The 288,358-nt window shown below is 38.9% G+C and overlaps 10 protein-coding genes and 4 non-coding genes across 27 annotated transcripts in view; 5 read left to right on the plus strand and 9 right to left on the minus strand.

Annotated features, from left to right (window-relative positions):
• The window catches only part of zgc:63863 (uncharacterized protein LOC393372 homolog), a 14,821-nt gene extending 6,329 nt beyond the window's left edge, over positions 1 to 8,492 (minus strand). The window contains exons 1-7 of the mRNA XM_023268498.3: positions 8,277 to 8,492; positions 7,173 to 7,227; positions 5,973 to 6,103; positions 5,789 to 5,869; positions 4,043 to 4,229; positions 2,579 to 2,680; positions 521 to 662 (exon numbers count right to left, since the gene is read on the minus strand). Of these exons, the coding sequence (XP_023124266.2) occupies positions 521 to 662; positions 2,579 to 2,680; positions 4,043 to 4,229; positions 5,789 to 5,869; positions 5,973 to 6,103; positions 7,173 to 7,227; positions 8,277 to 8,340 (762 nt within the window). The 5' untranslated portion in view covers positions 8,341 to 8,492. The remainder of the gene's footprint in view (positions 1 to 520; positions 663 to 2,578; positions 2,681 to 4,042; positions 4,230 to 5,788; positions 5,870 to 5,972; positions 6,104 to 7,172; positions 7,228 to 8,276) is intronic.
• Positions 8,493 to 10,083: 1,591 nt separating this feature from the next.
• On the plus strand, positions 10,084 to 27,660 carry dgat1a (diacylglycerol O-acyltransferase 1a). Its single transcript, XM_023268494.3, has 17 exons — positions 10,084 to 10,530; positions 13,621 to 13,708; positions 18,145 to 18,185; positions 18,650 to 18,735; positions 19,065 to 19,117; positions 19,595 to 19,700; positions 19,997 to 20,125; positions 20,466 to 20,540; positions 22,902 to 23,005; positions 23,147 to 23,185; positions 23,301 to 23,342; positions 23,610 to 23,654; positions 23,911 to 24,023; positions 24,189 to 24,254; positions 24,442 to 24,529; positions 24,707 to 24,769; positions 24,865 to 27,660. The coding sequence occupies exons 1-17, from the start codon at positions 10,247 to 10,249 to the stop codon at positions 25,009 to 25,011; spliced, it is 1,569 nt and encodes a 522-aa protein (XP_023124262.2). The 5' UTR covers positions 10,084 to 10,246; the 3' UTR covers positions 25,012 to 27,660.
• Positions 27,661 to 27,837: 177 nt separating this feature from the next.
• LOC111567387 (cilia- and flagella-associated protein 20-like) lies at positions 27,838 to 31,867 on the minus strand. The gene is made up of 6 exons (XM_023268474.3): positions 31,120 to 31,867; positions 28,842 to 28,921; positions 28,644 to 28,755; positions 28,384 to 28,572; positions 28,152 to 28,265; positions 27,838 to 28,013 (listed from the first exon to the last, which is right to left on the minus strand). The coding sequence occupies exons 1-6, from the start codon at positions 31,201 to 31,203 to the stop codon at positions 28,008 to 28,010; spliced, it is 585 nt and encodes a 194-aa protein (XP_023124242.2). The 5' UTR covers positions 31,204 to 31,867; the 3' UTR covers positions 27,838 to 28,007.
• Positions 31,868 to 32,014: 147 nt separating this feature from the next.
• On the minus strand, positions 32,015 to 35,895 carry LOC111567386 (cilia- and flagella-associated protein 20). Of its 2 annotated transcripts, none has more exons than XM_023268472.3 (6): positions 35,545 to 35,895; positions 34,312 to 34,391; positions 33,548 to 33,659; positions 32,991 to 33,179; positions 32,759 to 32,872; positions 32,015 to 32,191 (listed from the first exon to the last, which is right to left on the minus strand). In XM_023268472.3, exons 1-6 carry the CDS (start codon positions 35,626 to 35,628, stop codon positions 32,189 to 32,191), a joined length of 582 nt encoding a protein of 193 aa, XP_023124240.1. In that variant the 5' UTR covers positions 35,629 to 35,895; the 3' UTR covers positions 32,015 to 32,188. The 2 variants fall into 2 exon arrangements, with proteins under 2 accessions (XP_023124240.1, XP_023124239.1); XM_023268471.3 differs by having other exon boundaries at positions 32,015 to 32,194; positions 35,545 to 35,893.
• A 3,727-nt stretch (positions 35,896 to 39,622) lies between these two features.
• LOC111567395 (G-protein coupled receptor 20) lies at positions 39,623 to 48,640 on the plus strand. The gene is made up of 5 exons (XM_035947354.2): positions 39,623 to 39,797; positions 43,668 to 43,888; positions 45,002 to 45,258; positions 45,336 to 45,468; positions 46,519 to 48,640. Exons 2-5 carry the CDS (start codon positions 43,703 to 43,705, stop codon positions 47,104 to 47,106), a joined length of 1,164 nt encoding a protein of 387 aa, XP_035803247.2. The 5' UTR covers positions 39,623 to 39,797; positions 43,668 to 43,702; the 3' UTR covers positions 47,107 to 48,640.
• Positions 42,525 to 42,606, minus strand: trnas-gcu (transfer RNA serine (anticodon GCU)). Its single transcript has one exon. It is a non-coding gene; the product is annotated as a tRNA-Ser (tRNA).
• trnas-gcu (transfer RNA serine (anticodon GCU)) lies at positions 42,844 to 42,925 on the plus strand. The gene has a single exon. It is a non-coding gene; the product is annotated as a tRNA-Ser (tRNA).
• Positions 48,641 to 51,277: 2,637 nt separating the features above from the next.
• On the minus strand, positions 51,278 to 123,268 carry LOC111567384 (solute carrier family 45 member 4). The gene is made up of 16 exons (XM_023268469.3): positions 123,110 to 123,268; positions 121,801 to 121,885; positions 98,690 to 100,053; positions 70,777 to 70,965; positions 65,509 to 65,688; positions 65,124 to 65,314; positions 64,852 to 65,038; positions 63,642 to 64,103; positions 61,529 to 61,800; positions 60,384 to 60,545; positions 59,886 to 59,985; positions 58,982 to 59,062; positions 58,763 to 58,893; positions 57,530 to 57,598; positions 57,287 to 57,441; positions 51,278 to 56,325 (listed from the first exon to the last, which is right to left on the minus strand). The coding sequence occupies exons 3-16, from the start codon at positions 99,012 to 99,014 to the stop codon at positions 56,145 to 56,147; spliced, it is 2,685 nt and encodes an 894-aa protein (XP_023124237.2). The 5' UTR covers positions 99,015 to 100,053; positions 121,801 to 121,885; positions 123,110 to 123,268; the 3' UTR covers positions 51,278 to 56,144.
• Positions 123,269 to 130,479: 7,211 nt separating this feature from the next.
• dennd3a (DENN/MADD domain containing 3a) lies at positions 130,480 to 156,626 on the minus strand. Its single transcript, XM_023268476.3, has 30 exons — positions 156,430 to 156,626; positions 153,429 to 153,527; positions 152,484 to 152,639; positions 152,156 to 152,291; positions 150,285 to 150,400; positions 150,072 to 150,202; positions 149,831 to 149,942; positions 149,591 to 149,710; positions 149,367 to 149,465; positions 149,144 to 149,263; positions 148,496 to 148,611; positions 147,795 to 147,950; positions 147,579 to 147,675; positions 147,376 to 147,479; positions 146,216 to 146,424; positions 145,982 to 146,141; positions 145,659 to 145,815; positions 145,100 to 145,322; positions 143,726 to 143,805; positions 143,085 to 143,264; positions 142,756 to 142,926; positions 141,496 to 141,625; positions 141,178 to 141,285; positions 138,332 to 138,429; positions 134,750 to 134,904; positions 133,440 to 133,506; positions 133,228 to 133,300; positions 133,026 to 133,144; positions 132,775 to 132,912; positions 130,480 to 131,987 (listed from the first exon to the last, which is right to left on the minus strand). The coding sequence occupies exons 2-30, from the start codon at positions 153,507 to 153,509 to the stop codon at positions 131,793 to 131,795; spliced, it is 3,807 nt and encodes a 1,268-aa protein (XP_023124244.1). The 5' UTR covers positions 153,510 to 153,527; positions 156,430 to 156,626; the 3' UTR covers positions 130,480 to 131,792.
• Positions 156,627 to 159,123: 2,497 nt separating this feature from the next.
• Positions 159,124 to 159,195, plus strand: trnah-gug (transfer RNA histidin (anticodon GUG)). Its single transcript has one exon. It is a non-coding gene; the product is annotated as a tRNA-His (tRNA).
• Positions 159,196 to 163,713: 4,518 nt separating this feature from the next.
• Positions 163,714 to 235,206, plus strand: LOC111567389 (focal adhesion kinase 1-like). Of its 13 annotated transcripts, XM_055017898.1 has the most exons (37): positions 163,714 to 163,930; positions 166,506 to 166,655; positions 181,888 to 181,914; positions 188,554 to 188,798; positions 189,781 to 189,950; positions 192,875 to 192,962; positions 193,218 to 193,297; positions 193,676 to 193,738; positions 196,016 to 196,070; positions 202,772 to 202,912; positions 203,164 to 203,241; positions 204,234 to 204,341; positions 205,209 to 205,326; positions 205,882 to 205,912; positions 207,731 to 207,795; positions 208,131 to 208,217; positions 210,916 to 210,933; positions 213,464 to 213,520; positions 214,470 to 214,490; positions 217,188 to 217,285; positions 217,433 to 217,517; positions 217,604 to 217,704; positions 218,123 to 218,238; positions 218,919 to 219,019; positions 219,625 to 219,714; positions 219,806 to 220,010; positions 220,930 to 221,041; positions 221,168 to 221,242; positions 223,168 to 223,284; positions 223,892 to 223,996; positions 227,920 to 227,982; positions 228,740 to 228,779; positions 229,092 to 229,195; positions 231,791 to 231,946; positions 232,579 to 232,659; positions 233,081 to 233,166; positions 233,482 to 235,206. In XM_055017898.1, exons 4-37 carry the CDS (start codon positions 188,598 to 188,600, stop codon positions 233,606 to 233,608), a joined length of 3,243 nt encoding a protein of 1,080 aa, XP_054873873.1. In that variant the 5' UTR covers positions 163,714 to 163,930; positions 166,506 to 166,655; positions 181,888 to 181,914; positions 188,554 to 188,597; the 3' UTR covers positions 233,609 to 235,206. The 13 variants fall into 13 exon arrangements, with proteins under 13 accessions (XP_054873873.1, XP_054873872.1, XP_054873870.1 ...); XM_055017897.1 differs by lacking the exon at positions 166,506 to 166,655; XM_055017895.1 differs by lacking the exons at positions 163,714 to 163,930; positions 166,506 to 166,655 and adding an exon at positions 174,634 to 174,905.
• A 1,011-nt stretch (positions 235,207 to 236,217) lies between these two features.
• trnav-cac (transfer RNA valine (anticodon CAC)) lies at positions 236,218 to 236,290 on the minus strand. The gene has a single exon. It is a non-coding gene; the product is annotated as a tRNA-Val (tRNA).
• An 11,818-nt stretch (positions 236,291 to 248,108) lies between these two features.
• On the minus strand, positions 248,109 to 250,508 carry rplp1 (ribosomal protein, large, P1). The gene is made up of 4 exons (XM_023275389.3): positions 250,300 to 250,508; positions 249,212 to 249,286; positions 248,475 to 248,586; positions 248,109 to 248,235 (listed from the first exon to the last, which is right to left on the minus strand). The coding sequence occupies exons 1-4, from the start codon at positions 250,369 to 250,371 to the stop codon at positions 248,153 to 248,155; spliced, it is 342 nt and encodes a 113-aa protein (XP_023131157.1). The 5' UTR covers positions 250,372 to 250,508; the 3' UTR covers positions 248,109 to 248,152.
• Positions 250,509 to 255,941: 5,433 nt separating this feature from the next.
• On the minus strand, positions 255,942 to 266,727 carry clptm1l (CLPTM1 like). The gene is made up of 18 exons (XM_023275395.3): positions 266,451 to 266,727; positions 265,626 to 265,838; positions 265,408 to 265,502; positions 264,167 to 264,356; positions 263,023 to 263,216; positions 262,780 to 262,858; positions 262,179 to 262,296; positions 261,981 to 262,075; positions 261,719 to 261,803; positions 260,905 to 261,008; positions 260,749 to 260,814; positions 259,767 to 259,817; positions 259,560 to 259,642; positions 259,434 to 259,468; positions 258,820 to 258,875; positions 258,647 to 258,691; positions 258,376 to 258,491; positions 255,942 to 258,287 (listed from the first exon to the last, which is right to left on the minus strand). The coding sequence occupies exons 2-18, from the start codon at positions 265,788 to 265,790 to the stop codon at positions 258,203 to 258,205; spliced, it is 1,662 nt and encodes a 553-aa protein (XP_023131163.1). The 5' UTR covers positions 265,791 to 265,838; positions 266,451 to 266,727; the 3' UTR covers positions 255,942 to 258,202.
• Between the last annotated feature and the right edge of the window lie 21,631 nt (positions 266,728 to 288,358).

Raw genomic sequence — 288,358 nt, forward strand, 5'->3', positions numbered from 1 at the left:
ACACACACACACACACACACAGAAAATTTGCTCAGTGGAACCCACTAATCACCATGCACAAACTCTTCAATTAAAAAATGCCTCTTCATACACAAATAAACACATCAAAAAGCAAAAGGATGCCTGTACACACACAAAAATATTGTTTTTCCACAAACACACACAGTACAGTACTAAGCATGCAGCAGTTGATGTAAGCAGCCAGAACATATGAAGCTATTCCAGAGAGGAGCAAATGAAATAAATGTTTTGTTTCTGTGTCTTTCTAAGTAAAGATCTCACATCAGTCAGCTCTCCTTGTCATTCTTTTTCTTTGTCCTTTTCTTTCTCTGTAATCCCTCCCTCTTTCCATCCTTTTCTCTGTGCCCCTCTTTCTCTTTCTCATCTGTTCAAAAGCAGCGATCTAATTAACTAGTCTGTTGACTTCACAGTACTCTCTACTATTCATGTGCCCTGGATTACTGACGAAACAATCTCATTGGCTCTCGCTCGTTTCCTCCTGGCGGCGACGGCGTCTTACCGTGGCGGCAAGGTAGATGGGCATCAGTGGATGTGAGGCCAGGAAGAAGTCGTAAAGTCTCAGGGTGTGTTTGAACTCTGACAGGACGTGACCGTACCATGTGATGAGCCAGGAAAGTGCAAATATGGTTCCAACCTCCGCTCTAAAAACAAAAGGAAAATACACAAAGAGAGGTAAACACAAACAAAGCACATATGATGGACATACTTTGATGTTTCCATTTTAATCTTCTATTTTATTCTTTTCAAAAACCTACTCAAATCATCTATTTTCATATTTGCTCTGTGTTGTTGTTTTTTGTCTCAGTGACTTTAAATCTTTAGTGAAGCATTTTAGATTGCCATGCTGTTGAAAATTCATTCTGTAGTCTCCACGGTCCTGCCTATCAACACTGGGGCTGCAACTAACTATTATTTTTATTGGTAATTAATCAATTCATGATTTTCACAATGAATTGATTGGATGTTTGGGCTATAAAATCTCAGCAAATGGTGAAAAATGTGGCTCCCCAAAGCCCGAGATGACGAATGTCAAAGAAATTCAGTTTACTGTCATAGATGAGTAAAGAAAAAAAAAACACAGTTTTCAAACACTGCAATCAGAGAATTTGGGCTTTTTTTTTGCTTTAAAAAAAAAATCACTCAGACGGATCAAATATCAAAAGAGCTGGACAACTGATCAAATAACTGTTACAGGTACAATCAGCACTGAAGGAGAAATGTTGATAAGATCTCTTATGATTAATCAGATGAAAAACATAAATAAATAAAGGCATTCCAACACAATTTTTTTCATTTTCATTACAAAAATATATTGTATCTAAATATCAGTTTCCTTGATGACTAATAATCAATATTGATCAAATCAATCAATCCGTGAACATATACAGTAAGTCCGTTGGAAAAATGTGAAAAACTCCAAGTATGGTCTCCAGAAGTGAAGCCAAATATCACAAGATCCCTTCAAAAGCTTTGTACAGACAGGAGTTATAACCTCTGTCTATATGTGACCATCTGTTATCAAGTGACATTTTTTCACAATCACATTGACATATCAAGAATCAGCCACATTGTAAATTTCCCCGATAAGGGATCAATAAAGTTTATCTTATCAAAATATGTTTCCTTCAAGCTCACATACATCATGTGTCTTGTGTGCCGCGTGTGCTGACATGAACAGGTTGTTATTTTTAACTTAAGCAAATTAGAAACTCTGAGAGGAGGTTGTTGACGAATATTGGATAAGAACACTGATGGAGGATGAAGGATGTGTGTGAGAAGAAGGGAGTGACAAATAAAAAGAAGTCAGCGGGAGGGATAAAGCAAAGGGGCAAAGGGCAAAGAGCATGTGCGATGGGAGGGACAGAGAGATAAAAATGAAGTGGTAGAGACAGAAAAAAGAAGGGTGGGAAGGACAAAGAGTAGAGAATAAAAGAGGCAGAGATAAGAAGGTAGGCAAGGGGAAGAAGACGGTGCACTAGAAAGAGCAAACTGAACTTTGAAGTGGAACGTTGTTTATCCTGCTGTCTGCTTTCTCCAAGTGCAATGTCTTGTTTTATGTGCTTTTTCGGTTTACAAGAGCATCTATGTAGGTAGACAGGTTGTTTGCAAATATGGAAGTTGCCAGCACTGTATCAATTATGAACAGGCAACAAGACAGCGAAGGGACTGTAGACACACAGAGCTGCCGTCCTCACTGCACACATCAGCGTTAACCTACAGTAGCTGCTTCATATGTCCTTTTATTTTGGCTTATTTTACTACAAGACCTCACAAATGAATGTAAATATTTAAGTATAATGCAAACCTTTATGAGACTAACTGGCCTAGAAAGAAACTTTGGAACCGTCTGTCACTGGAATTCCCTCATGAGATATTTCCTACTGACGCATTTTCATTAATATTTTAATTCAATAACAAAACACCCAGCTATTCCTTTAAACGTGAAGCTTACAGGTCAAAGTCAACACTGCGGTGCCCTCTAGTGGTTGTTACTTCTGGTAACGGCACAACCAGCCTTTCAGCAGGTGTGGTTTTGCGTGGATCTACGAGTTTGTACCTGATCATGAAGTCATGCAGTTCCAGATCGACCTGTTCCAATATAGGCATCAGATAGTTCAGAATGTGTTTGGTGCTGTCCATGGTGGGATCCATGAAATCCCTGCAGACCGAGAAGACAGACAGAAGTTACAGAAATATCGTACTCAAATGAGATCAACTAACCCTCTTAAGCCCAAAACATGAGAGTAGGTTTGAACGGGATATTATGTTTTTAAAAATCCCAAAAACAACCCCACCATCTATCAGAACCAGAAACTGCATAAACAGATACAGCAGTCAGATTTTCAACTCTCCGACACTCCTCGAGTTAATCATGTGTTGCATGTCGTTGTGTTGGGGAATGAATCAAACCTGAGCTTACAATTGTGATTTTTTTTTTTTTTTTTAAATCCTTATTTACTATGTTCCCTCCAAATTTTGGCAAAAAAATAAATCATTTGCTCTAACCAAATTGTGCAAAAACAAAATAATCCACAGAACCAAGATACCATTAAAGACTCAAGTGCAAGCAACAGTCACATGACAAAAATTCAGGGACTTTTCAGTTGATCTGGGATGAACTGCAGGCTGTGTTTACAGACAAATCTAAAAAAAAAAAAAAAAAAAAATCCAAAGTCAATAGTACAATATCTGTAGTATGCAGAGTCATCATTTTTTCAGTATTGGTAACATCTTGGAGTATTTGGGTAACATTTTGCACATGTTGATTATATGGGTTTTTTTGTTTAAAAAAAAAAAAAAGAATTATAAAAGAAATTGAATTTTTTTTATTTTTATCAGTCAATCACTCAAAGCCTTTATTGTCATTGTATGACAGTGTATATGACGAAACTGGAAGTGCTGCTTCCTCTGGTGTGTTAAAAAACAATTTAAAGAATAAAACAGAAGCAGACAATATAATAACATGAATATAATAAAATAGAAGAAATTCAGAAGAAGTGTAGTGGAAAATATTTACGTGTTATACAATAAAAAAATTGTGATGTATGGTGTTCTAACTATTTCATACAGCACAGAGGAGGTTTTTGAGTTTTCTCTACTTCTAGCCATGGTTGTGCTGCTGCTTCCATGAAGGTGCAGGACTTTATATTGCATCAAAAAAACAAGCTTACAGTGTGTAAAAATGCTACAGAAGTTAAAAAAAACCACCCAGAAACTGCTTAGGTTTAACAGGGTTAAAAGACACATATCGTCACCTACCTAAAATAATGGCCTAAGTCATTTTTTGGCAAAAGTTTTTGTTTTTTTTTGCCTAAAACATCTCCTCATGATGCTGGCCACCTCTGGTAAAATCACCTAAATCCTCAGTTGAACAGATCGTGTGATTCTACCCCTGTAGTATGATGGCCTAAGTCAAGGTTCAGTGTAGTGCGGTTCAGTTTTTTGTGTCTCCTGAAAAACCTGAAAAAATGACTTGTCCCAAGATACATTGTTTGGTTTGGCAGGAAAAACAATATCCAACCTGAGGTGATAGTTGGACAGCGTGTCCAGCATGGCGAGGGCCATCCGCTCCCCGACCAGCAGCAGCAAAGTGACGGCCACATCGTGGTAGCCTTGATAGTAGTGAAGCTGAGGGTTACGTTTCAAAACCTCCAGTATGATGTCAATGAGCTGCTCCTGAAGCACTGCTCTCTCTGCAGTCGGCATCCCTAACAGAGAGCAAAGGAACAATACATTCATCAAATTCAAACAGCGAGCCCAGGAAGACGTGTTATTGGTTCATTAGAGGCTGTTAATACCATATCCAGGATGTCATAAAGGGACCCAAAACAGCTCTGTTGTAGCAATTTAAGGAGTAAACATTGGTATTTGGCACAAGATGTGCACAAAACTTAGAAGGAAAGTTTGTAGAAGTATAACCTGAAAAGAGATACATGGATATACGGCACATAAATAAAGTGTCTGTGATAGTCATTATCCTAACACTTCTTGCACCTTTTAACAGAGATCAACAACACAAAGGATCTATTGCTATGAGTAACTTTTCCTCAAAGTCAACAACTTTTTCAGTTAGTCTACCACAGGGTCAATATATAATTGTGGGACTTTTTGTAACATAGTCGACAGGCATCATAGTTGACATTTTTGCTGTTTTCAGGCCTAAAATCAACATGACCACCTATAACCACACACCACATGGCATTTTTAGAGAAAGATTCTTCTAGGCAAGGCAAGGCAGCTTTATTTCTATACCACATTTCATACATGAGGGCAACTGAATGTGCTTTACATTAAAACGTTAAAAACATTGGAAACATTCAGACAAGCATAAAAGAGCACAATTAAATTGCCAAATATAATAAAACATAGAAAAGAAAAGGAAAATCAGAAATACACTAAAAAATAAAATCACAATTTGCATTTTGAACAAGTTAAAATAAGCTATAATAGGAAAGCAGTGGCAAACAGAAAAGTCTTGAGTTTTGATTCAAAAGAAGTAAGAGTTGGAGCAGACCTACAGCTTTCAGGGAGTTTGTTCCAGTTATGTGGAGCATAAAGAGTAAACGCTGCTTCACCATGTTTAGTTCTAACTCTAGGGACTGAAAGCAGGCCAGGACCTGATGATCTCAGAGGTCGAGATGGTTCATAAAGTGACAGCAGTTCAACTATGTATTTTGGGCCTAAACCATTCAGTGCTTTATAAACCATCAGCAGGATTTTAAAATCTATTCTATGGCAGATAGGAAGCCAGTGTCGAGATCTAAGAACTGGAGTGATGTGATCTACTTTTTTGGTCCTTGTTAGGACTCAAACTGCAGCATTCTGTATGAGTTGCAGTCATCTGATGGACATTTTAGGGAGTCCTGCAAAGATCTATTGCTAAGTCTACCTTTTCCTCATTGTCTACAACTTTTTCAATTAGTCTACCACTAATTTTTCGATTATCATTATTGTTAGACAAATGTGCAGATGTTCAACTATACATTTAAGTGGGATTTAATGTTAAAAAAGCCTCTCAGTTCGAAGACACAAGATACTTGTCTCTGTTGCATCCTCACACAGTGATTTTGGTTGACATCACAAATGTTTTGCGACATAAAAGTATTCTCTGGTGAAGCTTTAACTCAGTTCATTAATAAGTTAACTATGCCAGATAACTCCATGTTGCTGTCTGTACAGGGATACAGTTTTATAACTGAGCCATGCTGCTATCTTTAGAGATAACAAACACACATGCGCACACACACAGACACACACAGGCACACACCTTTAGGGAAGCGCTTCATGGATCTCCTGACATCCAGAACTACCTGGTTGTAGTCTTTGTGGTTCTCCCTCACATTCCGACCTACAACAAAAGACAATAATTAGTTTTCCCACTACTAACACATTGCATTATGCAGTATTTACTGAAAAGCAAATTTTAACCGGAGTAATTTGGTTAAACTCACCAGGTTTATATGGTAGATCATACACATTTATGTTCAGCAGTTTGGGCCACACTTTCCTCCTGAGGTCATCAGTGAGGAGTCCTCCTCTACTGGCTGCTGCTCTCCTCAGGGTCTCAATGTCCACTGGATCACTGACCATTCAAAAGGAACAATTATACAAAGTTCACTCCAAAAAATATATACCAGTTCTGAAATCCAACCTCTTAAATAAAAAAATAAAATAAAGCTGCCAATGCCTTTATTTTGTTTGATTACAGAAATTAACTTCACATGATACGAGTAGATTTTATGCTTTTGAAAAGCATCAACATTAAATTCTATTTTTTTTAGGGTATTTGATCCTTTAAACAACTTTGACAGAATCTGAATGTGGATTATCTACAGTCAAGTTTAAAGTTAATCTTGCTATATAACAATCTCAGTCCTTAAAATGGTTTAATGAACAGTCTTACTCTTAAGCCAGTCAAAATACACCCATATGTCAAACACTTTACTCCCTCCACATCTGCCTGACATCTGTCCTGCACTGATGGCAGCGTGGTATCTGTCTAAATCTCTAAACTGACCTGACAGGCAGCTTTTGCACTTGTGCAACTAGGCAGCTTGTACAGAAGCTTTTCTGTGTAATTTCTTTTTCAGCCTCATCTACCTCTTCACATTAAAGTTCTCATGATCTTTATCACACTATTCCTCTGAGCACATGCGAGTAATCTCCATATGTGAAATTATCTTAATGTGGAGCAATAAAGGTCACGGTCTGTGGATAAATGCATACCATCTAATTCTGGAAGAGCACATTGGACGATCTGAAGGAGAAAGTGTCCCACTGGAGGAAGACAATCTAGTCCTAATGGAGGCATTTAGTGCAATGGAAAATTTGAAAACTTTTAATGATTCTAAAAAATATGGTCATTTTAAGGATGGTTTCTGGGGGAAACGAGTAACAAATGAGGGCATTGTATCTAAAGGCAAATCTTAATCTCAAGTGTCGCTCACTGCTCTGGTGTTTAAAAAGTAAATGGCTTTTTGTGCTTCACCACTATCACTTTAAATCAAAATGTCCCATTATCAGCAAGACAGGCCAGCAGTGCATAAATTGGTTTATGTGGAATCAACATTAGTTAGTTAACATAAGACAACTCAGAATAAAAATATATCCTACATATAAAGACATACTGTAACTGGTAATGTTATATTAACCTGATCAAAGCCTGATGGATCTCAGTCAGCTTCTGTTTCCTCCCACAGCTTGGCTCTGTAAAGAAGGGACAGAGGTGGGAGGATGAGAGAAAAGAAACAGAAGAAGAGTGAAATCAAAAGAGAAAGTGCAAACAGAGAGAAGACATGAGGTTAAAGAGGGAACAAAGGACAGGGAAAGAGGGATAAATGTGGAGGTAAGGGACAGACAGAAGAAGGAGAGAAGAAGGACATTGAGAGAGGAGAGATCCCACTGGGGTTACAAACAGAATTTAGCAATAAGTACATTCAACACATATATAGCAGTATAGTTTCTAGGGCTGGGACAGATTGCTTTGTCATACTTTAACTGTTACGAAGCGCCTTTAAACACTGGACATTTAAAGTAAGACTTTTGCCAGAAAATGTTTGCAGTCAACAGAACTTGCACAGACAAAAAAGATTCAAGAAGTCTGTGATTAAACCCTGTTGAAAGATTTCTTTTGACCAATCCATTTAATGCATTTCATACAAACACAATGGCATTACACTGACTCAGTGAGTGTTTACAGTGTTAGCTATGCTTTGAGACTGGAGTCATAGTGTCAGAATGACCGAAGGGGTAAAATAGAGTGTGAAGAGATTAAATCAGATAGAACAGTGCTCTTCTGGCTCAGTAGAGAAATAAAAGAACCTTTCCTGTCTCTTCAGCTGACAGCCAGCTAACCAGCTGTCAGTTTGCCAAACTGTCCAAGTTTCCAAACCGTCCAAACCCACTGACAGTCTGCCACGCAAGCAGGATTTGCAGATATGTAGCTAATGTTTACATTCTCACAGCGATGTAAACAAAACGACAGTGTGTTTCGGGATGTATGTGGGAAATAACAACCCGAGATTGGTGTGTAGTTTGAGTCACCTGCCTGCAGTAAGAGCATTAGGTTAAAGGAGAATTTGCCGCATAGTACAGACTGGTAAAGTTTCCGTCAGTGCATACAGAATCGATATCTCGATTTAAGTTAAATGTACAGGGCATTTTAATAGAAGAAACGGCCTTCTGTGAGTAGTCTAAATGGCTGCCTGATGAATCTTTATTTAAAAACTAATGTTTGCTACCTGTGGTACATTTACCTCTTGTGACAGATCCATTCACCCGAACTCCTCCGTTTTGTTTCTTCTTCTTGATTCTTTTCATCCCTTTTAAATACAAACTACCGACAAACGAAGTTTGTACAATGCCATAGACAAAATAATAAATAAAAAGTTCGTCCTTAAACAGGTAAAAACACTAACAATAGCTGCCACAACGACAACGTTTCCCTCAACAGCTGCCGCTGACAGAATCAATCTAACACCCGAGGAGCTAAGCTCTGATTGGCTAGAAATAACATGTGACCCAGTGCACGTACGTCATTGGCTTTCCTCTTACGAGCAACGCAAGCGAACTTGATTGTAGATTTGTAGTCCTGATATTTCAGCGACTGTGGCTATGTTCTGTGTAATTTGGACTTAAAGTGGACTCGCTCCGCTGAAATGTTGAAAATGACACAAGAACTCATCGTAAAAGGTTTTCACATGTGTTCCAAAAGCACAGAAAAGTGCAGCATCACTGTAGATGACAATTAGAATTTTAAGAAATAGACAGCTGTGCCTGTGGTCTTCCCCGAGACAGTATATATAAAGATAATAAGCAATACATAAAAAGTGATCTTTATATAAAGTCTATGATCACAAGAATAACAAAAAATAATAATAATGATATCAAACTCTTGCAAAGTAAACCAAATACATGTTGAAGTATGGGCAATTGTAAATTTTATTTACGCAAAAGCAATCCCCAGCTATTATTCTCACCCCAAACCAACAGATCTCAGATGGTAATTAGCTATATTTTTCATCCATCTACAATGGAACCTAGGCTTTGGATATGATCTTTTGGAGAAATACAGAGCAAAAGTATTTCTCAAAAGTGTACAGGAGTAAATGTTGGCATCAACATAATCAGATGCTTTTGATCGACTGGTGGTGGGAATTTCAGGGCAAATTTATCATAATACAGACTCCAGTAAATCTACTTTTAATACGATGTACACGTGTTTAAAGCATTTGTTTGATTAATGAATGAATGAATAAATGGATAATAAAAAATATTGCCAATAACATAATACGTACACTGTAAAAAATGTAATTTTAAAGATTTTTTGCATTTTATTTTATTTTGTTCTGTATTTTTTTAAAAAAAAAACAACAGCACAAATAAAATTAGAAAATTAGACATGTCTCAAGTAAAATTCTGTTAAAAAAAAGTGTATCTCTAAATAACCATACCAGAAAATATAAATTTCTAAAGAATTTTTTTATTTGTTAATGTAAAAATACGAGTGAAATGCATTTGCATAATATATATTTCCTTTTTTAAAAATACATGATATGAATAATTTCAAGTTTAATACTAAATATATTTGAAAAATTAGACACAAAGTAACATAAGGCTGAAAAAGATATTTTAATTATGGAATATTCCAGTATTTTTATGTGATTATTATTATTTAGTTTCCAGTATTACTACTAATAGTATTACTACTAGTATTAGTATTAGTACTGTATTTTTAACACCTCAATTGCAGGAATATTACCGTTTTTTACAGTTTGCTTTTTTTTACAGTGTACACATAAAATTGTTTAGTTATATTTTCCCTACTATAACCTTTCAAAATTTTGTAGAGGTTTACCATTAATGAAATAATAGCCTTTATACACTTGTTGTAACGAGATTTCCTATCTCTAATGCCACTCAGAAAGCTGACAAGAACCCCCAGAATGAAGTTTCAGTGTTTGTGTCACAGCAGCTAATCTGGAAGCTGATAGGGACTTGGGCTCGATAGGGGGATATCAGCTAAAAACAGACCTGGCAACCCGCCTGCCAAATGCACCTTGAGCTGTAACGCGTCGTTCATTAGTAGCCCTGACACGACACGGAGGAAGGTGTCCCGCCTCTGTGTGTTTAGCTCTGGTTTTAAAACAACAGCGGAGGACCCAGTCACAGCGGCTTCACCAGCGATGTCTTTCAGGTAGAAAACGACGTGACCGAAGCCGCTGAGATGAGCGACAGAGCCGAGATGAGAGGGCCCGTAACCCGGCGGAGGAGGACGACCATCTCCGGAGGGGGCGGTGGGTCGGCCGGGGTGAAGCAAGCCAACGGGAGCAAGTGGCACAATTCTCCACAGGGTCCGGCTAAAACCAAAACAGGAGACGAGGCGTCCGAGCATGAGAGTAAGAACGGGGAGGTGGACCGAGAGGTGGGGGTGTCAGGGCAGCAGCAGCAGCTCAGGAACAGCCCGAAGAAGCAGCGGAGTGCGGTGGAGGACATCAGCGACAGACTCAGGTAGCCGTTGGTTCGAAAACACGTTAACGGTCCCGCGACACGTATGTAAATAAACGGTAAAGAACACGTCAGAAACAACACTTTAGGTTGTTTTTTTTTTTTTTTTAAAGAATTTTAGGTTGTATTTTTGATAATACGTTGTATATAGAGGTTAATCTTTAAATTTAATATTGCCCTTTGGTGTTTTCTTCAGCTATTTCCATTTTCACCTGAGGTTAGCATTTGCTAAAGCTGTCTTCACATTAAATAGGGCCAACATACTCCAAGATTCAACCAAGATGCTGTCATCAGTCATTGTTTACTTCTATGGGGTATAATTCTGCACTGAAATATAGCAGTTCACCTCTTTAATTTAGGATACAGTAAACTAAAACCCAAGCTCCTGTTCTCTGCCACCCTTAATAGTAGCTCAGTGCCACAGCTCTGGTTGCACATTTGCACATCATATCTGAAATGATGTGGCATAGAAATCTGGTCCAAGTTCAAAAACAAACTGACACACTTATTACTGCTTACATTTGGTAGAGACACTGTGATGTCCTTGTTCCTTGATGGTGCAAAAACCCTTTTTGCTTCTTTGGTATGCAACTGTTGGACTTATAAGTAGTAAGAATACACTAAAATGTTTTTGTGCTTAAGATCAGAGATTAAACAGCTGGGTGATCAACTACACATTAATCTTTATATCCTTTATATTTTACTTAAAGAACACCATCTTTTCTCAGTGTTACACTGATGTTAATTGAATATAATTGGTTTTGGAACATTGCTTGAAACAAATAGTCAATCAGTTAATCACAAAAATATTCACTAGAATAATGTATAATAAGAATCATTTGTTGCAGCATTACTTAACCCTGTAAGACCCAAATACAGAAAAAAATTAGCAAAAAAATAAGTAAAATAACAAAAAAATGTATGCATAAATAAAACCAAAATATAGAAAAAAATCTGCAAAAGAAAATAAAGAAAAAAATAGCAAAAAATATACATAATAATAAAAACAATAATATACAAATCCAAATATAGAAAAAAAATGCAACAAAACAAACTATGTATATATATATATAACAAATCTAGAATACATGAGCAAAAATTAAATATATATATTTTTTAAAAATAAAACTGATGCATTTCTGCAACAGTGGGTTTTACAGCGTTAATTTAGTTGCAGTAACAAAAATGCATAATTAGAGGCACGCAGCTTTAAATTCATTATAGGGAACGTGTAATGTAATCTTTTTTGTCTTTATTTTCACTCACTCCTTTATCAAAGAGAGTTGGAATTAGCTCTAAGTTTTTATACAGAGCACATTAGGAAAACAGGTCACATACAAGTAAGAAATGACATGCTAAGAGTGCAAACAATGACCTGACTCTTGCCCTAAATGTCACCATTCATTTTATTGCGCCACACCCACACCTCAGATCCGTCTTCACCATGCGCTGTTTGCCAAAGTACTCCCAGTGACAGGAACATACATTTGACAGCATAATAAATGAGTAGACATTACATGCATTTCTTTAAGTTGCCACATGAATTTCCACATCTTTTGGGCTGTGAAGTGATGAAACCCAGTGACTGTATTGCCTTTATTGAACCCATGCCAGCTAGATGACGTTATTTGTGTGAGTGTTTTTCGGAAGCATGTGCTTTTGCAATACTGTGCTCGCAGACTACGTCTCTGTCTGCACGTTCTTCTGCTGGCCATGTGTGTCCTGCCACTCAGTCAGGAACCTCTATACTTTATATTATATTTAATTTCTCTTTGCCTTCCTTACTACACTCAAGTTACCTCTGTTCTTTTACTTCATTTTACTCGAATAGCTCGTCCATTTTTCTCCCTTCATCATTACTGTTTCTTCTTCTCGTCACCTCTTACCCCTTTTCTATTTGCCCCTCCTTCTACCGCCTCCTTGTCCTCCCCTCACCACTTTTTCATCTCTTTTATTGTCTCTGTCACACTATCAGTTTTCACAACACTCTTTGGGGTCTGTACCTTTAAACTACATTTTCGCAACCCTTTCCTAGCTTAATGCAATTGCAGGAACAATTCATTTCAAAGCTACTGCAAAATAATTTCCCCTATATCCCAGTCCCCAACTCGGACTGCAAATTTTCTTTAATGTCAGAATACACACTGTACTACCACACTACTGAATAACACTACATGCTTGTCTATTCAGTACAAACAAACACAAGTATGACACGACTAAAAAGTACTAAAATGCTCGGCCGTGAGCTATGTATGTTTTTGGAAATGCTGCAGAGTTAGTAAGTGTTTAACAGCTAGAATAGGTGTAATAAATCATCCATCCATTACCTATACACAACTTAATCCTCATTAGGGTCACAGGATGGCTGGAGTCTATCCCAGACAGGAGACACCTGGACAGGTCACCAGTCTATCACAGGGCTACATATAGGGACAAACAAGCACACTCACATTCACACCTAAGGACAGGTTAGAGTTACCAATCAACCAGAGCATGTTTTTGAACTGTGGGAGGAAGCCGGAGAACCCAGACAAAACCCACACATGCACAGGCAGAACATGTAAACCCCATGCAGAAAGATCTCGGGAAAGCCAGGACGCGAACCAGGGATCTTCTCACTGCGAGGCGAAAGTGCTAACCACCAACCCACTGTGCAACCCTGTAATAAATCAATTCATCAATTTTAAGTTATAGTGGCAATGCTAGAATATCTGAATGAATATGTGCAGCTTAGTGGGTCCTTGACACTGCAATGTTGCATGTGTAAAATATGTGATTTGTGAAAATCAAATTGAAAAAAATACATTTTACCATGCTGCTCAGTAAACCCAAACTCTGTCTTTTCTGTATTAACCATGAGTTGACTCACCATGATTTGCCAGTGTTTTGTAAGAACTGAGTCATGCAGCAACTGTCAAACCAAACAAAAAAGCACACCGTCACTGAAAGATAAAATCAGTTCTGGTCTCTTCATGATGACATTTAATAGGTCATGTTTGATTTAACACACTATTCACTGTCTAGAGGATGTGAAGGGCTTTACTGATTCTACAAAAAATAAACAGTACATCTCTTGACTGTGTTTCCCTGCAGCTGTCACGTTCTACAGGAGTCCCTTTTGAGCTCAGCTAGTGGCTACAGCAACTACAGAGGAATCCTCAACTGGTGTGTTGTCATGCTGGTAAGTAAAACTACGTATGGAGTCAGAACTGTAAATATACTGCTCTGTGACTGTCAAAACTAGATCCTAACATAGCTGAATCGTATCCCTTGTGACATTTGATGTTAGCAAGAACAAACCTAATCGACTATTTTGCTTTAAAATCCTGAAATGACCTCATTTGATCATCTTTGGCCTTGTGCACATCAGCGCATGCATCACTCTAATGACCGTTGGACTCAATATTCTTAACCACATTACTCTCCCCCTTTGTCTCTAACTCTTCTTCCCTCCCACACTTACAGTATATAAAACTGCTACCTGCTATAGCACATATCGACTTGCACCAGTGGTTTTGACAGTTGCTCTCACAAGAAAAGCAGAAGTGCCAGCTTGTACAGTCCACATCCTCATGGGATCTAGTGGTAGACCTGATGCATTAACACTCTGTGACACATTAACATGTTGTGTTGTCTGTGAGAAGTCTGATAAGTTTTTTTATGTTGTCTTTCTGAACACAAGCAGAATAACTGCATATAGACACACTACTTTATCAGTCTTGCTCTGTCCCTGTTTGACATTTCCTGTGTGTTCTCATTTCTACTGTTTTGATGAAGCTGAGTTGAGCAATTATAGTTTAGGATCAGAGACTTTGTTTTATAAGTTAAACTTCTACTCACATCAGAAAGGGACATTTTTTTCTGTATGTCTGTATTGACACAGACTGTAATATATAATCATAGCACATATATTGAGCGCATATCACGGCATAATGATGAATACTTCTGTAGTGGAGAAATGTTCTGTCCCAGTTTGTAGGGATGAAATGATTACAGGGAGAGCATGAAGCAACTCTGAACCCCAACAAACAAGAAATGTTGCATTTGAATGTGTCTTATCCATTACCATTACATTGTTAGGTACCATACTAATTGTCGCATCTATATTATAACATCACAGACATACCCGCTGCATTTTTTATATGTTCTGCTCAAAGTGAAGACAACATGCTTGACCAATAAAGTAATTTTTGACTGATTTGAATGCTAATGATTAACTCTCTAGCAGAGACATTTTTATTAATAGCTCAGAAAAAAGCTTCCTCTATGCATGACAGTTCATGCTCATAAATTTTAAGCTTGCTGGTATGAGCTTACAAGGATCACATGAGAGCACCATCACAGGCTGCTTGCAAACGTACTCCCAGTGGCAAGAAAATAAATTCATAGGAGCTTCTTGTAAAAACGCTAGAAGGCTCTGTTACATTATATGCTACTCATGTACACATATGCTTCTGTTGTGCTAAATAATGGTACAGATACAATGACAACAGGTACGTGTAAGTATGTATTGTGGCTTCCATGTTTTTAGTGAATAATTCAAGTTGCAATTAATTCAGAATTGCACATATTCTACCAAAGCTGCAATACTGATCACAGATGTGTTACAGTTCATTTTGTCCGCATGCACTGAGGTCACTTCAGGACCTCGTTTTGCAAAGAAGAACTACTGCCTTGTTCCAATGGGTGACTGCAAGTGTGTTTTTGCCTCTCCAGTGGGACTTACAGTGACCCAGAACATCCAAGCACTAATAGTATTTTGATAGGCGTGGAGGATACAAATATCCACTTAGCTGTAATCCAAATGAAATTGAAATGGACCCAAAATGTAAATAGGGCATTATGCATGTGCAAGTATGAATATTTCTATGTGCATACAGAGGCATGCTTTACATATCTGTGTGTATAGGTACTTGCATGGTTGCATGCATGGAGATTATTAAGTGTCTGTGCATTAGTACATGTGAGTGTCTATGTAGTTTTCTGTATGTGTGTGTGCGTTCTGTTTTTTCCTCAAATCAAACCTAATTTTGCAGTTCTGTAACAGGATTAATCCCATCTTTAGAAGTTTATATCGCTGTGACGACCATGTCCTCCACTCTGTGGTCACCAGGGACAGTTGACACTGCTCACTTCAGACTTCTTTAGAGGAAGCCTTTGGGATTAGGCTGTAAGAGTGTGAAGTGGAACCACAGAGCCTTGAATATGTGTGTGTTTATGTGTCTGTGTGTAAATTTAGAGCCTTACTTGTGTAACTTGTTCTTGATAACCAGGGTCATCAGCTGCAGGAATGTATGCCGCTACAGATGAGAAATTAGATGTGCTGTTATTCTTCCTTTTACCTTCTGCACAGTGGTGGATTCACAACCTTACAGTGTAGATATTGGACAAAATTACAGAAAATCCTGCTTTGTATTACTGCTATATTTCTATTTGTTGCCAGAATTTCATGAAAACTAATTTTAAAGTTCATGAAACACTTCAGCCTCATGCTTTCTGGCTGTTTTATGATAAATTAATATCTTGCATAAGGACTCCCCAGAGATGGATACCCATTTTGCTGCAGATCTATCAGCTTGGCAAGCGGCCAACAACACTTTGTTTTAAGTTGTCCTTCGTCTCAGGGCTCAAACCTGTTCATTTTACACTGTAGATCTAAATCTGTTACTAACAAGCCACACAGACAATGATAAACAAACTAAGACAGATTCTACTAGATACGTGAGCCAACAGAAATGTTAGTGCCTCAAAACACTGTGCTTTTGTCACTTGGCCTGGTTGATAAAAAGATGCAAGATGTATAAAACACAGTGTGGATCCATGTCTAGTGAAATTCTTCCTTGGTCAGAGAGGTGGTCAGAGTAACTGAGACCTCAGCCAGTTCATGTCATTGTTCCCTCTGATGTGCAGCCAAGCAAACCACGTGAAGAGCTAAAATGACCACAGGCTGACAAGGTCAGTGCAAAGCAAAGCAAATCTTTACACCTCCAGCTGCAATTTTTTAGTCAGACCCAAGATGTTTGGTCATTCAGCATTTGTTGACACCAGTTTTCTCCAGTCATCTGTATGTGTCAGGGTCCTAAGATTCAGCCAACTCCAGTGGCTTCTCCTCAGGACACTGGCATACAGTTTAATTAGACATTATTTACACCATTGTTAAAACTGGAACCAGGCAGAAAAAAACTGAGGTATTATCAGAAAAGAGTTCCTCTGAATCATCTTAGCTTTGTTGTTTAAAAACACATTATAGATGATTCAAGGAAATATAAATAGTAAAGATGAGATTATAATATTTTATTACTGGAATATTACTCCATTATAAAGTTGTTTAAAATAAAGAAAAATTCTGATTTAAAGTCTTATTATCAGTGTTTTACAGCTTAGGAAATTGTACATGATTAGATAAGAAATTGTGATGTTGACAATTGACCCAAAATCTAGGAACAGTTACTGCCAAAGGTCCTAGTATTGTCTTTCTTAAATCTTAAATGTAATAGTGTACCATCAGGAACAAACGGCTCTTTGATCCAGCAGCCTGGGTTCAGTTATTATACCCCCAGTTGAAGTGTCTTTGGTCCTCCAACCTCCCGGGGTGTTTTCCATATCTAACATTAGACAGTGACCTTTCAGTGGACAGGGATGTTAGAAAACAGGCATTTGTACTGTTGAAATATGGCAGAATCAGATAACGCAATGCTATCTGTGCATAACTGGTCCGTAGAGACCACTGTCCTGTTTGCTGTGTTGTAAATGATGGTCGTCTCTTGTTCACGCTGAAGGTTACTGAGACAAAGGTTACCGGTTTGGAGAACAGACATAGTTGAATCACAACCACATTGCTGCAGGGTCTTGGCAGACCAATGGGCATTATCACTGTAATACATAACCTAATCATATGTCATATCCTAACGGTTCTGCTTATCTGAGCTGTGTTTGTGACTTGTATACTGAGCATGACTGCCATAAAACTTATCTTAAAATGTATGTACACTATAAATACTGTTTCGAAACTGAGTTCAGTGTGTCTTTAGTTTTACCTCACAGAAGATCAGATATCTGGTGACGGAGATCAGGCTGGACTCAGACTTTGAACTGAAATACACAATATAATCATCAGGTTATTTTACTTGACACTTTTTTTCATCAGAGTAAGCAGCAACAAAGTGTGATTGTGGCCAAGGTGTGATGGCAGCAGGAACATGCTGCTAATTCTGCAAACAGATGTGATTCAGCATGCAACTTTTATATTGCTAATATAATTGTCTTTGATAGTTCCTCTGCATGAGAGTGGCTGTGTTTACCTGTGTGTCTGTTGGCAGCAACTTAGTGTCCTTGTAAAGCCAAATCTGGTTTCGCGTTCTTGTTTTGAATAATAAGTGACTCGGCACAAACAAACACAGTTAAACCTGCTGGTTAATCACAAGCAGAAGTGATAAGCCAGATTTATGGCTAAGCATTTTTAGTGTCCAAACAAAGGCCAGATTCAGTGAATAGTCAGATACAAAACAACCCTTAAAGTCTAGAATGTTTTTAAATATTTCTTTTGCGTGACTTATGTTTAACAGCATCAACTGTGCACTCATTAGCTCATCTTGGATGTTTTGTGTTCTGTCTCAGGTGCTGAGTAATGCACGCCTCTTCTTGGAGAACATTATAAAGTAAGTGTCCACCTACACACACAAACCTACATTTATGTAATTTTCAGTATATACACAGGCAGCTGCTTTTACAATCCACCCCTCATTTTCACCTGACACCACTATTACATTTTATAATAGACACCTTAAATTAACAGCTTATTTATATTTTATTACATTGGATTAATTTTATCAACAAGAGCAACATGTCATCAAGAAAAGAAAATGCATACCTTTCAAACAACTGACAGTAAATTCATTGTTGCGGTGCAGATGTTCTTTTTAGACATGAGATAGGTGTAGGCCTAGATAGGGGAGTTTGACATACAGTTTGTTTCCTCGCTGAACGACCCTGGATATAATATCACACCAAACCTTTATCTTACTACACCAACCTCTAACCTTCACCTAACCACACTATAACCATTAATCTAGCTTTATGCCTAAAGAGATCAGTAGTACTAATTCCACTTCTCCTTCTCCAGGTATGGCATCTTGGTAGACCCTATCCAAGTAGTGTCTCTCTTCTTAAAGGACCCGTATAGCTGGCCAGCAGCTTGCCTAATCATTGGTATGGGGCTTTCATTTTACTTTTCATTTTGCTTTCCTGTCACTGAAACAGATCTAAACACCCATTTCTTATTATATAACCCTAACATGAACTGAACAAACTAGTGTTGTAACTGTATTTTCCAAATTTGATTATTTAGTTATTGTTTGACAGTAATAAACAATGTTTCACAGCTTCTCCATCCCACAAAAGGCTGATCTGATTCAGTATGATGTAATTTATTAATGGGCCAGATGCTCAAAGATAGCTCACAGAAAATACTTCGCAATGTACTAAACATCTTTGTGCTTCTGTAGTTCATGAATCTGCTTCTCTGTTCTGTGTTTCAGTGTCCAATGTCTTCATCCTAGCAGCCTTGTACGCTGAGAGGCGTCTTGCTGTGGTAAGTCCTTACAATAATGTGCTTCGGTTTTACAAAGTGACATAATTTTTTGTTTAGACTGTGACCTAAAATAACTGATGGACTTTTGAACCTTGGTTTGCTGATATGTTGATTTGGAATCACTTATTTTTTTGCCACTGTAAAGAGAGTGAGTTTGAATATAAGGTAATCGTTTGGGGATCTCTCATGCTTGGTTGAAATATGTACTTTACACTTGGTGGAGTCTATAAAGTACACTGAACATCACAGCAGCACACCTTTTTATACCTGCTCTGCTAACTTTGATAAAAACACCGCTGCTGATCAAGATTAGATTATATATAATCCAAAACATTTCTGATAAATGCAATATTGTAATTCTAATCACCATGTGCAGCACGATGTTGCACAGTTTCCTTTAAAGGTAAAACAGTGGCGGCATATCAACAAATAAAACTGTAACAGTTCACTTTTCTGTTTTTCTTTTGTCCTTTCTAGGGCACCATCTCTGAAACTACAGGACTGATTTTTCACATTTTTAACCTGACATGCTTGTTGGTCATTCCTGCAGCCACAATACTTGTTATGACATCCATGACCCCAGGTACATACTGTATAAATACATGATTGTACATTTTATACACAGCGTATGTCGCATATAGTATCTTGGATTAGAGCCACTGCATGTGTGTATGAAGATGCTGACACAAACACTATGAGTGTGCTACTTCAGAAGTTGTAATATAATGATAACTGAGGCCAAGGATATGACTTAGAATATGATTGACTGAGCCAGGAGTTTAATTTCCATTGGTACACACACGCACAACCATGCCCCTTTCATCTGTTACATCATTTAATGCACTTAGCTAATGTCTTGGCTGTCTGTGTGTGTGTCAGTGGGTGGTGTGCTCTCCCTAGGGGTCTACTCGGTGCTGTTTCTCAAGCTGTACTCTTACAAAGACGCCAACAGGTGGTGCAGAGAAATCAGACAAGCGAAAGCCAAAAGACTGTCACGATCATATTCATGTAAGTGTATGAACACGCACTCAGGGGCTGTTAAATCATCTCAACTAAGGTCAAGAAACAGCTCATACTTCAGTGAATAAATTAAAGAATGATTCACACACACATTCAATAGGATTTAATCTTATTTTATCACTGTGCTGCTACTACCATCAAGTGGTGGCATAGTAAACTGTAGTTTCTGGCACCCAGAGGAATTTGGATCAAAGTTAACAGTTAGCAGCTGTACCGCAGTGTGTGGTTCGGAACTATTTTAAGAGAGAGAATGTTATGCAACATGATGACCACTGCACAATGCTTGAAATTTAAAAAAGTCAGACATCTCTATGCTTGTCTTTTTCAGGTCCCTCTGTGGCACAGTCCAATGGGTCAACAGTTCAGACTCACGTCTCCTACCCAGGAAACCTCACACACAGAGGTAACCATGCAGACACATCAAGCCAAACAGCACAGCACTCCCATCAGCCGGGAGGGAGATACTTACTGAAACAAACTGATTGCTCCACAGTCACAATATTATAAACCTCACCTTAATGTCATTAACTTCTTTTAAATCACTTCTTAAAACCCACTTTTATATACTTGCCTTTATTTGAGGGTTGCTTTTAACTTTAATTAGTTTGTGTTTTATTCTATATTATGTCCTGTTTATTTTAGATGTTCTCTCGTTTTATTTTACTTTTAGCTGCCTGGTTCTATGGTGTGATGTTGTCTCTTTAATTCTTTAATTGTCTATTTTTTTGTCTTTTAATTTTAACCCTCAATCTTGTTCTTTAATTTTCAAACTGCCTAGTTCCCCTGTTTGAGTTGTATGCTAATCTAGCAAATTCATCATTTAATTTATTGTCATTTATAGTCATTTTTACTATTCATTTTTAATTGCAAATAAAACTGTAACAGTTCACTTTTCTGTTTTTCTTTTGTCCTTTCTAGGGCACCATCTCTGAAACTACAGGACTGATTTTTCACATTTTTAACCTGACATGCTTGTTGGTCATTCCTGCAGCCACAATACTTGTTATGACATCCATGACCCCAGGTACATACTGTATAAATACATGATTGTACATTTTATACACAGCGTATGTCGCATATAGTATCTTGGATTAGAGCCACTGCATGTGTGTATGAAGATGCTGACACAAACACTATGAGTGTGCTACTTCAGAAGTTGTAATATAATGATAACTGAGGCCAAGGATATGACTTAGAATATGATTGACTGAGCCAGGAGTTTAATTTCCATTGGTACACACACGCACAACCATGCCCCTTTCATCTGTTACATCATTTAATGCACTTAGCTAATGTCTTGGCTGTCTGTGTGTGTGTCAGTGGGTGGTGTGCTCTCCCTAGGGGTCTACTCGGTGCTGTTTCTCAAGCTGTACTCTTACAAAGACGCCAACAGGTGGTGCAGAGAAATCAGACAAGCGAAAGCCAAAAGACTGTCACGATCATATTCATGTAAGTGTATGAACATGCACTCAGGGGCTGTTAAATCATCTCAACTAAGGTCAAGAAACAGCTCATACTTCAGTGAATAAATTAAAGAATGATTCACACACACATTCAATAGGATTTAATCTTATTTTATCACTGTGCTGCTACTACCATCAAGTGGTGGCATAGTAAACTGTAGTTTCTGGCACCCAGAGGAATTTGGATCAAAGTTAACAGTTAGCAGCTGTACCGCAGTGTGTGGTTCGGAACTATTTTAAGAGAGAGAATGTTATGCAACATGATGACCACTGCACAATGCTTGAAATTTAAAAAAGTCAGACATCTCTATGCTTGTCTTTTTCAGGTCCCTCTGTGGCACAGTCCAATGGGTCAACAGTTCAGACTCACGTCTCCTACCCAGGAAACCTCACACACAGAGGTAACCATGCAGACACATCAAGCCAAACAGCACAGCACTCCCATCAGCCAGGAGGGAGATACTTACTGAAACAAACTGATTGCTCCACAGTCACAATATTATAAACCTCACCTTAATGTCATTAACTTCTTTTAAATCACTTCTTAAAACCCACTTTTATACACTTGCCTTTATTTGAGGGTTGCTTTTAACTTTAATTAGTTTGTGTTTTATTCTATATTATGTCCTGTTTATTTTAGATGTTCTCTCGTTTTATTTTACTTTTAGCTGCCTGGTTCTATGGTGTGATGTTGTCTCTTTAATTCTTTAATTGTCTATTTTTTTGTCTTTTAATTTTAACCCTCAATCTTGTTCTTTAATTTTCAAACTGCCTAGTTCCCCTGTTTGAGTTGTATGCTAATCTAGCAAATTCATCATTTAATTTATTGTCATTTATAGTCATTTTTACTATTCATTTTTAATTGACTGCTCTGACTTGTCTCCTATAGCTTGTTTGATTCTCTGTGTTTGCATGTAATAACTGTCAAAGCACTTTGTGAACGCTGTCCTTAAGGGTGCTATATAAATTAAGTTGTTGTTATTATTATTATTATTATTATTATTATTATTATTATTATTATTATTATTATTATTATTATTATTATTATTATTATTATTATTATTATTATTATTATTATGTGAGAATAATTTACTTGGACCAGCACAGTAGCTTAGTAGTCCTGTAAATGCCAACTATCTCAAGGGTAAAATAGCATATTCTGAAGAAGTTTCGTCTAGTTTTTGATTTAAAATGAAGTTGAAGCTGGTTATTAAACTTTCCAAATCAGACATACTTGCACTAGTATATGGACTTACATCTGAATAACAGCCTGATTTGACTTTTTAAACATCTGTTTGCAGACATGTACTACTTCGTCTTTGCACCAACTCTCTGCTACCAGCTCAACTTCCCACGGTCTCCTCGAATACGCAAAAGGTTCCTGATGAGAAGACTTTTTGAGATGGTGAGAACAAGTACAAACAAATACCGTCTCGACACCTCAGTCAATTACCTAATTAAGATGGTAGGAAATGAGTAACAAACACAGGCAAGATGAGACATGCATGAATATTTAGTTTCAATCATAATTTGCTCTTTGTTGCAGCTTTTTTTCACGCAGTTGTTGGTGGGATTAATACAGCAGGTATGTTCAAGATTTACATGATTAGATTCACACACTACAGCAAGATATTCTACAGAGAGTTATTTGTTGTCATCTGTGTTACACAAAAACTGTAACTCAAGTGTGTGTCTTTCAGTGGATGGTTCCCACTATCCAGAACTCAATGAAACCATTCCAGGTGGGTATACTGTATTTATGCACATTGCACACTAAACAAAATAAGAGTTTTAACTATGCTATCATTCTAATTTGGCCACTTTTTCTTTTACAGCCACACCAAGAACTTCTACCCTAATTTGAATTCATATAAACTTAAGCCAGCAGTGTCTCAGTATTCGCAGTAAATAAACAGAAAAAGCAAAGCCGAGAAGGAATTGTAAACTGTATGTAATTGGTGAGGTCTTATTACAAGAACTTAATTGAGTTTTTTCCTTCTGTCTCAAAGGAAATGGACTTTGGCAGGATGGTGGAACGCCTGCTGAAACTAGCTGTGAGTGTCATATCAAAGCTACACTGGATGCTCATCAGAGACTTTTTAGAACTTCATAGAGTGTAAACCTTTAACCCACATATGGCCTGATCCCCTTACCCTGGTGTTGACCTTAACTGTGATTGTTGTCTCACCTGTGTATTAAGGTTTTATCCCAAAGAAATTTTATTCCATGAGCGGCAACCATACTGTAACTTTACCAACCCAGACTCCTTTCCTTTCCTTTCCTTTCCTTTCCCCTCCCTTCCCTTCCTAGGTTCCTAACCATCTGATATGGTTATTCTTCTTCTACTGGTTTTTCCACTCCTCTATGAACTTTGTGGCAGAGCTGATGCAGTTTGGAGACAGGGAGTTTTACAGGGACTGGTGGTGAGTAGAGATTATACAGTGTTACTTGACACACAGTTCCATGTTTTCTGCATTTGAAGACGCTCAAACACTGATCAAAATAAAACCTTCATTTCAAATGTGTATAAATTCCTTCAGAACACCCAATAGTCAGTTCTCAAACTGTTCCATTTGTGCTCTTTTCAGGAACTCTGAGACTGTCACCTATTTCTGGGCCAACTGGAATATCCCAGTGCACAAGTGGTGCCTGAGGTTTGTACCAGACTTTCTGTAATGAGTTCGTTAAGCATTTTCAACTGTATTTGATGTTTTGGCTTCACCTTCTGATTGAGGTGTGATTAAATAAAAACAACAGTGAAGTAATACAGGTGCTGACTGACACTTGTTGTCAGATTTGAGTCTACTAGTAATTTTTTCTGTCTATCTTTATGTTTTACAGACACTTTTATAAGCCAATGTTGAGGACTGGGATCAACAAGTTTCTGGCTCAAACTGCTGTCTTTTTGGTTTCTGCTTTCTTCCATGAGGTAAACTAACAGACTTCTATCTTAATTTCAACATATCTTATAATTGAACAGCTTTGATTGTTGTTTTTATTTCTGTATGTCAGACTCCTTCAGAAAAATGCTTGACTATGTTTCACTATGGACGAAAATGCACATCTGTCACTGTCAGTCTGATTGTGTTGTCTTTTCTTTCTGCAGTACCTTGTTAGTGTTCCTCTGAAGATGTTCAGACTGTGGGCTTTTATGGGAATGATGGCTCAGGTATGACACACTGAATCATTCATTTCTTCCATTCTCTCTCGTCTCTGCTCTCTCCAAACTTTTACACGTGACCTGTGACCTCTTAACCCCTTCAGGTTCCTCTGGCTTGGTTTGTGGGTCGCTTCCTGAATGGAAACTATGGCAACGCAGCCGTGTGGATGTCTCTCATCATTGGACAGCCTGTCGCCGTGTTGATGTATGTCCATGACTACTACGTCATTCATTATGGCAGCAATACATAGTACTGGACAAACACGTTCTCCTGCACACCAGCCTGTAAGACGAAACGATGAGAGAATGTGGAGCAAGTTAAGGTCGCAGTCACAGCAATAGCAGGAAAATTGATAGTGATGTTATGTACTTTTGCACTTCAAAGAACTGGACCACAATATGTCAGGAAATTACCTTTGGATATTTAAACGGTATGAGAGGTCCTCGATGTGAAGCTGGAGTCCACTTTGATAGGCTAAACATGTTCTACCTTTGTACACCTGGGGATCCACCTTCACCATCTGTATACAGCGCTGGATCTTTTCCTATTTATTAGATTATTACCATTGATCCCCCACTCTTAGATGTGTTAGAAGTATGCTTTTATCTGAAGCAGATTTGATAAACAAAAACAAACATGTGGTGCTGAAGTTTGATTTAGTTCTCCAGAGCTCAAACAAAGCTTGGCCGCATCGAATGAACCTCTTCTGCTTCAGCTTTAGCAACAGTTTCTTGAACTTTAAAAGTACTTCAACGTATTCAAAGGTGGCAGCACGCTTGCAGCCAAATACTCCTCCTGAGTTTCGGATGTTTAGAAACACACACACACCACCAAGTGCAACCAATATGAATCACTGCCAAGTGAGCACAAGCTAGAACAGGACCCTGCCTCAGTAGAGCCAATATGAAAATCTTTCTTCATCAGTGGCTGTGAAGTCGCTCTTCGTCTATTCAAAGGCAGCACAGTCTTTTAAAGTCCCTTTTCTTCTACAAGCTGAGGCTTACAAATTCCAGTTGTCCATTTACGATGTCTCCAGGTCTTCTAATTGACCACAGTGACACACATATCCTAAATCCCTCTCTCTCTTTAATGTAATATATTTTCAAGTATTATAGACATAATAAGAGTCTTAAATGTCTAAAGGAAACTATCAGAAGTAAGGATCAGTCCCTAAAAAGAGTGAAATGACAGTGTTGTGACTTTATTTGTATAGTCATGGACCCTGCTTCCCCTCTCCTGTTTCTCAACTACAAACAAAATCAATGCAAGCTTTTAGTGCACTAGTTCATGCTACAGGTGTTATCTGCTGTTATCGGCTTTGTCTTCTGTCTACGTTGCATTTGAATTATCAGATTTATTTTATATTTTGTATCATTTTATTTGATAGTACGTCTGTATGCAGCTAAATTTTGCCATATTGAAATTACTATTTTGCTCTATTAGTGTCGAGTCGATGATTTAATGTTGTATCTGATTTGCCAATTTGAACCAATGAATGTTTTTTTGCACTTTAAAGACATGCATGCTGTTGACTAAAGCAATAGATTTCTATGAATGTATTCTTTAAGTTATATCAATCATGTAAGGAACACACAGACTTTGCTGGAATAATTTGTATGTTCTGTAATTCGTTTCTTGACATTTTGTTTTATGTGGTTGGTTTAAGTTTGTTTAAAAGCAAAACATAAGCTGCAGTAGTGAAAATAGGTGATTCAAACAGCCCGTTAGAAGTTTTACAGTGTTTGTATTCTAAAAACTCTACGTCTACGGTTTAATCTAAATGTCATCAGAGCCTGTTGTATCAGTATTGCCATTGAAGTTAACAGAGGACAGTGTTACTTTTCTCGTATGTTTTAACTTGTTTTCCAAATATGCAGTGAAGGTGGACTGAACATGACAAACGGAGCGTCTCATTTTTAAAAGTCATCTTTCACTCTTCCCTTATTGATCACATTTCAGGGAAAAACACTGTTGTCAAACTGTAACACCAGTTAACAGAAAGACTGCGTTCTGGCATTCCTTATTGAAAATAACAAGTGCCTACTGTAAAAATGTGCTTCAGTTTAAACAAATGCTAATATATATTTGAAGCCAAATACTTAAGGGTAAATATAAAGAGAAATAAAAGTAGTTTTACCTTAACTTTATTCTATGTAGCAAGTGGACTCCTTCTTACACAGTGTGTTGATTTATTTGGGAATCTCAGACTTACCAACTGAAGTTAGTCGTCCAAATGTTTTTTATAGCAGTAATTTCTTGTTTCCTAAAAACAAAATACTATTTTGAAGGACTTTTATTTGAGTCATGCATAAATTGTTATTTCTGTGCGCAATATGCACCTTTGCTGTCTATTAATCTGACCCACTTTTATCAATGAATGTGACCCAGTTGTGAGTCACAGCTGTGAAGTTTATATGCAGTGTTGCGTTTGTTCAGTCTTTATTGTCACGGATGCCACAGAGTGAACATCGGAGTATTCTTGAGGTAGCACATCTTAATTAGTCCATCTAAATACCAAGAGCTGTTGTCAGTGCAGCTTTTTCAAGAATTACAAAATGCATAGTTCAGAGCACTGCATGACACGATGAAAACACCGACAACTGAGGTAATGTAACAGAAAAGGTGTCATCAGCACAGCTTTTTTTTAGGAGGCTGGAGTCTGTTCTTTCACTTGAGTTGAAAACACAGCTTTAAGGTGAGCTTTTCTTTTTTTTAAAAGAGTTAATTTTGCCATTATGTGATGTAAAGCAGCATTTAAAATGAATGTATTGCTAGTTTTGCTCATACTGTGTAAAGAAATCCAAAGTGGAAAAAAAGATGTTTTGGGAATGCAAATAATTTTCATAACGTTTCACAAGAAAATGTTTGTGCTGTTTGATAAAGATGGTTTATATCTGTAGAGTGGACTCATTCCTTTTTTTTTTTTTTTTTTTTTACAAACTGGCAGTGTTTCTAATTACCAGGTTATTAGCTTGTAATGGGAGTAATGAATTCCCTGATTGTCAGCACATACAATATGGCTGCCATCTTTCTAACTACTGCAAGTAAGAACCAGTAATTAATGAGGATACATCAGTCCATAAAAAAAGATTTATTGTGCAAAGAGTCGCACAAGATGTTACTGAAAACTCATCTCAAAATTTACAATATAACAATGTTTTCAAGTTCATCATTTATCTACACAGAAGTAAAACCTTTTCAGAAAATCTACATCACATCTGAAGGAACAGTGCAGGCTGAGAGGCTCTACTGCTGCAAGAAACAAACAGATGAGCATTAGACTGATAAACAGCACTGTCTGTAAGTGGGAGCTGCCATAATAAAGCAGAGCATTCTTATAACTTCTACTGCTAACTGTTACAGGAGTAGTTTATGAAGGTGTGAACTCACCTTGGTCTTCTGGTTCTGGACAGGCAGGTAGAGCTTAAACTCTGCTGGGAGCTCATCCTCAGCGTACAGTCTATCTGAGAAATACACCCTCCTTATACGACAGTTAGCATGAATCTGAGGGGAAACAGAAAAAGAATATAGCATTGAACATTTACTGCAGAGATCTTGTAGTCACACCAAGGCAAGTAGCCTCTGGAGACAGCTGGACCCTCATCTGTCTCGGTGCACGAACCTGTACACGCAGCGTCTCCGTGTAATTGGTTCCATAGGCCCTCCTGGTGAAGTCTGACAGGTTGAACTGAATCTGGTTCCAGCCGTCATCCAGCCTCATGGGCATGGTGCAGATAAACGGCTTCACTCGAGTCATACTCTGATAGTTACTCGCCCGAAATCGCCGTCGAACGTTTTTGTCATCCAACACCTGAGAGTTGCAGAGAGAGGATTCTAGGTGATTGTATTTAAGTCAACAACATACAGTGTCTGTATCTGTACCTGAACTTCGAATGTGAAGTATTTCTTGAGGTTTTTAATGATCATGATCAGAAATGGAAGTTTGATGCCCAGTGTCTTCTTGGGGTCTGCAGGACATGTAATATAGGTGGTGCTGTAGGGAGGAGAGAGGTGATAAAAGGGGAGAGGATGGGTGAGACTAGTGCATGAATGAATGAACCAGAGTGAACACAAACACACCTGACATTGGCTCCCTCGATCTCCAACACATTTGAGTGTATGTCATTGTCTGCAACTTTATTGATGTGACCATTCCTCACCTGTGAAAACAGAAATAGATTTTTTGTGGTTTCATAGGAATCAAATAAGCTGATTCTTCCAGAAAAAGAACAGCTAGAACAGCTTTTTCCCCCACTGCCATCTCTCTAATACAATACCTGTACAATATACCAGTGGATATGTAAATTACTTTTTGTACTAAGAACGGCATTCTCTGCTTTTTGCACTGTATCATCATGTAGCAATTATCATTTTGCACTACTTTGTTTACATATTCCCTTCTAGCTTGTAAATATCTGTATATATTGTGTTCTAATTATTTTTTATTATTACTTTTTCCCCCTGTTCTTCTTCCTAGTTTCTTTCTATTATTATTCTCTTTCCATGTTCCTAGCGTGACACCAACAGCCAAAACCAAATGCCTTGTATGTTGTGCATGTACTTGGCCATTAAAGCTGATTGATTCTGAAAAAGGAGATCGTTCAACACTGCAGACATCAGATATTTAAGGATAGATGGTGTGATATTCTACACAAGTTCTAAAGCTGGAGGCAAATGTGTGATTTGTGATACTGAAAACAGATTTGCAGTGTAGAAATGACAAAACATGTTTGAGGTCAGCTAGAAACAGTGTCACCGTTACAGCGCCGGCTGACCAGAGAGGACGGACTAGTTCACAAGTCATGCTCAGCACAAATACTCATCTCTAAAACCAAATGAAAGATATTCTTTAAAAGACTATTGTTTATGTTTATATGTTAATGGAATGGAGAAATCATATTTTTTTTAATCCGCCAAATGCCAATGTCAGTCTGGCTATAATTCAGATGCTAATGTTGTCGACTCTTACTATGTTTACCGGTTGTTTAGCAACACTGCCGTCTCACCTGCCTGGTATCCTGCTGCAATCAGTGAGAAACAGGGGCTTTTTGTTATCAAAATTGGCTTTACATCACCATTGACTTTATTCTGTCTTGCTGCTGCTGACTGTTGGCACTGAATTATACTTGACTACATAAATCACTGAGATTGTTGCTAGTGTCCATGTCAACCTTATGTTTCGTGTGATATTTATTGTCTTCATTTATTTTATTATTTTATGGTTTTTATTGAGTTCTTTAAATCACATTTTTACAGTTTTATGTGGTTTTTACTTTAATTTGTTTTTATTGTTTGCTTACTGGAATGCTTTGGAATGCTTCTGTAAACTACTGCAAAACAAATCGCTCTTCAAGGGACAAACAATAAAGTTGAGAAACTTTTTTTTTTTTTTTAAACTGTGCCTTGAATAATATTGAGCCTCTCTCTGACAATCTAGTTCAGATTTGACTTCTCTAAGTAATGAAATGTGTGGTTTTACATGATCATACACAGAATTAAGATTTCACAAATCAGAAACTGGTTTAATGGATCTCCAGTCACTCATTATAATCTAGTTCTGATTTAACTCATGTAGTAGATTCAGATCTAGACTTGGTCTAATGCAGTCCTAATGTGATAAAAGCGGTCCATTTACAGTTCCCCGCATAGGATAAATATTTCACAAATCAGATAGTGTGTGTTTAAGAGTTTAGCCTCTCAGGGCCAATCTAGTCTAGATTGTAGGGGTTTTTTAAAGCTGGACTTTGTCTACTGTCTACTACACACAGTTGAAAGGGACACAGATATCTCTATTTGTTGCATTTTCACAAATGATATAGAGATTTTCCAGATAATTAAAGTATGTTTTGGACAGTATGAAGGGTGTACTTAAAATATCTAACTCGATCCTACGTATTTAAAATGTGGAAAAATCTTAGCTATAAGTTAAGTGGCCCTTAACATTTCCCTTAACTAAAATTCAGTGTTGTCAGAAATTCCACCCAGATCAATAGTGGTTCTCTGAATCACTCATACATAGTGGGTTTAATTTCAACACATCAACAAATGGAAAATAATTGGAAATATCAACTGACTAGAGATGTGGTACCGAGAGCTGACGTAGTTAATGACAAAGTTAAGGATTTGACTTGTTGCTAGAGCACATTAACCCCTGCATACCAATAGAATGGCATTTTCAAACATTATGAGTTAACTAAGACAAACTTCGTCAGCTGTCTGAACACCACATCCGAGATGCATTTCAGCAGAAGTGACAGAATAAAGAACATAACACATGACATCCTCTAGCTTTAGCGCGACTAGCCAAGACGGCTAATTAGGACCAGGTGTGTAACATTCGTTGTGAATCGCTGCTTACCTTTTTGTCCCATATTTGAAGCGGCTTGCTGCCGATGCTGTATAAGATGGACAAAAACCCGCTCTGAAATGTGTTTTTAAACATCTTATTTGAACTTAGCACACAGCTGCTGTGCACATGAGTTTGAGTCCGCTACAACCGTTGCTATGCTGGTTGCTAACAGCAGATACGTTTGTTTACTTCCGTATCCAACACTGCTGGTTTTTCGTGTGATACAAATTAACCCGTTCCGCTGACAGAAAATAAGAGATTTCACGCGTTTTAAAACATTTCTGAGTATGTGTGTATTGATATATCCCCAACTCGTCTTTTCAACGGACGTTTTCGTTATTTTTGCGTTGCTGGGGAACGGAAATCTCTAGCTGTTGTTCACACCGGTTCTTAAATGTTGACGCATCTCTGTCGCCATGGTTACAAGAAGCTTTAGCGGTTTCTAATCATGGCTGGAAACGAACAAGATGCAAATTTTTTAAAAAATAAAACTGAGATGTCTATCAAGAAGTCTAAATAACAATTAAATATATGGTTTGTTGAGAAAAATAAATTCTTGTCCAAAGGACAGACAGACAGACAGACAGACAGACAGACAGACAGACAGACAGACAGACAGACAGACAGACAGACAGACAGACAGACAGACAGACAGACAGACAGACAGACAGACAGACAGACAGACAGACAGACAGACAGACAGACAGACAGATAGATAGATACTTTATTAATCCCGAGGGAAATTCAAATATTATTTCTTTCAAAGGCTGCAGTAGCTATCTTCGTTGACACAAACCACTGTGTCTACAGCAGACGTATTGATCAATGTGGACCCTTATATCAACTTGTACCAACAATCTTTCAACAACAATGCTATCCATTGAAAACTGCAAGGACAAATCAGTCCATTAAAAAAGGCTTTATTGTGCCGAAAGCAACACAAGAGGGTACTTTAAACTCATACCTCCAAAATAACAGCATCACAGTGTTCTAAAGATCATCATACACATCTACACAGAAAAAGTCTAACACCTGAATTCCACATCACATCGGGGGGAACAGTGTGGGTTGACAGACTCTACTGCTGCAAGAAACAAACAGAAAAGTGTTAGAAGAAACTTTTAAATGACATTTTTCATGACTGACAGCTACTATAATAAAGAGCAATATTTCTATATCTACCACTGTATTAGGGCTGCACAGTGGCGTAGTGGTTAGCACTTTCGCCTTGCAGCGAGAAGGTCCCTGGTTCGCGTCCCGGCTTTCCCGGGATCTTTCTGCATGGAGTTTGCATGTTCTCCCTGTGCATGCGTGGGTTTTCTCCGGGTACTCCGGCTTCCTCCCACAGTCCAAAAATATGCTGAGGTTAATTGATTACTCTAAATTGCCCGTAGGTGTGAATATGAGAGTGATTGTTTGTCTATATATGTAGCCCTGCGACAGACTGGCGACCTGTCTAGGGTGTCCCCTGCCTTCGCCCGAGTAAGCTGGGATAGGCTCCAGCACCCCCCGCGACCCTAGTGAGGATTAAGCGGTGTATAGATAATGGATGGATGGATGGATACCACTGTATTAACAACTATAGGAATAATTATGTGATTACACATTCTGTATGAACAAGATTAAGCATATGAAGGTGTGAACTCACCTTGGCCTTCTGGTTCTGGACAGGCAGGTAGAGCTTAAACTCTGCTGGGAGCTCATCCTCAGCGTACAGTCTATCTGAGAAATACACCCTCCTTATACGACAGTTAGCATGAATCTGAGGGGAAACAGAAAACGAATATAGCATTGAACATTTACTGCAGAGATCTTGTAGTCACACCAAGGCAAGTAGCCTCTGGAGACAGCTGGACCCTCATCTGTCTCGGTGCACGAACCTGTACACGCAGCGTCTCCGTGTAATTGGTTCCATAGGCCCTCCTGGTGAAGTCTGACAGGTTGAACTGAATCTGGTTCCAGCCGTCATCCAGCCTCATGGGCATGGTGCAGATAAACGGCTTCACTCTGGTCGTGCTCTGATAGTTACTCGCCCGAAATCGCCGCCGAACGTTTTTGTCATCCAACACCTGAGAGTTGTGAAAAGTTAAATATGGGTGACCATGACTCCCAGTATTCCCACTGCAATAACCACTCTGAACTAAAGGAAATAAGACACTGAACACTACATATATATATATATATATATATATATATATATATATATATATATATATATATATTTTTTTTTATCAGCTGCTGTTTCTTTTTAACATTTCTTTTAGACGTCTGTACTTTGTGAGCTTGTGTCTGAGAATTTCTGTCACTATCTATCTATCTATCTATCTATCTATCTATCTATCTATCTATCTATCTATCTATCTATCTATCTATCTATCTATCTATCTATCTATCTATCTAATTTCAGCAACATATGGACGGTGTCTGTACTCCATACCTGAACTTCAAATGTGAAGTATTTCTTGAGGTTTTTAATTATCATCACCAAAAAAGGAAGTTTGATGCCCAGTGTCTTCTTGGGGTCTGCAGGACATGTAATATAGGTGGTGCTGTAGGGAGGAGAGAGATGGGGAGGGGTGGGTGAGACTTTAATTCATTGATATATTTCAGTCCTTAAGTTAAAAAGACAATGTAAAAGCTAAATAAGAATAAAAATTTATACACAGTGCACATAAATGCGTAGCATATATTGATGTATACATACTCAAACATAAGATATACTGACACATAATATAAGTCTGAAAGTATATAATGAAAGCCAGGGTTTAAAATAAACAGAATATGATATTGACTGAAAAGGTGTAGGCTGAAGCCAAAGCCTTTTTTAAAACTTTGTCCTGTATTCCCGTATTTGAATGTGTACATGCTACACAGTCCAGACAATAACTAAACAAATACAGTAGTATGCATATCCATAGACACACACTGACATTCATACAGTGTCACACTTGGATACTGTCATGACGTTTTACCACAACATGATATTTCTTATGTGTACAGATCATGCTTATGTATCAAACAAGAACTTTTATTTCTAAGCAGCCTTTTGACTTAATAGATCTTAAGTTTTTTATGAGACTGTATTGATTTCACATTTTTCATCACAATTCCACAAGGGACTGTATCAAAATATGTCATACCCCAGACTATAATTTGAATGAATGAACCTGAGCTGATGAATGAGTGAACACAGAAACTCACCTGACATTGGCTCCCTCAACCTCCAACACATTTGAGTGTATGTCATTGTCCGGGACTCTCTTGATGTGACCGTTCCTCACCTGCGAACACATTGAAATGTGTTGTTTTACACTGAGAAATCGAGCTGTTTCTTACACGGTCTAATGATACTGCTCCAGGGACAGAAAGCAGCTGAATAAGCTGATCAAGAAGGTGCGCTCCACAACTGATGCTGAGCTAGAATCAGCACAACAGGTGGCTGGGGTGAGAATGCTCAGGAAACTGAACTCAGCGATGCTTCTCACTGACGACACAATCTGGAGGTATTTAAGCCTTTGATGCAGAACATGGGTCAAGACATACCCATTTTCCATTGAATATGGGTCACTTGTGACCCATGCTGTGCATCAAAGGGTTAAGCAGAGCACCTTCAGTCACAGACTCATCCCGTCAGTGCAAGCCTGAGCGCAGCAGAAAGTCGTTCCTACCAGCTGCAATCAGGCTTTTCAATTCACATTAATATTTTAACTGCTGATTTATATGCTGTGCATATATTTTAACTTTTATATTTTTCACACACTATGCATATGGTCATACTGATGACTATTAGTGTTGGTGTTCTCTTCGGATTTGTGGGTTGTCTGCGTGTTAACATGCTGCTGGAACCAAGTATCCTTTTCCTGTAAAGGATCAATAAAGTATTATTCTATTCTATTCTATTCCATTCTATTCCATTCTATTCTAATACTTTCTACTTCTGCTCAGGCGTTGCTTAGGAACAGCGTCGTGTTGCCAATAAAACAAAAGCTTAACTTTAAATGAACATATCAACATTAAAGTAAAACAAATTTCCATATTTTATTAGCGCAACAAGTCCCCGAAATCCCACCCAGGTCGTTACTGGAACACTATGTTCAGTTTTAACAATATCAACGAGGGGAAAACAACTGAAAACATCAACTGAAAATAGGTCTTGAAGCTTAACAGAGAGCTTGTATAATTAATAACAAAATCGGGAAGTTTTTTCCCCCACTGGGGAGCATATTGTGTATTATTCACCGATTCCATCATGGTTTCAAAAGTCATAAATAACTAACACAAACGCGGCTGTCTGAACATCATATCCGAAATGTGTTTAAAGAAGAGGTGGCAGTCTTAGGAATATAACACACGACGCTAGCGAGCATTAGCACGACTAGCCACGGAAGCTAACACAAATTAGGTTCGTAGCATTCATTCTAAATCGCTGCTTACCTTTTTGTCCCATATTTGAAGCGGTTTGCTGCCGATACTGTATAAAATGGACAAAAATCCGCTTTGGAATGTGTTTTTAAACATATTTGAGCTTAGTACGTCTTTGTTTCGCACATACTGTTTCAAACAAGAGAAGCGTTTGTTGACAGATTTTGCTTCCGTCTGCAACTTACTAGTTCCGTGCGGTGCAAGCTAATCGGATCCGCTGCTAGAAAGTAAAATGTTTGAGTCATATAAAATTCGGATTCGTTGGATATTTAGACAACACTGCGCATTTCTATAAAAGAAGCCGAAAGACAAAGAGAGCTGTAGTCAAGTCTTCACTATTTTGGCGTTGCTCCGGAACAGATATCTCTCGCTGTTGTTCCCATCGGTTCGTAAATGTGGACGCATCCCGGTCGCCGTGGTAACAAGGGCTAGGTCTGTTAATGGGCCGTAATAAATAAGTTGCACATTTTAGAAAATATTGTAATGCGTATCTGCGTCAAGAGGTTACACGCACCTCTTTAAAACCACCAAACACCCCCTGTGTGCTTTGAGCTTCATTTTATTTGTTTTGTTCTACAATTCAGAATGAAATCTGTACGGAAGGGATACAAAATTAAACGAACTTTTCCATGTGCATTATCACCGTCTCATAATCTGTATTATCATTGTCCAATTGCAATATTTCTAGTGCACATCGGTGCAATACATGTGTTTACTCTTACTTTCAATTCATTTTCTGTTAATCTGTTTCTTGTTATTAGTATAGAGTTTACATTTTGTACTTGTGTTGTTTTATTTTCTTTCTTTATTTTTATTTTTCTAGATACTTTATACACTTAAGACACTTCACACACTGAGACACTTCACACAAACATTTGTCTTTGTTATTTCTAACTGTAACCAGTGGCACCGGTCAGGTTTACATAACAAACTACCAACCTCTGTGGAATTGTGCATATTCCACTAACCTCTGTTTATTATTTATTGTTTATTGTATTGTACTCTGGCAAAAATAATTTCCTCCAGGATGAATAAAGTAGATCTTATCTCATCAGCGCCACAAAACTAAAACTTTACTGCTACATATTTAGGTTACGCAAGTCAATATCCGTACATAATGTATACATGCATAACACACGCCTGTGCTCAGCGCAGATCATTTTGTTTGTGGGTACATCTATATTAAATGGCCACATTCTATGGGGCCATGATTACTGACACAATTTTTTTCAAGATTTCAGCCGTCGGAAATGATACAACGACTGAGCAGCCTTGGCGGAGTATACTTTTAGTAATGTGGACAGTCCTCACAAATATGGGTGGACAGCAAAATTTACAACATGTATACCCTTGCAGACATGTACACCGGTGGAAAGCATGAATTGGTCGTAAGAAGGAACAGCTGTGTGTGCAGCCCTCTTCAAAAGCAGCTTAGTTGGATTTAAAGCTACAGACAGTGAAATGGCCTGTTCAGAACAGGGTAAAACCAGGGGTATTATAGGCAGGGTATCATGAACGATCTGCAGTGTTCAGAGCTGATACTGGAAATATATATTCTGTGGACAAAACAGATTTACAATGACTTGATTAAAGGGTGTAATATGACATCTTTAAAGCTAACATTTCAGCTTCCTGCACTACCACATGTCTCCTATCATGAGCTGAATGTTCATGGTGCAAGATAAAATCTAATATTGATTTCTTACACTCGCAAGCTGGCAGCTCTGAAAAGAAGACCAACTACAGCCTAAAAATACTTAAAGGGGCACTTCAGCAATTAGCTTAGCACTTTCTTAAAGTTAGGGGAGCTTGTGAGGCAGAGATTAAAAGATGTTATGAATGCTAAGTCTAGTAAATGCCAAGGTCCAAAGCACTGGCTTCTACAAATGCCTGTAAAATGTATACGTCTTGTGTTACAGTTTATAGAACCAGCTTCTGTTTACAAAATGTGCCGTTTCCAGCCAAAGATAATCAAACAACCTTCTCATACTTGACCAGCGTTCTCTAGACCCACACAAGGCCCTATGCAATACATTTTAAATCACTCTGTGTGCTTGTAAATTGACTTTCAGATGTGCAGTTGTTGGAGTGCTTCATATACACCGACAGTAACGGTCGCTAAAAATAGCTTTCAGATGCCCAAACTATATTTCAGTACTTCTCACATCCACTAAGTCCCACTAAAGTGTGGAGCAGGACATCCTTCCTCTCCGTCTGCAGCACTTTAAACATCTGACAAAGGTTTCAAATATTTGAACAAGGCGAGGAACACTCAATCAAACATTAGCCAGGCGCTTTACACGATGACATCACCAGCAGCCCGACATAAATCAAAACTCTTCTATTAGTTTCATAAGAGCTAAAGTTGGATTAATTCTTCTAAGTCTTATTTAGTGAGGCGTTGCACTTTGTTTGACATCCACATTGCTGCACACACTCACACATCCAGACATACGTTAAAGCTGTTTATCCTACTGCGCTTTATGAGGTGCCGTTTCTCTCCAAATACTACGTCTGTGTTCAAATAAATGTAAAATACTTCCATTTCCCTCCTCTCCGTGTCTCTTTGTGCATGCGCTCTTTCATTTTCTCTCCAAATTCCTGGAAGTGTGCGAGTGTAAATTAGATGTTACTGGTTCACAGGATGGCAGCTCCATAAAAACATCGACAGAAACAGTTTATACTCCTTTGTCTGTTTCTCACTATTATCCTGCCCCTTTCTTCTCTAATTGAGTCAGATATTTACACAGAGACAAACAGATTATATATTTTTCCATCAGACCCTCTCAGTGTGGGACCACCCCAGAGGCAGCTTTAAATAAACTTTATTGAAATCCCACTTGAATGAAACAATCCCTTTCCAGCCTCTCTTTTGTTGTGGTTTTTCCACAAATACAAGATAGTCTTCCAGTCAGCTTTTTCTCATTTTTCCTCTATCTTTTGCCCACCAGTTGCTTGTTGAACTCTAATGGCAGATCCAGTTATTCCCAGTCCAACCAGTAGCCTTCAGTGTGTGTAATCCTCCTCTGATTCTGACACCATCTACCCCCACATTGGTGGATCTCAACAGCCAAAAAAGTTTATCTTTAACTTTCCTCTTGATTTTAAGATTACCCTGCCCAACTGAATCACAAGTGTAATAAAACTAAATACAAGTACATTTATTTCCAAAATTATATACAATTAGTGACAATTTTAAAAAATAGAAGTATTGGTTCTGCAATTTTACATCTGTGAGGGAGATATCTTGTATAATTATATCCATCCATATTATCTAAACTGTAAAAAAAATCATATTTTTAATAGTGTTTCACTGTTTTTTTTTAAAATTGTTGATAATTAACTATAAAAAAATTGCCATAAAGTGTATAAGAAAGTCATTTTTTTATTTTTACATTTGACTGTAAACTTAATCTATTTTTACTGTATTTAGATAATCAAAAAATCTTATTTTACACACATCTCTTAGTATTTGAAGGAAAATACTAGGGTTTATATTAAAGATTAGTTGTACTCAATAATGTCATTATTATAAATAAAATCTTACGTTTTGTCTGTTTTTTTTACACATGAATATTCCTCATTGTATATGTATATGATCTCATGTAAAATTAAAGCTAGAAAATGTGTTTTGATAATGGAAAATTACTGTACTTTTATGAGAATCTTTCTTTTCTGTCTTTCTGAAGACGCACCATAGACACAGGTTTCAAAGGCGATGTGTCTCGGCTTTCCACTTGTGTTTGGTTTATCGAAACACACTTTAAAACAAAGAGGAAGCAGGTTCTGTCTTTCACACTTTTAGGTCTTCAATCATGCAGTTCTATTCCTTTGTTTTCTTTCCATCCTTTCCAACGCACTATTTCACGTACTCAAAGAGATAATGAAGAGGAGAAGGGAGGCTATTATGAGTTGAAAATTAATGCAGATAAAGAAGGAAAAAGGTGAAGAGAGTGAGAGAGAGAAGGAAAAGGATGGAGGAGACAAAGGAAGAGGAGAAATTTGTCTTTTCCATATGACACAAGAGAGATGAGGAGGAGGTCCAGCTTCATAACTGTTCTCTCTGAATCCTCCCACCCAGAGGTTCAGTCCCAACTCTTTTCTCACTGACTTCTTGCTAGTGGTGAATTTCAGAAAGAGGACACAAAGATGAAGAGGAGATAATAGTGGGAGAGTTCAGGTGATTTAGCAAACTGTTAAATAATAAGAAGCTGTGCACTGGTCTCCTGGGAGAAGATTTTTTTTTACTCTGTCGCAGTCACCAGGTATGTTTAGGAAACAGAATTTGTCGTCATTGTTCGTACTTTGTTATTTCAAATGTGAAAAATATGCATTTTAGCCGATTATCCAAAAGGAGTTCAGAATTGTGCTTCAATATAAAACCAAAGTCTTTAATAGAGGGAGTTTCTAATATGTAAATATGTACAAAATGGACAAACAAATGCTTTACTCACCTGTGTGTTACCTGCATCTTATTGGTTTTTGATGTGACAACAGAAGCTTTCATTCTTTTAAGATTAGATGAAAAGATTTTTTGTTACCGTCTGAAACTTTTAGGTCTAATCGATGAAGGTTTCACTGAAAGTAAGATAAGATAGATTCATATGTGATTCAATCTACATCCAAAAGTCTTTTTACAGGTATACTGGCGAGTGACAATCTGCACACAAAGATGCAAAAATACCTGCAGAAATCTGTGTCCTTCCTCTGTTATCGCACATAAATAGGAAAATGTACAATGACATCAAAATTTGGGAACAGAGAGCTTCTCACAGACATTTTTATGTCTTTTAATCCAGGCCTTCTGCCATGTTTTATAAAACTGTCTTATGATGATGAAGAGTGGAAAGACCTTCCTAAGCAGGACGTGTTAATAGATGGGAACTCATCCGTCTCTGGTATTTATAAGGAAAAGACACACTTGTGGCCAAAACCAGATTATCTGAAAAGTAATACTTTCAACAAAAAGCTGTGATTCAGGAAGAATCCATCTGGTTTTCAGTGAAAAACAATTCAGCCATTTCTGCTTGGAAACTGAAAAAAAAAGGTTCACTCAGGGGTCAAGCTTGTAAAAATGTCATTAAGATTCATGCTTTTCTTCAAATAAATGTCAATGGAAGTCCTTAGAATAAATGTCAGTTATAAATTGTACAATCTGAATTTTCAGTAGTATTTTATATTTAGCAAAATGTGTATCTAAGTATAAGAGGAAAGCCTTTGTTATGTTTCTTGTGTATGTACTTTTACACATTATGTAACTGGTTAATTATACTGTGTCCATCTTTTTGTACTTATTTATAGATTATTTAGTTATATAAGACACTGTCTTTTTTTGAATATTAGAAAACTACTGTTTTCAAAGTGAGAATGAACACATATTTTTCAAAAACATCAAATATTTCAGACAAATTTCAGTTTATCTTCAGCAGAAGAATTTGTAGGAAGAAGATGATTGGAAAAATACGTTTTCAGGGTCTTTTAAACCAAGAGATGTCCTAAAATGGCTCTGGGTGTAATCATACCAGCAGGCTTACTCAGTTTGCATGTTAACAGATTAATCTCTGCAGCAACTAAGCAAACTGTAGCCCCCAGAAAAGTCTGAAAGTTCTGGAAAAAGCTAGTGCATGTATTCCTGAATTTGGAATTGCTTCTGAACATGTACATAACAAACACACTATTAAATTGCGATATTGATATTAGGTGTTATTTTACACTACTTTTTTTTCCCTTGGACATATTCAGTCTATTTTTGGTTCATTTTGTAATACCTACATTAATCTCAGCCTCTTAAAAGTGAGTAAAAGCCGCACCTTGAGGATTTTAAAGCTCCCCCTTCTTCAAACAGGATGTCTCATTCATCATTAAATTTGTGTGACTCGGTCAAGTCCAGCGTATATCTTGTGTTCAACACAACATGTGTCAGCGGCGTGTTACTGAGCAGCACAGTGTGATACGCTTCATGTTAATATCGTAGTCTGTGTTTAAAGTAACATGCGAGGTCGTGTTCTTAACTGTGTTGAAAGTGTCACATCCTTTTAGAGAGCATATGAAGATGGATTCGGTCGATCCTACAGCACAAGAGGCTGATGTTTATAAGACGAGGATTTCTAAAGTCTCTCTCTCTCTGGATTTACTTCTGATGATTGTTGATCACTTTTCATCCCTCAAGGTCATTTCTGCCTCTTAGTTTTCAGTGTGTGTGTGTGTGTGTGTGTGTGTGTGTGTGTGTGTGTGTGTGTGTGTGTGTGTGTGTGTGTGTGTGTGTGTGTGTGTGTGTGTGTGTGTGTGTGTGTGTGCACGCTAAGCTTGGATACTCCGTTGTTTTAAGCCAACTGGAGCACATCCCATCACTTTAGACTGGAGCTGCATGAATTTGTTTACAGTACAGTATCCAAGGCTGACTCCAGAGTAAAAGGTTGAAGCATCAGTCTTCAGACAAACATTATGGGAGACCCTGTGCTGAGTTCAAATTCCTGCTCCAAGTGTATACTACAGAAGCTTGAATGTTACAGTACAGTTAGAGCAAAAATGGTTAAAAGTGGACAGCAACTTGATTTCTCAAGACTCAGAATTACATGTACCTGTAGGTGAAGTGAGATTGACACCATCCTTATACTGACAGTTCTGTCTTGAAAGTGCGTGATAAGTTGTGTTGTATTTATTCAGTGATTCATAATTTCTTGCAAGGGGAAGTTCTTTTCTGCAGCTTTTGTCCTGGCTTGTTAGATCAGGGTCTGCCACAGTAAGGAACAGTCTGGACCCTTATCTCATTTCACTAATAATCCATCCTTATTCCTTTCCTAGAGGATGCATCCTCGGTCATAGCTCCTCTAGCAAGCCTCCTCCAGGTATACGATGGAAGGAGGAGGTTATGATGCACCATTATAGATTTCTGAGTCACGGCAGATGAAATTAGTGAAATAAGATGAGCCCAGGATTAAGGCCAAACAGCAGCAGCTTGTGCAGTCTTCAAGCTAAAACAGCACTTGTTTCGACGAGGATGGGATTCGAACCCACGCGTGCAGAGCACAATGGATTAGCAGTCCATCGCCTTAACCACTCGGCCACCTCGTCTTATAGACACATGTGTAAAGGGTCAGATTACCTGTTTTTACTCTAATACCTCGAGTAGTATATCTTCCACTCAATGTTTTCCATTTATTTACCGTTGTAATTGAACTGTTTCACTGTTTCCATGCAACAGTTCCAGAAACAGTTCAATTACAAAGGTAAAGGTGAAGAGTGAAGAGATACTACTTGATGTATTGGAGTAAAAACAGGTAAATCGATCCTTTACAGATGCACACATAAGACGAGGTGGCCGAGTGGTTAAGGCGATGGACTGCTAATCCATTGTGCTCTGCATGCGTGGGTTCGAATCCCATCCTCGTCGCAATAAGTGGTGTTTTGGCTTGAAGGCTGCCACCGTTGGGCATCATAACCTCCTCCTTCCATCATGTACCTGGAGGAGCTCTGACCGAGGACGTATAAATGTATCCTCCAGGAAAGGAATAAGGATGCATTATTAGTGAAATGAGATAAGGGGCCAGACTGTTCCTTAGTGTGGCAGACCCTGATCTGCAGAAAAGAACTTCCCCTTGCAAGAAATTGTGAATCACTGAATCAATACAAGACAACTTACCATACACTTTCAAGACAGAACTGTCATTATAGGGATGGTGTCTATCTCACTAAACCTACATGTAGTTGACAGCTGTGGTGCTTCTTTCAACCACATGTAGCTGTTAGGCTACATGTGGCTACTGTTAAGTCCCACCATGTTTGACAGGTGGGACCATTTGTGTTCCACACACTAGACGCTGATGGACAGCAGTGGTTATGTTTCAGTTTTTCAGATCGAAAACTAGTTGCTGGGTTTCAGTAGGGACATGTCCTATTGTCTCTACCAATTCTATGGCCTTGGTCGATACTCAATATCAGTTAACTAGATTGTAGTGTCATTATAGTTTGATTGGTGGCAAGAAACTAAATATCATTAAACTTTCTCAACTGATGATCCAACTCCCTCCATCCATTGATGCTTAATTGACTAAACGATACAATGACCGTGAATAACTGGAACCCAACTTCCAAGAACCAAACATTTAGTACCATCTTTACTATTCCTCACACAGAAGCCAATCTGTCGGTCATTCATCTTTTCCGACCAATGGACAGCCTTCTCACAAACATCAGCTCCACCTCCACCACAGAGTCCCTCCTACCTCTTTTCACCCCAAACCCGACTAACTGCAGCAGCTGGGACCAGAGGTGGGGGGCGTCGTATCTGCACAGGGTGGCCCACCTGGATGTGCAGCTGTATCAAGACTTCTACGGTGTCTGGGTCACTCTGATGGTAAGACAAAATACTGTATTAACAGTGTGTAAAGTTAAAATTGTTGTAATAAATATCAAGGCTTCACTATTTACATGTATTCACATAATTATGTGAATTATAGCAAGAAACAGATGAACAAAAGATCCTATTTAAGAGAAAAAAAGATTGAATTGGGGAGGTACACAAATATGACTCAATAGTGGTTGGAAATCTAGACAGTCAGGACCAAGCCCTGTTTTCTAGTGTTGGGGAAAAGGAAGGATCCAAAACTTTCCCACAGAATTGCCCTTGGGAAATGCACCAAACCTTCAAATATGCGCTTGATTCTGCATGAAAAAGTGAAACATCCACATTTACTGAAATATTGACTGGTTCAATATATAATTGCAGGATTGTTTGTAACATAGTTGTCAGGTATCATAGTTGACATTTTTGCTGTTTTCAGGCCTAAAATCAACATGGCCGCCTATAACCAAACACCACATGGCATTTTTACACAAAGACTCTTCTAAATATTATACAATTGAGTAAAATTGAAGTTGAAAGTTATTTATAAAGATATTGTAGTAAACCTGTTGACTACTTTATATGAAATAACTCAGAAAGCCTTGGAGTCTGGCCAGTCTTTTCTTCAGGAGGAAATGACATCATGTGGAGCAGGTCATGTGATCTGGAATTAACACACTTCCTTGAGAAGTGTTTTTGTAATGGAGTAACTCAATTGAAAGTGATTTCTCGGATGCAGATACAATTTGTTATTTTCCATATAAAATTTAATATATTGCCAGAAAATAAATATGTTATGATTATCTCAACTTAATAAAAAGAACACAATCAGAACTATTTTTGAATAAGCTCATTTTATTATTGTTTAGCTAATTAGAAGGTGGTTGTTACTAAATTTGGACGGTTATTTAGTTGACATTTTAATGATATCATCATTTTTTATTAATAAGTGATTGTTTCCATAATAAATAATTCTGAAATTTGTAAAGACATGATCATAATGAACATGATTTTTTTTCTTTTTTTTTTTTACTTTTAATAAAAATGTATGCAAGACATATCCCATGGACTTCAAAAGTCCCTCAGTTATATATTGACCCGACTGTTGCTTTCTCCCTGCTGCAGGTGTGTAACAGCCTGATGCTGGTGGTTGGTGTGGTCCTCAACAGTCTGGCTCTGTATGTGTTCTGTGGAGCCTCCACCCACTCCTCAGCCTCAGTGGTCTACACCATAAACCTAGCTGTGGCTGACCTGCTGGTGGCGCTGTCGCTGCCTGCTCGCATCGCCCTCTACCACAGTGGAGGCAGCTGCGTTGCCTGTTCCTACGTCCACACCTTCAGCTATTTTGTCAACATGTACTGCAGCATCCTGTTTCTGACCAGGTGAGTGGAACTCAGCATCAGTCAGCATTTAAAACTCCATCAGCACGTACAGCGATAAGTATTTTCCTTCTTCTCAGTATCTGTATAGATCGATACCTCGCCGTCGTCCATGCATCCAGCACTCTCCATCGATGGAGAACTGCAGGAGCAGCCAAGTGTGTCAGTGCCACAGTGTGGTTTGTTGCAGTTGTGGTCACCTATTCTTTTCAGGTGAAGATACACCAGAAACACATCACATACAGTCCTATATAATACAGATAATCCTAAAAAAAACTTAAAAAAGAGAACTATCTAACTATACTAGAGTCTCAGCCGGGCAACATTAATGCTTATTATCAGTATCTACGTATCAATCATAGAGGAATAATAGCTGCACACTGATGCTAAAGATATGTTTACGTGTCACCATTACATGATCTGCACATCAGACAGAACTGACAAGCTTATTTCTGAAATGTAAAGCATGCTGCTTTCATTGGCTTTTATGTAAAAAACAATTACAACAACAACAACAAAAACCAGGCATTTTCTTTAAAGTCTCACATATGCATATAGTTACTATCCACAAAAAGGTAGCAGCTGTAATCGAAACAATATGAAATGTACGTCTTCCATTTCTATAAAATTAGAAGCAATGCTGGTTTATCCGCCCTTATTCTCTTTCTCACCCAAGTTCCTTCCTTTAGCTTTTGCCAGACCATTCATTGTTGAATAATTTGCTGATTATTTTCTCAATTATTTGATTATTTTAACTATTCAAAATCTGAAAATAGTGAAAATGTCAATAAGTGCTTCCCAAAACCCAAGATGGTTTCTTTGAATGTGCTGTTTTGTTTTTAACCCAAAAATATAAAATTTACTGTCATCAAGGAGTCAGTCAATATATAATTGAGAGACTTTTAAAGTCCATGGGATGAATCTTGCATACATTTTTATTAAAAGTAAAAATAATAATGTTTTTTAATGTTCGTTATGATCATGTCTTCACAAATTCCATCATTATTTATTATGGAAACAATCACTTATTAATAAAAAATGACTGGATATCACTAAAATGTCAACTAAATAACCGTCCCAATTTAATAACAACCACCTTCTAATTAGCTTAACAATAATAAAATGATTGAAATAATTGAAGACTAATTTACCTGTTGCAGCTCTAAGGAACAGTTCTACTTAAGTCCAATACCAGGACAGCATGAATGAAATCATGCAAAAATGGTGACAGAATCTCTCTCCTCTTTCCTCCCTTCTCCTCAGACCACAGCGTTGGAGTTCAGCACCTCCTGCATGCTCATCCCTGCCCTCTTCTACCTCACCATCCTGGAGTTCCTGCTCCCCCTGCTGGCCGTGGTCGGCTTCACTCTTCGCGTCACCTGTTTTCTCTCCTCCAGCCACGCACCGATGCCCCAGCAGAGCAGGGCCAGGAGGACTCGTGCCATCAGGCTCCTGGCCACCGTCCTGGTGGTCTTCACCGTTTGCTTCACTCCCTTCCACGTCCGCCAGGTGCTGGTTTACCTCCGGATCAGAGTCCGAGGGGAGGGGATAGCACAGGGGGCGGGGCATGTGCTCGCCTATCACATCACGGTGACGCTGAGCAGCCTCAACAGCTGTCTGGATCCAGTGGTTTACTGCTTCGTGACGGACAGCTTCAAGAGGATGTGGAGGACGAGGTGGAGGCGAGGGAGGGAGGTGGACGGGGAGGCCGGGCAGATGAGCGGGGGAGACGGGGACAGGATTTCGGTGAATAAATGTTCGGGTACGGCGCTGGCGATAGCTCACAGCGTGGTCACACTCACCCTCACTAGTACACCACTGTCTGCAGCCAACAGAGACCAGTCTGCATAGAAAAGTTGGCGCTCCCCTCCAAGACCAACAATGGAACAGTCCGGAGAGACACCTGAAGAGAAGGACTCACAAAGAGTGATGGAGAAACACTGCAAAGATTCAGCAAAACAACACAAAAACAGAAATAAGCATTGCACGGCAAAGCAAAGCCCTTGGAAACAATTCTCAAACCGTCCCTGCAGCCATCCATTTATTACTCTGTGTACTAATTTCCCCCATTTTTCCCCTCAGCTTTGTTTGGATATTGTTCTGTGACTCATGAGAATGAACCACATGGCAACCTCAGGGGCAGAAACTTAAAATCAGTACTGATATTGCCAAAAACTGCAATTCCTCACATGGCCACTTGAGGCAGCTCCAAAAGTGAATAAATCCCCATAGACCCCCATGTTAAAATACACAACTTTACAGCAAAAATAAACATGTTTCCAGCCTGGTACGAAAGTAGCATTAGCCTCTATAGCTAATATCCACATTCATGACAACTGTACAGAGAATGCATTTTGATATAATTCACCCATTTAAATTGTATTAAGATCTAAAGTTGTACATAATGAAGGGCTTGTTTGCATGGCCCATTCCAGATCCACTTCTTAGGTTGTTTTTGAATTACCTGGGAGATACCAGAGCCACCACACTGAGCTGTAAAACTGCTCTGAAGGAAACCTGTTGGTGACGTCACGGAGGATTCCTCCATCTTTACACACAGTCCTACAACAAAGGAGTGTTTTTGCAACTTTTGAAACTGATGAATTTGCAGGAGAAATCACACGCTAAAATAAATCATGATGCTGAAAGCAGGAAATCTTGAATTATTAAATCATACACTAAGTTCATATTTGATGTCTCGACTGAGCTCGTCACTCAGTTCAATTCAATTTTATTGATATAACGGCAATTACAATTCAAATTGTCTCAAGGCGCTTTACAAAACCCTTTAACACCAAACTCAGTATAACAGCTAATGAAGATAATAATTTTGACTATTTTTTACCACTTTAGGCTTTTGAAATTGATAACACAGCATTTCACAATATTCATATGCAGCTAACCTGTAAATATATATTTATACATCTATCCAAATGCTGTAAATATGCAGCTTATTTCTACCACTTAGATAGTGTTGTTTGACTGGATTCTTTTCAGGCGAAATGTTAGAAAGCACAGTCACTCAGAAACCATTTAGTAGAAGCTGATGTGATATTTAAAGGAGCATACAGAATGTGAAATACTAAGTGCAACTAAAGGGAGCTGATGTCTTTTATTATGTGAGCATTAACAAAAAAAAGTGGGAGAGAAGTAATGAGAACAGAAATGCTTGGTTAAAAAAATAAATGATGAAAACTGCAAAAACATAATGTGTAATATAACTATTATTGATAGCTGATGTGTTTTTCTTTGAGTTTACATGTTAAATTCCCTGTGATAACTGATGATTTGCTGTGATATTTATTGTAATTATTATAAGTGTGTCTTTCTGTTCTCACCTCTATTCATTATAAATAAAATAAATTGGATACTTGTCATAATGAGATTCACAGATGCAGGCATTTAATTTTACTGCATTCAGTGCCCTTGTCTGTCAGTTCAACTATGGAGGACGGTATACATGCGTGACTTAAAAAATCCTGTTTAAACCACAGAGGAAGCAGTCAGAAGCAGATCTACAGAGTTTAGTTGTTTCACTAGAGGACAGTGTCGCACTGCTGCAGAAAACAGACTCGAAGGACATTCAAAATTCATCTTAAAGTTGGATAATTTAGCTTTCAGGCAACAGTAGCTGCTGGTCTTATCCACTGGATATGGAATCAACATGTAACTTTCACTCACTCATGCAGAAAATTCCTGTTCCTGCAACAAATTTCCATTGTTATTATTGTCTTTGGAACATCTTTGATTGTAGAAGATATTTGACAGAAACATTCTCATGTTATCTATGGGAGTTAATCATATAATATCAGAATACTAGTAAATCTAATTTTGTGACGGTATTTCTAGATTGTATTCACTTTTATGTATTTCAGGAAAAACCTAAAAAACACATGCATTTCCTCCCAAAAACAGAATAGGAAACATTGAAATATGAACTATTTACTGTTCCTAAATCCTCAAAATGAGACAATTTCATAAAAACTATTGACTCACAATTTCATTTAAAGTACAAATAGACAGATCTGTGTCAATACAATTTAGTTTTTTATTGCTAATGCACTGCCTGGCCAAAAAAAAGTCGCACACTCTAATATTTTGTTGGACTGCCTTTAGCTTTGAGTAGGGCACTCATTCGCTGGGGCATCGTTTCGATAAGCTTCTGCAATGTCACGGCATTTATTTCTGTCCAGAGCTGCATTCATTTTCCCCCAAGATCTTAAATTGATAATGGAAGAGTTGACAAAGTCTTCTCCAAAACATCCCAAAGATTCTCAGTGGGGCTGAGGTCTGGACTCTGGAGGAAAATCCATCTCATGCTCCCTGATCCACTCATTCTCAATGTGACCCCATGAATCCTGGCATCGTCATCTTGGAACATGTCCATGCTATCAGGGAAGAAAAACTCCACTGATGGAAAGACCTGGTCATTCAGTATCTTCAGGTAGTCAGCTGACCTCATTCTTTGGGAACATTTAACATTTAACTATTAGTTAAATTCAGGTGGCGACTTGTTTTTTGGCCAGGCAGTGTCTATAGGAGGAGGGCTGTTCAGGTACACTAAGGAGTGTGAGGCATTTTGTTGAATGTTATTTCCCGTTAAGCAGCAGGTCATTACAGTTCACCATAAAGTGAAAGTTTATACCTTAGTATAGAACATCACACACACACACACACACACACACACACACACACACACACACACACACAAACACACACACTCACACACACCATTTACTTACCGTCAGCTGAACATACTGTCACATGATGCGCCTGGGTTGGACAAACACACACACAGACACAGACACACAAAGAGACACACACACACACACACACACACACACACACACACACACACACACACACACACACACACACACACACACACACACACACACACACACACACACACACACACACACACACACACAAGAGTATCAGGTTCCTACTCTGGTTTCTCTGTATGTATAAAGAGCCGACACTGTGACCCCTGTGTGTGTGTGTGTGTGTGTGTGTGTGTGTGTGTGTGTGTGTGTGTGTGTGTGTGTGTGTGTGCAGGGAGAAATCTGACTCTGCAAGAACAAAGTTTCCTCGTTTTCCTCTTCTGTCTGAGCGCTCTGACCACACAGCATCACGGGAAACCTGTCGGCGGCTTTAAAGATGCTGAGTAAAGATTTTTTTCAAACATACAAATAAAGTCCTGAAAGTGCAGAGCAGCAAGTTACTTCACCAGCAGGTCACAGGGATTGTGACACAAACAGTTTATGAGAGTTACTACGTGCAGACATACAACAAAGGGCAATAAGTCTGCGGCAAACCTGTCTGTTCACGTAGCTAGACATTTATGTTCCGCAGAAGTTATTGCCTTTATCTTGTAAATAAATCCTGTCTTGATGGTCTTGATGTCTATACTGTATTCAATATCTCTAAGTGGTATCCTGGTCATTTGCTTGCTTTAAGACAAAGGAAGTTTGATTATATTTCAAGATAAACGCACTTTAAATACCTCTAAAAGAACTGAAGGATACTCGTCCTTTAAAAGCATGAGTCCTTGTTTAGCAGTCTTCCCTCCAAACAATAATTGGAACTTGTAAAAACTGGACATTCATAATGCAAGATAAAATCGCTCTGGAAAAGCAAAAATAAAGTCTGTTCATTAATTTTTCTCCTTGCTTTGCTCAGCATTGCTTGAAAACATGCGAAAAGGCACAGATTACCCCTTTGTACTGTGTTTAACCATATATATATATATATATATATATATATATATATATATATATATATATATATATATATATATATATATATATATATATATATATATTTATTTTTATTTAGATATAAATAAAAATAAGAATAAACAAAAAAATCTAAAATATTCTATATAATCTGTAAAACTCAAATATAGAAAAAAAACATTCATTTAGATATTATTTTTGTTTTGTTTTTTTAAATATTTGGGTTTGACAGCGTTAAATGCCATAAAGTGTTGGTGTGATTTTTGAATAAAAATGTCAAGTAATGAAAGAAGTCATGGTTGTTTTACTTCTGAACAGATTTTAAAGGTGCGTTCCATACAGTGTTCTTCCAGAGTCCTACATATGAAGGCTCAAGCATATTTACATAACATAGAGATATATACAGACTTTATATAGAAAACAAAACTACTAACAAAAATAATCATCTTTTTTATAGCAGCAAAAAAGAAGAAACTAAAAGAGAAATATGTATATTTACATCTTTTTTTCCAAATACCAAGGCATATTATATATAGTACACTGCGTATATTTGCTTTCCCATTCTTTAAGTATTCTTCTTGATTTAATCTCTATGAAAATCAAAGTACATAAGCATCTCTCTCCTCCGCCATTAACACACAGTTTACAGGAGGGCAGAGCGGCACACACTCAGAGTTTGGACAGGTTGGACTAACTGCATGGCTGACAGCTGGAAACATGAAACAGCATCACGGCGTCTCCACATTCATTCAGTGATCGGGACGGTGGAGCCAACATGGCCACCACTGAAAAAGTGCAAAAGGCCGAACTCCTGTGTGTGGCTCTGCCAATTCAATGAGCAAATACAAAAAAAAAAAAAAAGGAGACATTTTCTAGTCGAATTAAAAACACCAGAACTGAGACAAGAAGATTTGTAAATAACTTCCAGTATTGCAGCCAGCGATTCCAGAGTTAAGTGTAAACCAGGTGATTGCAAAGAACAGAGAACAAGAACCAAAAAATGAACACTGAGATGACATTTGTAACACACTCCTGTCTTTTGCTTTACAGCTGTGAGACGGCTACACACACTCACACACACACACACACACACACACACACACACACACACACACACACACACACACACACACACACACACACACACACACACACACACACACACACACACACACACACACACACACACACACACACACACACACACACACACACACAGACTCCAGTCCACTCCTGTAACATCTCCTGTAACAGCAAATAGAATAGCTTTAATTTACTCTTTTGGAAACTAAGTGAGTGTCTCTTACAAGACAAAAAAGCTCAAAAAAATAAATATCCACAGTTATTTTTTTTTCTTCCTTTGCAACATAATTCAACAGTTTTTTCTTGTTTTTTTTGTTTGTTTTTTTATCATGTGCAAGTTCTGTGCAACAGCAGGACCCCCACCCTGGCTTGTCGAACATCAAAATAAAAATGATTTCGACGGAAATCAACTCACATTCATTGACTATTTTTTTAAGATTATAAGTCACCAGATGGAATCAAAGGTTAAGAACTCAATCTCCCAGCAGGCCGAGCAGGCGGCCGTGCTGTCTGAACATTCCAGAGTCTACGGTAAAAAGGACTGGGACATTAAGAACAAAAACGAAAAAAAAAATAAAGAAGAAGAACCCAGAAATCAAAGACTTTCTCACTGCACTGGAACAGAAACACTCAAGTTGCACTTCAAGTATTCGTGGCCTGGAGTTTCTCGCCTACACTTTTAACAAGGAGCGTCGCTCGGGACGACGTCTCATCTCTGAATGCGTTTCAACACTTTCCATTAAGTGGGCGTCGTGTCGAACGGCGACGAGATGAACAGGCGTCCGAAACTGAACTCGTAAATGTGCAAAAAATGTAGCAAACTCACATGCTTGTTAAGAGTGTACTGACCCAGACCGAGCACAAAGCTTCAGCTTAAAGAGTACATGTTTCGTTTGTTTTTACACATTTAAGTTTGAAACAAAAAGACACAAACATCCAGCCATGCATTAGAAAATACATCCCTGACCTATAAGGACAATAAAAGAGAAAGAGCTCGAGTGATTTTGTACAGAGTCTTACTTTGGTGTCCCGCACATGCATATCGTTGTTGTCGCATGCAAACCTCCCAACCCAAAGTTTGTTTTTCTTTTTTCATTAAACTGAAGTTGTGTATCCATTTTTTTATCCAGAATATTTTATTGCCCTATAGTGGTTACAGAGACCATTTAAAACCGTGGCGTCTGTACCTCCTTGTCTTCTATCAGTGTCCCATCCCTGCTTTTTATTCGTTCCAGGAAGCAAAACTCTTTCTCTCTGCTCTGGAACTGACTGAATGTACCTGAAAATGTGGAAGGAATCAAATTTTTTAAAACAAACCAAAAAAAAAGGTTTAAACTCTGCACCAAACTTCACCAAAGTGAAAAAAACACACCATCAGTGAGTGAACTCGTCTCTAAAACCCCGAAAAAATCAACAAGCTTCTCCTCAAACTGCTTCACACACTCAAATAAAATCAGTAAATCATCCCACTGCAGTTTAAACTTCCTTTCAAGTAGCAGCTGATTGAGCTGAAAGGAGAACTGACCCAAATCCATGACCTTTCACCCTGACAGATGCAGGAAAAAAGAAACACTGGTGACGGATTTTGTCACCTCATACAACCCTGCAAATCTCCCACAGTCCCCTCTCCGGCTGATTAACGGGGGCCGCTATTGCAACAAAAAGATCTGATTTGTCAGAAAACAAACAATAGCATCTCTCATTTCATCTTTCAAGTCACGTGTCCAGCAACGTTTGTAAGGAAACATTCAAGAGATTAATCTAACTTTATCACTGTACACTTAATATCTAGAGAGTAGTTTTATATAACCAAGTATATGCGTCCCCTCTGTGGTAAATATTCTGGGATTAGCCCATCAGCCTCCCTGCTGGATGTTAACAGGGTTGAAGTAAAGCTAAACTCCAACATCGTGTTCCTGCTGCTGCTACTTGCCCTCAGCAACCATTTTTCAGTTAAAGATGCAAAACCATCAGAAACATCTCAAACAACACTTTAATTCAACTAACGCAAGCTGTTAGACTGCAGAAATAATGATTTGTCACTAAGGGCAAGCTGTATTTGTGTTGAAAGTCAATTATTCTTTGCAGTTTTGAAGTTAAGATCTCTAAAAAGATGTAATAAATCAAATTCTACCATTTAAAAATCAATTGATGCCACTCCTGTGTACGCGCAGTATGAAGACAGGCAGCAGCTGCTTAGCTTAGCTTAGCATAAAGACTAGAAACAGATGGAAAAAACCCTACTTGCATCTCTAAAACAATAATTCCCCACATTATGTCTCATTATCTACAAAAATAAAAGTGGTGATGGTAACTCTTGTTTCCAGTTTTTATGCTCAACAAACCCCTGCTGGATGCCGCCTCATCCTGGAACTCTCAGCAACAAAGTGTAAAAAGAACTTTTTTTTTTAAAGTGAAAACAATTCTCCAATCCTCCTCTAAGCTTACTTTTACTCCTCTCCTCTGTTGGAAATCCATTCAGCATGTCACACTCAGAAACATCAAAAATACTCTCTTCTGCTTCCCTCTACTGATTGTATTTGGCCCGATAAAGTGGAAAAAAAAAACACACAAAAGGACCAGAAATCCTCCAACAGAAGCAACAAGCTGCTACAAACTTGCATCTCAACACAATCATTTGCTTGCCTCTCTTCCCAGAAACATAATATCTCCTCAAAATTTCTAATATTCTCGCGTCTCCATTCCAGACTCGCTGGTGCAGTTTACTGGATCTACTGGAACGACGACTATCAGGAAGCTCCGTCCTGCCGGTGTCCGAAGACGAATTAATCCGACACCGACGCAGGGAATTTTTCAGCTTTCAAACTGAACATTGTAACACTTTTTTTTCCAGCGATGGCTCAGCTAATTGTGCAGTTGGTGACAAACATTGTGCTAACAGCATTTTTTTTTCTTTTGTAAATCAACAAAAGTGCAAAAGCAGAGAGAAAGAGCTTCTCCTCTGCTGTTTGGTTTGTCTCTCTGCAGCATGTAGGTTAGTCTGATTATTCAAATGTCAGCGTGGGTCCTCAGTATATCATGAACATAATATTTGGGATTGTAATGCCCTGTATACTGCACACATTGCATCTGCGCTCTTTCTGATGTGGAATTTCACCCTATAAACATCTGTATTTCTTCAATGCACAGGCAACCTCATGCTCAAGCTCGGTATCTCCGAGCAGGCCGACTTAGACATTGTCATCTTTGCCCTGCGATGAAGGCTAAACTAAAGATTTCGGCCAAAAGTGAAACACCTGCGATCAGTTTGGGGCCCTTGAGATCAATAAATTCCCCCTAGGAACCAGGCTTTTGGGCTCACAGCTTTTTTTTTTTTTTTAGAAATGCCAAAAGTCTCAAGAGTCTTAAAGCTACTGTCGCAGAGCGCTGTAAAAGTCCCGCAAAAGCCGAGTGTGTTGTTGCTGTCATCGGGGTTTTATTTTGGTGAACAGTCAACTTCCGTCAGTCACAAAGCGATCAAGCAGATTCCACGGTGAGGAAGAACGATTTTCAGCATTTTTTTTTCAATGATTGCAGCTTCAAGGACTAAATGTTCATCAACAGTGTTCAGGTGTCCATTCGATGGTGTTGACCCCCAGATGAAGAGGTGTGTGCGTGTAAAGGTTTATATGTATGTACGTGAGTCACCCTGAAATTTCCTGCCCAGGCGGTTGCTCAGTAGCACCTCCTAGAGGCCCTGAGAGACAGAAACAACCTCTCTAGTCGATCGATCACTCCTGGACGACCCCGACGGATCGATCAGACGTCCGCGAGGGCGAAGTGGAAGGAATTTCGTTGATGGCTGAAAACAGCGATAGGACCAGAATGATTTTTGCAGGATAAGTTGGTCTGATGTGGTCCCACGGCAGATTGAGTTGTTTTCTTCGGCAAATCGTGACACAAGAGCCAGAGAAAAACCCGTCAAAGCCAAAACAAGACACTGATCGCCTTCTGTTTTCTTCTTCGTGTCTGTAAACTCCTGCAGGATGGAGGCACATCTTCAGCAGCGATGTTAAAAGTTAATTTAGTTGTTTCCGTTGCAATGTGTCCGTCAACCCGACGAGCCAATCACAGCGCAGACTCGTTGTCCGTGTGATCGGATGTGGTCGTGGTGGTCGCCTTACCCTCCTTGTTGAGTTTCAAGAAGCTGGGTTTCTCTATCACCACGGTAACGGGCCCCTCGCTGCTGTTGCGATTTTCCGTCTTTGTCAAGGCTCGTTTCTCCGAAGCTTTGGCTGATTCTCCATCCCTGTTAATCAATCACGAATAAGATCTGTTAGGACGGCAGCCTGGGTTTAAAGGGACAGTTCAACATTTTGGGAGATGTGCTTGTTTATTTTTTATGCTGCAAATCTGCAGCTAGTTAGCTTAGCAAGAGTACATTTGGAAACATGGTGCTGGAGAAACTGTGGCAAAATTGGAGACAACACTCACATATTATGGGACTGTCTAAAACTGGAACTATTTTGGGATTCAGGCAGAAAAATGATCCGTTTTAGGTGTTGATTTGCAACTTGAGACATTGTTCTACATAATCAGTTCTATTCCAGAAGAAGTAATGGATAAAAAAAGGCATATCCATTACATATCCTACTACTGCTGGCAAAGAAAATCATAACGGTGTCTTGGCTCAGCCCACTACCTCCCACCCTCCACCAATGGAGAGAGAGATTAAAGAATGTATTCAATGAAAAAAAATAACAGCAAAACTCCATTTGAAATTAGGTTCCTGTATGAATTTATGGGCTCCTGTTATTGCTTACTTTAATTTGACTTAATTAGATTTTACATATTTAACAGGCTGGGGGAAATGTTTTTGTTTCATTGCAAGTGGAGATGTAATGATATTTGTGTCTGAGTTGTGTATTTTTACATGTTTCATAACCCCTTGGTGTTCCTTAATTTATCTTTAAACTTAATTAGAAATTCTCCTCTTTATGTGGGTTTAAATGATGCCATGAGATAGTTGTGTTGCCGAATTGTATATTTGTTTTTTTTATCATGTGTATGTTTTCATTTGTCCATTTTTGAGCTGCATATAAATGTGTAAAAAACATGTACTTTAAATAAAAATTTTTTCAAAAATAAATTGGAAACATGGCTGCTGGCTGACTGAATTTGTTGGAAACAGCTTGCAAGAACGTAAATACGCCTACTTCTGGTTTCCTTAATGCTAAGCTATTTCTTTATTGACAACGAACGTCCCTCACCCGTTGTTTGGAGTCGGATAAATGACCAGGAAGCAGGCAGTGAAGAATCCGAGGAGGGATCCCCCAGAGGCCACCATGGGAATGACACGAACGCTGCCAACGGCTTCCACTACAGCGCCCAGAGCTGAGGCCACCAATATCTGACTGATGTACACCTGCAAAATCATGACACAATCCTATCAATATAGCACCAAGTAGAAGTCCATTGGACAGCAGTGTTGTATAGAGAGTGTGAAGACCCACCTGGCAGGATAAGATGGCACAGTCTATTCCAAAGCCTCGGCGGGAGTTTCCAGGACTGTGCTGGATGTACTGCAGGAGGAGAGAGATACAGTTACTAGTCCTAAATAACATGATACTGATATACACAGTCTGCTGGTTTATGAAGCTAGTCTCTATATTAAAAGAACGTTTTTGTAAACTTACAGCGTACACCAGAACAAGAATAGACTGTTTCTCTTAAAACTCTAAAATCCAAGCACTGTCTGGGTGTAATGCTGCTATTGCTGTATTTTTACCAACTGTAGGCTCATTTTTACTGCAACGTTAAGTCCTGCACCACTAATCAAACAGCATAATCATGGCTAGAAGTAGAGAGAATTCAAAAAATATTGTTTGCGCTGTATAACAAAAATCACCAAATTAAAAAGAAGAAAAAATTAGATACTTTCTACTAAATATGTGTTTTGCAAAAAGTGAAAAAAATTCAAATCAACATTATTTCAAATGTCCACAAGTGCTACCAACACTGGTGGGAAAAAAATGGTGACTTTGACTTTTACATTTCCCATACTTATCCCCTATCTGCTCTACACAAACACAGCCTGCAGTTCAGGAGAGTTTAGCCAAGTATTTTTTAAATATTTGTGGCATGAATGTTAGTCCCAGCTGACTAACTAGTGGCTTCATGGTTGCACCCACATTTTACATTTTACAGAATGTAATTAATGCAAAGGGGTCATTTTTTTGTGTGTGTTTTTTTTTAATATGAGACATGTTAGTTCTGGAGGAAACGGTACAAACAGTTGGGGACTATTTTCTGCTGCGGATTAATACACATTGGTACACCTGTGAACACTCAACAGCAACAGAATGATGTATGTGTAACTGACTCAAAAAACTACAGTGTACATGTCATATAGTGCGATACTGGGCCTCACTGATGTGTTTTAATAGTTTTTGGACAACAATGGAGCTCTACATGTGAAGAAAACACAGCACAGAAGGATTATGGCTACAAAGGAAATGTGTCTTAGCAAGATAAACTCGGTCTTATAAGTAATCAGTTCTTTGATTTGGAAATACTGCTCTTAACTCAGAGTACTTTATGTATTCAGAGCGATATGAATTCACATTAGTGTGATATAAAATGTGCAAGATTTGGCTTAAAAGGCAAATAATCTTCTGTCTCTGAGTAGGTTGATGTGACACATTAAGAGAAACAAACATGGATTTTCAAGATGAATGCATCTGTACCTCTTTCATTTCGTGATATTGTCCCAGCAGAGCATAAGGACAGTAGGAGATACTCATGGAGATGATGCCCATGCTGCTGATCATCACCATGGAAACATACACATTAGGGAAGATTGCCATGATAGCAGTTCCTGTGGAGGGGAAAAAAGAGAGAAATTTCAGTGTTACTTACTGTCCAGTTTATCCAGTTTTATTCAGTTCTGTTACTGCAGTTCATACCTATGGAGAATCCAAGCGTCCCCAGGATGTAGATGACCTTAATGCTCAGGTCAAAGTTATCGAGATACTTCTGAAGTACAGCTGGAAAAAGGAGAGTAGCTGATTGTTTACTCAAGAATTTTATGCAGAGACATGCTGATCTTCCAGAAAGTGCACTATATGAGTCAATATATAACTGCAGGACTTTTTCTAACATAGTTGACAGGTACCATAGTTGACATTTTTGCTGTTTTCAGGCCTAAAATCAACATGGCTGCTTAGAAACAAACACCACATGGCATTTTTACACAAAGATTCTTCTAAGTATTATATAGACAATTGAGTAAAATTGAAAGTTATTTATAGAGATATTGTAGTAAACCTGTTGACATGCCATAAATCCACACTTGACTCACACACTACTTTATATTAAATAACTCAGAAATCCTTGGAGTCTGGCCAGTCTTTTCTTCAGGAGGAAATGACATCATGTGGAGCAGGTCATGTGATCTGGAATAAACACACTTCTCCTTGAGAGGTGTTTTTGTAATGGGGAACTTAGTTGAAAGTCATTTCTCGGACACAGATACAATTTGTTATTTTCCACATAAAATTTGATATATTGCCAAAAAAGGAATATCTGTCATGATTATCTCAACTTAATAAAAATAACACGATCAAAACTATTTTTGAATAAGCTTATTTTATTATAGTTTAGCTAATTAGAAGGTGGTGACGGTTATTTAGTTGACATTTTAGTGATATCCAGTATTTTTTTTATTAATAAGTGATTGTTTCCATAGTAAATAATTATGGAATTTGTAAAGACATGATCATGGTGAACATTAAAATCAAAAGTCCTTCAATTATATATTGACCCATACAGCTACAGAGTTTTTATATGAGCATGTGTCTGTTTGGTTACCTGAGCATGTTGCAGCTGTCATGGCGTATATAACCAGTCCCCAGCATCCCATTTGAACTCCACTGTGATAGTTATATAGTAAGGTGGAGTTGGCAGGAGCCTGCGTGAGAAAGAAATTGGCTTAGTTTTAACTCAGCTGTGGATTAATTAAGACAGAGTTTAGTTGTGGTTGAATCCACTAAACAGCTTCACATAATAACACTGAGAAAGCAGAGGCAGCTGCAAAGACTCACTGCAATATACACACACATAAACCACTGTACATACTGGACACTTCACATTCTAAATGTTATTCATTACATCTGTATAATTATCTGCACCTATTTATGTCATTTGCAGGTTACATGTTTTCTGTGATCAAACAATGTATGCTAACATTATATTTTGTTGTGTTCTCTGTCAAAATTAATTTCAGCAGTAGTCATGCTAATGAACCTAAAGTGAGTGAAGGTGTATGTATTTATGTCTGCCGGTGTGTTTAGCAGCTGATTCCCCTACAGTGGGATCTCCGTGGTAGATGACTTGTCCCATGAAATCGGTGAAGAAGACGGCTTCTGCGATGATGGAGAACCAGGTGAGGAGGTGACAGGCGCACAGTCGCAGCAGCTCTGGAGGCATCTTCAGCATGGACAACCACAACAGCCGCACGGTGGTCTCCACCTGCAGAGAGCAGAGCAGGATTACTAAACATCACACAGCAATAACTCTCAACATACACTACCGTTCAGAAGTTTGGGGTCTCTAAAAATGTCCTTATTTAAAAAAAAAAAAAAATAAATAATTAAATGAAGAAAACATAAAATTAATCATAAATCCAGTGTAGCTATTGTTAATGTACTAAATGACTATTGTAGCTGGAAACAGCTGATTTTTAATGGAATATCTCCATAGGGGTACAGAGGAACATTTCCAGCAACCATCACTCCTGTGTTCTAATGCTACATTGTGTTAGCTGATGGTGTTGAAAGGCTAATTGATGATTAGAAAACCCTTGTACAGTTATGTTAGCAGATGAATAAAAGTGGGAGTTTTAATGGAAAACATGGAATTGTCTGGGTGACCCCCAACTTTTGAACAGTAGTGGGTAGTGTAGGTCAACTTTAACTCATTTAGAGCAACTTTAACTAATATAGAGCAATTTTAAATCATATAGGGCAACTTTAATTAATGTAGAGCAACTTTAACTACTACAGAGCAACTTTAAATAATATAGAGCAATTTTAATTAATATAGAGCAACTTTACCTCATTTTTGAGCAACTTTAACTAAAAATATCAGCTTTAGCTAATATAGAGCAACTTCAGCTAATTTTTTCTAGCAACTTTAACTAATATAGAGCAACTTTATCTAATAATATCAGCTTTAGCTAATATAGAGCAACTTTAGCTAATAATATCAGCTTTAGCTAATACTGGGCAACTTTAACGAACGTAGAGCAACTTTAACTCATTTTTGAGCGCATGAATGAAAGTATGCATTTTCATGGAAAACATGAAATTGTGTGGGTGACCCCGAACTTTTGGATGGTAGTGCATGTAAAGAAAAAATGAGAGGACGAGCTTGTTGCTATGGCTACAGTAGAAAACCCTGCTGCTTGCTGTTTCTTGGCAAATGCAGAAAATGGATGATGGTAACTTCCTCACCTCGCCCTCCTCGCTCTCTGTATCTCCGCTGGATGAGTTGGTGTTTCCGCTGCGGTGTCTGTTCCTCTGCCTGCTCCTCCTCCGGTGTCTGGCCTCCACCTCGTACAGGTCGTTCATGCTGCGAGACGGCTTGATGAGGAAGGCGGCGTTGGCCCGGCGGTAGCGGTAACGATGGCTTCCCACGCGGCCGTAGTAGGAGAAAGTACAGGACGGCTGGCGGTAGAAGGTGTGACGGTGACGGGACTGACGCATGGGAGCTCCAGTACTGGCAGCTGGAAGAAGAGAGGGCTTATTAGGACATCATGTGGGTTTATCTTCCAAACATTATTCTACATTTGGAACGTTGTTAGAGAGACAGCGTGGAAGTGCCCTGAACTTCTCTCCTCTGAATAAACAAACGACCTTCTAATGGATGAAATCTTTGTCTCCTTAAGGACTCCTAAGTTACTGCTACCAGAAAATACATCTCGTATACCAACAACAGCTTTTAGACAGTAGTTTCCACAACTGAATGGTATACATTTTAGCACATTCATATTGCCCTTGAAGCTATTCCACTCAGACATTTTACACTGCACTCCAGTTTTACTACTTATTTTGCACCTCTGGTTGGATGCTCAGCTGCATTTCAGAGTTTTTGTGCTTGTGCTTTGTGCAATGGCAACAAAGTTGAATTCAATTTATTCTAAATAGTGCATTTTGAGATTATAAAATCAGGTTATTTCTGCCCTTGTAACATGTTCAGTTTGCTATTATAACTAAATCTTTTTTCTTCTTTTCACATTACAGCAAACTATTTTTTTACTCTATTATGACCTGAACCCCAACCGGTCTATTCTGTACACCGTAGAATTTATGGCAAAACTGTTGTGTTGAGCTGCATCAGATTTAACAGATTTAACCTAATAAATGGGGTGTAGTTTTAACTCATTACTTAACAATCAATTATTTAGGTTTTACATGAAAACTGTTTTTTTTTCCACAAAACCAGTATATTTAACTCCTAACTTTTCACATTATAACAGTGTTGGAGGCATATTGTCACTGTTACACTGAGTTATTTCGTCAACTTTAGAGATTCTAGCAGCTGGATTTTGTTCTCTCTGGGCAGAACTGAACTATGTATTTGTTTCCTGCACTTTCCAGTCTTTATGCTAAGCTCGGCTGCTGACCATAACACTGTATTCAACAGATATGAGACTGTGTTATATGGGTAAATATATAATTGAGGAACTTTTGAAGTCCATGGGATACATCTTACATACATTATTAAAAGTTAAAAAAAAAGAATGTTTTTTATGTTCATTGTGATCATGTCTTTGCAAATTCCAGAATTATTTATTATGGAAACAATCACTTATTAATAAAAAAATGAGTGGATATCAATACAATGTTAACTAAATAACTACAAATTTAATAACAACCACCTTCTAATTAGCTAAACAACAGTAAAAAGAGCTTATTCAAAAATAGTTTTGATTGGGTTCTTTTTATTAGGTTGAGATAATCATGACAAATATTTTTTTTGGCAATATATCAAATTTTATATGGAAAATAACAAATTGTATCTGTGTCTGATAAATCACTTTCATTACAAAAACACCTCTCAAGGAAGTGTGTTAATTCCAGATCACATGACCTGCTCCACATGATGTCATTTCCTCCTGTAGAAAAGACTGGCAGACTCCAAGGCTTTCTGAGTTATTTAATATAAAGTAGTGTGTGAGTCAAGTGTGATTTATGGCATGTCAACAGGTTTACTACAACATCTTTAGAAATAACTTTCAATTTTACTCAATTGTATATATAATATTTAGAAGAATCTTTCTGTAAAAATGCCATGTGATGTTTGGTTATAGGCAGCCATGTTGGTTTTAGGCCTGAAAACAGCAAAAATGTCAACTATGATACAAAAAGTCCCATAATTATATATTGACCCATATAATCTTGTAGTGTGTGTATATCACAAAAAATACCCAAATAGTGGAAAAGCATTGCTGCAATCTGTAAATACCGACTCACAGAAGAGTAATACTAATCTATAACCTAATTATTCAAAATCTTTTGTATGATCGAACTTTCTCAAAGTATATAACAACACAAAGATACTGACCTTTGACCATTCCAGCTCGGTGTGCTTGTCCTTTAGAGCTCAACCTGTTTCCGCCAACTCTATCAGCGTTAGTTACGCTGGCTAACAGCCGCCCGTTCAGTGTCCGCTGCTCATTCAGCTGATTGTTCAGCAGCGCCTCCTGTCCGTCATCGTTCTCCATTTCTTGCAAGAAAGCCGAGAGGCGGGAAATTCTTGGGGTGGGGGCGAGTGTTTGATGGTTGCTGTTTTGGGGGCGGAGCAGGTCCTGACTTCCTGCGCTGCTGCTGCGTCTGATGTTGGCGAGCCGTAGAGGCGGCGTGCTGTGATTGTGGTTGAAGAAGGAGGCCGTCGTGGGAGGAGAGCCGTGGTAGGGCGAGAGGCGGTCGGCAAAAATGGAGGGCTCGATGTGGCACAAGAACAACGCATCGTGGTCCATGTGGTCGAGAGTTGCGTCTGCCATGGCGAGAACACTGTCGCTTTTACCTGGAGAGAGGATCAGAGCGTCGGGAGTCGGTTTAGATGTGAGGAGTTCAAAGAAAACCAAAATGACTCACCGATCATGACTGGGAAAAACAGGGAAATGGGTGAAAATAAAGACCCTGGTCTCTATTAGCGCTTTTCCATTAGCACCCACTCAGCTCAACACGGCTCAACTCGGTTTAGGTTGTTATTCCATTACAATTGAGTACCACCTCATCGCGGGTGGAGTTGTCAAAGCACGGCGGAAAAAGGTAAGTAATGTAACTTTTTCAGCTTCTCCCGACACTGCTTCACTGTCCTACTGTATCCGTGGGCAGCCATCCTGATAAACTTTCTCGTTGCGAGTCGCCTCATCCAGCTACCTCTGTTTTCTCTGGTCCGCCACCAAAGATAGAAAAGTCTCGACTCTTTGTTCACCCACGGTGCAGGTCTGGTTGCCATATTCAAATTTTGCCAAGTTCCGTGTAGAGCAATGCGTACCGTTGCTGTTGCCAGGTTTTTGTTTTTTTTTTAAATGCCAGGTTTGGTTTTCATAAAGGAGTTGCTCTCGTGTGTCATCACTCCCTGTCCAATCAGAACCCCGACTAGTAGGGACTAAAATAGTACCAGGTACTACCTCACAAACCGAGTAGAGCTGAGCCGAGTCGAGTCGAGTAGGTGCTAATGGAAAAGCGCCATATGACACATGGTCAAAACCGAATTTGCTTGGACTTGAAGGGAAAACATATCATTCAGGAATGTGTGAACTTACTTCTCACAAGCTCCACCTCCAGGAAGTCCATGTCCATGTCTCCTCGCTCAGACTGGTCGTCTTCATAGGGATCATAGAGGTCGTAGCTCTCAATCGTATTGTCCTCACCGATCATTTCCAGCTTCGGGGCAAGAAGTCCAGTCCTGCCGTTGGCCGACGGTTGCAGGTGGTTGGGATTTGGACTCTCCTAGTGAGAAAAGATAGAAGAAGCATGTTCAGTTGTTGAGTTTTTCGTGTTTTTAATAAAAAAAGTTTGTTTTACAGCTCGGTACCTGGTCGAGCCTGTCATGTTGTGGCGAGTACTGCTGTTCCTCGATGCTGAAGAGATGCAGCACCACAGAGACAGAGAAGAGGATGGCGGCAAAGAAGAACAAGATCTGCTCCTGGGATTTGAAGGCCGCTCCGAGGAAAGTGTGCGTCCAGTCTAAACCTCCGAGAGCGTAGCCAACCGCCCCACCAAGACCTGCAGATGGAGGAGCAGAAAAGGCGTTTTTGTTTGTCAGGTTTATGTTTCATTCCGTTGAGCTCCATAAACTCTTCAGATTTTGTTTGAATTCAAGCTTTACTGATAAGATCATGGATTTTATTCTTTCATGGCACTGACAACAAGCATATGTCGCCATGAATCATTCATTTTGCGCCAGATGTTGGCCGTACCTGCAGAGGCGGCGTGGATATTGAGCGCCATGTCTTGTTCCTCTGCATCTGCCACGTCTAGCAAGTACGCTCTGATTGGTCCCTCCGTAGCATCCGCGCAAAAGTCCAAAACCACCACTCCCAGCACAGTAAGAACAATTCCTATTGGTTGGCTTCCCTGCTCGTCACCCAGCGACAGTCCTGACGGGGAAACACAGGCACGGGAATTAATAAATGTGTGTTTTTGTTCATTGGAATACAAGCAAACTAACAGTGGACGACGTACAAACAAAAACTCAATTCAATGCATTTCAAAAGCTTTATTCATAAAGTAACCCTCTGGCCCCAAAACTTGCCACTGGGTTGGAATGCCAAGTTATCTTTTCTTATCAGAAACTGTATCAACAGAGAAACATTACAGAATGAACTGAACTTTTTTATCTGTGAGTGTCAGTTCCCACAGGAAAAATTCAACAAATCTACATTTAAAATCATGATATTACATCAAAATAACTGTATTCTACTTGTCTCGTTTAAAACAATTGCCAAAAATGAACTGTTGGTAATAACTGGATTCTGTAAAAAATGAAAAAAATCTCCATTTCTTGGTATAAACAAAAGGTCATTGGTGACTCAGCTGTGACCGACAGTCATGTGACAAAAATTCAGGAACTTTTAGGCTCAACTAAGCTGAACTGCAGCCTGTGTTTGCACAAAGCAAATAGGAGAAATGAATGGAAACAAATAAAAAACAAGTAAGAAGTCAAATATTTATCATATGTAGTTTCATCATTGTTTCTAGCACTAGTGACACCTATAGGCACTTACAAAAATACAATACTATACAATACAAAAATGTTGATTTCATGTCTTTCCAATTTTTTCCAACTTTTTATCCTAATTTCAATTCTTTATTATTCATGGCATTAGAATTTTGTAATACTTTACAAAAGACATTTGTGAGTTGTTGCTGTTTCCACAGAGGTGCTGGATCTCATATTACAGCAACAAATTAGTCTACAGTGGGTAAAAATGTAAAAGGAGCACAAAATGCCCAGAAATTGCTTGTTTTTTTACAGGGCTAAACAGTTAAAACTCATGTCTAAATAAAACACACAGGGCAAATTAATTTAATAAAGACTTAAATGTGAGCCTTATTATATAAACATTGAGCTAATTATCACATCCTTAAAATTTTACACAATTTCAAATATTTTCATGAAATATTTGTGGAAAAGTCTTTTTTGTGTTTCAAAAGGTGTGGCTGCATTAGACAGACACAAACAAATACAAATGATAGTTTTTTGTTTATTGTTTACAAGAAAAACTAACTAAATTCTACCAAAATGACTCAATACTCAAAATTTCATATTTTTATGGACCCAATCGATTTAAAGTTTTTAATGTATTTTTTTTTTAGGATTTGTTTAGTATCATGGCTGTGATTGTACTAAAAGAAATTGCACTTGAAGACATAAGAGTGATTCTTAATGCAATACACATGCAAATGTATGGGGTGTCACTGTAAATGCAAAATAAAAAAATATTATGAGCACAATAGCAGCAAACAACATTAAGTACATCAAATACAAAAAAATAGAGATTTCTTTTTCCCTCTCTCATTCACACTCAACATTCAACATCTGGATTTGTTACGCATTGGCGATCAATAACTGATTAGCGACTTACTGTAGAACATCCGCACAACACAAAGACACATGCAAACGGGTCACTGCACATTTCCCATACTGCTTTGCATGTTGTGCGTGACCTTATACGCCTCATTTGATGCGTGACCCGGTCTTCCCCTCGAGCAGCTCAGTGTGCTTTGAGGGCTTCAGTGAGAAATTGTATAAATGTGTGTGAACAATACAAAACGAAGTGCATCTGTGCTATAGAATGTGTGTGTGTTTAGTGTGTGTTTAGCGTGTGTGTGCTTGTGTGTGTGATGACGCAGCATGACTCTACAAACTCAAATCCATTAACGTCTGGGAAATAAAAACGTTCATAGAAAGAACAGCAAAGTGTGTATATGTGCATGTGTGCGTGTGTGTGTGTGTGTGTGTGTGTGTGTGTGTGTGTGTGTGTGTGTGTGTGTGTGTGTGTGTGTGTGTGTGTGGACAATGGAGCCACGGTACTCACTAGCCAGGCACCTAGACAGGAAGTGAACTGTGATTGGTGGAAAATGGGAAGCAAACAGGAAGCATTTCCCTGTGAACTGCCTGCTCTTGTGTTCCCATGTCAACACACACACACACACACACACACACAAACACACACTCATATACAGGTTATTACAGTTTTCCCATGTCACCCTGTGTTGTTCACACACATTCATGTATGTTTACAGCCGTGGAAACAGCCACGTTTTGTTCACTCACACAGATACAGGTCGCTGGCTTTTCCCGTGTTTGACCACACACACTCACACACACACCCACACACCCACACACACACACACACACACACACACACACACACACACACACACACACACACACACACACACACACACACACACACACACACACACACACACACACACACACACACACACACACACACACACACACACACACACAAACCATGGTACCCTACATCGACCTGAGCACCAACTCCTGTGCAGAAGAATGGAGGCAGAACAGCGCAGAAGTGAGTAGAATCTGTTGACAGAAATCGGCTGACACAGCTCTTGTTCTCATCATTTATAACTCTTTTGACTTTTCTCTTCGCTTTGTAATATTTAGAGACATTCAAAGGCCGGTATTGTAGCATATTTGTCACACATCTGGTTCACATTTGAAAATGGAACCAGTACACTCGATTAAATTACCGATGCGATTTAGCAGAGATGCCCTTAAATTAAATATCAAACCCAATAACAACAACAGATTGTTGCTGGCAAATACTATGACGTCAAGTGATAATATTAGTCACATGTCAAGAGGACAGAAATCCTCTTAGACCAACTAGTTCAATTTTCCACTGAGAAATATAATTTTTTAAAAACAGCTTTAAAAAGCTGCTTTAATTAGATTTTATTCTCTGGTAATTGCCTTACTGGAACAATATTTGTATATTTGTAATGTTTTTGCCATGTTCTTTCTGCTATTTAAAGAAAAGACTCCTCATTGTCGGATATATTTATCATCCAAAATTAGGTTAATCAGAACAAAAATAATAACTCCAGGAGCTGTAGCAGCCATTCCTGTTGTTGATCCCTTCGATTCAGACCATCTTCAGATCTTGATTTGAAACGCTGCAAGCGCTCAGACACAAAAAGAAGATGAGAAATTTTCTTCATCTTCTGCCAACAACACAGCAGAAGGGGATAAACACAGAGACTGTATTTAAGCTACACAAAAATGAGCTCAATTTTGGGATAAATTAGTTTAAATCTTACTGTTGTAAGTCAAAAATTAGCACTTACCTTTGTACATTTCATTTCAAAACTAAGATATTGCTTGTAGTTTTATTAAACAACTGAAACAAATCACCACACAAGGCATTTTTTTATTTTCTGTGATTCCTGCCTGAAGGCTGCAAACATCGAACAGACCTCCAGCAACGTTGCACTGAGCCGTCTTTAATATCCTGAAACAGTTACTTGTTTGTAATTTTGTCAGTTGTATAATTTATTTCTGGATGACTGCTTACATCAGTCATTTAGCAAAATGCTCAGCTTAGACTGGCGTCCCACTTCATGCGGATCCACAAACAAAACACACAATTGTGCTGGACTTTTGGAAGAAATTCCCAAAAATTTCAAGCCTAAAAAACCTTGTACAAATAACAAAGGCTTTGTTTGATAATGAAGATGATTTGCTGCAATCTACGTTAATTTGTTGCTACAGTTCAATAAGGATCACCTTCAGTTTCATAATCAAACCTAGAATAAATCTTCTCTGTTCAGTCAATGTGAGTTGAAAGCTACCAGAATGTTTGTATTTCATGTGAAGAACTTCAGTATCTGTAGCCATAATTGGACCAATAAGACCCCCAGCATCGGTTACGATTCATACATGGAACAGAACCGACAATATTAATGATGAAAATAAAGCATCTGATGGTTACATTTTAGAGCTTTCACCACATGCTACCGAGCTCCACTAAGTTTTCTCTTGTTTTTACAGCTCACAGCTTATTGATCCAGCATTGGAGGCTAAACGTTGTCCACATAGTTAACATCACAGTTTGTACTGTATGTGTACAACTCACAGTCTATACTATACGTGTGCAGCAGCAGCATTACATTACAACTGGAACTCAGCTGACTTCATTGGCCGAGAGATCAATTGGTGTGTTGCATGATTGACAGCTGATCAATTTGTTTGATTAGAACGCATGAACAAGACCTTGCAATGACATCTGGGTGATGTAACAAAGCCGACGGTCAAACTGTGGGTAACATCTGTCTCCATATGAGGTCACAACGTCAGTGACTGATGATACCAGGAGGAAAACATTTTCTTATGCTGGGTAAAGCGATTCCGTTCATGTATCAGATTGTGGGTCTTTTTTCCCCACCAGGGCTGCAATACTCTCAGGTAGTTTGGACAACATTTCTAAGAAGGCACAAAATAAACAAATGGGAAACACAGAGTCACTGTGAAATCATGACTTTCCATGTACCAGCAGATGACTTCATGTGACTGTTGTTCCTTTTGGTTTCTGTGCACTGTGCTTTATTTTTGTCTAAATCAGCTGTTTGCTACATTAATAAATCGCACACAACTCCAGATCTGTGTAGTTGATATGATAGTTCATGGTTCAGTGTGCAGTAAGTGTCAAGACAGAAACAATAATACATCCAAAATTGTGTATCCATCTACATCAGATTCAGATTCAATTAACACGGTCAACTATCCAGTGAAATGCTTTGGAGAAGAAGAACCAATCACCTCACTATTCACAACACTAGAAAAACCAAAAACACTGGAGAAACAGTAAATGCAAAATAGTGCCAAAAGTATCAAAAATAGGAGATAATATAAACATTATGATAGAGTATGTAGACATTAAGACAATGAACTGGTCTCTATACTTCAGCAGGGACCAGAGTTAAAAAATAAGAATGTAAACACTTAGAGGGTTTAAAGTGTGTGGAACAAAAAAACTGAATACTTGCTATTCATTACTAATAATTTGTCCACAGGAGAAGCCAAATTTATTTTGTCATAAGGGAAAGGTTCAATACATAACTGGAGGAAAAGTCTTTTTCTCTTCTCCTCTCTGATACACACCACATAACATGCTATATTTCACAATGAAACACGAAACGACACTCACCTATGAGCGATCCATTCAGAAACAGCGCCACTCCGATCAGCGTTCCTATACACAGAGCCAGGATGAAGGGTCTCCTCCTGCCCCATCGCAGGGTGCAGCGGTCGCTGGCCGAGCCGATCAGAGGGGTGAACATGAGGCCGAGGACTGGGCTGAGGAACCACGTCAGACTGTAGTACTGCTCTGGAAGACCTGCACAGGACAGACAGACGGACAGGTGAGTTATAGGCAAAGACACGGACAGGTAGATTTACAGTTCAGCCACAGGGCGACTGACAGCAAAAGTTAGTAAATAAATAACTGCGATTTGTCAGTGAAGTTCTCCCATCATCCACCAGGAGGCGCAAAACGCCTCTTCACTACAGCAATGAGAGTTATCATTTATAAATTGGTTACTTTGAGATAAACTAAAGGTTTTTGAGTTTAAATCAGCCTTTTGGACAAAATTAAGCAGCTGAATTTGATTTATATAACAGAAAAACTGCAGTTCAGATACTTTGCTTTGTACTGCTTCACATATAAAACACAAATGAGCTGCTGGCACTATAAAGGATGGCACTAATAAAGAATATAACTTAATTTGTAAGATGGCAAGATGAGATACCCACGAGGAAACGTTTGCATCACAGAGCATTCATCTCCAGACATACTTGGCAGCATCCTTGCAATCAGTTAAACTTTAAATCATATAAGCCAAAGTCTGCAATCAACAGAAAAAAACGAATCAAGACTAGAATATTGCCTGAGCATTACACACTGAAGCAGTACACATGTACATGTTGTTGTAGAAAATATTACAAAGGGCTCTGTGAACTGCTAATTTACATCAAAACAACATTTATTAGCTGTTTTTAAGTATTTAACTTAGCCAAAGTCATCAACTTCCTTATAAAACTGCGTGGGAAATTCGAATGAGTCATTTGGTTAAGCCACAAAACTCTGCTCACGACTGTTAAAGTGATGCTAAAATCATACATGAATGTAATAAGTTGCAACATGTGATACCAGTTACAGGTTACAGGTGAAGAACACGGCAGCATAAACTGTTTTGCAGTGTGTCGTCACTCCTGTTAGCTAAGAGCTGACCTGAGACTAACAGTTTCAATACCTTCTGGTAAAGCCCACATAAAGGTAAAAGGAAAAAAAAAACATGGCAGCCGTACCCAACAGGAGGATTTATCGCAGGTCTATTGAGCGTCTGTGTGAGCGTTCACCATGGATCATCACACAAAGGACTGCAACATCGACGCCTGTGTACCGCTTAATGCAGAGAAAAGGAGCGAAGAGGCTCACTGATCAGGTTTCTCAGGCTTTTGTGAGTAACAGGCCCGACAGAAAGAGCACAAACAAGGTTTTGTCTGTCACAAACGCACTAATTATGAGCTTATAAATGGATGGAACTAATATCTTTGTGTTGCTCCTTCGAAAAGCACAAAACGTGGAAAGTTTTTCCTGTCATTTTTAGGTCATTTCAGACTATTAGAGCTTTAATTTGAAAAGCAACACTTGACTTTTCCCTCCTCTATATTCATTCCTGAATTAAATGGACTGGACTTCACCATAACCTTGACTGGTATGTGCTGCTGAACACACATTAAATTATTTGTGTGCCTTATCTTTCCACTGCCGGAAACCAGGTGAGGATTTCAAACACACCTGCTGCATGAGCGGGTCTTAAATTAGGATGGAACGACGGAAATAACTTCAGCTGAACAGACAAGCAGGATGCAGCAAATTAATGGAAACATACACATGCTTTCAATGTCTCTGAATAATATCAGACAACACCTTCAAAACAAACCTGTCACCAACAAAACCTTGGTAATGCATATAATCCGGCGTACCATTAGAACACAAGTACATTTATATTTGACACTGGTTCACCAACAGGTCATTTTGAAAAGACAAATATTGATATTTTTCCTTTATGGATTTCTTGTCCATTTTCACCTTATAATAGATATTGTATACAGTGCACCCCCAGGGTAAGATCTTTTAGGTTATATTGACATCCAATAACAAAAAGTACATAACATTTTTTTTGCAAAATCTGCTTTCTAAAAAGAATAATTTATGAATCAGAATTAGAGACAGAAGGTGATAAAGAATCATCCCATTTTTACATTTCCAGCAGTCCTTGAACTATTCATCTGTGGTGTGAATTCAAGGACTTTGAAACTCTGGTGAACTGCTGGCTGTGTTTGATTCCAGGTTATGCTTTTTTTTTTTTTTTTTTAAACAAATAGTCAAAGAATTTTTGTTGTTGTTGTTTTCATGATTTATAACAATATATCTGTGTCACATGAGCCCATAGAAGCAAAAAAACACCCATAAACTACTTGGGTTTTCGAGGAATAAGGCATACTTCCAACTGATTTCAAATGTTCCTGGATTTAATCAAAACATTATAAAACATTTATTTGTGCTCAGCCCCTTAGGATCCAGCATTGCTTGTGATTTTAAGGACTTCTACTTGTTCACTACACAAAAGTATTTAAGCTAAATGTACAAAGTGAATCATTCTGACTTTTTCATAGCTGCGAGCCATCCACACAGTGCACAATATCTCACGTCTAAGAAAAATAGTTTGCTTAATCTTTGCTTGTGCAAATTTTGGGAGTTTGTTTAACCTCCAAACTGTTGTCTCTGACTAAGATCTCGCATGTTGCTGACACAGCCCTTCTTCCTTGAGGGCAGGTGTCCAGCAAGGGTTTGTTCATGACAGTTACAATACCTCATCTACATGCTGCTGATTGCATTTGCTCCTTAAACAAAAACATTCACAAATATGAATGTCAGAGTTTGACATTCAGAAGAGGGCACTTGATTCATGGTATCTATTAAAAGTCTTAACCCTGTAAGATCCAAATATAGAAAAAAAAGTGCAAAAAAATTAAAAGAATAAAAGAAAACAAAGCAAAATTTAAAAAAAAATATATATATATATACACACACACATATATATATCAGTAAAATATATATAAGAATATATAAGATAGAAAGGATTTATTTGCTTTTTTAATTTATTTTTTTCAATATTTGGATATATATATGTATATATATGTGTATGTATGTATATATGTATATATATGTGTGCATGTGTGTGTGTGTGTGTGTATGTATATATGTGTGTGTATATATATATATGTGGGTGCGTATATATATATATATATATATATATATATATATATATATATATATATATATATATATAAAGAAATAAAACCGATGTTGTAAAACTGGTGTCAGCAACACCTGACTGCGGTCAGATAGATAAAATATGGATATTATGCCATTTCTATGACTTGTCACTCAAAAGCATCAATACAACAAATTAATAAAATCTATTATCACACAGTGAAGTCTTCCCTGAGTCACTGCACGGCTGTTCAAGTAGGAAAATAAATACTAGCCCGACTACACCCTTGGACAGAGAACCATGACTTCACTGAACTGAATGAGAGGACGAAGAGGAAGAGAAGGAGATGGTCTTTTAGCTAAGTGAAGTCAGCTGAATTGCGAGTAATTAAATCAGAACTTTATCATTGTCTCACTGACAAACTGTCGCTTAATGGAACTCACTGAAAATGAATTAAATGCCATTTGGCTGCCGCGCTGCTCCTCCTTTAGAGACAAAGGATGAGGAGAGACAGACACTGAAACCATCCTCTCATGACGTCATTCTTAATAATGTTTAAAGACATCCCAGCCTAGGTTGCCTCAAATAATCATATTAGCTTTGATTAAAGTCTGCGGAAAGTGCTCTTCAAACACTGGAGTGGCTGCATCCAACAGTTTTTATGATTCTGTGAAACTGACCATCCAAAACGCACACTCACTTCAACCAAGGAGGTGGAAACAAAGAAGGCGACGCTGATGTTTCATTTCTCAGTGGACAAAGAGGTGGATGGATGCAAGAAAGCTGGAGAGTGAGAATGAGCTGATGGCACCTGATTTGATTGAGAGAACATTAGGATCCTCTAAATATAAAAAGCACTTTCATACGTCTCAAACAGACCTCTTTAATGAGACAAACATCAATAACTGAGTGCCGTGATATTCAATTATCAGGAAGAAATGTCCCCTCATCCAACGCACCTGATGGTAAACACATTTTGTTGAGTATCTCACTGGTTCTTGGCTAAATTCTTTTAAGCAAAAAAATCCTTTGGTTGTTAAATTGAAGAAAAAACTAGTGTGACTCAATAAAGTCTGTGGCTGCTGCAGATTTTCTGGAAATCTGGAGGTTTGTGCGGGAGGGAGGAGTTGTTTGTTTCCAAAACACTGCTGTCATGTGAAAAATAGCCCGCTGCAATCACGGTAATTTTCATGTTGTCACTGCTGTTGATGAATCACATGTTTCTCTGTGGCAGACTTGTGGTCCGTGGAGTTATTGCAGAGACAGAACGTCAATACTGCGATTCCCACATTAAACTGCGCGTTTTCCCATCTGGCTGAATGAGGATCTGACAGTTTGACTGAGACACTCTCTGAAAACATTTAAACACATACTCAACATCATAGTGAGAATGCAACAAGCAGAAGTAGCACATCACACCTTCTGACATTTGTTTGTACAGAAATGATCTTTTTGGACATTTTGTGATTTATCAATGCAGCAACCAACAGCTGAGAGAGACAAGAAACAATGGGGAGAAAGCGAGGAGGTTAGACGTGCAGAAAACATCTCTAGCAGATCCTGTATTGTACATGGTGTCTATGTACATCACCTTCCTCATTTATTGAGCGATTTTTGTCATTTTAGTTGATTAGCAATTCTTTTTATCCGACAAAGTTAATAAGAGCGATTGTTTTACCTTGCTGACATGTTTCGACTATGCAGTGTTCCTCAGAGCATCATCTGACGTGTGATGATGTGTCCATTTTATCAGGTGACCGGTCTGACAGATCTGTCAGAATCTGTCAGGCCAGCCACGCCCCCCGCCGCCCGATGGTCTCTGGAGGATGGAGTGATTTCTATGGCCTCTTTTATCCACCTCTTGTGCTTGTCGGCCTCCGATGATAAATCCTCCCCTTGTCCCAGTCCATAATGTGGTTGTTTCTCTTGTAGTGGTCCGTGATGGCTGATTTTTTTGCTGTCTTCATCGGCTTTTTCTTCTTGTGTTCTTGTGAGTCGTCCTGCGGTCTCTTTTTCACATTCTGCCTTTTTTCTTGTACTGAAAGCTCTGCCTGTTTCTCCAATGTACGTTTTCTTGCATGATTTACATGGAATTTCATATATGATGTTGCAAGGACACGTCATCACACGTCTGAGGAAGACTGCAGACGTAGCTGAAGCATGTCAGCCTTACTAACTCTGCCGGATAAAAAGAATTGCTAATCAAATATAAGGAAAAGACAAAAATTAACATAATCAATATTGTCATTTTATTTTGCTATTTTAATGGTCTGCCTAACCTGTAACGCCCAATTCAAGGCTTGCACTAATAACAATTGGCAGTTGGATTTGCATAACCAAAGACATGACCCTTAGTGTGCATCTTAGGCTCTCAGTCCACAATGATGCACCAGAATTCTGCTTTGTTTCTGGAACATCCCTTTGCCCTCTTTGCAAGACTGCAGCCGAAGGTTTGCACTGAACCTAGACTCATGCTTTAAGCTTGTTAGTGTTTTTGTGACTGCAAAATAAAGCACTGTCAATGCAACAAGTCGGTCTCTGTTCCTGTCTGCACCGCAAGGGAACCGCAGTTGGTTTTAAGGCCAAACTTATTCCTTCAAAACACCTAAAACACATACTGATGGACCTGATATCACTGTGACATGTTTCATTACTGCAACAGCTGCTGCTCTCATGAATCAAGTGAACCGCTGGGTGCTAAACACAGCTGCTCAGGTTTTCTCTGTCTTCCTTCACAGAACAAATACCAACCTACCAATTGAAGCAAATATAATGGCAGTTATAGCGAGGTCGCCGTTACTGACAACAAAATGCCTCATCTGTCTTGCTTGTCAACCAAACAGCAAAACCAGCCAAGGCAGAGTGATGTCTGATTACAAATCCGCATGAGGAAGGTTCTGCAGAACCCTATTAAAATGTCAGTCCCTGTTGCACAGATTGACTTTCTGCTTACATCCCATGATTATTTTCAACATCAATTAAAATCATTAACAGCTGAATAACTGTTTTGTCTAAAGAAATGAAAATGTATGCTTCTTCTCCAAACCCCGAGATATTGAGTTTGTAGAACACAAGACCAAGAAAAGAAGCACACTTGACAAGCTGGAATTAGCAAATTTGGTATTTTGCATGAAATACTGCAACGATTATTTGCTTTTCAAGAGAAACGATCATTAGTTTTTAGACGTGGCAATAGTGCCAATAGGTTGGATCTAGTAACATTTCCATGTCACTTTTAACACAGTACAAATCTAAACTGCTTTGTCACACTAATGGATAGGCATAATTAATGTAATCCAATACATTTTTTACCCATGGGACTTTAACAAGAGCTGAAGTGTGTTGTTTCCAGCTTTTCAGGACTATTTCTTGTGAGTTTATGAAATACCTGCAACATTAGACAGCAGCAGGATCCAGAGAGAGATGTCAAGTGCATTAAATTCCTATTATTATAAATTATTATAGGTTAACTGTCCTCTACTTTTCTTCCAATGTGTTCCACACTGTTCCTCCGATTCAGCCCAACAGGTTGAGGTGTCTGCTCTTGGACACTTGTAAATGGAAATAAGGAGCTCTCTTGACACTTTGTAGATGAGTGTTTTTCCACAGACCAGATTTAAGTTTTGACTTCTACCCACTAGGACTTCTGAGTGGCACTCTGAGACTTTACAGGCCACGCTCCTGTCATCTTATACAAACGTCAACTTCTGTCTTTCTCATGTGCAGACTATAAACTGGGCTTGACTCCTGTCACCGTGGTGACCAGGTCTTGGGAACTCTGTCACCGCGGAGACTCCATCACCTTCGCTTCCTGGCTTCCTAATATGGCCGTGTCATTCACACAGCGCTTCCTGTTGTGAGGTTTGTTCAGACTAAGGAACGCTTTTGTTTCTGTAATTTTTTTTTCACATCCATTTCAGTCTTTTCTTTCTCTCTCTCTTTTACACATTCATACACCTAAGAATGCATACACATTCCCCAGAAAAACAACTGAATATACTCACAAAGCTTCAAATGCAGTGTTTAAGAACACATATACAAAAGGCACAAACACAATACCTGTTAAACAGTTGCACTGCCATAAAGTGGGAGACAAAGCAGCAGATAGGAATCGGTCTGTCGGTCGGTTTGTCAACATCAAAACAGGAAAACAGTTTCTAGTAAACAACTCTCACACAAACACATACACACAATACCAAAAAAGCCACAGTAGTAAATACAGATATGTCTCTGTTCCCACACACACAGACACACCTACCAAAATAAAACCTTAAAAAAAGCACAGCAGAGTTCCCACACACTCCTGGTACTGCATGTACACACACACGCACACGCACACGCACACGCACACGCACACGCACACGCACACGCACACGCACACGCACACGCACACGCACACACACACACACACACACACACACACACACACAGGGAACAATACTGAGAGAATCAGGACGCAGGAAGTATTTTAGAAAGAGAGAAAAAGAAATGAGTGCAGCCAGAGACAAGGGGAGAGAGAAAACAGAGAGAGAAAGAGTGTGAGAAAGGATTAAGATCAAAGAACTGGAAAAGGGCTGCACAGAGAGAGGGAGAGGAGAAGGTGAGAGGAGGAGGAAACGTGGAGGACGGAGGAGGAAAACACCGGAAGGATGGAGAGAGCAACAGAACGAGTTCATACTGGTGCTGTCGGACAGGAGTTGAGTGTTGCTGATAGATCGTGGGAAAGAAAAATGAAGAAAAATCTGCTCCATCTATCATCAGTGTAATGTTTTTTTCACCAAGCACATTTCCTCTACACACTAAAAATGGAGCTCAAAGTATGACTGTTTGAGTACAAACTGCCCATTCATCACAGCGTCTGTATTGATTCTCCCCACATTGTCCCTGCACTTAAAAACATACAGTAAAACTTCAAATAGTTTTCCAGCCACTAATTTGCAAATTAGATGTAGCTAATGCAAACATTGGGGAAAGCCACCACAATATCAATGCATATACTGTAGTAAATATGATAAATCATGCACATGACAGAATTGGACTTCCAACATTATTTGAGGTTTTTTTTAAATATATGTCTGCATGCATTCATTTTAGGATATATGAAACAAATGGCGCCCTCTCTTCTTCACAACATTAGAGATCATGTGATATTAATACTACTACTACTTTCACATCACTACTCTCCTTTTTATTTGCACAATTTGATTGTTTTCTGCAGCTACATGACATCTGGAGAAAAAAATTCCAAAATAACATTGCCCGAAAACTTAATTTGGGTCTAAAATCATCAACATTTTATAGAGTTTTTTCTAAAATTTTAGTCTTTTTCTATTTTTTGGACAATTTGCACTTTAGCAAAGAGCTTTTACATCATTATTAACCTTTTTATATAGACTTTTTGTACTTTTTGCAAGTTCTTTATAGACTTTATAGAGTATAGATTGCCTTCAAAGTTTCATTGCATTGCTGTCTTGTACTGCATTATAATGACAAGAAAACTCGTAATTCTAATCTAATTTTATATATGCAGTTTTTATGTCCCGGTGAACAGTGAAATTGCTGTTATGGCTTTCTCTTCATTCAATTAGATAGAGACCTGGTTTTGTGAAACCAAAAAAAACTGCTTGCTGCTTGCACTATCATGATGTGCAATATGAAAAGTATCTTTTCTCTAATCCCTTTATCCATATCTATGAATCTTCTGTAGTACTTTACCTCTCATGACCAGAAAAACAAAACTATTCTCTCCATATCTCTCCTTTCTGTGGGACACTAATAACTGTAAGTGAGCTACAAAAACTGTAATCAAACAATCTGATTTTCCCCTGCAAACTCAACAAACCTTATTCTCTCCCTTTCCCCCTCCATCTTCTGCTCTCTTTCTTACTCTATCTCTCTGTTCACATGGCTTTTCCCATTCTCCCCACAAACGCAAAACAATCCTTTCGTATCCTGCACTGGCGTGAGAAAAACCACAAGAAAAATGACAAGCGTCCCGAAAAGATCCAGAGAAACGGTGTGAAAGTGAGAGTGGAGCAGAGGTCGCGAAGGGAGAAAGTGGGCAGGAAGGAAAGGAGAGTGAGAGACAGAGGGGAAAGGAAAAGAAAGGAGGAAGCAGGTGTTTTTGAATAAACAAAACATATGAACATGAGTCAGGTGTAGTGTTAGAGGGGAAGAAACTAAAGGGAAGAAATGTGCTTTGCAACAGATGGACTACGAGGGCAGATTTAAAAATTGAAGTATTAAGATGAATATTTTATTACTGATAAGCTTCAGGGCACCAGAAGGGAGACTGAAGGTCGAGTAATTTAAGATTATTGTTGAGGATTGTTAGCATGAAACACAGAGCATAATGTCCAGTGAAGGCAGACGAGGCACGAGGCTACGAGGCTACGAGGAGAAGGGTACACCACAACTATGAATAACAAACTTATCGATCTGTAATCTTGTGTGCCTTATAAGTCTTTACTGTTAAATTAAAAATCTCTAAAAACTTAATCCACGGTGATTCAAAGTTGTAAAACAGCAAAACGTTCGACGAAGTTCACCGAGGCTCTGTAAATGTCGAGCTGATAGCTCTCACCCCACCTTACACCATCCTGCAGACATGTGTGAAGCCGTGTGACCCAAACACTGCTGAGAAAACGGCAAATCTAAAATGGTACCAGCTCGTCCTACCAGCCTGAAAGCAACCTCTGCCAACCATTTCTGCTCGTAGGGACTGCAGCGTGGAAGAAAGGAAAGGACTGAGACAGTCGGAGAGAAAGGAGTGAGTCATAGTACTTCCCAGCTGCAAGACATGGTGAGAACATCAATCGCAGAGCGGGCACACGCAGTACCAGTACCAAGACGCACTCAAGTAAATGAAGACACGAGGTACCCGAGCTGCACAGCCAAGGTCACGATTAACAAAAATGCCAAACGATCAATTCAATCAGTGCAGAAAGAGGAACAACAGCGACTCAAAATCCCTTAAATTTGCACGGCTTAGTTTTTGCAGACGTTCAGAAAGGAGTGCTGCTTCGGTGTGCGTGTAACGTTACATATTGTCAATGTCATTCTTTAAAGGACGATGGGATTTAGCCTGCATACACACTCGCAAATCTGCTTGATTTTAAGTGGGATCTGGTCTAAGAATCACTCACTCGGTTCATTTCACCAAAGAAAAGAGTGGGTATTATCCTGTGAGTGCGGCTGCACGTAGCGGGAAAAATCCCCCCACCATCAGCTCTCTAAAAGGTGGCATTAAAATAGCATGAAGCCTGCATGTATGAACACACACACACACACACACACACACACACACACACACACACGCAGCTGCTTCTCGTCAGCAGAGTTATGTAACAGCACTGCAGTAAACTTGCTGCCTCCTACTGAGACAGAGAGAGAGAGAGACGAGGAGAAATTTACGCCAACAAGGAAGTTTTATGTGTGAAATCCCTGTTTGCAATCGTCCAAATGTATTTATTCTATACATTTCAATGTTTCGACCATTTTGCCGAATATATGACCATATGTGATTAGCAGCAGGGATGGATAGTCTCCCAGTCTCTGGCTGAGATAGACCTATCACACACAGGAAGCTCGACCCAGCACCGCTCGCTGCCCTTTCACTACCGAAGAAGCGATCAATAAAGCCAATCAGCAGTGATCAGTCAGTAATCTTACGTAATCGCCGGTACAGTAGGTCAGCCATGTTGTAAGGGGGGCATTTTAGGGGTTGCTGTCAATTCAAAATGTCAGAAATTAGCAGGTTTGGTTTGTAATATGAACATTTGATTAAAGCAATATTTGATCTAGTGGACATATTGACCCATGGCCACCAATCACCTGGGAAATAAATATGACTTTATATATGATAATCTTGTAAGACTTCAATACGAAGACAAACAACATTCAGTATTAAACGGAGCAGGACCAGAGCTTGTTGCGCTGGAGGCCACATTCAGAACACAAGAAAACATCTCCTTGATTCATACTGTGGCTAATCTGAAGTATTAGAAGCTAATAAATTATGGCAAGTATGAAAATAAATCATGGAAATATTAAAGAGAAAAAAATACCACTACAGTGAAATCTTTATATTTTTCATCAAGTCAGTGTTTGTTAATGTGGGTCCACACTGACAGTTCCTCTCTAGTTATTTACGACCATATATTTTGATTTTTTTTCTCCATGAAAACTGCTATTTGTTGCTCTAAAATGACTTGAATGCAGCTCTGCACCACTGCCTCCATCCATGAAGTCCCCGTTTCTTTCTCCACCCACCACCTCACTGTTCGTTGCAGCTCGAGCACACCAGCTCACCTACGACTCTGCTCAAACACTGCAAAACTACACCCATATTAGCAAAATGACAAGTTGCTATATTGGACTAATTCCACCATACAGGCTCAAGCAGGATTCTAAAGAAGAAGGAGAACAAACTGTACAGGGTTACCCATTATTATAAATCCAGTGTCTATACTTAACAACTGAATAGTAGCAAATCATTAAGAAACAAGAAAAGCATTCAGAGAGCGCAGTACTCCACCAAGGCTGCTCAGTCGTTGTATAATTTCCAACGGGTAAGTCCCAATAAGTCCGCAGTGGTGGATTTTTAGTAGGATCGCAATCCTGTGATTGTGAGCAGGCAGCTGATGTCGCCTTCACTTGTCATAGTTACAGTGATGCTGCACCATTATCTTGCAATGATACGGAAATCCTTAACAAATCTGTAGATCCAGACTATATGTCGCATCACTGAAAAAATCTAATGAGGTGGTCCTTGTGTCCTTTCTGACCTTCCCCGAAAATTTCATCCAGATCCGTTACTCCGTTTTTGAGTAATGTGGAATGGAAAGACAGACTAACAGACAGAAGGACAGACGTACGCTGATTGTCACATAACTCCGATGCATTCCTTGGTGGGGTAAAAATGTGCTTTTCTGCCTCCAAGCTGTTTCTTAATGTTACATAGGGGGTTAGGACTTGTCTAAATTGTAGTGCTGAGAGTGTAGTGGGTACCGTGGCTCCAAAACACAGTAAAAACTTCTAATGTTTACATACATGGTCAGAAAATGTATTGTAAATTAGCCTTAGTACCTTGTTGTTCCACCAAATGCAGCTCCTTACTGGTAAATGCTGTAGCGACCCAAGAGACCCAGAGTTCACTTGTATCACAGGCAGTTTATGATTGCAAGCAGAGACTAATGCCTAGGTTTAGCGAGCAAAGGGCAACCATGACAAAGACTTCTGTGACGCTTAATGTCCTCTGGCTAAAGGTAGTGTAATTTATACAGTGCATGGTATGGTTGACTCTGTAAACCATACCAGTTAAAAAATGCCATAATCTGGCCCAATCCTGACCTAATAAATCAGCTCAGGACGTCCCTAGTCCAAATATATTTGACATATCGCTTTGCAAACATGGACCTTCTGCTTGACTACACTATCAAACATCTGTTATAAGGCTTGTAGAGTCAGCAAGTTCTTTTAAATCACTTCTTAAAATCCACCTTCTTATAGACTTGCTTTGATGTGAGGTTTACTTTCAGCTTTAATTAGTTTTAGTGTTTTATTCTGTATTGTGTCCTGTTTATTTTAGATGTTCTCTCGTTTTATTTTACTTTTAGCTGCATGGTTCTTTGGTGTGATGTCGTCTCTCCAACTCTTTAATTCTCTATTTTTTCACTTTTAATTTTAACCCACAATCTTGTTCTGTAATTTTCAAACTGCCTAATTCCCTTGTTTGAGTTGCATCCTAATCTAGCTACTTATTCGTTGAATTTTTTGTCATTTTTGCTATTTATTCTTAACTGACTGCTCTGACTTGCTCTAGCTTGTTTGATTGTCTCTGTATTTGCATATTTTAACTGTCTGGTGCCATATAAATAAAGTTATTATTATTATTGTGTTGGTAATGTCAGTTAAAGGCTCACAGTTTCTCATTTTGCAAGTCTGGAAATGAAAGCAGAACAGGTATCTTCCTGTTAAATAATTGAAAAGTAGTTTGGTGGTTATGACAGATGCTACACAACAGAGCATTTACTTGGTTAGATCATATATAGCAACTGTAGCAAACCCCATTTGGTTCAGGCTTCAAATTACACAAGCGATTAGAGACCATACAAGTGAAGTACTGACCAGAGCACTGTGAGCTTTAGTACTTTCCAAGAAAAAGATACACAGTTTTGTAATGTTTTTAACAGTAAACAAACCAATATGGCACAGCAGTCATCTGATAAAACCACCCACAACGGCAACTTTACAACTTTTGAACTTAAATTACGCCCACCTTCACGAGTTGAGCTGGATGAATGACTGTGTAGGATCAGTCTGTCAGTATTCATCCATCCATCCTCTCATTAGTATACTGTCAAAGTCAACGAGAGTCAGTGAGAGACAGCAGATGTTTTTCTACTCTCCTTTATAAATACTCACCCACACAAACACACACACACACACACACACACACACACACACACACACACACACACACACACACACACACTTATCCTGAGGCCAGCCATTACTGATGTGCTCGCTGGCTGCTATTAGGCCTGTGTGTGTTTGTGTGTGTCGTGCTGTTAGGCTTTATAGATTTTCAAGTCAGTTTGACTGACTGCAACGCACTACAGTCCAAGTTGTTTTGAATATTATGAAATATAAACAGATGTTGAGTAGAAAAAGACATGGAAACAAATAATTGCTGACCATGTGTGCTGCATTTATTCCTCGGGAACAATCTGTGCTCAGCTTTGTGGCTTTTAGTCAAGATTCGTCATGCTCACAGATATATTTTCATGACTGTAAAAAATTCCTAATTAGAAAATATTTTTATCTTCAATTATAATTCCCCTGCTCTAATTTGCCAGTCAGGATCTAGTTATAGTCTAATCATATGTGTTGTGAAACTGCATCAGAGCGATTCACCTGAATAAGAACAACAATTTCATTCAAGGGCACCTTTATGTCACATTATCATTGTGTTGATATCACTGTGATGTTCTGAACAAGCTGCAGGTGTGGCGTTAATGCACTGTGGGTGTTGTTTTCATATCGGATTTACCTCCACATTGGGCTGGAGGCCACATGAAACTTGTTAAATACAACATTTGGGATCGGAGCTTCATAACGTGCACATCTGACTTATTACAGCAACACATGGCCACTCCATCTGGCTCTTTAAATTCATTTAAATTCACAGGTATTTGAGTGTTTTCTTAAGTAACTAAACCAACTTTAACCCTCTGAACCCCTAAACCCGCCGTTGGGTTGAAAGACATGTCTTTTTATTAGAACGTCAAAACAACACGATTTATCAGTCAGAAACTGCAACAACTGAGAAAACCTTCAGATTTTCAACTTTCAGGTGGTTCTCAGACTTATCATAGCCGTCTTTTGCTTCCTTCAGGAAAATTAACCAAATCTAAACTTAAAATCATGATATTTCATCAAAATCATTATTCTACATGTCCCATTAAAAAATTTGCCAAATTTGCAGTGAGAATGATGCGTAGGACCCTCTTGGAACTCACGGGTTTCTTCTTTTTATTTTTTCTCCTGTTTTTTTTTAATTGCAGTAAGAAGGCCCAAAACTACTTGAAAACGCGTGAAAATTTGCACACACATCAGGACTGGCGAAAAATTTGATATTTTATGGAACTGTGCAAGACTGAGCCAAAATGGCTCAATAGCGCCACCTGGAAAATTTCAGGCTCGGGGATTTATGAAAAAACAGGCTCTATGACCAGTACATGTGACCTACAGCTATGTCATTTAGTAGGCATAAGTAACTGGTCACGATGTACAAAAATGTAAATGACATCCATACCTAAAACACAACATTTTTAAAAGCTCTAAACTCAAACAGGGTAACCATGAGAGAGTTCAAATTTGGCCAGGATGTACAGCAGGCATGGGTGATCAAAAGTTATCAAAATCATCCATGAAAGTCTGAGGGTGTGGAAATGGCGACCCCTGGAATTTCGACAATTAACCGTGAAACAGGAAGTGCTGTGTAGCTGGCCTATACATGCTCCGATCTGGCTCAAACTTTACATATATGATCACAGTCTGGCCCTGATAACATACCATGGCCGACCTACATTCACAGTGATAGCGCCACGTGGTGGACAGTTTTGATAGGTCACCGTCAAAAAGGCCACAGGCTGAAATACACTCTGTTGTAGCGTCACCTGGTGGACGTGCTTGGATTCACTGACCAGCAAGGATGAAAGGACCTGTTCAATGCTGCTTGCAACTTTAATTTAGCATTTATAGCTGTACATACACCTTGAGAATATGGCTTATTTATGCATTTGTTAACAACTATAACTTCTCCTGTAAGCAGCCATATGTGCATACAAATAAGCAGACAATCAACATTTAATATTTTAACTCATTTTTTGGTTTTATCATAACTTTTATATGTATTTATATACAGTGATTATGTGTTCCTTTATTCACTCCAGCAAACCGAATCCCCTCTGAGGATAAATCAGTTAATTTACTGAAATGAAAATCAATATAATGAGCGTAATTTTCGCCCGCAGTCCCAGTTTAAAGAATGTGCTTCCAATGATGTTTCTTTGTCCCTCGTCATCACCTGAGAGCTCGTTTGTTTTTGATGACTTCACCTCCCTGGAGAGGGAGGGCTGGGAGCAATGTGCTGACAAACAAACACACACACACACACACACACACACACATATTCAGTCCTGCATTCCTCACATATCTTACACTAATAGTGCGCACATACCTTGCTCATAGCTTATAGCCAGTTGCATGGAAAAACATGCGCACCCATATGAACACACATAATGTAGCTTTGTCTTAAAGACTAAAGTATTTGCTGACTTGACATCGCAAACACAAACAGAGACCCGTGAATGTAACCTGGACTGCAGTTCTGATTATTACACAACCCTCTCAGCGACCCCCTCATGGTCCACAGACCACAGTGTGAGAACCACTGGCATCAAATGGCTGTTTTTCACTCCATCAAAATCATCCCTGCAATGATGCTGGCAAATAAAGTTTACTAAACCTGCACTGTGTGTTTGCGTACGTGTGTGTACAGTGGTAGCATTACTACATGAACAAAGTTACTGCAGTGATGATTTCAAGCTCTATAAATAGGAAGGCTTTAAATAACCGACTAGACTGACATGTTGGTCTCTCGGTGTCTCTCTCTTTCTCGGGCGACAGGAGGAAGTGTAAGAAGATAACTAAAGATGGAAGATTGTGGTTAAAAGGCCTCGCAGGCTTGCAAGAAAGCAATTCACACTGTCACTTTCTTCCGTTTCTCATTCTGTCTCTGTAAAGATGTTTTTCCACTTTCCCACCTATTTCATCCTGATAAACACCTTTTTCTTCTGCCTGCCACAGACATGTTAACCCTCTCAGCTACAAAACATGCTGGTAGATTTTTAAAAAACACAAAATTATATCACTTATCAGACCCAGAAACTGTAAAAGCAGAAAAAAAATGCTGGATTTTCACCGTTCTGATGGTCTGTGAACCTATCATGTATGACAAATTAACCAAATCTAAGCTTAACCTGTGGATGTTTCAGCAAAATCACTTTATTGTGCATGTCTCATTGGATGAAATACACCGTTTATACGCATTAGATTCTGAGAAAAACAAAAAAAATTCTACACATCTCAGTGCAACAAAGAAGCTACGACTGACACAACTGTGATCAACAGTTACGTGGCAAAAATTCAGTGAGTTTCTGGCTGATCTGCAGGCAGTGCTTCCACAGTGTAGCTAGGGAAACTAATGTTCAGCATGCAGACTAGTACTGTTGTGGAGGCTTGGAAAAATGCTGTACATGCTGATTTTAAGTTTGTTTCTTAAAAAAAAACCAAAAAACAACAACCACCAGAGAAATTAAACTGTTTTGGTTTGTCTCTACGCCATTTTAACTGTGCCATACCGCACAGAAGACACTTTTGAGTTCTCTCTACTTCTAGCCATGGTTGTGCTGTTTCCATAGAGGTGCAGGACTTTATACAGCAGTGAAAAACGAGCCCACGATGAGCAAAAATGTGCCAGGAGCAAAGGAACTGCTTAGGGTTCAAAGGGTTAATGCAAAGATTTTCTATCCAGTCACCTCTCTGCCCTCCATCTACTCTGTCCCACGAATGATTTGCTAAGATTATGGTGATTAGTCACTGTGACATCAAGCCAGTCATTTATGTAACCCCATATTACGCTGTCTGCAAGGTCATCTGCTAGATTAGACCAGCCAACATGATGGGATCACTCGGTGGATTAGGTTACCTGGCACGCTAGTATAAACAACGCAAGATAAAGCTGATTTACTGCACAATAAATAGCATGGGATGCTTCATTCTCTAGCATGACAAGAAGCTACAAGCTACTGCGCTACCATGACATATGTGAAACCAGAGCTATTTAGGAGGCTCATTTCACAAAGGAGATTTGCCAACGTGCAGATTGCAAATGGTGGCAGTATCAGTGTCTTTGACAAATTGCAAAATCTGCAGGGCTCCTGTGTGCTCATGTTTTGTAAATTAACAAGAGGAAATGATCTCAGGTTGGCAATAGCAGCTTGCATGTAGGGAATTTGCGCCACACACTGCACTGCAAGACGTAAAAGTAATCAGATGAGGTAAAGGTGAAGACATTAATACCACGGGCCGAACCTTTCAGCCAGACAACCTGAATAAATAGAAGGACCTCTATTGTTGGATTGGAGTAATCTGCTTTAGTAAAGCCAAGAAGGCCTCCAAAGAACAATGTTGAAGAGCTGCCAGCTTTGGTGGCATAGCTGCATCCAAAACTAATCAGTCAGACAGGGAAATAAACAGATTACCAATAAGACTAATGGTCAAAAAGAAAGTTCTGGGTCACTTTCATCCCGTGAGACTTTCTCCCCTCCGATTTCAGCCCATTTCCAAAGGTAGCAAATATTCTGATAGAGGACAGAAACACACAAGTTACTTCTGCACTAGAATAGAAATGGAAACTCGAATCTGATTTGTACAAAAGAATTGAAACAGCAAGAAAACAGGAGATTTTAGGAGGCAGCAGTTGATAAAAAGTGACTTGTAAAATGAGGATTTTTGTTGGCCTAATAATAAACGGATGTAGTTTAACAAATGCTGATAGAATGACACCTTTACTATCCAGATTTAGTATTAGGATAATGACTGTTAAAGCCCAACTCACTTATTATCACCAAACTGTAATCTCTGCTGTAATATTAAGTATTAATTTAATTCTGAGGCACTTTCTGGTATCTGCAGGTATTTAATTCTGATGCAAGGCTTCTGTGTCTGATTACATCCCTAATAGAAATCTGGAACTCTCCCCACGACTCTTTTTTTTTTTTTTTTTTTTTTTTTACAGATAATTCCACTGTTCTGCTGTTATTAAGGGAACTGTAGGGGCTGAATATCTACTTTCGTCAGTCTGTTGACAGTTTTTTTTTTCCTGTAATTTGTCCTGAGTCAGTATCATGACGCTTTAACAGCTTCCTCTTGTGCCACTTTGAGCTCGGTTCTGAGAAAGTTTATGTAACGTGGCGAGCTCGCGACTAAAAAGAACGACACCACACTGTCCGTGCTCGACGCCTCCTCCTCGTTCCCCGACTCTCTCCTTTCAAAGGCTCCCCTCTCCCTCCTTTTCCACCTTATCATCTTTCCTAATCCCCCACTGTGTCTTTCACTCTTATCTCACTTTTAACTGCATTAAGTCATTAGGTGGTGTTCCCACTGAGGGTGACTTTCACTGAGGATACACACGAAGATATAGCTGGAGGACGAGCAGAATAAATCAAAGCACGGGAAGCCAAATCAGTCCAAAAGCTCCCTGTGTGGCAGGTAAAGGTCATGAAAAATCAGCCACAATTGCACAGCTCTGACGGAACTGATGGTCTTACAGTTTAGAAATGAAACTTTTATTAAATGACACACTATTTAACTTTGATTACTGCCTTTCATGGTCATTTTGTAGAGAAATATTGACATTCACAAGAGCTTAAGATGACTTATGCCACATTTAATGACTATTTCTGCCCGATATACAAAGATTTATTTGGTTTTGACCATCATATATGGAGTCAATTCAGAGGACAATACAACAAATGACATTCTAGATGCAAGTATCCGCAGAGCTAAGCGTCCTCTGACACTGAAATACATAGATTTTTTTAGAACAGCAAAGTATTAATGACAATGTGGAAATAATGTGACTTTGTCGAAGGGGCCGAGAAATATGACCCAAATCTGCAGATCAGCACACTGTTTAGCTGTCTGGCCAACAGCTTTACGGTTTTGGTTCAATCTCTGCAGTTTTAGAGTGTCATTTCTGGTTGCAGAAAGCATGTTTTCAGGAAATAGCCTCAAAAACAAAGCGCTGCATATTGCCTGCTCTGCACCAAAAAGGAGACAAACACATGGCAGATCATTTACCAGCAAGTCGGATATTTTTTAAGAGCTGGTAGAAGCCAAAATCAGACCTACGGTGTAACAAAAATGAAAGTTTTAAATCTAATTTCTTTTCTCGTTTTGTTAAATTATATATAATAACTAGTAAAATCCCAGGATAAAGTATTAATTAACATGTTAAACATAAAATATCACCATTTTGTACTGTATTTAAATCAACAAAAATATCATCATTTGACCCATATTTTGCATCACAGAAAAAAAGTATATTAAGGAATGAGAGAAGGTGAATATTTTGTATATTTGTCTGAAGCTCCAGCCCTGCATTTTCATGTTTTTTTTAACGACACTAATTTTACAAGTATTCGCATTTCTTTTCTTTTTTTCAGTTTCTGATTTACAGTATTCTACCTTTTTTCTAGCATATTTGCTACCAGATTTTCACAGATTTTTTTATTTTTTTGTACAACAAAATGAATGACAAAATTGCTTTATAATGGTTAAATGTGTCTAGTGTATTGTTTCAAATTCACGAAGAGTGAGATGAAAATAACATTAGGTCTCCTGTTATGATGCCAATGTTCCACTATTGTTTACAATGGCAGCGTAATGAGAAACACACTTTAGTGTTAGCTTCATTCATCCATCCATTTTCTTCTGCTTATCCGGGGTCGGGTCGTGGAGGCAGCAGATGAAACGGGCCGTTCCAGACGCGCCACTTTCCAGCTCTTCCTGGGGGATCTTGAGGCGTTCTCAGGCCGGACAGGATACATAATCCCTCTAGCGGGTTCTGGGTCTGCCATGGGGTCTCCTCCCAGGCAGACGTGTTCAGAAAACCTTCAAAGGAAGTCTCCCTGGAGGCATCCAAATCAGATGTCCAAACCACCTCAACTGGCTCCTTTCACCACGAAGGAGCAGCAGCTCTACTCCGAGGTCCCTCCGGATGTCCGAGCTTCTCACCCTATCTCTAAGGCTGAGCCCAGCCACCCTATGGAGGAAGCTCATTTCGGCCGCTTGTATCCATGATCTTGTTCTTTCTGTCACTACCCAGTGCTCGTGACCATAGGTGAGGGTTGGAACGTAGATGGTATGGCAAATTAAGAGCTTCACCTTGTGGCTCAGCTCCCTCTTCACCACGACGGTTCAGTACAACACCCACATTGCTGCTGGCACCACACCAATCCACCCGTCCATCTCTCGCTCCATTTTCCCATCACTCATGAACAAGATCCCGAGATACTTGAACTCCTTCGCTTGGGGAAGCAACATCGGACTTGGAGGTGTGTTAGCTTCAGCATTTGCCAATGTTTACCTACCATACCAAAGTAATTACTACAGGATCCTACAGTTGGTCCGCCATATTCTTCATTTAGATTCAATGCAGAGTCATGTGACACAAGGTGATGATTTTGATCAGCTGTTCACTTTTTATCGTCTACGGGGCCGCTGAAATTCAGTGTGGTTTATAAGAAGGATAAATGCTAGATTTTTAGATTCTGACACCCAATGCTCCCATTAGCGTGTCATTATCTGCGCTGTGACAAATGAATTGCAGCCGGCCGGAGGACTTCTTGTAAATTCCTACCACCCGTGCAGCTGCATCAATCTCATCCACACTTTCTGTTACTGGGTAGCAGTTCTCTTGTGGAGAATCAAATGAGATCAATGTCACTTTCATATGTAGGGTAAATATGAAACTAGAGCTACTGGACCACTAAAATAGTTTAGGATGCAGACTGGAGGAAACTGGCAGTCCGGTCTGAAGGTAACACAATCAGCCAAACAGCACTTTTAAGGCTTTCAGATTAAAATGCTAAATCTCATTTGCAAAACAACAAGTTGTGGTTTTATAGTGAGTTTTGTGCTATGAATATTTCTTGGCAAACTACAAATGGTTTCCATTCAATATGCCAAGTCATGCTCATCTCCATCCAGCTCTGTACCTCCATGAACGTCCATATTTAGCTGAAAGGATTCACCTACGCATCAAACAATGTACAGAAGCACCAGGAACAGACAGAAGATGTAGACAGGTTTGGAGTGGGCTACAACAGAAATAGACATGCTATAAAACACAGCATGAACATTTGTGCTATGGAAAAATACTGCATTTGGATAAAAAAGAAAAACATAACAAACGTGTGAAATACAGGCTGCAATCACTGCAAAGTGATTTGGAGGAAAGAGAACTTCATACAAGTGAGGTGTCAACACTGTGCGAGGCTCAGCCCAATTTGGTCCTATCAGGTTTGACGTCTAAATTATAAATAAAACTGGCTTAACAGTCTCAATATGTGCTGCTGCCTTTGGGAAAAAAAGGCCACGTCTCCTTGTATGAGAGCAGAAAAGAGCTCGGCGTGCTCTCCACACAGGACCTTGTAAGGTAGAGCTTTCTTATCCTTTCTCTGCGTTGTGTAAATATGGGCTCCTTGACCACACTGTGTCGGCTGCACACACACATTCAGACACACACAGCCTCTCTTTCTCTGACCCCAATGTTGTGGGGTTGAAAACACAATGGTTTCACTCAGGGTGAGCCAACCAGCCAGCTTACCGGCTATCCAGCTAATTCCAGCAGCTACAGTCGGTCTCCAGCACGCATGGAGCGTTAACTACCTATAGAGGGGTCGATATTTGTTATCCAAAAACTTGGAGCTCTGCCCGCAGTTGGAGGGAGGTTTGTTTTCAAGCTTGCCATGTTTGCTAACAGGCTGGAAACATGAATGAATCTGCACAAAAACAACCAACAAAAACAACCAACAAAGATACATAACTCCCTCCCACCACATGATCCAAAATGTATTTTCCTTCTGCATTTCTCCCACCTTCTTTGTTCTGTCAGCAGTTTTTCAACTCTGACACAAAGGTCCTTTCAACACTTTACAATGGTGTTTCATGAGAAAAAGAGTTTTGGTCCTCCGGGGATATTATTTTTATTTTTTTTACTGCATGCAGTAACTGAGACAAATTGGCAACAAGGCTGCGGTGACACGACATATGAAGGTCTAATAATACATCCACCGTGCCAATCAGCACATAGAGGAAAGAGGAAAACTCTCCATCATAGGCTGAACCATACATGCTGTTCATTTTTAGCTTGTACCCAACTGGAAAATGATCCAAAACCTGGTATGGTACAGCAGTAGTTGTGACCAAACACTGCACAGAAAGTAAAATCATCCCACACTGAAAATGGGAAGAGACAGATATTTCATATCTATAACTGATTAAATGACTATTTGAAACAGTAAAAGAATCACTCAGAGCAATCAACCTGCACACAATTAATAATTTTGGTGTTTGGTGTCACCAAATAAAGTTCCAAAAAGCCGACTTCTTGCTACCTGCACCAAGCTTAAGTCAGACAAAACTAACTACCTGGTGAACAAAGTGGATCCAAACCTTTAAACTAACCAATATTTCTGTTAGGGGTTGATCAGGACCAAAAAGAAACTAAAATTAGAGTGATATTTGCATTTACATTCCTCAGATGGCCAGAAACACAACTTCAAATGAACCCTCTGAGTCCATTTTTACACATTTTTATTAAATGTGGGCTACTTTTCACTGCAATATTAAGTCCTATGTATTGTACAAAGATTTACTAAATCTGGACTCAACATGCACAATACGTTTCTAAGGGCCCACTGATATAAACAACACTGAAAAAATGTTGACTACATATTGTAAATGTTTTCCTACCTACATTTTTAGAGTTTTCTTCCTTGTTTCCTCTCTGCTCTGTGTGAACACAGCCTGCAGTTCAGCCAAAAAGTCCCAGGATTTTTGTCACCTGACCGAGCTGAGTCAGTCGTGGCTTCCTGGTTTTGCAGAGCGGTGCAGAATTTTTTGCTTTGTACAGAATGTGGTTATTACAAGTGGTTTATCTGTAGCAAGTACAGCGACCTCAATGCACAATTTTAAGCTTCGGTTTGGCTTATTTTCCCAACAGAACTCCTCGCCGCACACGATTTGTTCGACGACCGCCAGAAAGTTGAAAATCTGATGATTCTTTCTGGTTTACAGTTTCTGACTTGGATAAGCGATGCAATTTTAAGTGTTGCTTCTACAGATAACATGCCTTTCAAACCCGCTGGTGGGACTTGGGGTTCAGATGATTAATTACAGTGACTGCAGGATGTGTAAATAAGCAGTTTTCTGCTAACAAATATCACGTCAGCTTTGTGAGATGATTAAAAAGGCAATGCTGCGCTTGAAGGTTATTCCAGTTTCTTTATTTCTGTCCTGCAATCTGAATCGAACCACTGTTTTGAAGCATTTCAGGCACATCCGTGTAACCGTGTGACTGTCTTTAAGCATAACGTTATTTATATAGTAGTTGTCTACAGCAAGTTGCAAAGTGGTTTAAAGAAAAGCAGCTACATTGAGTTGCTGGAGGTCTTGTGACTACTGAGAGCAACCTACTTTAGAATTCATTTTGATGGAAGGCTACCTTCTCTAATTATGATCAGTGAAAAGGTCAGTCTGGAAGGCATTCAATTAGCCTGACAGGAACAACCTACACGACTGGATTAACTCTCTCTGCAGTGACGAATCACAGCGAGACACTAAAGTCACCACTCTGTCTGCTTCAGTTTTATCTATTTCAGTGGACTAATATGCTGCACTTGTACCTCCCAGTGGGTTCGAAATCTACTAAGAGGGGCTCAGACATATCCTGATCTCAAAAAAAAAAAAATAGGCTAGGGCAGCTAAACGAGGGCTAAAATTGGAACACAAAACATGCAGAACCTCTCCTGTCTGATGCTAACACAAGCCTGAAATAGCGCTACAATACTTAAGGTAAAAAGGTATGGAACATTTTCATGATCCGCATGATTGTTTTTTTATGGTTAATAATAGCTTCTTCTGCTTTAACACGACGTACAACTCCTCTGCGTTAAACTAAAATCCCTTTAACCCTTGTGTCATCCTGCAGGTCAGCATTGACCCGTCTGAAAGTTTGAAAATATGGAAAAAAATATATCTTCACAGTGAAACTTCTGATGTCCACATTTTCAACATTTTCAGGAAATCTTTGAACATTTTTTGGTGGAAAAAAAGAAATGTTAAAAATGTTTCTTAAGAGCATTCACAAAAAATTCTGGATTTTGGTTGACTTTTTTTGTGAATGCTCTTAAAGAAAATAATAGAAGCTTTACTGCAATCACTTTAGATATTTTTAGGATTTTTTGGAAGATTTTTACTAATTTTTTGAAAATATTAACAAGAATTTTCTTGCCAAATTTGGGGGATTTATTTTAAATAAAACTTTCAAGGGAAACTTTTAAGGAATTATTGGAATTTTCTTCCTGAAGGTTTTGCAAATTTTCAGAAATTTGGGGAATTTTTTTGCTGAATTTTTGGATTTTTTTCAGACATAGAAACAATATTTTTTTGGGTGCCCATAAGTGAAGACAACAGGAGGGTTAACGTGCAACGCTTGGCAGGTCTGCCCTAAAGACGATGTTTGGGAGCCAGATTCCCCACGGCAGCTCATCCTGGGTGAGCCAGCCAGGAGTCATGGTGGCCACAGGGTGACCTCCACATCATGTTGTCTTGGTTATGTAAGAAAGGAGATCGCAGGACGTCACTGAAGGGGAACCGGGCATTTGGAGAGGAAAAAGAAGCAAGAGAAAGAGGAGGAGGAGGAGGGGGTTGCATGGGAAATTACTTTGAATTATAAATAATGTTATGGCTCTTTCAGCCTTTTATCTCCCTGCTGCTCACTCTCCTTTTTTTCTTCCTCTCCTTCTTTTCACTCCTCACACCCTAAAGGCTCCAGTGCACTCCAGACTGAATCGGACTTGGCGTATTTTCAGAAGCTGTCAAAGACGACACTGGGTGCAGATGTCAGTGTCCTCGGTGTGACTTGATGTCTCGGTGTGTGTGTGTGTGTGTGTGTGTGTGTGTGTGTGTGTGTGTGTGTGTGTGTGTGTGTGTGTGTGTGTGTGTGTGTGTGTGTGTGTGTGTGTGTGTGTGTGTGTGTGTGCGTGCGTGCCGTGAGTCAGAGTGCAAGCCAGCTAATCTCCAAGCGGATCTGGAGGAAGTCCATTCGAACAAGGTGAACAGGAGTTGGGATACATGCCCGGACCTTTCAGCCGTCATGGTGTCTTCTTAAAAGGCAGAACAACATCAAGACGGACAGCAAGACTCGCTGTTCCCTTACAAGCTGCATTATCTTCACATGTGCCTCATTTGATATGTATTCTTACTACAAGGATGCAATTTCATACCTCAGATTCAAGCCAAACGAATTCCTATTCATGACTTCTCCTCACTGGGATGATTTGCAGCTGTTCCAGTTTATAACAATACTTAGAAAATCTTTTGACTTTCTGACAGCAGCAGGACAAAACAAGACATTCAAAGACATCAAACTGTGGTTTCCTGACCTTCTACAGACAAAACAACTCATCGATTACTAAAAAAAAAAAAAAAAGGCAACAAGGACGTTCATTAATGAAAATAGTGATTCTTTGTAGCTCAACTAGCCAAGAAAACTATGTGAACTGAGTATGTTTTCACACAGAAAGATGAAACTAAATAGATCTGACATGGGTGCAGCTCCACATTACGGAATCTTCACAAGTGTTCACAAGCAGAAACAAAATAATTAGAGGCTGTTAAAAATATTTCTGCCTGAAGTTATTTCAACAGTGAAAAACACAGGGACTTTTTGTTCAGCTGCACATACAATATTGGGTCTAGCAGCTCGCATGAAAAAAACACTAATCTTTGAAATTTTGGCATAAAAGAGATTAAATGTGGGATGAAAATTAAGGAATAATGAATTTAACTGTTAGTTGCAGCCCTGGTTTTGACGTTGCTGCTTTTTGTAAAGTTAGTGTAACAGAAAGTCAGTTAGGTGACAATCAAATGCCTTTCTTTGTTTTCTCACAGTGAGAAGATGTGTATGGGAGAGAGCAGAACAACAGCAGGTGGCTGGTGATGAGAAAAGACATTTACTTTGGCCAGAATATGGGTCAATATATAATTGAGGGACTTTTGAAGTATATGGGATACATCTTGATTACATTTTGCATACTTTCTTTACAAACTCCATAATTATTTATTATGGAAACAATCACCTATTAATAAAAAAAGACTAGATATCACTAAAACGTCAACTAAATAACCGTTCAAATTTAGTAACAACCACCTTCTAATTAGCTAAACAATAATAAAATGAGCTTATTCAAAAGTTGTTTTGATTGTGTTCTTTTTATTAAGTTGAGATAATCATGACAGATATTTCTTTTTTGCCAATATATCAAATTTTATATGTAAAATAACAAACTGTATCTGTGTCTGAGAAATCACTTTCAACTACCCATTAGAAAAACACCTCTCAAGGAAGTGTGTTAATTCCAAATCAGGTGACCTGGTCATTTTGTTTCTTTTTTGGTCATTTTCAATCCATTTTGTGGGTTTTAGGTCCTTTTGTGGTCATTTTAGGTCTTTTTGTGGTCATGTTGTACATTTTTGTGGCCCTTTTCAGTCTGTCTGTGGTAATTTTAGGTGTTTTGTGGTCATTTTGCCATTTTTTTGTAGTTACTTTGTGTGTCTCCCGTCATTTTGCCTTTACATGATAATTGTCTGTCTCAAGAGTCATTTTCTGTATTTCTATGGTCATTTTGTGTCAATTTTTGTAATTTTGTGCACTTTTGTGGTCATGTTGTGTCTTTTTATGGTTGTTTTGTGTGTCTTTGTATTCATTTTGTTTCTTTTTTGGTCATTTTGCAACTTTTTGTAGTTATTTTGTGTCTCTCTTGTCATTTTGTATCATTATATGATAATTATGTCTCATTGAGTCATTTTGTGTTTTTCTGTGGTCATTTTGTGTCAATTTTTGTAATTTTGTGCACTTCTGTGGTCATTTGTGTTATTTTATAACGCAAAATAACAAATTGTATCTGTGTCCGAGAAATCACTTTCAACTAAGTTCCCCATTATAAAAACACCTCTGGAGGAAGTGTGTTAATTCCAGATCACATGACCTGCTCCACATGATGTCATTTCCTCCTGAAGAAAAGACTGGCCAGACTCCAAGGATTTCTGAGTTATTTAATATAAAGTAGTGTGTGAGTCATGTGTGGATTTATGGCATGTCAACAGGTTTACTACAATATCTTTATGAATAACTTTCAGTTTCAATTTTACTCATTTGTATATATAATATTTAGAAAAATCTTTCTGGAAAAATGTCATGTGGTGCAAAAATTTCAACTATGATACCTGTCAACTATGTTACAAAAAGTCCTGCAATTATATATTGACCCATGTTACTATATATACCATACAAGTCTTTGTTTGGATGTAAAGCAATGCTGTTTTAATGTAAACATCGACTATATGGTCTCCACTCACCTATCTGCAGCAGTACGGGCGTCACCAGCGCAGTCTCCATGGCGTAGCAGAACTCCCGGCCAAACATCACGGCGCCGTGCATCACCCATCTCTTCAGGGGGATGCCTTCTATCGACCCCTCGCTCGCCGACTCCTCTCCTCCTCGGCGTCCTCCCCCGCCGCCGCCACCACCGCCGCCTCCCGATCCATCCGTCTCGCCTCCCGCTCCTCCTTTCTCCTCATCCGAGCCCGATGCCGTGGAGTTTTTGGCGTTGACCCCGCCGACCAGAGATCCGACCTGCATAGCGTCAGCCTCCGTGTTCTGGGGAGGCATGGCGGAGGGCATGCACGCCACGAGAAAACAAGCGCACCCTTTCTAACGTACAAATCTGTGAGCAGTTGTGTGAGGAAAAACAACACTGCTTCCACAAACTGCTCGTATCAAATTGCTTGTAGTTACTTTAAAACTAGTAGTGACTTCCTAGAAGTAATTTTATTACAATCTTTACAAGCTACAAATTGCAACTTGCTAGTTATATAGCTTTTACATCTGTTATTCAAGTGCTCACGAAACTATGGAGTGCTAATAACACTAGAATAAAAACAGAAAAACTGTAACAGATAGTGTCCCAGCATGCGAGGTAATAAAGTTTATCTATAACTGGGCCCTGCTGAAATTAAAAAAGGGTAAATAAATGAAGACAAACTAACCTGTTACACTATAGCTCTAGCACAGATCCGAAATTTCCAGATCTTCTACAGTGAGGAAAACAAACACCTCCCTCTAAACAAGTTGTCCTCCAAAAAACACTGCAACTTCAAACTTGTTAATCCTCCTTGTTTTCCACCCACAGTCGAACAGAAAAAAAAGAAAATCATAAAATCAGCTTTCCCCAAGGCTTGTAGAAAATCTCCAAAAAATAAAGGAAGCAGTTGAATTTCACAGGAAGAGTGAACGGTACATTCCAAGAGTGACTTTGTGCACTTGCTTTCTTTGTGTGTGTCAGGTGTGTGAGATACTGCCTGGAAAACTGTGTCAGCTTTATTTGGTATGACAAAGTGTGGTGTGCGCGTGTGTGTGTGAGTGTGTGTGTGTGTTTGTGTGTGTGTGTAGGTGTTTATGGCTTTTTTGTCATTGAGGTTTCCTCCTCGTTTCTCTCTTGTTTTGTTTCCTTTACTGTCTATTACAAGCAGTAAAAATCCATATAGAAGACCATTCGGTGAGTTCCAGAGTCATTTTGTGTATGGAGGGCTGGATGGCGGGCTGGACGACGGGGCGGGTGGGGGCGAGCAGGAGGCCACGGGGGGAGGGCGGGGGAGGAGGAGGGCAGGCGGCGACGGTGGGCGGAGCTCCTCTGAAAATCCCCATCGATTGGCTGATCAATCTGGAGGAGAGCGACGGCAGGATGCCAGAAGACAGAAGAGGGGAAAGAAAAGAAAACACACAACGGTGAGTTACGGCAACTTGACTTACATGTCGCGTGATGGATTGTGCGTCAGCTGACATAAGAAGAAGAAAAAAGAAGAAGTGGTTTTCTGAAAAGCTGATGCACATAAATGATGGGAAAAGGAAGCTGAGGTTGAGTAAAAATCAATGGCTATGGGTGTTTTGATGTGAACGTATACAGTGGTCCCTCGTCTATTGCGAGGGGGTCTGGAAGGTAACCCCCGCGATAGACGAGGGACCATTTTTTAGTTACTTTCTAGACTTGTCTCCTATCTGTTCTGCATAAACACAGCCTGCAGTTCAATCGAGTTCAGCCAAAAGAGGTAATTTTTTGCTTTTTTACTAAATCTGGTTAGAGCAAATGCTTTATTGTTGGCATTTTTTCATACGATACATGTGAAATACAGTGGTCCTTCGTCTATTGCTGGGGTTACGTTCCAGACTCCCCCAGCGATAGATGAAAATCCGCAAAGTAGCGACCATATTTATTTGATTATTTATATACATTTTACGGCTATATAAACCCTCCACACACAGCGCAGAGCGACACTATGCACAGCGATCAGTCCAGATGCTGAATGCTGATTAAATATTCTTTTAATATGTTTCAATTATTTTTTTTTTATATAATTTCTATATCATTTTCAATTTTTTCGTCTAGAAAATGCTTATTTTACCGCAAAAATGATTAAAACAATGTAGCAATCGCAGAGCCAGTGACTGTGATTGAACTGTTGTGCACCATGGGAGTTCAGGCTGTTGGGGATTAAATGTCATTATTGTGGTTTATGTTAGTGTTCCAGTGTTATTAGTGTTCATGTTTTATTATGCTTTTGTGGTTTAGTCAGCCTAGTTAGTTTGGTTAGGTGTTATGTTGTCAAGTGTAGTGTGTTTGATGACTTCATGCCACATTTTTTTTTAATAGTGTTGTTCTGTGTGTGTCAAAATAAAAGCATCTGCCAGTTTCAGAGTGCATAAAAAGTAGATATCCTTTCTCCAGCGATGCAGCTCGCCACAGTAATAAATATACAAAAACAGCTATATACTGCAAAATCCCGTGATATAGTGAAAAATCTGTGAAAAGTGAACCACAATATGGTAAGGGACCACTGTAATGTTTTGGTTTATCAGTGCTGAAGAAACAACCTAGAAATTCTGCCGGTCCAGGAGTTTTTGTGAGTTTTTCATACTTCTAAGTGTAGACTGTTGAAACATACATTCCCAAATCTACAATCCACCGACTAAAAATCCCTTTCAGTATTTTTGTTCCAGTTCTTGGTGCTGATTTTCTTCATTCTGGCACTTTTATGTTAGTTGTCTTAAATTTTTTGTTTCCTTCGGTACATTTATAATAGTATACGTGCACTATTATGGACCTGCTGTTAACATATTTAATTTTTTTCCTTGTATTACTAATAACACTACTACCTCTGTGTTGTATCGCACTTCACATTGAATATGTACCACTTTTATACCACACTGAACGGTTGTGGTTTTTTTTTGCTTACCTAGTTTTTTACTTTGACTTTATTCTTGCACATTGTGTCATGGAAGTGACTGGATGCCTGAAATTCCCTCAATTCAATTAAATTTAATTTATAATGTGCAGATTCACAACATATGGCATCTCACAGCGCTTAGCACAGTAAGGTACAGACCTTAGGAATAAGAAATAGAGAACGGAACACCCAACAATCCAAAGTGGCCGTTGGATTCCCAATGAGTGACTGTGGGAAGGAACGAAAAAAAAAAAAAAACTCAGACAGAACCAGGCTAAGGGAAGGCGGCCGTCTGCCTCGAGAATCAGTATCAATAAAGTTTCGATCAATCGATATAAACATACAATAAAGTTGATCTGATCTTATCTTTTAAAATACTCAACAGTAGTCTTTCTTGACAGAAACAGTGTCCTGGCTGTGCTGGATATTCTAACCTGGAATTACTTTTAATGTAAAAACCAATAAAAAGAAAACTTCTGATCTATCAAAATGGGATCATTGTAAGTGCAGAGATGCTGCTTTTTGAAATTCAGGACTGTGAGCACGCAAACGGCTTTTTATTACACTGTGCTGACGACTGAAATGTCAGAAACCAATAACTCAAAACCTGAACACATTACAAAGAAATGCCTACATGGCCAGACGCCATAGGGGCAAAAGAGAAAAAGTGTATTTATGTGCCTTGGGAGAACCAGCCGGCACATGTTTGAGTCGTGTGAGAATACCAATATGCTGACAACACAAACTCACGCACACACACAGATACACATTCTCTCCTATGAAAAGAGTCCATTTTTAAAGAGTGTAATTGGCTCGAGCGCATGATCCATCCATGCACACACTCGGACAGTCTTTGAAACCGGATCTGGTTCGGGATGAAAGAATGCAATGTGTTTTGCGAGATGAAACATTTTTTCGAATTGGACTACTGTTTCAAACAGAGGGCTTGTGTGTGTGGTGAGGAGAAACGACAGATATATGAGAGGAAGGAGAAAGAGGAATACAAGGCACGAATTTCACCTCACGGAAAGAGAGAGGGAGAAAAAGAGTCCGCATGGAAGTTCGACACGATTTCCCACAGAGTTAAATTCCAAAGTGTGTGTTTTTGTGCGCTGCAGCCTGCTGGATTATAACCCGTGGAGACGGCACGTTTCGTCACACCCAACACACACCAACGCTGGCCACGTGAACGACACACACACATCATAACGGTGCTAAGACCCTCATCAAGCCTCTTAGGGAGAGTTTGAGAAAGAAAACAAAGCGAGAAAGAGGGAGGGAGGAAGAGAAAGGAGGGTCTGAGCAGGTGGACGGAAGGAGGGAGAGTTTGGAGTCCAGCAGAGAGGAAACAGTCATATGGATGAGGACGGACTTTACTTTCTCTGCTCCCTCTCCTCATCTCCGTTTTCAGCGCTCTCACATGTCCACATGAACATTCATGATGCACTCAAGATGGTCATGAATATTTTATGGCTCGCAAACACACAGGCCCCGCCTCACCTGACCTCACACACACTGCAGCATGTTGCATAACAGCCTCTCTCTGTCACAAATACACACTAATTATGCATAAAATATGATCACAACAACAGCAAAGAACACCACAATCTCCGCCGTCAGCGAGAGAATTTGATATGGCGAAACACCCAAAAAAAGGCCAGTCGCAGCACGCTAATGAGGAGAGCAACACAACATTCAGATGTGGTTCACCAGATATCTCAGTAGGGTGGAGGAGTTGGAGCTCTGGTCTTGGTAAGAAATCTCTTTACCGATGATTCACACATTGATGTGATGTTTAACGGAGCTCCTGGCTGCAGTTCTCAAACTCATACGACACTTGCACCGTAATTAGAGCTGCAACTAACAGTGATTTTCTTTTATCCAGAAACTACATTTGTTTCTTATTTAAGCTTGTAAAACCCACTGTCGCAGAAATACATCAGTTTTATTTTTTTTAATACTATTTTCTAAGATAGAATAGATAGATAAAGATAGATAGAGAGATAAATATAGATAGAGATATAGAGATAGATTTTTTTTCAAAATTGTTTCTATATTTGTTTTTTATTTTTATTTATTTATATATATATATATATATATATATATATATATATATATATATATATATATATATAAAAATAAAAAATATATTTTATATATATATATATATATATATATATATATATATATATATATATATATATATATATATATATATATATATATATATATATATATATATATATATATATATATATGTTGCTAATTTTTTTCTATACTTGGGTCTTACAGGCTTAACTAAGACAGTTTCCTAAAGTCCAAGAAATCATCTTCAAATAACTTGTTTTGCGAGACCAACATCCCAGAACCAAAACATATGTTGTTTACTTTCATGCAAGACAAATCAAATCCTCACAGCTGAACTGAAGCTGAACTTCTGGGTGTTTGATATTTTGTGCGCCAGTTTTTCAGTAAAAGTTTCACATTAGGTACAAATTTAAATATCTATCCATTGTGTAATTAATTAAATTAATTCATGATAATGTAATGTAGAAACTGTTTTATACATTAATTATTCCTTCTTGGTGCTGAAATGTAGGATCATATTTTTAAGCTGTGCTGCCTGGAAAATCAGACATTAAGCAGACAGTTAGCAGTTGTGAAAAGGGGTATCGTTGTTTTGGGTGAATTTTGTAATAAAAAGTTTCTGTTCAGCGGCTAAACTCACATTTTTACAATTTTCTACAGCTAATGGTCTCAACAACCACAGTTCAAACAGCACTAAAATCTTGGTTTTAATTTTATTGTTTAGAATAATAATGAAAGTAATAACTTATGACAAATGTATTGCATCAAAGCGTCTTCCAGTAAAAAAGATTTTGAATGGCGTTATGAAAGTAAGTTATTTAAGGTGAATAATTTACATATTAGAGATCAACATCTTACAGAAATTATATGAAATAATTGAAAAAATAAGAGTTGGATAAATAAATAAGAAGAATTGAGGTTCACTGATTAGACATTAAAACCACTGATGGGTAAAGTGAATAACATTGATCATCTTGTTCCAATTTTCTGCTAAGAAACCTTGCAGAAAATTCCTCAATGTGGATTTTACTTTTAACATTGTAGCTGATTGGGTGGTATTTGATGTTTCAGCCTTAAGTATTGAGATTTTGGTGGCTAAATGTGAGCTTAATGCTGATGTTATGACTACATCTGTTCCCTTAACTGCATTTCCACGCTGAATAAATACTAGTACAATCATACTCGCATAGATCAAGAAAATTTTACAAATTTAAGACTTGATTTTGAATGAAACCATTGGAAATGGATGAATTCCTCCCAAAGAAAGAAATAAACTCGTCTAAAAAATCCTATGTGCATGAGTCTAGGCAATAAATGAATGGGCTAAATTACATAAAACAATTCCTTTTTTGCATTTTTACATAACCGAGTGGTCAGAAAGTGGCTGAATTTGTGACGCCAGTGACAAAAAAGAAGACACCTGCTGAACGCAACGAGCCAAATGACTCAATAAACCAAAGAAATCTTAAACAGCACCAGTTGTCAGGGCGAAAACTGAGATGAAACAGGAGCTGAATCCATTTGAATACTTCTGTAGAACATGAGGGACGGTTAATTCATCTGTTCTGACAGCAAAACATTTAGTCTGAGGCTGATTTGGAAGCTTGTGAGCAGCTCATCAAGTTTGACAAGTCGCGTTTATGTCCTATATGTGCTGTAAAATACACCCATCTATGCTTGGAACATGTAATTGCAGCGGTGTGCGGTTTTTAGCGAAAGAAAATAACAAGTCGAAGAACACTAACATCACAAGTAAAGGTCTGTACATCTCTTTCTTATTATCAAACAGCACTATCTGGCCTGCATCTGTAATTTTCAGCGCTACATAACACACAAAGCGGTGAATGCTATCTGATTATAGGTCCGCACACATGTCGCAGCAGTCAGCTACACTATTGTTCGTTTGTGTATTTGTGTGTCTGTAACATGAGCTCAGCTTATATAGAATTACACCTCAGCTTTTCTGAGGGCCAACATAAACAAAACATAGTCGAACGTGAGAGCAGAGGGCGGCCGAGGGAAAGTAAGGTGGGAAAACAGCAGAGGAGTGAGGGGAGATAAAAGATAATGAAGATAGCGGAGAAAAGAAACAGGGAAAAAAAGACACAAATGCTTACTAGAAGACTTTTTTTTATCTTCAGACGGAGGCAGAGGATGAAAAAAGAGGAAAGGAAAACAAGAAGGGAGGAAAGAAGATGCCTGTAAAGTTCAAGGTTGTGGATGAATTAAGAGTCTGTCGTCTCCGGTGTCTCACAGTCCAACACACACACACACACACACACACATACAGGTCTTTCTGATTCTGCAAGTGCACACAATGAACACACCTAACCCCCCGGTCTATTTCAGGGAGTGTTTATTCTTGTGCCAGACCAGATTACCTGGGACACGAAATTCGGGACAAGCCCTATCTTTCTCAGAGACAGATGAGGTCACAAACGGGGCACAGTGCCAACCTGCAGCGAAACCAGCGACTTAAATTGTGAAATATTTAGCGTGTTGTTCTGCGTAACCCTCGGCTACAGTGACTCGATTCTGCAGAACAAGTTGACACTGCAGACGTGAAAAAACATGAGTGTCTTATCAGTTATGTAAAGCCGAGGGCATCTAATTTGGGCAGCGGGGTGGAGGTGGAGGGTAGCAGCAACCACACGCCAACAGAAGCCCAACATACCAGTCAATCAAGTCCAACAAGTCCCAAGAAAAATGCACTTAAAGGAGCGCGATGCTGAAAATCTAGGTCATTTTTTTTGTTGTTAGAACTCTTGTGAATGTGGCACTCAAAATATAGTAGCGTTGTTTTTATCCGTTCATAATTGTGCAATTATTTGTATAACTGAGAAACACAGTTCTCATTGTGTTCGATCCAATATCCATCAAAGGATCTTTGTTTTTAGACAACATGTACTACAGGGAATGGTGGCTCTACATGCTATAGATATTTTACTACTTAGATTTTTTATTTGTTTCTATACTTGTCTCCTATTTGCACTGCAAAGCCTGCAGTTCAACCTAGCTCAACTAAAAAGTCTCAGAATTTTTGTCATTGTCAATGCTGGCCACAGCTGAGAAACTAATACCTTCTTGATTGTGCCAAGAAATACAGAATTTTTGTGTTTTTTCAGAATCTGCATAGAGCAAACACTTTATTTTTGGCAAATTTTTTAAAAGATGCATCTAAAATAAAGTACTTTTGGTCAAATGTCATGACTTTAAGCTTAGATTTCGTTGAAAATCGTACCATTCTTTTTGTATATGCAGTTTCTTTTAGATAAATGGGGTCACTTTGGCAGTTTTTTGAAAAATAACATGCTTGTCAAACCTGCCGGTGAAGCCTATCAGACAAAACAAGCGATGTGAAGAATTCACCTTGGGCCATGGAACAGGGCATTTTTCTTCATTTTCGGACATTTATTACGCAAGTAGATCAATTTTTGTATCACCACAAAAAAAACACAGCTGTCGTTGCGTTATTGAGCCATCACCGGATCTTCATTTTTAGACACTTTCGCCCTTGAAATCGACATTCTGCTGCTTGATTGTAACAGATAACTTCAGTTTGGCATGTGGGACACAGTTAAACCAGTTTTAAACTCTGTCTCTACTGCTGGCCACATGTTGAAGTGAGAAAGAAGTAAACTGCTCTCTCTAGCTCTTGTTTTTCATGGAGTGCTCTGAGACGCATGTCTTACTGCTGACAGAGCAAACTTTAGTGGTTAAATAGAATGTCGTGCGATAAAAGTGTCACATGTCCCATCAAAAGAGGCAAACAGAGACCCGCTAAATGCTAGGTAGCTGCATGAACACCTGGAAACTGGTAGTGTAGTGTCAGTATAAGAAGGGAGAAATGTACAAAATGTTCACATCAACACTGGTCACTGGCTTCAGTTTGATTGCTTTGTTCTCCTTTAATCATCTTTATTTATTTTGAACTAAAGATAGTTAATTTCTGATCTCAGAAACAGCAGCTGATGAAACAATTCAAGGTACACTTAGTGGTTTGTTCTGGAGATCTCAACCCAATCCTATATGATACAGCCTAAGCTGCAGTTTTAAGGCAACTGATGCCTTGAAAGTTATGGAAAAAGCCATTAAGTAGATTTTCTGTTATGATTGTAGCAAAGTAGCTTTACTTATCTAAACTTAAACAAACCAGAAAACACAGTAAATCAAAGATAAAATATTAATTTTGATCCTCGGTCTGAGATTATGTTGTAAAAATGTAAAGATTTCTCACATTTTTCCTGATTTATATGACTAATCTGAATTTCTGGGGTTTGGGTTTGTTAATCCTCAAAACTCTAAACAGTTTCTGGTCACTTTTACTCACTGTGGGCTCATTTTCACTGCAATATAAAATCCTGCATTTTATAGAAACAACACAACCATGGTTAGAAGCAGAGAGAATTTTTAAAAAAGTCTTCTGTGCAGTATGATGCAATTAGAATGCTGAAAACAGCAACAACAACAAAAAAAACAGTATGGCACAAAAACAGAAAAATCAAATAGATTATAAAAAAATTATTTTACAATAATTTTAAAAAACTGGACTCAATATGTGCAACATTTTTCCAAGTGCCCGGGTGTTACAAATACTGGGGAAAATGGTAATGCCACTGCTATACAACATATTTAGTTATTTTCTATACTTGCCTCCTATGTGTAAAGTTCAACGGAATTCAGCCGAAAAAGGCAATTTTTTGCTTTTTTATTAAATCTGGTTAGAGCAAATACTTTACTGTTGCCATTTTTTTATATGATACATGTGAAATAAAGGGATTTTGATGAAATATTTGCTCAATTCCTGACAGAACTTCAAGATACACGAGGACCAACACAAAACTGAAAATCCGACAATTGATTCTGTTTTCAGTTTCTTGATAAATGGAGTTAATTTCGCAATTCTTAAAAAGACAATATGCCTTTTTAAACATGCAGGCGGGGTTTGGAGTTCAGAGGGCTAATCAGACAAAACAAACTGTGTGAAAGTATTACCATGGACCATGAGGCATTTTCATTTTTTGACAATTATTAGACCAATAGATTAATCTGGAAACATTTAATTAAGAAAATGATGGTGTAGCCTAACTGTAAAGCTGTCTATGTCTATCTCTGTGCATCTATTAACAAAGCAAGTGAGGACCAGACCCATCACTCCTTACCAGGTTGCGTGCAGACACGAGTTTCGGTGTCACACAGCAGCGAGGCACGTGAACGCAACGCAAACAACATCGCACTGACCCATATAGAGCCACATATAGATTACAAGGCTGAGGACATCAGGATCAAGTTCACATACTACTGGTGCCTTTGCATGTTTGTGTGCGTCACAAAGAGACAAAGGAAGAAGAAAAAGTAAATAAAAGTTGAGAGATTGCTGTGAGAGAGACACAGGACAACAATTCTTCTGGAAAAGAAGAAGTAAAACCAAATGACCTGATCCAGTGCTTTGAGGCTTTGTGGGCTTAATCAGTGAATTCCACACAAAAAATATCTTCAACTAAAACAAAAAGGTTTGTTTATTAGAGGCGCAAAGGATGGAATCTAGTTTAATAAGATGTCAGGGCCACAGTTTGTGCAGCATGGCCAGGTCATTTCAGTTCAGGTGTGTTTACACTGCCTCCGTAATCAAGAGCGTGTTTTTTTCAACTCGAGAGCATCATTTCTTCATTTTATGTTTAGATTGTAAAAATCTGCTCTGCTCCTACTCAAAACTCTACTGTTGCAGCACAAATGTCCTGCGCTTCAGTCTTAGAGCATCTCCTTACACTAAAATTGCTTCTGCTCTCAGATTTGATCTTTGTGAAGCAACCCTGTCAAAATTCACCAATCCATAGAATACCAGGTAGGATATTAACCAATGAGATCATCTTTGGTTGCTTACAGGTTCTTTACTTCTTACAGCATCTTTTACCGTGGAACTAGATTCATTAATTTTTACCTTCCTGAGGCTAATCATATGGACTTTACTTGTTTTCTCGTAGCACTTTTGGAGTCAAGACATATACTAGTGTCAGTATTTTTGGCTATAATAGCTTCATATAACACTTTCACAATAGAACATTGGCTTCCCGTACAAAATCTTAATGTAAAATGAAAAATGAATGCTTTCACACTGAAAGATGATGAACTTAATTTCATACATATACTGTATTTTTAGTTGTAGGTGAACATATATTGAAGTTTATCAGATAATTATTTGTATTTGTTATGGAAATTCCAGCTTCTTTTCTCCATGTGTTCACTTCAAATATGTACTGGATGCATTTTTGTATACGGTTGATTGGGGTGTGTCCTCATATAAAGTGTTTTTGAGGTCATCCTTTTAGCTGGTTGATGAACTGTTGTGTCCCTTTTGTGCATTTCTTACTGTTATTTATTCTTAAAATCAGCTTTTATGTATATTTATATGTTAACTTGTGTTTTTCAACCTGACTGTAACATGTGTTGTATTTCTTTTACCTTTTTTTTAAAGCAGATGTATAAGCACAAATGTAGCAGATCCCCAAGGGCACAGTGGGGAATAAGGGAAATATAAAGTGTGTTATTTTGTTTTTTCTTATATATTTATTGCATTGGTTTTGATACTAAATTAATGGCATTACAAAGTGATTTTGCCTGCTATGTGAAGAAGGAAAATTTGCTAAATCTGAAATTTCATTGGGTGTCAGAGACTTTAAGTTGGCCAAAGTGAAGTGTTTTGAACACAAAAGGAAGCCTCACAACATGTTTGCTGGCGGGCAGCGTATTTATGTGATTGAATGGTCTAAGTGTTCGTGTTTGTGAGAGAAGAAAATGCAGCTAAATGTCACTGGCATATGTTTGAGTCTTCTGTCTCTTTCTGAGTCTGCTTCTGTCTTTTACAAGGATACTGTAGAGACTCTCAGTCTTTGGTCATACTCTTCCCATCTCTCTTAGACACACACACACACACAAGTATAGAAACACAAACGGGACAGTAGAGGGTGAGATATCTGCACCAAACAAAGGAGAAACATACAAACACACAGGCTGCAAGGAAACATTTCAACATTCCCATTCAGTCGATGACTTTCCCATGAAATATAAGCATATTCCCAGCTCTGGGAGGCAGATGGCAGGGATAAGAGAGAGAGAGGGAGAAAGGGAGGGAGGTAAACAGCCTGGATGTGTGTGTTATGGTGCAGTACTGCTGCAGTGCAGAGAGTGCAGGGGGGCACATGTGTATCAACGTGCACTAGCGTCAATGACAAATCCCCTCCTCATAGCACGGGGCTTATATCACTATACCGGCCGGTATGAACATGACATAATATAAGGGCACTTTAACATGCACATGCATATTAAAACATTTGCGAGAGCCTCCCACTGACTCGCTTTTACAGCCTTGACATCCCAGCAGCTTATAATTAATCTCCGATCTCAGCCTCACCTGAACCTCACAGCTGCCTTCTCTCAAAATAGAGCTCTTACATGTCTTCGCTCGCTTTAGTCGTCACCGCGATGATATGACGGGAGGACACAAACACAAACATTGTTTCCGAGTCTCGGTTCAGTCAAGGTCGATCATCTGGAGACACTCGATCGACGGGTCGATCAAGTTAGAAGAGTCGCTCCATTACAAAATAAGCTGGAGCGATTCGAGATTTATCAAACTGTAGATTGTTGTGGCAATTTAACCTCTGAATATTCAAAAGCAAAGAGGTTGTCGTCCCACTGGAGCAGGCATATTTTTTTAATCCAAATAAATACACAGTATGAGATTACATGGTTTCAAGCCCCAAGTGAATGCCATCCTTTTACTAATGAATAGGGTTGACTCAAAATAGTAGACCCAACTTATGTATACGAAATAGTTTTAGTCTATAAAGTGTGGTGACAAGAAGTGGTGACACCCAATCAGTTTTCAATGGACATCATCAATTACATGGATGTAGGGCTGAACTCTTTGGGGTTAATATTTCATTTCAGTTTTTCAGCAGATTTTTGTGATCAGATTTGAGACAGAATCTTTATACAGTAAAGCCTCAGTTCAATGGTCCCTGTTTTATTACATTACACCATGTGATGGAGCAATACCACATGAGATATCATCACAAGCATGACTGTCACAAAAGTAGGACGGCATGAATTCGTAAAACCATTGACACAAAAATATTTAATACTATTTGACTTGTACATTCTAAATTTCAGCCTTTGTAATTTGCTTTGTGATTTCATCCCTGGCACTTAAATTATTTTCTGATGCCCTCAGAAATGTATATGTAAATAATTCTATTCTAAGTAGCCCAACAAAATCTTAAGTTGTGGATGGTGCCAGAAAAAGAGAAAAACAAGTGCACCACTATAAAAAAAAATCTTACATCAAATCAGAGAAAGTATCATCACTAAAACAGCAACTATGCGCTACACGTGATACAGCAACTTGTCAGCTTTTAATGCTGGTTTTCAGTCACTGCAAAAACACAGAACAAAGCTTCCTAATCAAAACTCTGTTTCTGCTCTATTATCACGATATACTATATGTGCAATACATATTTCCCTTTAAGGGTGAATCAAAGTAAAACTGCTCCAGCCAACTGCATAAGCCCGGGGGCAAGTTTGTTTGGTGTGAGGAATGAACATGTTAGATCTATTTTAATCACTCTGATGACACTAATATAATATTCACTTTATACCATAATAATATTTACACGAATGTGACCATTCTTGTGAGCTTCTGAGTTTTAATTCAGTGAAAAGAACATCAAAAGTGTCAACAAAACAGCGGTACAGTGACTGCAAAACTGTCATTACTTGCAGCGACATCTAAATAAAACCCAAAGCTAATTCTAATTTTGACTATTTTACTGCTCAAATGAGTTTGAAAACTGTTTATGTCTGGTTTGATGTGTTAAAAAAAAAAAAAGCCAATTTAGGCTATTTTGCATTACAATATGCTGTCAAAACTGGAATAACGTGTTTTCCCATCATTGTCCTTCTTCTAACATTGTGTGAGCATTAGTTCAGTAGCCATCTCTAATTCTGTTAAAAGCAATGCTGGCTTCCGCTAAACACATTAAGAGATGCTCAGATTACTTAGCTTAGCTGACCAGATGACAAGTCAGTCTTTTTCCACTACTGGCGGTTGTGTCCTGGTCTTCTCCTTTGGGTGCCCAACAGACTCATAAATAACATATTATAATAAGAACACATTTTATGCATGGCAACAATAATTGTGAACCTCATCTGTGTCAAAAAAACTCACATTAAAATCCACATTAACTTCATATAATGTTAATTTTGACCCAGCTTATTCAAAATAACCTCCAGTTTCTCTGTTTTGAAGTGAGAAGTAAATGTCACTGTGATATTCATACATGCTAATTCACTTGAAGCTTCAGTCTTAGTATTTTCAGACCAGAAATAGGGCCTATGTCTATTTTTTTTTCCAGGAAAGGTCAGGAGAGGAGACTCCTGCTGTGTGTTGTGTCAGCTAGCTTAGCAGCCAGGTCATCCTAATGTTTATTTTTAGCCCCACCGGCTAATAGGCTGGCTAGTTAGCTCTGCGGCTGGCCCACATATGCAACAACACAGCTAGCTCTATTTTCAACGCATGAATTTTAAATAATTTATTTCTTCTTTAATCTGTTGAAGCTTGGAGGCTAAAGTCCAAACAGTACATCTGTACAACAACAACAACAACACAAAGCCCCTCTGTAGACAAACTGCAGAACCCTGGAGCTTTACACAAACACTGTTTAGTATTTGTAATATCATTAATATTACGACCGAGCAGAGCGTCTGTGGATGGCGAGGCCGTGCACACGCTGTTATTTTAATCTGTCTAGACAGTAGGTGTCAACGTCGTGAGTCATAAATCTAGAATCATTTTTATATAATCTGCTGACCTATAAACTCTTTTTTTTCCCAACTAGCTATGTTAACAAATGACTATTGGTGACCCCTAATGTAAAACGCTGCGTTGACTCCTGCACGTCTGAAGCTGGACGGAGGTTCTGACAGGCTGCTGACAGCGGCCTCGGACTATTTGTGCACGCTACTCCAGTGTCGCCCTCACCACATAACCACCCACACACCGACACACACACACGCACACACACACTCATAACTCACCACCTCCAACCCCATCTGTGCCCCTTCCGAGTACAGTACCCCCTACCCAACATCACATTACTGCGACCCCCTCCTGCATCCTGTCTTTCTGACCCAGGAGGCCTCCCCCTCCATTTAGACATATCGCGTGTGTGTGTGTGTGTGTGTGTGTGTGTGTGTGTGTGTGTGTGTGTGTGTGTGTGTGTGTGTGTGTGTGTGTGTGTGTGTGTGTGTGTGTGTGTGTGTGTGTGTGTGTGTGTGTGTGTGTGTGTGTGTGTGTGTGTGTGTATCCTCCCCCTTCACCCCCCTGAGGTTTTAACCCACAAGGGAGCTGTGAGCCAAACAAGAGGTAGAAAAAAAAGCAGAAGAGCGTGCAAGGTGGCGATAATAATCGACTGCATGCGTCTCTCGTTCATCTTTCCGGCCAACTCTGCCCGTCTTATTGCCTCTTTGAATAAAAACAAACCCTTCAAACCGCAGTTAAACCAGTTCAAACCTCGGTGAGAGCGGACCTAACACCCCTCATGAGTCTGCTGAATGCGGATAAACACTCATGTACCAGTAATTGCTGCGTTTGTTTTGAGTCTTGTAACCAACACTTTTGTTTCACATCAGTGCACTCGACAACAAGTCAGAAGAATGATAAGTGCCTGCACGGACCTGTTCAAAACCTCAAGATGGTACCGCACCCACACGTCTAATGGAATATTCCACTGCACAGTTCACACATTCATACCTACACACACGCTAGACGCTGATAAAGGTCAACTGAAATGAAGGCCAAACTGAAATCAACATTAAAAAGTCTGCTTGTACTTTGATTAAATTTGTTGTTTTCTGTCATTATAGAAAAGATAATCCAAGAGTCAACATACATTGTTGCTGTATTGCATCATGCAGATCTGCTTTGTGGTATTGATCCTACACTCAAAACAAGACTTAAGTATTGATCTGCCCACCTCCAATGCACACCCGAGCATGAAACTTGAATAATGTGCCGTGTCCTTACATACACATCAGTCTGGCAGTCAAACAACATAATGAATCATCTAAAACAATCCTCCAAATTCATCACACCGGTGTACCGATCAAAAATGCACCACTTGTTTTAGCTTAGGCAGATTCGGGTTAATGCATCTGTCATTTTTTTGCCGCTTAAATAGCAACATGTATTGAAAAAGGAAGAACCAGCTTCCGTCTTGCACTGACAGCTTCATGCAAATGGCAGCAACAAACCACAAACTGAGTTGCAAACAGAAGATTCGTGCCTGGCATCAAATCTGCTATGATTATTAGCAAATGAGTTAGAATGTGACAGTCTACAAGCGTACAAACCACAACAACATTATGCTACGGTCAAATCTGGCACATTGTAAGTCTTGCCTAACTTTACCAACCAAGACTCAAAGAAAACAACATTAAACTTTGCAATATAAAGTCCTGCACCCTTAAGAAAACAGCACAACTATTGATAGAAGTAGAGAGAAATTTGTGTAACACAAAGTTATATTAATAAAGTTGTATTTTATAAACTGAAAAAATGGTGACTCTACAGACTACAGATATCTTACTGTTTACATTTTTAATTTGTTTCCGTACTTGTCTCCTGTCTGCTCTTTGTAAACCTTCCTGCAGTTCAGCCGAAAAGTGCCCTGAGAAGCACAGAATTTTCTTTTTTTTTGTCAACTTTTAAAATGGGACATGTAGAGTTAAGTGACTTCAATGAAATGTCACTGTTTCAAGCTTAGACTTGGTCATTTTGTCACAGGTGAGGACACCATTAAACTATCATAAAGTTAAAGATCCAAGTTTTTTTCTGTTTAAACAATACCTAGATCTGCTAAATGGTGCAATTTGGGGTATTTTTAAAAATACATCATGTTATGAAACCCTCCGATGGGTTTAGGGTTAAGAGGGTTAAACCGTTTAATGGAGCATTTAATCCAAAATGCTGTAATGTAACATGAGTGTCCATATTTTAACATCACAAACAGACAGGTGAACCAGGGCCAAATGCCTCCAAGTGCCTCTTTGGACAAACGGCATAATTAACACCACTGTTCAGTTATGATGCTGGACTGTAGCACTGCTCATGACAAGTTTATCCACTATCAGTTTGCGCAACATTACGGGGTTTGTTTTGCTCCTGTGACAAATCAACTGTCATTTATAAAATTACAGACAAAGAATCCTATGTTGAACTCTCTTTCCGCTTCTGTTGCAGGCAAATCAGCTCAAAAGTGACCTAGTGTCTGTGTGTCCATTACTCTGAGTGCAGTATTACTAACAGTGTTAATGACATTACTGGCAGACGGCCAGTTATCTTCTCTCCTCGTTCACCCGGGATACCTGACTACCTCTCTGTGTGCCGACCCGTTCAGACGGTGGACTGTGGACACTCTGTTCACATTTAGAGCTGCCACCATTCGTCTACTCAAATTTAAAAGCAGCTAAATTTATTGGCTCAAGCTTCAAATGTGCCATACAAAATGTCTTTACATTGACAAATTTCACTTTATACACCCAACATTTTATCCATTATCAGGCTTTCCTTTAATTTCCCATAAAGTATGATACAAAATCACATATAAAGTAAGGATGTATATAAAATAAGGATGTCCGATAAAATCAACCCACTGATAATATCGGCCCGATATTGGCATAAAGATGTAATATCGGTCAGTATCGTTATCAGTTTTTTTGCCTATCATGAAAACCGATAAAACTATGCCTAGATTTCGCTGGCATTTACCGGACTCATGGAGAGAGGGAGTGTGTGAAATGTTGTTTGAGACAATAAAAAATATAGATATGGCATAAATATGGCATTTTTTCCATAACTCAAATTGAAGTAGTTTTCTTATTTTGCACAGACAATGTTTACATTTGGAAAGCCTTGTTGCATTTGAGAATGCATCCAATGGGGCATCACAATAAAATTAGGGATGATGTGTTAATTCCACAACAGTGGATATGTGATGTGACTTAAAATTAGTTAAATATCCCACACATATTGGTATCGGTTGATATCGGAATCGGAAATTAAGAGTTGGACAATATCGGCATATCGGTTATTGGCCAAAAAGCCAACATTGGACATCCCTAACATAAAAGTACTATAATATTAAGATTGCATTTATATTACTCGTCCTACCTGGGATCAATTTGAAGTGTCCTAGTCAATTTGGAGATTTTTTTTTTTTTTTTTTACAAGCTCCACAAGGAACACCACGTTTATATTTTAAGAAAAAGTGAAATAAAAAAATAAAACTGTTGTCTAATGCAAAAAATTGGAGACAATCCTGACAGATGTCCTACATGTCACATAGCATGCATTCAAACAGTTTGAGGTCAACTTCAACCATGACACAGCAAACGGCAGAAAGATAAGTGTGAGAGAAATGGGTGCGGTGCCTGCTTCACCCACCAAGACCTAAAAGCGGCCAAGACACACAACACAAAACAAATCTGACCTTCTGCCAGTCATCTCTGGCATCCAGTCAGCCTTCTGCTAATTTAATTGGACGGTGCGGCATCATTTGGGCATTGTCTGTTCAGGACGAGTCAGTAAAGATGGGGACATTCATAGGACATAACCCCAAAAAACAAGAGACCAAATGACTTTTGAGAAGCTTTAAAGAGAGAAACTTTAAATCTGCTCAGATGTGAAGTGCAGATGTTTCATAGCAGAGCGCTGCCCACTGGTAAGAGTATTAAACTTAACCTCAGGCAGTTTAGCCCAAACAGCTCCAAGTGCAGCAAAGCCAAATTTGTTCAGGCTATTCATGCTACCAGAGTACAGACTTGGCCCATCTCAAAGGAAAAATCTGACCTTTACCAGAAACAATTGCAGTTAAAAACAGCATTGGGCAATAAGTTGGACCCCTAGCATCACTAGAGGTTTAAAGAATAATCTGTATTAGAATCCATACAAGATAATCCAAATCTCCAGATGGGCAGGAAAATGAACAAGGTGCCCTTGAATAAAGCATCAGATCTTCCTGCTTAGTGCTTGCGCTGCATTTTAAGACGTTAAGATTTAGTTCATGCTGACCCTGGCTTAGGTGATGTGGCTGCTTCTGGGTAAATATATGGTATACAGGACTTTATGTAACATAGCTGACAGGTATCATAGTTGACATTTTTGCAGGCCTAAAATCACCATGAACGTCCATAACCAAATGCCACATGGCATTTTTAGAGAAAGATTCTTCTAAATATTGGATATACAATTGAGTGGAAGGTGGTTGTTATTAAATTACTAGTTGACATTTTAGTGATATCCAGTCATTTTTTATTAATAAGTGATTGTTTCCATCATAAATAATTATGGAATTTGTAAAGACATGATCATAATGAACATGAAAACACTTTTTTTGTTGTTTTTTTTTTTTTTTTTTTTTTTTACTTTTAATAAAAATTTATTCAAGATATATCCCATGGACTTCAAAAGTCCCTCAAATATATATTGACCCTTCTGCATTTGGGATCGACATTCTTCACACATGATGAACGAATGCCAACTTATTGCTGGCTACTGCTGTCGTGAATTGCCGCTTTACAAATGAACCCTCTCACTCATGAAGTCCATTTAACACAACTATCAATCCTACAACATGAGCTTCGTCAACAGATGCCAGTTTCTCAATTGTCACAGAAACGCAGATGTTCTCATTTCCATTTTTGGAAACTACTGAAAATTCCTCCTTCAGGGGTTTACAAAAATAACACCTCCGTCTGCTCAGGAGGATCTAAGTGACGGGATCAAAAGCTCCTGGGCAGCTGCTGTACAAACCTGGTGGTGCCACTGTTTTGTCAGAAACTGCTGTCAAAGTGGAGAACAAACTTTCCATGCCTGCCTTTAAACTTTCTCCCAAATGCAAGAAAAAAAATGCAGCACATTGGGCTTTCTCATGGCTGTAGGTGTCAAGATGGAGGAAAACACAGAATTGAAGACTCTGCAAGATTGGAGCTCAAGATTTTGCACAAATGGAAACAAATAAAAGACAGAAATGACAAAGAGTGGAGAAAAAAGTCCGAATAAAAAGGTAGATGAGATGAGATGACAGGAGAAGAAGCAAACAAAGTGCAAAGTCTAAATTCTTAGAAGACATTTTCTATTATTGACAATCTCTCCAACTACAGACTGTATCTGTGCTTGTGTGTGTGTGCATGTGTGTGTGTGTGTGTGTGTGTGTGTGTGTGTGTGTGTGTGTGTGTGTGTGTGTGTGTGTGTGTGTGTGTGTCCTCTAACTCAAAGCCAGAGCTAAATACAGTACAGCCATCTGATATTGACTTTGATAACAGTCCTTCACCACTAGAAAACCAACCAGGCATGCATGCAGCAATGCTGATAGTCTCCAAACTTACAAACAAACACACCAGCCTGCAGTTTCCCCTCAACACAGATCTGTTCACCCGGCAGGAAATCAAACCGTGACATCTACTCTCTGTTTTTCCTCTAAGTTAGTCATTTTCTCCTGATCTGCTGTCTGAAGAGAAAGTTTGGTAGCAGAGCAACACTTTCACCCACCTTAAAAGTAAACACTTTCCAGACTTGAGAAAGGCCGTGCCGGATCTGGACAAGAATTACATTTTGGTGTTCTCGTTAGGTCAAAAAAAAAAAAAAAAAAAATTTTTTTTTTAAATATGTAAACAGACCCGGGAGCCAGTCGGATTTCCCCTCAGCTTCCGAATACAGTGACTCCAGACAACACAACAGCATTTATAGCTGCACAAGTGTGTGTGTGTGTGTGTGTGTGTGTGTGTGTGTGTGTGTGTGTGTGTGTGTGTGTGTGTGTGTGTGTGTGTGTGTGTGTGTGTGTGTGTGTGTGCGTGTGGCTATTGATGGCATGGCTGTAAGTGAGACGACAAAACACACGCAAATAAACACACAGTCTTGCGCTCTGATCATAGGTGGGAAAACAGATCAGCTCGCTCCTTTCTCTTCTCAGGGTTGTGTACAAAAACTTCACCCCAGTAGGAAGTGGGTTATCTGCGCTCAGGATCAGGGATCGGGATACAAAGCCAGATCTACTGTTTGAAAGTGTGTGTGTGTGTGTGTGTGTGTGTGTGTGTGTGTGTGTGTGTGTGTGTGTGTGTGTGTGTGTGTGTGTGTGTGTGTGTGTGTGTGTGTGTGTGTGGTGGCCGAAGATTGGCAACGGTTAGAAAAGGATGCAGACAGTGTTGGATCACTTCAAAGGACATCAAATTTGGCTAAAAACCGAAGCACATTTCCAGTAGATGGCAAAATTTTACATTTTTGACACAGCAAAAAAATGACGTCACAGTGTAAATTTCACGAGTTAAAGTCATGTTAAAGTCCTGTACCTGCTGTCAATTGCCCTTGACAGGTCTGCAAAAAAAAAACAAAAACAAAACACATCAACACAGCACCTTGTATTTTTTTGTTAGAAATACACCTATTTGCTATTTTAAAGGGGCCAGCAGACTGTTTTGTACCTTCATAATATGATAGGCTATCTGTTTCCCTTATTTATGCTAAGTTAAGCTAACTGGCAGCTGAGAGTAGCTTCATATTTTTGCACATTTACAGACTTTTGTGTTGATATTCTGAACCATTTTCTTTAACAGCAGCCAGAGCTGTCATTGGCAGGGCAGCTCAAATGAAATTTCGTTGTATATGAAAATGTGCAATGACCAATAAAGATTGATTGATTGAACACATATCTGTTTTTGACTCAGATTGCCAGTCAACTTTGTTACAGTGTGCAGCAAACAAAATCTTTGTAGTCTCATGTTTAGCTAATGCTTGTCTTTAAGATTTTGGTTTGGCATTGTGGGTCCATTTTATTTTAATGTTGTATTTCTACCTGTGCAACGTTGTTTAATTATGCAGTTACGCTAAGAAAATGCTAGATAGTGGTGGGATATCTATGCTACTTTTACTCCAACATGAAGAGATACAACACGATAGCATAGAATAGCTAAAGCTGAGCTAATAATTGGTAAAAGGAAATGATCGCAAAGCAAAAAAAGATGGACGACGTCAGTTTTTTGGTGCACATCAGGGAATCGTGTGTAGGATATAAATCATTCATTCAACAGGAGCCTCAGAAGATGTCAAAGTCAGTTTGGAATATAGAGTTTGTGTGTTTTGTTGTGTGTTTGAGCCACATTTCATGTCTAAGCAATCCCTTCTGAAGTGACAAACACACACAAAAGTCTCATATTTCAGCTCCAAATCTCAATCTATTCAATCAAGAGTGAGTTTTGCTGAACTGTTCAACCAAGAGGCTACCATGCATTCTTGTTAGAATATGTAGATGGTATAAAAGGTGGCATGCTAAGACATTCTGTACGTTTCGTTTATGGACACACAAACCAGTCCTTCAGGCGAAGTATTTGTATGTGGGTGGTTGATAAAAGCCGGTCTATGTCAATGTATGGGGGTGTTTGCTCCGTTTGCATAATATGTATGTTCATGTGCATATGTTCTCATGTGACTGTCTGCTCGTGACTGCTGGTGTCTGGCTGCTTCTGTCGGTAATAAGCCGATGCTGACGCAGCAGCACTGGATAGTCAGCAAACATTTCATCAAGAGGAAGTCGATTGCTTTCACTTCAGCAGAACCGGCCGGTCTTCATGTGCAGACAAACCAAAACCTAAACTGCAATGCATCGAAACCAACAGCCTGACTGATTTTTGAGGAAGAAGGGTCGCGTCACTTGACCGTGTTTATGTGCATGTCAGCGCAGATCCTGCCGCGTCGGTGCAAAACCCAAAAACCATCACCACATCACGCCGAAGCCTCACACTGACTGCACATCTCATCTGTATTGTTCTGCTGGTGCTGGCTTCCAGCAGAAGAGAAACACATCAGACTTGAAAAAGGGGGGAGAACATCTGTTGGCCATTTACATGTTTCTTTGGGACCACTGTTATGTTTTTGTGCAGATTTACTAGACCGAACTGCAAAACAACACACACGAGGAGGACTTTAAAACGCAGCGATGACAGCGAATAAAAGAAACGGCCGCCTTTTGTGTGCATGCAAGACTCACCAAAAGGCCTTGAAAGCTTCATAAATGTCGATGAGACGTCGTCGTCGTTGGGTCCAGGCTACAATCTTAAGCCCTGTAGTCGTACCTGAAAACACACACACAGTAGGCACACGCATTATGGGGACTTACAATGTACATTAAATCAATAAAGCAGCAAATACGCACATGCGCTCTCAAGCCTGTCATGCACAAAAACACACAAATAAATCAGAAAATGCCAATACACCAGAACACATCACTCTCCCCCAATTACTCCTACTTTGCAGCAGTAATTTGACTGAGCTGCAGCTGTATTTTTTACATACTTTTGCTCACTTAAATGCAGAAAAGTGTGCAGAATAATTCAAATGGAAACTCCTGGGTGCACTTCAGAGAAAGTGGTGCATAAAACTCTTTTATACACTGACACTAACATGACTAGGGGCTGTAACTAACTATTTAGGTTACAGTTTGAGCCTGACAAACACTTCAGGATTAATCAATTAATCGCTCTGTCTTTCAAGTCTCACAAGTTATACCCAGTCCCCAAATGGAACGAAACACTCAAAGATGATTAACTCATGACCACAAACCACACGAGAAAAAAGGAAGCTAGAAACAGAGATCGTTTATTACACTTGCTTGAGTAACAACTTTGCTGATTGATTGCTTTAGATAACTGCATTTTTTTTGTTTGGGGTTGTTGTTGGATTAATTCTACACTAATTCAAATCTAATTTTTCGTGATTGGAGCCAGGTGGAAAAAACACAACACACCCACAGCTTCTGGTGATGAACAAAAACAAGGACACTCCTCGTATTTTATTGCTTTCCTTTTACTGTTTTCAACTGGCAAGTCGCAAAATAACAATCCAACCATACCGGCGTGTGTTTTGTTTTGGTCACTGGTGTGTTAGTCACTGCAGTAAACTGAAATGAACATTATTCCACAACAACAACAACAACAACACTGAGCCTGCTCTGCTTTTTTTTTTTTACCCTCAATACTTGCCAAACAGAAATCCTCATTATGCACTCTTTATAATTAGAGCAGCCTAATTATGCAACCTGACCTGGCCCCTTCTGCCTGCACCTCCAGCCTCTCTTCTCTTTTTGTTTTTGACACAGGCCTACAGAAAACTACTGTAAATGCCTCCTTCTCCTCTTCTTCTTCTTCTTCCTCCTCCTCCTCCTTCTTCTCCCTCCGCAGCAGCAACCTGAGATGCTGTATATTCCTCCAGCCCGGAGCCTCCTACCAGCAAAATGTTTCATATCCGTCCCCCTCCCCACCGGTCGAGGCTGTTTGTTCCCCCCCGGACACCGAGCTCACCTCGCCGGGTCGTGTCAGCCGCTGGCTCCGTGTTGTTTGTCCGCTGAGCGCTCGGACGGTCGCTCGGTTCTGCAGCAGCTTTTGTTGCATAGGTTGTCCGCCGCTCCTGCAACTGAGTCCAGGGCTTTAAATACGCCTTTAAAGGAATATCTGTCGGAAGAAGGGACGTAGACGCTGCCTTCCGCCTACATCACGGCTCATTTGCATAAAGGGGCGGAGCATCGGCGAGCGCTTGGCAAAGAGGCTGGATCTTTAAAGGGGCAAACCGTCCAAAATACACAGTAAGTGTTGTTAAAATGACACAGTAGGACAGGGGTGGGCATTTCACTTTCCTATGGGGCCGAACCAATACACTTACAGCTCTGCTCAATATACACTACCCATCAAAAATTGTATAATGCCCCAATTTTTCTTGTTTTTTCTTGAAATTCAAGTCCAGTGAACATCTTGAAATGGTACAAAGCTAAGTGGTGAACTGCCAGAGGTTAAAAATAAAGGTAAGGTTACCCAAAACTGAAAAATAATGTACATTTCAGAATTATACAAAAAGGCCTTTTTCAGGGAACAAGAAATGGGTTAACAACTTAAAGCTGTTCTGCAGCAAAGGAGGTTGATCAAGCCTTGAAAGTTGGTGCTACTAAATCCTACAGGTGTCCAAACATTTCTTGATTACTTACAACCCCTTTCTGCCTGCATAAAAGTAGTGTTGGAACACACCGTGGCACCAAACCCTCCAGAGCATTATTTGAACAGTATTGTACTGCAGAAAGAAGTGTGTTGCTGTAAAAATGGTCAGGAAAAGGCAATTAACAATAGAAAACAGACAGACCATAACACTTAAAAATGTAGGTCTTTCCTACAGAGAAATTGTGAAGAAAGTCAAGGTGTCAGTGAGTACAGTTTTTTAAGACTCAAAATTTGACCAAAATGACTTCAAATCCACAAAAAATAAACAAATTGTGGCTAGAATAACACAAAGTGTGTAGAAAACAACTTAAAACGTGGCTGAAATGACAAAAGCTGTCCAAAATTACTACAAATTGTCCAAAATAATTTAAAATGTGGCCAAAATGACATAAAAACCTGTCAAATGATCAAAAATCTGCCCAAAACAAGTAAAATGTGGCCAGAATAACACAAAAACCTGTCCAAAATGATTGAAAATCTGTATAAAACAAGCTAAAATTGGCTAAAATGATTAAACTTGTCCAAAAGGACTTAGAATTTTTCCAAAAATGATTTCAAACATGTCTAAAACAGCTTGAAACGTTTTCAAAATGACTTAAAATTTGTCAAAATGACTTCAAATGACTCAAAATGTAACCAAAATGACTTCAAATCCACAAAAAACTAAATAAATTGTGGCTAGAATAACACAAAATGTGTAGAAAACAACCTGAAACATGGCTGAACTGACAAAACCTGTCCAAAATTACAAATCGTCCAAAACAACTTAATATATGGCCAAAATGACACACAAAATTGAAAATCTTTATAAAACAAGTTTGAATGTGGCTAAAATCACAAAAATCAAAGCCACAACAGAATTTGAAGACAAATTTTTGAGTCAACAGCTTGGTGATAGGCGGCTCACAGGACAACAGCTTCAAGCACAGCTTAATAGTGGTCGTAGTAAGAAGTCTCAGTTTCAACTTGAAAATCTGACCAAAACAACTTGACTTGTGGCCACAATAACACAAAATCTGTCTAAAACAACCTAAAATGTGGCTAAAATGACTAAACTGGTCCAAAGTTACTTCAAATCATCCAAAATGACTTAAAATGTGGCCTAAATTACACAAAAATGTGTCCAAAATGATTGAAAATCTACATAAAGTAAGCTAAAATGTGGCTAAAATGACTAAACCTAAGCCACAACAGAATCAGAAGACAAGTTTCTGAGAGTCAACAGCTTAACAGTGGTCGTAGTAGAAAGTCTCAGTTTCAACTGTGAAGAGAAGACTTGCAGTTGCAGGTTTGACAGGTCGAGTTGCAGGTTTGAAAGCCATTGCTAAGACGTCAGAATAAGAAAAAGAGAGGCTTGCCTGGGCCATGAAACACCACCAGCGGACTACTGAAGACTGGAAGAAGGTGTTATGGACTGATGAATTAAAATTTGAAATCTTTGCTTCATCACGCAGGATTTTTGCACACCATCAAGTAGGAGAAAGGACGGTTCCTCAGTGTGTGACTTCAACTGTAATGTCTTCAAATAACCATACAAAGAAAATACAACAACACAACTGAAATACCTGTTGAACCACATAAAATATTTCCGTTTTTCTTTTTCTTTTTGCTCTTCTGATCATGGATTACATTGGTCATACTTACTCAGTCATCACAGACTCTTCTTTTGGCCAAAAAGTAAAAGTACTAATGTCGTAAACCGTCCAATGACAAGCTGTTCAAATGGATTTAACGTAATATATTTCATATGTAAAAATTCACTTTGACTATGTCTGACAGTCTCTGTGAGCCCAAACATAACTGGTGCAGAATTTTCTGTAATGAGTTTCTGAAATGTCATCACTTCAAATACGACGTCAGTTCTTAGAAAACTCTGGAAACATCACCAAGTATCTAGTTAAAATGACAAAATGGCATTTCATACATTTTAAGCTTGTAAATATGGTTCAGGTTCTCCTGAAAGAAGAACTTGAAACTGCACAGTAATGAATGCAAGTCTGTGAATGGGATGGCCGCACGGCCCCTGGGGGATTTCATCAAAAAGAAAAGTGGTTTTGTCAGTACACGATCAGCCACCAGGGGTAACTGAAGTAAAATTTAGAAAGTCCTCCTTTGCACAGATTATCTGTTAAAGGTTGCACAAACTGGAATACTTTACCTACAGCTGTCAGAGAAAGCTCCATCTTTGTCAGTTTTAAGAGACAATATAAGGTATCGCTGATAAACAATCAAAGGTGTGAACACTGAGATATTCAGGTACTTTAAAATCAGGCACTTTAACAAAATACACTATATGACAGGCTCTGCCCAGAAAGCACTTTTCTAAAATAGTAGCACGTTAGTGTAGGTTTAACTCAGCCAGTATTCATTTATTGCTGTCTTTATTTTACTATGTTGGTTTTTTATACATCTGTAACTCTGTATGTTTATGTCTATTATGAGATTGTATGTTCATTAGTATGCACTGTCTCATCCAAATATTAAAATATAGCTACCTGTTTTCCAACTAGCAAACGTCTAACTACTAAAATGTCTAATTTTATCCAGACATCAGAAAACAAATGCTTCTAGACTTTGATTTCTTTTTCTGCCTCTAACTTATTCAGCCTTTGATGAGATTAAATCAAAGCAAACATGAAGCCAGATTAACTTCGACAAAGGGCACAGAAATGCAAAAATTCAATTTGCATAGAGATTATAATACCTTTATTTAATACAAGTGAATTTAGGAATATGCAACTGTGTAAGTTCAACAAAAATCAAAATAATAAAGGCCTTCACTGCCTTTTAGGCACATAAATATTACATTCTAATGCTGTAGTCGCTCTTATCTTTTTGCTTGTGCTTTATTATTACTAAACAGATATACAGTGAGCCAAACTACATGCCATAATCAATTGAATACAGCTTTTATTTGCACTTATTTCCATATTAACCAGGACCCTAGACTCAGTGAAACTTTATCATTTATAAAGGACAGTTCATTAATAGTCAAAGTATCAGTCGATGAATTGTTTTAGCTCTACAGTCAGTCATAAAAGACATCACGTAGCTGACAAAGACAACATAAAGAGCTCCTAAGTGTATTATAATGTCGCATTTACTGCTTATGTAAGCAGGCAGGATGTTAACCGCTGGTTTAGTTGATGTTGTAATTCTGCTTCAGCCTTGAGTGCAATCAACAAACAAACAGCTGTAATTAATGGATGCTTAAAGCCCTGACAGATGTTATGAACCTGGACAACTCTTTAGGTGACTCCATTCGCATGAAAATCTGTAAAGATGACATCATTTGGCTTCTGCAGCCTCGTGTGAGGAACCGATACCGACACATGGGACAGATGTTTCAAAAAAATCTAGCTTGAAAGATCCGACTCATGTGAAGACATTATTAAGAGTAAACCTATCACCCACAGGTCGTAAATTTAGGGCTTTCCGTCATCAGTTTTACTCTGGAGCAGGTGGTGTTTGTCTTTTATCCACTCTGTTCTAACCAGCAGGAACACACAGCCATAAAATATATTTAGTCGATGTTACCTGCAGTCAGTTTGTGTGCATTTGTCCACAACACCTCAGGATTAATCAGCGTTGCAGGGACATAACCTGTGATTGTTGAGAGAGTCACACTGATGAAACTACATTTTTTCTCAGTTGTTTCTTGAAAGGTAAGTCTGGAGATTCTAAAAAACAAAAGAAACCGAGGATGATTTGATCCTACAAAGGACTCCAATACTGTGTACTTAATTTTGAGCTCTATAAATGTATTGAAACTACATGGACACTGTAGTTTATTTTAAATATACTAATACTTACAAGATTGGACAATGTGTATTAATCCACATTTGGAAATAGTTTTAACAAATGTAATATATATTCCAGCGTGAGTTTTACTGGGCTATATATTTGGGACGTATTTTTTAGCTTAGAAGTAAAAAATAAACTTACTTTAAGTAATATATTCCTGCATGGACATTTATTACCAACAATTTTGGTTGTTTCGCATTTAGTAAATTTTTAATCCAACTGGACTGACAGTCAGTGGGTTGCACAATTCTAATAAAGCAGACTAGTTCCAGTTTTGAGTTCTAAATCTTACTTACTGAGACATTAATTTGTAAAAATATATATATTTGCAGAGGCTTTAAAGAATTACATCGTCAGTATTTAAAGACAGGGTAGGAAAGTCTGAAATTATTCAAACAGAAATGCTCATTTTTGTGTTTTTGTGTCATTTACTGACAGTAAGACGAACATAGAATAGCAACAGTCTTGTCCTTTATTAACCCTGTAAGACACAAATATAGAAAAAAATGAGCAAAAAAAATACAAAAAGTATAAATAATAATAATAAATAAACCCAAATATAGAAGAAAATGATCAAAAAAGAAAAAAGTAAAACAAACAGAAAAAATTATGTGTGTGTATATATATATATATATATATATATACACATATGTATGTACATATATATATATATATATACATACATATGTAGATAAAAAAATGAGCAAAAAAGGTGGAACGATAATATATAAACCCAAATATAGAAGAAAATTAGCACAAAGAAGGAAGAAATATATGTGTAAAACGGATATAGAAAAAAATTTGCAAAAATTTTTTATTTATATATATATATATATATATATATATATATATATATATATATATATATATATATATATATATATATATATATATATATATATATATATATATAGTAGAAAGTAATACTTTAAAAAAAACTTAACTGATGTATTTCTGCAACAGTGGGTTTTACAAGGTTAACATAACTTCTGTCACGTTGAAGTTGCTGCTCACCTCACAAATCCAACACACACTTCTTCCACAAAAGGGCAGAAATAGAACAAACGTCCACAGTGGCTGCTGCAGCTTTAATAAAGTTACAGTGAACTCCCCCGGCATTGTACTGCAGGACACTGTGCCTTTGTAAACTTCACGTCTGGGGGTTTATAGCAGGTTTAAAGTTGTAGCATTAACAACTTGTTTTTTTTTGGGTTTTTTTGATCTACAGTCTAACACACTTCCGGTAAGTACAAGTTTATGGTTTACAGGAAACCGATGAAGACCTGCAGGAGTGACAAAACACAACTTATCTCCCACCGCGGTCCAGCCACGAGTGGACCTGCATGTTGAGAGATTAACTGCTGCTCATGAGCTTTATGTAACTAAACAATGTCCACATGCAGCTATATGATCACACACGCAGCATTCTGGGTAGAAGGGATTTTTCAGCCTGAGGCCTTGATGTAAGAACACCTCGTCAACTCCACAGGGAGGTCATTCTCAGGGCAGTAGCCCTGCAGGTATTCGCTGTTTTGCTCAAGGACACCAGAGCAGGGTGGACCCCGTCTGTAATCGCTTTGTTATGTCTTCCATCCTGCAGCCTGAGGAGGGAACCAGGAGTCAAATAGCCTCTTTGTTTTTCTGCAGAGTGAGCTGTAAGTTGCAGAGCTGAAATTAGTCGAGTCACTGATTGGGTCAATATTTCATTGAGGGACTTATGAAGTCCATGGGATATATCTGGCATACATTTTTATTAAAAGCAAAAAAGCTAATTTTCTATGTTCATTATGATGTCTTTGGAAATTCCATAATTACTTATTATGGAAACAATCACTTATTAATAAAAAAAAAGACTGGATATCACTAAGATGTAATTTCCTCCTGAAGAAAAGACTGGCAAGACTCCAAGGCTTTCTGAGTTATTTAATATAAAGTAGTGTGTGAGTCCAGTGTGGATTTATGGCATGTCAACAGGTTTACTACAATATCTTTATTAATAACTTTCAATTTCAATTTTACTCAACTGTTTATATAATATTTTAGAAGAATCTTTCTGTAAAAATGCCATGTGGTGTTTGGTTCTAAGTGGCCATGCAGATTTTAGGCCTGAAAACAGTAAAAACGTCAATTATGTTAGAAAAAGCCCCACAGTTATATACTGACCTGATTAATCAATGAAATTAACTTTTAATTTATTTCATGCTTCCATCTTATTTAATATGAGGATTTGCAGCTTTTTAAATTTTTTTTAATCATGTATGAATATAAAATCAATATTTTTGACATTTGGGACAAACATCTGCTAAAGTGTGATGAAAAGAAAAAGCTAATGGCTGTTTTCACAATAGTTTAACAAGTTATAGATACAACTTTAATTCAATGAGCTGTAAAAAAAAATAGCAAATGAAATAATTATGGCGTAATCAAATGTAATCTAAACTTCTCTTAGTATCAAACAGCACCCTCTTCTGATGAAAAGGAGGAAGTGCACCATAATTTGGATGAGTTCAGTTGTACAGACAAATAATTTGCATTAAGTGGGGACAGTAATAAATCTCAATAATTTCAGATAAGATTGTAAAATCACTTCAACCGATGCAATAAAACATTTGTCCCCAGGATTTGTGGCCTAGGATCCCTTAAAGCAACAGCCTCTCGTGATGCATCACCTTCACAGAGTGTTTTCCTTTTTATATGGTTCCATTTAAATGATTTTAATGAGGTAAAAATTTCAAAAAAATAACGGTGGTCACGGTAGCATTTGAAAAAGCTTATAGAATTTTCTCTGCATAAATGATTTTCTGCTGTTCTGTCCTATGAACCACCAACACGACTACCTGAATAGAGAGCAAACTGAAGCTGGAACACAAAGACGAGGCTTTCTTTAAGAAATGTATTGGTTTAAAAATGGTGTTACTGTTCTCAGAGAAAATATACAGTTTAACATGAAGTCTTACAAAAGTCATTGAAAAAAAATCTATATAAATACAATAGCTGAGTAGTTGCATTGGCATCAGTTCAGTTTACAAAAGAAGTACATGTGTTCATGCCCCCCAGTTATATACAGTGTATAAATACAATAATAAAAGATAACTTTAGATTTAACCTCTGGTGACACAAATAGTCCTGTGAACCAAAACGAAGTTCACATTTTAAAGACTACATGATGAGAAAAGTTGACGTTCTCTATATAAGAAGAAGCAATAATGTCAGTCTGTCCAGTTTCACTTGGTTAATATACAAATAACACTACTGTGATAATGACATCTAGTTTGAAATCTTTATAAAGTGTTCAGGACATAAAACATTTAGAAAACATAAATATACTTTAACCTGTGAGGCATTTTATAGACAGTTCCTTTGACTTAACATAAATATGTGAATGAATATTTGTTTCCAGGGATTTTGACCTTTCACAGTTGAAACTGTTCTGGTAGGAAAACAAGCCAAGAAAAAAATGTAGAAACTTTGTTGAATCATAAAGAAGTAACTGGCTTACAGTCTAGGTATTGTAGAGTCAGTTCTTACTTTGTGTGTTTCAACATATTGCAGTTGCTGCAGGACTAAACATGTTTTAGTCAGATGCTCTGACACTCCTACAGAGTTTAGATCCAGTTCCCATCATCGTGTATCATCACATCGCCTGTATATTAAAGCATAAACCGTCAAAACAAGCTTCTATCGGGCCTTTCCCACAGTGATGGTGAAATCTCCAGCCACGGTTTTGTTTTCAGAGTACTTTGACTCCTCTGAATACAGAAATTTACCTCAAAAACACAGCTGGAGGTGAGGGTCAGTCGCACAGTGTTCCCACATCACACTGGTGTGATTAAAGTAGCGGTGGCCAAACAGCACAAAAAATAGACAAACTTAAAAAAATCCAGCAGAATTCAAGCTCATTTTTCTTTCTTTTTCAGTCTTCATTTATCGTTCATATAGCTGAAAAAAAGAACATCAGTTTATTCCGAACAGGCAGGAGAATGTGCCTGGTTGGTGATACTTCATGTAAACTTGTTCCTTCCTTCATACAGTATCTCTGTGACCAGGCTGTGATCCTCTGCTCTCTGTTGTGCTTTCCACCAATCATGGACCTTCCTTCCATTTTCCAAGTTTCTGTGATCCTTCACAGTTCACAAGAAGTCCCGCAGTTGTTTATAACACAGCGAAGGCATTAAGAACCGACTCCACCTCTCTACTCAACCTTCCAGATGGCGATCTTTCCGTCGTGTTTGCCGGCTCCACTGAGGACGTATCGATCCTCGGCCGAGCAGAGCGCCGTCACCTTGTCGGTGTGGCCGTGGAGCTCCTTCAGGACCTGGTAGCGCTCCATGTCCAGGATGTAAATCTTCCCTTTGGTTGAACTGCGGCCTGCACCGCCAACCCACACCTGGAGGGAGAAAACGGGTGGTTAATGTGGTGCTGTTTCACTGCCAGGGGTGGAATCCATTCGTCGAAACTGATTGATGGAAGTTCGATAAAAAGTTTATCCCACTCTGGCAGCCAGATAGCTTAGTTCAGCATTCAGCCTGGAAACTAAAGGAAATAATCAATTTGACTGAATAAAATCTGCTCACGAGCCCCTCTGAAGATGATAAATTATCACACTACATCTTCTTTTATAGGTGAGCTTTTTCCCCTGATTTCATGTCTCAATGTAGAGCTAAATTGGCTGGTTGTGGGTTGCAGCTACACAACAGATATATATAATTCCATCTAAAATCATCAGATTTTTTAGAACAATTCCTGCTCGACCATCTCTGATTTGCCTGAAATTTTTACTGTATGAAGTCTGGATATTTTTAAAGATATCTGTGTCAAGACATGACAAGAAATTACAGAAAAAATGTGAAATTTTTAGGCTTTTGTCTTTAACAGTTCCTGAGATACAGTCATCCAAACACAGACTCAAATTTCAAAAAGGTTATCTCAGAAAGTACTTGATAAATTGATCTAAAATTTCACAGATACTATTTCAAATATTCACAGTTTATGACAAGCAAATCAAATGATTGCTGAGCAGAAGGCCCCTGATGATTTGAGATGGAATAACGCCATCAATCTTCTTACTTAATGGTCAGCAAGTAAACAAATATGCACATTTCCCCAAATTTCAAATACTATTACTTTTACGGTTGTGTGTTGTGTGTGCATGTGTTTGAGTGTCGTACATTTACCTGGTTTTTGACTTTAATCATGCAGTAGCATCCGGTGCAGTCCGGTAAAGTCACCCGGTGGAACGGTTTGGTCGTGTCTTTAATATGCCAAATACACACCTCTCCTGAGTCGACACAAACGCTCCACAGCTCCTCCATCTGAAGCAAACACATGGTGAGAAACAGAGCGAAGCTTCAACGTCATACAGTATAAAAATGCACCAATGCTGAGAGGAAAAGTAAACACAGTCAGAAAACCAAGAGTGTGGTACCTCAGGTAAGAGCAGCGCAGAGCTGAATGTAGCCGTGGATCCTTTGAGTTGCTCTGGCAAATTCATACGATGTTTTAATGAACCGGTCCTCCACACTTCCATTATGCTGTCCCTGGAGCCTGAAGACAGAGTGAGACACAGAGTATTTAGTTTCTCAGGCCAGTTTCCCACTTTAATGCTGCAGGGAGAGTGTGAAACTTACAACACCAGAGCGTTCCATTACAGCTGGTGACAGACTGCAGACGATCACAGGTGAGACGAAAGTGCCTTTTTACCTGAAGGAAGACAAAACTCAATCCTTGATGTGTGTTTGCATAGTCCAGGCTGAAGCTGTAAACTTCATTATTTAATTGCATTTCTGCTTTTCTGAACAGTACTGTCTGCTAAAACAATATGTAAATACTGTAAACTGACTTGTAGCGTGGAGACGTCCCAGACCATAATGCTTCCCTCTGCACTGCAGGAGTACGCCACCTTTTGACTGAAGAACACAGTACACCAGTGAGATTAATTATTATTGACATTTCAACATTTTATGTCCAGAGATTTACATTCACTCCACACACTGCTGCAGGACCAAATGGACCCCAGTTTAGCTCCATTAAACACATTTTTAATATAATGACGTTTCAAAGTGCAACTTCAAATATTCACACTGCTGAAACAGTTTCATCAATTTGTCTTTCAACTGAAAATTATTTGCCTTCAATTCAAAACCTAAAGTAGCCAAGACATTTATCCAGCATAAATGACAATTAATTACATAATGTCTTTTACATCACTTCTCAAAACCCACTTTTATAGACTCCTGTTTATTTTAGATGTTCTCTCTTGTTTTATTTTACTTTCAGCTGCCTGGTTCTTTGGTGTGATGTCGTCTCTCTAATTCTTTCATTCTCTATTTTTTTACTTTTAATTTTAACCCTCAGTCTTGTTCTTTAATTTTAAAACTGCTTAGTTCCCTTGTTTGAGTTGCATGCTAATTTAGCAAAATATTCATTTTATTGTCATTTTACTATTTACTTTTAATTGACTGCTCTAATTTGTCTCCTTTAACTTGCTTGTCACTGTTTGCATGTTTTAACTGTCTAAGCACTTTGTGAACGATGTTCTTAAGGGTGCTATACAAATAAAGTTATTATTATTACTATTATTATTATTTCACCTTTCGAAATGATAAAACCTGCTGTTTTTCCCTGTTTTTTTGTCATTGCACAGTCAATAACTTTCATTTTTTCATTACAAAGCAAACAATTTGAGGATGCAAATATAAATATATATAAATAACTTAGGAATTTTTAGCTGATATTTTGCAAACAAAAGGATTATTTTTTCCATCAAATAGAGCAGATCACTGAAAGTGGAGAAAAAATAATCGTGAAAAAACACTTTTATGACATTCCCTTCATTCAGTATACTTTTTTTTATGTAGGGACTCCTTGGGGCAAAATAAAATTTTTGTACTAATTATTGATGCAATAGTTGCTTGCAGTTTAAAAAAGCTTGTGCAGTGACTCTAGAGGCAGAAATTCATTTACCATACATGTACATGCCATACAGTATATACTGCATGAATGTACTGGATATGATGGTGTAAATACTGCATGTCAGATTCAGTTGAATTTTCTCAGAGCTGATTGTTTTGTGACAGACTGTGTTGTACTTTTATGATGACCATCACAGTAGGATTAAATGTATCCATCAGTGACTGAAGTCAGCGTTACCTGTATTTGTCGGCGTCCAGTGCCAGTCCGGTGACCTCAGCTCTGTGTTCAGTCAGCTGTCTGTTACACACCATGGCCACCATGCTGATGATGTAGATAACCGAGTCCTCTGATCCCATCCAGACCTGATCCTTGTCAACTAAAATCATACAGTTCTGAAAACACAGACAAGATACTGTTTAGGAGTCACAAAGAACTGGGTTTTAAGACTAAATGTAGAATCTTCAGGGCTCTGTTTTTGGTTCAAGAGGTGTTTTTGAACGGGAGTCGCAGAGAGGCTGAGGAAGGCAACGTAATGGGTTACATGTAGCTTATATACAGTGTTTGAGCATTTTCAGTTGCATAAATATTTTCAGTAAAGCTGAAACATCCACTTGAATAAATAATTCCACTGACAGAAAATGAACTGGCAGCTGTTTCAACATGCTGAGGTAATTTTTCCAGAATAAAAAGACAAACATTTGCTGCTTTTAGCTCAAGTGTGAGGATGAGATCGTGTATTAATTGATTACCTGGTCTGACAAAACTTTAGGGAACTGTAATGAATATTATTCCAGAATGGTAGAGAGAACTTGACACATTGGTGGGCTCTCGAAATATCAGATTTTCACTACGGAATTATTGAGTCAAAAGATCTCATTACAACAATATTTTTATATCTGTAGAAAACAAAAAAAATATAGAATCCTATCAGTAAAAGTAGTGTTTTCTTTTTTTATTGTGTGTCCCTTTTGTTGCAAAAGAATTACATTTAAAATGTGAGTATAGAGAGGTGGAGAGAACATTAGTAGTCATAACTGCTGTTCCAACCAAATGGGTACTATTGATGTATAATTTATGATATATTTGAATGTGTATTAATGACCTATCAGTATTTCATTTTAAAATATCACTGCTATTGTGAATACTGGTATAACATGACACCCTGGACATATGCATCCATTGGCCTGTCCTTTCCAAAGGTGCAGAGCAAGAAACAAAAGTTTTTTGTTTTTTCCTCACGTTATGTATCAATTACCTGATTAATTGAGATAATAATTAGCCAACTGATTTTTCGTATAAGTAGTTATTAAAGCCCTTACCAAATCTGAAGATATCTATCATAAAAGCAGGTAAATTGAAGTCTGCACAGGGATGAGTGTTAATTTCAGCTCGAGTTATACTCATAATGTTGAGTTTAGTGCAGGAGGCGATTCATTAAACAATACCTAACTTCCCCACTAGGTGGCGAACCTGTTCTGATAAACTACTCACAGTCTGCTCTTACAGATTCAAACTTTACCAAAACAAATCTATGTAAAAAATGCAGTCAGCCGCAGCTGTAAATAAACCTGCGCAGGCACGAATTCTCACATATTAAACAGAATGAACTTTGTATTCGCTCGTTGCCAACGATTTCACAGATAATTCCTTATCAGGTGCTATTTTAATCAGCTGTTGTGCCACTTTAGAGGTAAAGCACGGTGCAAACGCTTAATACACGACCTGGTAGTGAACTTTGTGCAAATATTGTGTTTGGGAAGAGAGAGCACACACACTCCCTCTGTTTCTCTCTCTCTAACACAAACAAACAGATAGGTTAACATTTTTCATGTGACTGTGACCTACATGCCTGAAGTAGAGGTCAGTGATCAGCAGTCCCAAGAAGTGTCTTTAACTTCACACTTTCCTTAACTTTATCTACCATGAACCCTCTCCTCAAGAAGCTCCTGTCAACTCTCACGTTTTTTATTGAAGGTTGCACAGAAAATGTTTGGGTTTGAAACTATTCAAAACACATCTCACACCCCCCTGAACATGTGCTTGCAAGTTTTTAGAGAATAGCGGCAACGTTTGAAGAGAAGTGAAAAAATAAACGTGAAGAAAACAGTTTTATCTGTATCTGGTGTCAGAGGTATGCATGTGCATCTGCAGATTTTGCTCAGTGATAAGAAGCAGTCAAGAATCTGGCCATGTGTTTTTATTTAGTGATGGAAGAACTAAGAAAAATACCATGCTGACAACAACATTACTGTGGGGAATATACCAACAGCAGATGCTTCTAAGAAGAAAGCCAGTGCTCTTAAATGCATCACTGTTAGCTGAAAAGCTGCGCAACAGATCTGTCTAAATAAAGCAGGACCCAAATTTGGAAAATTCATGTAGGTATACCTGAGGGGTTTGACATCTGGAAAGCTCAGGTTAGTTCTTTTCATATAAAGATTTCTATTTGCTAAAATCCAGAAAAAAAAAAACAGCACAGATGGACTTTACCCATGCATTCTGGAACCGGCCATAAATGTGACACATTGGTACAGGGTGAGACATGTTATGTGTTTCAATGTTTGTGTAAAACTGAAACTATTACTAACAGGGCTGGAGAGGAATCCTCCTACGATGCAGACAGTCAGCTATGACTAAAGATGACTACAGATGGACATGGGTACAAAAAAAAGAAAAAAGGAAACAGACAATATCGTCATATTTTGCTTGTTTTCAAGCTGTCACTACATCTAATTCCCTGTAAAATAAACTGCTCCTCTGTATTTATCTGTGTATAACTAATGACCTCCTCCTCGTCTTCCTCTTGCTATCTGCTAAGTTTAAAATGTAAACAAAACTAAGAATGCCAACTTTCACTACTTGACAATGAAAGGAAATTTCAATAGTCAGGCCAGGTTGAACAGAATACCATTACTGCCTTTATCTGTGTGCTTTTTGTAGCCCTTTTCAGACACTAGATACATTCCTCTATCGATCTGTTAAAATGAAGGCATTCTGTCAGTTACACAAAGGTCACTTTTCACATTGACGTTTCTTTCTTCTTCATGAAAACATATTCACAATAGTCAGGGAGAGAGCCATGGTATGCACAAAGCATTTCACATACATGTAAGATTGGACAGTGCATCAGGGTTTAAGGAGGAGGTATAAATAAACTAAAGACTACCCCTAAAGTAATAGCTAGTTTATCAGCTTTTATGTATTTCTGTCAACTTCAGACAGGCGAGATGTCACACAGTCACCAGTTACAGTAAATTCATTTATTAGATAGCAGCTGGCATCAGACTGCATCGGGATATTTTGTTTTACTGTGAATGTCTGACCTGTTTACCAAAGTCATCTTGTTCGTTTTTGTTATGTAAATTTTTGGGTTTCAGCCTCACAACAGGAGATTAATGAGTGTTGATGTGTTCTCATTACTATGTAAGTAAGTAAGTAAAATCTATTTATATAGAACCTATAAAATAAAATAAAATAAAATAAAGCCTCTAGAGGTCAACCAAAAGCCTGTCTGAATAAAAACATTATCAGCTGCCTCATAAAAGCTTCACAGGAGTCGACTGATCTAAGCTGTAGAGGAAGATCATTCCACAGTTTTGATGCAAGAGCTTGGAAAGCACAGTTACCACGGGTTTTGTACTTGGATCAAGGGACAACAAGTCATTTTTGTTGGCCTGACCTGAGAGCTCTATTCATGGCGTAAGGATGAAGGTGGTCAGAAATGTGTCTAAAAGGGGCTTTTGTGGGCCATGCATCGGTGTTTTTGAGAATTTATTTGTGCTGGTGTGCAGCTGCATGCGGTTTATGTGCTTTTCTTACCAGTCTTGCATTTCCGACATGACAGGTATGTGTGAGAGACCAGCTGGAGGCATCAAACACCATCACCTTCCCCCCACTCACAGACACCCATAACTGACCTGAAACACACACAAACACACGCACAGAATTTATCCGTTATTTCTCAATACCTTATCGCACATTTGTGGTCTACAGCTGCTAGTGTTTACTCTTTCAGGAGGTGAAGAATGTGAAAATTTGCCAGTGAATTGCAGGATTGTGTACATGACATAGGCATGGACTGAGAATATTAACTTATTTCTAAAATAGGCTTAAATACAATTTTATATGGGAACAGCAAGAAACAGGCCATGACTGGTGCTTTTGAAGCAGTAACTGCTTAGGCGTTTTTCCAGAGTGACGATGCAACAGTCCAACACTTCACATTCAAAACTTTTTTCCTGCAGCCTGACTCCACCCAGGCTTCATCCAACGGTCACATTTCCTCTAACGTATCCACCGCTATTTAAAAACTGCTGGCGGTGGGGGAAAAAAAAGAAAAAGAAAGCTACATCCTGTATTTCATACGTGGAGCAGAGGAGGACAGTGGGACAGTGAGAGAAAAATCTGGATTTGAAAAGGGAGAGAAATAAAGAGGGAGTGGTGAGGAGAGAGGGAAGAGGAGAGGGGGGCAGTGAACTGGACATATGCCAGGAACTTAATTCAGTGACCTACATTCAAACCAGAGAGGGAGACAGAGTCCGAGCAGGGCCGGGAGGGAGGATCTGAATAGCTAGATTTGTTCTTTTCACCGACAGAAATCCCAAAGAGTGGACTGCTACAGAAGAACTGAACTGTGTTTGTACATGTGTAGACCACTGAGCATGAGTGTGTTAGTGGTGGGGGTCAGTCTGCCACCAGCCGGGCATCTAAGTGGCCCCAGATGGCCGTCCACTAAAGGCCACCGCTTTGTACTCCTCTGAAAGCTATTTTCTTGCAGCCTTCCTGCCACGTAATGCGCCAGTCTGTCTGCCCCCCATAGTAAAATCTAAGGACTGTATACAAAGGCAAAACAACAGTAAACAACTCCTGAGTTTTAAGGTCAAATGTAATGACTGGGATTTCCAGACAGGTGACAGATTAAAGGGAAAAAAGGGTGAAGGTTTGGGCCACTGCAAGCTTCCGGAACAGCATGAACACCATTTGCAGTTATATTGTGATGTGGTAGACAGCGAAGATGTCTTTCTAAAGTGTCTCATAGGCGTTCAAATGCATTGAACTCGTTGGATGTGAAGGGCTATTATACATTATTCTCTCATGGTCATTCTGAACAATTAATTCAGCATCCTGGCCCCTCGGGATCGAGTCACCAACCAACAATGTCCTTGGTTCATGTCCAGCAGCCGACCTTTGTTGAACTTTCTCTTCCCTTGTTTCAGTCTTCTCCTAAATGCTGACTATTAATAAGAGAACAGCCAACCACTAACTACCAGAACAAAATGAACAGCATTTTGTTTCATTATGTAGTGATTTTGTGACATGGTAGGAAGTGTTGCCTAGGACGCCTTTCCAAAGGTGTGCAAATGTGTTGAATTTGTTGGACTGCAAAGGGTTTTACACATGACTCCCTCACTGTCATTCTCAACAATTCATTCAGCATCCTGGTCCCTTGGGATCAAGTCGCCAACCATGTCTTCTTTAAGAAGACCATAAAAAAGCCGCAGAATACTGCGTTTCTTGTTTTTCTTCATCATTTTGAACTGAAAGTCATGCTTGAGTTTCTCACCGATCTGTACAGTTATTGTAAGTAACAAGTACCCAAATGATCTCAGTCTTCGGCTCTCTGGACAACAGATCAATCAGTTACTTCACTGTTGAACAGATTCTTACAATTCAAGGGAAATTCTGAAACACATGTTGAGCTTAAAATTTTTTCTTAGGTAGATTACAAACAGTCTTAAAAGTAGTTTTTCTTCTACCCCTATATCTACCATCAAACTTTTATGAAGTCAATACTTGGACCTCAGTGAATTTTGACAGATTTTTTAACAGTGCATTTGTGGTTTTAAAATGTAAATTCTATAACTTTTAAGCATGGCTTTAAGAATGATTCTGTAAACCAAAGTCATTGCAGAAAAGGTGCTACAGAAGAGGCTAAAACTGGCTTCACATGCTTTGAGCGTTTTGTTTCTCAAAGCTTTTTTTTCAAAATTATATTACTTTAGCATTTTAGATCCATTGCTCAGTCCCGAATTCGGCCACTTTTGCATATATATTTTTCCAGATATATTTTAGAAAAGCTTCTCCTTGCTTTTACGAAGTCAGCAAAGTCAATGCAGCTTTAGAATTATAGTGCAAAAATATGACCAAACGTTTACTCCATGTGCATATTAATGAATTATTTAAAAGGGATTCTCTCCTTCATCCTGTGCTTTTACACGACATCACAGCTACTACTTAAAAGAATAAACTGTACATTTAGGACTCTTTTGTTACAGTAACTTCAACAAGGGGTTTCCCTCCTCTAAACTTCTGTCTTTTCCTTTTGTAGTTTTCTGTAAAAGCCAGACAGAGAAGTAAGTGTAGTTAAGAAACTTTATGTGCTGCTTCTTGTCTTCTATGCTTGAGTGAGGCAGAGTCAGTGAGTTAGTGAGGGAGAAGTGATGACAAAACCAAAGGTCATCTTTGTGTGTAGCAGTCAATTTCAGTCTCAGTTGAAACTCGACATAGTAAATCTGTTCGGCGGCTCCAAACACCCAATCAAATCACAGACTCCCTCACTGACGAATCAGAGCGGAGAGGAACCTGACACTTGTCATCACAGTGTTAACAGGAATGCTGGAGTGGCTGCTTGGTTACAGGACACATTCAGCAGCGATGTGTTTTACCTGGTGTGTATAGAAGTACGTCTACAGCCTGAGGTGCAGCGAGTTCCAACGAAGGGTTGATTTTGTGCTTTAGCGTCTCTGCTGTTGTCTTGGGAACCATCATTGGGACTAGAGGCACAGAAAAAAAGAAGCAGTGAAAGTAAACAAATATCAATAAAAAAAATCTCCACAAACTCTGATGAGGCTTCAGCATCATCAAATAGAGAGTCAGTAACCTGCTCCACAGCTTATGAAACTTTTGTGTTTTAATAGAAGTCAGAAAATGCTAATCAACCCAAACCGAATGACAGAGCAGCACATCAATAATCATTCGTCTACCTTCCATCTTGATGCGGTCAAAGTGAGCCAGCTTAGAGGCAGCGTAGATGGCCTTATTGCTCTGAAGACTGCCCACCACAGCGTCCATTAACAAGGCATTGGTCAGAGCCTGCTGCATGTACTGGGGGTCCTGGAGAGAAGCATTCATTAGAGACAGAGTGAGTTATATAAAGGCAAATAGAAGATATTGTAGCATGATAGTTAGCAAGAAACATACAATTAATTAAGCAACATTAAGCATAGTGCTATCCTAAAAACTACCAAAGTCTTTAGGATTCAGACTCTGGGGAATGTGAATGTGAATGGCAATCAAACATCAGAGATATTCCAATCAAAGTCATGAAATTATCAACTTTGAAAGATATTGTTTGGGCTAGAGCCAAACAAAATCTGTGATTACAATTTAACTGCATTTATTTAGTTCACAAAATGTAAAGTGCAATTTCCCAGAGCTGAAGGCAACATTTTCCAGTACTTATTTTATCTGGCCAGCAGAACAAACCCCAAAGAAATGTAGTTTACTATAATATATGACAAAGACAAGCACTGAATTTTTACATTTGAGAAGCCAAAACCATCAAGTTTTGACATTTTCAGTTGAAAAATGTCTTGATTAATTAATTATCAGAGCAGTTTATTAGATGCATTTTTTGACAACCTAATAAGAAATGAAATCTTAAGAAACGGAAATTTCAAACTGTTGCATGGAAGCAGGTATACAGTGCTGTTTATAAAAAGGTTAACTCTGATTTTATTTTAAATCTAATCAGGCCTTAAAAATGCACAAGTAGTATTTTTCAGTCGTACACACAACACCAGATATTTTGAACAAAGTGCTGCTTATCCACCTTGACAAACAAGCCGGACATAAATGTAAATTCTCAATATGCTGACTGCCTGTGCAGACTTTAAATAAGGGGAACTGAGAGGTAATAAACAAAATACAGTAGCCGCAGGAAGAAAGAAAAGGGGAGAAGTGAAATGTAAGTTACATCACTTGGTTTCATAAAGGAAACCCTCTGTCTTTGTTCATGAACGTGTATTTATGTTCATGCACAGCTCATGGAATTTCAACCACACCCACAAAGGTCACGGACGTTCAAAAGGACTGGCACACACAGACTCACGCATACGCCGTAACTGATACCAAGATAAAGACAAGGTATGAGTAATGAAGGCACATGACAACTCACCACGTGTATTTATTGAATATTTTAAATTTAAGATTCCCTCATATAACCACTTCTGTTCCAGCCTTACCTTGTGTTGGTCAGCTATGTTGCGTCCGGCCCACATCTCTTTGACCATCAGGTTCCAAAGTTCAGTCTCTGTTTTTAAATTGGCCTCAAACGCCTCTTTCCTTCCCCGAACACGCAGCTTCAGGCTGGGGATTCGCAGGAGCAGAAATGGAGCCGAGGACACCTTCACCTCCTACAGGGAAACACAAACATCTATTTGCTAGCAGAGCATTTTCATCAGCTTTCATTTTATTTCCTATTATTTAGGAGGAACTTTATTCTATTATTTATGATAACCACTCACAAAGCCACCATACTCACTACTCTATTTCTGTCTTTCTTTCATCTCACCTCTAAATCTCGGTACTGTGCCACCTCCACATATCCTGGTCGTCCATCTGTCAGCAGGAAGAGCCGTCGTTGAGTCATAGCGATCTTCCCCACGCCGCGACTTGTCTTGACCGACGAGGACAACTTGAAGACACATTCGGTGGTCTCGATGTGCTCCAACACTGATGCTGGCAGACATACCTTGCAATCATACAAACACAAAGACCCGTGTAAGGTGGTAATGTCTTTCCATTCACCTCACCTACATTATTCAGTTTAAATTAGTGAATGAATCTAAGATGTGGGCAGCAATTGGAAGGCTACAACACTGTAACACAACAGGCTGTATTTATGGATCTTTATAGGCTTTTATGCTGAAGAATGTTCAACTTACTCAAACTGAAACTCAAAACTAACAACACTTTCATAACTGTGCCTCACTATCATAGTTAGTATGCATTCTAACAGCTTTTAATAAAAACTGTAATTCTAAGCCACAGCAACATAAATGCATTTATGTTTCTTGATGCTAACTTCACATTTGTGAGAGGTGTAAAAAGCTGAAACAAGGCTTTTAATTTCAGCACACAAGTACATATTGTTGATTCTTCTATCTTCAAATGATGTGACCAATGTGTTACACATGTGCCTGCAGTACAGACCTCTTGTGCTTCAGCCTCGGTCTCCTTCCAGATAGTGTAAAACACTCTGAACAAGTCGGGGCCGACCTGCTTCTGATGACCTGCAACACAAACACACACTGAGTTTCCAAATAATTTAACATAATCTGTGGATATCCTGTATTATTGTGTGTCATAAGAGCTATGCGACTTGTGACACTGAGATTAAAAACCTGTATTTTAACATCAATTTACCTAGAAATGGTTGACTGAGCAACATTTTCAGAACTACTTTGCTTCGCATGTTCTCTGACAAACACACAAATGTGTCTGGTAGTTGACTAGGCCAACTCTTCATTCCCAAGAAATCTAATCTGCCAGCATGCCTACAGAGTGAGTAGTTGTAAACTGCCACAGAGATGCAGCCCTCTATTATCAGTCAGTGAGGAGTTGTAAAATCACAAACACAATGTAAAAGAAACTGATTTCAATTTCTTTCTCATGTATGTTCGCACACAAATTCCAAAAACTGTCTAGTCGATCCACTTTTAAAATATGTGTCTCCTACTCACGCAATATAGCGACTATTAGAATTTAGAAATGGAAAGGGGCATTAAAATGGTGTTAAACCTTTAAACATACAAAGAATGAACCTCAGTCTTACTGCTCCATTTCAACACCCTGAGCAGCTTCTATCTGTTTCTTCAGTGGAGGTCAAAAGTGGAAAGGAAAACTTGACGTTTGCTTGTGATAACACCCAACAGGATGTAAAAGCCGTTTTCCTAATAGCCTAATGTGGAGCGAAAGATAAGCTCTCACTACAAACTGTCTTCCTGCTTTCAGGATTGCAATTTTGGTTCAAATGTCAAATGTTTTTGATGAAAAATACTTCAGTTCCTATTCTCCCTATTCGCTTCCTCGCTTAAATTCTTAGTTTGAATTAAAACCTTTAATATTTCAAATATATTTCCCTTGCTTTCCTACTAACATGATCAGCTGATGCCACGTCACTGCAGCTCTCCCAATGACACTACTACCTGCAGCAAATTAACTAAAGCTAATTGCTATATGCTATTCAGTTCGGTTCCGAGTGAGAACATCCTCAGAATGTGTAAAGTGTAAATCAAAATAATACTAATGTTGACAAAAGGTTAAAGGGCAGCAAATGTCCAGGGAAGCCTTAGTTACACCCACAATGCTGCATAACAACCTCTGCAAGAAGGAGGGAGGTAATGATTAACCCAAGGAATAAATGTTTGCCTGGAAGAAGGGAGGAGAGGGGTATAGAGGAAATATTCATGTGCATGACTGTGTGTGTATTAGGGAGGTGTGTGTAACAATATCCAATAATGAGAAGGTTGAAAGAAAAGCTGTAAAAAGCAGTTTGAGTAGACAGTACATTTATACACTACTTACCAACAGTTAGAGCGTCAAACAGTCTGTGAATGGTTCCTTGGTCCTTTACAATGCCAGACTCCTGGACGCATTTCACAAACTCCTCCAGCTGCATAAATTTTTTCGGCAGCTGAAAACGTTTTACAGCATCTTCCTCGTGACCGTTGCCGTGGGACGCGCGTTCCAGTTCCTGGTCTCTCTTGACCCGACTTATAAGTCGTTTGAGCTCGGGTCGCCTGTCCGCCTGTGATGAGAGATTTCAACATTTACTAGAGCAGTGCTGCTAATCATTATTGGAAATATGATCAGTTACCGGCATCTCTAGTTTCACATCCTGATACAGCCCCTGAGATTGTAAAATGAGTCACTGACAACTATTGTCAAGTGGCTGTGTCTGTCAGAGGATATGCAATATGTTGCATGACTCACGTATAGAAATGTTATGGATCAGTATGATTGGTTAAACACATTATAAAACTTAGATGTAATTAACTATAGTGCACCCAGGTAACAGCATATACAACCGCACAGAGAGAGAAAGTACAACACAGCATCCTCATTCATAATAATGTAAACAGACCTGTAAACGTTCAACATCTGGCAAGGAGTCAACCAAGGACTTAACCATCTGAGAAGGGAAGATATCTGAGTCGGTCTTGTAAAGGCTCTGGAAGTCTTCTAGCGCATCAAGACGTCTATTGGACACAGTGTTTACCAAACCACGCAGGTAATGGTACCTGGACAGCAAGATCGATGGACGAGTTAGGTGTGTGACACAGTACATGGCCGAGTTTACAGTCTAGAAGTCAGTTTGTGTATTTAGGGTGCACATAATCTTAGAAATCTCTGTTTCCACTTTTAGGAGATTTTCATTTTATTTCTGCTCTCCTTTCTGCAGACTACCTGGCTAGCAGAGCTGATTCGTCAGGTGGTGTAGCATTAATAGCCTTCCCCAGTGAGGCTGCCATGTCAGAATAATAGTTCTGGACATAATGATAGGCCAACGGAGGTGGAAACTCTGGGATACGGAAAATCTTCACAGCTTTCTTGGGGGACTTCAACCCTGGAAAGAGACAAATGAAATTTAAAAATGATACTTAATTAAATCACTGCTACTTTTCTTTCACTGGCACTAACCGACATCAGGACTCATCTTCCTGATGGACTCTGGTCTGCTGGCGCTGATGACGGTTATCGTGTCATTGGAGGGTTGCTCCAGATTAGGCAGACTGGCTCCCAGCCTCTTGCTCAGTCTGTTGTCAGGACTGGTGTAGCTGCTGTAGCCAGTCCTGGACAGTTCAGACATTGGAGGACGGCGAGGAATTTCTGTCATTGCACGATTCTTGCTAAGAAGAGGATCAGGAGACAGTTTTTGAGATTATGGTTGGTGCTGACGGTGAGGAAGAAAGTCTCTCAATCAGGTTTAAGAAAACTACATTATTAGTCCATTTTTATATCATGATAGTAAGGGTATGTAATGTTTTATTGTATTTCATATGTTTACAGCAGTAAAGACATCACCGAGGCAAAAAATTGAAAAACCTAGTTCAATGTTCACTGCTACCTGTGCTAAATTGACAGCATAAGTACCGTATAAGTAAGCATGAACCGTGCAATTCTGAAATGTAACATTTTGAATGCTTTTATCATGTGGAGGTTTTCTCTACCTTGGTGCCACATCTGTTTTCCTACCCTATATGTGTTTCTTGCTTCCTCAACACAGAGATGGAAAACAGAGATGGGTTTTAGGGCTGCAATTAACCATTTTCGATTAAGCTGCCAATTAATTATCCTCATATGACTGCAAATGCCCATGTCAAGGTCACAGATCCCAAGATGATAAATTCATGTCTTCTGCTATGTGGCCAAAAGTCAAAATCCAAAGATATTAAGTTCACTATGATAGAGGATATATTTAAAAAACTGCAAATATTCACATCCAAGGAGCTCAAACCAGAAATTTTAAGACTTTCCTTAATAAAAAAACCATCGCGATTAGTCAGATAATTGATCAATTGTTAAAACTGGTGGGCTAATTCATTTAGTTCTACCAAGTTTAACAGGTACAGCAGCTCTGGGGCTTTCTTGGAATCAGAGGCAGCTAAAGACAATGTCCACTTGTGTCCTTTTACTTCTGCTGAAATATTTATGTCTTATGTGAAGCGTAAGAAATCAGACTTATCAGCATTAAAGTCAAAATAAATCAGATTCAAACGCTATTTTACTTGTCTTGCACTTTTCTTATTGTTGCCTGGTTACTTCTGTCCCAGAGTGATGACATCATGCCAGCATCATACCTGTGTACATGGTTACGCGTGTTCTGCTCCATGCGGCTGAAGGTGTCCCATTTCCTGTTGAGCCTGTCTCGCAAGAATGAGTGGAAGATATGAGTCTCTAATACCTGGGACAACAACAGAGAGAAACATGCAGCACAGACAGTCAGGGCTTTTGTGTTTGTGCGTGAGATAGTGTGTAGATCTTTATGAATGTGTTTGTGTACCTTCTTGTAAAACAACTGGTCTGCTGGCTCCCTCATTCTCAGAAACTCCTCACTGTTAAAAACCCTGTGTTCGTGGTTTAGGAAGTCCTGGACCCCTCTGACAAAGTGACACACAAAGTATAGAAACTATTTTAATTTGACTCAGAAAACATGTTAATGTACTATGAACCAACTCATAGTGACCAGTTTATTTCCAGGAGATTTGCAGCATCCTACCTGAAGATGTTGACCACTAGCTCCAGGGCAATATTTTGGATCTGGGAGTTAAGCCGCCTCTGCCAGTCTCTGCGTTGGGATCGCAGGGCGTTAGCATCGGTCCCCACTCCAAGATGGCACAGCTCCAAGTCATAGTGAAGCTGGAGACACTCTGCCCTGGACACACATCAAATAAATAAGAATCATGTGGTCCAGTATTAACTTAGATGGCTTTCATTTTATTTAAACTGATTTCACTTAAACAGCAATTATTTTTGCATTATTCATTTCAAACTTTGTTTGCTGTCTTAATTACACATTTTTTGGTATAAATTTGATTATTTTTGTTTGCAACTACTATTTTTGCCATATGCACAATGTCTGTATGATTCTTTTTGTATTCTTGCTTCTATGCATGTTTCAAGAACATGTTAAAACTTTTCAAGAAACTACTGCTTACAGTGGGAATGACATAAAAACAAACAGAGCTCCCTTTGTAATTTGATTTAGCTGGTATTTAGGGGGCGGATTTAACTTAAACTCCAAGTCTGTTCCACTTTAGATGCAAGCTGACAGGGTTGAGTGCCAAAATGTCTTCTAGTTAACATAAATTTTGCATAGCATGTTGGTATGCTCAAGTGTTTCTGGCTATTTCGCAGTATCGACGAACAACAAAACAAAACAGCAGTGTGCTTTTCTCAAGTGGTATATATGTGTTTTACCTTGATATAAAGCTCTCAGCTGCAGCCAGAGGGATGGCAGGCAGATCGATGGATTCGGAGCATGACGACTGAATGATGCCATCATCAACATTGACCAGGATTAGGTCCTCTGTCTCCTATAAACGAAGATAAACACACAATGGGTACAATTCATTACAACACAGTCTAACAAAGAAGGGCTCAGTCTGACAAACAGACAGCTACTGTAAAATATGTGAACTCAGCTTCTGTAAGAGTCTGAGAAAAGATGAACACAGCGGAGAATAAATGGGTATTGTTGAATACTGTATGTGAGCTCAACCAAGACAGCTACAGAGGCTACATTTACTGTACATCTGATGCTAACTGTATGGCCAAGAGTCATGTTCTATCTAAGAAATGGACAGGTCATTATAGGCAATATTCATTTATTTTGTAAATTCACAGTTTTGACCATTACTGTCTGTGCAAATCAGTTCATTCCTGTCAAATAAACAACACAACATTTGATATCTACTGAAGGCAAAAACCAAAACTGCTCCTCACATCTGGGACAAGAAAAGTGTCCTGGATTTATTAGATTTTCATATATAACTTGACCTCATACAAGACTGCAATCCTTGATAATGCCAAAAAAAGAGCCTGCTATAATGATACGGTTGTACTCACGGCAGCAACCTCTTCAAAATGACTGATGTGACAGCCCATCAGGAATGCCGTAGGAGCCATGAGAAAGTCCAACATTCCTCTTGCCAAGACAGGAACATAAGGCTGCTGCCAGGACAGAGGCTGAAAGAGATATCAGTGGAACACAAGACAGGAACAAAGTTTTAGAATATTTCCATAAGGTTAAAAACTACATGAATAGTGCCACAGTGTTTCCTATACTAACCTGCAGGTACAACAACAGACTCTCTGCAACCAGAGTGAGTCTGGCCCAGTCAGACGAGAAGAAGACCAGTCTCTGCTCTTGGAGGAGACAGGACAGCACCTGGAGAAGAGAAAAGCCTTTAAATTCTTACATTTTTCTATCACAGAACATATTTATCACCATTTCATGACTTCATCTCGATTTTATAAGTTACACACAACACTTGTAGATGTCTTCTGCATTACCTGAAGCAGTGTTGTGTGCGTGAAACAGAGGAAAGGCAGATGCAAGTCGATGTCAATAACAGGGCTGTCCTGATCCTCCCTGGAAGGAAGAACCACTTGGAGAGGACGGAGACTGAAAGACTAACAGACAGAAACATATTTTGCAGTAAGAATCCATCAAAGAGAGAAGATAAACAGGGTGGAGTGATTTGACAGAGAAACAAAAAAAAAAACAAAAAAAAAAAGGTAGAGTTTTCTGACCACATGCAGCTGTCCGGGAGGCGGTAAAGGCACCAGGGAGAGCTTGGCTGAAAACTCCTTGATCGTCTCCTCAAAGTCGGCTTGTCTTGCAGGTCGCAACTGGACCAGGAGACTGAGAGTGTGGAGGTGAGAAGTCAAGTAGGAGACATGGAGAAGGAGTTGAATTCGGAAAGATTATGTTAAACAAACTGAAGGTCTGGTTATCCATCAGCTACAGTATGTGTTTAATGGAGATTTTTACCATGACAAGCAGTCTCTCAGGGCATTGTAGTAGGGGAACTTGGAAATGATGCACAGAGCAAAAGGTGTGTAAAGTCGCGACTTGGTTGAATTCCACCTGTGGCCATTCTGGACAACACCTTCCTGACAGGACTGAGAGCAGAAAGTTAATGAGAACAACTGTCTTCACTCATTCTGTGTTTTTCTGTTTGTGTGTGAGTACATGTGTTTGTACCTGTACAGCTCTGTAGCACTGCACAACAACCCCATGGGTTCGGTTGCCAAAGAGGTCAGTAAAAACCAGGAAGTGGTAGCTGTCTTCCTTCTGTTCATTGGCTAACTGAAGACCACCTAGACACAGGAAACCAAAAAGTTTCTAAATATGCTACCAAGCAGTTGTAGTGTCACAATAGTGGCATGTAAGAGCATTGCTCACATCAAAATAATCAGAACAATGGTTGGGAAACTGACCCTCTGTGTGTGTGTATGTAGTGTTCCTTTTTCTCACAACCCTTATTCTGCGCTACATCGAAGATCTGAGATCATCTGTGGGTTGCTGAAGCCAACTCCTCTACTTCTTTCTGCTACTTTGGACACTATATCTACTGCTTTCTGCTCTGTAAACTGCACTACTGTGGCTTTGACTCAGATGTTTATATAGTATGTGGCTGGTGTGTATTAATAAGTCACTGCAGGTTTGTGTTTAAGTTTAGCTTCATTTTGTGTACAAGATGAGCAGTTTTGCTTTCACTGTTTGCCTTTCTAGGGACAGAAGTGAATTGCAAAGTGTGGCATTTTGAATATTTTAACGTTCTTTATGTACATTATTGATTTTAGTAATGGCATTTACTTCTATTCACTAACTTGCAGGGCTCTGTCTATTTCTTACCATCACACAGTATTACCCCATCTCATTTCAAGTGCCAGCTGTCAACACTGTGGATTTCCCAATGCCTGAACAAAACCATATGGGGCATCAGCTCACTTCTGGTTTTGTGAGAGGTCAGCAGATTGTTTCATTTGGAAGAGGGGGGCCCTTAGACCCTCTTTATTATGAAAACATTGTTGACTGGTCAGTAATAAACACACCACTTGTCCCTGCTGCTAGCTCCACAATCACTGCTTGTGCACATTCTCAGCCCTTTTGTACTAGAGGGGAGCTGAAACAGGCAGCTATAAATGCATACAGAGATGTCTTACATCAGCTAAAGACCATTAACATCTATTTAAAGGTATCTCAGCAACAGAGGTCTATACTGTTTCTTATTTAAATTTTTGCATAGCCAACTTTTGAAAATGACTTGACAAGAACACTTAAAAGTTCTGAAGATGGGAATCTTTCCCATCTCTATCATCTACAGCAATACACACTTCAACTTAACAGTGATTAATATCTAATCCAGTGCAGCCACCCAGAAGTCTCTTGATACAAAGAGACAGAGCAGGCAGTGCAAAGCTGCTGAAACTCTTTCTTGAAGTTTCTGATGAAGTAGATTAAATGTTCCACCCTGCAGCACGAGAAAAGTTGGACAGAGCTAAAGCAGGCCTCTGATCACAATAAGAGGTGTTTTGACATTTTGCGGTGTTGTTTACATATAAATGGAAGTTGTGACCATGAAAACAGCTGGGTTATCATTATAATGAAAGCCATATGATTAAAGGGTAAGAACGCAGTGCAAGTCTGCCACCAGTGGGAGGTTTTGATACTCAATCCACATTGGGGACTTCTAACAGGATAGTAAAGCATGAAAGTTGCGCTTGAGCAACATGATAATAAATCAACAGATGAGATGTGGGACTTAAGTTTTGTGTTGTCAGCCTGGCAATATGGTGGTCTATAATGGTTAGCAAAGAGCAGTAAGACAGGGATTCATCACAACATGGCATTATCTAGCCAGATCAGTAACAGTCAAAGCTTGGGCATGTAATTTCATGTGCTAAAAAAAGTCAACAAAAGCACACCGGCCCTAAGTACAACTAGATTCAGTAGCTGCCTAAAATCCTGAAGATCTTCCAAAGACCAGAGTATTTACAGAACAAACAGTTGTATGATTCACTTTATAGCACTGAAATGTTAAGTTTTCTACGTGGAAAAACCCACTTTACCAGGGAAACAGAGCTGTGGCAAAGCGATTAGATCCAGATCCTTTGGAACACTAATGTCTTCTGTCGTTGACGACACTTCAGCACGACTGGATGCTTCTCCATTAGACAGCGTCTCTGCACCACGATCTCGTCTCTTCTGCGAAAACATGGTGAAAAAAAATCATACCTGAATGAGCTTTGCAATGATGCTAGCTAAATGTTTTCTGAAATGCCCAATTTTGTACCATATAACATGGAAGGTATTAGACAAACTAGTCATAAATAACACAACTCTCAAAAAGCTGTTTTAAATTATTATTGTATGAAGTTACATAAAGAAGCGGTATACCTTCTTGATGAAGCTCCTCCTCCTCTGGACACGGCTGAAAGCTGGACCAATCACCTGGCTTGAGTTGGTCTCCTTGGAAACAAAGGGCGGGGCATGGACCTGCAGTACCTCAGCTTCCAGCAGGGGGAGTTCGCTTAACTTACTCTGTTGATGAAGCTGTATGGAAATAATATAGTTTATATTTTGGGTAATACAGTAGAGACTGTACGATTTCATGCAATATGGAGAATCTATTCTAACAACCTGTTGTCGTAACTATGATTGATAAAATTTTAGCCACAATAGCACAAGCAAATTTGAAGAAATACGTCCAAGTAGAAGAAAGTGTAGTTTTGTCTGTTTAACTCATACTTACCATGCTGTCAATTAAACTCCATAGAAATTATTTTTAACAAGTTTTTGGAATTTCTTTTCTTGGAATTCCAAGAGTGTAGAAATGAAAGACATCTGAGCAAGTGATGTCATGGAACATATGATAACATATTTGACATTTCTCACCTATCAGATTTCTAGACTGGGACTACCAGTTGTACACAACATCTTTTACCTAATATACTGTACTTAAGTATACTTGGACATAATCATGCATTTACTCTATATGTTACACTTTATTTCATGGTAATTGATCTATTATTGTGAAATAGCATTTACACCTAGATTTAAGATGCTATAGTTCTTGATATCATGGACATTAAAAGTCCATGTTCTCCAATGTTGTGATAAAAATGCTGATTTACAGAAAGGCAATGGTGGTAAGTACTCCCTAGACTTTACAATCCATAAGGGTTTGTTCAAAATGCAGAAGAGCTACATATGGAGGAGGGATGCAGTGACTCAGATAGCTCAGAAATGTGTCAGATATAACAGAAATATTAATAAGTCCTGGGTGGGGTCTTGTGACTATTTTACATTGACAGTATACTCCTGGTCTGTGTGTATATGTACCTGGTGTATGTCTCGGAGCTTATCGCTGGGGGCTCCAACCACCACACATGCCTCCAGCAGTCCAGACGGGAGCTCCGCCATCACAACCAAGCACACGCACTGCCAGAAACACACACACACACACACATTCATTAAAGAGGACATCATTAGAGTTTAATTTTGTCAATATCATCCAAATTCTTCTTTTTATAGTGAGGTAGATGTTTCTGCAATAGCTCAAAGCTCAAAGATCCCTGGTTTGTGTCCCGGCCTGGACCTGGGAAACACTTCATGGAGTTTTCATGTTGTCCCTGTGCATGCATTGGTCTTCTCAGGGTACTCTGGCTTCTTCCCACAGTCCAAAAACATCCCTCCATGCATTATCTATACACCGCTTAATCCTAATTAGGGTCGCGGGGGGCTGGATGTTATATCTTCATAAAATTACATACATTGTGATAGAAAATGTTTAATTCACCCTTAGTATAGTGATAAAGACCCAGGGCAAAATCTGAACACAATGGAAGAAGGAGCTGCGGTGATGATTCAGTGATTTCATATTTTAACTATGACCAAGAAAAGATTCCCAAACCAAACGTTCTCCTCCTCTGTGTTAGTGTTTTGCATTTGTAATGAAACTAGAGATTGAGCAATCAATTTTGTAAGAATTCACACAAGCTAAATAAAAAGCAGCAGAATCTTGTGAATCGCATACATTAGACAAATCTCTCTTCCTGCAACTTCCTCCAGATGTATGCAGTCACAGTCATGTTGTCATGTAGGCAAAGCTAGACACAAAAAAAGATCTAACTCATACACACACCAGATGGTTTGGTCACTGGTGCAGTAAACCAATTTTGTCATCAGCATCAAAGCCACACAGAAAACTCAAGTTACTGTAACTGAACCTCACTGAACAGTTTAAAAGTGCTCTTTTGAGTGGATTTTCTTAAAAAGTAGACATGGCTACAGTTATTGAAGCATTGATGCCGGACTGTTCATGTTGGGTCTCTTTTTTTTTTGGGAGATTTGATCAATTTAGCAGCTCTACCAGACAGACTGGATGTTTCAGATATTTATATGGTTTTTTGACTACTTTTAGAGCTTTCCACACACTCTTCGTCATTGCATATATTGTTGCGGTTTACATATTGACTCATTTCTTCACCATTTACGCATAGTTGTTTTACCAAATCGTGACTTCTGTTTTTTAAAATCGGCTAAGCTTCTCTAAATTATACACGTTGTTCTGGTATCATCACCATAGAGCACTGCTTTAAGCCCTGATCAATCAACCTGCCTACATCTGTCTGTCTGGGTAAGGACATTCAAGAATAAACATCTGACTTACATTAGGTGCAGCTACGGGTTGAACCCAAGGCGCTACACACTATTAAACTGCCCTCTTTTTCTCAACCCCTCGCTTTTGTGTCCGTCACCTTTTCTTTTGTCCCATAATCCTCTCTCATTTCACCTTCTTGCTTTCCCCCTTTTGACTTCATTATCTTTCTTTCTATACTTGTTCAATCCTGTTTTCTGCTGTGGTTTAGTCATTTTCTCTTCTTTCTTCACCCTCGACACGCTTGCTTGTGCTCTTTCTCTCAGTCTTCAGGCCATTCCGGCCTCTGACTCAGTATCCCACTGTGTCACGGAAAAACGCACACTTAAGTCATTTATTCCCAGAAAACCTCTCATTTAGTAAACCTGGTGTTGGGAGGGACTGTGTTTATATGTCCAGCATTGTACCATTTTAAGAACTACATCACACATACAAACTGTCAATAGTTTCTTGCACATAAACACAAAGAGAATCTCTGAATAAAATGTGATTCTTTTTAGTCCTTTTGCAAAGATTTCACTATATTAACAACACTAAATGGCAGAGTGCCACCATCAATACACCTGAAAATAATACAGTGGATACTTGACTAGGGTGTGTATTACCCCATGTGTGAGAAGCAGGCATCCAGAAGCTGTCCAGGACATTTAACAAACAAGTTTGGCTTCATATCTGTCAAAGACGGAGATGCTTTGATGTAGCCAGCAGCAATGTCAAAAAGCACATGTTGGACAGATATTTGGAAGTAAATGGAAGTGGTTAAAAAGTGTCACAGATTTTGTGCCAATGCCTGCAGACTTGAAGCACTCTTTCCTAAACTTAGAAATAAGATAAACTTTTAAATTGTAAATCATCTCTGCTGCACTCATTTTTATTTGCAGTTTCTACTATACACAAAGGAGGCTTCTATTTTTTGCTCAAAAACTATAATCTAACTTAAAATTGACAACATCCATCTAATTAATTATGCATCTTAGTGCTTAATATTCAAGTGCATTGTCTGATTTCTCATCCCAGCAAAACCACAAAGTCATGGGGAGTTTCTAGACTTTACTGAGCTCCTGTGGGACACAGGAAGAAGGTAAACTCTTAAAATGGGTGACATGCCCCTTTAATGTGCACCAGACCAAGTTTACTAGATGTAGGCGGTTAGTTAGAAAAAACAACAACAAACACTTTCATGGCCTGAACCAGTAAACAAAATAAATAAAGGTAAGCAGGTGGAAGTGAATGTGTTTTCCTTTATAAAGACAGTCTTTAAAGTAATTTATTACTTTGCCTTTTGTCAGATTGCAGCTGTGCAAGAAAAACTGCATTTTATGTTAATGCTCACACAACCTGTCACCTCGAAGTCTCGTTATCGTCTCGTTATTCTGGTGGGTTGGTGGGAAAACACTAAAAACGAGCAACACGTGGCTTAATATGCCAAGAAACTGCCAAACCAAACAAGTTAGAACAGTGCAAACAATTATTTCATGTAGCTACTAGCTGTTTGTTAACGTCTACAGTGGTTTAATGTGCATAAAACGTTAGCAAAATTAGCATTCACCGACGGTAATGTGAATTATTAAAGGGTTAAAACATTTTAAAATGACAAATGTAATAAAAAAGGAGATGAGATGTGACTCCGTAAAGACCAACCGACTAGGTTTGTTGACACAGAACCGTTAAAATTAGACTGACCTTAAATTACTCGCTCATTCCCATAGCAGACGGTTAAGACGAGGAGTTACCGGCTCACGCGGCTCCAGTTTTGTCCGTCATAAAGCCGTTAAACGGTGTAAAAGTCACGGCAGAGCGCTGACTTCAGCTCTGGCTCTGACTTTTTACAGCTCACCGTGATTCAGAAGTTCCTCACACACTGAAGTTTACCGCTGTTCTGTCAAAATCTGAGCAGAGACACGTTGGAGCTGCACTTCCTGGAACGCACTTTCAAAATAAAAGCCTTTCTTACACAGCTCAGACAGCTGCTTAAGCGTTTTGGTGGCGCCATCTACTGTTCGTTTTGTGAAGTTTACCTTTGTAATATATTTCTGAGATATTTTGTGTACTGCACTTTTTAATACATTTATGATACATTTTGTGTACTTCACCTTGTATTGTATTTATGATATATTTTGTGTACTGCATTTTGTGATATATTTATGATATATTGTATGTTCTGCACTATGTTATTTATTCATGGTACATTCAGCGTACTGCACCTTCATGATATATTTATGATATATTTAGCGTACTGCACTATTATTACTGTACTATTATTGACATGTTTAGGATATATTCCACGTATTGTACTATGTTATGTCTTCATGATATACGTAATATACTGCAGCTTGTGATTTATTTAGGATATATTTAGTGTACCGCATTTTGCTATATATTTCTGATATATATTTAGTGTACTGCACTTTATATATTTATGATATATTTAATTTACTGTACTTTGCCATATCTATACATATGATACATGAAATTGAGTGTACTACACTTTATGATATATTTATGATATATTTAGTATTCTACACTATTTAACATGCTTATGATATATTAAGTGTCGTAAACTTTGTGATATATTCATGGTATTTTTAGTGTACTGCACATCTATCTATCTATCTATCTATCTATGATCTTTAAACCTTTTGACTTTTTAACCTATAGATTTTTCTTTTACATCGGATTTGTGATCAATGCACATCGTTACACACATGCACATACTTGTACAGCTCTATAATGTACACACATAAATACAAATCATAGCACACAAACACCAGATCACAAAGACAGGCGTTATTCTAAGAACTGGAGATTCAGCTGCAGATTAGAAACAGGGATTATGAAACTGTGATTGATGCAGATTAAGGTGGACAACAGAGTGAGCTACAGGCAAGGCAGACTTCATACCCTAACAAGTGTATTGGTTGACTTCTGCTTGTTTTGGTGACACTGACCACCTTTCCCCTTCTGAAACTCCTTTCTACCGTCTTACAGTTATCCAAGGGCAAAACATCTACTCAGTCAAAAGTTGAAGCTGGGTTATTATTTCCATATATTCAGTTTTATTTCCTTCTTATTCCTGTCCCTAAGTCTGTATGCTGGATTGTTCTTTTATTTACTTTGTCCACACGTCTGCCCTGTTAATAAACTATGATGCAATGGTTCAGCACAGACTAAACGTGGGCAAATAAATTGTTGGATAATGTAAATAAAACACACCTTTACAAATTCGGTTCAGTGGCTCAGTTCCAGGAAGGGAATGAGAACAACAGAGAGAAAGAGCTCGCTGAAGTGTCTAATAGAAGGTAAGCTGTTGTGTTAGTTTATATAAATACATACACAGAAAACTTTTGCACAGAAAGTTACTGAGTAAAGGCAGTTTGGCTTTAGGTAAACTAGATTTGCCATCATGAGGTTCAGTTAAGTCAGTCCAGTTACTTTCTAAGAGGCAAATAACCATGAAAAATTTAATTGGAAAAGGTAAAATTGCCATTCATCAACCTGTATATTTCAGTAAAAGACCTGACATTTTACCTTGTATTAGCTCAATAATAATTTTCCATCTGGACTTTTAAATTGTCCTCTCTACACAGATATCATTACAATTCTGCTCAACTGCAAACTTGAAATTATGCCTCATAGCACTACCAATACTACAGACTGTGGTTCAAAAACCAACATCTTATTTTACATTTGAGCTGCTCTTTTTCTATCATCATCATCTTATCTCCTAACAGACAAAGGGCATGGCAGAAATCTCTAGATCAGAATCAAGCTTACTCACACAGTCTGATGCAAGCCTTGGAGCCAAGTTACCAGAGTGTACTTAAAGCGCCAAAACAAACAGAGCTCCTGCGGTTTTTACTTGGCAGAATTGAAAGGGTAACTGAGGGACGTTTAGCATAAATGTCGGTAATATATTTATACGAAAGTAATCCTGTAAAATGGTTTACGTCTGTATGCAACGCCGGCGTGCCCAGTGGCCAGCCGTGATCGTATAGTGGTTAGTACTCTGCGTTGTGGCCGCAGCAACTCCGGTTCGAATCCGGGTCACGGCAGCCTAATGGTGTATTATATTGCAGATGAGTTTATCACATGTCAAGCACTAGAGTTTGTTCAGAGGAAAAAATAAGACAGAGTATGTTACTCTAAATCCAATTATAGCTGTAAACATTCACCTTTACACTGAATAATATTTTAAATGTATTCAATCTTTTTTAAAAATTTATTAGTCACGTATTCTTAATTTAGTACATAACATGCATGTTTCATTACCAATGGCGAAATCAAAACTTTTAAGTGTTTTTAGTTGTCAGTTGATTGGTCAGTGGGCGTCATGACTTGTAGTAGTGACCCAGTTCAAAGGCTGGGATTCGTCGTCCAGCCGTGATCGTATAGTGGTTAGTACTCTGCGTTGTGGCCGCAGCAACCCCGGTTCGAATCCGGGTCACGGCAGTTTTCCCACATTGAGGTTCACTCTCATTATTTGACATGCTTGAGCTGAAGAATTAGGTTATGAATGACTGCTCTGTGGTTCTGAAGACATTTACTGAAAATAGACTCTATGCATTCTGCCAGTTACCAGAGTTACCTCCAGAGTTTTTTTTTATAGGTATGAAAAGTTGAGGCTCAGAAAATCTTGGTGTGGCATATCAAAACCAAAAGTCATAACTGTTACACAGGGTAGGTGAAATCTACGTCATTATGAGAGTTAAGAATCACACACTGATATAACATTGCCGAATCAGTAACTTCTTTCCTTGAGAGGTGTTTTTGTAATGGGTAACTTCGTTGAAAATGATTTCTTGGACACAGATACAATTTGTTATTTTCCATATAAAATTTGATATATTGACAAAAAAAGAAATATCTCTCACGATTATCTCAAAATAATAAAAAGAGCACAATCAAAACAATTTTTGAATGAACTCATTTTATTATTGTTTAGCTAATTAGAAGGTGGTTGTTACTAAATTGGGCCGGTTATTTAGTTGACATTTTAGTGATATCCAGTCATTTTTTATTAATAAGTGATTGTTCACATAATAAATAATTATGGAATTTGTAAAGACATGATCATAATGAACATAAAAAAACATTTTAAAAAATTTTTTTATTAAAAATATATGCAAGATATATCCCATGGACTTCAAAAGTCCTTCAATTATATATTGACCCAGACACTCCTGTGGATCTTTCTGCTGTCTGGAACTGCAGATATGTAATAAACTCAAAGGAAACTTTATTATTGTGTCCATGACATTTACATAATTGAGTACAGACTAAATAACTGAAATACTTCTCTTTATATTGACATGCACTTCAATAAATTTCTCTTAAATTATCATTAGTTGAATGAAGACCCATCTGAAACTAGTCACTGCAACCTTGACTGAAGTAATATCGTAGACTATAAGATTTTGGTTTATTCATAATAAACTGCCATGTTTTATCTCGTTAAAGTAACAGAGAACATTTGCTGTAAAATTTACTCCATGTGCAGTCAAAACCTTTGTGACGTAGAGGTTTCTGCCAGTTACCATGGCCAGCCGTGATCGTATAGTGGTTAGTACTCTGTGTTGTGGCCGCAGCAACCCTGGTTCGAATCTGGGTCACGACAGTCACTTTTAGCACAGTTATAGCACCAGATATAATACAGAACAAAAAATAGCTTCTTCAAACAAAGAGCACAAAGAAAGTGATACCTCCATTAAAGAAAATGCATCGGGAATAGAGCTTGTAGTTAAAGATTAATTCTGTGACCTCGTCAATCTCATACCAACCACTTTATAGATGAAGCAACATATTATTACTAGAATATAGTGATGGAAAAAACAATAAATTAGCCTGAACATCAAGACAAGTGGGCACATACAAGCATAAGAAACCACAAACAACAAACACAAAAAGTCAAAAGCCAAGTATAAGAATAGACCGAGATATAAATTTACTACTTAAACAGATAGCTGTATGGAAAAAATGCTCAAAAATAAATACCACAGTTTTATCCACACATCAAACCATTAGAAAACCACCTCTTCTATACAGGGTTTGCTTGGTGATTAAGCATTTCTCAACTGTCGGCAACAACGGTAAAACAATGTATTTCTGTTAAGACATTAGGGATGTTTGTCACTCCTTTCATCTTGTGTAGAGATGAATTTTACCATCAGTGAGCCTACAAACAAGTTAATTATATCTCAGAGTGTTTGATGTGGTCCTGTGGTGTGTAGAGAGCTCCAGCATCATAACAAATTCTGCACACAATAACACTGTGTGGGACTCCTGTGTCGTGGTGGGTGGCCAGCCGTGATCGTATAGTGGTTAGTACTCTGCGTTGTGGCCGCAGCAACCCCGGTTCGAATCCGAGTCACGGCAAGTTTTCTCAACAGGTTGTAACTTCTATAATTGATGTGGCTCATTAGAGACTTATCAAAGGCTTAGCTAAAACAGCAAATTTACTGACAACTCTTACTCATTGCCATTGTTGTCTCCTGTTCAGAACAGACTCATTGATTTGGTTGACCCAGCAGAACTCATGAGATCAGAGCTTGAAAGGATCGGAAGTTTTCAAAAGCGACTGCAATCCATTTTGACTGTTCTATGAACCGTCCACAAGTTCTGCTCAGTGTGTGTTGCCTTGGCCTTCATGTAGCCCAGATGGGATAGTTTTGTATCTGTTGAATTCTCTCACCACTGTAGGATCTCAGGACCAAAATGTTTGCCTGATGGAAGGATGCAGAAGTCCCAAAATAACCTTAGAGTCCATCTATGAGCTAGGGACTATAAAGCACTAAAAATTTCCCATTAAAGCCAAATGTATGGAAATTTAAACCCTAGGGATACGCAAATATACTGCAATAACAAGCAGTGGCCACCAGGTGTCCTCTTTAAACCTGTGCAGGAGAGAAACAGAGAAAGAGGTTACCTGGAACTGGAAGGAATGACTGATGACCCTAAAGGTGGGAGGTTTGATTCATAATTTAGCAGGATTTCATGTGACTATGTTTGCCATGCAGAAGAAGTACTTGTGTAAATATCAAATGCCAGACCCCTAGGGGTACCAACCCGGCAGGTTCACTGCATTTCAATTATTATAGTTAACTGCAAATTTGTAACAACTGAGACAGGTGTTTTTATTCTGATCCTTGTAGTCCTGTTGAAAGAAATTATTTGATTTTAATTTGTTTAGCTGATTTAAATACATTTAAACCGTGTAATTTTACTTTAACACATTGCAGAAGAACTAGTTACCATTTATTAAAATAATGATTTTTGATGCGGAGACTACACATTGCATGGTTGTGGCCTGTTGTTTTATCTTTTCATTTAAATTTAAAAAAGCGGAAAAATTCAATCCTTAATATATTTTTAAATAAAAATTCTGACAAAAATCTATAAAAAAATAAATATTGAAATACAGAAAAAATATGTAATTTTATGGTCAAATGTTGTAAAAGAATGAATTTTGATGTAGACATATACAGTTATGGCCTGTTTTTAGGGCTAGCATACAAAATAATATTTTTTTTCTATGGTGCCTGTAATTTTACAAAACAAAGAAAACCTACACGTATATATATTATTCATCCTTAATATGCATACTTTATCTTTCAAATAATGGCATATATCTGTAAATTAAGATTTTTTTTAGCTGGTTAAAATACAGAACAAATAGTGAAATTTTACAATCAAATGCTGTAAAAGAACAAAATTTATCGTTGGACATTATTTACACTTTGTCCTCTTTTTTTATAATTTACATGTAAATTAATATTTTTTCCTGTGATTTTACTAGTTATTACCTGCAATTTCACAACACAGTGGAAATCTGTGAAATAAAAGCAAGCTGTTTAAAATATGTTCTCTAAAAAATCTGATTTTTTTAATTTACAGTTACCATTTTAGTTATTTGAGTTGTGGCCAAGCCCACCAGCCAATAGCAGGTCCTACTGATAAATAGCAAATTACTACTAAAAGCAATGTGTAATAATTAAGATTAGTAATACATTTTCCAATTAGAGGGTTAACTTCTATAGCCTGCAACTTGGTGTTTTGTTAAGTCTTTTTATTTTATTAATAAGTGACTGTTTCCATAATAAATAATTCTGGAATTTGTAAAGACATGATCATAATGAACATAAAAAGCATTCGTTTTTAAAAAGAAAAACTTTTAATAAAAATGTATGCAAGATATATCCCATGGACTTGAAAAGTCCCTCAGTTACCTCACTTATATATTGACTCAGTAGTATATTTTGAAGGTTTTTGTACTACAGTAAACATTTTGAATACAGGACCTATAACAGACTACACAGTATGGCTTCTTTCACTTTATTAACCCAAAGTCAGCAAAAAATTCCCCAAATTTATAAAAATTTGCCAAATTTTCAGGAAGAAAATTCCCCCCAAAATTCCTTAAAAGTTTCCCTTGAAAGTTTTTTTTTTTTTAAAATCCCCAAATTTGGCAAGACATAAAAATAAAAAAAATTAAAAATGTAAATGAATAAAAATCTTCAAAAAAATCCTAAAAATACCTAAAGTGATTCTGTATATATCAGTAAAGGTTCTAATATTTTCTTTAAGAACATTCAGAAAAAAATCAACCAAAATCCAGCGAAATTCGGCTCTTAAAGAAACATTTTTTTAAAATTTCTTTTTCTGCACCAAAAATGTCCAAAAATTTCCCAAAAATGCTGAAAATGTGGAAGTTTTCACTGTGAAAATATATTTTTTTTCCACATTTTCAAACTTTAAAACGGGTCAGTTTGACCCCCAGGACGACAGGAGGGATAAACCACTGGTGTTTGCAACTGCTCCTGTTATAGTTTTAGATTTCCAACATTTTCAGTGTGTACACATGCACTCATTCATTCATAGGTTGCAGTTTTTAAGCGCCTGAGGCCAGGCTTTTCCTCCCTCCTCCCTCCTCCCTCCCTCCCTCCCAGCAGCAGCCATATTGGAATGCTGGATGTGGAGGGGAAGCAGGAACAGGCGACGAGAGGGAGAGAGAGAGGGGGAGAGACGGGGAGAGACGGGGAGAGACAGGGCAAGGAGCGGAAAAAAAGCCCTGTACGTAACTAGTCCCAGCTCTACAAGTGAAATAACGGACTGTTTACCGACTGTTTACCGCTTCTCCCGCCGGTAAAGTCGCAGCAAACCTGCCGGACGTCACCTGGAGCAAGTCGACGTGAGTGATGTTGTTTCTTTTTTTTTTTTTGGAAAGGAGGGGAGATTATTTGAACGGCTAAGAGGAAAACTACGGGATGGTTTAACGTTCGTCCTGGCTGTCGCTAGCTGTTTTTCTCCCCCTTAAGTATATCTGGAAATTCACTTACTTCACATTTAGACGGACATAACGGATAAGTTAGCTTAGCTTCACGGCTCCAGAAGTAGTTTTTTCCCCCTTCTTGGTAAGTTGGAGTAGTTGAAAAGAAGGTGACCTACTGCCACCAAACTCGTCGCCACAGTCACATGGAGTGAATGTGGAGTAACGTTGGGTCTAATTTACGGTAAATAGGTGCACCGGATTAACCCACATTTAGCTCCCAAATGTGCCCCAAGTGTTTATGCCGCAATTCGACTCTTGTTACCTGCATTTGCCTCCTTACGAACAACCTGAACTCTTACTTTCTACACTTCAAGGGCCAGTTATGATTCATTTCCTCCTTCAGTTCAAGACCAGCTAAATGCTCCAGTTATCTATGTTTTGGCTACACGACTGTTATATAATGAGATGTATGATTTGATATGACGTGCCTGCACACTCTCGTATTATTTTAATGTTGCTAATAAGCTAATAGAGCAGATCAGGGGGCATTAGCTGCGCAGATACACATTTACAAATGGAAATTAGAGCTCAAGTAGTTGGTCAATTCATTGATTAGTCCACTAATAGAGTAATGACAACGTTTTGGATGAATTGTTCAGGTCTTCCTCAAGCTAAATGCCAATCACTCACTTATCTTTCATATAAAATAAGTAGATTTGCTCTGATTCTCAGTCTTATATAATTTTAAGTTGAATACCTTTGGTTTTTGGATTGTTACAGAGGTATTTCATTGGACTCAAGGGACATTTCTTAGATTTAGTGAATATGTGACTAATTGAATCTACGGAAAATACGCCCTCTTGTCTTTGATAACATAGACAATCTGAAATTGTTGATGCAGGTCATGTATTTTGATCTGCATGTTGTAGCAAAACAAATATTGTACCACAAACAAAGTGTTTTATTGAAATAGAAAGACACTCAAAAGCTCTGTCCATCATCTTAAAAACTGGGTGCTTTGTTCCACATATTCCCAAGTGTGAAATGGCTGTGATGCTGAGCTTGGTTTGCCTACTTCATATTCCAGATGCAAGAAAATGCTAATGAATTGCAGTATCCTGAGGCCACTGACGCTTCAGACCTGCAGTGTACTAATAAGAGTGCAGTCCTGCACACTTATATTTCCATTTCTGAAGCACTGGTTTGTATATTAATGTGATCCAAGGACTGTAAGTTGCAGCTACAACGCAGAGGCTGTTTGGTTCCATGTTTCAGTGATTCAATATTTGATTGAAGTATTCCAAATCCATATTTAATCTCAGTTACTGACAAGCAAAATTAGGTGGTTGTGGTGGCTGACAGTAAATTCCTGTCATCTGAATAATAGCTATTCTGATCAGAGGAAAGTCTTTGCCAGGATGACGTCCTGCGGGCACAGTTTCCTACACTACAACAAACCAGAGTTCAAATGCTTTGTTACATGTGTGGCTTGTGCAAAAACGCATATCTCCAAACGCTGTCAGCTGCAACAGTAAATCTCCTTGTCCAGCTACTCATTTAAATGTACGAGCTTTCTACAGGTTTGAGTTAGTATTCTGAATCAGCAAACCAGCAACCGAGGCTCACATAGCTAATTAGCTTATCCACTTAATGAGCTTGTATTTAGTTAAACTCCAGCTGCATTCATTCAGCTCCCTTACCGTGACCAAGTGCCGCACCACATGAAGAGTGATCTTTGGCTGCTGATTTGTATGCACAGTTTTTGTGGATATTTTGCCAATTTATGCAACTCATGACACACAACAAGGTTAGATATGAAAGTGGTCGGATTTTGATTACATTGAAATTCATCACATTGGTGCATGTTTGAAGCGTGTGGTGATAAGAGCCCAGCCGCTGTCTACTCATTTGTTATCATGAGACTCAAATGAAAGCAGCGTAATCCATTATCGCAAGTAGAAACATGTCATTACAGTCAGTGTGTTGAAAACAATCTTGTTTTGCTTAAAATTTCTGACATACTGCACTTCATTTGACTCTGGAAGATTCCTTGGCCATGGCACTCTACTTGAGCTTTTAGTGCTTCCTATATTTATAAATGCAAATAGCCTTTTGTGATCTATGGCACAAATGAATAAACGTCACACAAAGTAGAATAAATAGCTACACCTTTTCTGACTCGGCTCTGCGGCCGGTCTACAGCAGGCTAATACAGGCGTGGCAGTCGTGGTGTGTGTGGTGTGTGTGTGTGTGCTTGTGTTTCTGTGTCTGTGTAAATTGCAGAGCAGTGCAGGAGGCCTGTATTTATAGAAACACTTGACTACACTCAGAGATCTTACAGGAGCAGTCCTCTACATTGCAGGGAACTCCAGTGTCTTTTTCTTTCCTGCAAAGTTGTCCTCCCTTTTGGTCCATTTATTAATTTTTAAAATTACTTTCTACTTTGTGCAGTCATATACTGTTCTACTCAAGTGTTTGTCTCTACCTTCGACAGGCAGATGGGCAGAAACAGAAATCTGCAGAGGAAGACAAGATTGTAACAAAGCCAGCAGTCAAGTGTCGGTAGATAGCAGAATATGGTGTGACTCATAAGGACTCCAACTACTGATAGCAGTCATTGCAGACACATACTGTGTGTGTGGAGGTATGTAGAGGTCCTGAATAAGAGTATGTGTCCTTAGAATGTGAATGTCATGAGGAATTCATGATACCTAATGAAGTGATTTGTCTGACGAGAGCAACTCTGCTACAGTTGCTTCTTTGCCGTTTGAGTATTTATTTATTTTTTTTTTTACTAAGTTGTGTGCCGTTTTTCTATGAAACAGGGTGGCTGTTTTTTTCCAGTGATTGCCTACTTTGTACCCACTGTGTAAATATATGCAGCTGTGTGGAGGTCTAAACTGTTTTCTCACGTACTGCACAAATCTAAGATTTCTATTTGCAAACTGACCTCAGGAAGGAAAAAAGCATGAATAAACAGTTGAACTGAGGAACTGGTGTTCATCTGTTTGGCGCCTTTGGTTTCATCTGGAAGTCTGGAAAGCACATTGTGTGAGTGTGTAGGCTATATGTAGATGTATGTGTTTGTGCACGTGCTGGCAAAGGTGTCCTTAATCTTCAAATTCGGCCATCTTCCTCCATGAAAGTTATTCCCCTGCATCCTGCATCCTGCATGTGGTTTCAGCTGCGAAGGAAAAGGAGTGTGTGTGTGTCTGTGTGTGTGGTGTGTTTGGAGACAGCAGGCTAAATGAACATCCATTCCCTTTGCTTCTGGATTGGTTGCATTCAGGAAGCATACCCCACACCCCTCCATGCACACACACTTTCAGAGCACTTATTGTACATCCTAAAACATGCTGCGTCCCTCAGGAGCTCAAAGGGAAACGCCTTCTTCCTCTCAGCAGCAGTAGCTCTCTTCAGACTTCTCCTTGTGTTTATGTGTGTGTTGGTATGTGTGTTGCTGTACTGTGATGATGACTGCGTTTACCCAAGATGATTTGTCTAAATGTCTTGGTTTTGTCGGTTGAAAGTTTCTCTCTTCTCCTTAAACGTCGATTAGCAAAATCCATGTATCTAACAGCACTCTTGCAATTGCATTTGTATGTTTGCTAGCTAATGGTTGAGTTATGTAACAAGTTAATAATGCCCAAATGGTGGACAAATTTTTATTGATTTCATCAGCTGGTGCATTGATGTGACCGATTTGATTTCAAATTGAGTAGAAAATTAAGTGTTTCCACTATTATTTCTATTCATTCAGTCATTCTTTGATGTAGAAAATAGTTCCAGAGAAAGACAATGTTGGATTGATGCATTCCAAATTCCAGTTATTGGGATTAGGTGCCAATAAAAGCTTTTCTTGATGGCAGAATTGATTTCATACTGTTAGACCTAATCTATTTGCAATCCATTGTTTGTTCCATGTATGCTAATGATCAAGAACTCCCAACTGTGAGCACTGTGAGTAACGTATTGACAGTGTTAAGTGGTAATTGTATAACAAACACCCTTAAGATTCTATACGCCGATTGTCAAGCTCCCTGCTGTGCGACTTTCCAAGTATTTGGAAAGGAATTCACTGACTTGCTTGCACATTTCAGAGATTCCTGAAGCCTGTGGTGCATTATTGTGAATTATATCAGTTCCACCAGTCAAGATTGGTGTGTCCCTAATTCTTTTATAGAACCTAAACACGAAAGAACAATGTTCAATCAGATGGCTATATACTGTATATTTTTTAATTTTCCCAGCAGTTGAGGTTATGAGCCTCTGCATGAATTTAGGAGAGGACAGTATGCAAGCTGGTTTTCTGAGCTTAACTTCAGATTCAGGCTTTATTTATTATCATATTTTTTGTATTTATCTGCATAAAAATGAAGCAGTGTTCCTCCTAAAACCAAAACGGTGCAACAAAAGTCAAAGTTGTAGCAATAAATTAATAAAGCGATCGTTACGTACATAATAAAACAGATGGTAGTGATGATAAATCACACATTTTAATACAGTTCAATACAGTTTTTCTGTGTGTAGAAAGACCAGTGTAGTGTGCTTTGCTGCATGAACTGAAATTTGCTACAATGGCAGGAAATGACATCATAGTTAATGACTTGTCCCTCCTTGGGGCATGCACACACAAGGGCAGACACCCACACACACACTCTCACACACACACTACCACACACTTGGAGTGTGCTACCTTCGGTCATGTAGGTCACTGGTGCAGCTTGTCAGCTCGTGATGAATGGACCTGAAACGTAGCGATTCCCTCTGGTGTAAAGAAGCACTAGTGTTTGTGGGTTTTTTTTCTATGTGTACATAAGAAAGAGTGCACCCTCCTCCACTGAAATGACTCAACAAACTAATGGAGCTTCTCTTGCCCCTTCATCTTCCCTTGTGCGATGACTGATCTGCAGTCTAGCAAACAACAATTAAAACTGCAGATATTGTAAATGAGTCGCCCCTCTCCCTCTGTGCATGTCGCGTTTGAGCGGATAGTCAGTGTAATTGCATTGCAGTGAGTCAGAGAGGGAGAGAGAGAGAAAGAAGTTATTGTTGGGCTTTGTCATAAAGACAGGAGAGAAAAGATGTCGGAGGAGGAGAAAGCTGGGTACAGAAAAGACAGAACAATTTCTGCTTGTGAGTGTACATGCAGAAAACATTTCATTATCGACTGAATATGACCCAGTCTATCTGTCTTTTAGCATCATGTGTAGGATGTTTAATTTTCAGAGGGTCTATTGTTCAGGGAAAACCCTTGTTTGGTAGGTTTCTCAGACCTCCTACTGCTTTTCCATTTGCTCAGCTGTTGACTGGTTGTGATATCTCAGGATATGTCTCAGACGTTAATGTGGATGACAGTCGGCCAAGGAAACTGTTTAAAACTTCCATCCCTCGCTGAGTTAGATCAGTAGATCAATACCACTCACTAATGTATCTTAAATATGAAGTGGTTGCTGAATCGCCGGAAACGGGTGAAACTGCTAACGTGGCAAAAATCTGCCGGCCAGCACCTTTAAAGCTTACTCGTTAAATCATTATTTCGAGTTTGTCTCATTTATACACTTGATTTTTTTTTCATGTCTTCATATCCAGCTTCAGAGGTTTTCCTGAAGTTGATTCCCAGACTCTATAGTCCAGGGTTTTGCTTGCATAGAGGAATTATTTGTGCATCTAAAGAGCTTTTAGCCAGCACCAAAGGAAACTCATCCCATTTTATTCATTTATTCAAGGCTAATGGACATTTTTATTTATCGAACTGTGGAAAAGAACAGGAAACTGTATAGATTTCTGTCAAATCAGTCAACATAGACTCATTGCCTTTACCATACGTGGACTCTACATGCTTTCTGTTGTGTGTTGTCAGCCCCCAAAGGCTCCAAATTCTGCGCCAGGAAAAAGTCCCCTGCATTAGTCTCATTTTGACCGTAGAGACATGAGTGTGGTATTGACCCTATTTAGCTTTCCACCAGTAAGCGAGTGTGCATTTCCAAACAAAAAAAACGTGTGAACTGTTCCTTTAAGAGCACATTTGTAACTTAACCTGCAAACTCCTGACTTTTGCCATTAGTTCTGATGAAACTCGAGCTAAATTCCTCTGCCATCATTTTAGTTGCCATTTAGATTGCTGCAAAAAGCTTTGGACTCATTAAGATTCTCTCAGCGGTGTCTGATATTTATCTTGGAACACATTGGTTATACTCAACAAGATTAGGTTCACATAGTTTTAAACATTGTCTTCATCATAGATATTGCTCGGATCAATTCTGCTGTTGTGATTACGGGTTGTAAATTCTCCTGCTTTCCTCTCCAATTGTGAAGGTCATTGGGACAGTTACACAACAGCATCTCTGAAGCTGACAGCCACAACTGACAAGGCAGATGAGTATCACCTCACTGCAGCTGTCACTTAAGATTGAAGACTTTCATTGTATTAACTGACTAACAGAAATCTTGACAGTGATTTACAGAGTATGAACACAACATGAATCTTCCATACAGATATAGAGCTTTACTCAAAATGTCACTGGAGCATTTACTTAGTTATAAAGCTGTTATTCTTTGACATGCATCTCAGGCTTTTGGCCACAAACTGGGATTATAGAGTGTCTGGCTTTCAGGTTAAAACTACCCACAAAGAATTTAAGTTAAGCCCAAGACAGGTACTTTACTGAGAGTGAAAGACAGAGAAAGAATGAGACCAAGGCAGTCATCAATGTCTGCTTGGCCAATCATATGACCTCATCTGTTCTCTAGATCCATGCATAGCCACAGACACACAAACACTGTGCACCCACACACCCACAAAAACAAAAAAAGAAAAGCACACAGTCATAATAGATTACAGGGAGAAACACACAGAGATGAGTGGTGAAACACCTGGACACAAGCCATAGGCCTGACATCACACTCAGAGGCTGGAGTGCTCCCATAAACTAGTGTGGCTGAGGTCAGATGTGGGTATAATGCCACAGTGTCTGCCTGTGTGGTGATGTATATGTGTCTGTCTGTGTGATTAGTCACCAGCAGGCGCACTCCTGTAACAAAGGTTCATTGAAGAATAGTTTTGAGGCTGTCTGTCTGTCTTCCTCTCTCTTGTTTTGGTCTGGTAAAATCTTTTTCACTGTTTTTCAGCAGTTTTTACTATAATGTCAGCAAAAGCAGTTGCAAACAGTGGAAAAACTTTCACAAGCTGATTAAAAAAAAAATCCTTTATGAAATATTAGCTTGTCTTTATTTTCTCCCTGCTTGAAAGTGACAGAACCCTTTATATACTGAAAACATTCCCACATGATGATTTCAGGGGTTTTCCTACAAAAAGGAAATGTTTTTGTGCCCCTTTCCAAAAGGTTACAGCACCAAAGATATCACAAGTGACAGAATGAGAGAATAAAAAATGCTAAATGTTATTTAAGGTTTCATTTACTCAAGCGTAATAGATGGTTTTGTTGATCAGATGGTCAGGAAGGTGCATAGATTCCCGTTAAATATGGGAACAGACTTATTTCCTTTAGTGGGTAAAGGTAGGAAGACTGACGATGCTTAATGTTGCATGTTGTTCCCCCAAAAGTCCTTTCTGAGCCAAGAAAAACACTGAATTTGTTTACTTGCTCATATTGTTGACACGTAGATAGAATTGGAGATAGATTTTCAGGCTGAGTTGAACCCCCAGCAGACCCTGTGGTAAATTTACTTAAGGAAAAAATCTTGCAGAATGACAGCAGCAGGATTGCTTTTGGACTTTGTGACATTTAACTTGAAAATGCAGTACCACTAGAGGGCAATGTCAACACACCGTCTCACGAAGCAGGGGCCGCTCACATCGAGAGATGTAAGTAAAGACAGAGCTTAGATCCACCTTCTAAATGAGTCTGAGTGAACAGGGTGTGTGTGTGTGTGTGTGTGTGTGTGTGTGTGTGTGTGTGTGTGTGTGTGTAACATCTTGGCCTACTAATCCAGTGGCCCATTAATCTGCTTTACTCCTGAGCAACTCTCATCTGTCTGTCTGTTTGCTTGTGTGTGTGTGTGTGTGTGTGTGTGTGTGTGTGTGTGTGTGTGTGTGTACACGAGAGAGAGATATCTTTACTCTGCCATAGCTCATTCATAGACTCTGCTGAGTGTCCAGTGAGACCAATATACTGTGACATACTGCGCATAATATTGATGATATAATATCAGTGATAATCAAACCTGATTTTATGGCACTGGAAATGCATTTTGTGGTCTGTTTAAACAGTGAGCAGTCCTTTTTAAAGTTATTATTGGCCTTTTGTTGGCTTGATATGACAGGTTAAGGTACGTGACCACTAGATCTGGCTATTTCCCGCATCCCATTCAATGTCTATGTGAAACTCACCGTGTTGCACGCTGGTTGCGGTGCATTTTGAGCTGCGATCCGGTGCGTCTCCCCGGAGCGAGCAGCAGCTCATTTGCATGAAGTAGACTCGACTGCTACTTTATGCAAATTCGATGCGGTGTGCAGAGGTCTGACGCATCGCAAAACTAGCTGTCGCTGAACTAAAACAAGGACAGATTCAGCAACTGCGCAGGCTGTTTATCGCCTCAACTGCTTTCAGTAATGCTTTTCGCTGAAGTGTTTTAGAAATAAAACAGAAAGTTTGTGACTGAGTTTGTGCTAGTGACTGCTCACCAAGTGGGCGATTTTCAGATGTGACGCGTTTACGTACGGGAAAAATGGATCTAGTGGACATGTAGCATTAGTCAAGAGTCAGATAGGAAAGTAGAGTGAAGAATGGAGGGAGGACCTGCAGCAGAGGGCTGTGGAATTGAAGCCAGGCCACTGCGTTGGGAACTATAGCCCCTGTTTATGGGTCGCCCACGAAACCAGTTGAGCTATCTGGGCATTCTAAACAGTGAACAGTTAATGGTAAAAAATACAGAAGTTGAACTTCTTTGATTATTTACTTTACAAAAATTGGAAACAGCACACACAGTCTTCTTCCAAATTCCCACAGATGTTTCCAAAGCTGGGAAAAATGTAGTGGCTCTACATAATATATTTATTAGTGACATTTTTAATTTGTTTTCATACTTATCTGTTGTCTGACCTGTTTAAACATAGCCACAGCTGGGATTTGGTGAAGTCTGCAACATAATGGCACATCACAGATAAATTGTTCAAGGTCTTTCTGTGTTTACACTTTCTGGCTTTGAGAAATCGTGTAATTTGGGCAATCTAAAAAGAAATAGCATGCCTTTCAAACTTGCCAGAGGGATTTGTGCTTCACACGGTTAATGTGAAAATAAGTTAAATGTTTGATACCATAATAAAAACTTGAGATTGCAGGCAATGGCAAGCAGAATTGGTTATTTCACTACATGGAATGATAATGTACGATTGTCATGCTCCACATTTGGCACAAGATGCAATAAAATTTAAAATTAGGGCAGAATTTCTTTGTAATTTATTGTAAACTGTGAAGTAAACACTGCAACTCATGCTGTGAGTAATGTGAATTTTATTATCTAGCCAGTATCTGTGAGGGTTTATGATTATGGTATGTGCCTAGAAATATGTGAACATGTAGATTTACAGATTTACACATACACATACATACACACAGTGACATATAAACAATCTTGTGCATGTCAATTTTTGGATTGAATTCAGTCTTTTACTTTGCACTGCGTGGACATCTGTGAAGTCTTCATGCAAGAGACTGGTATCCTACGACTTCACTGAGTCATTTTCACAGAGAATATGCCCAATTAAATGTCTATGTTCACATGCTCTTTATTTATTTTTAACCTTAAAACTTCATTTCTTCAAGAACATATTAGTTTCTTCACCATTGTATCTGCTCAGTTTGTTTAGTAATCAGTTGTAATGCTTTATATAGTGAGCAAAGTGCTGAAAATAGTGATGTGTAAAATGGGTGGAGGTGGGTTTACGCTCCTCTGTGCCTCCGCATGCAATTTGATTACAGTGTAATTGGATTAAATGCGTAAAGTCAGTGGAACAAGTGACGGTTAGTCCCCGTGTCTCGCATCTTTCTTTGCTCCAAAGATGGATGATTTCTGAGGGCCAGCGTTGATTTGAGAACATTATATTATGGCTAATTGAGGAGCTCCTCAGGGGGGCATTTGTGTCAGTGAGGCAGAATAGCCAAAGGCAGCTCACACCCACACACGTTTAAATAAGCCACACTCATCTCCCCCCTTGTTATGTCATTCTCAGCGGTGTCTTTTGCCGCTATATTGCTTCCTTGTTTAAATTCTCAGATTTTTCCTTTGGCCTTCTCTCATTTTCCTCCTCCTTCGTCCGTCTTTCTCACGTCTCTTCTTGCAGTTGTTGCATCATTTCTTTCAGTCTATTCTCATGTCCTCCTCACTTCGCCTCCTGTACATCTGGCTCACTCTTTCTCCCCCCCTTCCATCATTCTCCTGGGGGGACAAAGACACCCTTCCCCCTTCCCCTCCTCCCCCATTCTCCTTCCTCCCTTTCTCTCTCTGGATTCCCTCCCTCCCCCTTCACGATCATAGGCTGCCGACTGCTCCTCTTTCCCTCCCACCCACCATCCATCCCTCCCTCCCTTTACTCCCACTACTCGTGCTGCTGTGTATCTGTGTGTTTGTGTAGTAGCTGTAGTTGTAGTAGAGGGAGGAGGCGGAGGAGGCCAGACTGTAAGCTTAAGTCGACATTAGCCATCATTACTGAGTTAGCTGGCTAGTACAGCGCTAGCCCAAAGACCACAGGAGCCCGGGATTTTGGCTTTTCCCAATTTAGCTGTCTTTCAAAAGAGGATTAGAGCTCTTCTGCTTCTCTTCTCTTCTCTTCTCTTCTCTTCTCTTCTCTTCTCTTCTCTTCTCTTCTCTTCTCTTCTCTTCTCTTCTCTTCTCTTCTCTTCGGGATTGTAAATGGAAGGACTATACCATGGTAAGGCTTTTTATCATACTGTATTCTGTGTATGTGGGTAGTTGTATGCATGACACTATGTATAAAATAAACCACATTTGTTTTCTCTTTCTGTAGACTGTAAAGTCAAAAATAATTGTTGTGAATTTGTGTGTGGCCACTGCAGTTATATGTGTTTGTATCTGTGTCAGTGCATTTACTTCTTCTGTAGTTTTTGGTTTCTTGCTTTCAATACTGTGGTTGAAAAGTATAATTTGAAAAGTACTGTTGATAGAGACAGTTGCGGTATTTAAAATGATGATGATAAAGTGATTGTAGAAGAAACAGTGTAAATGCAAAAGGAATGTTTAATGAAATTTACCAGTGGTTATGGTAATGATGTTGAAGAAAAATAGAGGGAGAAGGGTGGTAAACCTTTAACATATACATATTTACAAACTAAAACTAAAGCTGAACAGTTGACAGTTGACAATTTTAATTGCTATGATTGTTTAAATCACAGTTTTTTAAAAAACCCTCATTTACCAATATTTTATGGTTTTTCAGAATTTAAAATGTGATCGTTTCTTTGCGTCTCTCTGCTTTATATTATTATAAACATCTTGGTGTAAGGGGGAAAGCACAGACTTTCTAGGCTCTTGATGAAATTAATAATTTATTAATTGAGCAAATGAATGGGAGGTTAATCAATAACGAATGCAAGCTACTTGCAGCCCTCGTTGAAACCATTTCAGCACTTACGAGAACATTTGAAGCCCTATTCTATTCTGTTCTGTTCTGTTCTATTCTAAAGGCGATGGAACTGTTTGGTTGCCTGCATGTAGGAGGCTTCAACTTCAAATTTTCATGTGCAGTGAAGGGGGTTAACACTGCCTCTGTGCACTTGTGTGTGTGTGTTTTTGTGTTGTGTGTGGGAGGGAGTCAGTACGTGTGAGGCAGAGATGATATGTGTGTCAAATTAGCGGGTTGTGTTTGAATACAAATGTGCATCCAGTGTGGGTCCCAGTGTTGCCCTCGTGACTGTGCGTAGCAGTTAGTGTATATTTGTGTAGGTACGTTCACGCATTCCTGTGTGTGTGTAAATGCAGGCATGAACTATCAATCCCCCTGTGACGTTTTGTTTCTAGGTTAGATCATCTATATTTCAGCATGTTTTTAATAATTTGATCTTGGCTCATAATAGATGGAAATTTGCTAAACTATTGGCACAGTTTGCTACTCCCCTCCTTCACACATGTGCAGACACACATACATGCAAACCTTTACCTGCCTCACATTCAAACAGTTCAGGTGACACTCTGATAAATGTGGTATTATGACCCTGGAGTTGCCAGTAACAAGTTCACAAAAAAGGTAGAAGCAATAAAAGCACACGTACTATTTTATTTTTTTATGTTTGGATCAGTGGGCTTTACAATCTGTATAACATAAAAGACCCTCTGTCTAACACATATAAAAATTCATAAAGTAAATAAAATAAATATATATCATCATATGAAGGACTGGAGTCGTGCGTATTCTTAGTTGTTTTTTCTGTAGTTAATTATGCATTTTAAGGTGCATTAGCATGGTCTAGCACAAGTCAACAAAGTTCTGCCATCCTACAGCATAGAGCGCAGCCACTGAAGGATTTGGGTTCATTGGCCAATCAGGAATGAGAACACATTTTTAGCCTTGTAAAACAGCTCCCCAGCGTTTGCTCTCACGCAAGATAAAAGACACATTCAATATTTAATGCTGTGTTTGATTTTCATCTTACTCAACAACATGTTTTCACTGCAAGTGTAAATGTACGCTTAAGCCCACAGCTGGGACTGCAATTGCACTTTAATTGGTCATTTTGTCTGTCGGATTTGTTTCATGTTTTTTTTTCCTTTTAACACGTCCAAATAAACAGAAACTGCAATCATTTAAAACTAATTTTAAAGCTTATGCTATCTCACCAGTTCATACGTCCTAAATCTCGAGTTGAATTATGCATAGTGTTTCTGGTCTGAGGGTGATACATTAACATGCGTGCCGCTCCAGTAAGCCGGTTAGATTTATCACTGCACCTGAACGATGCACACTTGAGCGAATGTGTGTGCCACAGCATGTGCGCTTTTGTAGATAAATGTGTATGAGCAGTCATGCGTCTACATGACCTTATTATGTTGCAAGCGTGTAGGACTTATCTAGAGTGTGCATCATCTGTGTGTATGTGCGTTTGTTGTGTGTGCAGTGCATTGTATTTAACATGTGGCAGATTTAGAATAATTGCTTGATGTTTGTCTAAATGTGAATAATGACATGTCATGTTTTTGACGCTTTTTGCTCTAAAATGAGTCATGAAAAACTGCGACTTGTCCTCCACTTTATAACAATATTTGTGTCAGTGTAAAGCACAGATGAGTCACTGTCCAAGTCAAAGCTGTGCTCACAAAGGTATTTTCAAGGACAAAATCAGGCCTTCTGTGTGTGTGTGTGTGTGTGTGCAATCCTGGGCATTTGTATACATGTGTGTATGTGTGACTGGCAGGTGTGATTGGAGCCTCAGGCGTTACGTTGTCGCATCGTAAGAAGGCACGCTCCAGTAGCGCCCCATTGTCCAAAGTGTCTCACAACACAGACACATACATGCAGGCTCAGCTTGAAGGTTAACCATTAGACATAGAGCAACGAGGCATAACAGCTCTCCTCAGGTTAATTCATTTAATTCTTCCAGGAGACATGCTTGATTTTCTTTTTTGGGAAAGAACATCTGCTTCTATTCCCGTTCAACTAGTTTCATCTGTCACTTTTGCTTTGAGACGCACTATTTTGTTGCTGTTTCTTCCATCCAGCCAACCTGACAGCTGCTTTAACAAACCACAGACTGATTCCGCTTTACTGTCTCCATATGCAAAAAAAATTTATATATAAATATTTAGACATATAGATTTACATTTGAAGTTGCTACTAAATATTAAAGGAAAGCATCAAAACAAAAATATATTATCTCATAAGTAAGTAAAAATTTGCTCAAATGCATAAGAAAGAATATGTTAACTTCCTTGTCTGAGAGGGTTTTAATTTTTCTTGTAACTGTCTCTGTCATCTTCAGTTATTCTCTGACCGCTCTCAGTCTGTGAATCTTATTTAACTACTCATCCGAGACCAGTAGTTCAGACATTATTGCATTGCAGACTCTCTTGTGACTGTTCTGTCCAATTACAGTCACCAAAAAACCTGTGATTAACATGCAATTATACACAGTTTGGAGACTGTGTTTGTGTGTGTGTACGTCTGTACTGAGATGTATCTCAGTCTGTCTGTGAAGGTGTATGTAACGGCAGTTAACAGTTTGCTTTCTGTTTGTGTTATTGGATTTTTAGTGTGTACAGTAATAACAACTGAGCAGGAACTCCCACGTACTTAGTTTCACTAACAACACATCTAAATGACACTGGGATGAAATACAATGCGTAAGATGTGGAAGAATTAGGAGGACAAATTTTCAACAGGCAAAATCTCAACTGTTTTAGTTCCTTTCTCCTTTTTTTTTTTTAGCTACGTCTCTGAGGGCATTGTGTGTTTTTGGCATAGGACTAACAGTGAATTTTGCACTGCTTAAAGTGTTTGATTTATTTTTCTCACACTCCTCCACAACAGCTTGTGGAGGTCACAGAGTCACTGGAAAACAGTTGGAGTTACTTAAAGATCATTCCGCAGTGTATTCACCTTTCAACAACACAAAACACAAACTTACGGGCGCTTGTGAATTTGACGTGTGTGAAATAATTTGGGGGATAAAGAATAGAACTTATGCACAGACCTACAAAATGAATCCTTGCCCCTGTTGTCTCCAGTGTTTCTGAGCACAGCTTGAGGAGCAGGTGTTTTGGGCTGTTTGCCAGTTCACAGGCAAGTCATGTTCACATGTGTGTGTCTGTGTGTGAGGGAGAGAGGGAGACATACCTGCTTTGATATACAGCAGAGACTGTTCAACAGACTGGTGTGTAATTAGAACCATGCTTGAACTCCTACATCATAAAGCCGTAAAAAACAACTCATAGCAAGCTATAGTTAGCACTTTCTGGCTGTGTTATTTGCGTCGTTTAAATTCTGTAAACTGTACAGCATGTATCACAAAAAGTCATTTGCATAATGCAGTCAAATTCAAGATGCATGGAGGCTGAAATGTGTTTCATCTACTGATTTCTATAAAGAGAGCAGAATTGAAACCAGCTCTTCAGGTGCTGTCAAATGTTGGTCCTCAGACATGAAAAGGTCCACTGTCTCTTCTGGTTTTCAGTCTAGATGGCAGCAATGCTAGTATGGCTACAGATATCAGGCTACACAGCACTTACTGCACTCCTACCAGGGAGACCAGGAAGGACGAATAGAGATAGAGTGGAGCTCTTGTAGTGTCCAGGGGACAGATGGTGTCTATAAGTTTCAGGTCTATCTAGATATCATTATAGGCACTTTGAGACAGAAGCTGTCATCATGAACTGGTCCAGATCAGTTTACTGTGTACCATTTTATCCACTTAGGATACAGTTAACCTCTTTATGTAATGGTTGTCTTTGGTTTGATCAGTGGACACAGGATGCACGGCAACTGAGGAGATTAGATGAAATATATGTGGGTGAATATCGGCTAGACTAACACTTAAACCACTGTCTCATTCAACTTATCTTTGTTCCTAAACCTGAGCTTGTCAGTAGAACTTTGCAGTTCAGATGGAATTGTGCTTGTCAGGAAGTTTCCTTACTGTAATGATGTCATATTCAATCTCTTTAACACCATCACTACCCTGTACACCTTTTTAATCACGCTTTTAAATGACCTTTTAAATTCTTCTTATGTTCTGATCAGGTTTTTATCTTATTTTATGTTGTTGATGTTTATCTTGCTGTTTTTTAGATGATGTTATTTTGAGATCTTTTAATCTACTTTATTTATTATAGGGATTACATTTAGTCTTCTTTATTTGTTATCTTTTGTATTTTTGCTCTTTTAACTGTTCACTTTATTTTACTTATCTTACATCAGGCCTTTTCTCCAATCTTATACATTAAAGTGTTTAGTTTTTTAACTCCAGTGTTTCCTCAGGGGGGTCCTCCACACTGGGGGCTGTATCCTGTCTCCTGCTGGGGGTACTGTCCATGGGTCCCTTCGGCCCGGCTGGTTGGGGGGCTCCCCACCTCGGTGTGGGGGTCCCCATGTCTGTCGGGGTCGGGGGGGTCCTGGTGCTGATGCCCCCAGCAGTCATGGCCTGTGACTCCTCCCAGTGTGGACGGCCCCAATGGAGGCGTTTTCCACGATCCTCAGTGCCATGCCATGTCTCCCTACTGTCAGTGGTGAGAGTGTGTATGTGGGTGTGTGTATGTGTAGTTGTGTGTATATATTTGTATATACGGAGAGCGGGAGGGATGGGTTTTCTCTGTTTTTGTAATGTTTTTAACTGTTGTTAAGCACTTTGTGTTGCATTTTAGCTGTATGACAAGTGCTATATAAATAAAGTTTGATTGATTGATTGATTGATTGATTGATTGATTGATTGATTGATTGATGCACACTAACAGTATAGTGTCCTGGTTTTATATTACACAGCCTTTGTCAATAACACACACACCATGAGTCACCTTGATGACATTCCCCTTTGGTGTGTGGGTTTACTTCTTACAATTACATCATCTTTGTTGACTGCCCTTCTGTCATTTCACCTTGTGTGTTTATGGGTGCATGCTTACCCAGTGTTTGTGTGTGTGTACATCAGGGTGCCTAAAGCACTTAGGCACTTATCCTTTTGACCTTCTCCTGCATACAGCCCTATCACTGCCAGAAGTGGGTGTCAAGTGCCCATATAGCTTCTTGTGAGCTTCCTGTGGGAGTTGGGGAGCTGTATAGTTGAGGTGATGTAGTGTACCACAGGAGTCAGTCAATAATTAGAGCAGGATCATCACTTTTCCCGTCAAATGAGAATTTAATACAGGATTTTGCATTTAAATGTCCAACTTTTTAAAATTTTGTTACAATGTCTTTTCACATATGGGGTGTATTATTACTTTCTAAAAATAATTCCTAAAAATAGCTTACTTTTACAGTACAACAATACCGGTAGTTATGCTTAATTTGAGAAATATTTTGCGACAGATAAGTCTTGTTTTGCTTTTCCCAATCAACTGTATTTGTTTATTTCCATCCAACATTGAAATGACCTGATAGCTTTATTTCTAGTTTTATGTTCTCCAAAATGTAAGAGAAGGGTGTTTTTTTTCTAAGTGGAGGTCTCACAGGAGCTGATACACCTTTTAAACATCTCGTGCGGATCTGAGCATCGAGTAAGCTCATTAGTTAATCCATCTTCTGTTGGGTGCTAAACAGATGGTGAAAACATGTCAAGTACAAGTGTAAATGAAATTAGTACGTGTTCGCTGTCATGTTGCACTTCACCCTTTTTACCTGCATCTATCCAAAGCTGTGTAATTCTTTTCTCTTTGTTTTTTTAGCTGTAATTTTGAGGGCGCCTATTTGTGGTTTTAACATAAGTTACTAATAACTAACACCTTTTTGTCATGTTGCACTTTACCGTCTAACCTAAGGCAAGACATCACAGCCTTTGCCACATCTTCATCTCACAGCTGCTAGACCTGAACACATGAGCAAAAGCACTGTTCTGTGGCGATTGCCCACTTAAGGTCTTCATAACAATGAAGCGTCAGCATATCAATAGTCTGGGTAAATGATGTAACAATGGGATATTGATTTAAAAAGTGAATCAATATCCTTTTGAAAACTGTGTGTGAAAACAGGACGTTGATTGATTTTTAATCTATTTAGCTTGACAAATATTGTAGAGCAGGCCAAGGCATCCCCTCTGTAATTCACATCCACTAACTGAATTGTGGACACCTGCTGTGGGATTTAATTAAATAAACTTCAGTTTAATTCTTGTTCTGACATGATGGTTTCTTTGCTCAGCGTCTCATAGAGAAACAAAGCAGCTAACTCTGTTTTTTCTCCATTTGTCTTTCAGACATTTCCAGGATTGCCTACTACACAGGTGAGTAGTTGACTCTCAAACACTTGCTACAGCCATTTAGATTGTTCAGCTGTTTCATTCACTCATACAGAGCATGAAAGGTCATTCAGAGCCGTGGGCAGGTTGCAGTTTGATATAGTAATCTTAATCAAAGGTCCATTTAATTGCTTTAAGGTTGACCTTGAGTGTGTGCTATTTTGTCAAAGATGAGAATATAGTTTCATTATAGTATTAATCTTCTGAGCCCCTAAACCTACTAGTAGGTTTGAAAGGTATAGTATTTGTAAGAATCTTAGGATTTCTAATTTTCAAACCTCTTTTGTGAAATGCCATTTAGTGGGAAAACTGAGCCACATCTAAGCTGAAAATCATGATATTTCATCAGAATTATTGTATTCTTCATGTCTCATTTAAACATTCTCCATTTGCATTATCCAGAATCTATTTTAAAAAAAAAAAAAAAAAAGCAGTGTGCTCCTATGCACAACTGTGAAGCCAGTACTTATTCAGCTGGGACAAAGAGTCTCGTGAACTGCAGGCTGTGTTTGCATAGAGCAGATAGGAGACAAGTATTGAAACTTATTGAAAACGTAATAAATAAAATAATCAATGGATGTATATAGAGACCCCTTTTTTCCACTATTGATAATAACTCTGGGTACTTGGAAATATCTTGTACATGTTGAATTCTTTTATATTTTTTCTTCAATTTTTGTAAAATAAATAGTCACAGAAATTCAGCTTTTGTTCCTTCTTTTTTATATGATTGATGGCATTGTGACTTTGTTATGCTGCACAGAAGACATTTTTTTAGTTCTTTCTCCTTCGAGCCATTGTTTTGGCATTAGTTGTGCTGTTCCCTTAGAGGTGTAGGACTTTATATTTTAGTGAAAAATGAGCCCACAGTGAATAAAAATGTGACATGGGTGAAAAACTCCCAGAGGCTGCTTGGGGATCAGAGTTTTTTTTATTCTTTAGATGTGATTGAGGTGGTGATGTTGAGTAAGGAGAAAGTTATGATTAGTCAGTTTCTATGTCCAATATAATGTAGTGTATTAAGGACAATAAATTTTAATACAGCTCTTTATGTAAAAAAATAGAATTGTTTGACTTGCTGAGTGCTCGTACTCATGAGAAAATAGTCATTCATGTATTTATGCGAGTTATATTTGTGAGTATATCAGGCTTAAACAAGACAGAGAACAGTCAGAGTGGGACTATTTATGTGTGTGTGGGAGAGTGAGACTGTGTGACTGATTATAATCTTCACACTGTGGTACCAGATACAAAATGTGTTTGTTTTCAAGCTACTTTAAAGTCTCAATATAGCACCAGCAACCTGAGGGTGTCAAAGAGTTTTCCCTCACAGATATGGATGTGTCATGGCACCGTACCCTGAAAGCTGCTGTTCTGGTATAACGAATGAATTAAGTTGCCAGTGTAACTAACTTTAGCAGATTAGTAGTATGTGTGACCATAACTAGACAAGTGGCACTTCTTCTTTCTGTCCACCCTAGAGTAATTAATTTATCAGATGATACCTTTTTATCCCCTCAGTGCGTCAAAATGTGTTCAACATTTCCCTCTTGATTATGACTTGAGTTTAACAATGCTTGCTGCCAGCTGTGAGGAAGTAAGAAAGTAACAAAAGAAGAATAGCTGGTTGGTTGAAGAGGATGTTTTCTGCATAATAACAGTGTTCCTATGTTTTATTTTACTTTGTTTGTCAGGTGTGTTTTACTTTATTTTTTGTCTGTGTCTGCTTCAAGAAAACTTTTGTAACTGTATATATATAAAACTCTATAGACTAAATATGGTCAGAGTCTAATCATTTGTTTGTTTTGTCCTTTTTGACTGGATCAGCAAAGCCATAAGGTGTATTTGTCATTCAAAAATGTAGGCACACATTCACATCACATCCAGGATAAGAAGACATTTTAATTACTGGGTTAATATATAATTGAGAGACTTTTGAAGTCCATGGGATATATCTTGCATACATGTTTATTAAAAGTAAAAAAAAAAAAAAAAAAAGTTTTTTTATGTTCGTGTCTTTACAAATTCCATAATTATTTATTATGGAAACAATCATTAATAAAAAAATGACTGGATATCACTAAAATGTCAACTAAATAACCGGCCGAATTTAATAACAACCACCTTCTAATTAGCTAAACAATAGTAAAATGAGCTGATTCAAAAATAGTTTTGATTGTGTTCTTTTTATTAAGTTGAGATCATCCTGACAAATGTTTCTTTTTTGGCAATATATCAAATTTTATATGGAAAACAACAAACTGTATCTGTGTCCAAGAAATCACTTTCAACTAAGTTCCCCATTACAAAAACACCTCTCAAGGAAGTGTGTTAATTCCAGATCACATGACCTGCTCCACATGATGTCATTTCCTCCTGAAGAAAAGACTGGCCAGACTCCAAGGCTTACTGAGTTATTTATTATAAAGTAGTGTGTGAGTCAAGAGTGGATTTATGGCATGTAAACAGGTTTACTACAATATCTTTATAAATAGCTTTCAATTTCAATTTTATTCAATTATATATATAATATTTAGAAGAATCTTTGTGTAAAAATGTCATGTGGTGTTTGATTATAGGCTGCCATGTTGATTTTAAGCTTGAAAACAGCAAAAATGTCAACTATGATACCTGTCCACTATGTTACAAAAAGTCCAACAATTATATATTCACCTTACTACATTTTGTTCAGATAGTAAGAGAAGATGAATATAGAGTGATATAGATAGCAGGCAGTAAATAATCATTTCTTATCTAAGAAATGGCTGTAAATCAAATAACTTGTGTATTTCACATTGAAGGCATTGAAACAAGCACATAAAACACATCAAAGTGGCCGGTATAGATCTGAGGTTTAGCAGCAGCTTTCATATTTTCTTTGCTTTTTGTAGATAATGTGTGTTGTGCCTCCCTCCCTCGCTAATATATATGTTCATAAATGCAGAACCAAATAGAAAAAAAGAGAGAGAGAGACTTTGGCTCAGTCCCAAAAGAGCTCTTCCTATTCATAGCAACATCCGGCCCTCTGACAAAAGGCTTTCAATAGTCCACACGCACGCACACACACACGCACGTGTGCACACGCTACAAAAACCCCCTGCTCCCACCAGATTTTCATAACAATGGCCAATGCCTGAGATGGACCGCAAATTATAGGAAGCCCACGCGTGCACACTCATACAGAAACGCACATCCTAGTGACATCTCAGATAGGTAGCCCGAAGTAGAAGCTTAGTTAACATTTGAAATTTTTGTGTGTTTGTGAAGGTTTTTGTGTGTGTGTTCAGTAACTGGTTAAGGCCTGTTCAGTTGTGTTCAAACGTATAAAAGTCCGTTTGATGGATGGCGCCTGGCATCTGGTTAGCAGTAACACTCAGAGCCATAAGTGGCACTTGCTTGCAGGATGTTGTACTGATTCTATGAGATAGAGGCAGTATATCCCTCCGAAACACCGACCGTGCAGTAAGAAGCGTGATCGATTGATACCTTGTGGTTTGGAAGTGGATTGTTTGCCACGTTGCTAGCAGCTGCTAGTTTACATGCTGGGCACGGAGAGGGCAACATCTGTGCTGGCGAAATGCTCTTATGTTCTCAATTTTTATTTGATTTATTTAGTTTGGGTTCATAAAATTTTGTCAGAAAGATGGATGTGCATGTTCTGGTAATTTGTCCTAAGGTGGTTGGCTAATCTGGCCATTTAGACATGAAATGGTAGAATTAAAGGTGTGATTGTGGTTGCAGATACTGCAGAGGATAGTGGTATCTCTATTTAGAGTTATCTATCTTATTACTAAACAGTGAACAGTATGACAATTAAGGCGTATGTACAGTGGGAGGTAATGGAGCTGTAGTTTTATTTTTGTTTAGTTAAGACGTGCTTTGTTTTTGTATTTGGGATTTATTTTTGTTTCTGGTTTCAGTTAATGTAACAGATACAACTGAGCTTAGTCATAGGAGTGTCCTCTCTTCTCTTCTCTTAGCTGAAGATAAGGGCTGTTCTGAGATCAGCTTCATAAACAGAAGTGGGAGGAGATTTCATTGAATAGAAGGGACCGGATTAGCATATTAATAGCTTCTAGCTCCTCCTGCTACTCCAGCAACCCTCTCTTGAGCTCTCTCATTGCCCAGTTCCCCAACTTTCTTTCAGTTTTGCTGCTCTGTCCTCCTTTTCCTCTCACCCTGAAACAATCGCTGCATTTCTCTCTCTCTGTCCCTCTGCCTCCTTTGTTTTTGTGGCTCCGTCTTTTCTCTCACTTTCTGTTTCCAAGAGAAGAAGATAACTTTGTGTTTGTGTCTTACTGAGCACAGTAATTGCCTCTCCTCCTCTGTGACCGCTAACTAACTGAAGGTTTTCTGGATCAACACTGCACAACTTGACTGTTAGCTTTTTGCCAGAGGACCGCTGCTCTCACCGACACAGGGACTCCACTGAGCAAAATAACCCGAATTCTCTCCTGAGCAACAGTTGCTTGACACTTCCACGGCAACTCTGTAACTATGGAGCGCAGTCATGGGGCAGAAATTGGACATAAAACAAACAGTGTGTTGTCATCAGAGAGGGGCTGCTGAGGAGTAATTCAGAAGTGGACAGAAAAGAGGAGGAGAGAAAGCTTGCGGATGAAAGTAGCGTTACGTCTCTTGGGATCTTTTTTGTCTTGTACAACTTTGGATAACAGGAAAAGATTTGGAAGGCAGCCACAGACAAGAAGCTCTTCAGACGATGTTGTTTTTCCCTGTTGATATATTTTCTGTGGGACTTTCACACTCCATACAAAGTGTCAACACACTGAAGATCTGGCTTTTTCGAGGTTTTCTGCTGCTACCCCTTTGGAAGTAATTGTTGGCAAAAGCTGGAGTGAAAGATTTGTTTCTCTGTGTGACTCTGTGTGTGTGAATTAGTGTTTGGATTATGTGAGAGTTTTCTTGCGTTAGCGCCAGGATCTTAGCGTGTTTATTTATTCAGCTCTTGTACATGAGAAGTTCGCTGCGTGCGATGCGTGGTCGTGAAACAGCGAGTTGCCTGTCTGTCCTCGGTGCAGACGGACACGGGGAGAGACAGACATGTATTTCCATGGCGACAAGTGGCTGCAGCCCCTTCCCCATGTGTTGGGATAGAGGTATGAATGAGGTCTCATTTGCGCACACACACACACACACACACACACACACACACACACACACACACACACACACACACACACACACACACACACACATTCACACACACACACACACAGAGAAACACACACAGAAACACACAGCACAAGTAGCATGAAGCCACCCCTCACAGCGTGATACCTGACTCCATGGGAACTTAGTTGGTATACAGCCAAAGCTACTGATACTTTGCAAAAGTTTTGTGTGTCACAGAGAGGGAGAGTGAACTAAATTGTTGACATAAAATTCATCACCATTGGCAGAGGAAGTTGGGAGCACATTTTCATCTTGTTTCATCTGTGATCCATCCCTCAACAGCATTACAGTCTTTTTGTTGAGTTATGTCTGTGTGTGCACGCTCTCTCCAACTCTCTCAGGTGTAATTACCTGCTAGAACATATCCATTTTCCTTTAATGGAGGAGAGAGGAGAAACACAGGAAGAAAGGGAAGCAGGAAAATGGAGCGTGAAAGAGATCTCAGTGTCACGATGACGACAGCACACACTCACTTGCCTTTGCCACACTAACAAAGAGAAGGTAGCTCCTGTCGGGCATTTCCAGATGAAGTTACAATGAAATTCCAGGAAGTGTGTCAATGTCGGAGCTTCTTATTCAGAAATTATGGCAGCCCGTGGTGCATTGTTTTCTCTAAGTTAAATACGCAAGTGCTTGACCCTGATGACAATTTTTTTGTCTTTATTTCTCTTTCTGGCAACTTATTGTTCATTGTGTTTGTGTTTGTATCAGATGCTGTCCAAAGTTTGCATCTAGAAGGACAGTGAGGACTGAGGAGAAAAAAGGACAAGCAGGATTCAGATGTACAACAGCTATTGTAACTAACAGTAATGAGTTACAACACTAGAAAAACAAGCATTCAAATGATTAGCAGAATGACAGGAAATTTCTGGCAACATTTTTTATTGATGAATTGTATGAGATCAAGCAAAAAGCGCTGATTTTCTGTGACTGGACAAAATGTGATTGGCATGTTTTTTCACGATTTAATACACTTTATGTACCAGACGACTAATGAATAAATCTAGGATATAATTGATGATAACGTCAGACATTATTTGCACCCCTACTCTGCTTGGATGCAAACTCACGAAAGTGCTATTTTTACACCTCATATTCAGATATTTGTGTGTGTGTTCGGTCTGTCTTGGCTCAGAGTAAACTGCATTTTGTGATAAATAACATACAAATTATACGCGTATTTATTGTAGAAGTATCCTCCGTGCTGGAAGTGTCCCTTCTTGGGAATCACCGGGTTAAATAGTTGAGCTATTCACAGAGAAAATAAGCGAATGGGTATACACAAGCATTTATTGTTTTGTTTAGTTTTATTTTATGGGCCTCAGGACTGAAGTTTGCTAACATACTTAACTTTGCTTTCCTCTGATTGACCACTTAATTCTTCCTTTTTTTATTAACCTATGATTTTCTGTCCTCTCCTCTGTTCGGCAGAATATGACAGACACCTAGCAGCAGCAGTGTCAGCAGGGAAAACCATGGCGACAGCCTACCTGGACCCCAACCTCAATCACACCCTCCTAGGAGGTGCCAAGTCGCGGCTGAGTGCAGGAGGATCAGACCGAATCATGGCCGGCTCCATGGACAGGGTTCTGAAAGTCTTCCATCACTTCGAGTCCAACACTGAGAACAGCTGCTGGTCTTCCAATATCAGATATGGAGATGCAACTGATGTCAGGGTAAGAAGACACAAACTCATTTTGTGTCGTTATGTCCTGAATGTGTATGTATTAGGAACACCTTGCAATTAAATGCGTCCCACAACAGCTCAAACTGTGCTCTGAAATTGTAGGTTTATGTTGATGTACAGTATTTACTGACAACAACAAATGCATTGTAATGCCAGCCTTATATTGGTCTATCTAACTGAACATTCTAACCTTCAGAGTGATAGTATTTGGTGTTCATGTCTGTCCCTAGGCCTTGTACGTTGCAGTTTAGACCCAACACTAGATTTAAAGGCGACTTTTTTTTTGTTGTTTGTCCTCAGCTCAAGGTCCTAGCTGTCTACTCTGATAAAGGACACTCAACACAATGAGAATATTTTGCTTGGAAATATATGTAACCTCAGGGCAACATTGGTGTGTGTGCGTTTTACGTAGTAGTATGCTTTTAGATCCACTGTCAGATGCAGAAACTACCTAGCGCTGCTCAAATTTTAGTGGTCATACGGGCTACGTCACTGCAAAAATCCTCTGCTCTCCTTTCATCCCACTCTTCTTCAGTATCTAGGTCAGACCCCCTAGCGTTTTACATGGCAACACACATGGCTCTGTGAGCATTATTGTGCGTGCGTGTATGAGGTCTGTCAACTTGTTTGGGTGGGAATGTCATGTTAAATTGCTTTAAGTCACCTACACACACATGTACAGACATAGACTGATGCCCTGGTTGGCCTGATGTAAAATGCCAGATGTCAGCATTACCACAGTTGGCACAGAGAGGTAAGACAGATTAGCTAAATGTTATTTTATCCCCACTGTGCATCTCTGTTTGATGTAATAGACACCGTACTGACCTGCACACACTGGACCACCCATAGGGAGAAAAGACTTCATAAATATCCTTATTTTAGCGCAACGGACCTGCCAAGAATAATTTCTGCAGAATTAATCACTTTCAGTCAGTGTGTGCCTTTATTTTATCACTGTTGGTCTGCAGGGCATCATCCAGAAGATTCTGGACATCCACAAAGTGCGTTGGACTTCATGTTTTGGCCTGCGTCTCAGTAACAGCCAATCCAAAGATCAAGTGCATTGGCTCCACCCAGATATGGGCGTGTCCCACGTCAGAGAGAAATACGAACAGGCACGGCCAAACGAGGAGTGGAGGTAAGACGAGGCCAACGTTTGTGTGCTTGTATTTGCCAAACTCTGCTGTTTGGACAGTTGTCAACACTAATGTAACGAACCAGAGGTGACATCATAGTTTGCTGCGGGAGGGTAAATGATGCATTCAGTGCCACTGGATCAAACTGCAGATCAGCCTATAGATGTAAAGCAACAAGAGGGCAACAGAGAAACCGCAATGATACTATAGAAAGTATATGACCGAACCGCTGAAAGGGTGTTGAATGTCCGGTTATGAGATGCTCCAGAATGGTTTGAACCCTCATCTGTGAATCTGTGACAAACATTAACTGAAAAATACCTTTTAACAGTTTTGCTTGACCTGTATTATCGGTTTTATCGGTCTAGTTTTTATGTCCATGACTTATGCCTTTTATCTATTGTTTAATCAACTGTGTTCAGTGTTTTTTGAGTAATAACATAATAATAATAAACTTTATTTATGTAGCATTTTTCTTAATTAGACATTTTCTTTAATTAACCTTCAGAACCCCAAACAGTTTTGAATGTTTCTTTCCTCCTGTCACATTTTTACTCTATGTGGGCTCACTTTTCACTGCAATATTAAGTCCTGAATCTCTTCAGAAAATGTGGGAAAAGTAGAGAGAACTCAGAACTGAACTCAGTTAAAATGCCATCAATCATACAAAAACAAAAGATGAAAGTTAATTTTTTTTTGATAACCAACTTTACAATACAATAAAGATGATTCTCCTACTTACATGTTTAATTTGTTTCTATACTTGTATCCCAATTACTCTGTGTAAACACGACCTGCAGTTCAGTCGAGAAGTCTCAGAATTTTTTTCACATGACCTGCCACCACTAAACCACTATTGACTTCTCGGGTGCACTGAAGAAGGCAGAATTTTTTGTTCATAGAATCCGGTTAGTGCAAACAGTATACTTATGACAATTTTTTTTAAAAGAGACGTGTAGAATATATTGATTTTGTTGACATATCTCAATTTTAGGCTTAGATTTGGTCCCGGATGCATCCTGCATGCCATGTGAAAATCCAATGATTCTTTTAGATTTTTCAGTGTCTAACTTTAATAAATGTTTTAATTTAGGTGATTTTTTTAAAGATAACATGGCTCCTTGGCTACAGTAATGTTCTTGTGAAATCTGTGTTGTTTGCAGTCACCTTTTCTTTTTCTCAGTGTACGTGGGTAGCCAAACTCCCCCTCAATAGATTAGAAATGTAATCGCCAGCATGGTAGAGGAGCTATACCTGATGTTCTGGAGACATTTTTTTCTTTTTAATTTGAGCTTAGACCCTGAGGCAGGTGCTTGTAGGTCCTTAACAAGCACCTCTTTCAAAAAAAATGCAAGGTTGCACTTTATAAACAGTTCTGTGCCTTTGTTAGACATGACTTATTTGTCCTTGTAAATCCAGTCAAAATCAGAAACAGCAAGCTGCAGCAGTCTGTCGTATTGTATTTAAAAGTAGCAAAAGGGATTTACTGCTAATGGTATCAGGAAAAATAGTGTGACCCATCTGCTGTATGGCGATGAGAGGCCTTGTGTGTGGTGCAGTGTGTTGGCTCGGTAGTTTGGATGTTAATGCTCTGGTATATATTTCCTTTATTGTGGCAGTCTTAGTACTAATGCTATTGTGAGGTGGAGACCCTTTGCACTGTGGACATAAAGACAGAGAGAGAACCAGATGCCTGCTTTGTCTGACTAAGTCAACAACTGCCCTCTGTGCCTGTGTGTTTCTGCTATAGAGTCATTCCATCTCAAAGATAATCTGATTTTAGAGGAATGTCTGCTTGACTCTTGATCTGCTGAATTTTTTTAGGGCATAAAATATGGGTATTTATAAAGGTTTTTGTGAAATTTAAGCATGGTATATCAGCTACTTTGTGAGATAAAGTATATTTTAAATTCTCTGTAAACCCACTTTCAGGACGTCTTTTTGCATGTTGAAATATGAAGCTCTGTTCTGCTTAGATTAGGCTGTGTAGCAATATGTTTTTGAAATATTTTGTTTTGTATTATTGTGACATGCAATTTCAATGGTTCAGAAAATATCACTTGTTGACTTCTGCATTATCAATTTGTTTGTAATGTCTGCTCAAAGATGTGACTTTTCTTTTCAACTTCAATTTTTTTTCCATATTTCTACTCACCCACAATCAAAGATTATTTTATCTACTTGTCCACAATTGCAGATTCTAAATAAATGGCACGGTGAGAAATAACAGAAAATTTCAGATTTCTGTCTTAAGTAGTTCCTGAAATACTGCCATCATAACATAGAGTCAGATACCAATATGTAAACAAAGAAAAAGCAAAACACGCTGAAAGTGACTCAAAAGGCAATTTTTAAAAAATATGATCTTGTAAAATACTTGAAATATTCATGTAATATTTCACAGATACTATTTCAGTTATCTGTAGTTTATGATAAAAACGTTTTAAGCAACTTAGAGACGGTCAAGCAGATGGCACCTGATGATTTGAGATGGAATAACCACACACTGATTTTACATTCTCCTGTTTTGTTTGCTTTCTGCATATTGTGATTGTCCTTTTTTTTTACTCACTCCGTCTGTGTTTCTTCCTGAACCTCCCTCAATCTTCCTCTCCTCTCCTCTCCTCTCCTCTCCTGTAAACTTCTAAATATGCTTTCACATTATTAATTCAACTGGAATGTCCTAATTAATTATCCAGAGGCACATTGTATGTGTTAAGTATTTAATACAAAGCTGGTAGCTCAGACTTTCTGCTTGATGCACCTGAAGTTCTTTCTACCAGCAACACTGGCCCCAATGTTATTATTATTTCAGGCAGTAGAGAAGTTTCAGGTTCAAATTTCAGCTAGTACCTTTTTGTTTTATAAGTGCAATAATGGCATTGGTGCGGCTTTGCATAACCCATCTTCGTCTCCTCCTCTGTAGGTATGAGCTAAGGATCCGGTATTTACCAAAGGGCTTTGTGCAGCAGTTTACAGAAGACAAACCTACGCTCAACTACTTTTACCACCAGGTACAGACATAAACAGACGTACAAACACACAGAGGCACTCAGACACACAAACATATTTCATTTTGTGCCAGCAGGCAGCACTGAAGCATATGGCACTGCTAGAAGGCTGTGTGTGTTTGTCTTTGGATAATTTAGGTCAGTAGGACTGTGTGTGTATGTGTGTGTGTGTGTGTGTGTAATGGATGGATTGCCATTTGATGTTGAGAAGTAAATGTTTTAATAAGCACATCTCTCTGGTGTGTATTCGTGTCCCAGGTGAAGAATGACTACATGACAGAAATTGGGGATCAGGTGGAACAAGATGTAGCTCTCAAACTGGGCTGTCTAGAAATCAGGTAAAACACTGTGCTGTGTCCATTCCTTTACATGCAGATTTTCTTTTATTATCAAAAAATAAAGGATATGGTCTCATCAGATATTAAATATTACATTTTTGCTGTGAGTAGCTGTTGTTTAAGTTGTGCTTTTCACCACTGAAGTTCTGTTTGTCCTTTAGCTACACTGATAATTCTTTCCAGCATTACACACTCATTGTTTTTCATTATTTAAATAAATTCATTGGACTGTGTCTTTTGTAGTATTTGCAGAACTGAATACGATTTAAAATCTGAATTATTTCATTAAAGAGAGATAACCTTAAATGACTGCTTTATGTGAGAGTGTCTGCAGTCAGTGACCTCACTTTCTTTGTGTCTTGGTGATTTCTATTGCAGGAGGTTCTTCAAAGAGATGAGAGGAAACGCCCTGGACAAGAAATCCAACTATGAACTACTTGAGTAAGTATTTTCTCCATGAGCAAAAAAAACCCCAAAACTCTGGAAGCACACATCATTGTGGTTCCTCACTTTCATTCCAGTTTCTGGCACAACAGTCCCTTTTAATCACATCCTTGCTTTACCTGGAAGCTTGTTTTGTAACCCTGCAGTCACGGTTACAAATCAGGAAAACACAACATGGTACATCAGTTTCTAGTGCAGGGTTTCCATGACGCTCCTAGAAATCTGGAAGAACTCGATAGATTTCAGGTCATTAGGAGGTTGCGGGATGCTGAATGTGCACATCTGCAAATTGCTGCTCGCTGTGATTTGACATGCTGCATTTATTGGGGGTAAAGAGAATGCTCTTACAATCCAGTAACAATTGTTCAACACTCTTTGTGTGTTTTCCCACTATGGGTTCTCTGAAAGATGGATGTCAGCAAAGAATTAACAAACTGAGGTCTAAATGAGGCTTGGCTCTAACACAGTCTGATTCTAATGAGCTGCCCTCTTCCACTGATGTCTTTCTTTCTGCCCATCCGGCCTAACGAGCTCTCCAATTAACTGCGAAGAATGCTCGCTGTCTCTCCTCCACTATTACTCTGTCTCTCTTTTTCATCTTCCAAGTTTTTCTCCGTCTGTTTCACCTCCATATCCTCTATTTCTGTCTGCTTTTCCTCCTGCGTTCCTCCTCTTTGTTTTGTCTCTGTCTCTCCCTCGCAGCCTCTCTATGTTGATTGGAAAAAGATGTTGTGTCATGCATATTTTAAACCAGTGAGAGGGAGATGGAAAGTGCTGTTAGGGCTTCGAGACAGCAAGTTGACAGTTGGCTGTCAGGAGCTGCTGGGCTCTTGTTGAGCATTCGTAGCCAAAATTTCCCAATACACTCTGTGTATTGTTGCCTCTAGTTGGCTCAAATCTGCAATAATTTTAAATTGTTGGCAGAAGAACCAAAGACCTCTTTGTTCAGCTTAACAAATAAATTATTTCATCCATTTATTTTAAAAGTTTTCACCCCAGCTTTTACTTTTTCCTCTTCCAGTAGGACCTTTCCAGATGTTTCCTTGAAGAGCTTTATAATGTGGTGCTACATGAAGGCAAAATAGAAACAAATTTGAATGACATGCCCCACTAAAGCACAAGTAAATATTAATTAATTAGTCCTTTGTTAGTGGAAACTTTACTCTTTCTCTTGCATGCAAACAAATTTACACTAGGGATTCATTTGAAAGAATTAACTGGAGGTGAACCAAGTCAACGAAATTAAGCGTTACTGACTGCAATTGAATCCGAAACTTTTGCACCATTTGCATCTTTATATACCTGCTCTCAAATATATATTGAGATTGTGTCAACACATTCACACTAGTCTGAAAACATCAGGCAGGTTTTTGTTTGCATTTTCAGTTTTTCAGCCCCAGAGCGTACAGTGCATGGCCGTAGTGCTTGTGGTTTCAGAGCCGATGCAACGTGTTTAATCAGTGCGCCTTTGTCAGTGTTCGTTCTCCGAGATCAGCTTGGTTATGTAATTTCTCTGAGTCTGTTTGTACTTATTGTTGCTCCTGTGATAGACACAGCTTTGATTTGGAGAGAGAGAGAACAGCTTTAGAGGTGCCACACAGAAGTTATACTTTCATGAGCCTGAAGTTAAACGATACTCAAGTGTTTGCCAGTGTTTTGACAGCATCCGAAAGGCCATTTATTGTATTTTTGTGGGATTTACAACTTACAGGTTGAACTTAATTTGAACTCTCAACCCTGTTTCACGCTGTGTACACTCATCAAACTGTTATACAAGTACTGTATTAAAAATTCGACCTGTGGCGGGGAAACAGGAGGCAGAAAATATGATATAAGCTTTCAGCCTTTCTCATACTCTCTTCACTCTACTCGTCTTTTCTCCAGAGGAGCATGAGTCATTAGTAGCTTCTTGTTATAGCTCTGCACATCTTTCTTTGTCTCTGTGCTCGCCCTCTTTGTACTCCTCTCTGCCTCTCTCCATCTCTCTTTTCATACTTTTTCTGTTTGTTTTCAACCCCCATCTTTTAGGAAAAGATGAGTAGCGCTCTCTAGTCAGCACTTAGTCATCGCTTTCTGTTTCTTGTCTTTAGTTGTCTGTCTGCCTAGCTGTAGCTGTAGTTAGTAACATCTCAGGAGAGAGAAAAAATATGCTGCTGAGATCAGATAAAGACAAAAGAGCTCGCTAATTAACATTCCTCAGTGTAATTACAGCATGATAAACATTTTTGATCTTTTCCTCCTGTGTCTCTCTCTCACTCTCGGTTCTCTTTTCAGAAAAGATGTTGGTTTGAAGCGGTTTTTCCCAAAAGACCTGTTGGATTCAGTCAAGGTGAGATGATGAGCTTCATGTCTACAGCGAGATAAGTGATATCACACCTAAGGTTGCTGAAGCAAACACAGTTTTTCCCTTTTCGTCGTGAAGTAGTTGTGCAAGAAATAGTCCAAAAAATTTGTTGTGATCAAAACTTTGGTGTTTTTTTTGTTTTTTTTGCATGATGAGTAAGTAGTGCACCCTCCACACTCAGCAGCTGGTATGACAGTGCTCCATCTGCGCCACGAGAGCTGCTCAGTTACAGAATCTGTATAGTTTTATATGCAGCTTGCTAATGTAAGCAAAGGCATTGCTTGATGTGTTGTCGGCCATTGTCTGTCCAAGCAGATGAAGTGTGAAACAATCCAAGATTTACCAAATTTGAATTGATGGTCAGCTAATGGGTGGAGTTTAGATCAAGAAGACAAGTAAGAGAAGAACCATAAAAACCTCCCTGTGTTGGTGAGTGTGATGAGTGTAGTTTTGAGCAGTAGTGTGGTTTTCAGTAATTGTTAAGTTAATTTGAACCAAACCTTTGAAATGTATTCTGCAACATGAGCATTACATTTGTTTTAGTTAACAGTTTTGGAGTAAAAGCAGTTGTTTGCCAACCTGTAAAGTACCTTGAGGAAGAAACACACAACTTTGGCCATCTATGAGAGAAAAATGGAGAGAAATCTTGAGAAGAATTGTTTTCAGAGGTGGAAAGTTGTAATTATTTTTTCACGTCTGCTGGCACTGAACATGTTTCGTGCTTTTGGGAAGTAAAGATAACAAGAGTGGAAGCAGATGATTAGTTATGTGGGGTTACATGCTCGCCATGTTGAAACATACATCTGAAAGATGACCCATTCTGCACGTTAACTCTCTATCAGAAAAGTGAAATGTCACTTCAAGTGAGTTTTTTCTGATTCTTCGAAACAATACATCATGGAAACACAGCTAGTGAAGAACTCCTTTTCTGCCAGTTTCACTCTTGATAAAGACGTCATAATTCCCTTTATGCAAGTAGCCTAGCACTTAGTGTAAATGGTGCTCAACTTAAGGGAGTATGTGAGTTCAGTAAAGCAGAGCAGATTCTGTTTTCTAGTCCCAGTTCTTTGTTTTCATTGTTGAAATGAGGAAGTTCTGCAGCAGATTTCAAATAGGCAGGTAATTCAGTCAGTTCAGGCAGTATGAAATGATAAGCAAAGTTTTTTTTAACATGTGTTTCATACTGATAGTTTTAATTAAACAATATTCATCAGATGAACTTACATATTTAGTAAAGTGAATCAATTTTAGAGTAGAACATTAGTATTTGGGCAGATTTTGGTCGTCTATGTGAAGGCTGGTGAGGGTGTTTGCATAATGAAGAGGGTCTGTCAGTGATAAATTTACGGCACGTGTTTATGGGGAGGATCTCAGTCTGTGTGTGTGTGGATGAGAAAGGCTTGATGACCCGAAAAGGTCTTGATGTCAGCAGGCGGGCAGACAGATGCTCAGCAGAGGGAGAGAGACTGTGTTTGTGCACGCTCGTGCATGCATGTTGTGTGTCTCCGCGACCCTCAGGTCATGTTTAAACCCACTTTCTCTTTCCAACAATGAGGAGGGAGGGGGAGGTGTTGATGTGCGTCTCCTTCTGGGCCACCTCCCTCTGTCTGTCAAGCTCTGTCAGCTGCCCACCTACCTACTTTAACTCCTCACTAACTCGCCTCTCATTTTGGCTCCTTTGACGCACAACAAAATTCCCTCCCATGAGGCCCGTTTTATTGAGCACACAGTGACACACATGTGCAGTCAAATATATATAAATTGCCAAATCTGACTTGATTGTGTGTGTAAGGAAAAGCTTTTTGAGATTATTTTCTTATATATGACACATGACAAAACTAAATAAGTAGAAGAGCTAGTTATTTACATTCGAATTGTGAGTTCCAGAGTTGAAATACTTGACGAATATACTTTAAATTATTCTTCAAGCAAAAAAACAAAAATCAAAAAAACATTCCTTCCAGCCTCTCAACTGTTAGCATGTGTTAAAATCAAGTTGCTTTCTTGGAGCGGTCTGCCAAACACGTGATGTGAAGACTTTTCACTTTTTCCCCATTTTGTAGACCACTCAGTTAGCTAAGAAAATGCTTTAATTCAATTAATATTGAAACTACTTGCCACCATAATGAGTTGTCTTTGCCTGTGTTAGAGTATTTTATATGCATAATTGAGCTGCGGCTCTTATTTATTTTCATCATCAATCACTTGTTTAGTCTAAAAATGTCAATAATAGTGGAAAAGGGTAATGAATTTCCTACATGAATGGCTATAATGTACCACAAATAAAAGCAAAGCAGCAAATCCACACATTTTAGAAGCTGCCATTGATGCGTCATGATTCATGGCTGAAATGATCGTTTTTATAAACAGTTTCAGATTAATTTCTTTTTCATTCAACTGCTTCTTCAGCTGCTATTACTGCACTTTTGCAAATGACTGATTGAAACGTTAAAATGAAACTCATGAGAATGAATGTTACCCACATGGACTCTATGAATTCAGAACTACAGTAGCACTGATTTGCTTTTAATTCAAAAACTAAAGCATTAAAACTCAACAAAACATCCAATACTGTTGAACATTTTACCACTTTACATATTTGCATCAGTTTTGTGGGATTCAAATGTGATCAGCTTTATATTATCACAGTTTAAGGCAGAATGTAATAAAGCTGTTATTTGTAGTAGTAGGCACAGTAGCTAATGTGTGTTTCATAGAGCAAGATGAAACATTTAATTAATTTTTACAGCTTGTGTCTGCCCAAGCTAAATTGCAATTTTGTATGCCTAAGCTGAACCTCAGAATAAAATAATTACTAAATCTTGTCAGGTCATCAGAGGAAGGATGCACATTACTTGGGAATGTTTAAATAGGAAAGATCAAGAAACAATCTGAAGACAAATTAAGGCTTCCTTCAAGAGAGACACTCTCTTCTACTAAAACTAAAGGCAGCACCTTCCACCGAGGTATATGATTCATTATCTCATTCTACATTTAATACAGAATAATAAGACTGTAATCTACAGAGTATGGAATGTGCTGGCAACTAATGGAAAGGTTTCTTTACTACAAATCATGATTTGTATGTCTGACATGGATCACATTCCAGACTACAAGTATCTACTTCTTCATTGAATGGCTTGAATGACTCACTAATTGCTGTGCCTCTAATGTGTGATTTCTTACAGTAAATTATCAGTTTAAACCAGTATAAACAGTCATGGTAGTGCAAAGCAAATGATGAGCTTCTACTGCGCTCTTTCTGTGGCACAGACACACACACACACACACACACACACACACACACACACACACACACACACACACACACACACACACACACACACACACACACGCACACACGCACACACACGGAGAGGCATGCACACGCACGCACACAGAGCACAGCTGTCATTTACGTTTCTGATGGTCACTCTGGTGAAAGAGAATGGTAGTCATTTAATGGGATTATTCTCCCTCAATGGACTCCACTCGCACACATGTACACACACACACACACACACACACACACACACACACACACACATACACACACACACACACACACAAACACACACATGCGCACAAGGCAGAGCAGATGGCTGTGGTAGTAAACAGTGACTGATGGGAGCTGTTGTAAAGAGCAGAGTCTGTTCATTCATATTGACCGGCAGGGCAGCAGGTTTAGTAAAACCGACCTTTGGTGGCTTTGGAGATCAAAGTTTCATCATCCAGCCACAGCTCCAGTCCAACAGCTTGTTTTCCTCGTCAGATAGAAAACAAATTGAAATACTGTGACACTTTATTAAATCAAGCATTATGATTTTGTTTCACGATAATTCAATGAAAGTTATTGTTACATGTGCAATACTGAGTATTGGGGAAAAAGATATCCTTTAAAACAAGCCTAAAAATATATTGTATTTACAGTGATCTGAGAACATAAACATCGATGTCTGACAATTTCAGTCCCCATTTAACATTGAGATCTTAAATAATAAAAAAATAAAGAGCAACAATAGTTTGTAAGTGTAATGTGTTATTTTTCATTACCTGGTCCACTAACTAGCCCTTTGAAAGTGTACATGTTCAAAAATAGCTGATTGCATTTTGCAGCATGAGTGATTGATGTCGCAGGAAACTAGAACAGCTATTATTCAACTGCAAATATGCAGCTGACTAGGGCTGCTAAAATTTAGACATAATGATTAAATTCTATTAGTCTGGACCGCAATCCGGATATATGACATTATCTAGATTAATTTTGTGAGGCATTAGTATGTTGTTATAAACAGCCAACATGAGCAGGAGCAGAGCTGAAACACGAACAAATACACACATTATTAGTTGCTTGCTTTGATGTGTCAACTGCAGTGAGAAAACGGACAGAAAACAGACAGCTGATAATTGCTAAAGATGGCCAAAAGAATTACACATCCGCTAATAATAAGTTTGCGTACAATTTATGCTCGCTGCAGACTGCAGTCAGTGAGCTGTTATAAACGTCCCGATGTTGAAGCTGTGATAGAAAACATATTGTTGTGAAACGTTAAACAACTTTTAGCCCAAAATGCTTTACCCCTGACACTGTACTTGCTTACATCACCCTGCAAAACAGCCACTAAGTGTGGAATATTTCAGACGAGTAGTTCTTGAGAAAAGCACAGAACACACACATACAGAGACTCCTGTCTTTATTGATAGATTGAATATTATATGTTTTTTTTCTCTTGTTTTGAAAAGAAGCCAGCTCAATAAAAGCAAATTTTATTGTCATTTTAGCATATTTTTTATGTGTATTAAGTTATTCAAGCTGGGCTATAATGTGTTTGTGTATCTTAGCATTGCACTGATTAGTGATGGATAACATTTCAGTGGCAACAAAGCAGCTTCTTGTTTCTTCCAATGTGTGGGAATTAGTAATACTTTCCAGGCATGAAAAGAAGTGAAATATGTCACTAATCATAGCCTGGGTGAAAAAGTAAGTGAACACAACCGTTAAATACGAATAGAGCTATTTTACTGAACTTAGCTATTCTGCAGTGTAAAAGCTGCTTAATGAACCCTGAACTAGAAATATAACCTCAGCTTCTACTAATGCAAATCACTGCCCAGCAAACCAAGAGTCATACTCCACACAACCATCTCTGTGTCCACGCTGGTGTGAGCGAATTAATTGTTTTTTGCAAAAGAAAAACACTTTATAAGCGCTGCGACCGATCAACAGAGTGTCATAACTGGTCAGCCTGTTGCTATGGCGACAGTCAGCATGCCGATGGGGACAGCGATAGCCACTTGCAGTACTTCCTCTCAGGAAGGGTGGACACTTCAGACTGACAATATCCCTGTGTGTTTGCATGTGTGTGCATGTGTGGAACTCTAGGAATTAAAACAGTGATCCTATCAGAAGCATGACGAGGACTCACTATATTCTGTAATCATGTAGAGAATAGTAAAAAACAGAATAAAGCCCTAAGTGTATTGTGACATCTGCTGAAATGACACACTTGTGGGGATTCACGATATATGTGGGAGTGTGTGTGTCGATTTCTCAATTCCTTTGAGCTTAACATGTAGACAGCTGGCAGCGGGGCTCAGTGATGCTACAGTGTAGTAAAGATATTACAGCTTTTATTTACAAATGCATCATAAAAATAGCAGTAGAAATAAATAGGGGCCCAACACAAAAGGTAACAGAAAAATATTGCGAACTTTAATCATTATATGAATGATTCTGTAGCACAGATGAATACATTATAAACGCTGTACATCTTCTGATCGTGACCTTTGGTGCTCATTAAGCCCACTTGAGATTGGTTTGTCAGTTGCCTCTGTCCAAAGTGGCATTTCCAGTCAATAACTCAATGAACTGATACTTTCTTTGGTCATGACTGTTAAACTGCTCATTTAAATTGTGCAGTTTGACCTTAATTTGCTGCACCAGACTACTGTAAATCCGTGTATTTTTTTTTTAAAGCTTGGTCCATAAGGAACTAAATCTCCCCTTAATCTTTATCTTAATCTATACAGGGAACTATTTATAGTCAGGGATTGTCCACACAGTATACAGTGTATTTTCAAACTATGTACTGAGTGTGTATGTGTGTTAAACTATACTAGCCTGTATATATGTATACAAATGCGTGTATATTGTCCACCTTTGTGTCTAGATTGATAAGCTATAGAGAGGATTGTACATGACAGAGTAATATTCCTAGATGGATTTTCTCTCCCATCTGTCTACTCTGTGGTGACATAACAGACCAAAAAAAAAAAATCTGGTCTGAAAGTGTGACTAAAATACCAGCAGGCAAAACACAACCCGCAGCACAGTTCACTCTGTATTAAAAATTGTATTAATATACAGTGAGACGCAAAATACTTTAAATGAACGACTCTTTGGTGTTTAATTGAGTAACTGGCAGTGTCAATGTGTCTTTGTTAAGATATTGATCTGAACTGTGAATGAAGCGCTGAGGTCAGATTGTTTGGAACCAGAGTGGACTATTAGTCAATCAATATCTTTTAGTGTCAGTCACTATGCACGCACACACAACTCCTATTCTATACCGCCTCCACTTTCTGCTCTCAGTTACAGATTTTCTGCTGCATCAGCTGGAAAACATCTTTAAACAGTCGGTTTTTATTGTAATTTTCTTCTCCCAATTCCATTTTTTTCTCTCCAGGCTAAAACTCTTCGTAAGTTGATTCAGCAGACCTTTAAGCAGGTAGCCAACTTCAACGATGAGCAGTGCATCCTGAAGTTCCTGGAGGTGCTTGCACCAATCTACCGCTACGACAAGGAGTGCTTCAAATGTGCCCTTGGGGTAGGTTTCTTCCATTCTTTCCTTTACTCCACTGTTCAGCCTTAAGTGTGTGTTGATGTGCTCTGGAAGCAGTTGTTAGCTGTGTTAGGTTGACCCCTTTTGGTGGCATCAGGTTTTGCATGTATCCAGCATGTGATGCCTTCTGCTCTTCCTTTCCTTTTCCTAATTTTCACTTTGTAAAGGTTCCTTCACCTAGCACTTTTTCTTTCACTCTCTTTGTCTTTTAACTTGCATTTTGTCCTCTCCAACAGTCCAGCTGGGTGATCCAGGTAGAGTTGGCTATCGGGCCAGAGGAAGGGATCAGTTACCTCACTGACAAGGGATCCACGGTGAGTTTTTATCACAAACGCGTTTTTTACATTTTTAAATTGCATTTGGTATCGCGGGTTTTTCGCTTTACCACAGGATTTTGCAGTATATACGTATTTATTATTGTGGCAAGCTGCGTTAAAGCAAAGTGCTGGAGGAATGATATCTGCCTTTTATTCACTCAGCAACTGGAAAATTCTTTTCTTTTGACACAAAGTGTCATGTTTTCTAGAAATATATTATTGAAAATGTGGCAGGAAATCATCAAACACACTTCACACTCACGGTCCTGACAACTTAACGCTTAACTAAACAAACTGGACTGACTAAACCACAAAAACACAATAAAACACAAACACTAATAACACTGCAACACTATCATAAACTACAATAATGACATTTAAACCCCAACACCCAGAACTCCCATGGTGCATTGCAGCACAACAGTTCAGTCATAGACCGGCTCTGCGATTGCTACATTATTTTAATTATTTTTGCGGTAAAATAAGCATTTTCTGCCCTTAAAAATTGAAAACAATCTAAAAAATATATGAAAAATCTGAATTAAAACATATTAAAAGAATATTTAATCAAAATAAAATGCGTAGTGTACAGTGCTGGGCTCTGATTGGCTCAGTGACTGTAGCATCAGTCTCCTCTGTCTCCAGTGTGTAGCAGCATTCAGCATCTGGCCTTGTTCATTTCACATAGACTGATCGCTGCACATAGTGTTTCTCTGCAGTGTGTGGGGAGCGTTTATAAAGCCTTAAAATATATATAAATGATAAAATAAATATGGTCACTGCTTTGTGGATTTTGGTCTATCACACGGGGGTCTGGAATGTAACCCCCACGATAGATGAGGGACCACTGAACTCTGTTGATCATGAGAGGTTTGACAACTGAGCTAATGTTATATAGTCATCCACGAACAAATGAATGACTGACAGAAACAGAATTAATGTGGTTACTTTGTTTAACTTTAAATCTTTGTGTGTGTCTCTTTTCCCAGCCCACCCATCTTGCAAACTTCAACCAAGTCCAGTCCATCCAGTACTCAGCGATGGAGGAGAAGGACAGGAAAGGCATGCTGCAGCTGAACGTAGCCGGAGCTGCTGAGGTACTCTATCTGACAAACCAATGAGCTTTAAGTCACCCCATGTCGTTTATATGTATGATAAAAAAGACAGCATAAAAAGAAAGCAGCCATCGCCCCTGTTATGTAATCTGAAAATTATTATTTAATTAATTTTCCTCAACCTGCTTCAGATGCAGAGTCAAGTTGTGAATTTATATCTTTTATCTTTTAGTTGTCGGGAAAAAATACCAATAGCTGTAGTTGATTAACCTTTTCTTGTACACAGTTTAAGCACAAGTGCTGAAAAAACATTGAAATGTGTTGTGTTCCAAGTATTTTTATTTACAAATCTGCAGAAGTTTAAGTTGGCTATGTAATACTGTGGCATGTTTATGCAGATTTTGGTGGAAAAATGTATGTCTTAAGGTCTTTTTATATTTGTTGACACAGTGAGAGGGAACTCGGAGTTGCTGCCACCGAAGTTATTTACTGCAAAAAGTTTTCCAAACTGTAGGCTTTAGAATTGTCGAACTGTGAAATACAACCAAGATTTCAAGGTTTACAAAGTTCTTCTTCTCTCCTCTAATGATGGTAAATTTTACCCATCTTGGCATGTGGCCATATTTGTCAGCCTTCTGTTTGCTTGACTGACATGGACCCAGAGCTGCACGAATAGTTTCCCTGAATACATTCAGCATCACGGTTTTTACTCACAAAGGAAGATTTTCGCACACTCTGATAAGAGTGCAATCTTTCTATTTTATTGTTACTGTTGTGTGTGAAAGAGCTGTTTTGTCTGACGTAAGGTGCAGCTGGAAACCTCCACGGGGTTGTTATGTGTGCGTCTTTTGAGATAATGGTTCTCTGTAACAAGTCTGCCACTGTGTGTGTGTGTGTGTTTGTGTGCAGCCTCTCACAGTTACGACAGCATCACTCACCATGGCGGAGAACTTGGCTGACTTGATTGACGGTTACTGCCGGCTCGTCTCCATGGAAACACACTCCTTTATCGTCAGAGTTCAGAAAGGTACAGTTTGAAGCTGTGGTTCCCTCTGTTCTGTCCAGTTCCTCAGGAAATATTGAAATTCAACTCTGTGTAGCCTCTTGAGTGTTTACATTTCTTTGTAGTAGCAAATGACTAGCAAATGTCTGTTTTCATCTGACAAAAAATATGAGGTCTAAATTTACCGTTTTGCATTTGAAAATGTGGAATTTTTCACCAAACAGCTTCAGGATTCATGTTAATGCCAATATTCTGTATTAAAGACAATTTAATGATTAACAGTAAGCAAAACAGTATTCTCCAAAGACTTCTAATGTGTTTCATTCACCTATTTTGACATTAATGGCATAGAGCTGTTTCTGTGCAGTTGCTTTTTATATAACAAAACACTATCAAAGTCCTATCAAATTTTCAGAGACATTAGAGTACAAAATATCAGGTACACTGTCAGTAGTGGAAGTGTTTCGAACTGCTTGTGAAGTTCCTGTTCTAATAATGTATAGTATCGTTCACTAGTGTGGCGAATCACATTTCATTGTTTTGATTTTTTTGATCACAATGTGTATTTTTGTCCTCTAGAGGGAGAGAGAGCACTGCCTTCCATCCCAAAGTAAGTACCTATCTCATTCTTGTTATACTAAAACTGCTGCACCGAACTGTAGAAACAATCTCATATCAGAGCTGTAAGTCCACAGATTAGCAATTTCTCCCACCGTAGTAGACAAAGATGCAGTGTTTGCTGTATGCGGTGGTTTATTTATGTCCTGTCACACAGGTCTGAAATGTCTGAGACTAAAATGACCTTTTGAAGTTGCTTGAATTTCTAAAAGTGAAGACTTTGCATGCTGCTAAGTCAAGAACTATATTTTTGGCCAGAATTAATGACAAACACTCATGAATCAGTCGACTCGTCCTCGATGTTAGAGTTCCATACAAAACACAAGGGTTAGAGTTATTCTTCTGTTTAAGAAGAACATTAAATCAGATGTATAAGCAGGGACTTCCAGGGAAGTATCAGTTTTAACAACCATATTTAGTTACAACTACTTTCTGGAATCTGCTGTTAGAATATTAACTGAGTAAAGGTTTTCTTGTTAGTGACTTTTTTATCAGGGAATCTTGTCAGTGTTTATACAGCATTAATCTGTCGGTTCTGCTTGTTGTAGTGGTTAAACAGCTAAAGGAACAAATTGCAGGTGATGCAAAATACAACAAAAATTAGTATTAAATGCATCTTTTGAACTGATGTTGGTAGATTCAATTTGGTGATTCCACTGTTGAGGGTAGAAGTACAGAAGCTGTAACATACAATATATACAGTATCATTATCATACTTGTGCCCACAGGTATTTAGCATAAAGTTTTCAACAACAAAGAGGACTTTTGGAGTTCAGGTCAGCTATAAGCCATAAAATAACTTGAGCTGTCAATCAGATTTTATTTTATGTGTTTTTGTGGTTATATGTAGGAATGTTATTTAAGTTTTGAACATTTTAGGGTTGATTTAATTCTGTGTTTGCTGTATGTTGTTAGTAGGAATGAGTGATTTAGTCATTGCATACCAGGTCAGCTAAGCATAAAAAATGTGAAATTTGTTTACAGGCAGCATAAAACTCATGACATCTGAAGAACAAAGTAATATCTACCTAATGTTTACTTAGGAGTAAAAAAATGTTTTAAGAGTTTCATATTTTTCATTTGATTAGCAGTAAATTACCTGGTTATCTCCTTTTGGATTTATGAGGAATTTATAGATTAAAAAAAGAGGACAAACATACTTTTTCCCCTAAATGAGCCTTTTAAGAGTTTCTGGCTCACAACAGGAGCTAACATGGAGTTCATTGTATTTGTTTAACTGTTTTAACCTGGACATTAGCGTATTCACATTTCACTGTCACTTGTTTAAATTCAAACAGTGTTGCTTTCTTTTGGTTATTTCAACTCAAATCTCCCTCTCCTTTTTTTCTTCCTCTCTCTCTCCCTCTCTCTCCCTCTCTCTCTCTCTCTCTGTGTCTCTGGTCAAATAAGGAGATAAGTTCAGGAGCCAAATATTTTCCACTTAGGGTTTTAAACACACTGCTATTCTCCTCCTCTTTCTCTCAGTCTCTTGCTCTGTTTGCTCACGTCTCCCTTCGCCTGTTGTGATTTGTAATGTAAAGATAGTAGTAGAGCTCAGCTGACACAGAAACAGAGACCACGGCAAAGGGACAGACATAATAAAAACCGTAAGGATTAGTTCACAGATGTCATAGCTGGGTTTTTTTCCATTTTAGAGAGCTGTGTGCACATGTGGAGAGCAGCTTCCTTCCACTGTTTATTCTTTTATGAGATCTCACTTTTAAGGGGGCATTCATTTAGTAGTCTTGCATTATTAGAGTGCCTTTAACTTATTGTGTAATGTTTTCTGCTTTCTCTCCCTCTTCTGTAGACTGTCTAATAATGAGAAAAAGTTAGAAGCAGTCAGGAGTGGAGTAAGAGCCATCTCTGTCTCAGGTAAGATTCAAAGTCATGCTCATTAACTCACAAATTGAACCGGTTTAGGAACAAGGTGAGCACAGTCTGACAGTTTACTGGGCTCCTGCTGTCTTTCCATTTCCTTCACCTCATCTGTTTCTTGTCTTGTCACTCTTTTTTCCCATCTCATCCCGTTTTCTCCGCTGTTTGGACTGCCTCTCCCTCTCTCTGGTCTCATCCTCTCTGTTCCTCCTTTCTTTTTGTTTACTTCCTCCCACCTTCTCTTTTCCTCTTTCTGCTATCACTCACTTCCATTCACTCTTGTGTTTTTTCTCTCACACTCTGGTCCTCTTCGCCCGCCTCTTTGGCTGAAGACCTAGTGACATCGACGCCTCCTAAGCCAACCAAGGCGCGGCGTTTCCTCCTCCCCTTTGTCTTCTGTTCCGATTCACCGCCCAATGGTATCCTTGACTCTTATTGGACAGTCAGTAGAGGAGCATATCCACAAAATTGTGATGTGGCGGAATAAAATTACTGATTTGATAATCATGGTCACTGGATAACTTTACGTCGCGTTAAAGACACATGGTGTAAAGAAAATCCTCAGCGGCAGTAACCCACAGTACTCGTGGACCGTGAATAAAATATTTAATTGCTTGTGGGTCTTTGAAGTGATGTTTTAGTTCCCTTGATGGAATTATAGTACTCATTTAGCCAAGAGTCAAAACATTGACTCAGTTTTGGCAGCTTTTGTTGGAATCACCAACATTTTTGGTGTAAAATGAAATAAACTTGCAAATTCAACACTTTTATCTGCTGCATCACAATCTGTCTTCTTTATAAGTATGCCCTTTCCTACTAAACTGTCTTGTCCTCACTACCTGGTTGCCTATTTGGCCTTGCACACTCATGATTTAACCACAATAACAGATTATTTGACACTGCATATTGCTCACAAAAAGACTTCTACACGAACAAAAAAAGGCTCTGGTAAAACTTGATCTTTATGTATGTTTTTGATGCATTATTAATAATTTTGTGAGAACAAGTGTTCAGTTTTGAGGCTACCCACTGCCAAAGGTTAGCTATTTTTCTTTCAGCCTGACTTTGGTTCAACAGAATGAAATGACTGGAAGTAGTCTGTACTGACACACAGAACAAAATGGTTCTGTCAGGTCTCAGTTCAGCACATGCCTCGCTGCTGAGGTCACATTTTAGGTTATTTTTGATCATTATTTGCAGCGGTTTGTGTCAGTTAATTCAAAGTGGCAGGGCTTAATTCGTAGCGAGGTGGCCAAGTGGTTAGAGAAGTCGGTCTTCCATGAAAAGAATCCAAAACCAAACTTATGCCTCGTTAAAGGGTTTTCAAGCAGTCAGTCAATCGCCACCAACTCAGTGATGTTGTTCTGTAGCAAGTAAAGACTGCATGATTCATGTTAATGAAAACATACATGCATAGATGTTACTGCATATAGATGTTCATCAGTACGTGACCTTGGGTCATCTGTGGCTGTGGCAGCTGCCGTCAGTAGCTTACAGGACTGCTCATGAGAAACTTGTGAATCTGGACAGCAGCTGTTTCGTTGTTGAAACTTCAACAACCGTCTGAACCTTTTCTGCTGGAGGCTCCAAACGTGGCGCGTAACCATGGTGGACATTAGACTTTGTTTCTTTACTGTGAGCTTCTGTGTGTCAGTAGAGCTCGCACAAATAGCTTCAATGTGTTTCTGTGTACATTCAATTTCATTTTCTTACATTCAAACTGAACTTTATCTCTCATTTTGTATTAAATGCCACTGAACAGAGAGCATTACTGGTTATGTTTAGAATTATAGACTTAAAAACAAGAAAAGTTTGGTGAAACATCATTATCAGTTCCTCCTGCAGGTTTTAAGATGCTCCAATGAGTATTTGTGGGTCAGTTTATAATTGCAGGACTTTTTGTACCATAGTACCACCAATTTTAGCTGTTTTCAGGCCTAAAATCAACATGGCCGCCTATAACCAAACACTACATGGCATTTTTACAGAAAGATTCGTCTAAATATTATATATACAATTGAGTAAAATTGAAATGGAAAATTATTCATAAAGATATTGTAGTAAACCTGTTGACATGCCATAAATCCACACTTGACTCACACACTACTTTATATTAAATAACTCAGAAAGCCTTGGAGTCTGGCCAGTCTTTTCTTGAGGAAATGACATCATGTGGAGCAGGTCATGTGATCTGGAATTAACACACATCCTTGAGAGGTGTTTTTGGAATGGGGAACTTAGTGGAAAGTGATTCCTCAGACACAGATGCAATTTGTTGTTTTCCATATAAAATTTTATATATTGCCAAAAAAGAAACATCTGTCAGGATTATCTCAACTTGATAAAAGGAACACAATCAAAACAGTTTTTGAATAATCTAATTTTTTTTATTGTTTAGCTCATTAGAAGGTGGTTGTTATTAAATTTGGACGGTTATTTAGTTGACATTTTAGTGAAATCCAGTCATTTTTTATTAATAAGTGATTGTTTCCATAATAAATAATTATGGAATTTGTAAAGACGTGATCATAATGAACATAGTTTTTTTGTTTTTTAACTTTTAATAAAAATATATGCAAGATTTATCCTATGGACTTCAAAAGTCCCTCAGTTATATATTGACCCTTATGCTAGATTTGTCAGAGAAACCGTGACCAGGTGTACCTGGTGCTGACTGTTTCCATTACACCACTCAAACTCACTTGGCTGCATCCTCTATCTGCTAACCCATGTATACAATAACTCTCTCAGATATTTACAGCTTGACACAGAACATTCTTCATTGAAAGTACTGCCCTGCATATTGTCACTGATTTTACCTAATGTGTCAGCATGGCATTAATTGAAGGTCTTAACTCTGCTTTTTTTTTTCCCCACAAGTTTTTGGATTTTTAACTAACTGCTCGCTGAGTGTTTGGCTTCGCAGATCCTGCAGCATCGCCCATGTTGTTTCCAGGCTTGTCATGCTCTAACCTCTCTTTTCTCTCTCCTCTCTCCCTCTCTTCACCGCTCTGCCTTCTGCTTTTCTCTCTCTCTCTCTTTCCTCGTTGCCGTCTCTTTCTCGTCCTCCTCCTCCTCTGCTGTCCCGTTTCCTGCATGCTCTCCTGGACCCTGCAGAAGATCTTAGTGGGGATGGTAAAGTTACGCTGTTGTTTATCAAAATCTCTCTGTTGTTCTTTCTCTCTTGTCCTGCTCCAGCCGCCACGCTTCACCCTCCTAGGAGAAGGTTGCATGTGTGGGCTGAAGTTGCATGCATTCCTACCTCTTTAACAGCGGCACTACATATATGTGTGCTCTGTAATGTAAACATGGTGCAATTTAGCTACATAGAATGATTTAGAATGCAGTGATTGTTGTAGACCTTTAAAAATCACCAGTAGCTTTAACAAGTCTTTTAGTTGCATACTGTTTGTCTTTTAAGATGTTTGTGTCTTTGTGTCTTTGTCTATTTATACTTCTAATTTTGAAATGTGTTCGCTTTTAACCACAAAGAGGACACAAAAAAAATGCAGAATTTGTAAATTAAGTGGTGTTTCTCTTCAAGAAAGCTTCTGCAAGTCTCTCTTTTTCTCTCTCTGTACACAAGCTTCACACACACACACACACACACACACACACACACACACACACACACACACACACACACACACACACAAACACACACACACACACACACACACACACAGAAGCGCACAACCACGCACACACAACATCATGCACACGTGTACTCACATATACTCATTCACACGCTCGTGCACACGCAGAGTGGAGTAGGGAGAGGTTTGCTGGATTCAAGAGCGGGTGCATTCCTGGCTATAATGGGCTAGCTGGATCACACATACACGCACACACACGCACGTACACACACACACACACACACACACACACACACACATTCCCGCTATGAAAAGCAGAAATAGACCGAGTTAGACTAGTCAAACTTAGAAATGGTCATTTCTTTAGAACATATCCCAAACCACACAGGGCTGAATATGCACGGTGATTCAAACAATGCCTGTCTCAGTAAAAACTAACTCATCTACCTAAAATATTTCTTATTCTACAGATCAGATAGAGTTTAAGCAAGCTGCAGATTTAAATAAGAAGAAGCTGGAAATGAGAAAAGCACTGGAACTTTTTTATTGCACATATGGAGTTAGTGATAAGCTCTGGCTGAATTTTAAAAAAAAAACTTTATATAAGGAATAAACAGTTTCTCTGTTGGTAAAATGTGTTTCATCAGTTAAACTTGTAGTGATGAAAGGCATCTTCTTGCAGAAATACTATGTTTTATGATCAGTTTGTCTAATAAAGCACATTTTAGCCCCAGCAGCAGCAGCAGCGGACTGAGCAGAAATGTTGTTTTTATTCTAGCTCGTATGAGGATATTTTTAGAGGCGCATTAAAGGCTTTCCTTTCCTCTCATGTGAAACATAAGTCATGCATAGAAATGTTTTAATAAAACTCATGCCTGTTTGATTAAAAGTTAAACTTTTTCCAGCCTCTTTTGAGATGCCTAACAGCAGCAATAATAGAATACAAAAAACAGCTTGTTTAACTAAGAGATGGTCTAAACTGGTATAGATTTAGCGAGAAATTTTAGAATTACACATTTTTTGATCTTTGGACAGAGGTTGGCTTTACCTGTTTCTCCTTGTTTCCACTGTGTCTGTTAAGCTAACTGCCTCTCTCACACTAGTTTCAAATGTACTTCGCCAGTATGAGAAAGCCATCAATCTTCTCATCTAACTCTCCCAAAATGTCCCTCAGCAAACACTTTTCAGTGCCATTTACCAACCATCCGGTGTATTATTTAGCCCGCCTTGTTTAAATAACCAAACAGCTTGCCAGTAGTAACCCTACATCTCAGGCTTTAAAGACATTTCTTGAGAAAATCAGCCGCGGACCTTTAAAAGGGATTTCTGATAGATGTAGGGACACGTTCCCACAGAGCCTGATAAATCCCGAGCAGAGCTGTGAGGGTAGCGTTCAGGACAGCAGATGTTGGACTCTTGTTTCCAACAGCTGAGTCTGCACACTGATTTTATTTTAAACACCACCATCTGGTTAGGATAGACTCAGTCCATCTTCCCTTCTCTTTTTTTTTCCTGCTGGCTCTGTTCTCTGCCCCCCTTCTCTCTGCCTATCTGTCTGATTCTGCACAGATTTGATCCTAAACGCTACCATCTGCTTACATGACAGCTAGACCCAGTATTTCTCCCTCTTCCTCCCTGTGTGTCTCCCTCTAGATTTCTTTCTTCCATCTTTTTCCGACTGTTTTTTCCTTTCCTGTTCTATCTTTCGTTTTGTTTCTCTTTTACTTTCCCCCCACTCCTCCTCCTCCTCCAGCACAGTAACTCCCTGCTATCCAGCTGCTCTCACACAGACAGATATTCACAACACATGCTCAGCTGACGCTCTTCGCCAAGTGTTTGTGTGTGAGAGAGGGAGAGAGAGTGGGAGAGGGAAAAGGAGAGCGAGGAGCTACATGGGTGTTGCTTTGCGCAGGAGTTGCTGAAACTCAGAGCTAGCTTTTTTGAGTTTTGAGTGTGTACCAGGGAGCACACGGTAAACCAGTCTAGTGCATGTGTGTCATGTTTGTGTGTTATATCTCATTGTTTTTAAAGTATTTTTACACTGCTTCTGTGTGTATCTAATGTTACAGAGACTGATGACTATGCAGAGATAGTTGATGAAGAGGACACATACACCATGCCCTCCAGTAAGTCGCTTAATCCGTTTTCTCTTTTACCTATCGGCTGAAGTATTTTGTGACTTACACAAATCCACCTCTGACACAAGACAGCTGTAGAGTTTCACTGTTATTCTTTCGTGAAAATGCTTACGTTCCCAAACAAACGCTAATTCCGTTCTGCTACCTAATAATCTGAGTGCGGTGTGACTCATTTCCAAGAAGCACACAGTTGCATTAAACCACTTTTGGTTAAGAAGCGGCTATCAAATTCAGGCCAGTCTCTTCATCTTCTATAAACAGTAGAGCCGCTGGCCGGAGTCTGCAGCTCGTTCTGTGTATGTGTGGTTCCTGGAGATACGTTACATCTGTCAGATTCATTCATATGTTTGTCAAAAACCCGGAACATTCTGGTACATTTGGCTGTAGTTCTCTAAGTAATGGTGGCTTTAGCCTGTGTTCCAGTACTTAAAATGTAGATGTTTTGGCCAGTACAAAGTACTTATGTATTTGATTGTGTGGCCAGCTTTGAAAATGGACTGTGTCCTCCTTTCCTCCCACAGTCTTTTTCTGTCTTGCTGTGTTTGTCTGGCCTTTATTTATTTGTCTCTTTCGCTTTGCTTTTTTTGAACTTCCTCTAATCAGACTTTCTGCAGACTTCTGACATATTTTCCTACTCTTTGCCCGAGTTTGTATGTGTTCATGTCATGCTGTCTGCTGTATGTATAAAATGAACCTGTAAAATAGTAAAAACTGCAAAGCAAGCCTATTCTTTTAACCATTCTGCTGCAGCATCAGCCCAACATAGTTTGCTTCTTTATAAACTAAACATCAGATAAAGAGTGAAATGGGTCAATTATTGTTGACTGCATAAGTGTGTGTGTGCGCTTTCTGAGCTATTTTCAATCCTAAAGCAGCTGTCTGGCTCTCCCCCTTTCTTCATCTCTCTTTCTTCCTCTTTCTCCCATCGCCAACACAGTGAGCTATGGAGTAGTCGAAGGTAAAACTCCCTGTCTCTCTCATTCTGTCCCATTTAAATGCCTTGAGTTTTTGTTTTTCTTTACCAGGCAGGAAATATAGAAGTGCAGGAGCAGACGCATCTCCCATTAAAGCCACTAAAATGAGAGATTGTTATTTAATATTCAGATATTTCCATGAGGTGTTAGAATATTTGGGAATCACCTTAAGACCTTTTCTTTAAGCATTAGTACCTGGCAAAGAAAAACACAAAGACTCAAGGTGTCTTCCATTGAGTTGACTTGTGATTGTTGGTGTTGTAGACTGCAGTTCACCCAGGTGAATTCAGGTGTTGGAACTGACAGGGAGAGCCAATCCATAAACAAAGCAAGATGCTTCTCCTTTTAGAAGTTAATCACTATTTGGGAACATGAAGTTGCTGCTGAACTCTGGAACTAAACAACCTCACAGCATTTGTTTTGTTTATTGGATTGGTTCTCGTTGCACCATTGTTTTGTTTGGATATCTTTATTTCTTGTTTTCTTTTTTAAAAATTTATGGTCATGGTTGTTTCAGATCTCTGTGGGTTCTTTTGTTTGAAGCAATTATTAGTTTCTTAAGAGTGGATTGCTATATGGATTAATTGCAGTAAATCTTTTGAAATGGAATGTGTTTTGGTTACTGTTGAACTGGTTGGATACGCTGTTGGTATCTGTAAAAATGTCTGCTGAGCAGAGCTTTGTTTAGCACACTAGATAATTAAACTTTTCTAGGAAGTTCCTGATGTCATCTTCCTGCACAAACCTCCTGAACTCTCTTTTTAGTCCTTTTTTTTTTTTTTTTTTACTGCAGTCGGTTGGCAGCTGACATTAATACACCTCTGCAGAAATGCTTCCTGACCTTTTCAACAAGGCGGAAATGTTGATAACACATAAATGTCAAAAGTTAAAAATGTCAAAGCATGTGGTTGTCAGTTGGAAAAACAAGCAGTTTCTTTGAAGTTCTTATGAGTATACCCACTGAGGAGAAAAAGCTTAGCCCAAGCACAGACTACACTGCATACAGTCTCGGTGCATCTGTTCACATCAGGTCTTTGGTCAAACCCACAACCAGGTCCAGGTGTTCTTTTCTGCTTTGCAGAGTTTTTTTTAGAAATGGGGTCCTGATGTTTACATGCTCCAAGCACTCCAGAGGCCTGTACTACATAGCAAGTTCAACATTCATAGGATATCATTTCATTTTCTGGCTTCACTAAGTCTATTAACTGCAGTCACACAAAGCTAGTTGTCAACTTGTTAAGTCAACACAGGGTTTCTGAACCTCGCTATGAGCATGTTCACATAAAAGATAACTAATCATAAACATGGACAGGTGTAGAGCCGCATATTTCTGACAAGAAGAGCAAACTGTAATCCTAAACCAATATGAGGAATTCAAAAATATAATACAGGCAAAAGGTAACACAGCTGTAGCAGCTAAAGCCAGGAAGGAAAGCTGGTAAAAATATGTCAGCAAGTAGATCTGACTATAATTACAATTATGTGTTACATTAAATTAATGTCCTGTTTAGTTGCAGCCAATTCTTATGCTGCCTAAGACAGTTTTAGCTTTATTCTTACTGCTGGTATCGTCGTGGTGTTAAACATGCTTGGGAGCAAGTAAAGGACAAATTTTAAAACATATTTCAAAACAGTACCTAATTGTATTATGTACTTTTTTAGTACAAGATTTCACTGCTTTAGTCAGTCTCCGTTAAGGCCTGTTGAACAATTGCTTTAAGTTATTTGCAGCCAGCAGGAACAAAAACAAAGCACAGAAGAGCCTAAATCTAATATCTGTGCTCCTCTGATAAAGCTTAAGGGTAAGGCGGTCTCTAAAAACTCAAACCTTCCCCTCTCACTGAGCTCCCAAGGATCTTCCAGGAATGATGACGGCATTTTCCAAGAAGAGAAAGAAAAGAAAAAGTGCTTTTATACATGTTGATGTGTTATCTCGATCAAAAACTTCTCCGGAGCAGCTTAGGTGTGAAGCAAAAGTTACTATGGTGATGTACCCTGATAAGAAGAGAACCACCACTGTAGCTGTGAAAACCTGAAATCACCTCGCTAACCCTAAATCCTGCCTTGTAGTACATGCCTTTGGTGTTTATCTCAATTAGTCATTTTATTCAGAAGAACTTGTGTATGTGTTTCCCTGCTGTCTCCTTTTCACTATGTCAGTACAAGAAGCAACAGAAATGATAATGGGACTCTGGTATGCATGTTTTTGAAGCTTACATTTGTCTGTTAAGTGGTTTTACTGTATGTTGGTGTGTTTAGAAATGTGTGTTGCAGAGTGCATGTTCAGTACGTGTTGGTTTATGTCGAGGTGTTGGGGAAGAGACTTGACACTGAATTTGCAAACCCTGGACAAAACGTATTTGCGTATGTTGTTAATGGTTTATTTTATCTGGTTCTCAGTGGATGGGGTTTACCTAAAAGGACTCCGATTTGCCTACCAGAAAGTTGGAAATCACTTTAAAATACCGTAAAAGTGTATTAACAGTCTTGCATACTTTTCCGTGATACAATGACTTGACACTGTCCAAATATTTTTGTCCTGCTAAGCCCCATCCATGCGGTCAAAGGGAAGCATGTCAAATGTGATAGGGTCTTTCCAGTGTATGGAAAACATTAGGTAAGTGTATATATCTTACTCTTTCCACTTGTTTTCTCTTTTCTTCTCTCGTCCTCCCTCACAGCACGGGACTATGAGATCCAGAGAGACAGGATAGAGTTAGGTCGCTGCATCGGAGAGGGTCAGTTTGGCGATGTACACCAAGGAGTCTACAACAGTCCAGTATGTACACAACACACACATCTGCAAAGGCACACTTTCTTAATGAATCTGTAGACACATTTTTACCAAAAGGTTGCAAAACTGTTATTTTGCAGTACCAATTTCAACCACATTCATGCTGTAACTTGGGTTGTGTGTGTTGTCCAGGATAAACCATCGCTACCTGTCGCCATTAAGACCTGTAAGAACTGTACGTCAGACAGTGTCAGAGAAAAGTTCCTACAAGAAGCATGTAAGACCTCATGGTGTGTGTGTCAGCTTTTCTGCTTCACACAGTTCAGCAGTTCAGTGTGTTAAAGGGTTTGTGTTTCCTTGCAGTAACTATGCGTCAGTTTGACCACCCTCACATCGTTAAGCTGATTGGAGTGATCACAGAGAACCCGGTGTGGATCATCATGGAGCTGTGCACTCTTGGAGAGGTACAACTTAAGTCCGAACTGTTGCACGGTCACTTTAATGGACACAAACAGCTGTTCTTTAAGACGCGTGAAGTGGTTTAGGGAAGATTATTTCCACAAGATTCGTCCAAGATCATCACAGAACACTTATTACAAAATTAAACGTCCATGATAATTAAACTTTATTGCAATAAAAACATTTAAAAATATTGCATTATTACACAGTATTCGTAACTTGGTGTATAATCAGTGTCTAATCTTGCGTGAATCTAGTGCTTACTAAGGGTGGTATTGATTCGTTAGGAATGTCAATGGAAAAATTATTTCTAAATCATGCAACTTTAACACATTTGGCTTCATCCTCTGTCTGAAAAGTTACAATCACACTATATGCACCATGTACAAGTGTACCTCTGTTCATACCTCTCTCTGCTTGTAGCTCCGCTCGTTCCTTCAGGTGAGGAAGTACAGTCTCGACTTGGCCACGCTCATCCTGTTCGCCTACCAGCTCAGTACAGCGCTGGCCTATTTGGAGAGCAAACGCTTCGTACACAGGTAAAAAGACGCACATACATACTTACACGCTCACTGAACAGGTTAAATCGCCACACTGTAGAACAACCATGGGATCAGATGATGTTTTTGCATTTACTGGATTTAGATTATTATTATGACGTTTTCTGATTAAAAATACATTTCTAACTAATTAACGAGGACAGTCTGAGGACTTCTGGTCTTTAAGGTAATTTTGAAATACATATGGATGATTATGTTTTGTTGCTTTTTATGAGAAAACGCTCTAAAATTACTTCCCCATTCACTTCCTCACCCTAATAGACAGTCAGCAGGTTACTCGATAGTGAGTGGGAAATTGCAGACACTGATGAATCATCGCTGTTGTGCGTCATTGCTGACAGGTGCGGTGTTACATAACTAATAATATTCACTTGTATCAAAGATGATGCATAGCTTCGTGAGTCCTTTGGGGAAAAAATGTTGAAGTTCTGCACATTTTCATTTTGTTGTATGAATGTTTTAGGGCGATACATGCTACATAGATGTAAATTTTGCAGTTCAGATTCTCAAATATGATCACAGAAAGGGACAAATATGCATGTTATCGCAAATACAGAATGGTCTGACACAACCATGAAGTTTCACAGCACACTTCTCATGTCCTTTGACAGATATTTAAAAAATGTCAATTTACCATATGTCACATTTTTGTTTTGTAGGGACATAGCGGCACGGAACGTGTTGGTGTCTTCAGTTGACTGTGTGATGCTCGGAGACTTTGGTCTGTCACGATACATGGAGGACAGCTCTTACTACAAAGGTAATGAAACATCTGCACACATACAGTTCACAGCTTTGTCATGACACAGAACATTCATTCAGTCTTGTTTTACATGTATCTGAAACTGTTTTCAGTGTCCTAATCATCCACATAGAAACGTTTGTTTTCTTGCTTTTAATAGAATATAATCTAGTATGTAGTGCTGACCTGAGATCAATGTATTCCTAGTTGCAGCAGCTGCGCTCATAACAGTGATTTCTAGCTGCCAATACTTTACCACCATCTACTGGTAACATCAGGTTACATCAGTCACCTAATTTAAACTTTATTTTTATTTTTATTTTTTTTGTTAAGCCACTTTACCCTCTTCGCTCACCCTTGTATATATTGTAAATAAAGCTGCTGTAACAATGTAAATTTCCCCTGGAGTGGGGAGAAATAAAGAACTTTATCTTATCTTATCTTATCTTATCTTAATCAACCCCTTCAACATATTGTCAAATCAAGGCCTTCTTCTACTTTAACATTGCCAGCAACTCAATAAATGAATTTCACATTTACTGTAGGTATGTAATTGTTATGTACCTTACTTGTAGTTTTGACTCTGCAGATAATTTTGGTGCATCCATGTTTCTGTGTCTTAGCCTCTAAAGGTAAACTTCCCATTAAATGGATGGCTCCTGAATCTATCAACTTCAGGAGATTCACCTCTGCCAGTGACGTCTGGATGTTTGGTGAGTTATGTAGATGTCTCTGTTGTACATCAACTGTTCATCATCCCTTCTTTGCGTTAACAGCAGTGCCTGTCTGTGTCTTCCTCTGCAGGTGTGTGCATGTGGGAGATCTTGATGTACGGCATCAAGCCCTTCCAGGGGGTGAAGAACAACGACGTGATCGGCAGGATAGAGAACGGCGAGCGGCTGGCGATGCCCCCTCAGTGTCCCCCGACCCTCTACAGTCTGATGACCAAATGTTGGTCATACGATCCCAGCAAGAGGCCGAGATTCACTGAGCTCAAAACACAACTCAGGTAAAAAAAATAAAATAAGAAGTGTCAGTACATGTAATAAATACCAATCACTATTAAAACCTGTAAGGCTATACTGATGAGTTCAGTGCATAGCGAAGGATGCAGATTCTGGTATTTGTTAAGCCACATTTTACATTATAGGTTCTTCTGTCTTTAAAGTTGCCATGTGTAATATTTTTACATTCAGTATATCAAGCAAATATTTATTTTCACTTATTTTTGTAGTAATTATTGGTTAATACAAATGGTAGTGATAAACAAACTGCAAACAAACATGGATTAAAGTGGCTCATTGTAGAGTAATGACAAGGAGCACTTTTTATTTTGAATTGTTTTTAGGTTAGTAGAGAGGCAGACAGGAAAGTAGGGAGAAGAATCGGGGGTAGACCTGCAGCAAAGGGCCGTGAGCAGGAATTGAACCCATGACCGCTGCGTCGCCCACACAGCCAGCTGAGCTATCTGGGCCCAAGGAGCACTTTTTAATACATTGCTTTAAACAGTAATTTGCATGTCTTGAGAGTTCTTAAGATTACACATCATGGGACAAATTTCTATTTGTCTTTTTCCTGATTTGAGTCATTCTAACTCCCTCCAGCTATGGTTGTACTGTTTCCATAGAGGTGCAGCACTTTATTTTAACTTTCATTTGGTCGAGCCTCAGACATGATACTTTGTTATCATTACTATAAATGGAGTTAGGTTCTATCTTAATTCTTTCCAGTGGTGTTTTCAATTTCACTCTTTCCTTTCCTAAAGATTAATGCATGCTTGTTATCACATCTCTTTTTCTGTGCTGAAAAACACATTGGAAGAGGTTTTCCTGTTAACATTTGACTTGTAGTCCGTCTGTCAGGATGAAAACATTCACCACCTGTCAAATTAATTTTCATCTGCCTGTGTTTTATTCTGATTTCTGTAGCACCATACTGGAGGAAGAGAAGCTTCAACAAGAGGAGAGGCTTCGAATGGAGATGAGGAGACAAGTCACTGTTTCCTGGGACTCTGGAGGTTCTGACGAAGCACCGCCGAAAGTAAGAATCCACGATTGTTAATGACTGAGCATCCCTTTTTCTCTCAGTGTTTGACTATTTTCTGTATTTCACTGCAAGTGTTCAGCATGGCTGATTAACACAACCCTCTCTTGTCTCTGTTTGCAGCCCAGTAGGCCAGGTTACCCCAGTCCTCGCTCCAGTGAAGGCTTCTTCTCCAGCCCCCAACACAACCACTTCCCGGTAAACTACACACACTCACACACAGAAACGCATCTTTAGCAGTGAGGTTCCTGAGCTTTTTTTTTTTTTCATGTTGGATGCAGCAGTGATTTCCTGTGACTCTCAGAGGTTATAGGGAGGAATACTGGCTGCGCCTTTAGAGCCTTTAAAACCAAACATAGTGTAATCTCTTCACAATTCCTTAATAGGGAAACCACAACTTGTACTCATTTAGAATATATACAGAAAAATAGAAGATATCTAGGTAACCTTATGTTCAGCAAGAGTCATTCTTTTTCCCACTTACTGTTGTATTTTGGGTTTAAATTGAATGAACCATAAACTGTAAAATGCATAGTTGAATTCATGGTAGTGTTATTTTAAGTAGTTAACCATTTGGAGAGGAAAGGAAGCTACAAGATTCACAATATTTAATGTCCTGATCTGTAAAAACATTGATAGAAAATTTGTTTTAACGATATGGAGAGTTGCAGCAAAAAGATCTTGTTCTATACATTTCCTGTACAGTCATACACAGTTTCAAAGTTTTCTTGCCGTATACAATTTTGTGCTGCCTGCAACAACAAAAATCTTCTTGTTGCCAAAACAAATCTTTGGTAGAGGCACAGTGGAAGGGCAATCAGCATCAAAGAAAATCCAGTGAAGGAAGTTAAGTCTGGAAAACCTGGAGAAAAATGTTCATTCAAGCACAATTTTTAAAAACAAACCCATAAATTATACATCCTGGAAAAATCTCTCGTCAGGTTCTATAAATCATTCTTTTAACCATTGAATCAATGTCCGAGAGTCCCAGGTTGAACACTAACTACCAAACTAAGAAAGTCAGTGTTGAGTCTGGATTAACTCAGACGGTCGGGCCGACACCGAGCGTGTGCTGCATGTGTCAAAGTCAGAAAGAGAAATGTGAAGGCAGTGAAAATGAGAGCGACTTTGAGTGCAGTTATTCCTCTCCTCATAAACCGAGCAGACAGCAGGCATTTCCTGTAGTGCTAAAAGCCACTCGCTCATGCACACACACTCGCACAGACGCACAAATCACAGCCACTCTTTAACTCTTATGGCAATGAGCCGCTCTCTCTCCTCCTTATAAAGAGCATATAATTCTAACGGCTGTTTAAGTCCCACTTCATATCGTAATTCATCTATATATTCTGGTATCCTTGGCACGCCCGAATGACTTCTAAAGTGCACTGAAGAGGCTTTTTATTATCAGTGTTATGATTATTTGGATTGTTATTCACAATTATTCCCTGCTTACTCTCCATGATTCTCTTACTGGTAGGCTCTTTCTTTGTGTATATTTGAGATGTGTGTTTACTGCAAACTCTAGAGTACTTCATTGCAAACATTTTTCTTCATTGGGACATTTATAGAAGCAGCCCCAGTTGACAAATAGGTCTCATGATTTTGGGACTTCTGGAAAATCAGCTGTTTTTTAGTAACACGGAAAAGGAAAGTGAAGGATTGGATATATTCTCTACGCAGATATCAAGTTAGTTATTCACTTCCCTTCTATCAATGATGTTCATTTCTGTATTAAAATATGCTAAATATGTCCGTTATTATTCAGCATATGTGCTTAAAACTGCAAGACACGTGTGCTCTGCTGCTTGATAAACTACACATTAGTTATTCAAAAGTGCTGTTTTTTTTTTATTGATTGCTGCCTCATACGTTTCATTTAACATTTTCCCAGTATATCGGTTTATTGCTTTCTATTGACTTTTTAGCCCTGTTTTGTCAGCTGATGACAGCTGATAAAATCTAAAAATCTTCCAGTCAGATAGAGCCAACTGGTTTGTGCCAAGATCACAAAGTGTGCAGCAGAGTGGAGAATTTACGCTATGTCTTTCTTCTTACATCAATAATAATTTGTTATTCTCTCTGTCTTTTCTCTGTCTCTCAATCTGTCTGTCCACCTCCAGCCTTCAGCCCACGGTGGTGTAGGAGGCGTAGGAGGCGTAGGAGGCAGCTACCCTCCCACTGATTCCTGGAATCCGCACAGACCTGACCATACTGTGCTGTGGAGCCCAAACATGGAGGTACACACAGACACATTGAAAAGATATGTCATGTTTTCCCGTAAACAGCAGACACTGGAATGTTTTTAGTGACATCTTGAGTCATATACCACTCATTGCTTGAATTATTGTTGCGCTTTCACCTCAAATCTTGATATCAAAGCTCCATAATGCTTTGCACAGTAATGCAGTGAAAACACACAACTGAAGCTAATGTTAAGTACCTGAATGCAGCAATTTTAAATTCAGTTGGCAGGTAAACCTACAACATGTCTCATATCATATTTCATATAAGTTTTTGTAGTTTACTTTATGTTTTGATTGAACTTAGCAGGTCATTTCACAGTAGTGAGGGGCTCCAGCCTTATGGTACAGTTGTATTTTTTTTAAGCAGACTACACAGTGCTCCATGCAGGGGAATCAGGTAACAACAGTCAGGAAACATTTTTACTAGCCTATGTATTTCAGATGATAGTCTGTCATCATGGTACAGTTTGAGCAGTGACACTCGAGCATATAAGGTGCAGTTGTGAGTGAGGGCTCTACAACCTGTGACGAACCTGAAGGCACCGTGATACACAAAAATCCAGAGAGACAGTTCATCTTTACATGTCTGTGTTTTCTCCAGGAGAGCGGATGCGTAGGCCAGGTTCAGATGGAGGAGAGGCTGATGATGCAGCAGCAACAGATGGAGGACGACCAGCGGTGGTTGGAGCAGGAGGAGAGCTTCATGGTAATTTAAATACACACACAAACACAGAATTCTTTGTCTTTACGCTACTTCATTTTACAGTTTGTCTGTAGAATGTTGACGCATTATGAGCACATCTTCTCCTCTAGTATCAGCCCCTAAAGATATTTTTTCTGCCTGGTTATTCTGATCATGGGTTATCAAAACATCACAACATTTGCTACTTTCATTGTAATGATGTATGTAACAAAAATAATATCCCAGTTTAGTGCAAAGAGGTCAACGAGCCAGCTAACCCAGCTCGCGTTAGCTGTCTGTGTGTGATAGCACATACTAGGTTGCTAACACGTGTGAGTTCAGCACGTGTGCATTGCAGAGAATGCGGTAGCAAATGAGAGAAGATGTGTTTATACAATTGTCTTTCAAGGAGATTCAAAAAGGCGAAGTGGCTTCTTATTCAAACGTGGTCAAAATGCTATGGTCATTTAATTTTTCTGTCATTACTGCTGAAATTGTGGTGTAAAATATGCAGTTTTATGTTAAAAAATTAAAATGAAACTGTTAAAGTCATCTAAAAAGTTCATCCCCGATGTGGTGCTTCATGTTTGGTAAAACCTCTTTGAGCTCCAGAGTATCTTTTTCAGATCTTTGAACCGGTTCAGTTGTGCGTTCCTGATTTACCTCATAAGACACGGAAACATCCCCAAAAGGAGCCAAAACACTGCTTTTGCAAAACAAGTCTGTTTTTCCTCTCTCCTCAAGTCAGAGTCTTTCTTCTGTTAACTTGATGGGCTGTTTTCATTTTTTCTGCCAAATCCAGAGAGCTAAAAGACAGAAAGAGAGCAAGAAAAACACACAAGTGATGAGTGTTGGGGGGTGATGTCCCCTCTCGTTATCTATCACCCTTCTTACAGATACTTCTGGTCAGCTTGCAGCATTTGAAGTGCACATTTATTGCTTCACAGAACAGGAAATCTCTCAGGGGAGACCTGGCAGACTGAATTGCTGATATCTTATTTGGCAGGGCATACGGTTTTTTTTCCAAACCTTTGTTTTTCTCTTGATGCACCAGTTGCTTTCTGCACCCACCTGCAGAAACTTGATAAGATCCAGCAGTTTTATGACGCCGACCTCGGTCCTCTGTAGAAACGGTTAACTGAAGTAACTTCCCTTCAGCAGATAATAAAATATTGTATTATTTGAGGACTTTGTTGACCCCATTCCTGACATACATCAAAGCGGGACGAGTCAAGTCAGTTCATACAAAATACAAACAGGAAACTCAGGGTGATGATCTAAAAAACTGATCTTCATCTGCTCTCATATTGCCACAATTCCAGCAGCTAAAAACAAAGCCATATAGTAAACTAAGTATCACTCACCATTATTAATAGCACTCAGATGATTAAACCACAAAAATACAATGATGACAGATTATATTTGAAAGCAGTTTGGCTATGTACCTGTAGATTATATCCTGCTCCAAAGAACTGCATCTATTTCAGTGTTATTCAGTGTACAAACTGTATTACAAAGGCCATTTGTTGGCCAGTTGCATTAGTATAAACTGTCCTAACATGCATGGCCTATAGCCTTTGAAGAGTCTGGATTTAAAATGATTCCTCTTCTTCTTTTTCCTGACAGGAACTCTTTACATGTGGAGCATGTATTTCAATCCAATACAGTTTTTGTCAAGCTCATTTTAAACAACAGAAACAAAGATACAAGTTTACTAAATTAAATAGTGAGATAAAGACTGTACAATATTATATATATTAGATATATACACATATATACACATACATATAGGTAGTGTATATTGTATATTATATATATATATTACAAATACACGACTCTTTTCAAAAGTATTTAGTGAATAACTCATTGTTTGCTCGTTCTTCTCTGTGTGTGCAATGAAAAAAAATGCACTGTTTATACTCTGTAAATGAGAAACAAGCCAAGTGGCTCGGACCGATCCACACAACACTATTCTAGCATGTCCTGTTCACATTCATGCTTGTGTACAGGACCTGGGAAAGGGAGGAGGATGGAGATAGGGGAAGATGTAGTGGGACCCCGAGGGATGATAAATTTAGCACATGCTAACGATCTAAATATGCAAACTATTAATATCAGCAATACTTCTCCAGAATCACAGACTCCACTTCTTTGTATAAAACCCTCAAATGTATAATTACAGTGAAATAGTTACAAGAATACACACATTTTTCCTTTAAAACCAAAATATTGAATTTATCACATTATTTAGACACAAAGTTGAAGTTCAGAGTTCATATTGATCACACTGATCAGGACAATTGTGTTGCTTTTTAGTGTGCTTTTATCTATCCGTTGATATATTGAATTCTTTTTGATCTGTATGCCATCTGCTGCTGGAGATATTAACAATTGAATAAAATTTATTTCAGATTTTCAATCACATGTGTCTTTGTAAAACAACAATTCTCTAGCAAACTGAAGGATTTGTTTAAAAGAATCAACATTGGGGTAGATGTCTGGTACATCCTTGTTCCTCCTCAAAATGCATGTGATTGATGATGTGAGAACTTAGCAGTTGCTCTAAAAACTACTCTTAGACTTGGTTATAAATGTGCTCACTCTTATGTTTGCTTTTAATAAATCCTTAGAAGTATTATAAGTTCAGGCTTTGCTCTAAAGTCTTACTGAACCTCACTGATAAACAGCATTTAATGTGCAGGAGAATCAAGATAAAAGCTTCTGTTGGATCTGTTGAAAGAGACGAGCGGTATTTTCAGCCTCGAGACTAGCAAAGGATGGATTAAGCAAAATGGAGCTTAAGTAATAGAGAACGTGTGCTGGAATATTATATGGCAGAAGTAATGAAAGAGTGAATTCCTGCTGGTGAAATAGGCAAGTAAACTTAGTGATTAATGAATGTAGGATCAACGGGAGAAAAGAGAAAAGCAAAGAGAGACGAGGAAAGTAAGAGCAGAGGACAGAGGGAGGGAGAAAGGAAGTGGGATTGGCAAGAGCGGCGGAGAGGGAGGAACGAGCGAGGAGTCACCCATCAGAGAGAGGGAGAAAGCGAGGGAGATGCAGAGGGATGGAAAGAGTGGGAGGGAGGAACAGACTGAAGAGGAGAAGCTGAGAGAAGAGTGAGGCGGTTGGATCTTTTCTCTCCAGGATTTTGTCTCTGTGGCTCAGAGGAGCTTTTCCTGCTCTGGAAAAACTTTCTCTCTCTTTCTGTCTGTCTTTTCCTCCCACTCCGATCTCCTCTGACTCAGTTTTTCTCTCTTTGTCTGTGCATTTCTTTGCGCCATCTACCAACTCTTTTTTTAAAATCAGTTTCTGTCTTTAAGCTTTTCCATCTCCTGTCTTTCTTCCTGCTATACCTTCAGTTCCTATCTCTGCCCTTCTTTCGATGGCCTCCACTCTCTGCGTTCCTCCTCCCGTCTTCTTTAGCAGCTATTCTCCCAGGATGCATCTCTTCAAGGCGTGCTTCACCAAAACGGTACTGAAACAGAGAGAGAGAGAGGCAGCAGGAGTTTTACTGGGTTTTAGCAGGGCAGAGATGGAGAAAGTGTTGCAGCATTCCTGTTGGTGTCAAGTGAAAGTATCTGACTGTATTTGTGAAATGTTCTTCTTCTTTGGGAAGAAGCAGTGTAGACAGAAAAATTGAAAACTACTGCAGGAGGTAGTTAAAGGAATTTGGTTACATTTGTCTTTGAAATATTGGAAAGGAAACTGTTTTGTTCTATAACTTGCAGGCGACTGGTTAACTGCCATTTTTTTATATCTTGTGTCGCTTTCTAAATACCCTGTATTTTTATAAAAGATGCGTGTAATCAAAGTTAGTCTTTTACTTTATTGCTAAACTATCTGGAAAAAAAATGCATGTATTTCTGTAGAGATCCCTCCAAGTGCATGCTTAGTTTTGTTTTTTCTATTTAATTTTTTCCATTAAATTTATGTCTCCCCTGCAGAAGACAGAGTCCAGAAACAGCAGAGGAAGCATCGACAGAGAGGACGGCACACTACAAGCACCGGTCAGTCACTGTTTGTGTATATGTGCATGTGAACGCTGTATTGGTACGTACATCAAAAGTAGAATCACTCGTGGTTTTGTTGAGCTGCTAGAAAGTTAGACTGACTTTCCAGTCGTATACAGATATTGATGGATGGAGGAATGCTCAGGTCAAACAGAGGTTAAGTATAGTTAGAAAAATGCTGGCAGGGCTGAGACAGAGAGAAAGTAAAGGAGAGGTTCCAGAGGTTATAGCAAAGTGGAGCAAGACTGAAAAAAATGGGGACCCAGAGGGAGGCAGAGGGAATGCATTCAATCCGGCTGACAGACAAACACAGAGAGAGGAAATGCAGACACTGGGAGAAGAAGAGAAAGTATTTCTGTCTGTGTGCCATGAAGGGCACTGCCTACATACCAACCACTTGACCACAGAGGACTCATGGGAACTTTAAACCCAGACGCACTGCACATTTACTGTAAACGAGGGTTATAATGTCCTGAAGCCGAGGCAAAAATCTCAGCTTTCGCATGATCACATTTCTCCAGCAGTCATTTCTAGCAGAAGAGTGACATCGCTGGTGAGAATTCGCCATCTGCTATAGCTACTGTGAACATATCGTCTTACATTTATCTTGTCAAAACAGGTATTACATTTACTTTTTGGTGTAGGTCTGTTCCCCTAATGAAAAACTTTAATGAGTTTTTAATGAGTATTTTATTGTACAGGACTACTGAAATGTTGGCATTTACTATTTGTATGTGTGTTTGTCTCTGCCCAGGGTGGAAGCCAACACATCTACCAACCTGTAGGGAAACCAGGTGAGAGAACAAGCATACTGGCACACTTCAAACACACTGTACAAATACAAATACTAGAGTAATTTATTGAGGTGAACAAATTTTGATTGTTTTTTTTTGACACATTAACATGGGGCTACTTCAGACTACGTTAGACACTGTAGTATAGTTTAATCTAATGCTTCTTACTGCAAAACTGTACAGTATTTTACTCTGAAATGTAGTAGATGGAACTTAAATCCACTTACTTGTGTACTTTGTGCTGCTGCATGTCTATTAGCATGCATCCTGCATGGATAAAACAATGATAAAAGCATATTCCTTTATTTCCAGAACATGTGGCTCCTCCTAAGAAACCTCCACGTCCTGGTGCTCCCGGTCATCTCGCCAACCTGGCCAACCTCTGCCCCATAGACAGCTACAACGAGGGGGTCAAGGTGCATATGAACACATGCATTTATACGCAGATTCACAAAAATGATCGGATGCAGGTGATCAGTTCTGTCAACAAAGAGTCTCTTCTGTATTCTACTGCATTGATGTTGCTGAAGAAATTTCACTCTTAGTCCTTTTAAGTTTGCTGTAGTGGGGGGTTTATTGGTATTCCGGCATACGGTGGGCTAACCAACACAGAGCGTGAGTCTGTGAAGGTAAACCGACCCAGAACATTTGGAGAGTACACAATTTATAGGGATGGGAGTGAATAGTGGTTAATTGGCGTATGGTTTTTAATCAATAACAGAGGGTAAGACAACAACAAACAAAAGGTGGTTAAATCAAGAGGTCTGGCAAACAATTGCAAAGGTGCAACAACAAAAGGTAAGAGGAGGATCTGACAGACAATAATAAATAACGAAAGATAAAAGAATTGTGGATAACCGTAGGAAATGGAATGAAGAGGTGACACTAGAAAGTATCTGTAGCAAAACTGTGCTAATTTATTCATCAGTGTGCACCCTTGGTTTGGACATTCCCACTCTGGCAAATAGTTTTTGATTTGACTGTTCGGCCTTTTTTTTTTTCTGGTGGGTTGCATGCGGTGCTGTGTTATGCTTTGCCTGTGGTTGGCTTTGCCCTAATTTACTGTCCCTCTTCTCTCCCCCTTCACTCCTTCTCCCCCTCTGTCACTAACATCTATCCATCACCCTTTTAACACCCTTCTTCTTATTCCGTATCTCCCTGTTCTGACCTGTTACTGTGACATCTCCATCAATCCGTCCATCCATCCAACCCTTTCTCACTCTCCCTTCAACCTCTTCCCTCTCAAACTCCCCCCCCCACCTCCCAACCACAACTCCCTCTCCTCCCCTCATCCTCCCCATAGCCATGGAGGGTAAGCTGATCCGTGTGTCTGTTATTGTAGAAATATTTAGTAATTAGTTTCCATCACTTTCATGTGCACAGAAACTATCATTCTGAATTTTTCAATTTTTTTTTCTTCACCAGAGATATAACAGGAGAAAACAAGAGGTTGACAAAACTACTTTTTTTTCGAATTAATCCCCCGGAAAGTTATGGGTACCGCTAGTTACATGCTTATTAACTTCTGGCTATATTTGGGTTAACAATATTTGTGTAATTGACCATGTTTTCTGGTGAAGAAAAATAGTGTAAAGTTGTCAGATTCATAAGTGTTGTAGCAAAGATCAGTAGAATTGTAGTGAACCGATCAATGTGTCAGATAATGCGTTTTAGAAGGTAATCAAATCTTTAACTGGTGCAGAAGAAACATCCACCCAAAGTTTTTTCGAAGTTAAAGCAATAACATTTCAGAAAATCTTTACTTTCTCACTGTTTTGCTTTGTAGGAGCCTTATTTTTATAATACTTGAGGTGTTTTTTTTTATCTAAATGAAACTGAATACTGATGTTTCCCCTCAATACTCTTTCTTACCTTCAAATCATTTAATTGTTTCTTGATATTAATTGCTGCACCACACCAAAAATGAAATCACTAGCTTTAGAAACATGACTTAAAACTGCACTAAGTGATTTTTGACCAATAGGAGCAGAGATACAAAGACAAACTCTAGATAAAGCTGAAAATTTGTGTTTTTACATATAAAATTGACTTTCTTAACCCTCCTGTTGTCTTCAATTACGGGCACCAAAAATATTGTTCCCTTGTCTGAAAAAATCCAAAAATTCAGCAAAAAAAATCCCCAAATTTATAAAAATTTGCAAAATCTTCACGAAGAAAATTCCAATAATTCCTTAAAAGTTTCCCTTAAAAGTTTTATTTAAAAAAAATCCCCAAATTTGGCAAGAAATAAAAATTTAAAAAATAAAAAACTTAAAAATTGTAAATATTTTCAAAAAATGAATGAAAATCTTCCAAAAAAAATCCTAAAAATATCTAAAATGATTTCATATATATCAGTAAAAGTTCTAATATTTTCTTTAAGAACATTCATAAAAAAAATCAACCAAAATCCAGCGAATTTTGCTGGATTTTTTCCTGAATGTTCTTAAAGAAATATGTATTTTTTTAACATTTCTTTTTTTCCACCAAAAAATGTTGAAAATGTGAAAGTTTTCACTGTGAAAACATTTTTTTCCCCTACGTTTTCAAACTTTAAAATGGGTCAATTTTGACCCGCAGGATGACAAGAGGGTTAAACAATCAGCAGATATAAAGAACTTATAAATTGTGTTAAAAATCACTTAAAGCAGGCTGATGTTTGTAACTGAACAGACAGTCTATACTAACCACACATTCCTCACTCGCTGTAGAAAATATCTAGTATGTAGCTACCAATGCATGTGCATAGAAATAGCAACCATTTTTCACTGTGTAGTTGGAAGTCCGCTTGCCCTTCCTGTGCCTGTAGTTTTTGTGTTTGCAAATGCTGCCACCCAGTGTTGGGTCTCTGGAACTGGAGTCACAGAAAGAGCTGTGGGCAGTTTGACTGATGAATGATTGTGTGAAGTTTCTTTTAATGAATCATTTTAGGTTCTACAAACATGATTAATAAGAAAATAATTACAATTACTTTTTAATATTGTTTGTCTTAATCTGATCTGTTCGTACAGTTGCAGCCTCAGGAGATCAGCCCACCACCCACCGCCAACTTGGATCGTTCTAACGACAAAGTGTACGAGAACGTGACGGGATTGGTTAAAGCTGTGATCGAGATGTCCAATAGGATTCAGCCTGCTGCACCGGAGGAGTACGTCCCCATGGTCAAGGTAGGATTCACATTTAACCCTCGTGTCGTCCTGCGGGTCAAAATTGACCCGGTTTAAAGTTTGAAAATGTGGAAGAAAAAAAAATAAAAAATTCACAGTGAAACTTCTGATGTCCACATTTTCAACATTTTTGGGAAATCTTTTAACATTTTTTGGTGGAAAAAAAGAAATGTTAAAAATGTTTCTTAAGAACATTCACAAAAAATCAATCAATCATTTTTTGTGAATGTTCTTAAAGAAAATATTAGAAGTTTTACTGGTGTATATGTAATCACTAGATATTTTTAGGATTTTTTTTTGGAAGATTTTTACTTATTTTTTGAAAATATTTACAAGAATTTTCTTGCCAGATTTGGGTTTTTTTTTAAATAAAACTTTGAAGGGAAATTTTTGGGGAATTATTGGAATTTTCTTCCTGAAGGTTTTACAAATTTTTGGATTTTTTTCTGACAAGGAAACGATATTTTTGGTGCCCATAAATGAAGACAACAGGAGGATTAAAATGATGAAGTCATCTTTCGCCAGCTCAATTCTCAGTATTGAGACATTATTGAGATTAAAACGTGTGAAAACAGGTGTGAAAGTACAAATGAATTTCTGGTTAATGTGCATGTGTGTGTTTATTTTGCTAGGAGGTGGGTTTGGCTCTGAGGACTCTACTAGCAACGGTGGACGAGACGATTCCTGTGCTGCCAGCCAGCACTCACAGAGAGGTAAACAAACACACATGCAGTTAAAAATGTATAGAAGTTTAAATAACAAAACTGTTCGCACGAACGCTGTAGCTGAGGGTGCCTCTGAGGTAAATAACTTGGAAAAAATCCTGATAGGGTGACCCACTAAACAAATTTAAAAAAATATACAAAATCCAGGTACTTGATCGAGTGACAAAAAAGTGCTCAATGTTCCGCCATTCACCAATATAGCTGCAAGGACAAATAAAAAGATATGATAGAATAAATAAGATCAAGATAAATAAAAATAAAACAACAACTGAATGAATGAGCATTGAATGAAGTGGGCCAGAAACTGCTGATAATATTTTATATATTCTCGGTATTTCCAAGTTTTATCTTCTGCAAATTATTCTTAGTCACATGACATTTTGTTGACAATCTGTTTCTCTCCACATAGATTGAAATGGCCCAGAAGCTGCTGAATTCAGATCTGGCAGAGTTAATAGCAAAGATGAAGCTGGCGCAGCAGTACGTCATGACAAGGTGGGTGTTGGGGAATTCTGCGATGTCGAGGCAGACCCAGAAACACTCTGGAAACTCAGATGGTTTATGTTGAGAATAAGGTTAACTGATATCAGGAGAAGTGATACAACGAGCAACACAGTGATGTGAGCACTGGCAGCATCGATTCTGAGAATTCTCTTCAACCTTGAGTATATACTGAGTTGGGAGGATATTTAGATTATGGCCCAATATGGAGACAACTTGTCTACTCTGTAACGTCAGACTAAACAGTATCTAATCTTAACCAAGTCATGTTTTTCTACAGCAGTTGTCTCCCTCATGTGTCTACTACAGTTTACAAAAGGACTACAAGAAACAGATGCTAATGGCAGCTCACGCCCTCGCAGTCGACGCCAAGAACCTGCTGGACGTCATCGACCAGTCGCGGCTCAAGATGATCAACCAGACCCGCCCACATTAGCCCGGGATCCCGTCTAGCTGGAGGTTTCTGCCGGAGCACATCCGAAAATAGGAAAAGGAGAAAGAAGATCACGGAATGTGCTGGTTATCGGCTGATTCATAAGAGATTGATGGACGGACATCGTGATGAAAACAGTGAACTGATGGACAGCAGATACGACTGACTGAAACAATCAACCCTCTTATCCTCCCTCCAACACCCAACACTTCTTTTCTCTCTGGAAACAGTCATGTTTTGGTCAATATTGTGTTGTTTTGTACTTAATTTGCATTATTGCCTTTAGTATCCAGAGGAACGCTCTTCTGTCTCTCTTCCTCTCATCACACATCCTAATCACCCGTTTTTAATCTCTGAAGAATCAGATTAAGGTTTTGGAGGCTCACTTGAAGGACGTTGCAGGTATTTTGGTGAATGGACGCACCGATATTTGCCACAGAAACACACGACTAACACTCTCCAATATGCAGGATTAACAACTGGAACTGAAGAGCCAGCCTGAGGAGGATAATGAAGATGATTTCATGATGTTGTTGTTTAAACATGCTTTTATATCATTAATTATTATTATTATTATTATTATTATTATTATTATTATTATTATTATTATTATTACTATTTTCAGCCTTGCAGTAGGTCTCTTAGATTTTCAGTCTTCCTCTTGTATGAGCAAAAGTTATCGATTTACAGAACAGAAGCTCATTAATGTCATAATTTCATCTCCTCTTCTCCTTTCTATAGACCTCTTTATCTCAGGCACCGAGAGATGGCATAAAAGCTGAATTTTGAAGAACAAACTAAATGTCTTTTTATGGAAAAAAAATGTTAAAAAAAAAAAGAAACTGCCACAGGCCACTTTTAAGTTAACTTACATAGTAAATATACAAAGAAGCTCTATTTTTAACACATTTCTGAGGCATGAATTGTTAGTGAATAAGGGAGAGGGATGAACAAGGGGGAGAGTGGAGGAGACAAAGAGCTGACAAGTGGAGGGAGGGTGGTTTTTAATTAACAGCGGAGGTGCTAATTATATTGTACAGTCGGTCTCCCTGTGCCAGATGAGTTGTTTTTGACTAAAAAGGAACATTTCAATGAAAATTATCAAGTTTAATGGTCGTTTTTGTAAATAAATTTTTCTTGATAAGATCGTGATGGTTGCTTTGCTGCTTGCTGTGTACATTGAAGCAGTGTGTATTGTTGCGTTGTGAGTTACTGTCGTCATTCAGCAATATGCAGCGTAAGCTTTCAGATGCACCCTCTCTATCAAATTTCCTTTGGTTTTATCAATCCAGGAGTTTAAGTTTAATTTCAAAGTGAACACTAATTGGAGCTCAGGCATTTGCTGAGGTTTAAGATTTAAAATGTCATCCTGATTTCCTCCCCGTCTTTCTACCTCCATCCACTGGAATTATTTATACCTGTTTATTTCTTCTCTTCTCCTGGTCTGCCTCTGTTATCTATCCTTCCCTTCAGCTGTCTTCCTCTCCTCCCTCTCGGATTCACTCGCTGTTCCCTCTCCCCTGAGGTGAGTGGTATTCTCAGGAAGGAGACACATGTACAGTTGCTAAACCAAGCAAATAAAACACTGTTATTAAGAAGCATTCCAAGCTGTTGTCTTTGTCATTTGTTTTCGCTTTTCTGAACATATCAATAACTTAGATGTGTACTAGACAATAGATATGTTTATACGAAATAAATATAAGAAACTCAGTTTCCACTAAAACTTAAATTATTTTGATTTATTTTTGCATGTCCTGAATTAAAATGATGCTGGCCAAGTATGATCAATCTACATCAAGAGTCCTCACGCTGTTTAAGTGACCAAATCCATATATCTCATTTCAAGCCTTTATTTTTTATTATGTGGGATGCTTTATTTATTTATTTATTTATTTTAAATTATTATCAACTTAAACACTGTTAACCAGTTATGGTAGGCCAACATTAACCCAAACTGTAGTTTTAGATAAACAGTAATTATTTATAGTCCATTCAAGGCTGCTGCAACATGCTGTTGAAAGCTCAGGTAAAAGCTAATAAGTAAATTTTTTTCTCTTCTTTAGGTTAAAATTTCACTGGATAGGGTTTTCACTTGTGAAACACGGTTAACAGCCTTTAACTGAATTTTGGAGCTCAACGCGTTTCTTTCTTGGTCATTAGCATTAGCTTAGCTTACGTCCATATATACAGTATAGCTAATTAATGTAGCTAACTAGCTTAGCGAACGTCTCAGTGCAGAGCGGAGTAGATGAGAAATGAAGATGCAAAGAGGCATTAATTAAAAGTAAATGTTCCACAGATTAAACTTTCTTCAGATTAAACTTTCTGCTAATTTCTCGAATCAAATTTTGACTCTTTGGTTCTGTCGGTCATTGTCGGAGGGAGTGTTAGCCTAAATTAGGTAAAAAGGTAAGCCGTTAGCCAACAGGTAGCGGGCGTTTTTGCTAACGTTAAATTGTTCACTGTATTACATTTCGCAGATTTCACGGTCAAAGCGGCGAAAAACATGAACAAATTTATTGTCATTTCACACGTTTAACATGGAAAGTTGCTTTTTGGCACGGTGTGAACATGTCGACTTTTTACGTGCATGAACGCGAAAATTAAAAACGTGTTTCCGCCCGGTTTCGAACCGGGGACCTTTCGCGTGTGAGGCGAACGTGATAACCACTACACTACGGAAACCCGTAAGAGTAAATCTCTAAAATGGGCTTAAAATGAAAACATCCGAACATAAATCATGAACACTGTTATGGCATATTCAACAACAGCTTTTTAAATGTAATTTAAATTTTCCTTCTTAAATTGCCTCCGTTATTGTGGACAAAATCGCACATTAATGGATAAGAGGATTGTAGCTTGTACACAGCGATCATAATAGACTCATTAAGCTACCACGACTGCTCATTTTACAGTTGAAGTCAACTTCAGCACAACTACCATTTTCACACAACTGGTTTTCAAATAAATTCTGTTTCAGTCACTACTACTATAGATTTATGGATGGCTAGCTTGGGCTATAGTCATTGTAGTCCTTATCACGTTGGGGTGCTGGAGCGACGGGCCCGCCCCGAACATCGGGGGGTCCGGGTCAGGCACCGAGCCGCATTCACAAAGCAACACAGAACACAGGAACCTGCAAGAGTTCAATCTGTTTATCAGGCTGAGGTCCAAAGACCAAACAGAACAAACACACACAACTATGCAACAAAATCAGAGTTTATATGAGACTGACGAAACATTCAGATTGTAAATCAGTGATCATCTGAACAGAACAGCAGAACTAGAACTCGGCATCAGAACAAACTGTCCAGTAACAGCAGCTTCGTGCTGAGAAACTAAAAATCAAACTGGGACTAAAACAGTTCTTCTTCTTCTTCTTAGGGCTCCTGCGAAGGGCAGGGCATCCCGTCCATGTGCGTCGAGCCGACCAGATGAACCAGTTTCTTCCACTGCTGGCGGTCTTGTGCCAGCAGCTCTGCATCCTCCACAGCAACTCCATGTTGTTTGAGGACGCCCACAACAACGACTAAAACAGTTACAGGCAATGTTCCCTCTAATTTTCCATGAGTCTGAGCAAACACACAAACTCCCTGAGCGTCCCTTGGACCACTGTGAGCAACATCAGACGTGTGCACTGTGGTCAACACCAGCATCACATCCATTCAAGTTACATGGTTCATTAAAAGAATCAAATTACAGCATTTACATTTCTGTTAAAACACTTTGTCAACAGGAGCCAGTTGAAGGCTGCAGTGATTTTAGTGACACTACAATGTATAAGAGTGAAGTTACTGAATATTTGTCTCTCTTTACTGTTGCAGCGGTTTTGCAAATTGCAGACGGACCCTGTTCACTCCATAGACACCAATGTTATTCCTGTAGCTTGAAAGACAGCTACTTTTGATAAAACTGGGCTTGTAGCACATTGTCTGCCTTGCAACAATGGGAAAGAGGCATCGTTTATGTTTTGACAACCTATATCTAACGAGTTATTGATGCTGGAAGTCCGAATCTGTGAATATCTTTCCAACTTTACTGAACTTGGGGCCACTACCACCTAAGGAGTGGTATATTTAATTTTGAAAAAAGCATTTAGCCATACTTAAAGCTTTAAGTGCTTTATTAACACGGAACTAAAAATTTTGTATTGTTTTATTATCACAGGTTCTGTCTGAAAAGAGGTGGCATCATTTTAAACAGTGAAATCAAACTAATAAAATGTAATGACCAACCAGTGAGCAATACTGGATTCTGCAAAAACATAAACAACTTTTTTAAAAATCTAAATCTTATCTTAACACAGTTAATGTATTAACTTATTTATGTGTGTATGCATGTATTTATTGATTTATTCAGTACTGTTAACATATCAGAGTTCTGAGAGAGTTTTTCTTAAGATAGACAAATGGCATTTATTGATTACATATAGACTATTAAATTTTATTAAAAACTAAAAAGCATTAAAAAAAAAGAAACAACTTAGGCATTTATTGAGTCACTAAAATACTGTAGAGTACAGACCACATCAGCATGATTATAAGCATCCTCTGGTAAATTAACAACCAGATACTGATGTCTCTCACCATATGGACTTCAGGAGATGATTAGATGATGATAAACTGTGACCTACTGGTTGGGTTCTCTCTGTTCTCATGTTTCTTACATGTTTGTCCCCTGACAGCCGGGTCCTAATGTTTTTTGAGCAACACACCATACTATGACGTTTTTACAATGATGGTTCTACTATGGAACCAGTTTGACATGTTCAGGTGTTCTTTGTGTGAAAACTCAGAGATTTCAGGGATCAGAAGGTGGTTTTCAACTTTCTTTGTTAACTTTCTGCTTCAACTTTAAACTAAATTTCCTTCACTAACCCCGCCCTCTGGACTTCCAGGAAGCTGTGTTCCTATTGGCTGTCCAGGTGGCTGCTTGGTGTTATCAGGAACACCTGAGCAGCTTGGTGTTATCAGGAACACCTGAGCAGCTCAGTGTCTTCCTGCTTTATTTAGCTGCAGACAAACATTTCCTCTGCTTCTGTTCACCACTGAACCGGGTTTGGCTCCATTGCTTCAGTTTGTTCTTTAGATGTTGGCTTGCAGCTTCCAGCAGTAAAATAGACTTTAATGTGCTTCTTGGTGTGTTTTAGGGCTTTGTACTGGATAGTTGTCTTGGCAAATGTGGTTCTTTAGCCACAGTTAGCACATGGTGCTAACGTGTGCAGTGATTAGTGGATTTGGTGCAGCTGTGTCTTTATCTTGGCTGTAGTGAGTCTTCAGAAGTTTCTGGTCAGACACATTCTGTGTTCTTGTTTGAGAACCAACGTTGGTTGTCCAGAAGGTAAGAGTTCCTGTCCTGATTCTCTGTTCTCAGAGGTTCTCTGGTAGGCTGCAGGAGACTTTAGCGTTTGGGTTGTGCTAGTTTGGTTTTTGTATGGTTTCATTTGGACGACTATCTTGAGGCCCCTCCATGTGGTTTAGTGAGGTTTTCTGGAACAGTTCTACAAAGCAACCTGCAGCAGAAGAGACTTTGAGAGTTTTTAGGAAGTTCTGGAGACCAGACTTTAGAGCAGCAGAAACATTTGTCAGCAGTTTGAGCAGGAGAAGGTGAGCTTCAGAGTAGAAATGAGACGGAAACCTTCTTGACCCGTGTGGTGAGGTCCTGTACCAAGAGTTTGAGCAGGTTGTGAAGAGTCTGTAGTTCTTTGGTCTGAAAGCACAAGAAGAGTCGACTCATTAAAGGAGAAAACAGGAGATATTGTTGGTTCTTCTGTCACTCTGCAGTTTCCTTAGACTGAATATCAAGTTTATATATTAAATGATTTCCCATGTGAGCCCAAGAAGACTTCAATAAACTCCCTCCATCCCCTGGACACAACATATTTTATTACCATGTAAAATCTTTTTTTTAAATCATAGTTTTAGCATAGTTTTTTCTCTTTGCTTGTTTAGTTTTGTAATCTGTGTGAAAGGTGCTAAACAAATAAAGTTGAATTGATAAACTGAATAATTGACTAACTCATGATTGTGACAACAGAAGTATTTTCATTGTGATTTAAGGGTTTGTTTCATTTTTAAGGTTGGTGTTAAAATCTTGACAGAAAAAAAGATTAAAGAAATAAACTACAGTAAAAAAGCAATTAAATCAAAGGAAAAAAACATTTAATATAATAGAACTTTTAAAAAGAAAATTAAACATTAAATACAATTAAATTATATTAGACAAAATATTTAATTAGATAAACAGAAGATACAAAGCATGTAATTATGAAATTCAACAAAAATTTTAAAAGAAAAATATTAAACATTAAAAATGAAATATTTTAGATAATTAAACATTTAAAAAATACAATTAAACAAGAATATTAAACATTTAGAAAAATATAAAACATTTAACTAGATTATTAAACCTTTAAAAGTCAAAACATTTAATTAAAAAATTAAATGTTTAATTAGAAAATTAAATCTTAAAGACAATAAAACTTTAAATAGGAATTAAACAGAAAATACAATGAAGCATTAAAAAAGAAAATTAAACATTAAAAGGTGGTAAAACATTTAAAAAGAAAAACCTTAAAGACTTAATCAAAAAATTAAACATTGGGAAAGAAAAGGAAATTTTTCAAACAAGCCGATAAAACATTTGAAAAAACAACAATTAAACATTAAAAAGACAAAACATTTCGAAATCAGATCAGACATTAGAAAAGAATAAAAGGTGAGAAAAGAGCAAAACTAAACATTTAAGAAGAATCAAACTAAAGACAAAACATTTGAAAAGACACCAGTTAGACTTTAGAAGATCAAATTAAACAGAGGAGACAATAAAACGATCAAAAAGAGCAAAAAGACAAAAGTCTTAAAGTGTTTTCTAGTCTGAAATGAAAACATGAAGTTGTTTCTTCAAACATTTCCTCTTTCTATGTTCTTGGTTTGATTGTGGACAGATTTACTAAGAACTCATTTCAGAAAACTGCTTTCCAGATAAAGTCTACTAGTAGTTGAAGGCATCGATCAAACTAATGTTACCTTCTGATCTCCACAAACTTTACTGTTCAGTGAAGAGAATCAAAGTTTGTTGAGGATTTCTAAAAAACCCACAGGTGAAGGTCTGAGAAGAACTCAGATGGATGATCTAAATGTGAAATCAAGACTCATGGTCACAAGTTTTAAGGCTTCTGTTAACTAGAAAGTTCAAACTAACAGAGACGTACTGAGAAACTTTTAAAATTTCAGTCATCAGACTGTCTAAAGGTTCAAACTAACAGAGAACTACTCAAGAATTTTTAGGTTTTCAGTCCTCAGACTGTCTGAAGGTTCAAATGAACAAAGAACTACTCAGGAACTGAGAAGATATCAGTCTTTGGACTGTCTGAAAGTTCAATCTAACAGAGAACGACTGTTGGACTTAGAAAATTTCAGCCCTCAGACTGTCTGAAGGTTCAAACTAACAGAGAACTACTCAGGAACTTAGAAGATATCAGTCCTTGGACTGTCTGAAAGTTCAATCTAACAGAGAACTACTGTGGGACTTAGAAAATTTCAGCCCTCAGACTGTGTGAAAGCTCAGGTCCTGAGGACTCGGGAGGTGTGGAGGCTTTGGAAAGTCTTGGAACTGAGGGTTCCACCCTCCAACACAAAGGCCGAAGTCCCACCTCCTGAGAAAAATGGTCGAGTCGAGATACGAGTTAAAAAAAAAACTCGAACACAACAAAAAATAGATGATAAATGCGCAAAAAAAAGAAGAATTAGTATCTGAGCGAGTAGCTCAGGGGGATAAGACAATAGACTACCAAGTGGTAGGTCGCAGGATCGAGACCCGCCACTGGCAATTTTCTTTGTTTGTCTTTGTCAGGATTTGATAAAAATTTAAGAAGTGTCTGGTCTTGAACCAGCGACCTGCAGCTCCATAGGCAAATCCTTAACTCACTGAGCTACAGATCAGACAAAAAGAAATAATTTCGTCTTCCCTTTGGCATCGTAGTTCCTCAAGTGACCACATGGGTGGAGCCAAGGCGGAGTCTGGGTGGAGTCAGGGCGGAGAGTAGGCGGGGAGGTGGGGGGAGTAGGGGGGGGGAGTCCGCCACCCACCTCCCCGCCTACTCTCCGCCCTGACTCCACCCAGACTCCCCCACCACCCACCACACCTTCCCCCGCCCGACGAGTTCTTCGAGTCTCCACGGGTTTTCCCGAGTTTCTGGAGTTTCCACCAGGTCGGAGGCAGAACAAGTTGTCATGAAGAGGTGTTTTTACAGCGACTAGAAGGAAGACCACTAGAAGAGCAGCTCTTTAACCACCATCCATAAAATCCATGGAGTCGGTTCCAGAGAAATGAAGGGAGGTCAACTTTTATCAACCTCCATCCAGATGTTCAACTTCATATCTTCACTTTGACATTTTTAGCACCACAAACCTTTAGTATCACACTTTATTATCATTTATTAGGACTTTAATGGAATCCACCAGCAGATTTAGTTTTTGTTGACAAACTTTATTCTTGTCATCGTGGGACTGCAGTGTTTAAAACTGTTCCTTCTATTTGACCTCATTTTTATTAGTTTCAGTGGAGAAAGTTATTTTAGTTGTCGATTAGTCTCTTAAAAACCAAGTAATAAATTGGATTAGTCAAGAGGTTTAAATTTCTTACTTTGTCATATTTTAAATATGACAAAAATTATAAAAATAAAGCGTCTTGAGACAATTTGACCTGTATTTGGCGTTATATAAATAAAATTGAATTCAAATTGTATGTATCTTGTAATGGAGTAATTCAGCCATATATGTTGGAAAACACATTTTCTTTGTCCATTAATCTGTTGTTTTCTCCAGTAATTCATTTCTTGTTTTGGTTTATAAAATGTCAAACCCAAATATATTCAGTTTACTGTCATAAAAACCAAAAAGATTTACATTCATGATGCAGGAATCAGGCAGTTTTTCACTTTTTATCTTAGTTTAGTCAGAAAGATGGTTGATAATGTGTGAATTGTTGCAGCTTGTGAGCCGTAGAAGGTTTTAATCTTTGGGGCCGAGTGTCAAAAAACATTTAGAAACCAACATCCACAAAACACTCAACAAAGATTTGAACATCATTAAAGGGAAATCCAACTTTTGCATGACAATGTCTAATGAAAGGACATTTATTTCCAACGTAAATGTGTGATATTCATCCTCTGGAGCTTTCTCTTCACATCGTCTTCCACCTGGACTGGGTTGGTCGGGAGCATGTGCAACAAACATTTAAAAACTGCACTTTAACATCAATGAATGACACTGAAGTTTAATCTCTACATAAATGAGACTGAGTCTGGATGTGCTGCTCTGTCATTAACTCCTAAGTTTAGGGAAAGTTCAAACAAAAGAGGACAGTTCAGATAAGACTTGAGAATGAGCTGATTTTGAACAAACATCTCAGACTTTCTGAGCTTCAGCACCTACACCAAGATATTTTAACAACAAGCAACTCAAGAGATCCAGAAGTTGGAGAGAGTTAGCTTTAGCTGAGCCAAAGAACATGTGGGACGCTAACTTAGCAAACATTTCAGACTTTTCTCTGTAAATTCTGAGAAATAATTTCCTATTTCGTGACAGAGCTACACATCTGAACTCAGTCTCATTAAAACAGACTCTAATTCAGTGTCATCCATCCATATTAAAGTGCAGTTACCCAAAATGTTTGTTGCATGAGCTCCAACAAAACCTGTCCAGGTAGAAGGCCACTTTGACAAACAGGAAGTGGAAGATTCCAAGCAGATTTATAGAAGGGGGAACTGGACTGTACTAAGTGTCGTCGAGTATAGAGGCGTGTTTTGTGGGTTTTTAAGGCTGATAATGATTATTAGTGAGACTTTTGGAGTAGATGTTCATTTGCAGTAAATGAAAGTATTTAAAATCTTGGAGTTAAACTGAGAAGAACACAAACTCTAACAGAAAACTTTGTTGATACGTTTTTGTTTTGTTTACAGATGTTAAAAGAGCTTTATTCATGACGTCTAACCAATCAAATCACTCCAGAAGACAGAGCGACCACAGGTAGATAAAGGTTCAGAGCCAAAATAGCACCATTGTTAAATGTATTTATTACCATAAATCAGTAAAAAATAAAATACTGATAATCAGTAAATCAGTCAGCCCACAATTACAATTCTACAATGTATGTCACTTTTCTTTGACTTGTTATTTGTACAATATACGATGTATATGATGACGTTTTTTCATTCCAAAGGCTCTACTATGATGTTTTCTAAGAGACATACCATGCTACTCTGGTTGTTCTGGCCCTGCACTCCTCCTCTGTTGTTTTCTGGATTGTACTCAGCTTCATGCCTTCGTCCACCAGGCCTCCGTTGACTCGTCCCGCCTGCCGTCTCTGGAGCTGAAGCTCGACTGGAACAGACCAAAGTACAGTCCAATCACGATGCCAGCTGCCTCTCAAAAGGCTCCTTCATCTGGCAGGTGGCGGCACTTCTTCTGAGGGGAAGCTGAGCTGGCCCAGCAGAACTTTGGAGATGTGTTCCAGTGGTTGGTGGATGTGTAGGGAGATAGAGAGGGACCTTTGAATTGTTCAGAAAGGAAAACAGGGAACACATTGGTAGTTTTAGTTTAGGGTGCTACTGCGGTGTGTTTTTGGGTTTTAAGAGGTGAACAGGAAGAGTTTTTTTTTGTATTGATTATCTTTTACTTTTTTCCTGGTTGGAATGCTCATCAATGTCAACATGAAGTTCACTTTTAGTTCTGTTTATTTATTTTTATTTTACGAACACCCATTTGTTTTTAACTCCCTCACATGTTGTGTTGTTGTAAACTTACTCTTTCAAATAAATTCTCGTCTAACCCTCTGGAAACCAGCGTTTGGACTGTTTTTGTGTTGCTCCTCACCTACTGACAGCTGTGGACTAAAGGCTATACTCTGACGTTTTTAGAGCGACAGGCTATACTATGATGTTTGTTGGGCGACACGCTATACTATAGGCTTTTTTAATTGACATATTATTGTGACTGTTTTAGCTTTTTTGTTTTTTTTAGCAACATATAAGAATTCAAACAGTTTTTAAAAAATTCTATACTTTTACTTGTGCAATGAAATTATTATTCTATGGCATTTTTTAGATGACATATTATTTTCTGATGTTTTCTTGAAATACATACTATTTTGACAATATACTGCACTATGACATTTTTTGAACCACATATCATACATGACAATTTTAGGCAACATCCTATCATTTTGCGCTTTTTGAACCACATAATAATCTATGTTTTGTTTTTTTTTCTTGCCAACATGCTGTACTATGAACTACAGGCCATACTATGTTATTCTTGAGTAAAGCATACTATACTTTGACGTTTTCTGAACTACATCCTATACTATGGCGTTATACAGAGAGTGCTTTGGTTACATGTTGATTTGTAATCAAGATTTTTTTTCTGTTTTGTTTTTTGACGGGATTACCACAGACCTGACCGTGAACACCGTTGACACCCACCTGAGGGAGACGCTGTCTAAGATCTCAAGGCTGCTTGTTCGTGGTCTTTCTGGCACGTACTCTTCCAAGATGAGCCGGGAAGTTAAATACTGATGGAATGACACCAGGTCTAAGCTGACAAACTTCCAATTCCTCCTCAACCCATAGTCTCTGGGAAACCTACATGGAGTAGGAAAAGTAGACAGAGAAGTAATTAAGTCTGTACACAACATATTAAAAAGAAATCATGCTAATAAATTAAGTACAAAGAACCAAATTCGACAATATACTGGAGCCCAGAGCTATTTAATTTAATAATTATAACCCTGTTTAGTAACATTTAAATGATTTGAGAGCAGTCCTAAAGAACTGCCTGTAATCCCAATCATAAAATGGGTTTGGAGGAAGAACATAGATGGTAATCTGGATATATATGAGTTAGTCTTTATAACTACTATTGGTAGTATTGGTGGTAGTAATAGCCATGCAATACTACAACTTGGAATACTATTACAAATGCTGATAGTACTTCTACGACTCTAACAGCTATTTTATACTACTACTGCTTGTACAACTATACTTCAGCTACTATTAATCGTCTGGTATTTGGTTATCAAGCTGCTAGCTCGCATTAGTGTTTTGCTAGTGGCTAACTAGTTAGCTCTCATAGACTGGAAGCTCCCAACAAGATTTCATCATGAAAAAAGAGCTAAAAACTAGTCTTACCTCATTCCAAGTTTCCTTGTCTCAATCGTACGACGCAGTGTGTAATTGTATGTAGTACAGTGAGCCGGCATACTTGTTTCCGTTTTCACGCCGTCTACATCAACGGAATGCACTGAAACTTTGCTCCCACTAGCTTAGCCTCGCAGTAGCACGCAGCTGAAAGGGGCGTGTCCTATCTACTGATTCATATCTATGAGAACAGCGGTGGCTGCACATAAGGACGCCTGACGTTGATTAGCTGCGTAAATACCATTATATACAGTCTATGGTAAATACGTATGTGAATCGCATCATTGGCTGCAGTAGCCAGTCACCGGTCACTCACTGACTCACATTGAAAAGTAGCACAGAATGAATTGTTACGTGTTTATGTTATTTACAATTTAGGTTGGATTTTTTTTTTGTGTGCGCAGCAGAGATTTTCTGCGCGCGGAGACCGTGTCAGCAGTGCGCAATTGCGCACGCGCGTAGCTTAGAGAGAACAGTGGTTAAAGGTAGTAAAGTTGAAAGAGAATTTCTGAGGAGAGCTTATCAGATGATCCAGAACATCTTTGGATCCAACTTTTCCATGAGTGAGCTGTTCGGTTGCAGTCGGATCAAATGTCTGACATTCAGGTGAAACATTATCTCAAAATGTTTAGCAACGTTTTACCTTAATGTTGGGAAGCGCATGTTTGTTTTGGCAAAACAAGAAGAGAAGTGACTGTAAAGTGCAGAAAAATACAACCTTTAAAGAGACTGACTCAGGAAGATGTTTAAAAGGAAACACGTTAAATGAGTCATGAAGTCATCATTAGAATAAATACTTTTATGTTTGATTATTATCATTTAGAGCATTTGAAGAACTCTGAAATGAAACAGAAGGTGTTTAAAACAAGATCAGAGGAAAACATCATCACAGCCTCATTTCTACCAGCATAGGGAGACATTAACTGTTTCTAGCCCTCCGCGACCCTATTGATAATTAAAGCTGCAAGCAGCGTTGGACGGGTCATCGCATCCTTACTGGTCGGCGAATCCACGCACGTCCACCAGGTGGCGCTGCGACCGAGAGTGCATGTCGGTCTATGGATGTGATCAGGATCTGATCACACATGTAAAGTTTGAGGCAGATTGGAGCATGTTTAGGGCAGTTACACAGCACTTGATTTTTCATGGCGAAGCATCAAAATTCACGAGGCCGCCATGGCCACGCCCTCAGACTTAAGGTGAGCATTTGGATAACTGTTGATCACCCATGCCTGGAGTACATGCTGGCCGAATTTCAGCTCTCTCTGTGTTTCCGTGTTTGAGTTGATAGCTTTTCAAAATGTCTAAAAATGACCCAAAATTGTCAAAACATATGACATATAATTCAAGATGGCCGACTTCCTGTTGGGTTTAGGGCATGGCCATGATTGACTTTTTTAGGTTTCCTGATGTGCTGAATTTGCATACAAAATTTTGTAACTGTAGATGAAACACTTTGCCAGTTGGCCTAATGACCAAATTTTCAATTTTCCAGGGGGCGCTATGGAGCCATTTCGCCCCACACATGCGCAACTCCCATAAAATATCAAATTTTTCGCCAGTCCTGATGAGCATGCCAAGTTTGACGCGTTTTGGGGTATGATAAGGCCGCCAAAAAGGCAATTCAAAAGACGGTAAAACAAAGAATAATAATAATAATAATAATAATAATAATAATAAATAATTCCTTGCATTCCAATAAGGTCTTCGCACCATTCGGTACTCGGACCCTAATTAAGCGGTGGATAGATAATGGATAGATGGAGAGTCTGGCTGGGGTCCACATGGACCCCCAATGATTTTTCATATATACACCACAGACCTGGTTGGAATCAAATAAACTTAGGTGTGTGTGATGGCAACTAGGTGGGTGACAACTACCAAAAGGGACTAAAAAATCCAACTTGCAAATAAAAAAATGACAAGTTATATACCGCTGGGGTCCACATGGGCCCCAGGTGCACTGATGAGGGTTAAGGAAGTAGGGCTGAGAGATTGTCCTCTACACCTATTCACAGCCAGACAGTGTTTAGATGCTTTAAAGTTGCAATACTCCAACTAAATATGCTGTTGTAAGTAAAAGTCCCACCTCAGTAAATTAACACGAGAGTATTAGGATTAGAATTTCCCTCCGGATTAATAAAGTATGTATGTATATCTATCTATCTGCATCAAAGTATATTTAAAGTTCCTTAAGAGGGAATTTTGCAGAATGCCCCATTTCAGACTTACAGATTATTGAATTTCTTTCAAATGCAACATGGAAATTTTGTACAGAACAGAAGAAAGAGCCAGACAAACCACTATTTTTTGTAATTTTATTGTGTTTTCTTAGAAAAACAGCTGTTTTAATCAAAGAGACCAAAGCCCATGTCATCATCGGACTCCTCAGACTCTTCCTTCTTCTCCTCTTTCTTCTCCTCCTCCTTGGCTGTAGAGGTAAAAAAATATATATATAGTTAATCAGTTAAACTTTAAAAAACACAGGATTACGCTCCAGACGTAACATGTGAAAAGTTGTTTGTGTCATTGGATCAGGACCATAATCTGACAAGTACTAAATTAAGAACATATCCAGCCTGAGACTACATCCCTACTACCATTTATACAGCTGTAGCGTTGCTGAATTCACCTAAATCTTCACATTTGAACCACTGTTTATTCAGTTACCTGGGGCGTCACCAGCAGCGGCAGCAGCCCCAGCAGCGGGGGCTCCAGCTGGGGCTCCACCTCCGGCTCCAACGTTGGAGATCAGGCTGCCGATGTCGACGCTGGAAAGAGCCTAAAAAGATGACAACATTCACTGGTAAGTAACATCATTCACACATCCTGACCTCGTTGTGATGAGTGATACACAAGCCTCTATAACTAAAGCACAACACCAAACAATATATATATTTTGAGCGTGCCTGCGTTTTGGTTTTAAATACCCAGAAACCCTTCAACACTATAGTCACATCCTTTACACAGACTATTTAAAATAAAGTGCTTTGGACATTTTCATTTGGAGTCTCATTACATGTATGCATCACTCTTTTGATTGCTCATACTACTGAGTTTTAAAATGCTTATCTTTACAATTGCTGACTTATAAAATTTTTTTTATAAAATCTGATCTTGTACACTTTATACAAAATATTCAACCAGAGTGTCTCAATTACTGGACACAGTTAATGCATATATACAATCGGGAATTCTAGTATGCAGCCACTTTTAATATTTTACATAATTCATGCTTTCCCTGTAGCCTGAATAGGGCTGTTAAAATTCAGTAAAGAAGCAGTAAGTACTGCAGAAATCCTCCTCGTTACAGACATACAAAGTTTGAATAAGAACTCCTCTCCAGATCATCTTGCACAGGAGCTGTTAATGTATAACAAACTAATAAAAGGGCATCATTCCCTCACCTTGGCAAACAGACTTGGCCAGAAGGGCTCCACGGTGACTCCAGCGGCCTTGATCAGAGCATTCAGCTTGTCCTCCTACAGACACAGAAACAGTGATTAGAACAAAAATCTACATTTATCCATCAAACAGCCCAAACTGAGTCTTTGAAGTGCATATCATCAGTACAACAACACAGAAACGGATATATACACTACTTATTTATGTATGATTCCATAAAATATGCTGCTATATAGCACCTATTTAACAGGTAACTAATGGTTTCGTTCAGACACATTAAGGAAAATGACACATTCTCTGGATCCACCTTCTCAAATGTGAGGACTTTCTATCATTTCCGTGTCTAATTGCTTCAAAATCAGACAATTCCTCCTTCAAACAAATAAGTATACAGTTTAGGAGTTCATAAACTACTATAATTGTTCTATCTACTCTTGGAATTTGTGCACCATTTATTAATAGACTGAACAGTAAGTAACAATTCAGAGTATAATGACCTGTTGCATCCTTTCTAAAGAATGATGGTTAAGGCACCACATCAGGGATGCTACTCATGAGGATGTTGTCCTGCATCCACGTGTAGGAATCTGCCAGACAACCTACTATAATGTTATGAGTGAAAACTTTGTAAGACTCAATAATGCAGCGAACTAATGGACTTTGAACGGTGTGGACTATTATGTTGAAAAGCTACACTAGCTTACGTTAGCTAGCACTTGTCAATAAGAGAACCACCTATGTACACCTGTACCTGTCAGAGCACGTTTTAGACACACAGCGACTCAACACTCATTTCTACACACTGTAAATACGAGATACGAGTGTCACAACCAGCAGAACAGACACATGAGCTGCCCTGATATAAAAACGTGGCCTAACGTTAGCAACAAACATGGCGCCTTTTTAGCCGGTACTGTGGACAGTTTGAGCAACAGCACGTCTACATTCTTATTTTAACCGGCATATTAATATCCCCGTTAATCATTGGAGCTCCTCCTATATTAACTGTGACTTAGGCAGGTCGTAACCAGCTAAATGTTCCAATAAAGAGAAATTAGCGGAGCTGTCGGGGGTAAACCGGGATACTTACGGTGACGGTGACTTCATCGTCGTGGAGGATCAGAGCGGAGTAAATGCAAGCGAGCTCAGACACGGAGGCCATTGTAGATGTTAGATTTTAGGTTTTCGGCGTCGGATGCCTAAATTTCACGGTGCTAGTCGCCGGATTGTGGGCCTTAGCTTCGGATGAAGAACCGAGCACCTTAGGCACGTTAACTTCCTAGAGCGGAAAAGGGAGGGCAGAGGGCGGGAGCTTAGAATATATACGTTGCGTCATGGGGTGCGTGCCTGTGACATCATTACGTAGAATACGTACGGTAGCTGTGCAATCTGGAGTATTCAAGCTCTGGTGTAGTTTCTTTCATCAAATAGCTATCTCTGCTGAATTTTAGATATCTTTATTAAGAGTTCTATTTTTTTGTTTCATTAAATGTCTTACGCATGAATTTTGTATTAATTTCAACATTTTTTTTACCTTTTACATCCATATGACCAGGCTTAAAACCTTCCTTTTTGACAAAGCTTATAGTTAGGGCTGACTGGGGGACCCTGACGGGGTGAGCTGGTGTTTTTCATTTGCACAACTGACTTCTCCTCTTGACGTCCCTTTAGTTTGCCCCTAGTTCTGCTGCTATAGGCCTAGGCTGCTGGGGGACCTTTCTTGATGCACTGAGCCCTTCTCTAACTACCTATGTATTTACTATATATACCATTATTGCATTACATTCACTCTGTTTCTTTCTGTGTCCTTTCTCCGAGTGTCCCTGGTCCCAGAGCTGGATGCTTCAGATGTGTGGTTGTTCTCCCACCTCCAGCTGCCCATTTCCACCAATCTACTCTGCATTGCCCTTACTATACTTGATTTGCTCATCTACATATTTTTGAATTTACCACCGGCTATATATGTAGTATATTTAATGCCAGAGCCATACACCATAGCAGTAAACTATAATTAGTTTCCATGTTAGTTGTACTTTGCGTGTATCATCTGTCTTATCATGCATGTATTATACTGTGTGTTTTATGGTCCTTGTGTCCCCCCCCACCTCTCTATCTCTACCTCTACCCCTCTATCTCTACCCCTCTACCTCTTCCCCTCTACCTCTACCCCTCTATCTCTACCTCTCTACCTCTTCTGTCCCTCTCAACCCGCCCGGCCAGCAGGCAGATGGGTCCCCCCACATTAGAGCCGGGTTCTGCTCGAGGTTTTTTTCCCCGTTAAAAGGGTGTTTTCCTTGCCACTGTCGCCTTTTGGCTTGCTCTGGGGGTTCAGGCATATGGGTTCTGTAAAGCCTCTCGAGACAATTTGACTGTAATTGGCGCTATATAAATAAAATTGAATTGAATTGAATATGTAGTTATAATTTATTACTCCGCCAAGGAACAGCAGAGTTATGTGACGATCGGTATGTTTGTCTGTGAATCTGTCTGTCTGTCTGTCTGTGTGAAACATTACTCAAAAACGGACAAACAGATTTGGATGAAATTTTCAGGGAAGGTCAGAAATGACACAAGGACCAAGTGATTAGATTTTGGCCATTGATGCGGCTTATAAGCTGGATCCACGGATTTGTTAAGAATTTCCCATTGCAAGATATAGCTGTAACCATGATGTGAACACTGTGTCAGTTACCCGCTGACGATCACACTGTTGTGATCCTACTACAAAATGACCATGATTTATCAGTACCATGTCTTACAGACTTAACTCAAGCAGACGCCAAGGAGGTTTTAATGGCCCTCAACATCAGAATGGACCTTCCGACTTCACTGGGATGCAACAATCCCTAGACGCTTCCATCCGTCGGATTAAAGAGCTGTTCAGCAGGCTGAGGCCGACAGCTATCGGATCAGCCAATTAGAGTTCCTTCTGGAAAAAAGTCAGAAGAGATGTCAAGAGCTGGAGAAAGATCAAGTCCAGAACAACAACCAGCTGAAGGAGGATGACTCTTCCAGCAGCGAGTCCATGTCGTGGGGAGACATCATGGACTACAAAGATGAGATAAAGCAGAAAGACGAGGAGATCCTCAGACTGTCTGAGCTGCTGAAGGAGAATGGAAAAGTCCAGACAGAAGACCTCGAAGCTGAGACTGAAATGCTGAGACAGCAGAATAAACAGCTTCAGGAGGAAAATGAAATGCTGAAGAAAGAGAAGCTGGATCTGGAGCTGCACATGAAGAGCATGCACACTAACAAAATGCTCACAGAGATGAGACAAGAGAGCAATTCAAAAAACTGGAGAAGCAGAACGTGAAGCTGCAGACAGCAAATAAAGAGCTGCATGACGCCAACAAAAAGCTGGCTCTGAGCGAAACTGTGATCGAACACAGACTAAACAGGCTGAGACAGGAGAAGCAGCACCAGGAACTGCAGAAAGATAATCAGCTCAGCATCCTCCAGAAGCAAAAAGAGGAGATGGAAGTAAAAAAGTCATGAAGGAGAAGATGGATCAGGCATTAGCAAACATGAGAGAGGAGCAGCAGCTCCAAGACCAAAAGAAAGTCCAAGAAATTCAGAGGCTGAACCACGTCAGCAACTCTGTCTGTGACGGTCTCCACCATCCAAAATCAGATGCTGGTTCAGGAGACCCAACATCAGCAGAGAGAGGAAGAGTGGAAGAATCAGCTGAACCATCTAGAGAAGCTCGGAGAGGAGATGGAATCTGAAAAGCGAGACTTGCAGGAAACAATTAAACAGTTTCTTGAGAAAGAGGAAGAAAATGCCAAAGAAGAAAAATAGAAGAAAAAAATACTTTTTGGCGCTGTTTTTTTCCAAAAGAAAAAACACAAGTTGAAGGTGAAAGAGCCACTGGATGTTGTCTAGCTTCATCTGCCTTCCCCTTCTCCTCACCCTGCTTTCCTCCATCCTCCCTCTCTCTCTCTCCCCTTCACCACTCTCACCCCTTTGAGCACTCCTCAAAGGGGTGAGAGTAAAAAAATAAAATAACCCCCCCCCCAAAAAAAACATACTATTTCTGCATGCGTGGATGACGTTACATCCTTGTAAAATGAGCTGAATTGAAATTATTTTCAGGTGATTCCGCTTGTAAATGATCAAATCACTTTTTCACATTTTATTCCTTTTATAAAGCTCAACAGGTTGAAAGAACCAGACTGTTTTTTAAGTTGTTTTCTTCTAAAAGACATTTTCTTGTGTTCATCCTCTGACTTCAACTTTTCAGTAGCCTTTACATAGAGTGCTTTGTGAAGCTCTACTGTTTTCACGGTATAGTTACGTGAAGGATTCTTCGAAATACAGGTGCCTTTATGCTACTATCACTGAGACACATTCACTGAACTCAGATGATCTTAATTTCTATTTGAATTTGTCACTTTAAAGGGGTGAGTACTGATGCAATCACTTATTTTATATGTTTAATTAATTTACATTATTCTGTAGAAATCCATTTTATGTTGACACGAAAGAGTCTTTTTTGTCGATTCTTCTCAGAAAAGCCAAAAAGTCTGGACAAAAAGTCAAAAGTATGTCATGCATTTTGTAGTAACCACACAAGTTGTGGGAAAATGCCAATTTGTCACGCATCTCGACACAATATTGTACTAAGAAAATGGGAAAACTTCCACAGAAGTTGTAGCTACAATCGAAGTAGGCCTGGAATTCTGTCCCTGTCTCCTCACAATCTGGACCAGAGACTCAGCAGATTCTAGTTTCTATCTGTGTGTCTGGAGAAAGTGAACCGGAGTCCTGAAGCTGCACAGGAAGCAAAGCAACATACGATCTGTAATGTGATCTAATGTCTTTATTATTTAATGTGCTGCCCGTATTCTGAGTCAGCTAAGTGTTGTAGCACCTCAATAACACTGGTGGGATATCCACACCAACCAAAACAAATGAGGGAAAAAAGTCAGTATAAACAGTTGCAGCAGCAATCAGGAGGTACAGAATGAACCACAGTACCACTAATCATGGCTGCAGTGGTCGTCCTCTGCTACTTTCACCAAAATACCGGCTGACCAGACAACTCCCAGCCTGCAGAAGAGGAATATTCCAGCACTGGAACCATCTTAAAACTGAGGCAGGATAGTTTGGAGCTGTGATTATTGATGCAGCATCATGTGAATGTTTTTATTTCCAGGTGAGCAGAGAGATTCTGGAGCTGCTGAACGCCAGCACTGCCAAGGAGCAGTCCATTGTGGAAAAGTTCTGCTCTCGTGGTCGAGCTCAGGTCCAGGAGTTCTGCGATCATGGTACCAAGGAGGAGTGTGTTCGCTCTGGAGACACACCTCAGCCATGCACCAAGTTACACTTCTGGTAAGTACTTGCTTTTAAAGCTTTTTTAGCCTGTATTCCTCTTACCTGCCATGATGAAATCAGTCTAAAAGACACTATATACCAGATACCTCAGATAGCACTGAACTGATTTGAACTTGGTTTGGTTTTATTCTGCTACAAACAACGGACAGACAAAAGTGTAACCAACCATTTTTGCAAGAGATTACAAAACATTAACATGTTACCTGGAGATACAGAGATATAAAAAAAACACAGACAATGAGCTATGCATAGAACCGGTACATAGTCCTAAAATTAACATTAAAAGTTCTTGTCATTTACTGCTTAGTCCTGAATGGTCCAAATTGTTGCTCTGCCTCTGCTTACTAAGGCAAAGTTCTAATATGCAAATGTATTTATTGTTGATATTAGTCATTTTTAAAAATAGAAATCTTTATAGTACCTTCTTACATATCTGTCCCCTTGCCTTTAAAAACTGCAACAGACAATGAATTTTCATTGTTCAGTTTAAAAGATACTCCTTTTGGCCTGAAGATGGCACTGTAATGTCAATTATTGTACAGTAATTGTTCTGGCAAAGCACCTACCAACTGGAAATACTGTAGGCAAAAGAATAAGATTTCAAACTTATAAAGGCCTTACAGCTACAACATCAGTTTTATTTTAATCACATGGATACTAGTCCTCATTCAAAATAACGTCTAAAGCCAGACACTGTACAGATTGTTGCTCGACTGTGGGCTGAATTTATACCAGATCAGTCACTGTTTAAGCTGCAGTTTGAGGAGGGTGATGAGGCAGATGCTTACTGCCCAAATGATCAATGATCTTACTGGCTGATGATACAGATGTCAAAATCTAATTCTGTTGTCTTGCAGTGTAACATGTTCAGATTTTCACGCGATTGGTGTAGCAAATATATACATCGTTTGCATTTCAAAAAGGTTGAAAAACCAGGGTGATGTGCTGTTTTTGGCTGGTTGAAAACCAAACGTGCTGCATTATAATGCCATAGATCCTTAATATATATCTTAGTCAGGTAAATTTGTATTTATGCAGCACCATGCCGTAGGGTCCTAACCATAATCTGTAACCTTGTTAGATAATTTGCGATGCCAGTCTACTAGAAAAGCACCTTGGCTCAACGGCTGTTATTTTAAATGTGCTGCATAAGTAACAGCTTGACTTAAAATGTCAAACTATAAAATAACACTTGTTATTGTTGCACAAATTTTCTCTGAACCAATGATTTTGGAAGTGAATACTAGCAATAAATATGTGCAAATGGTACACAAGTATGATTGACATTTAGAAACCTGAACTTTGGTGGTCTGCATTTGAGCTTTTTTGGTTCCTGCAGCTCTAATAATAATTCAATAATAATTCTAAAGCAGAACATAGTACACTGGAAATAACACGTTAAGTCAGTCATTTTTATTTTATCTCAACCAAAAACACAAACATTACAATAAGTAAAACCATTTCAAGGCAATTTTCTGGCAAATCTATCCTGGCTTCATTCATTCAGGAACAGAAAACCTGCACTGTATCTTTGTACCCAGATCTAATATATCCTGATACCTGAACATGAAGTAGACTGATTCAAAGTAAATGTTCCTAGTTTAAAAATGCATAACATTAGCAAATAAATCAAAATGTGATGTTGTAAATCCAGATGTTGTAATACTTTTCTTAAGTCTTAGCATAACTATTTCCTCTACAATGTCAGTGTCTGTTTAAAAATATCAAATGGATCCTTTATGGTGAACATACAAAGCTCACAAACAGTCTCACATTTGGCACTAATGTATTTTCTTGGCCCTGATATGTAAGAAATACTCAGATGGGTAAAAACAGGCTGTCAGTTGTACCCAGCTGCGTTACAGTGTAATAAAATCAGTATCATTTAACATCAGACAGAGCAGGAAAAACACACAATTCAGCTTCATACATCCTGGAATGTTCAGGCAATTCATATAGTCTCTGTGGCCAAAAATCACATTCTTCCTCTGCCTCTAACGCAGCAGAAGATTTTCTAACGATCCCGCAATTTGCCATGGCAACTAAATGGAATCTTGTACCATTACATGCTTCGACAGTAAAATTCTTTAACGTTAAAGTGATGTGTTTTTAATTTGACTCTTCTGTTGTGTCACTTTTCCTTGGTTACCACCCCATTGTTTTTTAATCATATTATATACAGTATATTCTTGCTTTAAGACGTAGGTAAAGCAAGATGATTCTGGTATTTGTTCCAGAGCTGACATATGTCAACCTTTTCAACAGGATAATTTTGGATACAAATTCTGGAATATGTACACATCGATACTTTTTCATACTCAAATTGCTAATAGCCCTTTCAGTGAAAAAATCTTTAAACGTAATTAGCATAATTCCATATAATTTCTAGAAAAGTGTATTTAAGTGAGCTACCAATACGTCCACTTATGTTTCTGTACTGCCAACCTTTGCCTAATGCAGCTTTTATGACACACTGGAGTTGCCATGATTACCAGGTTCTGACTTGTAAATAGCTTTCACTTCAGCACCTAAGCTATAATTACGAATGGATTTTCCTGTCAGCTCTGACATATCAAACCTAGTGCTTATGGAATAATATGGAAGTGCCTGAAAAAAGAAGCGAGCAGGGATGCTTCACATTTGCCCAGGTCCCCTGTTCGAGGTTAGGTAAACCCAAATGCAAAGGCTATAATGCCATTTCTGACAAAGCACAGTATTTGTGTAGCCCAGTTGTCACGAAAGCTAGCTTTTCAGTCATTCTGGTTGTGATATCTGGCAGGTGAACAACAAGCAGCTGGATTATGCAGTCTTGATGAATGAAGCCTCTCAGATGAGCAACTTTTTCTAAAACTCCTAGATGTACTGTATCATTTTCCCAAAGCAGACTGAACCAGACTCTTATCAAAATGTCAGTTAACTGAAATTTGTTAATGTAAAATCCTTTAAAAAATAAAAAAAAAATAAAAAAAATAAATACAAATCGTTTTTTGACAGGGCGATTAAAATTCTGAGACTGCAGCTTTTACAATAGTTCTCAAGAGGTGGCTTTAGCTTTAACTGGTAGCTCCAGCCTGCATAATGAATCGTGTTTTACTCTTTTAGTTTAGCACAACGAAGTCGGTATTTGCAGACATCCAAGCTGGAGACAAAAAACAAAACTCAGTGATCTTAACAGGATGGACTCTTTCCAACAGACAACAAACATGACTGGTTGTAACTTTTGAAAAATTACGAGTAGAATTTATGGCAGAAAAGTCTCAAAGCTGCCAACAATATCTGCTATAGCAAAGTTTCTGTAGTCGGTGTCATATAAGAATTAAGCAGAGTATGATCTGTTGTAAGCTCAGGACATGAGGAGGTGTTCACACTAATCGCACACACAATTTTTCCTGGTTGTTGTGTCACTTTGAAGAACAGTCACAGATTTAGCATAACAAATAAAATACCTCTACAGGTTGCAAAAAGACAGATAAGCAGATGTTGCCCTTTCAAGACTTTGTGACAGGGTGAAAAAATGAGAAACCAGAAGAATGTTTATGCAACTGGTCCATTTATAACCAACTGGCCCAAAACAAAGACAGTTTCCACTAGACTGGCAAAGTCAGTTCAGGAAATACCAGCGGAAACAACACAATACGCACAGAGTCCATCTTTCCCTTCTAGTCCCTGTGAGTCTTCGCTTTGGGTTTGTCATCGTAAGAAACTCCGTATTCGTTTACTCTCGTTTTGTCCACTGGGTAGAGCCTGGGGCAGAGCAGAGTCACAGTTTTAGGTTAGAAAAATGTTTTGTTGGTGATTTAGGAATATGTGTGGTGAGCGTGCGAGTGCCTACCATCTCTGGTAAAGGTAAATGAGAAACACTACGTCGTCTCGGAAACAGGCCAGTCTGTGAGACGTCGGCATGGTGATGACGAAGGCAAACACATCGTCGATGAAGGTATTGAAGGCCTGTGAACAGTCAATCGATGCCAGTTACTGTTCTTCAAATGCACTCATCACTAATAAAGATACTCACTAATTCTGACAAATGAAATTACTAACTACTGTCCATTTGCTAATCATCAAATTAAGTAGTTATTAATGGACAGAAGATGTGCTCCTACCTTATACATGAAGGCCTTCCAGGGCAGGTGAGCCACAGATTTCAGCTGTTAAATGAAGATTAGGGCAGAATGTGTTAGTGTTAATGCTGTAGTAAAATAAAGCCTTTCTTTTACTGAGGACACCTGCCTAGTTTACCTCCAACTGGTCTTTTTGTCTTTCATATAATACTGACCTTGTAGTTGACAAATAGTTGTGGAAGCATGAAGAGGAAACCAAAGGCGTATACACCTGAAATAGTGAGGATAAAATGAGAGCTTATTATGTTTATTCTAAGAGTGTAAACTTTTAATCTATAGCATATTGTATATGTTGTTGTATAGCATATGGATAGACAGGTGACAAATGTGACAGAAAAGGAAAACCCTAAGCTCTTAACTCCTACGGGTGAGGAGGATTTTTGTTGGCATTGTTTGGGTCTTCTTGTCCCCTTAAAGGGAAGCATCACAACACCTGAATTCATAAGTCACAAGGGGTCTCTCAATGATCTTATGAGTGTGAAAATGATGTGAATCATATGCTATGGCCTTTGCAGTGACCAGATCTAAACCCAGTTGAGCATCTGTGGAAGATTTTTACACCAAGGTGTTACAGTATTCTCCATCACCACCATCAAAACACCAAATGACAGAAGATCTTTTAGAAGAATGCTGTTCAGAGACTCGTAGAATCAATGCTAAAGTGCATTAAAGCTGCTTCGGTGGCCCAACACATTACTAAGACACAGAGTATTGGTTTTTCCTTTAATTTGTCACCCATCTCTATTAGCAGAGAAGTGTTTTGTCTTACCATTCACCAAACTGTTGATCAACCACGAATACCAACTAAAACACAAAAGATGTACAATCAAGTTACACAATAACTTCTCAGACTAAAGTTTGACATGATTTGCAAAAATTTTATACTGAATCCAACCTCTTATATCGTAGGAATATTAGAGCATACACTGCCCCTCCGATACACAGTGGGTAAAGGAGGTATGAAAGATACTTCATGGCCTACAGAAAAGCACAAATAAGTAATGATTAGATTATGTACTCACTCTAAACCATATGATTAGAGATTGTAGAAAATATCGTTAATTATATTAGATTGTGGATGTATGTGTGTCTGTTGTCTTACCAGAGTATCATATTCTTCTGTTCTTCTCTCTGATTCATCTAATTTTCCAAACTGTTTCACAAATAAAGACACACATGAAGACTGAGCATGTTTTAACATTCTGTACAGCTGTCAGGTCAGTGCTCTTGAAACAAAAGAAAAATTACAAACTGTAAATGTTCATTAGAATGGCCTAATTTTGCATTTCCTATTTAAATACGTAACAGGCTAATTATGTTTTCTCTTACAGATGTATTATCCTAACTGTACTAAGGCATGGAAATAGTAGTTTTCTTTCTTCTTACAACATGACTGTCACTCATTTATCTGATGTGTTTTGTCAACTGACAGTAATTTGCTACAAAGCCAGAAAGCCAAAATGTCAATTAATTTACTATTGACAGTCCAGTGTTACAATTTGTGCTGCATAGAATAGATTTCTTCCTTCATACTGAGAAAGTAAATGCATACAGATCACGAAAAAGTTCTAATAATAATAACTTTATTTATATAGCCCGCTTAAGAAGCGTTCACAAAGTGCTTTGACAGTTAAAACATGCAACACAGAGACAATCAAACAAGACATAAGGAGACAAGTCAAAGCCGTCAATTAAAAAAAAAAAAAAGTAAAAATTATAAGAAATTAAATGAATAATTAGATAAGTAATCATAACAAACAAAGGAACTAGGTAGTTTTAAAAATTAAAGAATAAGATTGAGGGTTAAAGTAAGAAATTAAAAGTCAAAAAGGCAGAGAATTAAAAAATTAGAGAGACGACATCACACCAAAGAACCAAGCAGCTAATAGTAAAACACAAGAAGAGAGAACATCTAAAATAAACAGGACATAATACAAAATAGAACACTAAAACTAAGTAAAGCTAAAAGTAAACCTCACATAAAAGCAAGTCTGTAAAAGTGGGTTTTCAGAAGTGATTTAAAAGAAGTTACTGACTGCAAGCCGTACCTCCTCAGGCACACTTACAAACACATGTACACTTACCAGGAAGGTCGGTTTGCCTCCTTTCCAGAAAACCTGAATCTTAAAGGCCTTCTTCACTTTCCAGACCTGCAACAATACAGTCCTGCATTAACACATATGATAAAACTGGATTTGTAGGAGTGTTCATGTGCGTTTGCGCAGTGAATGTGCACTTACTTCGATGATAGAGCCGATCCCAGCAGGTATGAGGACAAGCAGGCTGGTCTGCTCATCAAACAAATATAGGAAAATCACTATGGTGCTGAAACATCGCCACAGCACTGAAAGAAAGAACACACAAACTCAGAATGTGATACAGCTGAAGCGAGTGACACTGCTGGCCAATCATTTGGTTCACATTACTTCCACATTTTCTGGAGATGACACTTAATCTCCCAGTGCACAAAGCCTTTTTGTAATTTTCCTAAGTATTGGTGCATTTACAGGGTCACACCGTGTTTTAAAGCATGTCCACTCTAATGTTTTTCTAGCTTGTGCTGTGAAAATTCTAAATCTGAATAAATCTAGGCTCTCACATTGCCACCGCTGCGGATCTGCGTGGTGCCACTGCAGAAAATAGACGTGACGAGCAACAAGAAAATCTTTCAGAAACATTAACGTGGTCTTTGCTTGTCCTGCTGCAGGTCAACAGTGTTTTCCAGATGTCTAATTCTCACAAACACACAAGAGCATCCCTTACTCTGTCAGTGTTTTTAATGTGTGTCTGAGATCATACAGGTGAGCGGAAGGAAGCAGGATGCAACATCTGGCCACCCGGCAGTCGAGATTCACAAGTCAAAATAGACACAAACACACAAGCGATGCCTGGTTTCTTGTAGATAAATTTGTTTTACACACTTTTCCAAAGCTTTATTACAGGTTGACAGTTACCCACTGTTCTGTACATAGTTTATTTAAGTAGTTAAAGGAAATTTATAGTGCGCAATGAAGTCTCGATGAGAGCATAAAGTAGTGCTGTGAGGTGACGTACCTGCTTTGCTGGACATTCCCACCATGCTTTTCTTCTGCTTCCAGAAGCTGATGTCATTTTTAAAGGCCAGGAAGTCAAAGAGGAGCTGCAAAAAGTGACAGATAAGACACAAGAAGGCAAGTGTTTTCATCAGCACATAATAAACAAGCCTTACTTGCTGCACCTCCTGTAGAACTAAATTTGGGTAATGATTCAGCTTTCAGAATTTTGCTTTCACTGTGTCACTGTGTGCTGTTGCAGGGTATTCAGCAGTCAGACTCACATGGAAGGCAGCTACAAAGAAGGTCAGAGCCAGGAAGTACAGGTTGGTATCAACAAAGATCCCTTTAATCTCATCAGCATCCTTTTCTGTGAAACCTGTAAACCATACAGACACATAGACAAGCACACGTTATTAGTGTGTGTAAGTGTGTGTGTGTCTGTGTTTGTATGTGTGTGTGCGAGTGACAGTTTAACCCACCAAACTGCTGCAGAGAGTAAACAGCATCTTGCATGTGGATCCAGAATCGAAGTTTCCCCAGAGAGATGGAGTCGTAGGAGATGGTCAGAGGAAGCTCCGTGGAGGTACTGTTGATCTCCTACACACACACACACACACACACACACACACACACACACACACACACACACACACACACACACACACACACACACACACACACACACACACACACACACACACACACACACACACACACACACACACACACACACACACACACACACACACACACACACACACACACACACACACACACACACACACACACACACACACACACACAAATAGCTGTTGTCAGTTCACACAGCAACATTTTCCAATTGTGAGCTCGTCAAGTGTGTATTTGGCAACACATTGATATTGTGATCTCGTAAACTTTAACATTTAAATGTGAACTTGGCCGGGGTCATAAGCCCCAATTCATTGTCATCTAAACAAGTTCAGTAAGAAAATACAAAGAATAACAGAAGAAAGAGTGCATCTGAACATCTGCCACTGGGACTAGCTCACAGGCAGTTGCAGCATGTTGCATAATATTTATTTAAAAAGGAAAATTTACCACAAGGTCCTTGACCCTGTTGCTGAGCTCATCGACAAACAGCAGAGGTAGATACACCATCTTCTTCCCATTCTGGAATCTGAAACATGAAAATAAAACATTTTATGATGCCTTTTGAACCTAACATCATGTCTGTGCTGGTAGTTGTTGTAATCTGTACAAGTACAAGTACAACAGGATGACTGAATACATCAGCATCCATTGCGTTTCTCTGTGTAGTTTGTTCTGATGTGTGCGTCTTACACTCTGAGGTATCTGTGGACATCACTGGGGAGGTATTCTCTGTCAAAGTGGAAGTGGTCGCTGACAATGTTGAGCGTTAACCGGGAGCGCCAGTGTGAAACCGGGTGATCTGACATAGAAGCGGCTCCACCTCTAGTTCTACCTGCAGGTTTTCCATCACGCTGCTTTGTTTGCTGGGCCTCTTCTTTCTGACCCTGTGTGATCATACAGACAGGTGGAAGTTTTCTTCTCACAACAAAGCTTGGTGAGAATCTAAACTCTTCTGTATCTATATTAACATGATCAGAAAGCTACGGTACCACATTTAGGAGGTAATTCACGATTATGCTACGTGTCCACTAGATGTGTTTTTCCTGCATCTGAAACTCGCCCGCTTGTTGGAAGTGTACTTGAGGTCAGTAGCCGGTGTTCAACTCCTGCCGACCTTCTTCTCCAACTATCCTGCCTGCCCCTGATTGGACAAACGCATCGACTTGGGAGCTGCCTGCCCCTGGATTTCAAGCCGGACCAACATGGCGGCTCGGTCATGAAATTTCTCTTTTATTACAAAAACAGTTCAGCGAAAAGTAATTCTGAAAGCATTTGAGGAGAGAAATAACCTGTGCAGTAGCTGAATCTGTCCTCGTTTTAGTTCACCGATGGCTAGTTTAGACGTTTGAGGAAAGTTTGGCGATGCGTTGGACCTCTGCACGCTGAATCAAATTTGCATAAAGTAAAAGTTGAGTCTACTTTATGCAAATGAGCAGCGGCCGGGGAGACGCACCGGATCGCAGCTTGAAACGCACCGCAACCGGACCAATGTTCAATGTGGTGCATTTCACATAGACAATGAATGGGATGCGGGAAATTGCTGGATCTAGTGGACACGTACCTTTAGTCTCAGCTTCTTTTTGCAGTCTTAGTGTATTCTGATATACTGCATGTTTACTGTGTTTCCTTTTTAAACAAAGCACTGGCACTTTTTTTTTAATCTCCCATTCAAATTTCTGCATGATTTTTAACCTTAGGCAAGTACAAAGAGTGCAAATGCATCACATTCTGTGCAATAGTTATTACATCTACTGTACAATATGAGCTGCAGTTGAGAAATTAAGACAAAAAAACCCACAAAGGCACGGCCACTTTTCATTTTCAACCTTAGTACCTGTGTTTGATCCTCTCCAGATATCAGAGAGATTTCAGGCGGTTTAGGGACCATGTATGTGGTGAGCTGAGCCACCAAGTGGACCTGTCGTTGATCCTGCCACGGACTGATGCCGGCTTGATGGACAAATATTAGTGCATATAAAGTTCCATTATTACGGGTTTTCTTAGGAAGGGAGACGTTGACTATCCTGAGGAAAGACAGAGAAGAAAAGAGAGTGAGTCAGTATCAAAATTGATATGATTATGATCTGTTTCTTAACACATTATACATGTCAGAAAACAGGTGTAAACACTATAAAAAGCCTAGTTCTGAATTGTGGGTCAGGATATTACTACATATGTTGCACTTCTCCTAACAATAAATGTTAAAAAAACTAATGCACAGTAGCATCAGTGGATGTCTTGCTTTGTGAGTTATTACAGGCTACAGTTAGCAAGCTAGCTAGATATGCCTTCGTCCATCAAATGCATCTTCCCTGGATGCCAGAATTTGAGAACAGCTTGGACTCCCTGTTTAAATCTCCTGAGAATTATGTGATGAAGAACAGCTGGACTGATTTTGTTAAAAGCTACATTGATGGAAGCTGAGGATCACCACCCACACTGACCTCTGCACTGATCCTTTTACAAACTTTTAGCAGAACCACTAGAATTTGTGAATAATCCAGTACTAATGAATGGGGTCAAATCAACATGTCCCTCTCTTTGGCCTTAATCCTCACGACCCGTTGACATCTGGTGCCACTATCAGCGCTACATGTTCACCAATGAGTCTTAAGTTGCCCTGTGTGTTTGTTTAATTATATTGGTAACTTAGTCCTGAGCCACAAAATGACAAAAATATTCCATATCTACAGGATGCATTCGTGAATTTACATCTAACCTGTTGTGTTCGGTTAGAAGAAATTCAGATCCGTTTGCACAGTTAATGCGGTTCATTTGGTCTGGTGTGAAAGCTGTCAAAACGGCAGACACCCCCAGCATTTCAGGGCTGATAATTCTGCTCATCTCTTTCCTGACTTTGCAACCTACTTTATTATATCTGGCGATTTTTTTTAAGCACTCAAATTTGGCTACTTGGTTACAAACACATTTTTATAAGAACTCGTAACACATACTTTTTACTGCTGTACATAGATTTAAAAATAGAATTACAAAATTAACACTAAATACCCCACTGGTTTCTATGTTCAAGATACAAAATCCATTCCCTTTCCTACTATCACTAGTCTCACTAACCTCTCAAACTTATTGTTGACATCAAAGTCCTCCTCTTTGTGGATCAGAGTATGGCCTCCTTCTGCATTTGCCTGCAGAGCCGTGTAGATGCTCAACTATTAAACAGAGAGAAAGAGATGTTACAGATATTATTAGCAGTATTTTTTTCTAACCTGTACACCAAAAGCAACCCACCAACACAAGACAGCGCAGTGAGACCATCCATCCACATGACTCACCTGTAGTTTTGGGTTTCCTGCCAGGAAGGGTGTGATGCAGTTGCCAGCTTTGGGATTGTCACAGGGTTTGGTGTACACTATCCCGTACATCACCCAGCAGGTGTGGAGCACGTAGACCACAAACACCCCAACAATCAGGGTGGTGAAAGATGTTTTAAAGAACATGATGCTGGCGTTGTCTCCTTCAGCTAGCCGAGAAGCAGGGCCATATGTCTGGAAATGAGCCGTCACAGATACAGGATCAGATTTAAAACCAATCACTCAGTTACTTATTTCGGCGAGGGCTTGGGGTACAAAAAGCACACACGTTTTTTCCCCTCTTTAAGACAATTTCCCAGCCTTTTATTGAGTTTAGGATGTGGCTGGTCAAGAAGAACACTTGCCAAAACTTGCTCCTCCAGTTTTGAGATTGTTATACTACTCAGACTGCCAACAATAAGATGAAAGGCAGAGTCACATTTTGGCATGACAATTCCAGAAATTATATTAACATAAATAGTTGCAGCTGCTATTCTAAGTAGTAGAAATGTTGTGAACACTTTTGGACTCATCTGCCACTGACTGATCTTGACTGATGACAGGCTAGAGGCAATATGAACCCCTTTAACTAACTCAAACTCAGAGAAACTTGCTGTCCTTACGGTTGCACCTGTAAGGTTTTGCAATTCACCACCAAAGCATTTGTTTTCTGACGTTTAACGATATCTGATGTCTTCAACTCGTCGCACACAGTGTCAGAGTTACCGTTTTTAAGGTCTTATCATTTTTGTTCCACGCCGAAGCATAAACTAAAAGTAAAATTGACACGTTAATGCCCAACCTTACCGGTGTTTGATCTGGCAGGCTGTCGGTGACAGGACACTCTCAGCTGGATCATTGGCTGCCCATCCGTCCATTCACTTTACCGATCCCGCCGGCCACATTCAACGCGACAACATCGTTTCTTCAACACCGTCCACTGGTTTTGTGTGAAGACATCTGCTGACTCGACTTGACTCCGTTTTCCAGCCAGAACAACGCCAGGTAGGTCCAACAATTGCTAGCTCAAAGAGTGAGGTGGACCTATATTTCCGCCATTCGTTTCCTGGTTGCTTTCTTCGACGAGATTTGGCAGAGAGGTAACGCGAGACTTACCGACCCAAAAAAATCCTTCAAACACATGCACTTGCATCTAATTATAAACGAGGTAGGTACTGGGGTAACACATATGGATACACAAGAACAGAGCAAAAGGCTCTGTTTGAAAAAAAAACATATTAAAGAAGCATGTGCAACATTTATGGTGCAGAAAATTAGGATCTGGTCATACCAAATGAAGATGAAGTATTGCACATAAAATGGTAACTGATATTGGACAAACTATTAAGAAAAGTATTTCTGCAAATGATAGTGATATTTTAGTGTTTTTAGATTTTAATGTCCCATGTTTCAGCTGTCCTTCCTGCAGACTTATTCAGTTTGATGTCCACTGGTAGAAAAGACCTGTGGCATTTTTTGCTGCACCTCAGTGGTCTCAGTTTACAGCTGAAGGTGCTCTGAAGTGACACCAGGGAATGAGAGGCATCGTCAATAATACTGAGGAGTTTCCTCAGCATCCTCCTTTATGACACTTTCACCAAAATCTCCAGCTCCACTCCCACATTAAAGCACTCCCCTGCCTCAGAGACATTTTCGGTTAATTTCACATATGATGTCAAACACTTGGGGAAACAGTTAATTCTACAAATAGAGAAATTTCTTCTGCACAAGATGGAAGTTGCTGTAAACTTTCCAAATATTTCAACAGAAACACATTAAACAAAAATATACACAGGTTGTAAATGGTCTTGTTTTCTGACTTAGACAAAAGGTTACAAATCTCGTGTTATTTGTTTCGCTATGTTTAGAACAAGACACTCCTTGACTCATGATTTCTAAAGGCCCCCTTAAAACGCAGCTTTATTCAAATGACATGATGCCACAGATGTTGGCTGCTGGATGCTGGAATGTCAGTTAGCTGGGTGTTTGAGTGGCCACAACTCCACCAATTGTAAACTTAAAAATCATTTCAGGCAACAGGGTAGGAGAGATTGCATTTACAGCTCTGGATTGTCCAACAATGTGATGTTGTGCCCCAAAATGTCCATCAGCTTCACCAAGCCCTTCAGGATGAGTGGAACAACATGGAATTTATTAAACCGCTGTCAAGTGGAATCACCCAGTGATCCTCTGAAAGGATGGACAGTAGATAGAAGGATGAATAAAACTGTGGAATTCATGTAGTAGGCCTTTCCCCCCTACAATTGTTGTGTTGTTTATAGTGGAAAACAGCCTGTCCTATACTTTTCTTTTTGAACACTAGCAATGTTGAGCAAGTAGCCTCCAACAACTGCATTACTCTCTCCACTCAATTATATTTTTTTAAGCAGTGTTAACCTGTTGGTGACCAAGGCTGATGTTTTTTGTCAACATCTCTCTGTTTGTCACTACGTCAAAATAGACTGCCGTGACCTGGATTCAAACCAGAGTTGCTGGAGCCACAACGCAGAGTACTAACCACTATACGATCACAGCTGGCCACCCCTGCTGGCAACAGGCTTCAGATCAGAGGTGTGGTTGAGAATAAACTTACACTAATATTTCCAGTTACTTCTAAGGAGACAAAACATGCAGTTTCCTGTTTATAAAGTCTTTATAGTGGTGATGTGATGCTCACTGGATGGGAAACTTTGTCCTTCAGCTGTGTTTTATGGTGATTAACAAGAAAGTTTGTTTTTCCTTGACCTCTAAATTAAATATATTGAAGTTAATTACATTGGGCCACTGAGCTTAACTTACCTCATGATCAGCAGTGATGAAGATACAGAAAAAGAGAAATTCATGGCATGGATAGTGCCATGAATTAGTGGGCTGCAGGACCAGCCTCGCTCAAGGCCGTTACATCTGGCGGCACAACCAGGTGCTAAAGTGCCGGGTACTACTGCTGGAAACGCAGCAGATGAATGTTAACGCCCTTCCACTTACGTCGACCCAATGTCAAGAAACAACATTTGTCCTCAAGACCAGATCCTGGCCAGTTGAGAGGGGCTTGCAATTGGAGAATGCTGGTAGACCTGGACCAAAAGCTCTGCTTCCCACCTGAGATCACATCCACCAACCTGCGACCAGACCTGGTGCTGTGGTCAGGTTCACTTAAGCAAGACTACATCATGGAGCTCACAGTGCCCTGGAAGAGCTCAGTGGAGGAGGCCTATGAGCACAGAAGCTGAAGTATATGGAGCTTGCCACCAATGCAAATGAGTGAGGCTGGAAGGTGAGGGTCCAACCAGTCGAAGTAGGATGCAGATGCTTCGTAGCCACCTCAACATCCAGGATTCTACAGGAGATGGGAGTACGTGGGAAGATGCACTGGCAGGTGATCAAGGACCTCTGCAGAGCTGCTGAAAAGGGAAGTCAGTATTTGTGGATGAAGAGCAAGGACTCCATCTGGACCTTCAAGTGAATAGAAGGCATCTACGGGGTGAACCTGGGATTCACTGCTGAACCCTCTGGAGGTGTCATGGGCCAATAAGTGAAACACTGAGGAAGGAGGGCATCCACTTGATAACCCAGAGGATGACCTCACTCACTTGACCATCCCACAGAGTCTTAGATGTCTCATGTATGCAAGAAGGGATACAAACATCTAGTCCTACACAACAGATCTTGTCAATATTTGAGAGATTCCCTCCAAATTTTGACAGATCATCTTTTCAGTGAAGCTCATGTCTTATATGAAGAGACCAATCTCCTCCACTCTCCTTGTAATTCACACCTAACCTAAAAACAATGCAATCTAATACAGTATTCCTGTAATGAAGGTTACAGTTATTAGTTTTAGAGAGATGTTGATTCAACTTAATGACAATTTTAGAGGATGCTGTTGAACTTTATTGCGTTATACAGGGAAGTGGTTCAGTTATTTAGCCTGCACTCACTGATTTAATTGCTCGGACACAAGAGCACTACATCCTCTGAAATGGCTCTAGAGTTCCATCATCTCCTTTAAACTGTTACAACCTTTGCAAAGGTAGGATTTGCACCTGCCAGAAAACACAGCTGAGTGCAAATCCACTGTACAAGCCCAGGCTTCTCAATTCCAAGCTCTGACAAGCATGATGATGGAGATTAATCAGTGTTTATCCTCTTAAAAAACCTGCCGTGACCCAGATTCAAACCGGGGTTGCTGCTGCCATGATGCTGAGTGCTAACTGTTGTAAGACTTTTAAGCTTCTAGGATGAATCTAAGTTAAAAAAAAAAAAAACATGTCTCAAAAAAAAAACCAAAAAAAAAAAAAAAAAAAACCCTGACATTAACACTGAAACATGGCTTTTTCATGGAGGTGATAGTCTAATCAATGTCCTCATCTGACCACAGATGTGGTGTAAAATACCAAAAGAGAATACATTTCTCCATAATTTCATATAAATTTTGGAATTTAATACAGAATGTAACTCAGAAATGCTGGATGATGAGTTCACATAAACACCACCGAGTCTGGCATAAAATATAGGTAGTCTTTCTATTTCTTTCTGAAATAGTTGGAAATGGAAGACGACATGTTGGATTGTTTTGTGCCTTAAAATTTTGAAAGGATCAAGCTCTCTTTTGTGTTTGTAGTCCTGAAAAAATGAAAATGTGTGTAGTGAAATAAAAAGAAAAACAACATTCCTTAGGAGCAACTTTTGATAGCAGGTAGACTCAGAATTGTCATCAATGTGCCGACTCTTCAGTATTCACATGCAGAATTCAGATTCAGCATTGTCATTACACTCCTGTAGAACAACTCACTGACAATATTTTAGAAATAATCTTCATCCAGACTCAGTCAGACTCAGTCATGACTGCGCCTTTGTCTCCAAGACTAACTATGGGCTGTACATTTTTCATCTGCTCACACTTGCTATCCATGGGGACACCAAACAACACTTCAACACACTGACCCAACTGGCCCAATCAAACAGGTACAAACCAAGCCGTGCTCTGTTTGATATGGACTGTGTGTTGTTGTTATCACACAGAAATACGTGCTTCCTTTCATAACAACGTAAAAAAATGCAAGTTATAAATGCACCATTTGTTTAAATCCAACCCTCCACATGTAAGAGATGTACAGAGGCTATGTATTAAACAGTCAACCTTGTCAATACAGGCTCATGAAAGGTTGCCCAGGGGTAAAGTGCTTCAACAGCTAATACCAATTTATCTCACATAACCTTAGGGCAGGAAAAATGTAACAGCTATGATAGCGTATAACTGATTTTTTATGCTTTTGCTCTACCTGTGAAATATTCTTTGTGCAATTTGTTTGTATTTGCTAGTTATAACAGCTGCTGTGACATTAAACCCGTACGGTTTGTCCATTAATGACATGACTTTAATATGGAATGATTCCTGGGCTGAAGATGTTAAAGCTCACCATTCTCTGTGACTTCTGGCCAAGGACACTGACCTCACTTTTAATGGCGTCCTTGAACCTCTTTATCTTCCATCACATGCATCACAGAGTGACTCCTTCACCTCTGCAGTTGGCCCACAGACTGAAGCGTCTGCAGTCTCAATATGGGCCTATAATTCGTCTGAGAACTCCTATAACCTCGATGACTCTACCATCAGGATATTGTATGTGGAATATACAGTAGCTGTGAATTGAGCACCATCATCCTGGAAGTGCACTGTGGGCAAATTTCCCAGCCGAACATCACTTCATAAATCTCCGGTTGGATATTATTAGACTTCCTGTATCCAGCGTGACCCCACCTGTCTTTGGTGTATCTGTCCCCGGTTAAACTCCCTGGACACCGATGACTGCATCTCTTGCTTCCTGCCCGTCAGATGGGTTACATCTCTAGATGACCTGACCCTTTTTGGCCTCATCAACAGCCATGAAAACGACTGTCATACGTCAACCATCAGCAGCTCCAAGTAAATGTCACAAAAATTAAAGATGGGGATGGAAATTCAATCCAAGTTGCCAGAAATTCCAAATGAGAAACCCTGGAAAAGTAAAAAACGTGTAGATTTTGAAGTATTATTTTGTGCTTTATGGCAATTTTTAATGTTTAGGTGTTTATTTCCTTCCTGCCTTATTGTTATATGTTAATAACGTTTCGGTTAATCTTTGATTTTACTGGCAGCTAAATTGTTTTTCATGCATTGAAACCAATAAGGAGTTTGTGGAATCATCTCAAATTCTAATGTGGGTTTATCCATTTCTGCTGGTGGAACGTAAATAAGTATATTTACTAAAGTATTGTATGTAAGTACAGATTTTAGTATCTACAAAAAAGGAAATCTCTTTGCTATTAGTAGTTCAATTTTTAATCATTTTAATGATTCTTTGAAGTAACAAGAGAAAAAAAATCGCAAATATTTCTCCCAAAAAGCTAAGATTCAGTGCAAAATCCACAAGATTAATAGAGCTTTATGTAGCAGAATGTTTTTCTTTCTCTTTTTTTCTCTTTCTTAGACCATTAATTATCTTACAACCCTTCTCCTTCGTATTGTGACTCTTTGACAGGGACCAGACATCACAGTTTGTAGCTATAAACTGGTTAAAACTGGCTCCACCTCGACAGGAAAATGATGCATGCACATTGATTCATCAGTAATGGCAACCTAATTACATAATTTTTATTAACACAGTATATAAGCCACAGGGGTCATTTGTTTCTGTAGAACCAGTGTGTTTAGTTGATAATACTTCTGCTCCTTTATCTAAATGCAGTACCTGTGCTTGTGATGGAGTATTTTAACATTGATGTAAAGCCTCTAAGTGCTTCTCCCACCTCTATCCATCTATCAGTTGGGTTTATTTTGTGTTTCTCAGTCTAATTTCTGGGTGTTTTATCAGTTTTGAGGACTTAATTCATTGTTGTGCTCAGGCTGACTAAAGGGCCACATGAACAAAGGATCTGCACTTCAATCAAGTTTCCCAAAGTAATGAGATACTCAGTGTGCGTTTCTGAGCCTTTGGGTGGAACAGCACGTCAGGAACACTAAAGAAGAGGGAAATGCAAAGAAAAAATGGCACCATTTAAAATATATGACCAAGAGAAGGGCAGAACTTTCCCCTGATGCATTCCACGCCCATTTACTTGTCAGATATGATTAAAAGGCCTATCCCATACCAGTGATGAACTTGTTCTTTTCCCTCAGGAAACCTGAGCCACATACATTAGTGAAATTGCTGAATTTCTGTTCCCCTGTAAGCCAGAGAGCAGGCAGAGATCCTCGGGCAGATTCTTCTATCTCCTCAGTCTCAGTTTGAGTCTAAAGGTGACACAGATTTTTCGCTTTCAGGGCCTCCAAACTTTGAAACACCCAGTGCGGGAATTTTTCACCAGCAGATTCAATGTCCTTTAAATCACTTTTTCTTCTAACTTTTACCCATGAATAGAAAATCTACTTGCTTTACTGCTTGAGTTTAATCTATCTTCTCAATATTTGTTTTTTCCTATTTGAAGTTGAGCATTGTGTTGTCCTTTAATCTCATTCACATAATGGCAATGGCTAAAATAAAATAAATATTTGACACAAGAACAACCCTAACCAATAATACACAATCCAAATTTACTAATTTAACCCTTATCTACTGTTCAGCCAATTCTGCACGAGATCAATTATTTGAAAATCCTGTGTAGCAGTGTTTTCATGTCATAATCACAAGTTCCATTCGCTATTTTCAGATTTGCTTTGAATATAATCACACATTTCTGTGATAACCTTGGTGGCAGCAGTTAAACGTTTCACCACTCAGTGGCGCAACTGCTCCACTTACGGAAAAAAAACCCCAGATTCAATTCTGTCATTAACCATTCTGAGCCCGCAATGCACTCTCTTTTTCCGTTTCTGTCTGTCTGTCTGTCTGTCTCCGTCCTTCCTTGATACTCTGCCGTGATCCATAATCACCACTCGTGTGTCTCCATCAACATCCATCATTCTTTATGGAGTTTCGCAGTCGGGGCGCAGAGCAGAGAAATCGGGAGGGAGAAAAAGACAGCCTTCCAGTCAGGGGCAGAGAGAAGGTTACTCAGCACTCTATTTCCAAATGACCTCCCAGATAGAAAGAATGTGTCCCTGTCCACACATTTCCAATTGTCAGACTTGAGGTATTAACGAGACCCTTTTCACTCTCCAGTCTGGCGAGCCCCGCTGCTTTGCTCCCTATATTTGAATACACTGGCTTTTGACAAATACATAACATCTCCCTTCAGTTGTTCAGAACCAAACATTTGCTGGCAGATACTGCATTATTATTTGTTGTTTCACTAACATACAGTAAATTCTTGTTCCCAAACACATTAAGTGGCACTAAAATTCCAGCATCTCTTAACATACATAGACTTACAGCTGGTAGCTTTTAATATGAATCACGCAAACAAACTGGATGCTTCATATAGACAAAGTATTTATTAGTCTGTTTTAAGAGGAAAAGCAGCTGTGGTTATGAAACACAACCACAGCAAATCCAGAAGGCGAAAGCTAATAAATAACCTAACTAGTCAATTAAATGATTCGACACATATTAATAACACAACTGAGAATCAGGATTGCACTGTTTTAAGCTCCTGCCAGCAGGCACATGTATGTAATATGCCACTACAAAGACTCTGTAGGTGTCAGACTCCTGCAATACTTGGATTAAAGCTTCGGTGGTGGAGCAAAGGTTAGTCACAGCAGCAGAGGAGCAGAGACCCTGTGGAAGTGTCGGGCGCAGTGACACAAACACACAGACGCAGAAAAAAGTACGTAGTTGTGTGTTGCAGTGTCAAAAATTTTCTTGTTTTGTGCTAAAATGGTAAAGACAGCCTTGTTGTATTGTACAGAATATGTGACCAAGTTTTGCTGCATTTTGATGCATATTGGAAATTACTGTATAATAGGAGCATCCATTGACAGTAACTCAAAACTAAATTAATATATCTTCAAAGAGATGGAATAATGGAATCTGTCTGCTACTGTAATGCCTTCTTGTCATTCAGACATAGGTGCCTTTCGCATACAGCATATGCTTTTTGCTATAGGATCATCCAGACATGACAAGACTTTTAAATGCATGCTGTGCCATAGTCGGAGCGCTGTGTAATTATGTGAAGAAAGAAGAGTGTTCTCTCACAGGTTGCATCAGTGACAGATAATCACAGCTTTTGATGTTGAAGCATCAAAAATTGGACTTTAAGAATTACCTGATACATTTTCCCAATGTTTAAAATCTGTCACTTATTTTGAAAGGTAAATACAGGCTATTTCTTGGAAAATACTTTTACGAAAAGTTCAACTTTGAGAAGACTGATGTTTTCTTGCTGCTTATTAGCCCAGGACTGCACCATCCTGTGCAGAATTTGGGGAGGTGAACAGGACCTTCCTAAAAGATACAGAGTGTCCTGCCAAGTGTACAGGTGCATTAACGTATCTCTCTGTGACACGTACACTGTAGAGATAAGGTTGAAAATCATTGGAGTGGTCCTTTAGGCAAGACAGCTTGCATCAGTCAAGCTGTTGCGTGCCAAACGTTGGTGGTTGTGGTTGCAGGCTACTGAGCTGCAGCTCTCCACTGTGAATGAATGTAACTCCGTGAGTCTGATGCAGGGGTGTTGCTGAAAAAGAGCGAGCATGTTCACTCAACCTTTTCTGGGTCAATAACACTAAAAAAGCCACCGGTCTCCCTCCTCTCATCTCAATCAAAGCTATTGCGTTAGTAATTTAGAGCGGGCGTAAAAGGAAAATAACTTGCCTCATTTAAATGCTAATTTGTTTTCAGCTGAAGATTCAGTACAATGGCAACAGGTTGGCAGAATATGGAATATATTGTGTGAGGGCCCATAGATCACACACAAAGACAGTTTTCCAACCACGTTTCCCCATAAAAATCTTTTATTTCTTCATGCGTCTTTTGTGGCCCAGCAGTGCTGCATAAATACGCAGGAACCAGTGGTCCGCACTACTGCTATGACTGAAAATCACTACTGAGACTTCTTCTCTCAATCACATGTTCTCTGTCAGGGTGACAGTATTCTTGGTATAGTGACCCCTGTTGCTGCTGGGAGGCTAAATTCTGATAAACAATGTTTTTAAAAGCTGAAGCCACAGAGCAAGGCTTTCTTTGCATCCCGTATGAGTGCTGCAATCAGAAGCGCGCTTTCGACACGAGGCATCGAGTCCTTATCTAACTGCAGTGAATGTCTGAATTCTTGGCAGAGAGTCAAACTCGTTTCCACTTGGGTTGTCTCTTGTCACAAATTCTGTTTGTGATGGTCATGGGCAGGATTTCATATCACATCCAGAGGGCAGGAGAGTGCCCTCCGAATTGCCTCTCTGCTCTTTGCAGACCTTGACTTTGAGAATGCCCTGGGGCTGTTTGCAGTCAAGTATTAAGCAGCCGAGATGAGAGTCAGCACCTCCAAGTCAGAGGCCATGCTTCCTTCGCCGGAGAACCTCTCATCATTTGTCTGAAATGGTGGATTGCTCCCTCCGGGTTGAGAGTGAGTTTGCTGCCTCAGGTAAACAAGTTTAAGTATCTTGGGGTCTTGCTTGTAGGTGAGGATAAAATGGAGCGTGAGATGGACAGGCAGATTGGCAGCAGTAATGCGGACGTTGTACCAGAGCGTGGCGGTAAGGGAAAGCTTTCAATTTGCCAGTCGATCTACGTTGGAACCCCTCAGCTATGGTCATGAGCTTTGGGTAGTGACCGAAAAAATGAGATTGCCACTTGAGGTGGTTCAGTCATCTGATCAGGGCACCTTTCATTTGCCTTCTGGGTGCCTTCTGTTGGAGGTTTTTCTGAACACATTCCACTTGTCGGAGACCTTGGGCTTGACCCAGAACACACTTAAGAGATTATATATCTCATCTGGCCTTTGAGTACCTCATGATCCCCCAGGAGGAGCAGGAAAACTTGGCTGTGTAGTAGGATGTCCTGGCTGCTTTGCCACTTCAATATGACTTGGGTAAGCGATAGAAAATGGATGGATATTTTTCTTAACGCTTAAGGATCACTCGATGTTTTGAAAATCAAACAGATGTCTGTTTTTTTCTTCGGCCCCTCCTTTGCTTCCTCAACCATTCTTCCATTTTGTCTTTTGCCCGTTTTGTTTCCAGGTAGCTAAGCAACCTGCAGACACTCTGAAGATTTCTCTCTCAGCCCTCGACACTCTTCTCTTTAATTTCTCCTGTCTCTGCCTCTCTGTCCCCTCCTCTCTCACCGTCTATCTGAATCTTTAACCTCTTTCAATCTGTCTCTCTGTGTCATCCTCCGTCTCTGTCATTCTCCGTCTGTCTCGCTCCATCTTTCTCATTCTCTCCGTCGGTCTGCAGCCACCCTCGCTCTGTCTCTTTGTGATTGAGCGAGTTGAGAAGTTAGTTGGATACCCTTCTACTGTCCTCCAAGGTTAACCACAGACACACATGCACACACTGACCTCTCTGTGTACATCATTCCACTGGCTCTTAAAGGCTATTCCGCTCTCGCCGGTATTTGACATGCTTGGCTTAATGTATGGCCAACATCTATTTTCACACAATTACCTTTCTGTGTGTGAGCGTGCAGGTGTGTGTTTGCATGTTTTGCATGGCACGTGTATGTGTGTGTTTGTGCGCGCTCATGCGGCTTGCTCATTTAGATTGTGGACTGTATGAATTTCCATTACGCAGAGTTGACAAGGAAATGGTCCAGTTTTTAATTGGCGGGGATTCGCCTGCGACACAAGGTCATTGGCTGATAATATGTCAATTATCTGTCACACAGCTCAGAGAACAAGCCGAGAAAGAGAGAGAGAGAGAGAACGAGGGGGAGAGAGAGAAAGAGAGAGAGAGAGAGAACGAGGGGGAGAGAGAGAAAGAGAGAGAGAGAGAGAACGAGGGGGAGAGAGAGAAAGAGGGGAAGTATAAGAAGAGGGTAGAACAGTGGAGAGATGGACATAGCCTCATTTGACTTGTCAGCTATCTATCCCAGTAGTGGTCCAAGAGAACAAACCGCACACACCAAACACACACACACACACACACACACACACACACACACACACACACACACACACACACACACACACACACACACACACACACACACACACACACACACACACACACACACACACACACACACACACACACACACACACACACACACACACACACACACACACACACACACACACACAGCAAAGTCACCTCCAGGCACAACCAGCAGGAGCTCCTCAAAGCATCAGTCAACTCTCTTTCTTACGCTCTCCTTCTGCTTTATCCACAAGTCGTCTCAGGTTAAGAAGATTGTTCAGTATTCCGAGGAGATGCAGACTGATGTGGGTTTTGATTAAAGATTAAACTGTTAATGGAGCTAATATAATCAGTGCAGCCTTAAAGTCTTACATTTCGTCTGAAGAAATACTTCTCGAGGTTGTTGTGCAAAAGCCTCGATCCTAGACTTTTTGCGTATCCTCAAGGGGTGATTCCTGCAACACGATCATGGCTGTGAGGATGGTCGATCGTGTCATCACGCAGTCTTGATGAAGGTTTTTATAAATGTATGCAGGCATCGCCTAACAGATCTGATGGATACAAACACCGTGCGTCTACGTGAAGGAAGCTGGCAGGTTAAAATCTTTTTGAACAGATATGAAGTAAACGTGAGTCAGTGAATTCTATATTGTCATGAAAAAGTCTTTGAACGAAACAAAAATTTATACATTCATCAGAAATGTTAGTACAATATGTAGAATTTTGTCCAAAATGAAATAATTCATTCCACACCCTCACTCCAACTGGTTGAGGCAGATGGCTGCCTTCCCTGAGCCTGGTTCTGTCAGAGTTTTTCTCCACCCCCCTCACTGTTAAGGAGGTTTTTTTGGTTCCTTCCCACTGTCGCAAGCCCTAGGTATAGAAGCCAATTGCTTGCTCATTGGATACCCTAGCGGACTGATTTCTACACCAAGAAAACAGTCAGCTTGCTCATCGGGGATCCAAAGGAAACTTTGGATTGTTGAGTTCTCTGTTCTTTGTTCTAAATTCATACGATCTTTATCTTACTATGTAAAGAGCTATGAGATGACATATGGTGTGAATTGAAGCTAGAGGAGTAAAACTGAATTGAATTGAATTGAATTAGGAACTTGTAGTGCCAACAGTTGTGCAAGGTGATCTTTGGTATTGTCTTTATCCCTATTTCTCACTAGTTTTTGTTTTTGTCCTTTGACTCCTTGAGCTGTATGTACATGTAATGCAAATTCCCACAAGATATAAGAAGAAGTGGAGATCTGAGCATTATGACGTCCACTATCATCACCGTATCCTCTCCTCTGATAAGAAAATGTTGAAATATCAAACTTTACTAGGCCAACTTTCTACATTTGACTAGAATTTAAAGAATCCCTGCCCATGTAACAGCAGGTGGCAGCAGAATATCAATGCTGCACCTGTCAGAAATTTTTAAAAAGTAAAAGTAGGTCCCGCTGCAAAAAAAAAGTAAAATGCAGACATCATCCTCGGCATTCCCTGTTACACCAAAGCTAATTGTTTTTAAGACTTATGTGCTGCTTTCAGATGTGCACTAAAAACAAACAGGTGCATGGATACTCACTTCCCTTCTTTGCTTCTCTTGAGCTTTCTTTCTCTTTTGTTTTTCGATGATGCTTCTCTAAGTGATTCAGAAGCTCAGCTCCACTGAGCCCATCACTCAGATGTGATTTCAACACTTTCACAGATCGCTAGCCTGCATACTGTGTGTGTCTATGTGTGCGAGTAAAACTTTGATTGTTTCTCTTCTCCTATTCTCCCCTTCACTTCCCCTTCACGTCTCTCCCCTTCTTCTCCTCTTTCATCCTCAGCCAGGCTTCTGCTTTGGTCTTTTGTTTTTGTACCCCTCACCTTGTTTCTCCACGTCTCACCCTGCTTTCTCGCCTTACCATTCTTGTTCTCTCTCTCTCTCCCACTTCCTCTCCCAATCTGTTCATCTCGACATGTGTGTCAGTTTGGATGGCATCGGGTCCCGTCGCCATGGTGATACCGAGGCGGGAGGATCATGGCGGGAAGGCACGGTGGAGGGCCGAAGGGACAGATGCACCGAGCGAGTGATAGCAGAGAAGAGATGGAGAGACAGCTGATGTTTTCTCGCTGGGGCAGCCATGAGTGTCGCTGCAATCTGTAAACACACACGTACACACGCACACACACACACACACACGCACGCACGCACGCACGCACGCACGCACGCACACACACACACACACAGTTGGAACACAGGGGAAATCTGTACCCTCTCAAACAGAGAAAATTAACACAACAGGAAATTGGTTTCTTGCTTTCTGTGCAAATGTGACAGATATCCCTTGACAAATGATACATAAATGATATGTGTAATTTATTTAGCTCCAATGAAAGATGGTGGAGTGGTGGCCAGGATGGAGAGTGAACACGAGAGCAAAGAACAAGAAACGAGCGAAGAAACTTTAATTCTTATAGTAATGCTTCTACAATTTGTGAAAAGCGCTTATTTGCTTTCTAGTGGAGACTTAGCCACTTTTATGTCTGTATGTCAAATATGAAGCTACAGCAGCTTCTATAATTCCACCAGGAAAGGAGTAGAAAAAGGCGCGTAATAAAAACAACAACAACTAAAATACTCCCAATCACTGAGATGCAGATTTGCACTGGATTAGTATGATCACAGGATGTCAGTGTTTGGCAAAATATGGGCGGTAATTTGAGGTGGAATTTTTACTTTACAAATTACAGACATGGCGCATTTGCACGGGATTTAGATCAGACATCCTCCACAATTATTACAAATCACCACTGGTCGCGAGGTAATACTAAATCCCATGCGAACAGGGCTTCAGTGAGCATTTTCTTAATAAGCTCATGGACTTATTACCAATTTCTAGTTTCATTCAATATAGCATGGTATTCATTTAGTCAATTTGGGTCCCATTTGTAGAAACATAGATGGTATATCAGGCTATGACTATGACTCATTATGTCTTGTTTTTAAAGGCCGAAAGGCCAAGGTGTCGATTGAGAAATTCTAAATTTGAAGTTTCAAAACACAATCCAGTGGTTGACGTCACGGTTACTGCGTCCATCTTTGATGTGTCTAACATCAGCCAGAGAGTGACAAGTGTATTTCTGGACAACCTTTCCAGACAGACAATTCAGACAAAATTACCGACCGGTAGATCAAAAACCATGGCAAAGGGTGGCCGCTGTGATCTCCACAGATACGATCAGACAGCTGAGAACTTTGCAGCGGCTGTTTGCATGTACTATATATGTGTGTTTGTATGAGAACAGTCACCAAGCTCATTTAGCTGTACAGGAATCTAAGGAAAACGCTGAAGTGTAAGCAACTGAATGTGTTTCCTTGTGTGTAGAACGAGAAAGAGAAAGGACATGTGTGTCTTCCTTCAGTCATCTACTAATGTGTATGTGTTTGTGTTTTTCGTGTGTCTACAGAACATGCAAGTGTCTGAGGCTGAGTGTCTCCCCGGGCTTTTTTCTGATAGACCACTACTGGGTGTTGTGGAGATGAAAGGGATGCTGGGAACTCATCTCACGCTATGAATCCTGGGTAAGTGGCGTGTGATGTGAGTACAACCTCATCACTCAGTGAAAGAAGGCTTTCATCTCTTATCCGTCGCTTCTGTCAATATCCCATCTTTCTGTCTACCATCGTCGTCTTCGTCCACAATTTCTTTCTCCCCTCCCTCGTCTTCAGTCTCTTTTTTCTTTTGTTGTATTTTCTTTTCTTGTCTTATTTCCCCTCCTCACCCTTCCCTAATTTTCATACCTATTTCGCTCTGTCCTTTTTATTGAGTCCCCCTTTCCTCTTTTTCTTGATTGGCTCCGCTTTGCCTTCCGTTCTACCCAAGAACTCTCTGAATTCTTCCTCCCTCTCCTTTTTTCTTTCCCTTTCTTCTCTTTCCTTTGCTGTTCTTTCCATTTCCCCCTTCCGTACATTTTCCTTACTCCTCCTCTCTTCCTTCCGTTCACTTACCTTTCACTGCTTTTCCACCTCTTTTCATTCCTTAAACTTTCCTCTTGGTCCTCTCTTTCTTCCTATTCCCATTCTCTCATGTTCTCATTTGCTATTTAGATTTATTTGATCTCCTTTTGCCTTTTGTTCTCTCATCTTCTCATTTACATCTCTTTTGTTCTGTTCACGCATTTAATCCCAACTCCCCTTAGCTCTTTCTCATCTCCTCTTTCCTTTAATTTTCTCTGCTTTTTCCTTCCTCTCCTTTCAGATTCTCTTTTCTCCTCTCTGCATTATGAATTTTCTTTATTTTCCCCTCCTTTCCTCTCCTTCTCCTTATGGTCTCCTCTGCCTCTCCTTTCCTCTCTCATCTCCTTTCCTTTTCTTTCCACTTGTCTCGTTCTTCTGCTCTCCTCTCCTGTGAACATAAAATGATCAAAGTGCCCATTCTGGCCATGACAGTTCAATTTTACCCGAGTGCACACACACATCCACATCCACAGAAACACACCTACAAGCGCTCTTGTAAGGGTGTACATGTGGTCAGCAAACCTATACGTGTCTTGACTTACCGTTTTTAGGCTTTTGCTTAACAAGTTGGACAAGTCAAGTTTCAAATCTTCCTCTAATGATTATTCTTCTCAAAGTTGATTTGACTTTACGCCCTTTTTACCTCAAGTTAGATGAAAACTTATATTATAAATGGACCACAAAGTTACTGCCTTAATTCCCTTTCTCAGTACTTGATGTAGCTCTTCTGGACAAGACACCTCAGCCAGAGAAGCAGGTCATGCAATAGAAGACTGTTCATTAAAGCACATCTCAGGTAACAAGCAAAGTACAATATATGGATGAAAAGTTTTAGTGGAAACAATCATGAAAGTAGCTGGTAACTGGTGAAAAACTTTTATGTTTCAGGATCTTCGTGGCTTAATTCTTTGCCTCGAGTCATGTAATTAAGTTTAGGGTGCATCATATCAGTCGAAATTACATCAGGATAAAATTGCATTCTCATTAAACTGTTCATTAACAAATATTTTTGATCATGCAGCCAATTATCTTAATCAATCTTTTCATTATTTTGGTTATAAAAGGTCAATAAAAGTATCTGAATAATCCAAGCACAGTCTCCTTGAGCAGAAAGCTCTGTAGCAAAAAGGGGCTAATAAAGGTACTAAGTAAAGTTCACATCTGATTTAAACTAATTGCTTGACAATTACTTTAAATGAATGGTTGTTCCTGAAAACGGTTGCAGGAACAATACATTTTAGGCCACTTAGTAGCTAATCAGTTTATCTTTACGCTCGAAACTGAATCAAAATCTAAATGATGAAGTCTGAAAAAGTCGCAATGATACAAGACTTTATTGAAACTGAGACTCCTGGGAGAGAAGCAGACTGATAATGTGGACATTTACCCAACGAATATAAATGTCAGTAAAACTGTTGAGCCTATACTAACAGCAATGATTTCTCCAATAAAGATTCAACCATTTTCTATTGTCAAATAAAATGTGTTGCTGTCAGTCTGAGTCTGTCAGATGAAGGTGACACTATTTGATTTAGTAGAAACCATGAATTAAGAAAATGACAAAAGACTTTGTGATTTGCCACAGAAGGAAAAGCACATGTATAACAATGATGGCTGCATTCCACTTGTGGGGTTTTGGTTTTGCGTAAGCTGGTTCACTGCTGTGGCTCACTGGGATCCTTCAGCCATCACGTTTTCCATCTGTGCTTTCCCCACGGTGACAAGCCAAAATGTGTATGAAATCAAATCAAATTAGCAACAAACATTCTCAAGGTTTACTACTGAAAATATCACATCTGTCAACACCATAATTTGAAATTAAGGAAAAATTTTAGACAAGGGTATTATCAGTGCAACAAGGTTATCTACAGAGCTGGCCATGACCTCCCTGGGTGCCAAGGTGCTCCAATACCTGGCCCATGAGTGGTAAAATGATAAAAGTGATATGCACCAGTTATAGACACTTCATGGAAGCTGCAATAAAACCACATAATGAAAATGCAAAATTTGGTCGCATGAACAAATTCCAAACACACTGCCTGCCTTGCTAATAAACATTCTGTCGCATTCCTTGATGATAATGATCCGCTTTGCCATTCTTTGCTTTCCCTGTGGCTTTTGTGCAGGTCTCCTGAGGTGTGCTAGTCTATGGCCGTCTGGGCATCTCCTCACCCTTGTCCACAGCCTCAAACCCCTAATGGTGGAGGCGGCAGCTGGTAAGAGGGACTTGGCACTCTAAAAGACCCACAAGTCCAGGGTCCAGTCCAGCCACCAGAAACCTGAAGCTCAGCACGGTGTTGACGTCGCATTGGTCGCCCTCTGTACTCCTCCTTGTTTTACTTGCTGTCTTTATTTGTTGTGTACCAAGGTGAGATAATTCCTTTAATTATGTGTGTACATGTATTTAACTGTCATTGTTCTTGTCAGGGAATTGTGCGATGTCGAGAGATGAATGAGGAGGCAGATTCAAAGACACTCTGGAGACTGAGATGGTTTATGTTGAGAATAAGGTTAACTGATATCAGGAGAAGTGATACAACGAGCAACACAGTGATTTGAGCGCTGGCAGCATCAGTTCTGAGGATTCTCTTCAACTTTAAGTATATACTGAGTTGGGAGGATATTTAGATTATGGCCCAATATGGAGACAACTTGTCTACTCTGTAACATCAGACTAAACAATATCTAATCTTAACCAAGTCATGTTTTTCTACAGCAGTTGTCTCTCTCATGTATCTTCTTTTGCTGCATCTGCCTTTCTCAGAGTCGCAGTATGAACAGAGAGGGCCTGAATGTGCTCCCAGCCTCAGTTTGGGAGAAGCAAATAGGAACAGAGGTCAAAGGTGATAACACGTAGGATAATTTGAGGTGATCTATAGGTTCTACAACTTGATTTAAGGTGACTGTTGACAGATGGAACCTGTGTGATATTATGGGATGTCTTCAGCTAACAGCTGCGAGGAAATACCTCAATAAGGGGAAGAGGGTAATTTTTCCTTCACAGTTCTATTGCTGTATTAACACTAAATGGAGTTCCTGTATAGCTTAATAAATAGGTTAATATGGTGAAATTCAAATTAAGGTGGTTGAATTTTTAAAAAAAAAACTTTTTTCCTCCTGGTCTGTATTAAAAATCAGTGTTCAGAATTTAGCAATAATTATCAATGTCGACTGAAATGAAACATTTTATCGTGATTAATTTTTTTTTATCTTTGCCACGCAGCCTGCTGTGAGCCATATGAACCATTTGCCATTACCACATAATCATACCTCACATCTCAGTGCTCCTCTGCAGTCCTCGCTCCTTAACAACAGTTTGCTCCATCTGTTGGTCCCTGGATTAGAAGACAAACAATAATAATTCATTGTTTTCTATTTTGCAAGTCTAGAGTTTTTCCTAAACCTTTAAAGAAAAAACAGATTCAGTGTCTTGTTTGAAAGTTCTGAGTGCTCAAATACTATCTGGACTGGTCTCCCTGTTGGTTGATGCTGGAACGTGGAGTTTCATTTCCATGCATGAACTCACGTTTGCCCACTATGCAGTTCCCTTTTCCAAGCTGCCATTTAAAAATACCTGTCGTCATTTATCAAATGTAACATACAGCTGTATTTCAGCTGCACTTCTGTCAGACACAAAGTTACAGAGCACAGCCCTGGAAGTGGCCGCAAGCAAGCAAAACACAGACAGACCGGGAGATGGACTGCACAGCGAGAACATTAACTTAACAGTTGGTCTTCTGTTATTTTCTGACACCAAACTTGGAGGCAAGAGAAAACAAGTTTACCAGACCGCTGTTCCTGCAATTTGCTGTCATGGTGTCAGAGGGATGGTTTCATTTCATCCTGTCATGGAGGCAGTGGTGCCTCCAAAGGTGGGCTGGCCCACGAACCACCCCAGATCTAATACATCAAGGTCATTCACTGAAACTACAATGTCCAGATTTCAGTGAATGCAACCACAATGTCCGTTTGCACCATGTAAAGTATGGTTAACATGTAAAAAAAAAAAAAAAAAAAAAAAAAAGTATATATATAATCATTAATTTAACAGGACAAATCTGTAAATTAGCAGTTTGAAAATAATCTTTTTTTTAAGTCCTTATTATTATCATTTATCTTTCAAATAACAGTTAATACATGTAAAACAATGCTTTAAGTGTAATCTGAAAGAACAAATGACCAATATTAAAAAAAAAAACAACCGTCTTTTGATCTGCACATTATTTACAAATTTAAACTGTTTTTTTAACAGTTGACATGTAAATTAATATTTTTTTTAAATCTGTGATTTCACTGGTTATTGTTATTTTAACAAAAAAGGAGAACATCTGTAAAATAGTAGTTTAAAAATGATTTACCATTTTTTGTACTTGATATATTTTTTTCTTTCAAATAACAGTAAATATATGTAAAAAAATCATATCTTTGTTGATTTGAATAACACATTAAGAGAGTCATTTTGCAGTTAAACATTGTTAAATAATGAATTACCATTGTACAAACATGGCCTTTTGATGTCCACATTATTTCCTTTTTTTAAACAGTTTTTTTGTACAATTAACATAAATTGTAATACTTTTTTTCTGTGATTTTATTAGATGTCTTTTTTTTTAAATAGTGTGGACAAAATTTGCAGTGTTGAAATCAACTCACAGGTGAATTCCCCCCTTTTAAACTATAGACACAACAAAATAGCTAAAACAATAACTGCAGTCAACTATATTAGTCTGTTCGCCTCAGATAATTGAAACTAAAGTAAACAACTCTCATAGTTTTCAATTAGCCTCTATACTACAATGACAAAATAGAATTGTCATTAGTGTTAAAGGGACATGTATAGTGTAATTATGTGTAATGTAGACAGGGAGATGTGCAATAGTGATTAAAAGAAATGCAATGTTATCATGTGCAATAGTGACAATGAGAAATGTGTAATACAGTCATGTGTAATAGAGTCAGAGGAATATATGTAGAATACGTATATGTAGAATCTTGTGTTATAGTGACAACGGGGTTAGTGTAGTATAACAATGTGCCACACTGATAGAGGGATATGTGCAATAACAACACAGGGATATTTGCAATATAATCATGTGTAAATGTTAATTATTGCTTGGTAGCTTGCTTTGGTCCTCCAGCTTTTGTCGGTTTGTGTTATTATGTGTCATTGCTTGTTACTTGTCTTTCTTTTTTGTATGTTTTTGTTCAGTTATGGTATTATGTTATTTGAAATTTTTAATTTTTAACCTGCTAATGGGACTCGAGATGGAAATTAGCCGTATCTCTACAATCTCTTGTATTTACATAGAAATGTTCATTAATACGAACTGTTCCATTTTAAAAATACATAAAACATAAGAATTTTATGGCGTTTTTGTGCCACCCCAAGATTTTCAGTGCTGCCTATTCGGCCACCACATGAGAAATTTCTGGAAGCACCTCTTCATTAATGACCCTAATTGGTTGGGATCCATGCGCACGCGCAGTGAGGAACGACGCCACCTGCTTTACACCTGAGGATGCAGCAAATCTGCCCGATTGTAAAGCCTAGTCAACGGGATATATCGCCAACTTTAACAAAAAATAATAATAATGATAGTGTAAACAATGTAGGAGATATACGACATCTATTTTACACCTTCTGTGACGCACAAACTCCTCACCTGAGATTAAAACTTCGGAGGCCTGACTCCTCTGAAACTGGACCTACTGTGAGGCAGAAAAATGCCGGACGTTTTCCGACTACAGAGGCAGGAGAGGATTTGGATTCTTAGCCGGAATATCGATGCAGTCCTCTGCGGTGGAGGATCAAGTCCAGTGGGAAATTATTCACCGTGACTGTACAAATCTTTTCCCTGCAAGAATGATGGATTGTCTTCTTCAAACACCCGTAAGTGAGGCAACACACACCTTTCTCCTCCTCTGCTGGCTCCGTGCTTTAGGTTACTTGATGGCAAAATGTAATGCACTTCACACATCTTTCTTCCTGCACACCTGCTGTCCTACATGCTCACCTGCAGCAGCTGGGGCTGATGGGATTTGTGATTGTTGCCTGCCAAGATCTGGGAGGCCGCTGTGGAGGCTCAGTGGATTTTATTTCCTCTTGCTTGAATTGCTGTGTCCCCGAAACAGGTTGATGCATGCACTTGATGTGAGACTTAAAGTGTAATCTGTTCCTGAGTGGTGTGCATTAAGCCACTTATCTGCAGGGGATATGCATTGTCTCTTTAGATTCAGAGTTGTCTGCTGCAGCTACAAAAAAAAAAAAAAAAAATAGGCAGATTTTAGTATCTTTGTCCTCCTTTTAACCCTCATGTTGACCTGCGGGCCAAAATTGACCTGTTTTAAAGTTTGAAAATGTGGGGGAAAATATATATTTTCACAGTGAAACTTCTGATGTTTACATTTTCAACATTTTTTGTTTGAAAAAAAATGTTAAAAATATTTCTTAAGAACATTCACATAAAAAATCAACCAAAATCCAGCGAATTTCGCTGGATTTTGGTTGATTTTTTGTGTGAATGTTCTTAAAGAAAATATTAGAAGTTTTACTGATATATATGTAATCACTTTAGATATTTTTAGGATTTTTTGCAAGATTTTTACTAATTTTTTTGAAAATATTTACATTTTCTTGCCAAATTTGGAGAATTTTTTTAAAAAAAATAAAACTTTTACAGGAAATTTTGAAGGAATTATTGGAATTTTCTTCCTGAA

Source organism: Amphiprion ocellaris, chromosome 15 (assembly GCF_022539595.1).
Source record: "Amphiprion ocellaris isolate individual 3 ecotype Okinawa chromosome 15, ASM2253959v1, whole genome shotgun sequence".
In the NCBI taxonomy this organism is placed as follows: Eukaryota; Metazoa; Chordata; class Actinopteri; family Pomacentridae; genus Amphiprion; species Amphiprion ocellaris.

What these genes read in the sequence shown, in the direction of transcription:
- LOC111567387 (XM_023268474.3), bottom strand. Translation starts at nt 31,203, where the DNA reads ATGTTTAAAAACACATTTCAGAGCGGGTTTTTGTCCATCTTATACAGC. An exon ending in ATCGAGGGAGCCAATGTCAG is followed by an intron (nt 28,756 to 28,841) that starts GTGTGTTTGTGT and finishes TCCTCCCTACAG; the next exon opens with CACCACCTATATTACATGTC. An exon ending in ACTTCACATTCGAAGTTCAG is followed by an intron (nt 28,573 to 28,643) that starts GTACAGATACAG and finishes TGCAACTCTCAG; the next exon opens with GTGTTGGATGACAAAAACGT.
- clptm1l (XM_023275395.3), bottom strand. Translation starts at nt 265,790, where the DNA reads ATGTTCTTTAAAACATCTTTCACCACCCTGATTGTTGGGGTGTTTGTG. An exon ending in GTCAACAATAAGTTTGAGAG is followed by an intron (nt 264,357 to 265,407) that starts GTTAGTGAGACT and finishes GTCTTTCCTCAG; the next exon opens with GATAGTCAACGTCTCCCTTC. An exon ending in GGAAGGCCTTCATGTATAAG is followed by an intron (nt 258,492 to 258,646) that starts GTAGGAGCACAT and finishes GACTGTTCACAG; the next exon opens with GCCTTCAATACCTTCATCGA.
- LOC111567386 (XM_023268471.3), bottom strand. Translation starts at nt 35,628, where the DNA reads ATGTTTAAAAACACATTCCAAAGCGGATTTTTGTCCATTTTATACAGT. An exon ending in TTCAAATATGGGACAAAAAG is followed by an intron (nt 34,392 to 35,544) that starts GTAAGCAGCGAT and finishes ATGTGTTCGCAG; the next exon opens with GTGAGGAACGGTCACATCAA. An exon ending in GTTGAGGGAGCCAATGTCAG is followed by an intron (nt 33,660 to 34,311) that starts GTGAGTTTCTGT and finishes TCCTCCCTACAG; the next exon opens with CACCACCTATATTACATGTC.
- rplp1 (XM_023275389.3), bottom strand. Translation starts at nt 250,371, where the DNA reads ATGGCCTCCGTGTCTGAGCTCGCTTGCATTTACTCCGCTCTGATCCTC. An exon ending in ACGATGAAGTCACCGTCACC is followed by an intron (nt 249,287 to 250,299) that starts GTAAGTATCCCG and finishes CTGTGTCTGTAG; the next exon opens with GAGGACAAGCTGAATGCTCT. An exon ending in GGCCAAGTCTGTTTGCCAAG is followed by an intron (nt 248,587 to 249,211) that starts GTGAGGGAATGA and finishes TCATCTTTTTAG; the next exon opens with GCTCTTTCCAGCGTCGACAT.
- dgat1a (XM_023268494.3), top strand. Translation starts at nt 10,247, where the DNA reads ATGAGCGACAGAGCCGAGATGAGAGGGCCCGTAACCCGGCGGAGGAGG. An exon ending in GTGCACAAGTGGTGCCTGAG is followed by an intron (nt 24,255 to 24,441) that starts GTTTGTACCAGA and finishes TATGTTTTACAG; the next exon opens with ACACTTTTATAAGCCAATGT. An exon ending in TTTCTGCTTTCTTCCATGAG is followed by an intron (nt 24,530 to 24,706) that starts GTAAACTAACAG and finishes TTCTTTCTGCAG; the next exon opens with TACCTTGTTAGTGTTCCTCT.
- dennd3a (XM_023268476.3), bottom strand. Translation starts at nt 153,509, where the DNA reads ATGGCGGAGCTCCCGTCTGGACTGCTGGAGGCATGTGTGGTGGTTGGA. An exon ending in GTCTGTTGTTGTACCTGCAG is followed by an intron (nt 149,264 to 149,366) that starts GTTAGTATAGGA and finishes TATCTCTTTCAG; the next exon opens with CCTCTGTCCTGGCAGCAGCC. An exon ending in GTTTGACGCTCTAACTGTTG is followed by an intron (nt 143,806 to 145,099) that starts GTAAGTAGTGTA and finishes TTTGTGTTGCAG; the next exon opens with GTCATCAGAAGCAGGTCGGC.
- LOC111567395 (XM_035947354.2), top strand. Translation starts at nt 43,703, where the DNA reads ATGGACAGCCTTCTCACAAACATCAGCTCCACCTCCACCACAGAGTCC. An exon ending in GTGTCTGGGTCACTCTGATG is followed by an intron (nt 43,889 to 45,001) that starts GTAAGACAAAAT and finishes TCCCTGCTGCAG; the next exon opens with GTGTGTAACAGCCTGATGCT. An exon ending in TGGTCACCTATTCTTTTCAG is followed by an intron (nt 45,469 to 46,518) that starts GTGAAGATACAC and finishes CCTTCTCCTCAG; the next exon opens with ACCACAGCGTTGGAGTTCAG.
- LOC111567384 (XM_023268469.3), bottom strand. Translation starts at nt 99,014, where the DNA reads ATGCCCTCCGCCATGCCTCCCCAGAACACGGAGGCTGACGCTATGCAG. An exon ending in GGAGGTGGAGCTTGTGAGAA is followed by an intron (nt 64,104 to 64,851) that starts GTAAGTTCACAC and finishes TCCTCTCTCCAG; the next exon opens with GTAAAAGCGACAGTGTTCTC. An exon ending in AATATCACGAAATGAAAGAG is followed by an intron (nt 57,599 to 58,762) that starts GTACAGATGCAT and finishes CTCCTCCTGCAG; the next exon opens with TACATCCAGCACAGTCCTGG.
- LOC111567389 (XM_023268478.3), top strand. Translation starts at nt 186,902, where the DNA reads ATGAGAAGTTCGCTGCGTGCGATGCGTGGTCGTGAAACAGCGAGTTGC. An exon ending in ACGTAGCCGGAGCTGCTGAG is followed by an intron (nt 204,342 to 205,208) that starts GTACTCTATCTG and finishes GTTTGTGTGCAG; the next exon opens with CCTCTCACAGTTACGACAGC. An exon ending in CAGCAGTACGTCATGACAAG is followed by an intron (nt 233,167 to 233,481) that starts GTGGGTGTTGGG and finishes TGTCTACTACAG; the next exon opens with TTTACAAAAGGACTACAAGA.